Source organism: Haliotis cracherodii, unplaced genomic scaffold (genome assembly GCF_022045235.1).
Source record: "Haliotis cracherodii isolate W230 unplaced genomic scaffold, xgHalCrac1.p SCAF_7, whole genome shotgun sequence".
Classification (NCBI taxonomy): Eukaryota; Metazoa; Mollusca; class Gastropoda; order Lepetellida; family Haliotidae; genus Haliotis; species Haliotis cracherodii.
The window spans coordinates 49,651,515-49,939,872 of record NW_027266330.1 but is presented as its reverse complement, the minus strand read 5'-3'; the positions used below and the strand labels follow the sequence as shown (position 1 = coordinate 49,939,872).

Below are 288,358 nucleotides of genomic sequence, written 5' to 3'. Positions count from 1 at the left end.
TTAATACCACTAACATGCCCAAAACTCTACGAAAGTTTTTTGCCGAATATCGGATAAAGAAAACAGAACTGCCAACTCCAAGCACCCTGAGATCACGTTGAGCTTCAGTTCACAGAACATTGAGAGACCCTCCCAATTCTCGCAATATTATTATCATGGCCGCTAAGGAATTTATTAACTCTTACAACACCGCAGGCCGGTAAACCGGCCAAGACGTCATGAGTTTACCGGCCAGCGTAGTTCGCTACCTTTCAAAACCGCTCGTGTTATTCAGGGACAAGCCGAATAGCGACTCGTGCCCATCTCGTGGCCATTTTAGCCACCGAGTTTCGTCTTATCGCTAACGGGCATACCTAAAAAAATATTGTCAACTCGTTGCGTAATGGTTCACACATTTCCCCATCTATGATATATGTTTCCGATGCAACTTAAAGCACATCGGGACGTGCGGAATTATGCAGTATGATTGAACACATTTAACTGTGTCTTTGGTACATTTTTAGATGCAAGACAAATGTAAAATCAAAAATTATTTCTGAGGGGTTCTTTGACGAAGAACTTGAAATCATACGCGCATTCGGATTGGTTTGTCGTATTTTTTCGCACATAACATTCATCGATAAGGGGACGAGTCTTCTTAATTGCAGGTAACGGAAAGGGACGAGTGGTGACGAATGAGCGAGTGTAGAAGTAAACAACAGATAATTCTAGATCCTTTTCTCGCGTTAATAAGTCATGTGATCACCGGAAACGAGATTTGATGTATTATGGGATGTTTATCTACAAGCTTCCTTTACTTTTACGCGTGAAACTTGAACGGCGGTCGAGTGTTTTGACAGGTAACTCTCGCGTTGCGATTTGACTTTCAACACGCATGCGTAATGGCTGCGAGTCATGATTCGGATAGCGATGAGATGTCGGACAACGACTTTATTGATTATGTTGGCGGTTTTGAAATGCTTGAATTAAATTCGCAATGCGAACGGGAATTTTGCGAACTTTTCGGCGACTCGGATGACGACGACGATGCTTTCGAAGGCTTCACGGAATATTTTCCTCCGGATTTTTCTACGTGGGTTTGGAACAAGGACTACGATGGTGGGCGTGACCGCAAGGAATTTGAAAGTGAAACTGGTCCCGTTATGATTGATTTGCCTGAAGATAAGCGCAATGCTATTGATTTTTTTCAGTTGTTTTATTCAGACGATGTTTTTTCAACAAATGGTGTTATCGACAAACGACAATGCCAACATGAAACGGACCCAAGATCCTGACAAAAATGAAGGTGAGTGGCACTATGTTACTATGGCTGAAATGAAAGCTTTTTATGTTTTTTTTTATGTATATGGATGTTGTCAGGCTTGACAGAGATGAAATGTACTGGCATTCTGGCACCAGTTATAATTGGTTACAGTTTCTAATTACTGAAGTGTTTTTTTCTAGGTCCAGATTTGTGCAGATAAGAAGGTACGTACATTTCAATGATGACACACCTGTGCCAGGTGACAAATTGTTCAAGATCAGATACATTCTTGATACTATGAGGTCAGCATTTCAGAGACATTACACCCTTCACAAGTACCAGTGACGTGGCGGTGGTTCCTTTCAAGGGCATGCTCAGCATCAAGCAGTACATGAGGGACAAGCCTACAAAGTGAAGATTTGGGTGTTGGCAGACTCGGTCACAGGTTATTGTTGGAACTTTGACGTTTATGCCGGTAAGTATGGCACCGAAGTTGACCGCAAGTTAGGCCTTGCTGGGCAGGTAGTTGTCAAATTGTGTGAAAACATAAGGAACAAGGGTCATGACATCTACACTGACAACTTTTATACTAGCGCTACCCTTGGTGATTATCTGTTGCAGAAGGAGACGTACCTGTGTGGCACAGCTCGTACCAACAGGAAGGGCTACCCCGCCGTTGATCTCCCTTCAGATAGAGACGCAAATCCGTATGCAGAAAGGGACCTTCGACTGGCGAGCTTGCGGGGACTTCGTTGCAAAAATGTGGAAAGATAAAAAGCCTGTTTTCTATCTTAGCACAGCGCACCCTCCCGAGGAAGACGGTTTGACGGCCAAGATGAGGAAGAAGGACGGCAGCATGAGATCATCCCCAGCACACCATGTGTACAGGCTTATGGAAAGTATATGGGCGGGGTGGATAGGCTCGACCAAAATACACGTCAAAATAAGAGCAAAAAAAATATGAGGTGGTACTGACGTGTTGAGGGAAATTGCAACATACAATGCTTATCTCAATGAAGGTACCTTCATCAATCACACACCTGATGGCAGGGTTCGCCCTGACGCAGAAAACCTGCGTATTCGACGCATAAATAATTGAAAATACGCTAAAAATATTTTCTACTGCGTCAGTGTTTACGCAATGAAACAGTCATTACAATTAGTAAATTGAGACCTTTCCGTTTGTCAGAAAGAAAATAGTGATCCCTCGCTACAACGCTACCTTCGGGGTCCAATTAATTGATGAGCGTTATAGATGATCAGCGGTTTAACGAAGGTCGGGTGGTAGACGACCAACAAAACAGTATACATGCTCTTCCAACCTTACACGATCTACGTGGCACGTTTCCAAAAAAATTAGAATAGAAGTTCTTTATGATTCATAGTGTAAAAAAGATTTATCGAGTATTAGGCCTAATATGCACTTTAAAAACACACGCACACACACATCTTATCCCTTCAGATGAATAAAACAGGTACAACCGACTCGATCAACAAAAGTATGAAATTTGATATAAAACACCACTAAAAATTATGATTTACCATTTAAAATGTATTTCCTGCCCTCAAAGGCATTGTTTTAATTGCAGAGATTAAGATTAACGTGTGTATTTTTCTCCTAAACTAAGCCGGAAATTAGCAATCAGCTGCGCACACGTTTCCTCCCAATCAACCGGTGATTCAGTTGAAACGTACCCAGTGATACCACTTCAAAGAATTTTGATGCAATGGTCGGAAGAAGTTGTATCTGAAATTAATATCTTAACAGGAATAATATATTTAAAAAACGTGTTATTGTAGTTGCAGCTTCCACTTTATATACTTAAAATTATAAGGACCATCAGCGTAGCACTTTGGTACAAATTGTATGCAGGATTTTTTATTTTATGTATGGTACGATTTTGACTAGTCACCGTAGGGACTTCACGCGCTACACATATTTCGATTGCGAAAACGTTATCTTGACATTTGATAGTCAAACTGCCTCAAATGTTACTTTTAAGGAGTCATGGTACGGCATTTATGACATATGTATCCATTCTCTTGCAACTAAAGTTGGTTTCAAGGCGTCAACAGCGCTAATCTGACCAAGGTTGCTGTTAATAATGGTGAGTTTTGCGATCTACCGATCACTTCGCATACGATTTCGCCGAAATCATTGTAAACGATATTATTATTATTAAATGAAATGATGAATATAATCAAAATATATTGGAAACATTTGTCCAGATAAACAATGATTTGTTTTATTACCAGATATTATAACAATAGGATTAAATTGTGTACTTCATTTCGGATTTGTTTACTAGTATTTCCGGTGTTACGTGATCGCGGTGATCAGCTGATAATGTCTTCTGAGATGGGGGAAACCATCGTACGTGTCATCGGAAATCTTGAGTTTATTGAAAAATTAATGTTAGTAAATTTTGGGAGCCATGCTTTACCGTTTGCGATAACACAGTTAACGCTATATTGAAGGGCGCAATAACCAGGGAACACTGTAATAACATTATTAAAACCTGCTGATAATTTATTTTTGTGACTGCTGATCAGTGCCGATGTCGACGACATTGTTTTCTCTTTGCTCTGGAATTCCCTCAGGCTAAAAAAGAATGTAGTCAATCTGCCAATTACGATCGTCTGTCATTACGTTCCTAGAGGGATCTACCCAATTGTGGATTAGATTTGCTGCAAGCAGACGATTTCTCGGAAGATAATCATGGCAACGAAGAAACAGGCAAACATTCTGTCTTTTGTGAAATCTGATAAGCATACTGATAGTCGTGCTTCTGATGCTGAAAAAGAACAGTCAACAACTGAGGGTTCAAGTGAAATTTCGGAAGTTAAACCGTTTAAACGATCTAAAGTCGCACGTAGTTTCCGCAAAGAGTGGTTGAGGGATTACACATGGCTGCTGTTCGATAGTGACAGTGAAGTATTGAAGTGTGACGTTTGTCAAAAGGCTGGACAGAAAACCCCATTTACATTTGGTTGCTCAAATTTTAAGAATTCTACACTTTCAGTCAATAAAAGATCATATTGAGTCAGTTAAAATTCTTGAAATGCAGAGGCATTTGAAGGCGACTTCTCAAAATGCTGAACGTGTTTATGTAGCCGAGCAAAGGTTTGGTTTGGTTGTTTTTTTTAACGCCGCCCTCAGCAATATTCCAGCTATATGACGGCAGTCTCTAAATAATCAAGTCTGGACCAGACAATACAGTGATTGACATCATAAGCATCGATCCACGCAATTGGCATCGATGACATGCATCAACTAAGTCAGCGAGCCTGACAACCCGATCCCGTTAGTCGCCTTTTACGACAAGCATAGTCACCTTTTACGTCAAGCATGGGTTGCTGAAGAGCTATTCCCGATCCCGTTAGTCGCCTTTTACGACAAGCATAGTCTGCTGAAGACCTATTCTACCCCGGAATCTTCACGGGTCTCAGAAGACTCTATTTATTTATTCCCCGTGATCGCATTTTCTGTTACAATAAAAATATTTATAGCTTCCTTTTCTGTTATGTTGTCTGTTTTTCACTCATTGTTCACCTGTGATTACCTTTGATTAAAGAATGGTAGAAATTAAAACATTTATTCATTAATTTCCAAATACTACATAATCTTGGCATTACAGTGATAGGTAGCATGTTGGTATGGCCCCAAACATAAATATACAAGAAGGGTTTAAAGAGACTGTAATTTTCATTGAAAAGCCTCTAGGAACTTAAAGGAACTTGGTGTGCCAAGGGGAATAACTCTGGTTGGCTGGTGTTGAAAGAGCTCATGGCAAACAGCATATTTGAATCTCGCTGTAAATCGTATTTTGCGAATGGGGGGGGGGAGATCACTTCACCATAAACCATGTATTGAGAAAGGAGATATGGACAAAATATCTGTTTACTCACAGGGTTTGATGCTGAATCATACTCATAGATACGGTTGGTTAGTTTGTTGTTTTACGCCGCACTCAGCAATATACTAGCTATATAACGGCGGTCTGGACCAGACAATCCACTGATTGACATCATGAGCATCGATCCATGCAATTTGGATCGATGACATGCATCAAACCAAGTCAAGCGAGCCTAACCACCCGATCCCGTTAGTCGCAATTTACGACAAGCATAGTCGCCTTTTAAGGCAAGCATGGGTTGCTGAAGACCTATTCTACCCCGGTCTCATCGGACATCAGAACAATCCCGATGATTGCTAGCTCCCCGCCAGTTATTGGTCTTCTCAGCTTAGTTTGTCTGATGTGTAGCGCCGCCCTCAGCAATATTCCTGCGATACGACGGTGGTCTGTAAATAATCGAGTCTGGACAAGACTATCCAGTGATTTTGATGGCGGTCTAAAAATAATCGTGTACGGACCATACAATCCAATGATTGACATAACATCGATCCACGCAATTGGTTGATTGGTTGCTGTTTAACGTCGCACTCACCAATAGTCCCGCTACATAGATCACTTATCATACTTTTATTTCATTCTAGACTGGGCTAATCAATACCACTCAGAACATTGAGGTGACTATATATGCTTGTCGGGCCACTAACATGATCGGGTGGTCAGGCTAGCTGACTTGGTCGATGCATGCTTGTCCTCGATCACAATTGCGTGGATAGATGATCATATTAATCACTGGATTGTCTGGTACAGACAGCCGTCATATAGCAGGAATATTGTCGAGTGCAGTGTTTAAACAACCAACCAAAAATTGCGTGGATCTATGCTCATGATATTAATCACTGGATTGTCTGGTCCAGACTCGATTATTTACAGACCGACGCTAAATAGCTGGAATATTGCTGAGTGCAGCGTTAAACAACATGCAACAATTGCGTGGATCGATGCTCATGATATTAATCACTGGATTGTCTGGTCCAGACAGCCGTCATATAGCATGAATATTGCTGAGGCGTTAAACTACCAAGTGCGTGGATCGATGATTATGATTTTCATTAATCACTGGATTGTTTGGTCCAGACAGCCGTCATATATAGCATGAATATTGCTGAGTGAGGCGTTAAACAAGTGCGTGGATCGATGCTTATGATCTTAATTAATCACTGGATTGTCTGGTCCAGACTCGATTATTTACAGACCGACGTTAAATAGTTGGAATATTGCCGAGTGCGGAGTTAAACAACAAATCCAAATACAGAAGCATGTCTGGCCTGGTGTGGCGCAAACTAAAGACTAAGCTCATAAGTTCTACTTTGATTATATCCTATGCGAAAATTATCTTGTAAAAATATGTCATTAGCTCAGTCTATCAGGTACCAGTAACTACAGAATAAGAAACCTGAAACTTATTAAGTGTGATGGGTATTGTTGTAATACTGGCCAGAATACAACCATTTGTCACTTGTTTTACAAGTGTTTGACATCACACCTATGAAAACAATCATAATGATCATTAACAAGGGGTGGCTAAAAAGATTGTTTTAGGGGTGGCTAAAAAGATTGTTTTGGTTTGGTTTCTCTGTTGTTTAACGCCGTACTCAGCAAGAATCACTGGATTGTCTGGTCCAAACTCAGATTATTTTACAGACCGCCGTCATATAGCTGGAATATTGCTGAGTGCGGCGTTAAAAAACCAACCAACCAACGTCATCGTTAATATGGGCTGGCTAAAAAGATTGGTCATCTGAACTATCGTTGATGTGAAGACATTTTAACGATTATCGATATGAAAATTGTGTCATCGATTATATCTTATATTATCTATTGAGTAAATATCTATTTACCGAAGCAGACTTGTTATGTCCATTGCTAAAGACGGAAATTTGTTATATCTGAAATGTCCACAAAGTTGTGGTTAAATGTGTCACAACTCAACAGTGACGTGAAATATGCTGTTTTGTCTCTTGAGCTTTTAGCGTATTTGCTTAAAGTTAGTTCTCAGATATTCATCGATAATTGATCGATAATATCGACGGCGGTCTGTAAATAATGAGTTTGGACCAGACAATCCAGTGATTAATACCATGAGCATCGATACATGCATCAACCAAGTCAGAGAGCCTGACCACCCGATAGACGCCTTTTACGGCAAGCATGGGTTGCTGAAGACCTATCTTCACGGGTCCCACCTCGCTTGGGATCATGGGGACTTACAGTACCTCGATCTGCTTCCTGCATGATACCCCAGCAGGATTTACGTCATTACTTTAGCTACTGGTGGTTGTTCACAGTACTAGCCAATATTAAAATAAATACTCAACTATGAGTTGGCTTCGAAACACTGGTTGTTGATAGTTTCATCGATTATGATAGGATTACGTGTCACCCAGGAGGACAATAATTGTACGATACTTTAACCTCCTGGACAGAGCCTTCGATAAAGTCAGTTGTATGCATGTGTGAAGTACTGTGTATTGATTTGCAATTTTAGTAATACATTTGTTGATTGTATACCACATGTTGGTTGTTTGTTGGTTTCACACTAAGATTTCTGGGTAAACATACTGTTTCAATTTGGGAATTGACTCGTAACACTTGGCCCAGTTTCAGATTTATGATTTGTCAAACAATCAAAACACTGTATAGGATTTGGTTTCATGTAGCATTATGACTGATATCAGGGTCTAAATAGCAGCAATTATGCTTTGGCTGGCTGGTTTGTTGTTTAACGCCGCACTCACCAATATTCCAGCTATATGACGGCGGTCTGGACCAGACAATCGAGTGATTGATATCATGATCATCGATCCACGCAATTGGGATCGATTACATGCATCAACCAAGTCAGCGATCCTGATCACCCGATCCCATTAGTCGCCTTTTACGGCAAGCATGGGTTGCTGAAGACGTGTTAGTGATAGGGGAAGAATAGGTCTTCAGCAACCCATGCTTGCCGTAAAAGGCGACTTTCCTTGTTTTTAAAGAGCGACTAACGGGATCGGGTGGTCAGGCTCGCTGACTTGGTGGATACATGTCATCGATCTCAATTGCGTGGATCGATGCTCAGGATGTCAATCACTGGATTGTCTGGTCCAGACTCGATTATTTTCAGACCGCCGTCATATAGCTGGAATATTGCCGAGTGCAGCGTAAAACAACAAAGCAAGCAAGAATGAAAGAGTGATAATCTCAGAAGGAGGTGTAGTACTGCATCATGGCATCATCATGGGAGAAACGTTCCACACCAAATCTCTCAATAGTAAGCTGACTGCCGGATCCGCAAATGGAGCTGCTGGATGTCAGGAAGGCAGGGATCAGTCTGTGTATCAGCCTCAGGGTTTACAAAGAAAGGTTGTTGTTGCAAGTTCTCAAAACTGAAACATAAATATTGTCAAATGAGGTTACCGTTACATTACAGTTGTACTCAAATCTCAAAAAGTTTTTTATGAAATCTTGTCTACCGTCCCTCTTTTTTATTGTCTCTTGCCAGTGTATAACAAAAGAAAAATGAACTGACCTGTTAGGTTTAAGCTTTATGACCAAGTCGGCGAGCCTGACCTCCCGATCCCGTTAGTCGCCTCTTACGGCAAGCATGGGTTGCTGAAGACCTATTCGCGCCCGGATCTTCACGGGTCACCAATCAATGTGTTCCTCTGTATTAATTAGTAAAAAAAATATATTGTGATTGATCTCATACAAGCTCCATAAGTTCACCTTATGAACTTGAAATGTTTTATTATGTTATCACATATACTCTTGTTTACGATAATGATGTAAATATATATATGACAATAAACTGAAATATGTAGTTACATTATTTTCTTGGGAACACAATCGCCTACGATTTCGGGTCGAAATCACTTGGGTTCAAATTTGTTTTGGATAGACAAATCTGTATCAACACAAAACACAAGGCTCTGAATACAAAAATAATAAATATATATTTCTTTCTACAAGATATTTTACAAATCATGTTCTCATTTGTTACAGTCCGATCATGGTCAGCGGTGAAGACATGGCCAATGTGTTCCACCTGCCAGAGAGGACGACTTGCCGGTGCCTGCATCAGCCTTCCATGGAATCATTGAACAAAGATTCGTTTGGTTTGTTGTTTTACGCCACACTCAGCAATATTCCAGCTATATGACGGCGGTCTGTAAATAATCGAGTCTGGACCAGACAATCCAGTGATTGATATCATGAGCATCGATCCACGCATTTGGGATCGATGACCTGCATCAACCAAGTCAGCGAGCCTGACCACCCGATCCCGTTAGTCGCCTTTTACGGCAAGCATGGGTTGCTGAAGACCTATTCTACCCCGGATCTTCACGGGTACATTGAACAAAGAAAAACTTGTATTTGAAATTTAAAAAAAAACAATAACTAACAAAGAAAATTAACAAACTAGATTTTTTTGGTCTGGTTTGTTGTTTAATACCGCACTCAGCAATATTCCAGCTATATGACGGCGATCTGTAATTAATCAATCGAGTCTGGACCAGACAATCAAGTGATTAATATCATGAGCATCGATCCACGCAATTAGGTGAGTGAGTGAGTGAGTTTATGCTTTACGTCACATCGGCAATATTTCAGCCATATCGTGACGAGAAGTTATGCAGTATTTATCCATATATTTAAACCAAATAAGAACCTGTCAGCGATGGACAGTAAAATTACTAGAATATCACGGATTTAATGTTTAAAACTAGCATACAACAATAAAAAGATATCACTAAATAGTCATGAAACATTACAATATATAAAAGGGCTATAGTTCGCCAGCATCTAAAGATAGAACACCATGCTAGGGTTCATGGGGAATTACAGTACTTTTGCTACCTGCATGGACCCCAGCCGGATTAACATCATGCCCTCAGCTGTTGGCGATTATTGACAAATTTTTCCACAATTTAAAGGAGCATATGTACTGCGATTAAAAACGTGGCTTAAATAAATATACTTTGAAAGACGTGGACTTACATATCCTCTCAGGGGGACAATAATTTTATACTACTTTACCCCCATCGAGGATATAGCCACTAACAATCTCAGTTATTGATTCAGTCAACCAAATAAAAAATGAATTTATATCGCAATTAGGATCAATGACATGCATCTACCAAGTCCGCGACCCTGACCACCCGATCCCGTTAGTCGCCTCTTACGGCAAGCATGGGTTGCTGAAAACCTAGTCTATTCCGGGTCTTCTGACACAGTACCTTCGCTGTCTCATGACAGCTCTTCAGTGTAACCGGCAATGACATATGAATGACGTCATACTTGTGATAATGTCACACTCCAGCGACGACACCATGTAACTTAACAATTGTAGGGAGTCATTTAAGAATTGAACGTCAGTTTGGATGGGTTCATTGAAGTGTGTCCCGTGAAGATCCGGGGTAGTAGGAGTCTTCAGTAACACATGCTTGTGGGTAAAAGGCGACTATGCTTGTCGTAAAAGGCGACTAACGGGATTGCGTGGTCAGGCTCGCTGACTAGTGGATCGATGCTCATGATTTCAGTCACTGGATTGTCTGGTCCAGACTCTATTATTTACAGAATATTGCTGAGAGCGGCGTTAAACAACAAACCAACCAACCAAGTAGGTGACATCCGGTTGGCACGATGTGTCTTTCAAATAAAATATGATGTTCGCTTTCGGTGAGTATTCTCGGGTCATGTGTGGAGCCTGGCCACTTCGCAACAAGGTCAATTATGTTGTTTGGATCAAATACAAGTTGTGTGTTAATACTGTGGTACTGTTTACGATTTACATTTGAGGGTTCGTCGACAGATGGTGCAATAATCTGCGCATGGGATCCATCAATAACTCCAACAACGCCAGGGAAGTGAACGATGTTGTAAAACGCCACTTGATTCCGACGAATGCAACCCTGCAAGAAACTGGGATATGCTATATCGGCGTCGGACAATGCTGAGACTGTCTGCTCTATCGCTCGACTGACCGACGATTGGGAAAGACCCAAGTCATCCCCGTTGAATAATTGCATTTTGCCTGTAGCAAAATAACGTAGCGTTGCTACAATCTTTTCAGTTCCTGTCATGAGAACGAGAGGTGCTAGGACATATTTTATCAGCAATTAATATTCAGCATATTCAATACCACTTTTGTTTAACCTGTATCTTCTGATTAGTTCTTTGTCAGAATATATTTGCAGTACATCTCGTCTAGCGGTGGTTTGTACAATACCTATGGCAGCCATATTGGATGTCTTAAGAAAATTCTTAAGGACTTAAGTAAGCTCATGAGGTATCTTAAACTTAAGCAAAGAGCTAAGCACTGAGAAGCTCTGTGAATATTAATATGACTTAAGAAATTACTTAAAACTTAAGTTGGTTGTTGGGGTATCTAAGATTTCTTTGTGGATTTAAGATTTCTTAAGGCTTAATAAAAATTCTAAGAAGCTTTGGGAATACCGCCCCTGGTCTCGCCGAATAATATCTTAACAATGTTTGCTTAAATTTGAAGTCCTCTGGTTTCGCCGAAGAACATTGCAACAATGTTATTCTGTCGGTATTTGACGGCTCTCGGTCACATACGTTTCCCCACTCTTAGAAAAATAGTTCTTTGAATATATACAGCATAATCTAGAAATATGTCAACATAATTTCATTCTCTGAACAAATTTACAACCAATATTTGGGATAAATCAAATCTTAAAAATTGGTTACAGGAAGTTGAACAAAAATATAAACATGACTTCGATGCACCGAGGCGAGGTCAACCTTCAAGCGCGGATTTATATATGACGTCACATAAGTTTGCAAAGAAGTGCATTTCTAATCGAACGGGAGCTTGAGGTTGGTTTGGTTTGGTTGTTTTACGCCCTACTCAGCAATATTCCAGCTATATGACGGCGGTCTGTAAACAATCGAGTCTGGACCAGACAATCCATTGATTAATATCATGAGCATCGACCCAGGCAACCAAGTCAGCGAGCCTGACCACCCGATCCCGTTAGTCGCCTTTTACGACAAGCATAGTCACCTGTTACGACAAGCATGGGTTGCTGAAGACCTATTCTACCCCGGAATCTTCACGGGTCCGATGAAATTTATACTTAGGGTTGTTGAAACTGACGTTTATGGAAAACACCCAGACGTGTGAACCCTCTCATGGCACTAGCAATTTGGGAATATCACCGATTTATGAATGTGTTGCTTGTGTTTGGACAATCGCAAACCAATTCGGACGATGCGGAATGGACTGGTGGAAACGTGTGTGTTTTGTGTTAATTTTCAACGTCAGGGTGTGTTAAATTTGGAGTTTGGGATTTGTAGCATGTGCTGCAATACTCTGCTTAGCTGGTGTTTCTTGTCACCTGAGATGGACCTACTGTATGATCTGATGCCAGCTTCATTACTGTGCCCCTAGAATGCACAACTCAGAAACCGGAATAGTAGATTTCTAATTCCGTCTACGGATATTTTCTCGTCTCCGATGACCAATCGATAAATCAGGTAGGCAAGGTTTTTTTTGGGTTTTTTTAATTTAAGTTACTTTCCTTACCTTTTTATGTTTTATGGTTTCTCTAAATCTTAGATTTTTCCCCGATACAATTGTAAATCGGGTTTTAGTTTGGGATTGATCAGGAGCAGTCGCATTTGCTCTGTGTCAGCGGCCACATCTGACAGGGTACGACCTTGATTTCATTGGTGCTAGATTCCTCTCATTTCCGAAAACAAGGCGTCAAAGTCAATATCGCTCAATAAATCGATTTCGTTCACCTCAGTAATTTAAGAGAATTAAGTTTCTTCACTTGCGTTATTAGTATTGAAAGATAGCCATTCCCTATCCGAATCACCGCAAGGACAATCCATTTTGTTTCATGTAGCAGCTAAACGACTTCAATCACCAGAGCCAAAGCATTTATTTATTTATAAGTCAGATGAAAATGTTACAAGACCAGGCAAAAATACTTAATTTATTATATTGCTGATAAAAGCAGGGATTAAAAAGAAAATAGTAAAACGAGTTGATCGTAAACACCGATCGAGAATTCGGGGAAACCCCGGAAAGTAGTTCCGGCAAAAGTTCACACGATCAATTGCACACAAAAATTGTTCACATCGTGTGAACTTTTTTTGTCCGTTCACAGGTGTGTGAACGCCAAATATCCGATCATGTGACTACCCCTTCGGCCAATCAGCATGAAAGAAACAGTGTAAACTTCAAAGTATGAAATTATTTGATGTTGGTTGGTTGGTTGGTTGTTTAACGCCGCACTCAGCAATATTACAGCTATATGACGGCGGTCTGTAAATAATCGAGTCTGGACCAGACTATCATGAGCATCGATCCACGCAATTGGGATCGATGACTTGCATCAACCAAGTCAACGAGCCTGACAACCCGATCCCGTTAGCCGCCTTTTACGACAAGCATGGTCACCTTTTACGGCAAGCATAGGTTTCTGGCGTGCCTGTTATTGGTTGATACATGTCATCGATCTCAATTGCGTGGATCAATGCTCATGATGTCAATCACTGGATTGTCAGGTCCAGACTCGATTATTTTACAGACCGCCGTCATATAGCTGGAAAATTGCTGAGTGAGGCGTTAAACCACAAACAAACATAAAGAGAACGGATCGTCTTCCCGTAGGAATTCTGTGCCCCCAGCAACCTGTGTCAGAGGCGACTAAATGGCCGTTGAATCCACAATGGAATGTGTACAACGTGATCTTGTACGATATGATATAAACACTATCAACATAAACTGTATAACGGCAACAGTTTATCTCGCTTTTATCAACTGCGACGCAGGACAATGTCTGCGTGGTGATATTAAAGCTCATCACACAGTAATTGGTTTCTCTTTTGCCGCGTTAACGTGTCACCTCAGCACTGTAGAGGAGTTTGCGATAACGTCCCCGATCCTAGTCGCATGACGTCACGTCACGTGAAGATGATGACCTCTTGTCTATATAGGGTTGTGTTCCGCATCAGTTGATCAATTGAAGGTCCAGAAGGAGGAGCGGTCCAGCAGTAATTATGAGCTATCCAGGTAAGTTTTGCTTGTTAGTTGGTTGTTTAACTCCGAACGTCCAGCTACGACAGAATGTCCGACCACACAATCCAGTGATTTACATCAAGAGCATCGAACTAGACAATTGGGATACGATGAAATACATCAACCAAGTAGACGAATTTGGTCACCCGATCCCGTTAATCGCCGCTTACTATGGCTTGCTGAGGACCAATTCTAACCCGTTTCACGGATCAATCCCGGTAAGGATGCTTGTCGTAAGAGGCGACTAACGGGACTTGGTGGTCAGGCTCGCTGACTTGGTTGATGCATGTCATCGATCCCTATTGCGTGGATCGATGCTCATGTTGTCAATCACTGGATTGTCTGGTCCAGACTCGATTATTTACAGACCGCCGTCATAAAGCTGGAATATTGCTGAGTGTTGCGTTTAACAACAAACAAACAAACAAACAAAGGGAAATAGGTGCCCATAAGGACAAACATGTCTTTGTTTGGATTATTACATCTCACTGATATAAACTGACACACTCTGACAAATCAAGGAGGTGAATATCGCTTTACATATCAGAAATGTTACGAGTGTTGTATATGCTTAAAGAATACGCATTCGTCTTCCCGTGGAAATTCTGGGTCCCCAGCAAAATGTGTCAGAGGCAACTTAATGGCCCTTGAATCCACAATGGAATGTGTACAACATGATATAATACGATTACAATATTTTCAGGCTACCCAGGCAATCCCTACTACCCCCAGGGTAACGTTCCCCCACCCCAACCCGGAGCATACCCTCCACAGTATCCAGCAGGTGCCTACCCTCCACAATATCCTGCGGGGGCGTACGCCCCACCCCCAGCGGGCTACCCCTACGCCCAGCCCGCACCACCCGTGGTTACCACAACGACGTACACGCAGGGGTTCGGACCACATGGCCAGTCAAGGACGGTGTTCAGAGACCCGTGTGGTGACAAGGTCGTGGTCAAGAGGGATGGATTTGGCCACGAGAAGGTCATCGTAAAAGAGGTCAGTTTATTATGGTTATGCTATCACTCTTCATGACACATTTTGTTGTTAAGGTTATGGTAGGGGATTGGAGTAAGTAGCAGTTATCACTGATACATAAACATGTCAGACACATGTCGACACTGCTGCAGACACATGTAGACATTGCTGCAGACACATGTCGACACTGCTGCAGACACATGTCGACACTGCTGCAGACACATGTCGACACTGATATAGACAAATGTAGACACTGCTGTAGACACTGCTGCAGACACATGTCGACAGTGCTGCAGATTCATGTAGACACTGCTGCAGACACATGCCGACACTGCTGCAGACACATCTCGACACTGCTGCAGACACATACCGAGACTGCTACAGACACATCTCGACACTGCTGCAGACACATCTCGACACTGCTGCAGACACATGTCGAGACTGATGCAGACAAATCTCGACACTGATGCAGACAAATCTCGACACTGATGCAGACACATGTCGACACTGATACAGACACGTGTCGACACTGCTTCAGACACTTGACAACACTGCAACAGACACATCTCGACACTGCTGAAGACAAATGTAGACACTGCTGCAGACACATGTCAACACTGACACACACGTGCCGACACTGACACAGAGACATGTCGATCGTTAAAAAAACGAGATTCCAGATTAACAGGGTCCGTTCTAACGGGCTTTCATTGTAACTCTTACAGGATCACCACCACCACCATCACCCCCCTCAGAACAAGGCCGTGTTCAATGACGGGTTCGGGCACAAAGTGGTGGTCAAGGAGGACAGATTCGGCAATGAGAGAGTCATCGTGAAAGAGGTAAGTTCTAGGAATGTTAAGCACTTTGTGGGCAAGCCTCGTTTTTTTAAGATATATTAGATGCCAAAAGGTAAGATTCTCTATCCATTGTGATGCAGCACACTTCATGGTTTGTGGGGGCACGGGTGACCAAGTCGTCTAAGACGACGCGATTCGCTGTGCAGAGTTGCGTCCCTTGGGCACGCCAGAAACCTATGATTGTGGGTTCGAATCCCGGTTCGCCCCAATTATGTTTCTAGGTTTGTCAGCACCATACCCGTGCTCGTGGGTTTCACCGAAGTGGTAAACGTCTGAGACCTGCATCACTTCGGGCTTTCCTCCCACATTAAGCTGACACGCCGCGTTATAACTGGAATAATGTTAAAAGCGGCGTTAAACCCAACTCACTCACTCACTTCATGGTTTATCTTCCTACATAGGGAGTTACAGATCAATTTGTTCTTTTCTTAGACAACGCAGCAAATTTCAATCTATTAGACAACAACTTGTAAATAATCGATACTTGATAATGACGGATATTATGAGGCACGTTCCACGACGTTAGGGTACGACGACAAGTACCAAGTAACCTTCCATTAGGTCGCCTCATACAAACAGAATACGTTGCTGGAGACGTTGTCTTATCTGACACAAACACACACACACACACACACACATGTACACCACGTTGGTTCAGCAACTGTGGCGTACGCAGTTATTGCAGTCTAATTGCCCTGCACTTCATTTGAGGACTCAACCTGGTTGGTTTGTTGTTTAACACCGCACTCAGCAATATTCCATCTACATGACGGCGTTCTGCAATAATTGAGACTGGACAAGACAATCCAGTGATTGACATCATGAGCATCGACCCACGCAATTGGGATACGATGACATGCATCAACCAAGTCAGCGAGCCTGACCACCCGATCCCGTTAGTCGCCTCTTAGGTTAGGCATAGTCACCTTTTACGACAAGCATGGGTTGCTGAAGACCTATTCTACCCCGGATCTTCACCTGTCCTGGTAGTAAGCAGTATTTCTACAAACCCATTCACTCGTTATGCGTCGGATACAATATTTTATCGTCTCACTCTCTAACCCATAAATTCAACGGAGGAGCTGAACTGGATTATCTCCCTTTCCACGTATAGGATCATGAGTTGTTATATTTTATATCATTGTAAAATATATACTAATGATACAGTATAGGCGTCTGAATTGGGAACCCATGTGGAGTGCAGGTTAAAACCTATGCTTGTCATAAGAGGTGACTTAAAGGATCGCGTGGTCAGGCTGGGTTCATGACGTGTCAACGTACCAGGATGGCGTGGATCGTTGCTCGTATTATCAATCACTGGATTGTCTTGTCCAAAATCTCGATTACTTCGTAAAACAACACACACAAACACACACACACAACCCAAACATAACACACACACACACACAAACACTCACACAAACACACATACACAAACACTCACACAACACTCACACAAACACACACACATACACACACACACACAACTCAAACACATACACACACAAACACTCACACAACACTAACATACACACACAAACACTCACACAACACACACAAACACTCACATAAAACATAGACACACAAAACATGCAAGCTTAGACAAAAGAAGTGATACTTATTAACCATATGTACATATCTAATATTTTTACCAATATTTCAAAGCCGAAAATCGCCCATATTCGCCCTCGACCAAATGTGAAAAAATTAATTGTCTCAGGCTCTAATATCTTTTCTATTATTAATTGTGTGTACATGCAATCTTGTCTATGTTCCAGAAACACGGACATCACCATCACGACCATCACTTCTTCTAGACAACCTGGGGAAAAAAACAAAATCTCCTTATATTGACAATTAAGTCTATGTGATTTATAATTGTGCCACGGTCAAGATTTTTCCTTTACTGTTTATCGCCCGCGTCTACTACAACCCATAACCGCTGTACGCATATCAGAAACCAGAAATGCGCACATTTGACGCGTGTTGATGATCATGTGAATCAGTGATTTTTGGTTGGTGAGTTTGTTTCTTAAAACTTCTGTCCGTTGCAGTTTCGTTAGAATGCCATATGTGTTGTTCCGAAAGCTCAAGACATTAAAAAGTGATCGTGAAACAGTTAGTTTTATAATGAGAATTATGTACCTGCAATGAGATGAATTTAAACGGGACGTCAAACCCCACTTCACCTAACATCATGTTCCTTTATCTCCCGTGAATACACACGGCGGCTGTACAGTGTAACACAGACAAGGTGTAACACTGACCCGTCGTTATCTATGAATACTGCGTGCATGAACTTTGTGCGAATGATACCACTGACTTGTACTGAAACAATGTGTAGAAAGGATAGCCGGAAATTAGTCTGTCATACAGACCCTGAAAGAAATATATCCAATACAGCCCGTGCAAGTCTATAATGTTTGGCAAGTCTAGATTACTGCAGTATCAGGGTCTGTGCAAATGTGATGAATTCACAAGCGAGGACAGAGCTTGTAATTATCAATAAATCTCTAGCTGTCATTAGTGTTTAGTATTAGCACATGTCACCCTCCCAAAGACCCACACTGAGCCAGGACCTGCTCCTGCTCTTCCCCTGCCTCTCTGGGCAGAGAACATGTGATTACATTGGAGACCTCCTCCACCACTCCCAAAGACCCACACTGAGCCAGGACCTGCTCCTGCTCTTCCCCTGCCTCTCTGGGCAGAGAACATGTGATTACATTGGAGACCTCCTCCACCACTCCCCAAGACCCACACTGAGCCAGGACCTGCTCCTGCTCTTCCCTGCCTCTCTGGGCAGACATGTGATTTGAGACCTACTGACATATACATCTGTATATTCTTTAGTTGTTTCATTGTTACCTTGGTGTGGAGGATTTCATTTATTTATTTATTTTATTTTGAGGTAAAAATAAATAGGAACGTTGATAAGTCAACTCCTTTGTCCCTAATGAAAGCAAATATACAGGGCATATATTACAGTGCCATGGGACTGATACAAATAAATTACAAATAAATAACAGTTTATTCAAATGAAGTAGTTGTTTCATTGTTGCCTTGGTGGGAGAGGGGAGGATTTCATTTAAAAGTTTTTCATTTTAGGGTGAACATGAAAAGGAACATTGATAAGCCAACTCTTTAGTCAGTGATGTAAGCAAATATACAGAGCATCCGTCTTCAGTTCCATGGGACTGGTACAAAGAAATTACAACAATTAAATAACAGTTTATTCAAATGAAGTCCCAAGTCGGCTTTAAGTATTGTGCACTCGAGTCACCTCACCTTGACATTTTCGACACACATTATGTGTAGAACATTCCCGATTCACATACACTTTAAACTTGAAGACATGACTCTGCCCATAGTGGTCTCTTCTCTGTCTTCTCTGTGAAGTGGGAGAACGCCAACATGATTTATATATACTCACACGCAAAAGAAACGCAAGTGGTTTTAAGCAATGAATTAACAAACACGGAACAATAAATTGTTTCGAGCTTTAGCATGTAGTGAAGCCTGATGGTGTTATCAATATTTTTGGTTGCATTTTGGAAGCCCTGTTTAAAAACGCTACATAAAAACATAATCGCCAAAACGCACCATTTCAATGAATATGTGGGTATCATGCACCCATTTGTCGCAAAATCGAAAATGCACGAACTATCACGAACTGTAGTGGGTATAAAACTGTGGCCGATTCTTGGACCTACCATTCCTTGGTCAACAATGCCACGCCTAACTCAAATTCAGAGAAAACAGGTCATCGGACGTTTGGAAGCTGAAGAGTCTGTCCAAGATGTTGCCCGTCATTTCAACCACAATTTACCGTCTCCTGCATCGATACAATGCTACACAGACCACAGATGACCTTCCTCGGAGCGGTCGTCCTAGATTCACCACACATCGACAAGATCGGCAGATTACCCGTAAACACCAGCGACATCTGTTCCTAACTGCAAGTGAAAGTGCTCGGCAGACCATAGGAACACGTAATCGACACATTAGCCGGGACACTGTGATCCGACGTCTCCGTTCCAACAACCTCAGATGTCGCCGACCAGCACGTCGTCCTGTTCTCCAACCACGGAATCGACAAGCACGACTTCAGTGGGCACAGGGTCATCGCAGTTGGCGTCATCGTGAGTGGAGGCTTGTCATCTTCCTTGATGAAAGTCGCTTTTGTGTCTCCCATGCAGACGGAAGAGTCAGAATTTGGCGGCGACAGGGTGCTCGTTTCGCTGACAGAAACGTTGTGGAAAGGGATCCATGGGCTGGACCTAGCGTCCTGATAGGGGCAGGGATTGGACTTAATGCGAGACTTTGACCCATGTGCTTTCTGAATGTTGGTCAAGGTCGGGGACACGGCGTCACTGCTCGGTATATCGACCAAGTGATCAGACCCCACGTTGTTCCATTTTTGGCACAACATCAACAACACATTTTCCAGCAGGGCAACGCTCGTCCCCATGTTGCCAGAGCTACCATGGCCTTTCTGCAACAACACAACATCCATGTTCTACCGTGGCCAGCCCTCAGCACTGATCTGAACCCCATCGAACACTTGTGGGATATCGAACACTTGTGGGATGAGGTTCAAAGGCGTCTGCACAATGTGCGCCCAGTCCCTACAACTGCCGATGAACTACGCACAGCTGCTCTGGATGTGTGCAGATGGATCCCTAGGGCCTTCACAAATCGTCTGATCCACTCAATGTACAGGAGATGTGTGGCAGTGATCAATGCTAATGGTGGTCACACCGGGTATTGACTGACATTTTGGGTATTGACCCGAAACTGTATAAGCCCTTAACATTTGAAAAAACACAATTATGTCATCTGCCTTTTAATCCATTAAACTGTCTTCAGTCAATTTTTTGTCAATCTTACCCTATTAGTATTTCTTGTCTTTACTGTTGAAAATAAATAACATGTATACTGCATACTCGACTTGCTTTTCTTTTGCGTGTGAGTATATATATATATATATATATATATATATATATATATATATATATATATATATGTATATGCGCCCATAGTGTTATTGATTTGTACGTAATAAACAGGGAGAACAAAATATAACAAAATTAAATTAAATCTTAATCAACGCATGTTGTCAATATTAAGAAAGAAAAACCTTACATATACTGCTCACTGCAGAGAAGTGTTGTTGCCCGGATAGTCAACACTAACAAACACTTGGTGATATAGGAGAGGGACTTCCCCTTCATATCCAGTCTCGATTGTGTCATGTTATATTGTGACCCGGCAGTATGTATCTTTCAATGAACATGAATCACGATTATAAAACGAAAGATGATGAATCAACTGATGCATCTCTGTTATCGTTGTTTATGTAACTGAGACATACATTCAGTCATTATAATACGGTCGTGTCAAATGTCAGCCAGGACTTCCCCGGGAATATCAGGGTGCGCTTTAACTATACCTGGGAACATCTAACAGATTGTGACCCGGAGATATTTACTCATTTAGTGAACATGCGTCACGACTGTGAAACGAATGACGATTATAATCCTATAATCTATTCAAGAGTCTCATCAATACATTCCACAATTCTGTAAGGTTTCAAATCCTTGAAAGTTCGTAAAAAAGAAGATGCATTTGTTTCTGTCCATCTCTCATTTACTGCGATCTCTGACTGCTACTATTCGGATAACGATAGTCTATTTGTTCTCTTTCTAATTTAAACTTGGACCGTTACGCACTAAACAAAGTTCTTCATATTCCATTAGCACACCCATCAAACAGTTACCAGCGCAATATGGTAAGATAATAATATGTCATGTAGCTGAAATAATGAAACCCCTTTATTATTTTAAAAATATCACCTCAGTAGCCATATTGTAATAATTTATTGTTTTCAATAGAAAATAACCATATCCAGCTGAGCAACCATCTTCTGAATGATAATTCTATTAGTGATGGGGCCACTTGTCGCCAACTCGTCTATATCTGTTGCTGAGCAGAGTTGTATGCCACAGGCGTGACAGTACCGTATGATCTCAGATTCTTCATATAACGCAAACCTATTTCAGCACAATACTACACTTTCGCAACTTCCCCCAAAGTGGGAGTGTCTAGGATGTGCCTCATTTGATAATTTCTTCCCCGTCAAGTTGACTCAACGTGGTGTTTCTCTAATATTAAAGCAGCGTTAAACATCACTCAGTCACACTATTAAATGGATTCAACAAAACGTATCAAGCAAGATGATACATTAATTCATGTACTAATATATCTGTATGGGTAGCTTTCTTTATTAGTTGTGTTAAAATATGAGGAAACTTGCATTAGTAATAGCTTTAAGAACAGGCAGTTAGCATGCTAGAGCTTAAGACTACGTCTATCGCATGTTGAGAAACCCGTCGTCTCAAAGCCCGTCCGACACGCTAGATATACACTGCACAAGATACACTGCACTATACGGGGGCAAGTTTGCCTCGCTCTCGCATAACCTGCAGGTGAGAGGCTCACACTAACAACGCGTGAATTTAGGGAGTAGAGAAGTAGGGCCGCTATGGTGCTGACAAACCTAGAAACACAATCGGGGCGAACCGGGATTCGAACCCACTATCATAGGTTTCTGGCGTGCCCAAAGGACGCAACTATGCACAGCGAATCGCAGCGCCTTAGGCGACTGGGCCACTCGTGCCCCCTTCATTTTTCTGGAGTGAGTGAGTATGAGTTTTATCAATATTCCAGCAATATAACGGCGGGGAACACCAGAAATGGGCTTCACACATTGTACCCATGTCGGGAATCGAACCCGGGTCTTAGGTGTGACGAGCGAACTCTTTAACCACTAGGCTACCCGACCGCCCCTATATTTCTGGAAAATGGAACGTTAGACAGAGACCTAGATAAACATAATAATATGTACATACTGATATATCGACTTAATAAGTGTCATTACTTCACCGGTTGCAAAAAAATAAACAATGAAAGTAACTGAAGCGTATTTGAAATTTCACAAATACGAAATTGCGATAGGGAAAAGTAACATTATTTTTATAAACAACATCTTCATTTTTACATCAGGGTTGAAATGTAAAACAGTGTCAAACCTTCTCACAATGTACTTTTTAAAATATGATTTCAAACACCTGAAAGAATCAAATAGTATGAATACAAGTTCTTTTGGTTCTTAGTTATTCACAAAGGTAGCTTCACACAGAATATCCATATGAAGAAACGAACTTGGGGATGATGCATTCATTGATACAATGCAATGATAAAAGTATTACTTCATTATAAGACACCATGTGCATGCTGTGATATGACAAGGGTCCATGTATACCTTCTGTATAGCCGGTGAAGTCAAGTCCAGGGAAATATGCGATGGGTTTCAGTAGATTCAGAAAGGCTGCAGATGTACTCGGTTGCCCCTTGTCTGCAACAGGTTGACATATTTATACATAATTAAACATATATGTGTATATGTGTGTATGTGGGTGCGTTTTCAAATGAGACGAAGATATGGAGTCAATGCGAAAAGGAATGCGTTATTGTAATTAGCGTGAAATCCCGATTGTTCGGAAACTACTCGTTCTGGTGATGACTGTTGATTGACTGGGAACGACACTCCATGTTTAAGAGGGGTTCACTGTACATGTATACACGAGAAGGGTGCAAACAAAAATAGAAATATAATCAAGGCGAACAAGGATTCGAATCTAGGACCAAGGATTTCAGGTACGCCTTATTGACGCAACAGTACACAGCTAACTGTGGCCCATTGGTGACGGTTAGTTCGTATCACTTTCAAAACGAACAAATTGAAAAGAAATACAATTTCAGATTATTTTTCACAGTAAATATATTGATGAAAGAATTTGCAAAAAATAATACTGCACGAAAAAGAGAGAAACAATTGTTATCCTGTACATCAAAAGCAATTTATGAACATAATTGTAAATTTTTACAAATGACTTTCAAATCCAAGAAAGTGATTTCGTTTTGAGCTCTATTGGCGCCCAGGGATGCAACTCATATCCTCGTACCGTTTTCTTTACAATATGGCGTGGCCGTGTTTATGTACATAATTTGATAGAGGTGAATCCGCTTGAAATAGGTACAGTTTCGTTAAAGATAAGCTAAAAAACGGTGAGTGTGTATGGGGAGCGGTTTTTTTCATTGTATCATCAGTATCTCTGACAGAGACAAAAGTTGAATTAACCCCCACCAATGTTTTCTGCATTTTTGTTTATCATAACCGTTAATTAATTTATCGTAACTGAAAATTGCTCATGATTTTATATTTTATTTTTGAAATAGGCCTATCTCTTTAATCAGAAAACGGTCCAAAAATACAAACGTATTTTTTTTTCATTTTATGTTTCCCCATCTGACTGTTTCGGGGTTGCTCCAATCCAAGAGAAAAAACAAAAGTGTGGTCCCAGACGCCTGTTCTATCGTGCCCGCTTTAATTAGCATGATGTTTACTGTGTGTTTTCCTCTATGGTTATTTCAATCATGGCGTCTGTGGCAGCTGTGTGTGCCGGCGTATGCTCACCTGTTCCTGCAGTGGCGAACTTATGCCAGGCTTTCTCCGAATGTTCAGCGTAGATCTACAGTAGAGAATTGATCGAGATAAAGCGGCCCGGGAAGTTAGGCATTTTATTAATGCGTAGCTTTTATAATCTTTAATTTAACTCTTACACAATCAAGTTGTTGCTTGAAAACTTTCGACCAGCATTGTATTGATGCATTATCAAACGGAGTTTAAGCAAATCTCGCATTCAAATTCGGGTTGGTGAATTCGTTTGAAGTAATGAAGGATCATGTTCCATTATCCAGTGCCCATATCAGTTGACAGAGCCATCATGCTTATTACCATGACCCGTGGGGTGAGGTGAAATGGGGTTTAACGTCGCGTCCAAGATTACTGCACTTATATAGCGACGTGCATGTATGTATGTGTGTGGCTGCTTGTACTAGTCCGGACTGATGCCGATTTATAGTGCTAGCTCACTGAGATACCATGCCGCTGTTTAACATGAATACCCCACTCAGACACAGGATACTGACTCCGAGTCGACCAGCCCTTGTTTTAGCCCCTTTATGCCGAACGCCAGACAGGGTAACAACAAGTACCATCCTTAAACGTCTTTTGGTATGACGCGACCTGGGATCGAACCCCGGACCTTCCGCTCTCCGGGCGGACGCTCTACCACTAGACCACGGAGGCGGTTCTCATGACCCGTGAACTCCGGGGTAGAAGGGTTTTCAGCAACCCATGCTTGCCGTAAAAGGTGACTATGCTTGTCGTAAGAGGCGACTAACGGGATCGGGTGATCAGGCTCACTTGGTTGATGTATGTCATCGATCCCAATTGCGTGGATCGATGCTCGTGTTGTCAGTCAGTGGATTGCCTGGTCCAAAATATTGCTGAGTGCGGCGTTAAACAACAAACCAAAGCTTATTACCATGTATTAAAATACGCCATTTTTTCAGTGCAGTTATGTCAGTCTTGGACTGCAATGTAGATATACACCATATGTTTGAAACAGAATAGAGATATCGTGGGTGTTGATGAAGGCTTGCTTTTGTCAACATTATTTCACTCATATCACGGAGTCGTCTTGATGTTTGACGATCTTGTTAACATTGATGAGTGACGAGTACCATGTATCTAACAATGGATCCTTATCGAGAAGAACTTAGGAATAAGAGGATTCTGGCATAGTAATGGCGCGTAGCTCTGCGAGTTAGGGCGTAGCGTTCAGATAATCTTTAATTTAACTTTTACCCGATCAAGCCGTTGCTTGAATATTCCCGACTGGCTGATATGCGTATCCGTCCTATGTTCGTGTCTCTCTCTTGTCGCAACAAGGCAGATAACTCCGATCCCCACAACTATGCTGAGTAGAAGTACAGTGGCAGCAACAACTGTAGGGGGTATGCCCATGATGAATGACAGAGTGGTGAGCCTGGCCTGAAGCACACAAGGGGGTAATGATACACAAGGTTACCTTGTGACAGAGTGAGTTAAAAAGCGAGTGAGTGAATGAGTGAGCCTAGCCTGAAGCAAACACGGGGGTAATGATAGACAAGGTTACCTTATGACAGAGTGAGTTAAAAAGTGAGTGAGTGAATGAGTGAGCCTAACCTGAAGCAAACACGGGGGTAATGATACACAAGGTTACCTTGTGACAGAGTAAGTTAAAAGTGAGTGAGTGAGTGAACCTAGCCTGAAGCAAACACGTGGGTAATGATAGACAAGGTTACCTTGTGAAAGACCGAGTTAAAAGTGATCGAGTGAATGAGTGAGCCTAGCATGAAGCAAACACGGGGGTAATGATAGACAAGGTTACCTTGTGACAGAGTGAGTGAGTGAATGAGTGAGCCTAGCGTGAAGCAAACACAGGGGTAATGATACACAAGGTTACCTTGTGACAGAGTGAGTTAAAAAGTGAGTGAGTGAATGAGTGAGCCTAGCCTGAAGCAAACACGGGGGGAATGATACAAAAAGTTACCTTGTGACAGAGTAAGTTAAAAGTGAGTGAGAGAATGAGTAAGCCTAACCTGAAGCAAACACGGGGGGAATGATACACAAGGTTACCTTGTGACAGAGTGAGTTAAAAAGTGAGTGAGTGAATGAGTGAGCCTAGCCTGAAGCAAACACGGGGGGAATGATACAAAAAGTTACCTTGTGACAGAGTAAGTTAAAAGTGAGTGAGTGAATGAGTGAGCCTAGCATGAAGCAAACACGGGGGGAATGATACACAAGGTTACTTTGTGACAGAGTAAGTTAAAAGTGGGTGAGTGAATGAGTGAGCCTAGCCTGAAGCAAACACGGGGTGAATGATACACAAGGTTACCTTGTGACAGAGTGAGTTAAAAGTGAGTGAGTGAATGAGTGAGCCTAGCCTGAAGCAAACAAGGGGGTAATGATACACAAGGTTACCTTGTTAGAGAGTGAGTTAAAAGTGAGTGGGAGAATGAGTGAGCCCAGCCTGAAGCAAACACGGGGGGAATGATACACAAGGATTCCTTGTGACAGAGTGAGTTAAAAGTGAGTGAGTGAAAGAGTGAGCTGATATTATCTTATGCCTCAGTCAACAATTCAGTTATATCACGGCAGTCACTCTTTATAATCAGAATGGTTACATATAGAATCATGCTATTTGAAGTACTTAAAAAATCAAACTTTGTATATCAGCTTTATTGAATACATGATAAAAACTAAATGTATGGCTGCCCTTTATATGACATGAGCGAGTCAAAATCAACCATTAAACCTTTTTCATCTGGGAGGTGCATTTCCAGTGAGTAAATATATTTAAATGATGTTCAGGAAATATCCCAACCATCTGAGAAGGAAGTATTCTAGTCACTCATTTCTTAAGAATCGTTATCCATAAAAATATAAAATAGAGAAAACAGCGGCACACAACTGATGTTTGTTTCGATATGTGAAACTACATACAAAGATATTTTTACAACGTGGCAATTTCAGTTCTTTCATGAGAACAAACAGGATACATGGGAGTGAGTGAGTGAGTGAGTGAGTAATTATAGTCACATCGGCAATATTTCAGCCATATCGTGACTAAAGCAATTTATACGTTAAGAAAACATCAGCTTAGATTATAGTAAAACCTGTTATCAAAGGACAGTATAACTACTAGACTTATCACAGATATAAATTTTTAAAACTAGTACATGGTCATAAAAAGTGATTATAAAACAGAACAATACATTGTAAAAATGGGCTATAGATCGCCAGCAAGTGAAGGTAGATCACCAGACTAGGGACCAGGGGGACTTATAGTACCTTTGCTACCTGCATGGACCCCAGCAGGATTTACATCATACCTTCAGCCACTGGCGATTATATGCAAGTTTAGCCGTCAATTAAAACTAACGAATATACTACGATTAAAATCGTGGTAGGCTTAAATTTACTTTGAACGATGTGGATCTTATGTATCCTCTCTGGGGGACAATAATTTTACAGTACTTTAACCCCCTTCAAGGATACTGCCACAAACAATCTCAGTGGCTAATTTAATCGACCAATTTTAAAACATTCATATATTATGACACATATCAATCAAAATTTCTCAATCAACTCTATTTCCTTAAAAAAACCAATAATTAAACGAGAATCAATACTATTAAAAAGATCCTTCATGGATGATACTTTGAAATATTTATCCCTTGTGATGGACAAATCAATACAGTCAAGCAGGACGTGCTTGACTGTGATTCTTTAATTCACAAGGGATACAGAATGGAGGATCCTCACCTTTCAATATATATTCATTTGTATATCTTGAATGGCCAATACGACATCGTCGCATAATGACCTCATCAAATCTGGACTGACAACCCAAGTAGGTATAACCGATATGTGGTTTAATTTCATGTAATTTATTGATACCTACTTGGGTGTCCCACTTCTTTTGCATCAGATTACGGATGTAACATCTGATCACTGGTTTATAATCACTGTATGGAAATTGAAGTGGTGTCACAGATTTGTTGAGTGCTGCTTTAGCAGCAGCATCGGCCATCGTGTTACCAGTTATGCCAACATGACTGGGTAACCAACAGAAAACGATGTCGTATTGGCCAGTAGCAAGATCATTATATAATTCGACAATATCTAATAAAAGTGGATGATGACATGCATTATTTTGAATGGCCTGAAGACATGAAAGAGAATCAGAAAATATGACAAATTGTTTATACTGGGATTGTTGATTAATGTATTCAAGAGCTGTTAAAATAGCTTTAGATTCTGCTGTAAAAATGGAACAGGCATCTGGTAATCTTGACAAGATTGTTTTCGATCCAATGACTGTGGCACAAGCCACTGAACCACCATCCTTGGATCCATCAGTAAATATTGATCGATAAGTATTGTAGGTATGTCGTAACTGATTATATTCCTGCTGATACTGTAATTGATTAGTTTCTGATTTCTTTAGTTTTGTTAATTCAAGATCTACCTGTGGCTTTACCAGTTGCCAGGGGGGGAGACGACAATAATTTGGTGGGAGATATGTTAGAAAGTTCAATTGCTGCAGCAGAAACGTCAGGCTTTATCCTAATGCCAAGAGGTGGAATAATTGATTGTTTCTTGAGATAGAGATCCTCATACAGTGGATTAAATACGCAGTGATAAGCTGGATTAGATGGATTAGAGAACAGTTTAGTAACGTATTGTAAGGATAGTTTTAAGCGACGGTGTTTGAGGGATGGTTCATCAGCCTCAACATACAAGCTATCAGAGGTTCTGAAAGCACCAAGACAGAGTCTCAAACCTTGATGGTGGATGGTATCCAATATTTTTAAATTGCTTTTACAGGCCCCACTATAGACGATGGAGCCATAATCTAGTTTAGAGCGAATGAGTGCTCTGTACAACTGGAGGAGCGTTTTCTGATCCCCTCCCCACTTTGCATTTGAAACGACTTTCAACAAATCAAGGGCCTTCATACATTTATTTTTCAAATATTTTATGTGCGGTAAAAAGGTCAGATGATGATCAAATATTATGCCAAAGAACTTGGCCTCCGTCACAACTTTAATAGGAGTGTTATCCAAAACTAGTTCTGGGTCGTTATGGGGTTTGTACTTTCTACAAAAATGAATACAATTTGTTTTTGATTTAGAAAATTTAAAACCGTTTTCTAAACACCATTTACTTATTTTATTTAGACATAATTGCAATTGTCTTTCAATAGTATGCATATTTCTACCGCGACAAGATATGTTAAAATCATCCACAAAAAGTGAACCATCAATCGAATCATTTAAAACTTTGGAAAGGCTATTTATTTTAATACTAAACAAAGTGACAGACAAAATACTGCCTTGTGGGACACCCTGATCTTGACTATAATGATCAGACAGGGTAGAGCCCACACGAACTTGAAATTGTCTATCTGATAAAAATTTGGATATAAATTGAGGCAAACGGCCTCGCAATCCAAAATCATGGAAATCTTTTAAAACACCATGTTTCCACGTAGTGTCATATGCTTTTTCTAAATCGAAAAAGATAGACACTGCATGTTGCTTATTTACAATGGCATTCTTAACGAATGACTCTAGTCGAAATAAATGGTCAACAGTACTTCGATTTTTCCGAAATCCACATTGAATATTAGTAATTAAATTATTGGATTCCAAGTACCATGTTAATCTATTGTTGACCATGCGTTCCATGGTATTGCAAACGCAGCTGGTCAATGAAATAGGTCTATAATTTGAGGGATCGGTATGATCCCTTCCTGGTTTTGGTATGGGAACAACTATGGCATCATGCCATGAAGGCGGAAAGTTGCCGGATGTCCATATTTCATCAAATATCAATAGAAGGGTTTCTAAGCATGTTTCTGGTAAGTGTTTTAAGAGTTGATAATGGATGTTAGCAGCTCCTGTGGCAGTATCATGAGCCTGCCCAAGGGCAGTATGAAGCTCATGAAGAGAAAATATTTCATTATAATCTTCCCCATTATCTGATTTAAAATTAATAGTTTTCTTCTCTTGCTGTTTTTTATATTTTTGAAATTGAGGTACATAGTTAGATGAGGAAGAATGTTTAGCCAAAGTTTCACCAAGTTTATTTGCAATATCTGAAGTATTTGTCAATAATTCATTCCCATTTTTAAGATGGCGAATGTTAGATTTAGAACCCTTACCTTTGATTCGTTGGATCATGTTCCATCCTTTTGACATTGGCGTACGTGAGTTTATTTTTGAAACAAAATGTTGCCAAGACTGGCATTTATTTTGTTTAAACGTTCGCCGAGCTTTAGCATTCAAAATTTTAAATTGATTCAAATTATGTACCATAGGATGGCGACGGAAATAATGCTCTGCCTTTTTCCGAGCCTTCCGAGCTTGTTTGCAGGTAGAATTAAACCATGGTTTACGTATGTGTGGAATCGTAGAGGACTTAGGGATACAGGTATCAGCTATTTTGTTCAGTTCATCAGAAAATAGTTGTACAGGATCAGGGACATCGATAAACAGATCAGGTTGTAACTTCTCAGATGAAAGAATTTCAAATAAAGGCCAGTTGGCTTTAGTGAAGTTCCATCGTGATGATGGAGGAACATCAGATGGAATAACAGCTTTGAGAACGGTTGGAAAATGGTCAATTCCACACAGGTCGTCATGGACTGACCATTCAAACTCATTCAGTAGATCAGAATCCACAAGTGACAAATCCAGGGAGGAGTATGTACCTGTACCCGGATGTAAATAAGTGTAGGAAGTATCATTAAAAAGACATAAATTGTTGTTGGAAATAAAATCTTCCAGGACTTTACCTTTATTGTTAGAATGTGCACTTCCCCATAGGGGGCTGTGTCCATTCAAATCACCCATAATGATGCAAGGCTTAGGTAGCTGGTCATAGAGGGCCTGGAGATCAACATGCTGAAGAGATGAAGTCGGAGGAACATAAACAGAGCACAAAGTAAACACAATGTGCAAGGTCACACGGACAGCAATAGCTTGTAGTGGAGTAATCAGTGGAACAGGGCTGTGGATCACTCCCTGCTTCACCAAGATTGAAGACCCCCCAGTGGCTTTTGACCCTGGAGGAGAAAAGAAATGATTATGAATTATATTGTCGTATATCAAGTTGATCTGTATCTTTAAAATAGGTTTCCTGTAAGCAAAATGCTGATGGTTGAAAATCCTGTATCAATAACTGTAAGTCATTAAAATTATTCTTTAGTCCTCTACAATTCCACTGAATAAGGGTATTTGAGCTGTTCATGGCGGCTCAACTGGAGATCGCGAGCGGGATGAGGGACCACTCCCATGAACTGGGAGTGAAGGACTGACCTCCATCTCCAGAGGTACAAACTGATTGTGAACCTTTATAGATGTTGACTGAGTAGAAGGCACCTCCAAATGTTGAAGGGCCCTGGCCTTTTTTTTCAATTGCTTTTTTTTCTTTGAAGACATGTGGGCTTCGCCCTGTACTATTTCAGGGACAATTTCATGTTCAGATGATGGATCTTCTGCAGGTGTTACAATGTCCGTCTGCGAGGCCGATGTTGAAACATTTGACAGAGAAAGAACAGACTCGGAATGGTCATCGAGAATGATCTGTTCATCCACCCAAGATAACGGTGTTTGAGACGATGTTGTTCTCATGGTAGGTTTGGCAACAGGAGCAGGAGAGGAAACTGCAGCTGAATAGGTTAGAGTTGAATTGGTGGGAAGAGGCACCAACTTTTTAGATTCAAAGTAAGAAATATTGCTAGTGTGTTTGATTTTTTTAATTTTACTTCACGATCATATAAGGGACAGGATTTGGATGAGGCCAAGTGTTCTCCAGAGCAGTTTGCACACTTGATGCTGTTGGAGCACTCAGAGCCCTCATGAGCTCCGCCACAACGGGAACAAACCGAGCTATTACGGCAAAACTTGGCCCCATGACCGAACTTTTGACATTTGAAGCATCGGAGTGGATTTGGTACGTATACCTCCACTCCGATGTTGAAGTATCCAGCCTTTATATTATTTGGAATTGAAGAAAGTGAGAATGTAAACAGATAAGTATTTATTTTGGTAATTGTGCCATCATCTTTCCTTTTCGTAAACAGCAATTATTCCTTGATTTTTCAGCTCAGCTGCAATTTCCTCCTCACTCATGTCAGAAAGGCAACGAGCCCTGTCTCTGACTATGCCTCTGCAGGAGTTCAGTGTCTGGTGCACTGAGACAACAACTGGAATATTCACAAACTGTTTTAATTTCAAGAGATTGTCAGATTGTTGTCTCCGTGCACATTCCACTAACAGGGAACCGCTTCGGAGTCGCGTTACGTTTTTCACCTCTCCACAGACGCCTTTAATGCCCAAGGAGATAGCAAATGGGTTCAGCTTTAAAGGTGTCTCATCAGAAGATGAGATCACAATAAACCTGGGCCATGTGTCAACAATTTCAGACGAGTCTTCATCGGATGATAAAGACTCAACATGTCTCCGTTTATTCTTTGATGAACCAGATGGAATGGGAAGAGCCATGGTGTAAGGAAATGTTTCGACATCTCTGCTCCCCACCCACCATGGAGTGTCAACAAGGACGATGGTGCAGTGGAAGCCTGCCTGCACCACCAGGGCTACAGGGATGTTATACTCCAGCAAATAGAAACTTGAATAGCTATGGAATCTGACAGAAGAAATGCCAGGCTGGTTCGCCCATGACACGTTTCTGGAGAAACACAGAATTCAGCGGTTTATAATGCCAGATTGGCCCATGAGCCACCGCCTTCTGGCATAGGACTCTAAGACTCAAAATTGAAATTAACAAGATCAAATTTATGATATATCCTGATCCAAATTTGGTTAATATAACTCGAAATTGGTCAATACAAGTATTCCATGCACAGGGCATGGCGTGACCAGCCGATTGATAGAAACGGGCCAATTCTACCACCCGTCTAGGTGAAGTAAGGGTCGAAGTGGTGTGTTGGGCAAAGGAACACTGTTCCTGGCTCCAGTGCCCTCAGCCACCAGAATCCCGTCCTCCACCGACACAGGGGCGCAACCCACGGCAAACAGGTTGCCCAATTCGGTCGCCTCATACGACCAGCAATGGGGTGCTGTGGAAATATTCTACCCAGGTTCCACACGGGGGAAGAGCTATTAGCGCTACCCAGCACTCACCACGAGGAGGTTGCTCTTCACGAGTGCCTGGATACATTGGAAATAACCCGTGAAGGTCTTCAACAACCCATGCTAGCCGTATGACATGAAGCTTGGAAAACAAATCGTGAAGATCCGGGTTAGAACAGGTCTTCAGCAATATATGCTTGTCGTAAACGGCGACTAACGGGATCGGGTGGTCAGGCTCGCGGACTTGGTTGATGCATGTCATCGATCACAATTGCTTGGATCGATGCTCATGATATTAATCACTGGATTGTCTGGTTCAGACTCGATTATTTACAGACCGCCGTCATATAGCTGGAATATTGCTGAGTGCGGCGTTAAACAACAAACAAACCAACCAACATGGGAAATACCCAGTTTCACGCATGGTCTCCAGTCGTCGCAGAGTTATCTCCCTTTACCACTTCAGCCAACTGTCCTATTGCGCAATATTTATTTTCCTTGGGTGTAATATAAGGATGCTGTCGCAAGGGAAACAAAAACAAAAAGAGATCAATTTCTAGAGGTTTAATATTGAACCAGATTCCGGTTCTTTGCTTTTCAATTCAATAGTATTACTAAATAAAGGACTATTTTTAAACAAAGAGATATACTCACAAATAGAGCTTGAATTAAAAAAGACAAACACGTGCACGCAGCCGGTTCTCCAGTAAATTCACATAAGATACCATCCAACACACGTAATCTGTAATACGTCTCTTTTAGTTACCGTTATACCAGTATGATTTTCACAGTGAACACACAATCAGGGATGTGGATTCACAAGGAAGAAACTTGGGCAAACATACAAAGATATTTTTACAACGTGGCAATTTCAGTTCTTTCATGAGAGAAAACAGGATACATGGGAAATAACCCGCGAAGGTCTTCAACAACCCATGCTAGCCGTATGTCATGAAGCAAACCGCCACGATTGCGAAAGTAGAAAAACAGCAGTCGGCTGAAACGAGTCTAAGTGGGAATACGTAATCTGCTCAAAATAAGAAATCGGACTTTCCTGAAACAATAGTGACGCATCATGATACATTGTGTCAAACACTGTAAACTTAGCCCCACATCTTAATGATGTTTTTGCTTAAGGGACTACTCATTTATTTTGGGGAGAGGGGGCTGGTAGGATTGAGCGTGAGAGGAGTTCATAAAAAATGAGACAGTGCTATTAGTTTCAAATAAGAAAACATATATGTTTGAACATTACGTGGGGACTGGTCATTTATTATAGGGACCGGCATGAGAAGATGTTACATTATTTGGGGGCCAAAACAAACTAGGGATGTGTCACCAATTCACCACCTCAATCCCATCCCCTGTCAATTCACCCCCACCAACCCACATCCGCCTATAATGACTTACCAGTCTCAAAAGATCGTGTGTTTTTTTGCTGTAACTGTGAGTATCAGGCAATCTCATTAAAACCAGATATTAGTTATAAAAACACAAAAACAACAGACACAGTTTTAATGCATACAATTTTAAAGGTAAATGGAAATGTATGTTTATAATATTTGTGCAGTATTTGTCACCCCTTCGTTGTCTGCAAGAAAGCCAGTTCGCCCTGGTTAAGTCCCTTGGTCTGTCAGCACTGAGCTCGTGGATTTCACTTAAGCCGTAAACATCTAAGACTTGCATCACTTGGTCTTTCTAACGCCATATTAAACTGACATGCAATGATAAAACACATTTCGGAGCGGCATTATATCGAATTCACTCAAGATCACTGAGCCATTCCCATTTTATAATCTATCGCTAAGGCGAACAAATCAGGGAAAATATTAGAATATTATCCATGACCATGTTCCACATACTTACAGTTCTACTGATGTTTTGTTATTTTCGTGACGTACACGTTGCTTCAAGATTGTGTCTGAACGTCTGTTTACCGCAAAAGAAAGCGGAATTGAACAATTTGTTTTATATCCACGTTTTAAACAATAATTGCAAGTCATTCCATACTGGATGTTTCCATAAACCGGAGAAAAATGAGGGCCATGTCCACAAACAGCGAATGGGTGAGTGAGTTGGGTTTAACGCCGCTTTTAACAGTATTCCAGTTACATCACGGCGTGTCAGCTTGATGTAGGAGGAAAGCCCGAAGTGATGCAGGTCTCAGACGTTTACCACTTCGATGAAACCCTCGAGCACGGGTATGCTGACAAACCCAGAAACATAATTGGCGCGTACCGGGATTCGAACCCACAATCATAGGTTTCTGGCGTGCCCAAGGGACGCAACTCATCACAGCGAATCGCGGCGCCTTAGACGACTGGGCCACCCGTGCCCCTTGTCCACTAACAGACTGTAACTTGATTGGGTGACATTTCCGCTTGTTAACGACTTGTATCAAGGTTGTGTTCTTATTTTACAGCTTCAATTAATCTGTAAAAGTGTGGATGTGGATATTCAAGATAAGTTTGAAAGACACCAAAATATAACAAATTAGAGAAAACATTCTGCCAACTTGATTGCATTTCCGTACAAGCGTCACATGTACACCGGTACATTTTAAGTCCGCTTCAATCACTTTCATCCCATTTCTTCACCGACATCAAATGTGGCAACATGGAGGCACAATTGCAATACTTTCAGGACAACACTATTCATGTGGGGATTTAAAATGATTATATTACAGAGAAGAAACGAAACATGTCAACAAATTCATGATTTGAAACAACTTTTGGAGAATTTGTGCACTCAGTTGTTTGTTGTGTCATTTCCCAGAAATGTAGGAAATGTGTGATAAACTGATAGATTACCGCAGATTCATATTCATAACAATACTCATGTGAGGATGCAAAATGGTTCTAATACACAACAGAAACCAGTCAAGTAGAAAACAATACATTTAGCTAACCTTGTTACATTCTTGTACACAACAAACAGCACATAGACAGGTAACTTCTATGTCCGCCTCAAACAATACAATCACATTACATTTGACAGTTTAAATAAATATGTCACACTACAAGTTTACACAATGTCATGTATATTTTATTTACTATGTGAGGGCATTATAAATAAGTGACTTCTTGGAGTCAGTCATGGTGATGTCCACCCCGATGACCACCTTCATGTTGACTGTGAATCCACCTGGCGGCCCAACACTAAACACGGGGAGAAGAGACTCCCTCCACTCAACATCCAACTTGGCCAAAACAATCTCCCTGTCGAGATCAATGAAGGCGAGTCTCGCCCTCCCCACGTCCAGCAAAACGCCATAGTGGAGGGTGGCCTGTGTGCGGGGTGTGTTAGACATTGTGTTTTTGTAACACTCCCCCCGCTTCCCCTGCTGATACACCCTGGTACAGAGACTCCTCCCGTGCATGCCACAGCGCCATAAACTGACACACCAGGAGCGGCGCTGTTCAGAAACATACCACCCACTGTCCACCTGGCTCTCCTCCCCCACACACATCTCCAGGACAAGGCACCCCAACCATCCACCCACCACACCCACCCTGGAGTGGGTCTCCCAGTATCGTGGTGTGTGTGGGGCAGGGGTGACATTAGAGGGGGATGGAGGAAGGGGGATGGGGGTGGAACTACAGGTGCCGCGGTATCTCTGTAACCTGCCGCTGTCGCTGTGTCGTGTGGCGGGCGGCGAGTTGACCAGCTCACCGTCTGTAGTTACGTGGCACCAGACTGTGTTGGCTCGAGCAGCGTCCAGTTGTAGTTTAGGACCTGGAAATATACATTTTGTTTACAGTTTACCAAAGTTCCTGTCTTCAGATAACAAATGGAGCAGCTCATTGTGAACCTCGTTTCAATGTTTCAAAACACCACACTGAACGATCGGCTGTCATGTTCGTCTGTCTGTGAATTTCATTGTTATTGTGGCTAAAATACAAATAATTTCACTGTGAAAGTATTTGTATGGGTATTTTAAATGTTTTACATAAATGCTTGTATGGATTGACAATGAAATCTTTACTGCATAAAACATGTTGTTAGTTAAGCTGGTCTGCCGTCAGTCGTCAGAAATGGACACTTGCTGCCGGAAAACGCATATGTATCTTCATTATGTCACGATAAAACTATTATTGTTACTATTCGAAACTCTTCTTGTACAATTTTGTAAACAAATAAGACAGAAAAAGCTGTTGTTTGACAATATTTTTACACGTGAGTGTTCAATAGACACAGTGTGAACAGGTAACTTCTACGTACGCTTCAGTCACTGGCCACATTTCAGCACACTCGCTGGACGGGAGGATGTCGCGTCATGTGATGTGACTGGGCCATGTATTTGTGAATTATTTCATAGTTTTATGATGTATTTTTCAAATTGAACAGTTTTCTTATATCTCTACACAGTTCGTTACATATTCCTCAACAAAAAGACACTGATACTGACCATTATGATCATCACTATGTGTAGGTTAGGCCGAGACGACCCAGTGTTTCATCGTTGAAATGATAATTAAACCGTGAGGCGCGCAGAGCCCAGTTAATCAACCGTTTCAATGATTAGCACCTGGGATCCGAGTGGTCTAACATACTAAAACATTTATGTCACCCTAACTGCTTAAAACACATTGTTTTGTTGAAGGTATTTTTGAAAGATATTAAGGAACTCCATGCCCAACTGTGAGAACACTGTGTCAGTCGGCCCTACGTGAAGCACGTGAAATGTGTTCTCCGAGGCTATTGCATGTCCACCTGGCACGTTGCCGGTTTGGGTTATGAAATGCATGTCCCGGGGCAAGTATACCATTCATATTTGACAAACTCGAGCACATTTATCAATCAACTAAATATTACTTGCCCATGTTGATGGGCCTATTATGAACAAATATAGCCCTGATCAAGATAACAGTAATTTCTTGTATCTGTTCGTTTTGTTGAACGAAAAGCTACAAAATCACAAGTACTGTACAAATACTCGACTTCGTAGAATAACATAAAACTTGCATAAAACACATTTCGCAGTTCATAAAGGGATAAAACAATTTGTACTGATGTACTAAATAATTAGTTGTTAATTTTCCTCCCTTTCTCCAATGTCGCCGTGGTAGAAGACTACATTCGTTTGCCTTCAGTGCGGACTTCGCTGGTTCGTATCCCGCTGGCGACAAACATTTTTCATGAAATTGTTCTATCATCAAGATAAATGATAGAGGAAAAAAGAAGTTCAGTCATTGCCAAGTGGTGTTAAACTAACAATTCAGTCAGTTAAACCACGGAAAAAGGAGCCATGGTTTAAATATATTTAACATTTAAGTCAGTGGGTGAACATCCAGCGTATTTGATGACACATGCTTATTTTACTGTAAATGGCGGAATATCTGAACCAACTTTTTATCCATATTCAACTCATACCCGTAAATATTCAAATATGTATACAAATTTAAGTATAAACTTTCACCTTTAATCAATCATCAACCATTTCCAGCCTTCTCTCTACACTTCTCTTCTCGGCGTAGACGAAATGATTTATTACATGAGGACATTTTTCGATAAATATTTTTACTGCTTCATGCAGTATGATATTTACTGCAGCGCATCAATATCTTTACATGCTATTGTTTTAAGTATGGGCTTCAATCTTCCCGGAAGCATTGACATTAAACAAACTAGCACCTGTAATTGTTTGACAAACAAGACACATGAGCTAAGACTTAGTTTTAGCCATTATACAACATGAACCTTTGTAATATTGACTTGTTCAGCTACAAGTACCTGTTGAGAAGGGAGAGACAGGTTTTGTTTTGTTCGTTTCTTGTTTAACGCCGCAGTCAGCAACTTTCCCGCTTTATTGTGAGTGAGTGAGTATTGTTTTTAGCAATATTCCAGCAATATCACGGTGGGGGACACCAGAAATGGGCTTCACACATTGTACCCATGTCCGGAATCGAACCCGGGTCTTCGGCGTGATGAGCGAACGCTTTAACCAGTAGGCTACCCGACCGCCGTTCACGCTTTATAACGGCAATCTGTAGATACTCGAGTATGGACCAGAAAATCCAGTGATTGACATCATGAGCATCGATCCACGCAATTGGGATACGATGACATGTATCAACCAAGTCAGCGAGCCTGACGACTCGATCCCGATCCCGATCACGACAAGCATGGGTTGCTGAAGACCTATTCTATCCCGGATCTTCACGGGTCGGGAGAGCCAGGTAGGCCTTGCACATGTCTCTACCAGCGGGACACATTAAAGTCGTTGATGAACAAAATCACGACTAGTTCTCCAAGCTTCGTGTCATCCTCTTATTCCAACAATTGACGAGAGATCTCCGTGGCTGTTAGTGACGAAACTTCACGGGTGGACAACCTCAGTACACACAGTATCATGTCTTGTGTTTAAACAAACGACTGTGAATGCCATTAACCAAAGAGGTGCAACGCCCTGCACCAAAATATAATGTCCCCGTGGGCGAGGGGGGTTCTTAAGTTTTCAAGACAATCTGGATTTTCATAATAGATTTTCAGTAAACAATGTGAGAAACTCGACAACGTCCATGCGACCAGACACCAGAAATGTCCAGAAACTACAGACATGCAGGCAGTATCGTGTTCTGTGTTTAAAGGGAAGTCAACATCACGCAGTATCATGTCCTGTGTTTAAAGGGCGGACAACATCACAGCACGCTGTATCATGACCGGTGTTTAAAGGTTTCACAATCTCAGCACGCCAAGTACCGTGTCCTATGTTCAAAGGGTAGACATCACCACACCAAGTACCATGTCCCGTGTTTAAAGGGCGGATAACATCACTCCACCAAAGTGCCATGCCCCATGGTAAAAGGGCAGACAGTATCACCACACCAAGTACCATGTCCCGTGTTAAAAGGGCGGACAAAATTACTACACCAAGTACCATGTCCCGTGGTAAAAGGGCGGACAACATCACTACACCAAGTACCATGCCCTGTGGTAAAAGGGCGGACAACATCACTACACCAAGTACCATGTCCTGTGGTATTAGGGCTGACAACATCACTGCACCAAGTATCATGTCCTGTGGTAGTAGGGCGGACAACATCACTACACCAAGTACCATGTCCTGTGGTATTAGGGCTGACAACATCACTGCACCAAGTATCATGCCCTGTGGTAGTAGGGCTGACAACATCACTGCACCAAGTATCATGCCCTGTGGTAGTAGGGCAGACAACATCACTACCTCAAGTACCATGCCCTGTGGTAAAAGGGCGGACAACATCACTACACCAAGTACCATGCCCTGTGGTAGTAGGGCGGACAACATCACTACACCAAGCCCCATGCCCTGTGGTAGTAGGGCAGACAACATCACTACCTCAAGTACCATGCCCTGTGGTAAAAGGGCGGACAACATCGCTACACCAAGTACCATGTCCCGTGGTAAAAGGGCGGACAACATCACTACACCAAGCCCCATGCCCTGTGGTAGTAGGGCTGACAACATCACTACACCAAGTATCATGTCCTGTGGTAGAAAGGCGGACAACATCACTACACCAAGTACCATTCTCTGTGGTAAAACATCACTACACCATATCCCATGACCTGTGGCAAAAGGGCAGTCAACATCACTACACCAAGTAACATGCCCCGTGTTTAAAGGGCGGACAACATCACTACACCAAGTACCATGCCCTGTGGTAAAACATCACTACACCATATCCCATGACCTGTAGCAAAAGGGCAGTCAACATCACTACACCAAGTAACGTGACCCGTGTTTAAAGGGCGGACAACATCACTACACCAAGTACCATGCCCTGTGGTAAAACATCACTACACCATATCCCATGACCTGTAGCAAAAGGGCAGTCAACATCACTACACCAAGTAACGTGTCCCGTGTTTAAAGGGCAGTCAACATCACTACACCAAGTAACATCACTATATCCAGTATCATGTGTTCAGAACATGGACGACATGACTGCACCTAGTACCGTGTTGTGTTGAAAATGGTGGATAACATCAGTACACCCGTGTCATTTTTTGTGTTCAGAAGATGGTCAACACCACTGGACACAGTACATTGTTCCATGCCTTGTGTTTAGGAAATGGAAACATTACAACACACAGTAACGTGGTGGATTTCAGTGATGCACCAATCACTTTATACTTTGTGAAACGTTTTCAGCAGTGCCCTGTCGACTAGGAAAAAGCGCTTCACCCAGTAACCTATCCTGTCCGTTAAGGGCGAGCAACGGAACATGTAAAGTGTGGAACACGGCCAAGCACGCATCTGATTGTACTCACACTGCAGAGTCACCGGCGTTCTCGTTCCTGTTTTCAGAGTGTAGGTTTTAACACCCGCATCTGCAAAACAATTTCAAGATAAAAGAACAAACATAAATGTTCTCACACATATATAACATTAAGTTAGATGTTGAGATGTTTCACGAGCGGAATACACCATCTTTGTACACAACAAAATATCTGCAAAGACAAATCTGGGGCCGTTTAATAACTACAGTGGTTTAAAGAAAAATCCCAATCTAACTCCCCCTCCCCCAACCTTCAACTGCTGTACACTACTGATGGAGATTCATTCAGTATCAGATCTTTAACCATTAAATTTACACATATCATAATATCATGTCAAATTGAAAATTTAGATCTGTGAAAAATGGAATTATTCAAATTCATATTTGTAAAAAGCTTACAAGTTCATCTTAAGATTATTCAAACCTATTTGTGGTTTGGCATTTTGTGCTTTTGAAAATATAGCCTGTGAAATATAGCATGAAAACCGAAGGCCTATACATGGCTACGTTATTTTGTATTGTTATTGTTTTCAAACTAATGAAACGTATCTTACCAAAACTTGCCAATGGAGTTGGATCGTCAGCTACCTCCAGCACTTTCAGCTTAGAACAAAAGAAAAACCAAGAATCATATAACAGTAGGCTTGTTTTGAATATGAGATACAGGCGTCCCTTGACATGACATGTACCAAGTCAATCGTGAAATGCTAAATTTAATAAAAGCTCGTACATCAGAAAAAACGACCCGTATGTACACACGTTTGCTGAATGAGAATACTTACATCTTTGTATTTGTTTTCAAGGTCAGTTAGATGGCTATCGTCTGTCTGTGTCCCTTGATCTGTACAATAAACACACGCAACTGTTACAAATCGATGAGTTATTTGACTTTTCCCTGAGGTGTTGTTGATAATGTATAGATGGCTTATAAGCAACCCATCTTTAACTGAACATCAACATAAATTCGATAACACAGTATTCAGTAGTAATAAAAAGAATAAAGTTTAATGTCATCGTGTTCTACCAACTATTTTAAAGCCAAGTTTTCAAATACCCACTCTTTGTTTGTTTTATTCAAAGCTTCAATCAATCTTCATATACAAAATGAACTATCGCCAGAGTAAGAAGCAAGTACCTGCATGTGTATGTGCCTGAGCTGCTGATCCATCTTCATTGACAGACCCGAAGTCAGAAATGTAGGATTTCAATTTCTCCAGGCCTCCTGTGTTTAACCTGGATGCGGGTGCACTGTGTGTCTCAGGTGGAACTGATCTGAGATGTGTCTTCGCTGTGTCTTGTATCGAACACTCCAGTGTGAGAAAGTCAGAGTTTGAAGCATATCTGAGCACTGTCCTGATGTAGTCTGAGGTCCACTTGCATCTTTCTCTCTCGCCTTCAGAGGTAACTTGTACAGTGTGCAGCTTTGACAGTTCCTGCTTCGTCTGATTCTCCAGATCTATGACCAGCTCCTTCTCTCTTTGATCAAGTTGTGTCCTCAGAGAATGGAAAGTGTGGTGGATGGCCTCCTTAAGAGCGCTACTTGTATTCTTTGTGGCATTTACGACTTTGCTGACGCTCTTCAAATATGCTTGGTGACAAGTATGATGGGCAGTCACATTCTTCCCATGTTGTTCTATCCGTCCTTTTGCAGCATCAGCAGCCACATCTAAATCCTCAACGTCGTGCTCGGCATGCTCGCCAAGCCTGCATTTGGCACAAATTGAAATGTTGCAGTTTTTATCAAAATATTCAAGAGGATAACGATTGTGAAGTTTGCATACTTGTTCTACAAACATGTCCCCCGTATCCCGAAAGGTTTCAACAACATGTCTTCTGGTAGCTTTAAAACCATTGTGCAAGTTCTGGCAGTATTCACAGAGGAACTCTTCACACTCTTGACACCAACACACAGCCTGATTGCCATCATTTTCATGTGTACAGAGGATCTCTGTGGGGCGATGTTTGACGGTCAGGTGGAATATTTCCTTCTGTCTGACTGCATCCTTCTGGAGGCTTGTGTCTGCGAGGTTGACCTCCCTCTGACACGTAGAGCATGATATCACACCACCAGCCGCAGATGTCACACACGTCTCACACACAGCGTGTAGACAGGGCAGTAAGTAGGGGACTGGACCTTTCAGGGTAAACTGCTGATGACAGACAGAACACTTCGGGAAGGTGTCCATTCTGGAACAGAGAAGAGCATTGTCTCTATTACAACAAGAACATTGCATTTACAATTGTAATAATGCGAACAGTTTATCAATAATGGCACATTGATTTCACGAAAATAAATGGACTAAACCTAAGCATTTACACTTGATCCATGATGTATTTGAATTAAAACAGGCAATCACATTACAACTGATTATTGAATATTTAAAGATAAAGATTCCTCGAGACACATGTTGTGATATTGTAGAATTGAATAATGATGCTGGTTGTTAGAACGTTTTCCTAGACTGCCTTTCTTATTCTGGTGACACTGAATGTCAACACGGCATTGTGCCTAATGCATGCCTACTGATGCGGTGAATGCTCTAGCAAACACTAAGTAATCAGAGCCGTCATTTGTATGCATATTTCATAATCAACTAGTGTATTGACGTCGAAATGCCGCCAATCAAACTGCATTAGACTTATGAATTGGCTGTATCGCTCATGAGGACGGTTACAAACACAGAGGCCGTGTGATACACGGAATTAGAAATTAATCTATTTTGGTCTGTTTTTGGTCTTATGTCTCAGTAAAATTGAAAAAACGCTCTTAAAAAAAAGAGATCATATCTCTGAACATTCAATTAGAGGAGGTGGCGATGCCAATTTTGTAGCCATAGCCGTGTACATTAGAAAGTTATACTGATTCAATAGTTCAAAGGGAAACTATCTTTTCTTGTACTACCTATCAGTAAACACTATATACTCCACTCGTACCTTCCTCTTCTTGTACTACTTACCAGCATACACTACATACTCCACCCGTATCTTACTCTTCTTGTACTACCTACCAGCATACACTATATACTCCACCCGTACCTTCCTCTTCTTGTACTACCTCCTACCATGCACTATACACTCCACCCGTATCTTCCTCTTCTTGTACTACCTACCAGCATACACTATATACTCCACCCTTACCATTATTATTCTTGTACTACCTACCAGCATACACTATATACTCCGCCCTTACCATTATTCTTCTTGTACTACCTACCAGCATACACTATATACTCCATCCGTACCTTCCTCTTCTTGTACTACCTACCAGCATACACTATATACTCCACCCGTATCTTCCTCTTCTTGTACTACCTACCAGCATACACTATATACTCCACCCGTACCTTCCTCTTCTTGTACTACCTCCTACCATGCACTATATACTCCACCCGTATCTTCCTCTTCTTGTACTACCTACCAGCATACACTATATACTCCACCCTTACCATTATTCTTCTTGTACTACCTACCAGCATACACTATATACTCCATCCGTACCTTCCTCTTCTTGTACTACCTACCAGCATACACTATTTACTCCACCCGTATCTTCCTCTTCTTGTACTACCTACCAGCATACACTATATACTCCACCCTTACCATTATTCTTCTTGTACTACCTACCAGCATACACTATATACTCCATCCGTACCTTCCTCTTTTTGTACTACCTCCTACCATGCACTATATACTCCACCCGTATCTTCCTCTTCTTGTACTACCTACCAGCATACACTATATACTCCACCCTTACCATTATTCTTCTTGTACTACCTACCAGCATACACTATTTACTCCGCCCTTACCATTATTCTTCTTGTACTACCTACCAGCATACACTATATACTCCGCCCTTACCATTATTCTTCTTGTACTACCAACCAGCATACACTATATACTCCATCCGTACCTTCCTGTTCTTGTACTACCAACCAGCATACACTATATACTCCACTCGTACCTTCCTCTTCTTCTACTGCCTACCAGCATACACTATATACTCCACCCGTACCTTCCTCTTCTTGTACTACCTACCAGCATACACTATATACACCACCCGTACCTTCATCTTCTTGTACTACCTACCAGCATACACTATATACTCCACACGTATCATCACCTTCTTGTACTACCTACCAGCATACACTATATACTCCACACGTACATTCCTCTTCTTGTACTACCTACCAGCATACACTATATACTCCACCCGTACCTTCCTCTTCTTGTACTACCTACCAGCATACACTATATACTCCACACGTACCTCCCTCTTCTTGTACAACCAACCAGCATACACTATATACTCCACCCGTACCTTCCTCTTCTTGTACTACCTACCAGCATACACTATATACTCCATCCGTACCTTCCTCTTCTTGTACTACTTACCAGCATACACTATATACTCCACCCGTATCTTCCTCTTCTTGTACTACCTACCACCATATACTATATACTCCACCCGTACCTTCCTCTTCTTGTACTACCTACCAGCATACACTATATACTCCACCCGTACCTTCATCTTCTTGTACTACCTACCAGCATACACTATATGCTCCACCCGTACCTTTCTCTTCTTGTACTACCTACCAGCATACACTACATACTCCACCCGTATCTTCCTCTTCTTGTACTACCTACCAGCATACACTATATACTCCACACGTATCATCACCTTCTTGTACTACCTACCAGCATACACTATATACTCCACCCGTACCTTCCTCTTCTTGTACTACCTACCAGCATACACTATATACTCCACCGATACCTTCATGTTCCTGTACTACCTACCACCATACACTATTTACTTCACCCGTATCTTCCTCTTCTTGTACTTCCTACCACTATACACTATATACTCCACCCGTACCTTCCTCTTCTCGTATTGACTACCAGCATACGTTGCACATTATATACTCCACCCATATCTTCCTCTTCTTGTATTGCCTACCAGCATAGACTTTATACTCCACCCGTATCTTCCTCTTGTACTACCTATCAGTAAACACTATTTACCCACCTTGTGCTATCTTCCAACATACACAACTCACTGCACTCCTGCACCATGATCAACCTACACGAATATCCACAGTCCATATCCATTGGACTCCGACACAGTTAAATCTCTATAGATAACCCGTCCTACATGTAGCCTGCCTACCTCAACGATTATGTTCAAACTATGCAGTCGACGACAGTGTTCAATACAAGGCCGACAGCATTCAAGACACAACGAGCAGGTTACTTGTAAAGAAGCGGAATCCCTCTAACCCTAATATGTGCCAGTGTTAAAACACTGTTTAACTCTCACAACTTTAGGTAGAGTTGTTCGTGTTTTGTAAGTGTTATAGCGTATGCATCGTGCATAATATACTTCGAGGAATGGCGTCTGAATTGGGAGTGAAAATGACAGATTTACTTGATTGCTCCGATTCCTCGAATGTGTAAACTTAAATCAAGGTCAAAAGGAATATATAATTTACTATAACGCTGATTTACACTGACAATATATCTTTATCAAGACACTTTTACTCATATATGTCGCGACAATACAGGACACACCTACCTGAGAGTTTATCTTCCTTGTTATACACGTCACTTCCGGGTCAGACGTCTATGCGCGAGCGTCCTCGAATTGTGAAAGAATATGTCACATGACACATACACATGAAAAACGTACAAACTTTATTATTTGATATAACTAGTAGTCCATTCAAGTTACATTGAGACCTGTATTTAACAGTAGTACTGTTGTGCCGTGGCTGGTCAATGTCATGTGGGAAGGAAGCACAACACTAGGACTGCGTTCCTAAATTACAAAGCAGCTTAATGCGTTATTTCGATAAATAAATTTAAAACTGTCAAATAAATTATTTTCCTAAATATATACAAGTGACACAGAAAAGTATAACTTCAAAAATTTTGCACATTTGCAATAACCTCCAACTTCATTTGTTGATATTGTATGTGCTCAAATTTAACATACTTGTTTACACTGGCAGGGGACACGGGTTGCCCTGTCGTCTAAGGCGCCGCAATTTGCTGTGCAGAATTGCGCCCCTTGGGCACGCCAGAAACCTATGATTGTGGGTTCGAATCCCGGTTCGCCCCGATTATGTTTCTAGGTTTGTCAGCACCATACCCGTGCTCGTGGGTTTCACCGAAGTGGTAAACGTCTGAGACCTGCATCACTTCGGGCTTTCCTCCCACATTAAGCTGACACGCCGTGATAGAACTGGAATACTGTTAAAAGCGGCGTTGAACCCAACTCACTCACTCACACTGTTTACACTGGCTGTTCAATCAACTTGGTTGTTCAGTCATTTTGTTAACTGACATATCTGGGTACAGGTGCTTGTGCATGGGTATATTTCACTGTGTTGAGATACTCAGAAGAAATATTTGTTTGACACATGTCTCGAGGGGTGGGTAAAGTGATTTAAGCGTTGGCTCGTCACGAATGAGGTACGGGTTCGATTCTCTACTTATATACAACAGGTCAGGCCCATTTCTGGTGTCTTGATAAGGTTGGACTATTGGTAAGATTGATCATCAAACCAACTCTCACTAGTCTACTCACACACATGCCCCCACACACCAACCAAACCACACTCCTGTGTGTTCTACACATTCTCTATCTATACATGGGTGAAAAGTAAATATTGGTCATTAGCACTTTTTCAACAGTGTGTGTTCGTTGACGTGAAGGGTTGTGTGAGAATAGCCACGGTAACAGCTGCACTCACAGAGTTATCCCCTTTTGACCGCTCGTCTTATATTCGTTGTGGCATGTGCGTTGTGGCATGTGGTTTCAACATGACACGGGCGGTATTTCAAAGTAACTGTTACAGAATTTTCATACGAATAATAAAGCCATTTATCACCAAAACGTGTTTGCACATGAGATGACTATACTCTATGACCCTGAAGGTGGTTGCTACTGCACATATTTAGACACCGGTTACTATTAAAAGCTAAAAAGGTTATTTATTGTTGAAAAATAGAATCTCATTGAGTGGTCTTCTATATCAAATGTTGCAACGCGCTGCAGTAAAAGTTAAATATTTAATTTTAAATATTAAGTTATTTTACAAATAGACTGAACATCTGTCCATTCATTTATTACGATATCGATTTCCGGACATTTTGATGTTTAATTTCATCATACAGTGACTACCAAGTGATAGGATTAAAAGAGATCGAATACTAGCATAGTTAGTCTATTGTGATGTTTTAAGCTTTTTTGAACCTCTTAATAATTGTCAGTCAATCTGTTAAATAAATGAACAGATGTTGCTGACAATTTAGACATTTTATGAATTCTCTGAGAAAACCACATTTTACACACTGACTGACATATACGCCTACACACTAAAAGGAGTGGTGTCTGTCGCGCATCGAAAAGCTTCCAAGCGAAAACGGAGAGGAACGTGAATGATTCTGTTAATGCTAAAACAAAATGCAAAAATTGTTATTTCAACCGACCAACGTGATATGTTTAAGAACATTTGGTCAACCCCCATGTGTAGTGCAATAAAGTATATTTTACCCTTAACTCTAGTTAAAGCACGAGGTCGCGTATAAAAGCCTTAATTATCAAACGTGTGTGCCATCTGTCAAACAAATAACTATTTTGACCCCTTGTTATCGTGTTGTCCAGCAAATCGTTCCACAACAAACAAATCACCCGATCTCAAGAGCAGCACTTGCGGGAACTTACTCATCTGTCTGACAATATGGCGACTAATTATTCTGTATAATTTATTTAAATTATTCAAAATATCCCCTTCCTATTGCAGTTGTCAATGGTGAGAGACAATTATATTACAAATATTATGTGAAACAATAATAGTTGAGAATAGAAACCTGGAAATAAAACTGTTGAACCTGACATGTATATAATAAATACACACTTCAAAAAGAGGGGCGGTCGGATAGCCTAGTGGTTAAAGCGTTCGCTCGTCACAAATAGGAAATGTTGGACGTCGTTGTTGTCGTTGTACAAAGACATTGAAAACTGTTCACTGTCATGTCACATAAGGCCACAAGTTTGAACTCAGTATATCATGTGACCGCCCCAGGCAGCAATCACGGCTCTGCATCTCCTCGGTACTGACTGTATAAGTGTACAAATTCTGTCCAGAATTCTGCGCCATTCTGCTTAGAACGCGTTGGCCAGTTGTGGGAGTGTCTGCGTGTCATCCCAGAGGTGTTCGATTGGCTTGAGATCTGGAGATCTCGACGGACAGGACAAACTGTTGATGTTGGCATTATGAAGGTAGTCTACCGTGACGAGCTGTTCGCGGTGGAGCGTTGTCCTGTTGAAACAGCTCCCTCTGGCGGTCAATGATGGGAAGAAGGTGAGGTTGAAGAATTTAAATCATGAAACTATTTGCTGTCAAATTTCCCATAACCACAACCAAGTCAGGTCTCGTGGTGTAGGATATGGCCCCCCTCATTGTGACACTACTGCCACCGAAATTGTCGAATTCACGTACACAATGTGGTGCAAAACGCTCATTTCGACGAACACGTTGTCTTACATCTCGCCGGTGAAGAAGAAATCTTGATCCATCGCTAAACCACACCACAGTTTCTCAAATGTAAGGTGTAAGGTATGACACAAACGCAAGCGTCGCTGCCGATGGATCTGTTGCAAAACAGGGACGATAATTGGTCTTCTAGGTCGGATTTTAGCCTCGCGAAGATGGTTCCTGACAGTCTGGTCCGATATCCCCCTCAAACCAGGGATGCTTCCTGCATTCTCCGTAGCTGTGGCATAGCGATGACGTAGGTGGAACAGTTGAATGGAGCGATCCTTTGCAGGGCTGGTAACTCTTGATCGGCCGGTTCTCGGACGGTTTACAGTGGAATTGAACTGTGTGTATCGGCCACAAAGGCGGCAAATGTTGCTGTGGAGGACGTTGAAGTGGCGTACAACAAAAGACTGCGATTCACCTCTTTGGATACGTCCTATGGCGATCTTCCGATCGGCAGCGCTGAGTCTCGGCATTTTCGAACTTGAAAATTTTTGACACTTGAATGACAAATTATTGGCTTATGCTTGCCTTATGGCCACTACCACGAGTTGTACCACGAGTTACGAATGCCATAAGTTGCACGTGCATTTTGCTTTACTGTTTTCCTCCATGACATTTGTTAAAAAGTGTGGAAAAAATGCCGCTTAAAACATTGCAGATCGACAATGGCTGCGTTTTGACGCACCTTTTGTCGAATATCAGGCCACCAACATTTTCCAAAAGCATATATCAAATTTATAGACGGGATTTTTTTGTGTAGTAAGGTTCAATAAACGACATACTACCTATGCGTTTCTTTTTTTTGAAGAGTGTATGTAGTACCGACACGGCATATGAGCAGGTCATTTACATATTTTGTTTGTTGTTTTACGCCACTGTCAGCATTATTCTCTACTGGCCCGAGAAGATTCCGGGGTAGAATAGGTCTTCAGCAACCCATGCTTGCCGTAAAAGGTGGCTATGCTTGTCGTAAAAGGCGAGTAACGGGATCGGGTGGTCAGGCTCGCTGACTTGGTTGATGAATGTCATCGATTCCAATTGCGAGGATCGATGCTCATGATATTAATCACTGGATTGTCTGGTCCAGACTCGATTATTAACAGACCGCCGTCATATAGCTGGAATATTGCTGAGTGCGGCGTTAAACAACAAACCAACCAACCAACCAGCAATATTCTAGCAGTATCACAGCGGTCGGTTGATATTCGAGCATGGGCCGTCCACATCAGAGGATGATATTATGAGCAACGATGGCAAGCAATCAACTACGTCACCAAACCTGACAGTCAGAGCGAACTTAGTCGCTCTAACGACATGCAATAGAGTCTTGGCAAACGACACGATCCACACGGGTGATTTACATATTAGAATGACGGACTGGCTTGTCTATTCCATCCTCTCTGCTGTTCCGTCAGCAGAAATATAAATACCAATCAGTCTTTATTTTACTTACGTTTGAAATATGACATATAAATGGGTAGATGTGTTTTGTGATTAAACATGTTTAATGCTTAATAAGTGTTTGATATTGGATAGCTTTCGTTGCTTGAGTTGACCCGTGAAGATCCGGGGTAGAATAGGTCTTCAGCAACCGATACTTAGCGTAAAAGGTGATTATGCTTGTCGTAAAAGGCGACTAATGGGATCGGGTGGTCAGGCGCGCTGATTTGGTTGATGCATGTGATCGATCCCAATTGCGTGGATCGATGCTCATGATATTAATCAGTGGATTGTCTGGTCCAGACTCGATTATTTACAGACCGACGTCATATAGCTGGAATATTGGTAATTATTGCCCTCAGTGTTCTACACCCAGTTCCAGAAAGTGCTACCATAATTTGCTAATATAGATGTAAAACTGTAAACTTATTTTTGGAAATGAATATTATAGCAGATGACGTCAATAAAAAAATCGGATCTTTTACTGCGCAACGGTACATCTAGATGTCTGCACCGAATCTTCCTCATTAGTTAATGAGCGTCGAGTCTTGGTACGAATGTGCGACGTATTCAGGCAAGCATGTTTGTTGTCTCCAACTAAAATGTATATTGTTGCAGATATAGTTTTCGTCATGTCGGTTTGCTATTAAGTGTAAATGAGTGTTCTGAGAGGGTTGTCGTTTACTAAGACCATTCCGACCATAATGAAGCAGAATCGCTGTGTAAAGCTGCGTTTGGATTCCATGTAGGTGAGCAGTTTCGTATCGGAGTAACATTATCTGTTTTAAATGAACTTACGGGTAACGTATAGGAGGAATACACTATAAATTTACAACAACAAAAATCAATAACATACGATGACGTTTAATTATTTTCAGGCCAAGGAATGGCACGAAAGTTATTATGGAAACAAAAACACATCAAATAATGGTACTGACTATTTGGGCATGACAAAAACTTTGACAGTTTTTGGCAATGTTCCTGCAAGATGTTTGGGCGTGACAAACGACGCTTTTAAGTACAAGGTTACCTCACGAAAGGCGTGAAGCTCAAGCCCTCGGTTTCAGTGATTTTGAATTGAGGCCACTTTGAACAGTATTTCAGCGTGCAAGCTGATGTGTTAGGAATATCAGAGGTGGTGCAGACGTTTACAATAATAGTAAAACTCGTAGCATTCGGGCTAGCGAAAGGGACAGCTCTTCACAGGGCTTAACCGAATGGGTCATCCGTCCTTTGGAGCATGTCTAGAGTGTCTGCAATGTGAATGTTGCCTGCAGTCTGTAACGTCACTTACTCAACATATTCACATTCTGTGTCCTACAGTGTTTGCTTACCTGACTTACACTCAGTGGTGTACACAACCTGGTGACTTTATTTTCACGTTATATACACCTTTTACACTTTGACTGTATAATATTCATCATAAAATTTAATTTCATTCGTTTTGTTGTTTGACGTTAAATTGTATATTTTGGGTCTTTAGAGGAATTTAATCCTCTGTCGTTCTCGGTTGCATCGCTTCATATGGGCGATAGGCTGACATGTTACAACAAACATGTTACAACAAACATGTTTGGGAGCTAACTGAATCATAACAGTTTGAATAATATAATAGGTAAGTTTTATCATACTTATACGGCGATATTTAGTATATACCAAACAGAAGAAGGTCTAGTCATTTATATGAAAACAATGCAGTACAATTAGTCCTTCCAAGAAAATTCAATATGCTGTAGGATTCAGTGCCCATGAACAACTGTCTGTTTGTGTAACTCGGTCGAGGTACGACTGAGTGGATAAATGTCATGTTACGCAGTATAACGCACATATCACTCCAAACAGTTAATAACAAATTCTAATCGTAGATTCACGCTGAGAGCGTAATACCACATATTAAGTGAATACTAGCAACCTTTGAGCGATGAGGATTCAACAAAGGGCAGATAAACCGTCATTCCGAGTAGGTTACTCTAAAAATACACATGGTCTATTTTTTCTGAGAAAATGGAGCAATATCTATATGAGACGTGTTGATAATCACTCAATCTATTTCTGAAAGAAGTGACATCAAACAGTCTGTGACGTCTTTGATATATATCGTCTTTAACCATTCTCGACGATGCGGTGATATGTCTCGTTGGTATGGGCCGCTTCGCTAACAATGTCACCAACGACGTGAATTAGCTAATCAGAATGAATAACAAAACAATGCTCAAGATAATATACTGTCAATAATTGCAACAATACATTTGCCCCTAAGGACAATACCAGCTGGCTAGACTTGCTTTGGTGAACGTTTCTAGACTGGTGTCTTTTTTTCATAAAATATATATATTCCACAGTCATGGCACAAGACTAGTTTCGTCCATATACGATCATATACAACTGCATGTAGAGTTGTACTTACAACTACATGTGTTTGTAAAATGGGAGTAACTGGGTGAGTGCTCAATTTGCATTTATATGGGGAATCGATCCCGGGCCTTCGGCGTCATGAACGAAAGCTTTAACCAGAAGGTCAACACCGACCTATACGTGGATATTTGTCAGATCAAAGTGGTGTTTTAAAAATCCCACTCCCATCCGTTGAGAAAAACTGCTGAGTCAGGGGTATGGTCAGAACGCCTCACCCTGACTTGCATATTTTCCGCACCGTAATGTCCAACCTCTTCATTGATTAAAAACTTGTAATGTTTGCTAAATATCTGGGACGAAAAGATATGGTTGTGTTTAGCTATTTAGTATATGTCTGTAAATTGTGTTTGTTTGGCAAACATATATTCTTTAGATTAAGTGTGTACATGTTAACTTATTTGATCAAATTAGTCGTAATTGTGTGAATTTTCGCATTAGAAAAAATGACCCGAAACATGACGTGTAATTCTCATGGATGTGTATTTGAGTATGTGCACAGGCAGGTACACGTGAAGATGATGTTTAAACAGGTAACTCCCTCTACTGAGCAAGTGAATACAGGTCAATGGGGTTGCAACTGTTGGTCATCAGATAAGATATGAATGTGCACAGTATGATCACAGCTACAACTAAAAAATAAAAACAGATTAACTATCTGACGAAACAACAAAACCACTTCGTCATTTTGTTACACATTAGCCCTCGGAATTTATTTGTTGGAGGGTGCAGCCATTAGGAACTTCGTCTCCGTGGAGTAAACGTAGTGGTTTAGTTTTACAGTAATGCTATTTTCAGTTTTACATGACATGTATATGACTGTATTCCTGACAGATGACGGTACATGAAAAGACCGTTTGGCATTTGATTGTTTGTCTCTTTGTTGTTTAACGCCGCACACAGCAGTATTGCAGCTATATGACGCGATCTGTAAGAAGTCGAGTCTGGATTGACATTACCTGTTTGCACCCAGATACTTAGATTACCTTCGGAACCGTTCAGATCATTACCAATATCGTAGTTCGGTTATGCAATACAACTAAAGAACTTATCATCAATAGTTTAAGATTATGACATAACATAATAATGCAAATCAGATAAAGCTCGGCGCTTTACCAGGACCGGTTGATATTTTCAATATTGGAATACTCTCCATTATTATCACTGAATTGATCTAATTTCAACTGTTGATGAGTAGAACCACATTGCATCTGATTATGTACGTGATATATGTCTACATTTATATGTGCATACCAAAAGGTACGGTATGTTGTTTAACTGCTTGCACAAAGATAGATGTTTGATGGTATTACGAATATGTGACCGGACGCCACACTGTCGATTCCAACTACATGTATGTCATTAGCGTGTGTTTATGAAATATATTAAACAGCGATGATACCAGGTTTAAAGGTCAGCTTATATTCTGCCACGACTGTTGCACCTGTCACAAACACCTGCACAGACACGTCAATTGTTCACCTGAAAGTGCAGGGGTACATGTGGTACAAGATAACAAAAGGATAACTATATGAACAGGGATATGCATTGTGAAGGTCATACGTCGACTCTTATCGCCTGCATTAGGTCATGTTAACATGCTTGTCCTCGATCGGCGCGCCGTGAAGCCAAACACTTTGTACCATTTCTTCGTTGTGAGGTTTTGTGAAAGGGGAAACATCTTGCAGAACCTTTCTGTATTAGCTGACAACAGTTGTTGAGACATTTTTTATCGGTCAGTTATGTGTTTCTTTAACTTCGTAGTGAGTCATCTGTAATATTATAGTTTCACGACTGCTATTAATTAATACATTGCGATTGTTTGTCTTTCCAAGCCAAACTCTTGTGTTGCTTGCCGCAGAGTTTTTTTCCACTTTTATCAACAAGTGTTGATATTTTTTACATGTATATCAAAAGACACGAGGATGAGATTTTATTTATCATCTAACATCATTCTTCCAACTTATTCAGATTGTAGACAGTACTAAGCAGTTTCCACTTGCACAAAGCGATTTTAGCGGTACGATGATCGTAACTCCCATTCTTTAACATTGGCGTACAATAGTCGTAGCGCTAAGATCGCTTTGTGCAAGCGGGCCCAGTAGCAAAGCCATTAGTGATGTCAGTGATGCCTTCACAATGGTATGCAAAGCATTGTGGTGCAATTTCGACCAAGTGATATCTCTTGAGGGAGCCAGTTTTTGATGATAAACGATGTTAAGTACAGTGATCATTGGTTTAGTCATAATTTTAGCATGGTAAAGTGATTCTTAGCTTCCTGACGTACTTCGGCTATAATATTGTAATCGTTATTCACTTATCTTGTTTCAAGACACCATCACCAGCGATTAAGATGTAACATTCCAAAGATGATCAGAAGTAGGATGGAAGAGGACAGATGGAATCAGTTCATGATGACGACAAAAGTAATTTCAAGATAAAGTCAGGAGAAGACTCATCGGATGGAGATTATAAACACATTCCATTGTCTTTAGCGACAAAAGGGGATGATTCAGGAGATGTTGAGGAGGTATGGGTGGGTATTTCAAACAAAAATAAAATGGGTCAAGGGCATACTTTTATAGGAATATCGGAAAATTCTATGATTGTTTTGAATAAGCAGTGGTAACAGAATCTACATGTCTTTCCATTTCAACATACAATTGTTTATAGAGCAATTTCTTTCGTGATGATCACACAGAGTTTGATGGTTTAGTACAAAAAAGAATAAACTGAATTTTCAAGATTTTGATATGCATTCAATTTCAGGTATAGGTCTTTCCATGACTCACGGCCCCGCACTGGTACTGGTCGGAAAGTACTTTAAGAAGAGAAGAGGCATCGCAACAGCAGTTGCCATGTCGGGAATCAGTTTGGGGGAAGTGTCTTCCCACCTCTAGTGAACTTCCTATTGGGTGAATATGGAGTCAGAGGAAGTATGTTGATCCTCACAGGGCTGACAATGAACGTGTGGGTCGGGGCAGCCTTGTTTAGACCATTAAACTATTTTCAAAAGAAGGCACCAAAGAATAGATCAGTGATGAATAAAGATCTTGGAGATGAAGATGGTGATGTTGTACAAGACTCTTCTGTTCAGATGGCTATCGACGAAGCTGGTGGAAATAATGCTGGTCTCAGTCAAATGGACACAGGCAAAGAAAAGGCTGTGGTGAAAGAAACAGACCTGATTCGGCGATTAGTTTTGGATCACAGGAACATGATTTTTCCGAATATCATCTGAGATTGTACACAAGCAGCCCTGATTTGACATCAGTGTCATTGGTGGATTTACGAGAGGTTCATTCACAAAAGTATGGCGATGAACAAGAAGCCAGGCTACACAAAAGTGCGTGCATGCATGTTAAACAAGCTTTTGCAGCATTTGACCTTTCCTTGTTCAAACAACCAATGTTTCGTCTGATTGCCGCATTTTCTCATTTTGGTATGGTGTTTACATTAGCAGGAGCATATCTTCCTGTCCTAGCAAATGAAAAAGGTGTTCCACCTACAGAGGCAGCCTTTCTGTTGACTATTACAGGTGTGCTTGATTTCTGCGGTAGACTGGCAGTCGGGTTCGTGGCTGATCTCAAATACATCAAAATCAATCATTTGATGGCTATTGGAATAGTAATATCTGGAACAGTGGCTCAATTCGCCTCTTTTTACAACACGTATCCACTTTTAATCGTATTCTCCGTGCTTGCCGGGCTCTTTGGCAGTTTTTATAATTGCCTGATTCCAATTGCCATTGTTGAGTTTATGGGATTGAAACACATGGCCAAAGTTCTTGGATTTGTAGCCGTGTTTCATGGGCTTGCAATGGGGCTGACACATCCAATCATGGGTAAGTCTTCCCATCAGTTTGCATGTTATTAAATTCATAAGGTGTAAAACAATATTAATTATACTGCGTTTCTGTTTTTATAAATCTTTAATTAATAAATTCAAAGCTTAAAAGTTTAATATAGAATAGACATAAAGCGTTTAGACATGCTACAAATATATAACTTAATGTAAAAACCCAAAATTTTGACGGTACAACGAACCCGGACAATCGATGTGAAGAGAAAACGCTGTAACCGCTATCTTACCCCAGCGGCCGCATAAGTTTGAGACCCGTGAAGATTCTGGGGTAGAATAGGTCTTCAGCAACCCATGCTTGCCGTAAAAGATGACCATGCTTGTCGTAAAAGGCGACTAACGGGATCGGGTGGTCAGGCTCGCTGACTTGGTTGATACATGTCATCGATCTCAATTGCGTGGATCGATGCTCATGATATCAATCACTGGATTGTCTGGTCCAGACTCGATTATTTGCAGACCGCCGTCATATAGCTGGAATTTTGCTGAGTTCGGCGTTAAACAATAAACCAACCAACCAATCATAAGTTTGATGTTCCGTTTATATTGAAACGTTTGACACTTCCTGTTATGATGCAAACCGTTAAGTACTCGATTTTAAAACAAATGCTTGGTTTTGCTTCTTCACAGATACTGAAATTTTAATAACACTTCAAAGAAAATATAACATATGTAGTCATTAAATTTGAAATATTTCATATTTTGCCTAAAATTCTTATTGCTTTAAACATTACTTATCGTAACACATTTCTTGCAGGGGCAATCCGTGACCTGACTGGCTCGTACAACTTGTGCTTTATTGGAATATGCAACTATATCTGTGCCATATTGCTTCTGTGCATACCACTAGTCACAAAGAAGACACCAACGACACCAGAAGCAAGGGAATTGGAAGAAGGCCAACTATTGAAACAGGACTGAGACTGCACATTTAAGAGTGCCGTGTGTAGATGCATAGATGCCTTTTTATATGTAGCAGGGCGTGGAGTCATCCCATAGATGACATCCTTACCTTGTCAGCTTGCTGATGGGGTTAACCTCTTTGGTCATGTGGACAAGGCGTCCGACCTCTGATCAGAAGGTCCGTGGTTCGAATCCCATCAGGGGACTCGCAAATGTTATGGCCGCTACATATATATATTGTCTTATATCCACTACATATTCGTTTGGAGATTACATCCACCTGCGAGTTGTATCTTTACCTCAACATATTGGACATTGTCGCAGTCATTGTGTTGAAAACTAAACATGTGTAGGTTTTCGAATTGTGTGGATCATTGGAGGCATCAAACAAAATGGCTTTCTGAAGACTGAAAAGTGAAACGATTGTGATCCCCGAACGTTACGAACATCACCTAGAGGTAAATCTGCCTTAACATAGACAACAGCTGATACACATGTACATGTATATACCAGCACTATATCATTCGATTTTACCCGTAAAGATCCGGGTTAGAATTGGTCTTCTTCAATTCAACTTGCTCGGGTGATCAGGCCCGTATTCCAATTGCGTGGATCGATGCTCATGATGTCAATCACTCGATTGTCTGGTCCAGACTCGATTATTTAAGACCGCCGAAAATTGCTGAGTGCGGTGTTAAACACAAACAAACAAATTACATTTCAATAATGGGCTTGGTTTGATAGGCTAAAATAGTTTAGAGTGTCATTCTTTATAACCTTTCGCAGTGTGTTAAGCTATTCGAAAGAATAAAGTGTACACCGTTCTGTAGCTAGTTCTCATACTTATGTTTGTAGTAAAATGAAATCACAATGTGCAATCAAAATTATTCATCAGTCTGCATTACAACTTGAAACACTACAATAACAAGGAGCTGTGCATGCCTGAAATATAATATTCTAGCAGTCGCCGTACTTTATCACTAGTACATACAATAACTGAGGTAGCGGACCTAATCTACATTTGATAGATTTGACAAGATCTAAAAATAGAACGTATTAGCTATGTTTCTGTATCATACATGTCGTGTTTAAAGAAAATAAATGTGTTGTGCGAGCTTTATTTCTAATATTTGATATTTACGACAAAGACTCATACGAGGGTAATACTGTCGTTAAAGAAAAGGGCCAATATAGCTCTTGCCTGTACGGGGATGTGCAATGTCAAGGAGATTAGCAGGTCAAGGGCAGTAGGGTGACCTTGTCCGTACACAACGACTATGTCATCCCGTTTCGAAGAGATAGCATCTGGAGAGGAATTATTAGTGTCGCACATTCAAGTCACTGGTGTTATAATCGGAATAGATTTAATGTATTTGATATTAAATAAAATAAGAAGCTGAAAATAAATTGTTGAAAAACCAGATGGGGCATGTGTGATAGTGCAATCTGGGCCGTTCGTCTGACACACACACAGTGTCTTGTATATATAACGCCCCCTACTTGACATACTACTTTTCTGTTGGTTCTGTTGGTGATTGATGTTTATGGCACAAATAGCTGTCATAGGTTCGTGTGAAAGTGCAGTTGTAGAGTACAAGTGAAATCTAGCCCTATGTCGCAGGGACATTGTCAAGTGATTCAAACATTCCAGACCTGTTTGCCAAACATATCCACCACAGTATAAATATCATAGGTTAAAGGCTGTACATCACGTGATAAAGATAGTCCCTTTAACATCAGTAAAAACAGACGGAGACGGAGTGTAATTGATAGAGTCGCAATGGGTATTACGATGACGAATTAAAACTATCAAACCCAAAGTGAGTGAGTGAGTTGGGTTTAACGCCGATTTTAACAGTATTCCAGTTATATCGCGCCGTGTCAGCTTAATGTGGAAGGAAAGCCCCAAGTGATGCAGGTCTCAGACGTTTACCACTTCAGTGAAACCCACGAGCACGGGTATGGTGCTGACAAACCTAGAAACATAATCGGGTCGAACCGGGATTCGAACCCACAATCATAGGTTTCTGGTGTGCCTAAGGGATGCAACTCTGCACAGCGAATCGCGGCGCCTTAGACGACTGGGCCACCCGTGCCTCGAACCCAAAGTAAATAAAATGTTTGTAAATGTATAATCCTTGTCTATGTATAAGTTAGATTGGAAAAGCAAATGACACAACTGTTTTTGTTGGTTCCTCTTCTTCCATATACCCCTGCTAACACGTAACAGTGAGTGAGTGAGTTGTTTTTAACGCCGCTTTTGACAGTATTCCAGTTATATCACGGCATGTCAGCTTAATGTGGAAGGAAAGCCCCAAGTGATGCAGGTCTCAGACGTTTACCACTTCAGTGAAACCCACGAGCACGGGTATGGTGCTGACAAATCTAGAAACCTAATCGGGTATGTGTTGGTTCTGAAGGTGTGTAAACGTGCGGGAAATCCTCGATACTCAAGTTGCTGGATACAGCAAACCTAATTCCCATCCAAATATACATAAACTGTCAACGCAAGACAACCAGTCTTAATTAACGGCCGAAACAGATACCATTTGTCGTAAAGGAAAATAGCTGTGAAATGAATATGAAAACGTGTATGGGAAGTGACGTCAGTTGATCAGTTGCACCCACAACAAGTTTCGCTTCAAATTTACATACATGTACATCAGTTGTGCGGTATGGTTCATATTTCTTCAGAAAAGCCCCCGTGGTTCCAGGTATCCCGACGCGTGAAGATCCGGGGTAGAATCGGTCTTCAGCAACCCATGCTTGCCGTAAAAGATGACCATGCTTGTCGTAAAAGGCGACTAACGGGATCGGGTGGTCAGGCTCGCTGACTTGGTTGATGCATGTCATCGATCCCAATTGCGTTGATCGATGCTCATGATATTAATCACTGGATTGTCCGGTCCAGACTCGATTATTTACAGACCGCCGTCATATACCTGGAATATTGCTGAGTGCGGCGTAAAACAACCAACCAACTAACCAACCAGGTATCCCATGCTTCAAAAGCATTAAATAAGGGTCGGAAAATGCGTGACACGGCTGTACCGTGACTAGTTAATTGTTAAATTCAGTGTAATTGAAGCTGTAATATTGCTATGTACAGCGTAAAGTTTCATAAACTCATGAAATCTGATAAAACACAGAGGGGCTATTTGGAACTTTGACCAATCCTGATTATGATAGACGAGGTCTAGTTCATCTACACCAGATTTTTCACAGAACATTCAGCAGAGAAGGCATGCTGCTTCTACCAGTAGATGGACATAGGTGAGAGTTCATGGGAAATTAATGCCGACTAAGTGTAGTAACACACAACTATCGATGTGGTCAAGCAAACTAATTATTGGCAGTAGAAAACCTTAATTGCAGAATCATTACCGACTGGCGCACATATTAAATAATTAGAATATTTAACGTACTTAGATGCTCAAAATAGCATTTGTGACCTACAAACTCAATGTTATATTCAAATATAAGTTGCAGACACTTATGATAAATATACTATACATTGTAACCTAGTTAATACCTATTAACTCACAAAAAAGTTGTACCGTTACACTGTCCAGGCAATCGTGCATGTTATGTCAACATAACAATTTTATCGTATGGCGTATGATGTTATGACACATCTTATCATGGTAATTACTAATGTCTTATATACAGCGATATTGAAGCATTACTTTCACTTTCACTTGTATAAAATGACTAGGGTACCTTTGTTGGCCAAAGACATGTGCCAAATGCCAAGGTGAAATTATTTTCTTTCATATTCCTTTGGTGTTGTTTATTAGACGAAACAAGAAATTCATGATATTGAAATCCTCAGACGAAGAATCATGTCAGACAATATATCCAAACCTCGCTCTTCCCTAGGTCATTTATATATTTACCAGGTGCAATGGAAGGGCGTGGTTTGATTAACGTGGAAGCTATTCATGGTAGACCTGTATGGTGAATTTTTTCACACATTTATTTGTCTGATAATCGTCTTGTGAAGCATGATGAAAACAAGGCATCCACAAGGATGTGGACATAATCTCAATGTGAATGTTGAGTTTGTTGATGGTTCTGTACTGCTGAACGGTACAGAAATGAGTGTCGACCAAGTGACACATCAAATCGGTGTCGTTTCTCAAGGGAAGGGTCTCTGAACGATCACTGCATCGATTTTATGTGCCGTGTGAACGGCAACCCAGCACAGTCTTCACATTCTTCCAATAGTTCTGGGGTTGTTCGACTCGGCAGCGATTTCTGGGAGAAGTCCCATTCGCTGTTTGGGCTGCGTGTAGAGGGGGCAAGGGCCCTGAGCTAATGATGAGCCTAACAGCCCGACTGTGCCAGGATCACCCAAACCATCTTTGCTGCATTTGTTTATTTTATCTGTATATAATAATGATAATGATTATGATGACGACGACCACGACGATTATAATATTATTTCTGCATGAGTACTCTTGAATAAAATAGGCACTCATGAAGAAAATACAGCTATTCATGTTGTTCTTACTGGAGTATAACACCTCTGTATCCCTGAGGCACTCGTGAAGAGCAACCTCCTCGTGTGAGTGCTGGGTAGCGCTAATAGCTCTTCCCCCGTGTGGAACCGGGGCAGAATATTTCCACAGCACCCCATTGCTGGTCGTAAGAGGCGACCAAAGTGAGCAGCCTGTTTGCCGTGGTTTGCGTCCCTGTGTCGGCGGAGGACGGGAGTCTCGTAGTTGAGGGCACTGGTTCCTGGAACTGTGTTCCTTTGCCCAACACACTACTTCGCCCCTTACTTCGCCCAGACGGGTGGTAAGATGGGCCCGGTCTTATCAATCGGCTGGTCATGCCAGGCCCTGTGCGTAATATTGTGTATGCACACTTGTGTTGTATTTTAATGTATATTTTGGTCTTGGCCATGCATTACTTGTGTGAATTCTCAATTTTGGTTGAAAACATTGCCTAGAGTCTTACGCCAGAAGGCGGTGGCTCATGGGCCAATCTGGTACTTTCGACCTCTGAGTTCTGTATGTCTTCAATTTCTTGCCATGGGCCGAACCAGCCTGACATTTTATTTGATAGACAAATACAGCTATTCATGTTGTTCTTACTGGAGTATAACACCTCTGTATCCCTGAGGCACTCGTGAAGAGCAACCTCCTCGTGGTGAGTGCTGGGTAGCGCTAATAGCTCTTCCCCCGTGTGGAACCGGGGCAGAATATTTCCACAGCACCCCATTGCTGGTCGTAAGAGGCGACCAAAGTGGGAAGCCCGTTTGCCGTGGTTTGCGTCCCTGTGTCGGCGGAGGACGGGAGTCTCGTAGTTGAGGGCACTGTTTCCAGGAACAGTGTTCCTTTGCCCAACACACTACTTCGACCGTTACCTCGCCTAGACGGGTGGTAAGATGGGCCCGGTCTTATCAATCGGCTGGTCATGCCAGGCCCTGTGCGTAATATTGTATATGCACGCCTGTGTTGTATTTAATGTATATTTTGATCTTGGCCATGCATAACTTGTGTGAACTAACAAATTTGGATGGAATAAATTGCCTAGAGTCTTACGCCAGAAGGCGGTGGCTCATGGGCCAATCTGGTGATGTTGACCTCTGTATTCTGTATGTCTCCAGTTTCTTGTCATGTACTGAACCTGCCTGGCACTAAATCTGGTAGATAAATATAGCTATTCAAGTCATATTTGCTGGAGTATAGCATCCCTGTTTCCCTGGTGTTTGCATCCTGGATATCCGGTGCAATATAACACTGTCCTTGTTGACACTCGATGGCGGGTGGGGAACAGCGGTGCTGAATCATATTCTTTCATCATGGCTCAACAACAATCTGGTTCATCTCGCAATGAAAAAAAGAGACGATTAGAAGACATTGATCTTTCTTCTGGAAGTATTTCTCAAAATATTGATACCTGGGCTAGATTCCTGGTTATTGAGGCTGCTGATAACCTGCCTATCAAATTAAATCCTTTTGCCATTTCTAAGGCTGTGTCCGGGATTTGTGGTGAGGTCAAGAACGTCACCCGTCTCCGTAGTGGTTCGCTTCTGGTGGAGTGTGCACGGAGACAGCAATCTCTCAATCTGTTGTCTATATCTACATTTGCCAATATTGAGGTTGCTGTGTCTGTGCACAGAACTTTAAACTCTTGTCGAGGCATTGTTCGTGACAGGGCTCGTTGTCTGTCCGACATGTCTGAGGATGAAATTGCTACTGAATTGGAAGACCAAGCTGTAACCGCAGTAAAACGTTTCACGATCAAGAAAGACGGTGTCATCACGAACACCAATACCTATCTCATGACGTTTGCCCAAACTTCCCATCCACAGTCAATAGAAGCAGGTTATATGAACAAGTGCCAACATTTCGGTCATGGTTCAAAATCATAACTCTATGGTATGTCATCGTTGTGGTGACAACCATGAGAGCATTGACTGTGATCATGATCTGAAGTGTGCAAATTATTCAGGCCAACATGTTGCTTCATCCAAATCTTGCCCTGTGTGGCAAATGGAATCCAAAATAATGAAAATCAAATGTGAAAAAAACATATCCTATCTGGATGCCAAAAAACTATTCAAAATTCAGACCACTACCCCCTCAACTATGTCCTACTCCGCTGCCGTCTCCAGCTCTGTTACAACATCCTCTATTTCGTGTCAGACTGACTTGACATGGGTCACGTCAGATCAACCAGTTGATACTATTCCAGTCACTCAGCCTATTCCTACCATCAGTCTATCCAGTTCAGGATCTCAGACTGAGATTCAGTCTGAGAAGCCATCACATACGTCAGTCAAACAACCAGTCGTTGTTCATTTGTCGACTAAAGAAAAAAAGAAAATGAAGAAAAAACAACTGCCAATCGTCCCTTCACCTTCAGAGGTTCCTTTACAGAACTCCTTTGGGCCTCTGGACATGGAGGTTACTCTGTCCTCACAGGACAGACGGGGGAGTAGTTCCTCCTCCCATTCACGCGAGCGATCTCCAATTGAGCCACCATGACTCAATTGTCTAATATAATGCAATGGAATTGCAGAGGACTTAGGCATAATTGTAATGAACTGTAGTTATTAACAAGTGATTTAAATCCATCAGCGATTTGTTTACAAGAGACGTACCTTAAAAATACAGATAAGTTTGATTTAAAGCAATATAGTTCGTATCATTCCTTCTCTCCTCCGGGAGATAAAGCTACTGGAGGTGCTTCTATTTTAGTGCGGCGGGGCGTTGTTCACAGTCCTGTTCCGCTTGACTCGACTCTGCAGGCAGTTGCAGTTAGACTTACACTGCATATTGCCTTCACACTTTGCTCCTTATACATTCCTCCTTCTTCAAGTCTTCAGCGAAATGATCTCCAAAAACTATATGACCAACTCCCAAAGCCCTGTGTCATCATGGGTGATCTAAAAGGGCATAATCCTTTATGGGGAGGTTCAACCATTAATCAAAAGGGAAAAGTGATCGAGGAGTTTGTTTCCGATAATGATCTTTGCATTTTTAATGATGACTCGGACACTTACTTACACCCTGCTACTGGTACCTATTCATCTTTAGATTTGTCTTTGACGGATTCAGTTTTGTTAAATGAATTCTCATGGTCCGTCCATGATGACCTATGTGGGAGTGACCATTTCCCCACGGTGCTTAAGCCCATTAATCCCGCTGATGATCCACCTTCACCTCGATGGAATTTTGTGAAGGCTGATTGGCTTTTATTTCAATCTTTATGCAAAGATAAATTACAACCTACGTCTTTTCAGAATGTTACTGACCCGATTCAGTTGTTCTCAGATCTTCTGAATGAAATTGCTAATGAATCAATACCTAAGTCCTCTGTCAACCCACATGTTCGTAAACCATGGTTTGATGCTAATTCCAAACAAGCTAGGAAATGTCGTAAGAAGGCGGAGAAGTACTTCCGTAAACATCCCACCGTCCATAATTTAAATACTGTTAAAATTTCAAATGCCAAGGCAAGACGTCTATTTAAGCAAAATAAACGTCAATCCTGGCAGACTTATGTCTCAAAAATTAACTCTCGTACCCCCATGTCCAAGGTATGGAACATGATAAAAAAGATCAAAGGCAAGGGATCAAATTCTACAGTTAACCATCTGAAGGATGGCGATACTTTGTTAACTGATAAATCTGCCATTGCCATTAGCATTGGGGAAACTTTATCTCATCATTCTTCTTCATCTAATTACGCTCCTGAATTTCAAAAATATCAGCTCCAACAGGAAAAGAAAAAAGTAAATTTTACATCTGATAATGGTGAAGATTACAATGAGGTCTTTTCACTACATGAGCTATATACTGCCTTAGGGCAAGCTCATGATACAGCAGCAGGCGCTGATAATATTCATTATCAACTGCTGAAACACTTGCCCGAATCATGCCTTGAAACTATGTTAAATATATTCGATTATATTTGGACATCTGGCATGTTTCCAGCTTCATGGCATAATGCCATTGTTATCCCCATTCCCAAACCTGGGCGGGATCATTCTGATCCATCAAATTACCGACCTATATCTCTCACTAGCTGTGTTTGTAAAACTATGGAACGCATGGTAAATAATCGATTAGTGTGGTACTTGGAAACAAATAATCTTCTTACCAATATACAATGCGGTTTCCGGAAGAACAGAAGTACTATCGATCACTTAGTGCGTTTAGAATCGTTCGTTAAAAATTCCATTGTAAATAGACAACATGCTGTATCGATCTTTTTCGATTTAGAAAAAGCTTACGATACAACAATGAAACATGGTATATTAAAAGATCTTCATGATTTTGGATTAAGAGGCCGTCTGCCTCATTTTATATCCCAGTTTTTTAACAGACAGGCAATTTCAAGTCCGAGTGGGTACAACCCTGTCTGATCATTATAATCAGGATCAGGGTGCCCCACAAGGCAGTATTTTGTCTGTCACTTTATTCAGTATAAAACTTAACAGTTTGTCAAAAGTTTTAACTGATTCAGTTGACGGATCACTTTTTGTGGATGATTTTAATCTATCTTGTCGTGGTAAAAATATGCGCACAATCGAAAGGCAATTACAATTATGTCTTAATAAAATTAACAAGTGGTGTCTAGAAAACGGGTTTAAATTTTCCAAATCAAAAACTAATTGCATACATTTCTGCAGAAAATATAAGCCACATAAGGACCCTGAACTATTTCTGAATGGCACTCCTATCAAAGTTGTTAAGGAGGCCAAGTTCTTGGGACTTATTTTTGATAACCACTTAACTTTTCTTCCATATATTAAATACCTAAAAGCTAAATGCCTGTAGGCACTCGATCTATTGAAAGTAGTTTCTAATTCAAAGTGGGGAGGGGATCAAACAACTCTCTTACACTTATACAGGTCACTAATCCGTTCAAAACTTGATTATGGCTCCATCGTCTATGGTGGAGCCTGCAAAAGTAATTTACAAAAACTCGATACCATCCATCATCAAGGCCTGAGGCTTTGCCTTGGAGCTTTTAGAACGTCTCCCATTCACAGTCTCTATATAGAAGCAGATGAGCCTTCTCTTAAACAACGCCGTTTAAAATTATCTTTACAATACATCACTAAATTTTATTCTAATCAGTCCAATCCAGCTTTTGATTGCATATTCAATCCTCTCTATGAAGATCTTTACAATAAGAAATCAACACTTACTCCACCACTCGGAATCAGAATAAAATCTGCAATATCAGCTTCTAATATTCAACTCCAAGATATAGCTCCTACTAAACTTTTCTCATCTCCTCCTTGGCAAATGGTCAAGGCAGAGGTAGATCTTACATTAACAAAACTAAAGAAATCAGACACTAACGAATTAATTTACCAACAAGAATACAGTCAATTAAGAAACAATTATGACACTTATAAATCTATATTCACATATGGATCCAAGGATGGTGGCGCAGTTGCTAGTGCCACCGTCATTGGATCCAGAACAATATCTTCACGTTTACCTGATAACAGTTCCATATTCACTGCAGAAGCAAACGCCATTTTTACAGCACTTAAATATATCAGTAATCAAGTTAAACATAAACAATTCATACTGTTTTCAGATTCTCTTTCATGCCTTCAGGCGATTAAAAATATGTCACCTAAACATCCACTTTTAATCGAAATTCTCGAATTATTTAATGATCTTGCTACTGGCCAATATGACATCGTCTTTTGTTGGTTACCAAGCCATGTTGGTATCTTACATCCGAGATCTTATGCAACAGAAGTGGGACGCCCAAGTAGGTATCAATAAATTACATGAAATTAAACCAAATATTGGTTATACCTACTTGGGCTGTCAGTCCAGATTTGAAGAGGTCATTCTGCGACGATGTCGCATTGGCCATTCCCGATACACTCACGAGTATATATTGCAAGGTGAGGATCCTCCGTTTTGCATCCCTTGTGATGAGAGAATCACAGTCAAACATGTCCTGCTTGACTGTATTGATTTTGCCATCACAAGGGATCAATATTTCAACGTTTCATCTATAAAGGATCTTTTTAACCTCAACTCTCATTTAATTCTTGGATTTTTAAAAGAAATTGAATTGATTAATAAATTTTGATGTATAAAGTTATATATTTTATCAATTGGTAGTATATGATTATGAATTGAGATTGTTAGTGGTTGTACCCTTGATGGGGGTTGAAGTAGCGTAAAATTATTGTCCCCCTGAGAGGGTGCGTAAACCCACTTCATTCAAAGTAATTTATATATACCAGGTTTTTAATCGTAGAATATTTGTTTGTTTTAAATTTTGGCTAAACTTGTCCATAATCACCAGTAACTGAAGGGATGGTGTAAATCCTGCCGGGGTCCATGCAGGTAGCAAAGGTACTGTAAGTCCCCATGGTCCCCGGTATGGTGACCTACCTTTTAGTTGCTGGTGATATATAGCCCAATTTTACGTTGTATTGTAATGTATTGTATGATATGAATTTGTAGTTTTATGATCACTCACTAGTTTTAAACCGACATCTGTGATAATCTAGTACTTTTACTGTCCTTTGTCGACAGGTTTATAGTCTCAATTGATGTATTGTCTAATTTGATATAGTCACTATATGGCTGAAATATTGCCGATGTGACTTTAAATATTAACTCACTCACTCACTGTATCCCTGATGTTTGCATGTTGGAGATCCGGTGCAGGAAAACATCGCTCTTTGTAGCACTCCATGGTGGGTGGGGAGCAGGGGTGCTGAATGAATTACTTTCATCATGGCTCACAATCAATCTGGTTCGAACCGTTATGACAAGAAAAGACGTCTAGAAGCTGAGATTTTCTCGGCTGATGAAGATGTTTCTCCTTCACCAAAATCAAATTCTTGGGCTCGGTTTCTTGTAGTCGAAGCACGAAATGAACAACCATTAAAAATAAACCCTTTTGCCATATGTAAAGCCATTGAAGTTATTTGTGGTGAGGTTAAGAATGTTTCACGTCTCAGGAGCGGCTCTCTTTTGGTAGAGTGTGCACGGAGACAGCAGGCTATTAATCTTTTGCAATGTACCATCTTTGCAAACACTCAAGTTGTTGTCTCTGAAAACCGAACTTTAAATTCGAGTCGGGGGATCATCCGCGACAGAGCACGTTGTCTGGCAGAAATGTCTGAAGAAGATATTCTTGAGGAACTAAAAGGACAAAGCGTCACGTCGGTGAAGCGTTTCACTAGAAAGGATGGGGAGAACATTGTTCCAACAAATACATATTTGTTCACTTTTTCTCTTTCAACTATTCCCCAGTCTATAAAGGCAGGCTATTTTAACATCGGAGTGGAGGTGTATGTCCCCAATCCACTCCGGTGTTACAAATGTCAAAAATTTGGACACGGCTCAAAATCATGCACTCGTCCTACTGTTTGTCACCGTTGTGGTAGCAATCATGATGGTTTGGATTGTACAGCAGACCTCAAATGTATAAATTGTACGGGTCAACATGTAGCGTCATCCAAATCCTGTCCTTTTTGGAAACGTGAAAAAGATATTTTGACTATCAAATGTCAAAACAATGTTTCTTACCTTGATGCTAAAAAACTCTTTAATAGCCGGACGCCTTCCTCAAAACAATCCTATGCTGCTGCTGCTGCTGCTACGTTCTCTCGCCCTTCAACCAGTAGATCTATAGAATGTCAGACTGACTTGACTTGGACATACTCTGAACATCCGGTGCCTCTGACTACAACAGTTGAGAGTCAGACACATCAGTCCGTCAGTCCATGTGATATATCTTCAGCATCTCCAGTTGTGCCGCAGGCTGTGACCCCATCACCACCAACTCCGGAAATACCATCTTCTGTAATGTCAGCTCCAAACAAACCTTCCACGGAAATGGCGAAAAAACAAAAGAAAAGACAAAGTAAAAAAATTACAACAAAAATTCCCACTGTCACCGAAACATCTGTAGATGTTCATAACTTTTTCGAGCCTCTTGAGATGGATGTTACCCCATCTTCACACCACAACAATAGTGGTGACTCATCTTCACATTCACGTGAGCGTTCTCCTATAGAACCACCATGAATCATTCTAGTCTAATCCAATGGAATTGCAGAGGGCTTAGGCACAACTTTAATGAACTACAGTTATTAACAACAGATTTTATTCAATCAGCAATTTGTTTACAAGAGACGTACTTAAAAAATACAGATAAATTTGAACTAAGGCAGTATAGTTCCTATCATTCTTTTTCTCCTCCGGGAGATAAAGCTACTGGAGGTGCTTCTATGTTGGTGCGGCGGGGCGTTGTTCACAGTCCTGTTCCGCTTGACACAAATTTGCAAGCAGTTGCAGTTAGACTTACACTGCATATTGCCTTCACACTTTGCTCCTTATACATTCCTCCATCTTCAAATCTTCAGCGTAATGATCTACAAAAACTGTACGACCAGCTCCCAAAGCCCTGTCTCATCATGGGTGATCTAAATGGTCATAATCCTTTATGGGGAGGTTCTATCATTAATCAAAAGGGTAAAGTCATTGAGGATTTTGTTTCTGATAATGACCTCTGCATCTTTAACGATGACTCGGACACCTACTTACACCCTGCAACTGGTACGTATTCATCATTAGATCTGTCTTTGACGGATTCAGTTTTGTTGAATGAATTCTCATGGTCCGTCCATGATGACCTATGTGGGAGTGACCATTTCCCCACGGTGCTTAAACCCATTAATCCCGCTGATGATCCACCTTCACCTCGATGGAATTTTGTGAAGGCTGATTGGCTTTTATTTCAATCTGTATGCAAAGATAAATTACTACCTACATCTTTTCAGAATGTTACTGACCCGATTCAGTTGTTCTCAGATATACTGAATGAAATTGCTGATGAATCAATACCTAAGTCCTCGATCAACCCACGTGTTCATAAACCGTGGTTTGATGACACTTGCAAACACGCTAGGAAATGTCGTAAGAAGGCGGAGAAATACTTCCGTAAACATCCTACTGTCCATAACTTGAACATCGTCAAAATTTCAAATGCTAAGGCGAGACGTCTATTCAAACAAAATAAACGTCAATCCTGGCAGAAGTATGTCTCAAAAATTAACTCTCGTATCCCCATGTCCAAGGTATGAAACATGATCAAAAAGATCAAAGGCAAGGGATCAAATTCTACAGTAAACCATCTAAAGGATGGCGATACTTTGCTAACGAATAAGTCTGATATTGCCAATAGCCTTGGGAAAACGTTATCTCGACATTCGTCTTCATCAAATTACGTTCCTGAATTTCAAAAATATCAGCTCCAACAGGAAAAGAAAAAAGTAAATTTTACATCTGATAATGGTGAAGATTACAATGAGGTATTTTCACTACATGAGCTATTTACTGCCTTAGGGCAAGCTCATGATACAGCAGCAGGCGCTGATAATATTCATTATCAGCTACTGAAACACTTGCCCGAATCATGCCTTGAAACTTTCTGGACTATATTTGATGACATTTGGACATCTGGGACGTTTCAACCTTCATGGCATAATGCCATTGTTATACCAATACCCAAACCTGGGCGGGATCATTCTGATCCATCAAATTACCGACCTATCTCACTAACTAGCTGTGTTTGTAAAACGATGGAACGCATGGTAAATAATCGATTAGTGTGGTACTTGGAAACAAATAATCTTCTTACCAATATACAATGTGGTTTCCGGAAGAACAGAAGTACTATCGATCATTTAGTGCGTTTAGAATCGTTCATTAAAAATTCCATTGTAAATAGACAACATGCTGTATCGATCTTTTTTGATTTAGAAAAAGCTTACGATACAACATGGAAACATGGTATTTTAAAAGATCTTCATGATTTTGGATTAAGAGGCCGTCTGCCTCATTTTATATCCCAGTCTTTAACAGACAGGCAATTTCAAGTCCGAGTGGGTACAACCCTGTCTGATCATTATAATCAGGATCAGGGTGTCCCACAAGACAGCATTTTGTCTTTCACTTTATTCAGTATAAAAATTAACAGTTTGTCAAAAGTTTTAAATGATTCAGTTGATGGATCACTTTTTGTGGATGATTTTAATCTATCTTGTCGGGGTAATAATATGCACACAATAGAAAGGCAATTACAATTATGTCTTAATAAAATTAACAAGTGGTGTCTAGAAAACGGGTTTAAATTTTCCAAATAAAAAACTAATTGTATCCATTTCTGCAGAAAATATAAGCCACATAAGGACCCTGAACTATTTCTGAATGGCACTCCTATCAAAGTTGTTAAGGAGGCCAAGTTCTTGGGACTTATTTTTGATAACCACTTAACTTTCCTTCCACATATTAAATACCTAAAAGCTAAATGCCTGAAGGCACTCGATCTATTGAAAGTTGTTTCTAATTCAAAGTGGGGAGGGGATCAAACAACCCTCTTACACTTATACAGGTCACTAATTCGTTCCAAACTTGATTATGGCTCCATCATCTATGGTGGAGTCTGCAAAAGTAATTTACAAAAACTCGATACCATCCATCATCAAGGCCTGAGGCTTTGCCTTAGAGCTTTTAGAACGTCTCCCATTCACAGTCTCTATATAGAAGCAGATGAGCCTTCTCTTAAACAACGCCGTTTAAAATTATCTTTACAATACATCACTAAATTATATTCTAATCAGTCCAATCCAGCTTTTGAATGCATCTTCAATCCTCTCTACGAAGATCTTTACAATAAGAAATCAACACTTACTCCACCACTCGGAATCAGAATAAAATCTGCAATATCAGCTTCTAATATTCAACTCCAAGATATAGCTCCTACTAAACTTTTCTCATCTCCTCCTTGGCAAATGGTAAAGCCAGAGGCAGACCTTACATTAACAAAACTAAAGAAATCAGACACTAACGAATTAATTTACCAACAAGAATACAGTCAATTAAGAAACAATTATGACACTTATAAATCTATCTTTACAGATGGATCCAAGGATGGTGGCGCTGTTGCTAGTGCCACCGTCATTGGATCCAGAACAATATCTTCACGTTTACCTGATAACAGGTCCATATTAACTGCAGAAGCAAACGCCATTTTTACAGCACTTAAATATATCAGTAATCAAGCTAAACATAAACAATTCATACTGTTTTCAGATTCTCTTTCATGCCTTCAGGCGATTAAAAATATGTCACCTAAACATCCACTTTTAATCGAAATTCTCGAATTATTTGATGATCTTGCTACTGGCCAATATGACATCGTCTTTTGTTGGTTACCAAGCCATGTTGGTATCATTGGTAACACAATGGCTGATGCTGCTGCGAAAGCAGCACTCAACAAATCTGTGACACCACTTCTGATCCCATACACTGATTTTAAACCCATGATTCGATCTTACATCCGAGATCTTATGCAACAGAAGTGGGACGCCCAAGTAGGTATCAATAAATTACATGAAATTAAACCAAATATCGGTTACACCTACTTGGGCTGTCAGTCCAGATTTGAAGAGGTCATTATGCGACGATGTCGTATTGGCCATTCAAGATATACACATGAGTATCTTTTGAATGGTGAGGATCCTCCGTTTTGCATTCCTTGTGATGAAAGAATCACAGTCAAGCATGTCCTGCTTGATTGTATTGATTTTTCCATCACAAGGGATAAATATTTCAATGTTAAAACAATTAAGGACCTTTTTAATGATGTTAATTCTCGTTTACTGTTATGTTTTTTAAAAGAAATAGAGCTTTTTCATAAATTTTGATGTGCTAACTGTATTGTTTTGAAAATTGGTAGTGCAATTTAATAACTTAGATTATTAGTGGCTATACCCTTGAGGGGGGTTGAAGTAGCGTAAAATTATTGTCCCCCTAAGAGGGTATGTAAGTCCCATTTCATTCCAGGTATTTTTCTGCATACCAGGCTTTTAAACGTAGTATATTCGTTATTTTAATCTAAGGCTTAACTGATACACTGTCGTCAGTGACTGACGGGATGATATAAATCCTGCCGGGGTCCGTGCAGGAAGCTAAGGTACTGTAAGTCCCCATGGTCCCCAGTATGGTGATCTCCTTTCAGTGGCTGACGATTTCTAGCCCATTTTTATATTGTGATGTTCATTAATGCTTACTGTTTTTATTATTCACAACTAGTTTTAAATCAAGTCTGTGATATTCTAGTTATTCTACTGTCCTTCGTCGACAGGTTTTTATTTCGTATAATTATGTGTATTATTAATGTACTTCTCGTCACGATATGGCTGAAATACTGCCGATGTGACGTTAAATCTTAACTCACTCACTCACTCACTCACTCGTGCCCTCTCAAAATTGTTTCGAAATTTATATCTCCAAAGTTGCCAAAACTTATAAAATGCCTAAGCTTCGTCACAGTTAGACACCGATTTTCAGTACATAAGACTGTTCTTTTGATAATGATAGCAATTATCCCTGTAGTTGATTAAGATTCCCAATGGTTAATTCTGACTCGATCGCCAAATGACGAGGGCGACGCCATGTTTGTTTATTAACAGTGAAATTAGTCCTACTTGACCTTTGATATTTGCATGTCTATCCGCATATGACCCCAACGGATATCGTTTTTATCCGTTGGCTCTATCCTGCCGAGAAACCTACCCATTGTATGATAAATATATATATTTGGTGCATGTTTACATACAGTGCCCCCGATTACCATGACCTATGGGACACATGTATATATGCTAGCCACATAAAGAAACTGTGCACGGAGAAAATATATTCTGGATTGAAATACAACACAGCAAGAACAAAATGATGCAGACGCTGTAGCAGCTGAATGATCGGACCATAAGAAAATGTCAACGGGACCTGAACAACATCTGTTACGATGACGTCAGAAGATCAAAATGGAGTAGGGGGTCAAACGACAAAGTCACAAAGTCATTAACGGGTGTGACCAACCTGTGCGTGAATCACAGCAGTGCATCGGCGACGCATGGAGTCCACCAAATGGGCATGGAAGGCCTGGGGAATGGCCTGCCATATCCTTCTCAAATCCTGTGCCAAGTCACGGACGTTATCTGGAGGATGTGGAAGACGACGCAGACGGCGCTCCATTTCATCCCACACATGCTCTATTGGGGAGAGATCTGGAGAATTTGCAGGCCATGGCAGTAACATGACATTGTTATGGGGAAGGAAATCCATTGCGACCCTAGCCGTGTGAGGACGAGCGTTGTCCTTTTGAAATGTCAATCCCGGGCCATGACGTTGCAGGAAATGAATGACCACAGACCTCAGAATCTGATCTCTGTAGCCAACACCGGTGAGATTGCCCTGAACAACCACCAAAGGGGTTCGGTGCCGTGCTGTTATCCCACCCCAAATCATCACAGAGTCACCTCCATAACGATTCCTCTCCACAATACAGTTGCGTGCATAACGTTCTCCCAAACGCCGGTAGACACGTTGGCGCCCGTCACTGTGGGAAATGTTGAACCTCGATTCATCTGTAAAGACAACATTTCTCCACCATATTCGAGGTTGGCGAACATGATTTCGACACCATCTTAGACGGTTGACTCGATGACGGTGTGTCATGATGGGACGTTTGGCAGGGCGTCGTGGTCGAATCCCTTACTGACGTAAACGATTCCTGACAGTGTTGGGATGGATAGGGCGCAGTCCAGGAATTGTCTGGGACGTCATTACTGCCGTTTGGAACCTGTGTCGGAGATGTGTAACTCCAATCCATCTGTCCTGTCTTGACGTCGTTACTCGGGGACGTCCTGAACGTGGGTGGTCGGCAACGTCATTTGTGTTCTGATAACGCCTCACCAATGCCGATATCGTGTTACGATGGCATTGGAAATGTGTTGCCACCTGTTGTTGCCTCATTCCCTCCCAGATCATTCCAATGGCTTCATGACGCTGTGCAGCTGTCAATCTTGGCCTGATTTGCTTGTGATATGCTTGTGTCTGCGCCTGAGAAGTTTTGAATTTTTGAATGACCACAGATCATGCTTTCCAAAGTGACACCGAATTTGGAGTTGAACATGCTGTGTACAGCTGCACAGGATGCACGTGCAGTAACAAATTGCACGTCCATAGGCCCCCCATCAATGACGTCATATCGCATGGCACGTGCATGAGCGTTTGAATGTCTCCAATAATTGCTGTGTTCAAACCTATATTTCATATATGGACGGTGTGCCCTTATATGTATATTTTCTCCGTGCAGTTTCTTTATGTGGCTAGTATATATATATATATATATATATATATATATATATATATATATATATATATATTGCCATCATCTTCTTTATATCAGTTTCATACATAGTCTCATGACAGCTCTTCAGTGTAACTGACAATGACATATAATGATGTCATACTTATGATGACGTCATAAATGACAACTGTGATGTCATAATGTATTTACACACTCCATCGACGACACCAAGTAATTTAACATTTGTAGGGAGAAATTTGAATTAAATATACAGTATTTGTAAAGTAATAGTGCAACATTTACGATTGAAATGACAAATCTATAAATACATTCTAGAGTTCAATTTTGGTTTCATCAATTGGATAAACATTTGTTCTTTTTCCAGTCTCAACTGCTTGTTACTTGTATACAATTTATAAAACGGAAAAATAGTAAAATTCCCGTTTCCGCAATCATCAATGTGTTTGCTGACACCTAAGCATCGAACATCAGGGTCTCTAATCTGCTGTTTGTGTACAGTGACTCTATCTTTTAATTCCATGCCGGTTTCACCGATGTAGTTTTCGCCGCATCCCGAACATCTCATTTCATACACCACATCTTTGCTGCGGCAGTTCATGTCGGCTTTCACATTGAAACCCTTGCCATTTGCAAAAAGGAAAGTAGTTCTCTATACAAGAATATTTGGATGGACAAAGAATTTGCTTGAGATTTTTTGGTTGCCTGGTACTTTTTCTAATTTTAAATTTATTCAGTCAATATGTCTGTGTGTGTGTGGTTTCAATTTTAATGTTCCTTTATATATATATATATACCAGTGACGTTTTGTCATTTTCTTGAGTTTGATAGAAAAGAATGAACCCCCTCGTATACTTCTATACTATTAAACAATGCGTATGTAAGAGTTAGTTGAGTACTAAATATGATTAACTTTGTTCACTAAAATATGAATACGAAATGTTATACTCTACGCACCGAAGCGACGTATAATCTATAAGCGATGCTTACCATGTATAAAGAGAACAAATCATGTGAGCAGATATCCAGTGTTGGATGGCATTCTCAAAAGAGTTCTGTCAAAAGACATTGCAATAAACTTGACTGATTTCATTGAACAGACAATGGTACTGCAACCTTAAAGTAATGCATGGAGCAGTGCAATGATACGGACAAATTACTGCCACGATTATGTCCGAGCTTGTTAGGTTGGGCTGAAAAGGTATTGTTAATCACTGACCCTCACAGAAGGCCGCCATTTCCATTGCACACGTGTGTGTAATCGGCTTGGCGATAGGAGAAGTGTCTGTGGTCGTCCGTCGCTGAAGATATATATGTCGGTCAGTCACAAGACTATACACAAGCACAGATAGGTATGTAGATTGTTACACAATATTATCGTGGTGGAGATGGCAGGTATGCATTGTATCGGACACTTGCGTTGCTAGATATTCGTGTAACATACAGGCCTGTACGGATTTCGGATCATAACAGGTGAAAGTACCTTATGTGTTGTGATAGAAACTGAAGCGGGGATCAGGTGAAAAGGCTCTGTTACTTGGTTGATTGTTTACCATCGAAACTTGATGACGTGGGTCGTTCTTCGTGTTTTCAATCACCATACTGTCCATACTGACTGTTCACAGTTATTTATATGGAATGTTTGTTTTGGTTTGTTTTTACAGCCTTAAACTACATTTAGTCCCACAGGTTCAGAGGGTCACCGGTATCAAGTTAGGGGAATAATTCTCATAGCGATTTTTGGAAAGGCATGGGCCCCTAGAGTTAGAAAATGTGTGATAGCATTGCAGCGGTGGCAGCTTCGTGGGTATTATCAACTTTTTTCAAAATGGCCGCCAAAGCATGCGTTACCACATATAAGTGGCCATAACTAAGCTCATAGAGCAGTTAGGACGGTCATTCTGGTGTCTATGGCTAGGTTTGAGGGGTCAAAGATTTCAATTCTGCCTTTACCCAAACCATTGGAGCATTTTTATATATGAAAATCCAAAATGGCCGCCAAAATGTTTATAACCACATACAAGTGGCCATATCTAAGGTCATAGAGCAGTTAGGACAGTCATTTTGGTGTCTATGACTAGGTTTGAGGGGTCAAAGATTGCAGTTCGTGCCCATTGCAGTCTGCGTTGACGGTGTAGACGGGTCAAGGTCATTCCACTGAAGGGTCGGTAGGCTCGTATACCAGCTGTACGAAGTCGTCGAAGGACTGATCGTCTGCTCATGTGCTGTTGCCGCCGTTGACGTCGCCGTCACACATCTGTTTCGGATGTGAATCTGCCGGATGTAGCGGTCTTCGGCCGGAGTTGTCACTCTCGGTCTTCCCGATCTTGGCTGGTCTTGAGTCCGTCATGTCTGTTGGTAGCGGTTTATCAACTTGCTGATGGTGGTCAGGGAGCAGTTGAAGGTTCTGGCTATCTGACGTTGAGTAGCCCCCATATTGGCCACACCGATCGCTCCGTCTCTTTGCGCTTGTGTAAGTCTGGGCATATATACTCTTCTTGTTTTTTCGGTACTTATGCCACAATCATGCACGTGCATGTGGACCAATGTCTCAAAATCACGTTTTGCACGTCTTCAACAATGCATGATTTGGAAAGCTGTGTTTGAAAATCTGCGTTGTGGTTGTGGTCATGTTGCCTTTGGGCGAATGTTTTCTGCGGGGGTTCAAATCTGTACCAGCTTTTTTTATTTTTTATACAACAATTTCTAAAGTGAAAACTTTCTTTTGCCCGGTAGTTTAGATTCGTCGTGAACTATGTGCATATAACCAGAGTTTAATTTTTTTAAATATCCATCTTGGATTCACATATAAAGGAAGGGTTTCTCATTTTTGGGTAAAGACAACCAAAATTATCTTTGACATCTCAACCCTGATCATGAACATCAAAAACACGGTTTAACTGCTTTAGGGGCTTTGATAAGGTGTTTTATATGCTGGCCAGGAGACATTTTGACATCTTCGATTTCAAAATAAAGCAAGGCGGCGATGTTTTAGGTAAATACAGAAATGCAATCTTTGACCCCTCAAACCTAGTCATAGACACCAAAATGACTGTCCTAACTGCTCTATGACCTTAGATATGGCCACTTGTATGTGGTTATAAACATTTTGGCGGCCATTTTGGATTTTCATATATAAAAATGCTCCAATGGTTTGGGTAAAGGCAGAATTGAAATCTTTGACCCCTCAAACCTAGCCATAGACACCAGAATGACCGTCCTAACTGCTCTATGAGCTTAGATATGGCCACTCGATGTGGTAACGCGTATTTTGGCGGCCATTTTGAAAAAAAGGTGATTTCACCCACAAAGCTGCCACCGCTGCAATGCTATCACACATTTTCTAACTCGAGGGGTCCATACCTTGCCAAAAATTTTGGATCGATGCTGATGGCCTAATTCAGACAATCACTGATAGTTACAGAAAGCCACATTGACCTTCCAGGAACATGTCACATTGGTATTGTATAAATGCAGTTTCCTAAATTATATAGGTCCGATGTGCTATCAGCAGCAGTAAAAATGACACAAGATTCAAAAACATGTCGGGAGGAGGAAGCTGACAGAATCGAACATTTAGTTATGACACCAAGTACAAACAACGGAAAACTGTTCATCCCAAAGATGGGAGGGGCGGTTGATGGGGAAGACAGTTTGTTGGGAACGGTAACAGAAGAAGGCGGGACTGGAGCTGGAGGAGATGCCGAGAAGCAGAACATGTTGTATAATGGTGGTAATGGCGAGTTACCAGATAACAGTCAACCAGAGCAAGAGGATGATGGTGTACCTATCGATCGTGGATGGGCTTGGGTAGTGTTAGCAGGTGATCGATTGTGCATATTTCTACGTCCATCCAGATAACAGAAACAAATATGTTTGTCAGAATATAAGATATAGTACTCTGTCACAATCATTCTATAGCATATGGACTCAAACATTTAAGAATTCTGGATTAAATCTGTCCCTTCTTCATGCATTTCGAAAACAATTAAATTGTAAAAAAACACGCCTCGGTAATCACTGATACCACATTGTATTTTATCCTATTCGGTGTCTTCTCGTCTCACTCCAGGGAGTTTCCTGAATGTTGTTTTAATGGTTGGGTATGGACGGTCCATTGCCATATTCTTTGTGGCATACTTGGAAGAATTCGAGGCATCTGCCACAAAAACAACCTTGTTCATGGGTGTGATGGCAGGGACGTACAGTGTAAGTTGTGAGTATTAAACAATACGTGCAAATGTTAACTATTTTGGTAAACAAAGACATCCTCGTGTTCTTGTATAGCGAAGTATACTGATACAAAATTGACATAAATATATTGTTACAAATTGGACAAAAATAATCCCTCTCATATTCCATCTCTACTGACAACATATTCTGACCCTTGTGGTCGTACAAATTATATATACAAATTATATTATGTATACAGTGTACGGATTTTCCCTATTTTGACACAACCATGTTCTGTATGTCAACAGCTCTCATATCAATGAACATAATTCTGCAACTGCATGGTGAGAGAAAAACAGTGCTTCTTGGTGGGACTATATCTGCTGTAGGAATGCTGACAGGACTTTTCGCCACCAGTATTACATACCTCATCTGCACTCACAGTATTCTCATCGGTGTGTAAATCAACTGTACATGTTAACAAATACAGATGTACATAATGACAGAGAATAATATTTTATGACACAAGTAAATGCATCCATATGAAACTTTTTTTATCATTAGGTCCCTTTATATGGTCATTAATGTATACATATATGTATATAAAATGTTTACTCTTGCACCTTATTACTTAAATGTAAACAAATATTAAAGGCTTGAATGAGTTGGACGCACTCTGAAAAAAATAGATCAGTTATGCAACGGCGTAACAAAGTGATGCAGGTCTTGGACATTTAGAATTATACTTGAAAAACGAGCATAAAATTCTGGTATGCATAAGAGACATGAGGCTGCATAATGTGTCATATTTAATATAACTATGTAAGCTATATTGAAGGATGCTGTTATCATGTTACACTGTAAGCATCTTGAACAAAACATAAATGAAATGATTCATTTACTTTCAGGTATAGGTCATTCCATGATTCATGCTCCAGCATTGGTATTGATCGGAAAGTACTTCAAGAAGAGAAGAGGCATTGCCACAGCAGTTGCCATGTCTGGAATCAGTATTGGGGGCAGCGTTTTCCCACCCCTCGTTTGTTCCTTTTTAGATGAATATAATGTCAGAGGAAGTATGTTAATCCTAACAGGGCTGACAATGAACATGTGGGTCGGGGCTGCTTTGTTTAGACCATTAAGTTTCTTTCAAAAAAGGATACCAAAAAACCCATCTGTCATGAGTGAAGGACGAAAACATGACCAAGGCAATGAAAAACATGGAAATGAATATGATGTGGTTCTGTTCTGGAAAGGAACTTACTAGTCTTAATGGTGGAAAAGCAGTGGTCTCATTTGCGAGTTAATCAAATAGAGCAGAGGGACAGACAAGTGCAATTATCCGCGAAAGTACAAGACCAGAATCAGTTGTCAGCATTGAAACACAAAGAGGTTTCCCTCTCAGAAAACCAGATTAGATTGTACACAAGTAACCCAGATTTGACATCAATGTCAATGGTGGATATCACAGAAGTTAATGCTGAATCATTTCACAATGAAAAGGAATCAAAAGAAGCCAAAGGTATGGCATGTATGTGAAACGAGCCTTATCAGCATTTGACTTTTCCTTGTTTAAGCAACCAATGTTTCAGTTGATTGTTGCATTTGTTCATTTTGGGGTAATATTTGGATTGGTTGGAGTCTACCTTCCTGCCCTGGCTAATGAAAAGGGCATCTCACAAACAGATGCAGCATATTTGTTGACTTTGTCGTGTGTTCTGGATTTCTTCAGCAGACTTGCTGTCGGGTTCGTCGCCGATCTCAAATACATCAAAGTAAATCATTTGATGGTTATTGGAATACTTATATCTGGAACGGCAACAGGGTTTGTCTATTTTTTCAACACGTATGTTCTTCTCGTCGTATTCTCCGTAATTGTCGGACTCTTTGGCAGTTTTTATCACTGCCTTATTCCTGTTGCCATTGTCGACTTCATGGGACTTGAAAACATGGCGAAGGTTCTTGGATTGATAGCTGTGTTCCACGGTTTAGCCATATCTGTGACGCATCCGATTATGGGTAAGATCGACATTAAATATGTTATGCTTGTAATGTTAATCTGTAATTGACCAAGAGCATTCATCGAGATACAAGTATGATAGTTCTGTTAAAAGGTACATGTAGTAGTAACATTGATAAACGTAAGGGAACACGACTTGTACATTGTTTGTTATGCACAATATACACTCTCATAATACCTTGTGCAATGCTTCCTTGACATTTGGTTGGCAGGCCATGCAAAATACCGAAATATATTGACTGATAATAAGGTGGGTGGGCCTTGCGATGCATTCTTGCGCCGAACGATGTCACCGATTTCGTCTTCAATATGTTAGTGATATTGAATAAATACTCAGAAGTCTGTCTGAAGCTACTGGTATTTACACTGTTCACATCAATTTGTAGGTTTATACATCCAAAAACGAAACAGATTAAAGTCAGTTCTTAATATACAAATGTAGAGGTAAAAGATGTAGAAGTATTGGCCCACTCCAACAAAAAGTCATAAGCAAGTGATTCAAGTTAAATGTTCTTAAAAAGAAAAAAAAGAAAAAGAAAAAAAGTTAAATGTTCTTTGATTTGAACTGCAAATATGTCTGACAATAAATTTCATTATATACGATGCAAATAAATGATGAGAGTGTGAGTCATCAAGACATATCTTCTGACCTGTATGGTATTGGCAAATGGAATGGATATGATCTTATCTATTATTGGGTTGGCGATCTGATCTGGTTCTAGAGCTTGATTGGAGGGATAGAGGCGCACGAGGTTGTTCAAGAGGTCAGGGGTCAAATTCAAAATTTGCACTTTGCGCTTTGCAGTCAGTGTCACTAATGGCAAAAAATGCAGGAATTATTCGAGGCAGAACTTCTAATGATGTCGACCAATGTTAGATTGCCTCGTTTTGTTCTACTCATCAGTGAGAGCAGTACCGAGTTCATTGAGATTGGTCGGTGGATTGTGACGTTGGCGTACACGTCTGCCAATGACGTCCAGACGTGTTTAAAGGGGGAAAGGTCAGGACTGGGTGCTGGCCATGGAATGTCATAGATGTATTGCAGTTGGATGAATTAGATCACAATTATTAAATATGTTTAATATAGGGTCTATGAGAGTTTGGGTCCAAGAAAACAATATGCGTCTGTTCACAACCGAGTCTGAGTGACAATGGTAAATCTGATATACCATCCCCTCAACGTTCTGTCCGTGGTCACGTGCTTCATGACTTTCAAAAAGCTATGTTTTAGGATTGGTTTCTTCAGAAATGGTTTTGTCACATAAATTACTTACTTTCATTGCCAGTTTTCTGTATTTTCGCCCCATTATTTGGAATCCGTGTCCAAATTCAAATTACCAGTGCTGGTCATAGGCCAACTTCTTCAGTACTGTTGTAGATACGGTCAGGTATACGGATTTGTTTGCTTGTCATCACATCTTCAAGAAGCAGCGGAGTAAACTGACTATGAAAGTCCAGTTACCTACCTTGCCGAAGTCCGCTGGACGTTTGAAGTTATACTTTGGCTGGACTATCAATCCAAATCCCGTAACAAAATCGACATCATGTCCGTAAACAACATGGCGACTGTCATGCAGAGTTTGCTCCACTGCAGAATTTGCAAAGCATGTGTAACGTTAACTGGGCGTCGACAGATGTTTTCCAATATGTTCGTGTTTGTAATCAAATTCCACATCCACTTGGTGTCTGCGACAGGGAATGTGAATCTTTTCTTCGACTAATTTGATGAGATCGTCTTGACTCAACACCGCCATTTTGTTTGAAGCAAATGCAAGTTGTATGAAAGGTGGAGTTCAATCCGTCAATATGAGGGACATAGAAGTGACTGGTGACGCTGCGATCGAGCCATGAAATTCCAGCCTAATTCAGCAAAGATTGAAGTTTGACTTTTAGAGACAATTAACTGCCTTGTCTCGGAAGATGCTGTCATTGTTAGTTAATTATTTACAATCAGAAGTGTTAAAGGTATATTGCTGGGTTAGGCGTACATTTACTGACCCACGTCTCCATTAACTTCGGTTCCACAACTGGTTATGTGAGGCTGTATTAGCTATTGTTAAATGGAACGTTATAAAATCCTTTGTTGAAATCTGACTACTTTGTGGGTATAATGCCCTGCGTATTTTTGTTACAGGGACAATCCGTGACCTGACCAGTTCATACACCCTTTGTTTCAACTACATTGGAATATGTAACTTCATAGCTGCAATATTTCTACTTTGTGTACCGCTCGTCAGACGTCGGGCGAGCAGAATGAAGTCAGAGAGTTCCCTTATGGACATTGAAGAAAACCGACCACTGAAAAGCAAGTGATGTATCAAGGGCGCTTTGTACAACTATAAACACAGACACATGCCACATGTCTGTGCGTTGAACGCGTATCTTTATATTATGTGCGAGTGTTATGCTTATATTGATTTTTTTAAATATGTGTGATGATATGTATAACTCAAATAATACAACCATTAATATCTTCATATGCCATCGGAACACCCACATATATTTCTACAGTTTTATGGTTAGCTGTCTCTTGCGAATGAATGATGTGCAAACACGAAACTATTTTTAGTCGCAAATACAAGGGGTGGTGAACCGTCCCTGCGCGTTAGGCAGGGAGGATTTACGTTTCAAGGTTTTACATTTGTAATGAATTAATTTAATTTACTGGTAGACAACTACACAAAAGAGAATATGATAGGATATGCCATGTTTCTCTCATCGAGTGACGGGGGTAAAAAGAGATATTCACATCCTATTGTGACGTTTTGGCATCAGTTTGTGATGTCATTGATAACGAAGACGTTATACTACTGTGCTCAACATTGGACAAAGTAAGGTAATGTTGCTTCAACTGACCAGTCACAATTTAAAATCACTGTAATGTCATTTCGGAACGATTTTAGCACTTACTCAAAATACAATGGAGCTATGGTACAGATCTAGGTATGTGCATGTAATGTTTCTTATATAGCTAGGCTACCTACCCACACTATTAAGGAGCCACGAATAACCCAAAGGTCACTTGCCGTATCATACTCCTCCTTGGTCTCAATTCTCAAGTTTGTGTTTCAAGTGCCGGCACTTCGGACGTCTTTTCCACCATCCCATATAAAACACTGTTGAAAGTTAAGTTCTGTTAACAGCCAGAGATCATCATGTATGTATATTGAAACGGTCATACAGACAGTATTTAAATAATCATTAACAAATGTCGCCATGAGTAAGAGTGAGTGAGTGAGTGAGTGAGTGAGTGAGTGAGTGAGTGAGTGAGTGAGTGAGTTGGGTTGAACGCCGTTTTAAACAGTATTCCAGTTATATCACGGCGTGTCAGCTAAATGTGGGAGGAAAGCCCGAAGTGATGAAGGTTTCAGACGTTTACCACGTCGGCGAAACCCACAAGCACGGGTATGGTGCTGACAAACCTAGAAACATAATCGGGGCGAACCGGGATTCGAACCCACAATCATAGGTTTCTGGCGTGCCCAAGGGACGCAACTCTGCACAGCGAATCGCGACGCCTTAAACGACTGGGCCACCCGTGCCCCCGCCATGAGTAAGAAGGAGGTCGTCGCCAAGCAAAGAGTAAATAATAAAGTGCTCACCAAATTAGATGTTTGATTACGAAAGAAGAAGAGGAAGATTGTGATCTTTATTCCAGTGTCAGGCATAAACAAACATATACATTTTGGGTTGATATTACAATGCCCGGATCAATTTTACAGCTTCATCCAAACGCAACCGCCTGTAAAAAACGTTTAGGCATGCAGGCCACCCTGCTGAAACGGTATATAAATCCACATCAACGGCTGTTCATACAGTCCTTATAACGGCAGTAGTGGCGGTGACAGAATGCCAAGACTGAATGCAGCTCAGAGGAACAACACCATTGGGAGATTCCAACCTGGCCAGGCACTTTGGCGTATCCAGACAGACAATCTCCGCACTGTTGACCCGATACAACAAAACCAACAGAGTTGACGACAGACCAAGGTCAGGAAGACCAAGCACAAGATCGATACATCCGGCTGCGACACCTCCGAGACGCACTACCACAGCCACGTCTACAACCACACAGATCCCTGGGGTACGCAGAATATCAGATCAAACGGTACGCAACAGACTGAGGGAGGCTGGACTTTTTGCACAAAGACCTGTTCGACGTCATGTATTGACCCAACGTCATCTGGCGGACCGTCTGCTTTGGTGCCAACAGATGGTTAGATGGGCACGTGCAAGGTGGAGAAATGTACTGTTTACTGACGAGTCCCGTTTCCTACTCAAACGTGCTGATGGGCGCGCACGTGTCTACAGACGTCGGGGTGAACGTTACGCCCCCAACTGTGTGCAGCAGGTTGTCCCATTTGGCGGCGGGAGTGTCATGGTATGGGCCGGAATTCATCACGGTGGTAGGACGCCTCTCGTGCATGTGGCAGGTTCATTGACAGGTGTGCGTTACAGAGACTTGATCCTACAGCCTTACGTTCTTCCTCACGTCAACGTTCATGGCGGACAGTTCCAGCAGGACAACGCTCGACCGCACATTGCACGTGTTTGTCAGGACCTCTTACAGCACAACAACATCCAGACATTACCTTGGCCAGACGCAGTCAGCAATATTCCAGCTATATGACGGCGGTCTGTGAATAATCGTCTGGATCAGACAATTCAGTGATTAATATCATGAGCATCAATCCACGCAATTGGGATAAGATGACATGCATCAACCAAGTCAGCAAGCCTGACCACCCGATCCCGTTAGTCGCCTTTTACGACAAGCATAGTCACCTTTTACAGCAACCAGCCAACAGAGGCACTGATAAATCGCAATGCTTTTTAGAATGTATTTTTCAGAACCGTACGCCAGCAACAGATATTTTACGCCCATTTCCTAAGGTTCATGGAACGTATGTTTGAAATGATGTTTCTTTCTTTTTATCGGTTTATGAGTCAGATAAAACACTTCCCCTTGGGTTTTTATGATATTCAAAGCCTTTAACCGCGGAGGTGGGTTTTAACTATCATAAAAACCCTCAGACGCGCTTAATCCTACTCATAAAGGTTTCCACCCTTGGCGAACTGGGCTGGAATTTCTGAATTTATGGCTGGACTAACGAGTCTATGCGTAGTCCAATCAAAATCGCGTAAGGAAATCGACATCTGGTTCGAAAACAACATGGCAGAATTCGGTTGACTGCATGTGAACCGTCAATGGGCACCGACGGATATTTTCGAAATCTTTTTATGTTTTAATCAGCTTGTTAAAGTGATTTGATGCTCTTCGCGAGGTATGGCCTGTTACTGACACATATCTTGATTATCGATCAAATCGTTCAGTATGGATCTTAGTCATCGATCAGATCGTCTTGATCGCAGCCATTTTGTTTAAAGCAAATGCAAGTGATATGAGTGGTTGAATCTGATTGGACAATATAGGGACGTAGAGGGGAATGTCCGAGTAACTCTCCGTTCCTTAAACATAATGGAGCAGAGGCCCCGCAGGGGCCGAGGCCCAATATTTTTAAGGAATGGAGAGTTACGAGGATATTCCCCTACTTAAAACTCATCCCTACTTTTAAACTTTGACAAAATATTCTGTAGTTGAAAATATTTGAAAAATAAACCAGAACTCTTTGTTGTCCGTATTTATACTGCGTGAGTCGACCTTGCGTGATGCACGAGGAATGCGTTCTCTGCCGCTGTTGCACGTGCGCCAAGCTCCGTGGCGAGTTGACATTTACAATGCATGGTACACGACTCTTCATAATTGTGTCGGGTCCTAAACTAGTATTTATAAATCGCTTGCACATTGTTAATACATGCTGATGGGTATAATTGGAAATATAGAGCCCCGAACAAGCGATATTTATGTTACCTTATTTGTTTTTTCTCGTCAAAGGTTTATCTAACTATCTATAAATATGAACATTGTTGTGGGTAACGTGCTCTTACACAAACTATATACATATTATTTTGAGCTTTTAAGCATTATGCAAAATTGTGAAAATATTTAATAGTTAATTTCACATCATGCCTTCATGTGCCGCAGTAGCTGAGGTTGACAATTACACGTTTTCAAATCTAACGATGCGGGTTCGAACCAGGTTGGCGATACAGGTTTTCGGAAAAAATAAAAATATTCACTTGTAAATAAATGTAAAAAAATAGTTCCGTCTGTTCCAAGTGGAAATTAATTCAAATGTTGCTTCAAGATAATGTACAGTTGACAAGCATTCCTGAAAAATAATGGAGCGTTCAAACAATGGAATGGCGTCACAGATGTGTTTTAAAAAGAAGGGACATAACCATGTTATCCATAAATTGTGTCTACTTTGAGAGGTAGTTAACTGACCATAAAGGTCCAGTTTCAACTCTTGCCGAACAAGGCTGGGATTTCTGAGTTATACTGCTGTTGGCCTGACGAGGCTGTTCATACATCGTGACATGCAGTCCAATAAAAATTCGCGTAATGAACTCGGCATTCTGTCCATGAACAAAATGGCGACTGTCGTGCAGATTTCGGGCGACAGCAGTATTTACAAAGCATGTGTACCGTCAACTGGGCGTCGACAGGTATTTTCCAAGTTTTTCATGTTTGGATCAACTTGCCCAAGTGAGTGATGCTCTTCGCGAGGTATGGCCTGTTACTGATACAGATCTTGATAATCGATCAAATCGTTTTTACTGAGCGCAGCAAGTTTGTGATTTGAGAGGTGGAATCTGATTGGTCAATAGAAGGTTCATAGAAGTGTCATAACTCGTAATAGCCGCTGGTCGCGCAACGACCGAACAGAAATTCCAGCCAAGCTCGGCAAGCGTGGAAACTGGACTTTTATAGTCAGTTACCTCCCTTGCCTCGTGAGGCTGATGGAAATAGGTTTGTTGCATTTGTTTACTTTATTGATGCAGTTTTATTTCTCGGGGTGCGACCGCCGTCATATAGCTGGAATATTGTTGAGTGCGGCGTTAAACAACAAACAAATCTACTTGCAAGCGAGTTTCTGAACAAGATTAACTGGGTTATATAGGTACATTTGTACCTACACAGAGAAAAGTTACTTCGTTTAGGGGGGCACGGGAGGCTCAGTCGTCTAAGGCGCCGCGATTCGCTGTGCAGAGTTGCGTCCCTTGGGCACGCCAGAAACCTATGATTGTGGGTTCGAATCCCGGTTCGCCCCGATTATGTTTCTAGGTTTGTCAGCACCATACCCGTGCTCGTGGGTTTCACCGAAGTGGTAAACGTCTAAGACTTGCATCACTTCGGGCTTTCCTCCCACGTTAAGCTGACACGCCGTGATAGCAATGAAATACTGTTAAAAGCGGCGTTAAACCCAATTCACTTACTTACTCACTATTTCGTTTAGTCTAGGCCTCGGTCATGCGTGGACATAGCAAGGGATACGATGACATGCATCAACCAAGTCAGCGAGCCTGACCACCCGATCCCGTTAGTCGCCTCTTACGACGAACATAGTCGCCTTTTACGGCAAGCATGAGTTGCTGAAGACCTATTCTACCCCGGATCTTCACGGGTCTAAACAGTCAATGATGTAACTTCGTTTGACAAACTGTTAGATTTAATTGGTATATTAATCAAATACGGTCTATAAGTCACAAGAAAGCAAAACTAGGCCACAATGCAGTTCGCCTACTTCCGGTATTGTTGATTCCTGTGAAGTATCATATCCAATATCATATGATGGTCTAAAGCGCCGATTCATGAGGATCGAATGGTTACAATGTCTGACCAGACTTAGTGCTCAGTGCTCATGTTATCAACCACTGGTTGGCCAGGCCGACATTCCAGTATCTTCAGGTCGCCATAACCTATCTTTAATACTAGTAATGCTGACTGTATCAAAACATTTGAAGCCCTATCCTCGCTCTGTTGCCTCAGATAGCTGACTCATTTGCATATCACTGTGATCACGTGATATATTTGCATACAAATAGAAACAATGACGCATACGCTCATGTTTATTTATAGCTGTCACATGATTAGATACGCCCCCTCCGATTTCACCATAACAGCTATATATTGACATCTGACTGACAGATGTTCATTGCAGCGGACGTGGAGGGTCGCAACTACAAGAGCTGAAATATACAACGCTTAGACAACTCGTAGAAAATAGAATGAGCCAATATCCAGGTAAATATACAACAAATCATTGTTATGGACAATCTCCTTGTGAAATTGACACACGAGTCGAAATATTTGTAGCTGTTATTTATCAGCCTTACGGAAAATTATACAAGGAAGAAAATTGATAGCCCTGAATTATTTGTAATATTGTCGCAAAATCATACTTGTTTATTAACGTGAACACTATTAATGAATTATTATATATCAATACCAAACAACACCAGCACTGTTCACTGATGTTGGATTTTTAAAATATATTCCATTTTAAACGTTTTACAACTGCTTTTGTAAATTTATATCTAAAACGGATTTTTTTTTCATTTCAGGCTACCCTACCGGCTACGCGCCTCCCCCCGGACAATACCCCCCTCCACAGCCCTACCCCGCCCCCACCGCACCCCCAGCGCCGTACCCCCAGCCCCCAGCGGGATATGCTTATCCCCGTCCCCCTGTCCCTCCCCCCGTCCACACGCACTACGTTGTAGAGCCTCCACGTACCATCATCGTTGATGTAAGTATACTTGTATTTTATAGAACTTCCTGGTCGTGACCTGTCTTATCCGGAAACCTGTTAATCTGGACAATTTTCATTTGGGGGCAGAATACATACTATTAGGCTGAAGAATCTAACGATTATTTTGTATATATAATCTCAATTAAAAGATGTAAACCGAAGTGTCCGGATTAATAAGGTTCAATAATTAACACTTTGTTTACTTCGAAATTCAAGTGACGAATGTAAATTTTCGAGATAATTCGAGTAAATTGAATACAAAATTTAGATCATGATTTCCAACTGAATATGTCCTCAATAGATTTTCTTTTCAATTTCACTGCTTAAAACCAATTGTATGTATGTATTTCTAGATTATGGAACTAATAAAAATAACTATTGTTTATAAGGGTTGGACTAGCGAGAGCTTCATTCGTAAACAGACTAATATGAAACTTCATCGCCGGAAATAAACATAGGGTGTCACTTGCTCGTGCTAATGACGTCACCCCACGTGATTCCCTTTGTCTAATGTGCAGGAACATGTACTTTGACAGTCCAAAGACTAGTGTCGATATCACATGTCCTAATTTCTTTATCACGCCCGTTCAGGTCAAGGTCGCATGTTTCTGTTTATGGCTAACGATAACAAACAACCCGACTTATTTGCAGCAATCTTGAATTGCGGATGTATAAATCCTATTGTATAGACCATATAGTCAGACAAGTTGGACAATTAACAATGGGATACACTACTTCCTTATTAATATTTCCTGGTTCCAAGTTCCTGGCTGGGAAACACAAAACATATTGAAGTTTCAATTTTGCAGAATCTCTTTACTTTTCCATCGCTTCGTACAGACAACTTCGGATATAACGAACATCATTTTGTTATATCCGAAGTTCGTTATTCGCACGAACAATAACGTACACTCCCAACTGAATGCGCGCACATTTTGCTTCATGATATCTGACTGCTCGTAACAGCCGGTTGTTCGTTATATTAGACTGTTCGTCACATCCGACTTTCCGTAATTTCTAACTGTTCTCAACAGCCTGTTGGTTGTAATAGCCGATTGTCTGTATTAGAAGACTGTTCGTAATAGACGGCTTTTCGTATAAGGCGACTTTTCGACACATCCGACTTCGTTATACCAGGGGCTAAGTGTTGATGTTGGGCCCGAGCAGTCATTCCTTTGACGGGTTGTCTTTACCAGTGCGTTAAACCATCACAAGAATCCAAACTTCAGGGCCCACTTGCACAAAGCGATCTTAGCTCTACTCCCCTACTCCAACATCGACGTAGAGAGCCGAAGCGCTAAGATCGCTTTGTGCAAGTGGGCCCTGATGATCAAATGAAATGTATAGGTTATTAAACTACCAAACAACCCACTGTTTTTAAAAGAAAATGAAATATGAAAAGAAATCCCATGTCATTTCATAATTAAATCAGAACGTCTCTTTTATTCCATCCAGCTTAAGGACCTAAAGAAAGGGAACAGAGTCGAATAGTAGCCATTTATTAATATAAAAATACATTTTAAATTAATAACGTCACATAGGTTGGGATTACTCAAATTCGGGTCAAACAGCACCAGGTGAGGTGATGTCAATAAGTCCCGTGAAGATTACGGGTTAGAATAGGTCTTCAGCAACCCATGCTTGTCGTAAGAAGCGACTAACGGGATCGGGTGGTCAGGCTCGCTGACTTGGTTATGCATGTCATCGTATCCAAATTGCGTAGATTGATGCTCATGATGTCGATCACTGGATTGTCTGGTCCAGACTCGATTATTTATAGACTGCCGCCATATAGCTGGAATATTGCGGCGTTAAACAACAAACAAACAAAATGTCAATAATTATCTGTTAGAATCCGTCGATGTTTATTTAATCCTGACTTCCTGAATTCCAGGACCATCACCACCATCACGGCCACCACCATCACGGCCACGGAATTGGAGCCGCACTTGATGACCTCTTCCATGGCGGACACCACCACCATCATCACCACGGGCACCATCACCATGGACACCACTGGTGATGGCTGACATAACGAGGATGAGCAAACCCAGCCAAAGAGAAGATTCGCATCCCTGAAGTGTAAAAACAAACCCTCACTGCTCCGAGGAGAAAGTAAATAACGTGAATGAACGTCAGTTTGTAAATATATTCTATGTGCAAGATCAGAAATGAAGTGTCAGGTTAAAAAATATATGTTCCCCATCACTGGGATGATACCCCAAAATGTGATACGCTCCAATTTTGGTATTCATAAGGTTTCTTGGTTGTTAGACACTTCGATTTCTGTGTATCGCCGAAATAATGCCGATGCGACGTTAAATTTTAAATTTTAAATTTTGACTCAGTCACTGTTTACCGCATAGGCTTATGACCAATTCTGAAATTGTGACTGAGCTTTGAATGATCTTTCACTTCGCAAAAAAGTGAAGTACGTGACCTTTATTCCAACTATTTGTATATATTAAATATGTTTATATATGCCAACGCCTCACATGAGAGTCCCTGGCATCTGACTGTGGTACTTCAATGACTTTGATCTGTTTAGTTTGTTTTAATAAACTGTGTGCCTTTACTTCCTCGTTGTTATTATTGATATACTACCTAGCCCAGGCTCGAATATTAACAGGGGCACGGGTGGCTCACTCGTCTAAGGCGCCGCGATTCGCTTTGCAGAGTTGCGTCCCTTGGGCACGCCAGAAACCTATGATTGTGGGTTCGAATCCCGGTTTGCCCCGATTATGTTTCTAGGTTTGTCAGCACCATACCCGTGCTTCCTGGGTTTCACCGAAGTGGTAAACCTCTAAGATCTGCATCACTTCGGGCTTTCCTCCTACATTAAGCTGACATGCTGTGATATAACTGGAATACCGTTAAAAGCGGCGTTAAACCCAACTCACTCACTCACTCGAATATTAACAGGCCGCCTAGTATCGCTGGAATATTGCTGACTGCGGCGAGAAACAATATTCAATTCACTAACTGAAATATGGTTAGAACTGGAGACTGCTTCTGGTTCCAAGTTGCGCGAGCACTGGTCCTTTTGTGTGTTTGTTTGTTTGTTGTTTAACGCCGCACTCAGCAATATTCCAGCTATATGACGGCGGTCTGTAAATAATCGAGTCTGGATAAGACAATCCAGTGACTGACATCATGAGCATCGGATACGATAACATGCATCAACTAAATCAGCAAGAGTCTGACCACCGATCCCGTTAGTCGCCTTTTACGACAAGCATAGTCGCCTTTTACGGCAAGCATGTGTTGCTGAAGACCTATTCTACCCTGATCTTCACGGGTCTCTAGCAAGTAGGACATAGGACAATGGGTAATGCTCTGTTTGCACAAATGCTGCATGTGCAAGTGATAAGTCATAATGTCAGTTCTTTGACAAATACCCCGTAATGATTCAGGATTAAAGGTCTCCAGAAACCTATGCTGGTCTTGAGAGGCGAGTCAATGAACCGGCTTGTCACACTTGCGTGTCGCCGTTACACGACGTAGTTGGTTGGTTAGTTTGTTGTTTAACGCCGCACTCAGCAATATTCCAGCTATATGACGGCGGTCTGTAAATAATCGAGTCTGGACCACACAATCCAGCGATTAATATCATGAGCATCGATCCACGCAATTGGGATCGATGACATGCATCAACCAAGTCAGCTAGCCTGACCACCCGATCCCGTTAGTCGCCTCTTACGACAAGCATAGTCACCTTTTACGGCAAGCATGGGTTGCTGAAGACCTATTCCACCCCGGAATCTTCATGGGTAACCCGACGGAGTAGGGCGATGCGCATAATATCAGTACTGGATTGTCTGGTCGCTTTCATTTAGCTGGAATATACATGCACAGGGCGGTGTTAAGCAACAAACTTTGATATATACTGTTTTTCGAACGTTACCCAGGCAAAGTATATTTATTTCTGTTTTGTATATGTCTGACCGCCTCCGTGGCCCGGAGGAAAGCCATGAGAGCGGGAGGTCCGGGGTTCGATCCCCGGCTGCGTCCTACCAAAGATGTTAAAAGATGGTACTGCTTGTTACCCTGCCTGGTGCTCGGCATCAAAGTGCTAAATCAAGGACTGGTCGGCTCGGAGTCAGTATACTGTGTCTGAGTGGGGTATTCATTTTAACTGCGGCATGGTATCTCAGTGAGCTAGCACTATAAAACCAACATTTGTCCATACAGGAGCACAATTAGACACACACAACACACGTTTGTATATTGTTTCTATATCAGTGCAATAATCTTGGACGAGATGTTAAACTACATTTCACCTCGCCTCGCCTCGCCTCGCCTCACCTCACCTCACCTCAACCCAACTCAACTCGGCTCTCCGTTGAGTTCACAGACTCAGTTCCACTCTGTAGAGAGCAGCCGTTCGAGGTGAGGTGAGGTGAGGTGAGGTGAGGTGAGGTGAGGTGAGGTGGAGTTTAACGTCGCGTCCAAAATTATTGCGCTCATAGCGACGTACATGCACGTCAGTGTGTGTGTGTGTGTGTGTGTGTGTGTGTGTGTGTGTGTGTGTGTGTGTGGCTGCTTGTACTACTTCGGACTGATGGCGATTTATAGAGCTAGCTCACTGAGATACCATGACACAGTTTAACACATAAATACCCCACTCAGACACAGTATACTGACTCCAGTCCTTGTTTTAGTCCCTTAATGTCAGGCGCCAGACAAGAAGAAGGTCTATCTATTGAAATGTAAAACATCTAAGCAGGTTTAGAAGTGACCCATTTAAAAACCCGTTTTGAAGAGAACCATTGCAAAACCAAGGTTTGCAAGGGACCCATTTGAAAACATAGATTTTGAAGATGAGCTGGTGACTTCCCATTTAGGTTTAGTCGAGGTTGTCAGGAACCTAACCTAACGCAATATACGGTAATACGGTGATAAGTTTATAAGTAAAATTAGCGCAAGTTGTGATCAGAGTGAGTGAATTTCAGTAATATCATTTTTGAGCCGGGGTCGAGGTTAGAAAAACACACAAGAGAATTGCTGACAGGTTAACCAAGAGATATAGATAAAATGATTTATTCTTTAAGGGATACATGGGTTCGTTTTGAGGGAGCTCGTTGGTCCTCTGCTGCATAGTCAATATATGTATCTCAAGGCCTTGTCGTGAAGATCCGGCGTCGAATAGGTCTTCAGCAACCCGTGCTTGCCGTAAAAGGCGACTATGCTTGTCGTAAGAGGCGACTAACGGGATCGGGTGGTCAGGCTCACTGACTTGGTTGATGTATGTCATCGATCCCAATTGCGTGGATCGACGCTCATGATCTGAATCACAGGATTGTCTGGTCCAGACTCGATTATTTACAGACCGCCGTCATATAGCTGGAATATTGCTGAGTGCGGCGTTAAACAACTAACAAACAAAACATGGCGTTACCTTGAGAAATTGGCAATCTTCCGATGATGTTTTTCACTATCAACCGCAAACGGATAGAGAATTGTTTAGTTGTTTGTTGTTGTTGTTGTTGTTGTTGTTGTTTGGGCTGATGTTTCAACAATGATGCTCTAACATCACGACTTAACCTGTATCATTTGGGCCTTCATATCTACAGCGGTATCTAATCGCACGCATCAGTACGAGTTCGAGTGATATTTCTTTTCAGACATCGTTATCATATCAAGTTCACCGTATCGCTATGGGAATGGGCATTTGGATAGCCTGATATTTAAGTCAACATATCAGGTCTGTGCTTACAAAGGTGGGCGTCGTAGGTATACTGAAATATACTGCTTAAAAATATAATTATACATTATATCATTATATCATTTTCAAAGACCACTCCCTCCACCCCCCACCCCAACACCACCCCACCCCTCTACACACACACGCGCTCCGTCACCCAGAGAGGAATTTCTGGGTGTATTTCACGAGTGTCTATTGTATAACTAACTAGGACTGTTTTAAGTGCATAATCTACGAAAAGCTCTCTGATAAAACACTCTCAATGAAACTATGTTATTTATTTATTTATTCATTTAAATTCTCATTTGCATTCCCTCATTAAGCAGTAGCCCACATTAAGTTTATATAATGTGATATGACTTTATGAAACAACTGACTCACACACGGAAATAAGTACCATCGTTGAGTTGTACGACTGGCGCACGGAGAGGTCACACTATCTAGGCTCATAAAATATATAACTTTAGATGAATACAAATATCTCCGCAAGTTCACAAGGAAATGTTTGTGTAGAACTGAAACCCGTACATAATGAATTACAAACGATCAAACGGTGTTTCAAGGCTTGTATAAGCCAATGTTTTTTTCATAACTGGCAGGGTGGGGAGAGCTTATTTTATTTGTTATCTATTTTACAAATCTATGAAGGCAATCTGCATTTCAATGTAAGGCGTGGTCTCTTTTAGCCACGCCCCTTGAGTGTCGAAGTATGATGAGACCGCCCGTGATTGGCACAGCAAGTGCAAAGTGTTGTAATCGGGAGTACAAAATTATTAAAAATTTAAAGTATTTTAAAACTTGTGATGGGGATCTATTTAAGTTTTGGTTTTGGTTTGGTTTGGTTTGTTGTTTAACGCCGCACTCAGCAATATTCCAGCTATATGACGGTGGTCTGTAAGTAATCGAGTCTGGACCAGACAATCCAGTGATCGACATCATGAGCATCGATCCACGCATTTGGGATCGATGACATGCATCAACCAAGTCAACGAGCCTGACCAACCGATCCCGTTAGTCGCCTCTTACGACAAGCATAGTCGCCTTTTACAGCAAGCTTGGGTTGCTGAAGACCTATTCTACCCCGGATCCTCACGAGTCGGTGAATTTAAGGGGAAGACGGATCATGAGAAACATGAACCCTATATGAACCCTCAGTCTGGCAAAACATTTATTGAATATTTGTGATCGGTACATCATGTATTAGCGCCACTGGATATATACTGACGACCGAAAGAAACGTTACCATTGTTTTCCATCACTCTAGTTCAACAACCACAAAAGCTAGATGCCTGAGGTGAAATGTACTGAAAAGAGAAAAATCTCAACAAAATCAGCTTTCAACATAATAGACAAAGGGCACACACATCTAAAAAAAGAAAAAATCTGTCGTCTGATGACGTCACATGGGATACGTCGCCTTTCTTCTTGGAATCCTCTGTCAGTTCTTGTTTGGAGGCCTCTATCAGTTCATTTTGGAGGCCTCTATCAGTTCGGTTTGGAGGCCTCTATCAGTTCATTTTCGAGGCCTCTATCAGTTCATTTTGGAGGCCTCAATCAGTTCATTTTGGAGGCCTCTATCAGTTCGTTTTGGAGGCCTCTATCAGTTCGTTTTGGAGGCCTCTATCAGTTCATTTTGGAGGCCTCAATCAGTTCATTTTGGAGGCCTCTATCAGTTCGTTTTGGAGGCCTCTATCAGTTCGTTTTGGAGGCCTCTATCAGTTCGTTTTGGTTGGCTTGAGGATGCGGTCGCTGTCGAACACAGTACGACTGAAAATAGTCGTCAAAACACTGCCATCATACAAGTGGGTTCTTTTGAGTGTACAGGGTGTATGTACTTACTGCATACTCGGGATAATTCCTTAGAATTTCTTGGGCTTCGGTCCTGCCCCACACTTTATTATTATCTACAGATTATGATATATATGCAGCGAAGAGGGTTTGGGTGATCCTGGCACAACCAGGCTGGTTAGGCTCATTATCTGCTCTCAGTAGTAGTAGTAGTAGTAGTAGTAGTAGTAGTAGTAGTAGTAGTAGTAGTAGTGATGTTAGGTGAAATGGGGTTTAACGTCGCGTCCAAGATTATTGCACTTATATAGCGACGTGCATTCACGTGTGTTTGTGTGGCTGCTTGTACGAGTCCGGACTGATGCCGATTTATAGTGCTAGCCCACTGAGATACCATGCCGCAATTTAACATGAATACCCAACTCAGACACAGTATACTGACTCCGAGCCGACCAGTCCTTGTTTTAGCTCCTTAATGCCGAGCGGCAGACAGGGTAACAACAAGTACCATCTTTTAACGTCTTTTTGTATGACGTGGCCGGGGATCGAACCCCGGACCTTCTGCCCTCCGGGCGGACGCTCTACGACTAGACCACGGAGGCGATCAGTAGTAGTAGTAGCAGTAGTAGTAGTAGTAGTAGTAGTAGTAGTAGTAGTAGTAGTAGTAGTAGTAGTAGTAGTAGTAGGAGTACCATTTCTTCTTCTTTTTCATCTATTGTTCGAGAGTTTATGAATATGTATGTAGTATGACGTATATCTCTATCAGCATGCCTATTAAACGTAGTCGTCGTATAGAATATCCCCTTTCAATTAGTTAAGTCCCGACGACCTTGTGTCAACTCGCCCGACTTTGTAATCAGTGTGGGCACTGTGGGTCACCGTGCTATCTCACAGTCTAGATGCAGCGTGTTGCTTATACCGTCAGTTCCTGTAATCTGTTCGCTAATAGAGAAATGTAACCTTTGGTTGTGCTGAGATTTTAGCTGTTCAGCGAATGATATGTGGTGGAAGGTATTCTCTAGCCTACATAAGTATACACGAGACGACGTACTCGTTTTCATGTCTACAGACTTGTACACAAGACGACGTATTCGATCTTAAGCCTACTTAAGTATACACAAGCCGACCTATTTGATCTCAAGCCTACATACGTATACACAATACGACGTATTCGTTCCCAAGCCTATATATGTATACAAAAGGCGACGTACTCGATCGAAGCCTACATAAGTATACACAATACGACGCATTCGTTCTCAAGCCTACATAATTATACACAATACGACGTATTCGTTCTCAAGCCTACATAAGTATACACAAGACGACCTATTCGATCTCAAGGTAACATTCGTATACACAAGACGACGTATTCGTTCTCAAGCCTACATAAGTATACACAATACGACGTATTCGTTCTCAAGCCTACATAAATATACACAATACGACGTATTCGTTCCCAAGCCTACATAAGTATACACAAAACGACGTATTCGTTCTCAAGCCTACATAAATATACACAATACGACGTATTCGCTCTCAAACCTACAGACTTGTACACAAGACGATGTATTCGATCTTAAGCCTACGTAAGTATACACGAGACGACGTACTCGTTCCCAAGCCTACATGAATATACACAAGACGACGTATTCGCTCTCAAGTCTACAAACATGTACACAAGACGACGTATTCGATCTTAAGCCTACATAAGTATACACAATTCGACGTACTCGTTCCCAAGCCTATATAATTATATACGAAAAACGTACTCGACCAAGCCTATATATTCTTACACGGGCCTACGTGGATTCAGCTACATGTGTTATTACACAGTGATTGTTTTACAGTTAACACGTCCCATTTTAATTCTGGAAACCCAAAAGTCCAGAAACTCTACGCTCTTTGCCCAGTCTCGGTTAAAGGTATTTACAAAATTAAACATGCCGTTTTCATGGGAACATACCAAGGATGAAAAAATGAAAAAAAAAATGTTTAAAAACTCAATATTTAGACTATGTCGCCCATGGGCCTGTCCATGGGCGAAGTCTGGCCCATGGGTAGGCCCATGGGTAGGCCCATGGGCGAGAATATGTTCCTTTACTTAAAACTCATGATTTTGTTTCGCAAATACATTAAATGTATTTATTTAAGTATCATGACACAAAATTTAACTCATTTTAACTTAATTCAACGATTTTATAGCGATATTGAAATATTTCGCCCATGGGCGAGAAAAAGGTTTGGCCCATGGGCGAGAATATGTTCCTGTACTTAAAACTCATGATTTTGTTTCGCAAATACATTAAATGTATTCATTCAAGTATCATGACACAAAATTTAACTCATTTTAACTTAATTCAACGATTTTATAGCGATATTGAAATATTTCGCCCATGGGCGAGAAAAGGGTTTGGCCCATGGGCGAGAATATTTTCCTTTACTTAAAACTTATGATTTTGTTTCGCAAATACATGCAGGTGTTTCATGGCACATAATGAAACTCAATTTTACTCAATTCAGCTATTTTACAGATTTATTGAAATATTTCGCCCATGGGCGAGAAAAGGTTTTGCCTTCGAAATCCTTGATTATTATATCATGCCAGAGTTCTGAAATTCAGTGACAATGTTGCTGAACAGTAGAATCTGATGGACGTATTGTGCAGAACCTGTTTGACACTATGGGTTCCAGGACCACTAACACTCTGAGCTGAAAAAGTTTGGTCCTAACCGCACCCAACATCTTTAATGAACCCGGCCTTATCTCTCAAAACGTTTTGGCAGTTTATCATACGAATTCATGTGCGTGTACTCCAGTTCATTGGAGTTATTTTCCACAACATTAAATTTTAGTTAGTTTCTATTTCATTTCCCATTTTATGACCCGTTGATACATCACACTGTGCAATTACGTGACAGGTACGCGTGCGCGTATTTTAATGGAAAGAAACTATTCGTCTTTTATTGCATAACGTTTGACTGAATATCTTAGATTCTAACGAAATCTCGAAATAATTATTTAATTACAAGCAGTGATCCTGCTTGTGATCCGCGATCCTGATGTGTATCATCGTTTAATTGGTCATTCATTAAAAGTATGTTGCGAGGCGATATCAAAGGAGCCGCTCAATATACACAGTGTCGTCCGTTTCGCGTGAACTACCACCCTACCCTGTCAGTAAGAGTTATGTAATCGGTACACAAATATATTTGGTGCGATGTCAGTGTGGAAGAAGTTTGAATTACGTCCGCCAGTGGCCACAGAAAGTATAGTACAAATCAACAAGGCCAATGCCGTACTAATAACCTAGTGACTCGCGTAACAACGGCTGTCAATATGTCTGCTACATCTACCATACCATCATCCCTGTCACAAATAGGGTATTAACGGCTTATTCAAAATATTAATTGTAGAAATGTCGTTATCAGACTAACGTACGTCGTATTCAGTCCTCAACTGGATGTTACATTTCTGTTACCAGCCCTGTTTGTGAAAATATTTACTAGACATAAGATTCAAACACTAATAAAATCAATTGTAAGACCGCATAGACAATAAAACCGAATAAAATATGTCTTGGTATCATCTCTTGTGTATTAGATGATGGCAATGACCGGAAATGTTATAACGTTAGATTAAGAAGGAGAAACATTAAAGTGTTTTACAATTCTTGGAAACATGAGCAATAAGATGTAGCAACATAAACATGCATGGAATAGGGAAAAAGGATGCAAACAAATTGAAAAGGATTTTAATACAAAATTGTCGAACTAAATAACTTGCCTGAACAGAAGGGGTACCCAAATTTGTTTGACAGTTATTCGTGTGTTGTAGACTGTCGAATGGGACTCATGTGTGTACGTAGGGTACGCATATCTATTGCAAGTTTTAGTACTCATACACTTTCTCTTTTTGTATTTTGTTTGTTTGTTGGTTGTATAACGCCACATTTAGCAATATTTCAGCTGTATGACGGCGGTCTGTAAATAATCGAGTTTGGACCAGACAATCCAGTGATTGACATCATGTGCATCGATCCACGCAATTGGGATACGATGACATGCATCAACCAAGTCAGCGAGCCTGACCACCCGATCCCGGTAGTCGCTTCTTACGACAAGCGCTGTCGCCCTTTTACGCCAAGAATGGTTTGTTGAAGATCTTCACGGGTCTATTGAATGCAGGGATTTGTGTAAAGTCATTCAGACAGCATACAATGCCAACTAAAAAATTATACTCAGTGTCTCCGCAAAGTAATATAGTACGGTACTTAGAGTACATGTGAGATTATACTCAGATTAGGGAGATGTTTAATCCATATAACGTGTTATTATTCTACCTAACAATGTATTTAATGAAATGAATGCAAAACAAACTCAACGGCTAAAAGGTTTCATTGAAGAAACTACCCCTAGTCTTGACTAATAAAACAACTGCAACCCGACACAGATTAAACGCAACTTACAAACACAATCATAATCTGGTTAGTCTGTATCACTCAACGAGGCCGCTTACTCTGCCCACAGTATGACAGTATTGGGCAGTTCAGTAATTAGGAGCCAAAACCAGGCAGGTACGCTGGTCACACTTGACTGGTCTGACTGATGATTAGGTCGTCTGACAATTGGGAGTGAACCATAGCAAGAAGTATCTGCGAAACTATTTGCTCCTTTTATGGGACCGATTAGTTTTATGACCATGGGCCTCGGCACAAGCGTGGTGTTGGAAGACAAGTTATACATGTACATCCGATATGGTGACTGTTTTTCGCTATTCATATTCTAAATACATTCATAATACCACAACATTTTAGTACTCCTTGAAACTTTACAATCACTTCAATATGTACAATAGATTGAACGAGAACACTTGATATATTGCAGATTATTAAATCATTGTCTCTATTATCAGCCGCTACGTTTGTATCGTTTGCATTGTACAAAGAAATGTTTTATCTGTCCTTTTGCAGATTTAGCCTCAGAATGTGCTCATTCGAATTAGGAACGAAAATAATTGCTTATCATGAGTATATATGATACAGTTAAAAGTTACTTGTACACTGTAGACGTATTCACTTTAAAGTCGCATACGACCTTCGCGAGCGAGTTGAATGATCCAGGTTAATTGGAACGAAGTCTAGAAAGGGTTATAAAGTTTTGTATTTGGTAATGTGTAGGTTTGTTAAATATAATTTTTTAAATTCCTTTTATTTCAATTTCAAAAACATAACTATGCGCTTAAAAACAGAGCTGACTTGATGGGAGATAGCCACCTCAGATTGTCGGTTGGACACGGTTTAACCTTACTGTGTCCTCACCCTGGTTGTTGTTACCGTTGTTATAAGGGATTAAGAGCTACGGCTCATTGCATTTTTGGTTACAGTCTGTATCACTAAAGTGGACATGTGCAGGTGAACTCCGTTCAATTAGTATATGAAATGCCCCAAAATGTGAACTCCAGACAATAATAACCTGAGGGTAAATCCACGTGCGTCTGCCTTTCCCCTCGTTCACCTTCGAAATCCTTGATTATTATATCATGCCAGAGTTCTGAAATTCAGTGACAATGTTGCTGAACAGTAGAATATGATGGACGTTTTGTGCAGAACCTGTTTGACACTATGGGTTCCAGGACCACTAACACTCTGAGCTGAAAAAGTTTGGTCCTAACCACACCCAACATCTACAAGTTTGTAAGATACAGTGATGTAAGCATCTTCTAAAATCTTCTAAAAATATAATAAAATACAAAACTCTCTGCCGTATTTTTTTGTGGAAATCATTCGATCAAGTAAAAATGACTGCGTGACAAGACGAATCAACTATTTATACCCGATAAAAGAAACTGCCGTATTTTAGGAACAGTGCTATAACAAGACATTTGAAATTTCTAACAAGCAGATACATTAGATACAGTGACTAGACTACAGGTACGTAATCCGTATCAATCAAAGGTGTAAAAAAAACTGAAAATCATATCTGTCGGAGACCTACCAAATTACCAAGTTTTATCATTACTATATTTATTACAATGCAAATACTTTAGTGATACATTTTTTAGAGGAGAGGGCATACACACAAGTATATTGCTTCCGTGTGTGAATGCAGGTTGTACTTGGTATCTCAGTTCTCAGTTTCATACCGGTTGTATAACTGAATTTGTATATGGAACCATGCGTACAGCATGACAATTACTTGCTATTCGTCAGTTTACAACACACATAACACGGTCAAACAATTTTAGGCACCGCTTTTGCGAGTTATTTAGTACTATAATGTTTTATTAAAATCTATTTCAATTTGTTTTCACCATTTTCCCTATTGACAGTCGTTGTTACGTGCGTCACTAGGTAATTAGTACGGATTGACCTTGTTTATTGTTTCTATACTTTGAGGATTTCTGTGGCAAGTGCCGGACGTAATTCAAACTCCTTCCGCACTGACACCGCATCAAATATATTTGTGTACCGATTACATAACTCTAATGGACAGGGTGGGGTGGTAGTTCACCGGACGACACTGTGTATATTGGGCGGCTCCTTTGATATCTCCTCCAAACATACGTTTATTGAATGACTCCATTAAACGATGATACACATCTCGATGAATATATCAAGGCACTAATTCATCTTTCATAAACATTTTTTTTTGTCTTTGTGCTTAATATATCCACATATCAACGAACATTTGTAAAACATGTATCCTAAAAAAACAAACATTTTCAGGCTAGGTATTTGCCCACAGCAACACCTGCATAACTGTTTATTCACGCGTGGTGTGGTAGATCGTAATTGACCGAGAGCAGGTATTGTAGAATCACCTGTAAATAAGGCCGACACTGTAATTAGATACAACGTACTAATGAGAATTATCATAAGAAGGCTGTTGTTTTTTCTGAACTGTTACCATTTTCATACCAAAAGTGACAATGCAGTTAAAAGTTGCTTTAGTGTCACAATATTCACTCACGTTTTCCTCAATCGCATTGAAACATAATTCCCACTGGTCAGTTCGAAACCGCATGTAATTAAATAATTATTTCGAGATTTCGTTAGAATCTAAGATATTCAGCCAAACGTTATGCAATAAAAGACGAATAGTTTTTTTCATTAAAATACGCGCACGCGTACCTGTATATTGCATACCTAGTGTCACGTAATTGCCCAGTGTGATGTATCAACGGGACATAAAATGGGAAATGAAATAGAAACTAACTAAAATTTAATGTTGTGGAAAATAACTCCAATGAACTGGAGTACACGCACATGAATTCGTATGATAAACTGTCAAAACGTTTTGAGAGGTAAGGCCGGGTTCATTAAAGATCGCTACAATATGTAAAACAGGTGAAATTTATAGAACTAGAGGAAACATCCAAACAAATGCCCTTTTTAAATAGTAATGTAATGATATAATATAAAGTATATTTCACACGATACAATATACTTTGCAAACAGTTAGTTGATGCTTGAAAGGGACTGACGAAAACATGGGCGAAATATTTTAATAACGCCGTAAAATCCTTGAATTAAGTTAAAAAGAGTTTAATTTTGTGTCATGATACTTGAATGAATACATTAAATGTATTTGCGAAACAAAAACATGAGTTTTAAGTAAAGGAACATATTCTCGCCCATGGGCCAAACCTTTTTCTCGCCCATGGGCGAAATATTTCAATATCGCTATAAAATCGTTGAATTAAGTTAAAATGAGTTAAATTTTGTGTCATGATACTTCAATAAATACATTTAATGTATTTGCGAAACAAAATCATGAGTTTTAAGTACAGGAACATATTCTCGCCCATGGGCCAAACCTTTTTCTCGCCCATGGGCGAAATATTTCAATATCGCTATAAAATCGTTGAATTAAGTTAAAATGAGTTAAATTTTGTGTCATGATACTTAAATAAATACATTTAATGTATTTGCGAAACAAAATCATGAGTTTTAAGTAAAGGAACATATTCTCGCCTATGGGCCTACCCATGGGCCAGACTTCGCCCATGGACAGGCCCATGGGCGACATAGTCTAAATATTGAGTTTTTAAACATTTTTTTTTTTCATTTTTTCATCCTTGGTATGTTCCCATGAAAACGGCATGTTTAATTTTGTAAATACCTTTAACCGAGACTGGGCAAAGAGCGTAGAGTTTCTGGACTTTTGGTTTTCCAGAATTAAAATGGGACGTGTTAGTTTCACATTGTGAAGCCTACATGATCATACACAGACTTACATAATCCTACATACAAAGTACGTACAATATAGACATAACCATTTGGGGTGGGGTTTTTTGTTTAACGCCGCACTCAGCAATATTCCACCTATATGACGGCGGTCTGTAAATAATCGAGTCTGGACCTGACAGTCCTGTGATTGGCATCATGAGCATCGACCCACGTAATTGGGATACGATGACATGCTTCAACCAAGTCAGCGAGCCTGACCACCCGATCCCGTTAGTTGCCTCTTACGACAAGCATAGTCACCTTTTACGACAAGGGTTCCTGAAGACCTATTCTACCCCGGATCGCTTCGGGTCTGGTCTGGATAAACGATGCTAATAGTAAACACTTCTTATCCAGCGTTCGACCGTCATTCAACATTTAATTCGTGAAATCAGAACATGGTCAGGCGACTAATTAAACCTGTACCTGGAGACAGAAAACCATTTGAGATGGTTTATTTAAGGAAATATTCAGAGCTCCAGATGAGCTGCGTATATGCGTAAAATACGCATCAGAAATACAGAAATACGCAGTAAAATAAAATCCAAGCGTATCAAATACGCGACGAACATTACAGATACGCTACAAAAATAAAACTTGTGCGTATCATCAAAATATTGTGAAGTAACCCTGCGTATTCGATTAGCAAATTAGCAACTTATTTTGAAATTATAAACGCGCATTCCGTCAACCTTGCCAAACTCCACAATGACACTTACATCATGATCATTTGCCATCACACTTTCTTGTGGAAGTATCGCGGTAATTTGGAGTCCTATAAAGCTCTCGAACCCACACGACACCAGTTTGCAGAGACTAGATGAATAGTGTTTTTTAAATATTTAACTTAAATACTCACATGTGTAAAAACTAGTGGTTAACAGAAATTTGAATACCCAGATAGAATTACTGATACCCAATGATTTTTAAATGCATGGGTAAAATACCCACAACACCAAAAACTTATCTGGAGCTCTGTCTATTACGACCATCAAGGGCATCTTGTCTGTTTCAGACTCGATTATTACATTGTCATATAGCCGGTATATTTCTGAGTGCGATGTTAACAAACAAAAATCGACTATTTATTTAACAATATGACCACAGGGAAGAGATAAGGTCATATGTTACTATTGCTTAATAGCACAAAGTCCATATCTAAGCGCTCCTTAAGATTGCGAATTTAATCAGCAATTGTCCATCTCACCTATTTCGTTTATATGATACTAATCAATTTCAACACATCGGATGAAAAACTGGGACGTCACATGACCTGACGCGAAGCACGTGATACACGCCCCACGCTTCACTTTCCTTATCGTGTCTATTTCACCACGCTGAATCACAGTCACCTGCCTGTATATATACACCGTGTATAAACAACCTGCCATTCATCCCGTCAACCCCGGACAGATATAGACAACTACTTGATCAATCAGCATGAGCAATTACCCAGGTAAATATATTTAGTTAAAAATGCTTCGATTTCTATCCGCCTTATGGAATATCATATAATATAGATTCTATAGGGATATGATAAACTTTTATAAATCGTTTATGAAGTAATCAGCTGCGTTCCGATGAAAGAGAAAAGACTTTCATTTCAACACTTGTTTTGGCTTCTAATAACAAGGTAAGGGTGAAAATGAAATGTGAAATTCCTCCCACATTAAGCTGACACGCCATGATATAACTGGAATACTGTTAAAAGCGGCGTTAAACCAAACTCACTCACTCACTATTTCATGAAGGTCCTTTTCACAGTGGTAATGACTATTTAGGGGCGTAAACCACAATATGCGTAGATCATATACCGTACATGTGTGACGCGGAACAATTGTACAGATCGAGTTTCAAATCTGGTTGACTTTTAAACATAACCTTCTCTCTGCGGTAGGCGTGTCAAACCGCCCAGTCTTAATCTAATTACTGATTTGGTAATTTCTTCCTTATCAGGCTACCCCGGTTATCCTAATCAGCCTCCCGCAGGCGCCTACCCGGGACAACCCGCAGGATACCCCAGCGCCCACGGATACCCCGGGTATCCAGGGGGTGATAAGGTGGTTGTGAAAGACGGAAATACTAAAACAGTCTACAAGGACGGTCACACCAAGACGGTTGTCAGCGACGGCCACTGTAAAACCGTCTATAAAGACGGATATAAAGTTGAGGTGAGTTATTGTTGTAAGGTAGTGTGGTTGTGTTGGGTTTCGGGCTTGGGACATAAGATTTGTGTTAGTGTTAGTTGGTTGTTGGTTGGTTTGTTGTTTTACGCCGCGCTCAGCAGTATTCCAGCTATATGACGGCGGTCTGTAAATAATCGAGCCTGGACCAGACAGTCCAGTGATTGATATCATGAGCATCGATCAACGCAATTGGGATCATGACATGCTTCAACCAAGTCAGCGAACCTAACCACACGATCCCGTTTGTCGCCTCTTACTATAAGCATAGTCGCCTTTTACGGCAAACATGGGTTGCTGAAGACCTATTCTACCCCGGATCTTCACGGGTCGTTAGTGGTCACTGGATTGTCTGGTCCATACTCCATTATTTACAGACCGCCGTCCTATAACTGAAATAGTGCAGCGTTAAACAACAACCAAACAGAACGCAGGATTATTGTGTGCGTAAAATGTTCAACCTTAAGCAGACGTGAATGATAAGTTTCTTATGATAATAATTTTCAGAATTTGTTACAAATATACTAAATGTTACAAATATATTAAAGAAAATATAGATCTACTCATATTCGTTACGTCATCGTGACGTATAAATGACCATCTGACGTCATCCTTCTCAGGAAAAGCACGACCACCATCACGACCATCACGTAGGAGTGGGTAGAGCTCTCGGAATGGCGGCTGGGGCCGTCTTTAGGGGCCTCACCGGACACAGTGACCACCACCATCATCACGACTCCCATCACCATGGACACCACGACCACCACGACCACCACGGACACCACGATCATCACGGACACCATGGACATCATGGACATCACGACCACCACCACGACCACCATCACCACGGGATATTTGGCCACAAGTGGTAGACCCTACCCTGTTGGGCTGATCGGAATAGATCGCTGAAGAATCGCTGATTCAGGGTCATATCTAGCCGGCCGAATACTCAGTGAAATTCACTAAGAGTTGTACATACATATAAGACGTAATAAACAGTAAAGCCAGTTTGCGTTTGTGAATACAACACGCTTTTTCAGCGTTAGAAATAGGCGCCAGTGCCAAACTGCCCAATAGTTAAAATAACATAAGGACTTGTAGGACTTTGCCTTTTCAACTGTTTTGCTAAATGTTATTACAGTAAAGTACGGTTATAACGAACTGAAAGGGACCACTAATTTTAGTTCGTTATAACCGTAGTTCGTTATAAGCATATATACAGCATAACTACAGCAAATAGTCGGGACCAAAAAAGAAAGTTCTTTATATCCGTCAGTTCGTTATAAGCGTGTTCGTTATAACCGTAGTTCTCTGTATTATTAGGACGAGTGGACTAAAACTGTTTCTATCGCTGTTGGTTTTTTTTATATTATTGCACATCACTCATATGACGATTGGAAAATGATACATCGTTGTTGCGTCGATGAGTTTGATCTTGGGGGAACTCTGAGTGATCTCTGACCTCCCAATCAAAACGAAGGATGTGTAGGTTCTTGGACCAATCAGATGTCACCTTTCTAAAACAATTTAGCTTCATTTCTTTACCGTATCGATTCGGATACTTCGATAATTGCCAAAGAAAATCGCCACAGGACACGAATATACCTTCCATGGTAATCCTTCTTGGTGTAGGTGCCATAACGGGTGTAGAATATCCCAAACAATATACCATCAGGGCATTATTTTTCACATTCGGATCTCCTTGATTATATTCGTTTTCGAAATACCGAAATCAAATATGCTTGGCTGAATGCTTCATCCACTCGTACCGAGACTTTAGAAGGCTAGGCACTGATTGGATGATTGCCGAGTCGGCAGTGTTTGGTAATATTGGTCAGGAATTCCTCAACAAAATGCTATTTTCAAATATTTAATGTAGGATTGCTGGAAGCGCCGTAAAATCTCAATTTAACATGAAACAATTATTTGTTGATATTAGTAAATGTGTTCAATTACACAATAACCACAACGAATACTATTGTTTAAAAGGTTTAAAAACGTACAACAATGTAAGAATTTGTTTTCAGAAAACACTTTTCATTGTATGTGATAGAAAAATTAAAAGATTTACTTCTTAAATCGACCCATGAAGATCAGGGGTAGAAAAGGTCTTCAGCAACCCATGCTTGCCGTAACAGGTGACTATGCTTGTCGTAAAAGGTGACTAAAGGGATCGGGTGGTCAGGCTCAGGGACTTGGTTGATATATGTCATCGATCCCAACTGCGTGGATCGATGCCCATGGTGTCAATCACTGGATTGCCTGGTCCATACTCGATTCTTTACAGACCGCCGTGATATAGCTTGAATATATTGCTGAGTGCATCGTTAAACAACAAACAAACAAACAAACAATCATCTAAAAAAAGTCAACCGCGCGAAACCCATCCTCACGTTCGTTTCATACTGATTGTTTTTGCCTGTCAAATCATGATATGCACGTGCTGCACGTAAAAAACATATGCATGCGAATGGATCTTGTGTGACTGATAAGCTTCTTTCAGCTTCTTTTTGGCAAAAGTGTTATCAGGAGACAATTCGAGAACTCACCAACATTCTATACATATATAATTGGTTGACAACTAAAGTGTTGATGTGCTGATACAACGGGTCTGTTTCGAAACCCAGAAAGGGTGGAAGCCTTGTTTCGCGGTAAACATATAGAGAATCTCACCCGAGTGACATTTAAATATCAAATATATCAACGAGTGATAAATAAAATCTCACCCGAATAACTTTTGATATCAAATATATCAACGAAGGTGAGATTTTATTTATCATCCAACATCAGACATGTCCTAGGTGTATTAAGTACTGCTGACAGCTTCAGTAGCAGAGTCATTCGTGATGTCATTTGATTGTGACATCATGGTAAGAATGACGTCACAGTGGTCTGCAAAGCATTGCGATGCAATTTCATTGCAGCGATATCTACAATGCAGATATCACTTGATCTCACCCAAGCCAAATATCCTGTGGGAGTCAGTTATATATATATATATAGTAATAATTAAATAAGTGGAGTAAGATTGAACACAGTTTTAACAGGCTAGCGCTTTCAACTCGTACCACGTACGAGTCTCATCAGGCCATAACTGAATAACGGACATGAAGTAGTAACATATAGTTACGTGACGTCATAACATTTAGGAAACTATGACGTCACAATACCAAGGTGACAATGGACAAATAACTTACGCCTTTACATTTAACTTAGGCGCGTATTTATGAATGAAATGTTGCTCTTTTTGAAACAATGTAGGTTCATGATCAAAATTGAGCTTATATAGCGGGAAAACTAAAAAGTTGCCGTTTCCACATGCTTCTAAATGGTCACTGAGTGGAATCGTGCGGTTGCATATATATATAAAGTTTGGGATAATATATATCCACGCACGCACGCACGCACGCACGCACGCACGCACGCACGCACGCACGCACGCACGCACATATGTATGTCCTGTTGACTAAACATTAGTGAGAAATATTCAAACATCACCAATTTAAATTCGTGTTAATTCAAGGGCAACCTGATTGTATCAGTGTCACAACTACTCTCACGATCCATAATACGTACCGCTTCACTGTGTAGCTTTTGTTTATTATTTTGTTTATGCCTATCGTGGACCATGTCACGGTAGCGCTGTGAGCTTGTCGGGCAACATGTGATAATTATAGAGTGAGCTATACTTTGTATATTGACTTCCTTGCAAACAATTCTTATTTTCACTTTGAGTACGTTTTTTTGTGTTTTTTTTAATAAACAATATTGAAAATTTCAGTGTATTGATTTTTTGAGAGCTGAGGTTATACCCGTAATTCGTTGTGCAAAATTGCCTCGATTATTAACATAACGCCGTCATATAGCTGGAATATTGCTGAGTGTGACCTTAAACAACAAACAACAACATTTCCCTCACCTTTGTTTGTTGTTTAACGCAATAGTCAACATTATTATGCCTCAAATTGAGATTGACCAATCAGAGAGCATATGACCCCATATACCCCGTATACCGTCTGTAAAAATCCAAAATCGTTGATACTGACCTAGTATGAGACCGTTTACCATCAGTAACAGCCATCTTGGATTTTCCAACGCCCACCTCACTAGGACTGGACGGGTAATTCGGTACCCGGGCCGCTGGATACTGGACTACCCGGATCCGTGGTTTGTCAAGTGATATATTGTTTAATGACAACAATTATCTAGAACTCTATGGTTACACTACAAGTCAATAATGTTCGCATTTCTTTCTGACTATGCACCCATTCCTTCTGACTTTTCATATGGTTGAATGAAGATATCACCTAATTCAACTTCAGTGTATGCATGACCAGATAGTTTAATACATGTATCTAAATACGTTTTGCAAGTGCTGTGGTAAAGAAAATCCCAATCGGACATTTTGTATCTCTTGAGACTACATAGGGTCCCCGGGTAGGGTCGGGTAACAGGGGAGTGGGTACCCGGGTAGTAAATTTGGACTCGTCCGAGCCCTACACTTCACATATTTCACATGGAAATTCTGGTACCGAAATTCGTTATTTGACACCGTTTTGGGTTTTAGTATAATTACTAGTGATGCGCAAGGACGGCCATCTGTTTCTTGTAGATCACATTCGTAACTTTATTGATAAAAGATTATGGTTAAAATCGTCCACAAGGTTTGGCCTCTGAGGTTTGAAGAGTAGTCTCCCTTTGACCCTAAAGGGTCTTATCTTTATTCAAAAACAGAGGTGCCGTTTTCGCCCGACAATTAGTAGCCGTTTTGCCAAATGAGGTGCCGTTTTCTCCCAAGAAATCGCTGACGTTTATGCGAGTTCCGTTTAAGCTTGCACCAACGTCAACGTACGGTAAAACGTCAAGTTTTCATTTTGACATGACACGTGCGATGTGGATACCAGAGAGTGTAAACTTTTCGGCATAATAAATTCGTTATCATAACTAATAATATTCCAGCTATATGCCAGCGGTCTGTAAATACAATGTAGTTGAGATTGGACCAGACAATCCAGTGATCGGAACCCATGGCCGGCCATTGCATTCAGGTGATGTTCTGCTGTTGGAGGAAGTCAGTTACGATAAGTTGGTTGGTTGGTTTGTTGGTTTGTTGTTTAACGCCGCACTCAGCAATATTCCAGCTATATGACGGCAGTCTGTAAATAATCGAGTCTGGACCAGACACCTCCCACTGAGTCGCCTTTTACGGCAAGCATGGGTTGCTGAAGACCTATTCTACCCCGGAAACTCCACGGGTCTTAAGTGCACGGTGGACACGAGAGTTATTGTCGTAAAAGTCAAAACATGGGACAGCATGGCGCCTGTTGTTAACTGTCGGTGCCGGTTTGTTGTCGCGAAGATCCGGAAAAGAATATGTCTTCAGCAACCAATGCTTGCCGTAAAAAGAGACCCATGCTTGTCGTAAAAGGCGACTACCGGGATCGGGTGGTCAAGCTCGCTGACTTGGTTGATGCATGTCATCGATCCCAATTGCGTGGATCGATGGATCATGATGTCATTCACTGGATTGTCTGGTCCAGACTTGATTATTTACAGACCACCGTCATATAGTTGGAATATTGCTGAGTGCGGCGTAAAACAACAAACCAACAACAAACAACGACATTGAATATTAATTTATTATTATCATGGACATTTTGACTTGTTTTGGGTGGCCGTTTTGATTTTTGAGTTTTGAGACCGTACTGAGGCCGTTTTGACTACAACCCTTGTTTTCTCGGTAAAAACTGTCCGATGATCCTTCTGTGGACAATACACAGTCATAGAGATCCCGCCCCATGTCATAACAGACTAACACCCAAATTTCTCTTTGTGCCTTACGTTGACGTTCGTTAGGATGCCCCCAGACACAGACACGCCTATCTAGAAAGTCCACAAGGAAACCAGACCCACCCAAAGACATTACACGAGACCACTGGTGATTCCCCTACGCTCTAAACACCATTGGAGTCTCGCTAGAATGTATCGATTTGTGTGTCCAGTCCTTAAACTCACAGTGAGCTTACGCATTCTCCATCGACACATACACTACACATGCCATATACCTCATTTGGACGAGACGTCTTATCACGCAATGGCGTCAGCCAGTTTTGCCGAAGATTGTGTCAAGTGCTCCTGTCCCGTGAAGATTCCAGGTTAGAATTGTTCTTCAGGAACCCATGCTTGCCGTAAAAGGCGACTAACGGGATCGGGTGGTCAGGCTCGCTGACTTGGTTGATGCATGTCATCGTATCCCAATTGCGCAAATCGGTGCTCATGATGTCAATCATTGGATTATTGGATTGTCTGGTCCAGACTTGATTATTTACAGACTGCCGTCATATACCGTATTCGCCCCTCCCCCAATAAGCCACCCCCCTCGGGAGGAAAGCCCGAAGTGATACAGGTCTCTGACGTTTACCACTTCGTTGAAACCCACGAGCACGGGTATGGTGCTGACAAACCTAGAAACATAATCGGGGCGAAACATGATTCGAACTCACAATCATAGGTTTCTGCCCAAGGGACACAACTCTGCACAGCGAATCGCGGCGCCTTAGACGACTGGGCCACCCGTGCCCCCAATGTAGGAGGAAAGCCCGAAGTGATGCAGGTGTCAGACGTTTACCACTCTGTTGAAACCCTGGAGCAAGGGTATTGTGCCGACAAACCTTGAGATAATCGGGGCGAACCCACGGTCATAGGTTTCTGGCGTGCCCAAGGGACGCAACTCTGTACTTCGAATTTTGGCGCCTCGGACGACTGGGCACCCGTGCTCCTGGGGAAAGATTTGAATGAGATGGAGTCATGATATAGCTGAAGCAGTCTGCAATAGGCACACTAAAAACGGCTCACTATTTTCTGTCGTCATATCTTTCAGTTCCATTTCATTTTTTAATTTAATAGTTATTCTTAGGTCAGGTTCGGGATAGTTTATATATTTTTGTGTGACCTTGTCGAGGTCAAACCGGTAATTAAACATGTAAATTAAGATCTCACTGAACAGGCTCGAAATAGAGAAAAGAAAACAAAAAACCCATTTTAAATGCCATGCATAATATCATGACTTTTTGGCATACCAATAAAAGGAGACAATAAAATCGGTGAGGTGAAATGGGGTTTTAACGTCGTGACCAAGATTGTGGCGACGTGCATGCACGTGTGTGTGTGCGTGCGTGTGTGCGTGTGTGTGGTCCGGGCAAATGCCAATTTATAGTGCCAGCTCACTGAGATACCATGCCGCAGTTTAACATGAATACCCCACTCAGACACAGTATACTGACTCCGAGCCGACCAGTCCTTGTTTTAGCCCCTTAATGCCGAGCGACAGACAGGGTAAGATGAGGTACCATCTTTTATCGTCATTTGGTATGACGAGGCCGGGGATCGACCCCCCGACCTTCGCTCTCCGGGCGGACGCTCTACCACTAGACCACGGAGGCGGTCTATTAAATCATAAAATGCCCAGTGTGCCAAACGCAATGGCATGATAAATAAACAAGTTGACTTACTCCGCATATTTTGTTTAGGCTATGGGTTGTTTAAAGCGCTCGCCGTCACGACCAAAATCCGGTCCGATTCCTTATTTGGGCATAAATTGTAAAGGGTGATGCCCTGTCGTAATAGCAGATATCTTTTCGGCTATGAGTGGAACAAAAGGATATTCAGTCATTAGCTTCAGTCGTAAAATGCGCGACAGCGGTACAATTCGAGGATATAGTCGATAAAATGTTGTATTTATATAAATTATAGGATCGATATCGCAAATGGATTTGGCGGCGATGAGATTGGTCTTAGGGCCACCAAATTATCCTGCTCCCGCCCATAATATGTAACATTCTGACATCCCTCCCCAAAATACTGTGCAGACTTATAACCTTATTAATTAAAACGAATTGTCACTAATTTCATGACGCATCCCACCCCCCCCCCCCCCCCCCCCCCCCCCCCACCCCCCCCCCTCACATAATTACGATAATTTTTCGCGTCCCCCCTCCCAACCTCGATGTTTATCTCATTTCGTGACCTGAAAAAGTAAATATTTCTCGTTACTTAGCATTATTTTTATTTTTTTAAATAGAAATAGTGTGTTTTGCGATGAACTAGTATCTATGTTATTGTCTTATTTCGCTGTTTTCGTTGGGTCATTTCAAGCTTCGTGTATTCTTTTTTATGGATGTTTCTGTTATCCTGCGCACAGGAGCTTGTAACGCAAAAAATATCAGCAATAAATAGAAATGTATATATGGTTACTAACAGGATCATGGTACTATACAAAAGAATCACTAGGTACTATGACCCCTGTTTGTGACATATATATCTTGCTGCTAATTTTTGCGTTACAAGCCACTGTGGTCCTGCGAGCGTTGTTCATCTGTTGATGAATTCACACATGTAGGTTAATTTTATTAACGTTATCATGCAAATTTATTCTTACAATCTACACAACATATCGCCAATTTTGCTCCTCTATGAATCATAGCGTATTAAGATCCGACGATGACGCATTCCCCAGCCAAACGGGCACCTGCTGTCCCGAGTTACTCCCCTTTGATCGTTCTCCTGGCTTTATTACGGAATGACGTCATCGGTAGCCATATTCTGGCATCTCCATCAATTTTAATCCGTTAGAAGCGAATTGGTGTTGATTACATCTTTTCAATTGAACCCAGACGCCTCTTGAGGTGTCGGATTTCAGGGCTACTCGTTTGGGTAAGTACTGGTAGGTGTATTTAGCCCGATGCGGCAGGTGCAAACATATAGGTCCCGATACAGGCCTCACCCATTGACTCGAAAGTGGATTTGACATTTGATTTGTCAGTTCGGGGGGAGAGTAAATGTTTTGATTCAAACACCTTTCAAACAATAATCATTTGTTCGTAAAACGTAAACATTAATTCTACGATGCATTTTTTACAATTAGACTGTGCGGATCGGTTCCCTGGGTCTATTGATGCGGGTTGTTCACGTAAATGTATATTTTTACTCGATTTATTATCATAACCTCCAAAAATAAGATCGATATTTCCATTTGTTGGGAGTTTATTTTGTATTCTAGACTACTTATCACCAAGATTTCTTTCCTCCTACTTCCTCGTCAGTTTTTGCTATTCTCGCAGTATCACTGAAGAATATCACTGAAGAATAGCCTATCAATGAACAATATCACTGAACGTGCTGAAGAGATGGGTTAAACTTAAAGCGCTGTTGGGGCACCATTTGATATTCTGAGGAGTGTTGTGGCCTGGGATTTTATCTAATAAAATAAACTGCTGCCGAAATTTCTTGAAAAAGCTAATTTGCTTCAGATTAGTGAAAAAACCCGTAATTGCCGGCCAAAACATGACCTTGTTTCAAGGTGTTATCTTCAGGCTCATAGCTTTAAATGAAAAACCCCATCTGCTTTTGTAGTTGTAGCTGAAGAAATATCTTATCTCAATAAAAAAAACCAGGTTATTTTTAACATTATTGATTGCCAGAGTCTTTTTTCTTTGGTTTTGGGGAGGGTCGCATAGGCTAGTGGTTAAAGCGTTCGCTCATCACACCGAAGACCCGGGTTCGATTTCCCACATGGGTACAATGTGTGAAGCCCATTTCTGGTGTCCCCCGATGTGATATTGCTGGAATATTGCTAAAAGCGGCGTAAAACCAAAATCACTCACTCAATTTCTTTATCTCAACCACTTCCCTGAAATACAAAAAACAAAGAAATCTCGAGCAGGTATTTGAAATATATATGAAGAGAAACTTTCTATTGAAGTTTTATCAATACTCTAACAATAATGTAAAATATGCATGTGAGATGTAAATATATTTTACATTCATTCAGAGACATAACTGAATACTTGATGTGGTAACTAAATTTCCAAGTTTCATGTTGAATACAAAAACGTGATATGAGCATAGAACAAAATACAAATACATTCTTAGCATTCATTTAAAGCCACAAAATCACCAACATGTATTAGACCATGGAATTTAACAGCTGTACTATACTCCATTACCATAATTCACAGTCCAAGGTTAATTTGGATTATTCCTTATTATTCCAACATTTCTGTTTTTATCACCTGGAATGCTCATATCTCATTTTCACCCTTGCTGCAGTGAAAACAACAATGTTCCACATTTTAACAAGGCCTTAAATAGAACTTTATTCAATAAGCATATATATTTATTCTTTATCTGAAGAGATATATTCTGTAATGGCCTAAAATTGGGGAAAACTTGTGTGAATATAATAACCACATGTATAACGTCAAGCAGAAACATCTAGCCTTCTTTTTTAAGTTTGTTTGTTGTTTATATGGCAATAAAAATAAATCTGAAATACTTACCTACCATCCTGAACTATATATTTCACGACAACCTTTAAGGCCCAATATTGACATGAGCATATGTTGGTTATGTTAATATATGTCCTTCAATTAAGATGTACCGTATTCGACGTAATAAGCGCCCCGCTCTAATAAGCGCCCAAGGCGATATTTGCTAATATTGGCTAGTGAACAAACCCAATTAGCACCCCTTCCGATTGATCAACGTACACAAGACTTATTTATTCGCGTATTATATGCACTCGTGTGTTATAAACACCCTTTATTATGGGCAAATAAATTCTTGAAAAATATATCTGTCGTATATAAACATTTCAGGCTGTCAGCATAAACCAAGAAATTTATCTTTTAACCATGTTTTTTTCAACAAAATAATAAGAGCTCCCTATTTCTAATTTTGAGAGCGTCCTGTGCGCTTATTATGTCGAATACAGTATATTTGTACTGTATCAAATGTTGTCTTGTATTTGCCATCAGGATCACACTGAAATTCTTTAAATATGAACAAGTCTATTCTTGGTAAAACTATAACGACTGCTGAAAATGTTGTGGTTTTCATTCATGATTATCAGAGGTGAGTTGAAATGAGGTTTATCATGGCTTCCAAGATTATTGCACTAAAATAGCGATGTGCATACACGTGTGTGTGTGTGTGTGTGTGTGTCGCTGCTTGTACTAGTCCGGACTGATGCCGATTTATAGTGCTAGCCCACTGAGATACCATGCTGCAGTTTAACATGAATACCCCAGTCAGACACAGTATACTGACTCCGATCCGAGCAGCCTTGTTTTAGTCCCTTAATGCCGAGCCCCAGACAGGGTAACAACAAGTAACAGACAAGATATAATGATGTAATGCGTCCATTTTGTTCATGGATTAACTGAACAGAAGAGGGCGATAGGCCTGGCTGAAGCAGTAGAGCTGAGTGAATTACCTCCCTTAGATTGGCTTGGTGTCATCTAGCTTTTGGGGATACCATGTTTTTTATTTCAAGTAATCGCTACAATATGCTTGATGAATTATTTTTTAGTAAATGTATTCAACAATATGCCAAATATTTGTAAACAAATGGTACAGAAAATATTAAAAAATATGTTCGACTTTTAACATGTTTAACAATGATTAATAACTCATCTGAAATTATTTTTCTCTGCCTTTTATCGAAAAGAAAACCTTGATTAACATAGTTCCATATTGTATTTTGAATAAGACTGTCCTTGGGCACCCAATCAAGTGTACCCAATGCTGTGTGCCCAAGTTGATCTCATTCTGTGTCAATTGATTTTGAATTTGTGTATATATATCCTCTTGTCATGACTAGCAAAAAGCTTACCATGATAATGCTGGAATTCAAAGCATCTTAAAAAATACGTAGTCTCACCTGACAGTGCTTGACACGAACGCTGGTCTGCTGGTCCAAGTCAAGTATATTTTCTTAAGAATATAATCAAATAAATGGTGGTCCGGTGGCCTTTTGTTGTTTTGGGGACAAACAAAGTAATTTGAGTTATTACAACTTCTGAAATCGGCAATAGATCGAGTAAACTCTAAGCACCATTGTGTCTAGTAGAGATCCAACAGAACCAGTAGATTTTTTTGGTGCTGGTCCTATGGACCACTGACCCGTGTCAAGCACTACCTAGGTGTCTGAGTGAACACAATTTGATAAAATGCTTGCGAAGAAGGTATATAGTTATACTAAGGGCCCGTCCGTCCGCATCTTCTCGAGGCTAGAGAGTTAACTGACTTGAAAAAGTCCAGTTTCCACCCTTGCCGAACTAGGCTGGAATTCCTGGGCTCGATCGTAGCGCCACCAAACGCTATTACGAGTTATGTCCTTTCTATGCCTCTCCTATTGACCAATCAGATTCAACCTCTCGTATCACTTGTATTTGCTTCAAACAAAACAGTGGCGCCCAGTCAAGACGATCTGTTCGATAATCAAGATCTATATTGTGATAAAACGAGTCTTACATCGTGAAGTGCATCAAAACACATGAGCACCTTCATTAAAAACATGAAAAGATTTAGAAAATATCTGTTGACAACGAGTTAGCGGTGCACATGCTTTGCAAATCGTGCAGTCGACCGAAATCTTTAAACTTTCTTTACGAACCGGATTTCGATTTCGGTGCGCGATTTTGATTGGATTATTCATAGACTCTTTAGTCCAGCCAAAATGTAACTCCATAATACCAGCTTAGTTCGGCAAGTGTGGAAACTAGACTTTTACAGTCAGTTAACTCTCTTGCCTCAGGAAGATGGTCCGTCCAAAAACTTTGTCCGCGCGATTTCTCTTAAACTATTCAGTGGATTCATCTCAAAGTTAGTACATATAATCTGTGTCATATGGAGGGGTGCAGTCAAAAGAGAAAAATTGTTTTTATTATTTTAAAATTATTTAGACTCCTAGTTTCAGTTAAAAAATATCTTGTTTTGCAACGGCAGCTAAAAAAATAGCCAGTCTCCATACAAAATCCAGCCCCCCAGAATACCAGGTGGTCGGTCCCTTAAGTCATGTGTCGCTGTCAGCATCACTTATCCCGGTTATCAAACCAGTACCTTTGGCCAGTGGTGTAGATATGGAGTGACCCAGTCGCTGTGTGAGGCACGAGCGATGTATCATGAATGTGTACACATGTGTAACCTGTACTTTCATTTTGACGAAGAAGCAAAAGGTGAGGCAGGTTCTCATGGTAACGTCAGAGCTGTGAAATCATTCTCGATAGATGGATTTCAGAGTAAGAGCTGGTAGGCGCTGGTAGGAGTCAGGAAGTTGTGTGAGCTGATCAATACTTGTGGGATGACATGTCTGGCTTTCATGCTTGTCAAATCTTACTGGTTGTTGTTTTACAGGATAGTGGAATGTATGTGGTGTTTTGAAATTGAACTACTGCAGCCATTTTCTTGCTGAAACCTTTTTTTTGAAAATCAGTTATTTCTTACTTCTTGAATATTTCAAATGTCACTATACAGTCACACATTGCTTAAAAGTGCATTCAAACACTGTTTCTCAAACCTTCAGTCAGTGTCCGAAATGGGGCGGTCGGGTAGCCTAGTGGTTAAAGCGTTAGCGTCCTGCCCGAGGCTAGTAACTTTTCTGTCGGGCTGCATGTAATTTTCCTCCCCTTGCCCTCCACTTGCTCGGCTGTCTGGTAGATAATTTTAATTTAAAATTACCGTATTCGATGTAATAAGCGCCAGGGGCACTCTCAAAATTAGAAATATATTATTAGAATATAATTTTGGTTAGAAAAAAAAACAGTTGAAAGATTGTAACTTTCGTAGTTTATGCTGACAGCTTGTAATGATACAAAAGAAAAGTATGTGCGTATCATACACGACAGATATATTTTCCAGAATTTAATTGCCCATAATTAAGGGTGCATATAACACACGAGTGCATATTATACAAAAATAAGTCTTGTGTACATTGATCAGTAGGGGTGCTAATTGGGGCTGTTCACTAGCCAATATATTAGCAAATATCGCCGTGGGCACTTATTAGAGCGGGGCGCTTATTACGGCGAATACGGTACTTACAATTCAGTTTTATTATAACTCCTTGTAGATTCTCAAGTAATTGTTTGCATCACTTTAACTGAATCAAGGTGCCATTTCTCTCTTATTTTTTTGCAAGTTTCCAATATTTTTGTCTGAATGTGGGCAGGTAGCTTTGAACATGGGCAGGCAACATTTATGGGACATCTGCCAAACTGTCTCTTTGGGTTTTAAAATTATTTCAAACACTGCCCTCAGTCTCTGAAAATATATAGGTACATTCCATGACAGTCAAGTTAAAAATAGATGCACAACATGATCAGTCACATGACATTACAGAAAGGAAGTTTACAAACTGCAGCCGATACATCATCAATGCATGCGATTGTTCTGATGCAAAATTATCATCAGATCAAGTTTGATAAAAATGCGCAATTGTGAAAAAAGTCAGTTTGGGGGTAATGGGAGGTCATCAGATCTTTGTGTAGCGCTAGCGAGAACTAAGATATCATTTTAATGAGATTGAGAAAAACTAGATGTTAGTCTACACTTGGGGCACCACACAAATAAGGAGGAACCTGAAAAAACATTAAACGAGAATTTATTCGAAGAAAAGGTCTACATTGATTACAAATGTCCAATAGACAAGACCCAAGTAATAAAAATGTACTGAATGCGTTAAAAAACTAGCAATACCCAATATGAATGATAACATGAATAAATACATTAAATCAAAACATTATCTGGAGCCCCTGGTCCGAAAATAAAACAGATGTACCGTAATTGACGTAATAAGCGTCCAGGGCGCTCTCAAAATTAGAAACAGGGGTCCCTTATTAGAATATAATTTTGATGAAAAAAAACAGTTGAAAGATTGTGAATTTTGTGGTTTATGCAGACAGCCTGAACTTATACAAAAGAAGAATCTGTGCGTATCATACACGACAGATATATTTTCCCGAATTTAATTGCCCATAATTAAGGATGCATATAACACATGAATGCGTTTAATACGCGAGTAAATAAGTCTTGTGTACATTGATCAATTGGAAGGGGTGCTAATTGGGATTGTTCACTAGCCAAAATATTAGCAAATATCGCCATGGGCACTTATTACATCAAATACGGTATTTCAGAAGTTTACATTTGATTGGCTCCAGGAGCTACCCATCCTTAATTTAGATTGGCCAGTCAAAGATCAGATACATAGTGTATCAGGAGCACTGGTTTACTGAAACTTATCATGAAATCATTTTTTACTACACTCCCAGGTGGAATTTCTACGTACATCCAAAATAGCTCTCCGTCTCGTAAACAAGGCGTGTAATCAACAACAAACACAATAAATGACATACAGCAGATATACAAATCAACACCACCACATATAATGAACCAATGGCCCATCAGAAGCCCATCAAATCTGTACCAACCTTGACTCAGAATGCTGAACTTGATAGGAATCTGCTTGATGCGGACTTGATAAAGGTAGTGCTGTCCACTGGGTGAGAGATCTCCCTTGATGAAAGTTGAACTTGTAGGTAGGCCTGGAGGAGCGATGTTGAGGTGCTGCTTGGCGGAATGGATGCCAGATGCTTTCTTGTAATTGATTTGCCAGACTGCAGCTTCGGCAGAGGATGTGGGATAGGAACGGGCAGACTTGATAATGATGTGGCTGAAATTCTTTAAACTTTGAATTGGGTTCCAAATCCTTGTGTTAGAGTGCCATTTTGGTTATGTTGATAATGATGATAATGGCTTGTTTAGAATACATTCCGGTGCCTAAAGTCACTTTTAAAATTTTTTATTTTTTTGGAACAAGTTTTTGGGGGCTTTTCACATATTTCACACAAGTGAACTGGACAAGCAGAGCTCCAGATAACATTTTGAGCATTTGAGTTTTTTAGGGTTTCTTTTTTTCACTCATCTATTCATCACTCTATTGGGTATTTCCCAAAATTAGTGAACATTTAAGATTTAAAAAAAAATGAAATAATGTTTTAGATGTATATAAGTTATAACTGTTCTAAATATAAAGGTTTGACTCAAAAAGTAAATTAGCTTGTGTTTTGGAAATTAGCTCCTTTGTATGCATTCTGAAAAAGCTTCACTTGTTATTTACAATGATTTATGCAAGCTGTTTTTATACATTTGAGTTTTTCATTTAATACATGCGTTTCTGTACCCAAGTTAATTGAAAGTAATTGGGTTTTGAATATTTTGAGGGGGGGGGATTTTATGCAAATACTGCTTATCTGTAACTCTGACAAGTATGTACCAAATACACACATATAAACATGCTTAACCACAGTAGGATTGACACTATAAACCCAGGGATTCTCAGATTGAAAAGGGTGTCAATCTTGATGGGAAGGAAATATGCCAGACTTTCTCTTTTACAACTGCTTATTATCTAGCTAATGGTTTTAAATGACATTCACCAGTAAAGAAGAGGCCCTTGAAGATCCGGAGTAGAATAGGTCTTTAGCAACCCACGCTTGCCGTAAAAGGCGACTATGCTTGCCGTAAGAGGCGACTAACGGGATCGGGAGGTCAGACACTGACTTGGTTGATGCATGTTATCGATCCCAATTGCTTGGATTGATGCTCATGTTGTCAATCACTGGATTGTCTGGTCCAGACTCGATTACTTACAGACCGCCGTCATATAGCTGGAATATTGCTGAGTGCGGCGTTAAACAACAAAGTAAAGAAGATGGATCATAAGTATTCTTTTTGCACTGTTGTATTCCAAGGGATTCACCTAAACTTCTAAATGGACTGTATATTTGTATGCAAACTGTACCGGAAAACATAATCATGATCATAATAAACAAGAAAAATAAATTGGATTAGCCTAATACCTGCAATAATGATACAGTTCCACAGCAACAACACAGAGCCACACACCAGCAGGAGATTGTTACCTCATCCGATACATCAAATTCCCATTCTCTGCTCCCTGGGGAGTATACATACATTTCATATCGCAAGCCAGACACGAAAACCTTTCTCTGTGTGATAATGTCGGCAACAATGGTTCCTGAAAGCCCCAGTGTAATGGGAATGTTGCATGTGGAACCAGCACTTTCAGGATGTGCATCATCAGGAATTGTGGCTTGTTCTCAAGTAGGCTGCTGTTTGTATGGAGGAGGGCTGTTGTGGAGCTATAGTGTAGGGATAGGGTTACAGTACTGCCTGTAATATGAATCAGTGGATGTGAGGCCATCTTCTTACTTTTCACTCTTAAGATTGATGCTTCAGGATAGAATTCCGGTTTGTGCCATGTTAAAGGTGGCTTGAGAGTGTGGACTTGACTGTAGGTTGTGTCTTATGTTAAGGATGGCTTGAGAGCGTGGTATGCGGACTGGACTGTAGGTTGTGTCCCATGTTAAAGGTGGCTTGAGAGCTAGGTATGTGGACTTGACTGTAGGTTGTGTCTTATGTTGAAATTAGCTTGATTGCATGGTATGTGGACGTGACTGTAGGTTGTGTCCCATGTTAAAGGTGGCTTTAGAGCATGGTATGTGGACTTGATTGTAGGTTGTGTCTTATGTTAAAGGTGGCTTGAGAGCGTGGTATGTGGACTTGACTGTAGGTTGTGTCCCATGTTAAAGGTATCTTGAGAGCGTGGTATGTGGACTTGACTGTAGGTTGTGTCCCATGTTAAAGGTGGCTTGAGAGCGTGGTATGTGGACTTGACTGTAGGTTGTGTCCCATGTTTAAGGTGGCTTGAGAGTGTGGTATGTGGACTTGACTGTAGGTTGTGTCCCATGTTAAAGGTGGCTTGAGAGCATGGTCTGTGGACTTGACTGTAGGTTGTGTCCCATGTTGAAGGTGGCTTGAGAGCGTGGTATGTGGACTTGACTGTAGGTTGTGTCCCATGTTAAAGGTGGCTTGAGAGCGTGGTATGTGGACTTGACTGTAGGTTGTGTCCCATGTTAAGGATGGCTTGAGAGCGTGGTATGTGGACTTGACTGTAGGTTGTGTCCGATGTTAAAGGTGGCTTGAGAGCGTGGTATGTGGACTTGACTGTAGGTTGTGTCCCATGTTAAAGGTGGCTTGAGAGCGTGGTATGCGGACTTGACTGTAGGTTGTGTCCGATGTTAAAGGTGGCTTGAGAGCGTGGTATGTGGACTTGATTGTAGGTTGTGTCTTATGTTAAAGGTGGCTTGAGAGCGTGGTATGTGGACTTGACTGTAGGTTGTGTCCCATGTTAATGGTAGCTTGAGAGCGTGGTATGTGGACTTGACTGTAGGTTGTGTCCCATGTTAAAGGTGGATTGAGAGCGTGGTATGTGAACTTGACTGTAGGTTGTGTCCCATGTTTAAGGTGGCTTGAGAGTGTGGTATGTGGACTTGACTGTAGGTTGTGTCCCATGTTAAAGGTAGCTTGAGAGCATGGTCTGTGGACTTGACTGTAGGTTGTGTCCCATGTTGAAGGTGGCTTGAGAGCGTGGTATGTGGACTTGACTGTAGGTTGTGTCCCATGTTAAAGGTAGCTTGAGAGCGTGGTATGTGGACTTGACTGTAGGTTGTGTCCCATGTTAAGGATGGCTTGAGAGCTAGGTATGTGGACTTGACTGTAGGTTGTGTCCCATGTTAAAGGTGGCTTGAGAGCGTGGTATGTGGACTTGACTGTAGGTTGTGTCCCATGTTAAAGGTGGCTTGAGAGCATGGTATGTGGACTTGACTGTAGGTTGTGTCCCATGTTAAAGGTGGCTTGAGAGCGTGGTATGTGGACTTGACTGTAGGTTGTGTCCCATGTTGAAGATGGCTTGAGAGCGTGGTATGTGGATTTGACTTTAGGTTGTGTCCAATGTTGAAGGTGGCTTGAGAGGTCAAACATTTAGTCCAGTTAAATTATTTACAAAAAAATATCTTTAAAATAACAAATAAAATTCCAAAACAATGGTTAATGGAGCTGATGCAATCTAGACTTGCCAAATCATTCTAGACTTCTTTAATATGTTCTCTAGTGCCTGGGGGACCAACTTTGTTTTTACCAGACACACAATATTGCATCATATATGCATGTACACATTGAGAATTGATAAAGTCAGGGGACTCAATAATTATGGCTGTTTGAATAATTACATTTTTCAATGTTGTAGATTACATGTTACATTCATGTAAAATAACATTTCTATTCTGTGAGAAATACACTGAAGTTCTGTGATAGGCTTCTCATCAGTAATATTCCTGGAAATCAAGTGAAGCATTCCACATGCTGCCCACATCACTGGAGAGTGACACTTACCGTATTCGACGTAATAAGCACTCTAATAAGCACCCTCGGCGATATTTGCTAACATATTGGCTAGTGAACAATCCCAATTAGCACCCCTTCCGATTGATCAATGTACACAAGACTTATTTATTCGCGTATAATACGCACTCGTGTGTTATATGCACCTTAAATATGGGCAATTAAATTCTGGAAAAATATATCTATCACATATAAACATTTCAGGCTGTCGGCATAAACAATTAAATTTATCTTTCAACTCTGTTTTTTTTTCCACCAAAATAATATTCTAATAAGAGCCTCCATATTTCTAATTTTGAGAGCGCCCAGGGCACTTATTACGTCAGATACGGTATGTTCATTTACCAAATCAGTTGAGAACAAAAGCTCTTTAGAACATGTTGAGACAGTATTATTCTGTATTAATACTATAATACTGTAACTGCTGTAAAAAAGGTTGTATTAATTTTGATCTTTAACCAAACATTCAAAGATTCCCCCCCTATTCTTCCTGTGTTCCCAAGTTAAGTTTACTGTCAAAACATTTTATAAGTTTTTTTAGCATGTTTTTGCATGTATTTCCCAATGACTTTTCAATTTGGCATTAAAAAAATCAAATCATTAGAATTTGGCAACCCTAACATGTTAACATTATCAAGTATGAGTTCCTGGGAATTCCAAACACAAACCAGATGTCTCTAATTAGAAAGCATCCCAACAATTTGAGTATGCATCCAGAATACCACCATCCAAGCTGAAATCTGCCTCCGCATAACAAAATGCACACATCAAATATTCCAAATTGTCTCGATCGGCATCACGCTACTCATTGTTATTCTGCTCGGTGTGGAAAAAACGCTCAGCTTGTAAAGTTCAGCCTATCATTATCGACGTGAATTGCATGATGAGGTAATACCGACTCCGGAATCCCCCCATCTCCCTATCTCCATCCTGACTACAGGTCCCAACAGCCCACGCTGAATCCGGATGAGACTTGCGTTAACACTGATTTCTGTTCATAATATTTTTGTCATTTTAGTGATAGCTATTTGACATGTCAGAGCATTTCTTCATCTGAGCACTCTCTTAACAGATGTTGCAATCATTATGAGTTGGCCAGATGGTTGAGGAGAAAAATGGCTGTTAACTTTAATTTTCATCTAGAACATTTAAGGTCTATATAAAGAGTAAATCAGTGTTAGAAATTGACACTAGTCCTGTAGTCCTTGCCAAACTGCCCAATAGTTAAGGTATCATAAGGACAAGTAGAAATTCACCATTTTTACAGGTTTTGCTATATGTTATCATTTTAAGGACTAGTGGGGTAAAAATGTTAGTTTCTACCGCTGTAAATATTCATATTTTGAGGAAAAAGTAAAAACTTTTGGGTCAGAATGGTTATAAAGCTTTCAGATGTTTTTCTGATTAACATTTTTATTATGCAAAAATCACTAGGTACAATAACTTTAACCTTGTGTGTAAAACATAGCAAGATCAGATCAAATTCATAAGACTTTCAGTTAAATCAATTTATAATTCTTACCGTTTGTTGTCAGTTTCAACAGCAAAGCCATAGTAAGTTTGAAGCAGGCTGTTTGTTGCCTAGGATCCGGTTCCTCAAGACCCACTTGCAGTTCTCTGCTAGTCCTGTTGGTGTCTCTCCCCTCTCTCTCTGTCTCTGTTATTTTTAGCTTGTAAGACAGTCAGCACCTGCAGATGAGAATCTTCAATTAAACCTATGTGAGGGACTCTCTAGCATATAGTTGTCCCAGCCAATCAGAGCCGAGCTCTCATATCTACTAGGAAAGCAGGGATGTGTGAGTGTGTTGGCTAAGTGTGGAGACAGAGTGGATGGTTGATGAGACTGTGTGGTGATGGAGTCGGGATAAGGGAGGGTTCTCTGGATGAGTTTCTGTTTAATCCTGTGAAGGAGGAACTGGACATCAAAGGATAGGATTTCCGACTTGGATCTTGTGGAGAAATTAACCACAGTGTGTCCCTTCCAGGATTGTGTTTTGCAAACAGCTGAAAGTTTAAGTTGTGTTTTTTGGTGATTTTTTAAAAAAGGTTTTGTGTGTAAGGAGGTTTTGAGGAAGTAGTGTTCAAAGCTGATAAGAGAGCTATATAGGAAGAGTCTGTTAACCAAGCTGATACAGTGAGTCAGTGACACAGTTTCAAAACTGCCGGACAGTTTGGTCGTTTGGGATGTGATTCCAAGGAAACAGGTTTCGGATGAGAGGTTTTTCGAGGATGCTATTAAAAGTGCTATCTTGCCTTCCACGTGGGATTGGTATATCATGACTGGCTAGTTAAGTTAGGAGGAACTTGTGTGTCATTTATGTGCGAGGATTATATATCCTTGATGAGAAATCCTTCTCCTGACAGTTTAACCTTTGTAAGTGTAAAAGGTTGAACTGGTGCGTTTGTGTGAATCTCTGCCCCAGTGAATGATCAGGGCTAATTTTTTGCAAAATTGATCGATTTTTTTTTGGCGATCAAGATGAGTCGGGTGGACAGCTCAGAATACCCTGATGACTATATTGAAATTGTGAATGAAATAAATGACTTTATCGCATCTCTCACGGGTTCCCCCGCAGATGCGAGCGCTAGCAGCGGAACAGGAAGTCAGATCAGCCATTGTGAGGAAGCGTGTCGTGACAGCGTTGAGAATGACTATGAGCCTATAGAGTCAATCATCCCGCTCCCACAGTACGTGGCCCACCACAACCCCACCCCGCCACCACCCCCACCAATCAGGCCCAAGTTCATCAAGATGTCAGAGGGCATGCCGAAACATGTCAAGGCCGTCCACAATTTCAAGGGAAGTAACAATGATGAGGTAAGTCGATATATTTTTTGTCTCATGTTTTACAGCAAAGAATCGATTTGAATAAATATTTGGTGTTTATGTCTGATTTTTGATAGAATTGTACCCTTTTGCACATTCCGAGTTAGAAAAGGCAATGGGGCGGTCGGGTAGCCTAGTGGTTAAAGCGTTCGTCACGCCAAAGACCCGGGTTTGATTCTGTACATGGGTACAATGTGTGAAGCCAATTTCTGGTGTCCCCCGCCATGATATTGCTGGAATATTGCTAAAAGGGGCGTAAAACCATACTCACTCACTAGAAAAGGCAGGGATGGAAATTAACCAATAACACCTGAGCAGTGATTAGGTACAGCAATTAGGGCTGGGACGGGTAACTCGGGTACCCAGGTCAGGTTTGTCCTGAGAAGGACCCGGGTACCCAGAGGACTATCCGGACCCATGTTTAGTCACGTGATATATTGTTTAATGACAAAAACTCACTTTAGGTCAGTGGTTACTTCAAGTCGCTAATGTTCACATTTCTTTCTGATGATGCACACATTCCTTTTGACTAGTATACGTTCGAGCAAAGATAAAGCTTCAATTTCAGTGTACGCATGATCTGATTGTTTGATACATGTACATAAATAGTTTTTGCCAGGGCTGCGGTAAAACAATTCCCAATCAGACATTTTATTCCCAACTCGTGAGACCTGCAGCGGGTACCTGGGTAGGGTCGGGTAATAGGGGGTCGGTTACCCGGGTAGTAAATTTGGACTCATCCCTGCCCAAACAGTAATACACCCAAAAATGTCTGAAATTCTACAAAACCTTGGAATACCTTCAACATTAACAAAACTGGTCCGGGTTAGCAGGCTACTAGTGCTGAATTCCATCTCTGATAGGTTCCTAGTACATCAGTTGTGGCCGGTGACAATTGGATCAGGTTGTCAGGCGATGATGCTGATGTCACCTTACCCTGATGGCATGGAATGTTGTTCCGAATGTCGACCACTAGTTTGTCTGGCCATGATTGCTTATATAGGTCACCATGAAACAATTTGAGTATTGCTAACTGCATTGTGAAACAACAAGAACTGTATGAACATACTTAAGGCGCTCCCAGAGACTTTGGGGAGATAGATGAAGTCTACATTTATCAAGGAATTACCTGCTTGAAAAACATCTTTTCTATAGCATGTTGTACACCATTTGAAAGGCCTGATCCTTCTGTTTATAGATAGGAAAGTTTACTTACCATAAAAGGCGACTAACGGGATCGGGTGGTCAGGCTCGCTGACTTAGTTGATGCATGTCATCGATCCCAATCGCGTGGATTGATGCTCATGATATCAATCACTGGATTGTCTGGTACAGACTCGATTATTTACAGACCGCCGTCATGTAGCTGGAATATTGCTGAGTGCAGTGTTAAACAAACAGACAATCTCACGTGCATGCAGGTCACTGTGTGTAGTGCAATAAGCTTGAGCCTCACGTTAAACCCCATTTCACCTCACCCCACCTTAAAAAACCCAAAATTCCCCAATAACTCGCCTGTGAAGAATGAGAATAGCATGACAACAGTAGTTGTGGTGAAAATAGTACCTTAAGATATCTTGGAGAACAAGTAAAGATAATGGTAAAAAGGTAACTGATATTGTAGACAAATGGCTGTTGTTGCCAAAACTCTTCACGCGCAACATGCATCCTTAGCAGTGTGGATGTTGGGCAACAAATACCGTACTCGACGTAATAAGCGCCCATGGCCCTCTCAAAATTAGATATAGGGGGCTCTTATTAGAATATTATGTTGGTGGAAAAAAACAGAGTTGAAAGATAAATTTTGTGGTTTATGCTGACAGCCTGAAATGTTTATATACGAGAGATACATTTTTCCAGAATTTAATTGCCCATAATTAAGGATGCATATAACACATGAATGCGTATTTTATGCGAATAAATACGTCTTGTGTACATTGATCAATCGGAAGGGGTGCTAATAGGTATTGTTCACCAGCCAATATATTAGCAAATATCGCCGTGGGCGCTAATTAGAGCGGGGCGCTGATTACGTCGAATACGGTACTAGCCCACAAGCTACAATGGGGAATAACTCTTTCTGTTCATCTGACATTTGGGGCTTTCTTCAATATTTTTGTGAGGTGCTCTCACATTCCTGGGTCTGATATGGGATATCATTTGTAGCAGGAGGTGTAAGACAAGGCGTGATTGATATGCTGAGTGCACTGCTGGAAGAAAGATATACAGAACACACATTTTCCTGAAGAAAAAAAACATGTTTGTAAATAAGACGTTGTTTTGAATACAGTCGTGCCCCGCTTATACAGACTTCAGATATCCGGAAACCTCGGTTCCCGGACGATTTTCATTCAAAACGAAATAATTACTATATAAATTTACCCGTATATACGGAAATTCAGTTTCCGGAACCGGACGGTCATTTTCATACACAAATCACTGAAATGCACACAAAATTGTCTCACTTATCCGGACAATACACTTCCGCTGGTGGTAATCCTTCTGCTGGTGGTAATCCTTTGATTCGTGAGAAGTCAATTAACCAAGTGACACATTATTGTTGAAAATTCAAACCTCAAAATGTGGTAAAGTTCAAACTTCCATGACAGACTTTTTGAAACGCGTATGAATAAAGATTGAATGGATGTATCTGTTTGCTCTCTCATCTGTCATGAGTTGCATAATTGAAGGGAAGTAACTCTTCCAGTAAGAAGCTGGTTTCAGTTATACGGAAATTCGTTTATACGGACGAATTGTGAAATGACGCAAGTGTCCGTATAAACGAGGCACGACTGTATTTGGTTTACAATGTTCTCCATATATTTTATATTTGGTGGCCGGAATGGAAATATTGATATTTCTAAAAAAAAAAAATTCAAAATGATTTTGTAAAAGAATTGTCTCTTTAATTGGGGAACAATTAAAGGGGATGTTTTTTATGTCAGGTCAAATTGTTACTTTGTATCCTGTATTGACCTGGAACCCCCCAAGAATCATCACCCTCACTTTGATGGAAGGATTCCGTGATTTCATGAAATGTCCACGAGAATCTGACACAAGAACAAATAATTGTGAGCAATTTTGTTTCCTCTCAAAGCATCCTTTAAATGTTTATTCGTTGTGTTGGACCAGACTTCAGGTTGTTCAGGGTCATTTTATCCAAAATAACTTTTGTTAAATTTATTCATCGATCATGGCTTAACCCTTCTGAATGTGAGGTCGAAACACTGAAACAAATATTTTTGATTCATTTGCTGCAGTTCATCACAGAATCTGAGTCCTTGAAATTGCAAAATTCTCACTTGCCCTTCATAACCCATTTTGACCCTTGCTGACCTTGACTGTGACCTTACTTGACCCCATCTGACCCCATCTGACCCCATCTGAACCCTATGAGGATATCATGTAAATGTTTATCAATGGAGATTGCAATGAACTTTACAAAGTAGCTAAACATCACTTCGTGAATTGACATCCTCTGCGAATTGACATCCTCTGCGCCATCTTGAAGTTCCAGCAGTCTGACATACAAAGGATGCTTGTGACAGTGGAAGTGTTGTGATAGGGACCATGTGCCAATAGAGGCAGATGGTAACACATGTCTTGCCTAAACAGATGCTGGCATTTGGTGGTCTATCATCTTGATCACTGGAGATTAGATAGACACTACAGCACTGCTGACTGCACTCTCAGCATCAGATGATACAAATACCTCATATCTCTTGTGATGTGAAGTAGATTTGAATGTTCTTTTGGGAACAAATTCTTAAAGGATTAAAGGAACCAAACCGAAATTAGATATACTTTTAAAATTGTTTAAAAACATATATTCAATCGAGAGATTTATTGCTATAATAAAGGATGACAAAAGTAACTTTATTCTCAGCTTTTGATTCATAGCTCTCTGTTGATACATGATATGTTTGAGTCTGACTGTGTTGCAACCGTGTTGGTTTGAAATTGGACAATGTTTGTTTCCAACCCTTTAATTTTCTAAAGAGTGTATTGTGCCATTCTATGCAATCCGAAATATGTCTTTGACGGAATACTGTATTAATCTACAACTCTGGGAACAATAAAAACGTTTATAAAAGGAAAAAAAAAAAAGGTATCACACATGAAAAAAAAAAAAAAAAGAAAAAAAAAAAAAATTCTTAAAGGAAAGAACACAGGTTTAGGTTCAGTTAACAGAATGCATCAGTGTGGTAGTTGTGTATCTCTATCCCTGAACCATTTTATTTTCCCTTCCGCCTAGCCCCAGACTGTCATACAGACCCTGAAACAAATATATCCAATACAGCCCATGCAGTGTTGTGAGGTGAGGTGAGGTGAAATGGGGTTTAACGTCGCGTCCAAGATTATTGCACTTATAAAGCGACATGCATGCACGTGTGTGTGTGTGTGGCTGCTTGTACTAGACCGGACTAATGCCGATTTATAGTGCTAGCTCACTGAGATACCATGCCACAGTTTAACATAAATACCCCACTCAGACACAGTATACTGACTCCGAGCCGACCAGTCCTTGTTTTAACCCCTTAATGTCGAGCGGCAGACAGGGTAACAACAAGTACCATCTTTTAACGTCTTTTGGTATGATGCGGACGGGGATCAAACTCCGGACCTTCCGCTTTCGGGGCAGATGCTCTACCACTAGACCACGGAGACGGTTGTGAACCTCAAACAACCATGACGCTATGATCATGGATTTGCCTTGAATATGTTTCTGGATTTGTCATCACTATACACATGCATGTTGCTTTCACCAAAGAGGTAAACATTTAGACCTGCACAAATTCTTTCATGCCTCTCAAGCTGAGGGGCGGTCGGGTAGCCTAGTGGTTAAAGCGTTTGCTCGTCACGCCAAAGACCTGGGTTGGATTCCCGACATGGGTACAATGTCTGAAGCCCATTTCTGGTGTCCCCCACGTTGATATTGCTGGAATATTGCTAAAAGCGGCGTAAAACCGTACTCACTCACTCACTCAAGCTGAGTATACTAAAAGCAAGTCTAGATCAAACTAAACCAAGTCTAGTTTCCTTGATTATGAAAACAGCAGAAAAGGAAAGGTTCTTTTGTAGTTCTAAGTAAAAAATGCATTTGTTATAAAAAAAATGTTTTCAGAGACGAAGTGTTAGTCTGTGTAAGGCAACATTCAGCATGGGCTATTGACCTGCATGATTCTGCTGATTGTGAGATGCACAACAAGACGAGGGACTTGTACACAACAATGTTCAGGAAGGAAGTCTGCAGGAAATTAATGTCCACTTAACAAATAGTTCCACTTCATTGTTTCCTGGTACTTGTCAAGTCACTCAAGTTAATATCTGTTGAGAATGACATTTGGTTGTTGTGAAATAAATCAACATTGCAATGTAAGTTAATCCACTTAAGCATCGATGAGAAGTAGGGTTGCAGATGTTGGTGTGCCTTCAGCCATTGATGATGAATGCTTGGGCAGATCATGGAAAGGGTGGACACGGGTGGACGAGTCATCGAAGATGCCGCAATTCAGAGTATACAAGTATATCCTAAGTCACCTTGTTGTTGGATTGTTGTTTAATGCCGCACTCAGCAATATTCCGGCTATATGACGGTGGTCTGTAAATAATCGAGTCTGGAACAGACAATCCAGTGATTGATATCATGAGCATCGATCCACGAGCCTGACCACCAGATCCCGTTAGTCGCCTTTAACGACAAGCATGGGTTGCTGAAGACCTATTCTACCCCGGATCTTCATGGGTCCGTAAGTCACCTATTACAAATACAAGGGTTAATATGAATTAACTCTGTGGGGGTCCTGGTTTTGAGTAAGTGCCCTGCATACTAAACTATACAAACAATTTCTCTTGACGACGCCATCTTGTCTTCTAGCAGACGAGTCAATATTCATCATGTGACAGGTAAATACTGATCATGTATTGAGTCAATATTCGAGGTCAGTCACATGATTTCAGACCCGTGAAGATCCGTGGTAGAATAGGTCTTCAGCAACCCATGCTTGTTGTAAAAGGCGTCTATGCTTGTCATAAGAGGTGACTAACGGGATCTGGTGGTCAGACTCGATGACTTGGTTGATGAATGTCATCGTATCAAAATTCCGTCGATCGACGCTCGTGATATCAATCACTGGATTGTCTGGTCCAGACTTGATTATTTACAGACCTCCATCATATTGCCGATTTCAGGGTATACATGAAAATGTATTGTTTCGTCACGTGGTGCAGATTAAGAAATGGAATTGCAAGATTCTTAATAGAAGTATAACAATGGTTGTTAAAGGTGACTAAATGTATCGTGAAGGCAGACCAGTGACTTAAAAAGCCAGCTGATGGGTTAGCACAGGGGGTAAACAGTTTGCTCATGATGGCGACGGTCCTGGTTTGATTCCCACATTGATGAGTACATCAATGGTGCAAATCCTAAACTACGTGTGTCTGTTAAGACTTAAATGTTATGAATCTTTATTTTAGGAACAGGTCATCGGTTGTGTCAATAATTATATTAGAAGTGCACCACTTTGGGTTCCACCTGCAGTCATTCATATTAAACTTTGAAAAAATTATTGTTTTTTCCACAAATTCACTTTGCCAACCCCTCCCTGCTGCAGTCATCCTCCCAGGGTGTAGTGGACTGTACATCTTCCCGAGGCAAGAGAGTTAACTGACTTTAAAAGTCCAGTTTCCACCCTTGCCGAACTAGGCTGGTATTCCTGGGCCTGATCGTAGCGCCACCAGTGGCTATTACGAGTAACGTCCCTTCTATGCGGCTCAAATGGACCAATCAGATTCCACTTCTCGTATCACTTGCATTTTCTTCAAACAAAATGGCGGTGCCCAGTCAAGACGATCTGATCGATAATCAACATCTATATTGTGATAAAATGGGTCTTACATCGCGAAGTGCATCAAATCACATGAGCACCTTGATTAAAAACATGAAAAGATTTGGAAAATATCTGTTGACAACGAGTTGGCGGTGCACATGATTTGCAAATCCTGCAATCGACCGAAATCTGCATGACAGTTGACGAACCAGATTTCATTTTCATTGCACGATTTTGATTGGACTGTGCACAGACTCGTCAGTCCAGCCAAAATGTAACTCCATAATAACAGTCCAGTTCAGCAAGGGTGGAAACTGGACTTTTACAGTCAGTTAACTCTCTTACCTGGGGAAGATGGGTTGCAGTAGACTCAATTACAGTTGGATGAATGAAGCATCAGTGTGAATAGAGTCTGAGACTTGAAGATTGGAGCCAGATTCAAGCATCCCATTAGTCATCCTTCCGACATGTATCTTATGGGGGATGTTGGTGCAGCCTGGAACACTCGTGATGACCGAGGCGCCCTCCCTGTCATTGTGTGTCTACAAGCTTCAGCAGTTGCAACTGCAGATAACCTGCGTGCATCCGCACTGCTGCAGCACATGCACAGGCAGTCAGATGCGGATGAAGTGGTGGAAAATGGGGGCAAATTTCTTCATGCTAGATGTAATCAGATAATGAAATAATAATTTGAAAATTTGGTAGTCACGGTTTTAGTGTTGTAATATGTTTGCCCTCAGTATACTGGCACAAAGCCATCTTAGTGCTAAGACTATGTTAAAGTATGGGAGTTAGGATCATCTTAGCTCTAAGATCAACTATGGTATGCTTATAAGGGGGAGTGTTTAGCTCAGCAGTATTCCAGCTATATGACGATGGGCTGTAAATAACTCTGGACCAAAGTGATTGGTATTGTGTGTCATCAATGTCATGAGCCTTTACCACCCCGATCCAGGGCACGGGTGGCCCAGTCGTCTAAGGTGCCGCGATTTGCTGTGCAGAGTTACGTCCCTTGGGCATGCCAGAATCCTATGATTGTGGGTTCGAATCCCGGTTCGCCCCAATTATGTTTCTAGGTTTGTAAGCACTGTGCTTGTGGGTTTCATTGAAGTGGTAAATGTCTGAGACCTGCATCACTTCGGGCTTTCCTCCCACATTAAGCTGACATGCCGTGATATAACTGGAATACTGTTAAAAGTGGCGTTAAACCAAACTCACTCACTCACTACCACCCCAATCCATTAAGTCAGCTCTTTCAACCGGCAAAAGTTGCTGAGAACCTATTCTAACCTTGAATTCCCACTTGAGGACTTGAAGCAGCTACTTGTTTCTGGACCCGTTCAGATCCGGGTTAGAACTGGTCTTCAGCAATCCATCCTTGTCCCCTATGAAGATCCTGGTTAGAACTGGTCTTCAATAATCCATCCTTGTCCCCTATGAACATCCTGGTTAGAACTGGTCTTCAGTAATCCATCCTTGACCCCTATGAACATCCTGGTTAGAACTGGTCTTCAGTAATCCATCCTTGACCCCTATGAAGATCCTGGTTAGAACTGGTCTTCAGCAATCCAACCTTGTCCCCTATGAACATCCTGGTTAGAACAGGTCTTCAGCAATCCATCCTTGTCCCTTATGAAGATCCGGGTTAGAACAGGTCTTCAGCAATCCATCCTTGTCCCCTATGAACATCCTGGTTAGAACTGGTCTTCAGCAATCCATCCTTGTACCCTATAAAGTTCCTGGTTAGAATTGGTCTTCAGTAATCCATCCTTGTCCCCTATGAAGATCCTGGTTAGAATTGGTCTTCAGCAATCCATCCTTGTACCCTATAAAGTTCCTGGTTAGAATTGATCTTCAGCAATCCATCCTTGTACCCTATAAAGTTCCTGGTTAGAATTGGTCTTCAGTAATCCATCCTTGTCCCCTATGAAGATCCTGGTTAGAATTGGTCTTCAGCAATCCATCCTTGTACCCTATAAAGTTCCTGGTTAGAATTGATCTTCAGCAATCCATCCTTGTACCCTATAAAGTTCCTGGTTAGAATTGGTCTTCAGTAACCTATGCGTGTTGTGAAGAGGGTACTACCGGGATCTGGTGGTCAGGTTTGCTGACTTGTTTGATGCATGTTATCGTATCCCAATATGACTGAATTAATTGTCTGGTCCAGACTTGATTATAAACAGACCGCCGTCATATTTCTGGAATATTGCTGAGTGCGGTGTCAAACAGACCAACAAACAAACAAAACTTGTTTTCAGTGAGTGAGCGAGTGAGTGAGTTGGGTTTAGTCCGCTTAATGTGGGAGGAAAGCCCGAAGTGATGCAGGCCTCAGACACTTACCACTTCGGTGAAACCCACGAGCACGGGTATGGTGCTGACAAACCTAGAAACATAATCGGGGCGAACCGGGATTCGAACCCACAATCATAGGTTTCTGGCATGCCCAAGGGATGCAACACTGCACAGTGAATCGAGGCACCTTAGACTACTGGGCCACCCATGCCCCCAAAACTTGTTTGAGGGTTGTCTGGTCCAGATGTGAGTATTTGCAGGGGCAGTGACATATAGCTGGAACATTGCGGAGTGCAGCCTTAAACCCACAGATCCATACACAGTCCATTTGGAGGGGAGACCTACTCCTTATCTGGATTTCCCTCCTATGAAGTACTTGGTGTGGCTGCTCATGTTTATCTTGGTTGGCAGAAATGTAATTTAGTTTCAGGAAGCGACAGCGATGCCAACCTGTCTGATTCTGGTTTTTCCCAAAATAGCTCTTCAAATCTGAATGTGAAGTTTCATAAGTTTCTTATACCCAAGTCAAATGGAAAATCTGCCTCTAAACCTGATGTTACCAGTACCATCGCTAGCTTGCTGGGGCCCTTGGGGAATATCTCCGGTGATATTTTAATGTATTAGGAGTAATAACTAGGATTATTGTTTTTAAAAAAATAATTTGTTCCAGAAAATATTTAAAAAATAATAATTTTCCCCAGGTTTTATGAAATGATAAAAGAATTTGTGAACCTGATGGATGCCCTGACAAAAATGTGTTGAAGAAAAATGATTGGCTCCTTTTAAATATATTCACAACATGTGATTACATTGGAGACCTCCTCCACCACTCCCCAAGACCCACACTGAGCCAGGACCTGCTCCTTCTTCTCCCCGCCCATGAAGATTCCGGGGTAGAATAGGTTTTCAGCAACCCATGCTTGCCGTAAAAGATGACTATGCTTGTCGTAAAAGGCAACTAACGGGATCGGGTGGTCAGGCTCGCTGACTTGGTTTGATGCATGTCATCAATCCCAATTGCATGGATCGATGCTCATGATATTAATCACTGGATTGTCTGGTCCAGACTCGATTATTTACAGACCACCGTCATATAGCTGGAATATTGCTGAGTGCGGCGTTAAACAACAAACCAACAACCAACCAACCAACCAACCAACCAACCTTCTTCTCCCCTTGCCACTCTGGGCAGACAAAATGTGATCAGAAAATGAAGAAAGTCTCTGGGCTCCTTTTTATTGAATTTTATAACTATAATTCAACAACTGTTTTTTTCTGTAAAATGTGTTCGGTTCAGAGACTAGATGCCAGTCTATACCCTTTACATGTGAGACACTTGCTAGACTGATGTCTGCGTGCAGCGATTATTCCTGACAGACTGTTGTATGCATAATTGCTGTTATTTAACACTGTTCTGTGATGATAACACTTCAGTAACAATCTACTAAAGGGTAATCTCATTAATGATTAAGTCAGACTAGTTGTGTTATTTATTCCCTGTATGTGACATTCAAGGAATTTGTGACACAAACCATGGGTCTATGAGTTGATGACGACTTTTGGTCATGGTCATATTATGCCTCAACAGTGAGTGAACATTCGGGAAACTTATTTAACTTATTTAACATTTTTTTGTTAAGTCGTCCTCTTCAACTGCTCTTCTCTCTCTCTCTCTCTCTCTCTCTCTCTCTCTCTCTCTCTCTCTCTCCCTCTTTCTCTCTTTCTCTCTCTCCCTCTCTCTCTCCCTCTCTCTCTTTCCCCCTCTCTCTCTCTCTCTCTCCCCCTCTTTCTCTCTCTCTCTTTCCCTCTCTCTCCCTCTCTCTCCCTCTTTCTCTCTTTCCCTCTTTCTCTCTCTCTCTTTCCCTCTCTCTCCCTCTCTCTCCCTCTCTCTCTCTTTCCCTTTCTCTCTCTCTCTCTCTCTCTCTTTCCCTCTCTCTCCCTCTCTCTCCCCTCTCTCTCTCTTTCCCCTCTTTCTCTCTCTCTCTCTCTCTCTCCCTCTCTCTCTCCCTCTCTCTCTCTCCCTCTCTCTCTCTCTCTCTGTCTTTCCCTCTCTCTCTCTCTCTCTCTCTCTTTCCCTCTTTCTCTCTCTCTCTCTCTCTCTCTCTCTCTCTCTCTGTAAAAGATTGACCAGACAGTCCAGTGATTGATATTGTGAACAACGATTGATGCCGGGGTTTTTTATGCGCCATCAACCAATTGACCACCCGATCCATAAGTCGCCTCTTCACTAGCAGGATAAGTTGCTTAATTAGGGACCAGTTATAAACAGGTATCCCCACAGCTTCCGAATATAGATATCGCTGATGACTAGCAATGGGGTGCTGGGGACACATTCTACCCCTAGTCCACAGGGGTTATTTCTCTTCTGCTCAGGGGGCGGTCGGGACGCCTAGTGGTTCAAGCGTTCACACGTCACTCCGAAAACCCGGGTTCGATTCCCGACATGGGTACAATGTGTAAAGCCCATTTCTGGTGTCCCTGCCGTGATATTGCCGGAATATTGCTTAACGCGGCGTAAAACCATTCTCACTCACTCTTTTGCTCAGGCTCCCATATTCCCAAACATCACAGGTATCCAAGGGCTAGTAGAATTTCAGTTTTACGGCGTGTCCACATATATTTCCCTTATTGGAACTAGTAAATGTTCAGGTGAATTTGTAGTCCTGCGCCATGACTGAGGAATTTATATTTTTAGGCAATTTTTTACTAAAAGCCAAGGCAAGTCTACATCAGATTCAAACTATCCAAGTCTAGTTTGCTTGATTCCACAACAGAAAACAGCAGAGGGAAAGGTTCTTTCAAAGAAAACAAATTATGATTATTTCAAAGAAATGTTTTCATGACTACGTGTTAGTCTAGTGAAGTTGCATCCCTGACGTATGGATGGGTTGTTCTTTGGAGTTTCATGTGAAGTCTGCCCAACACTCACCACGAACTCAAGCGCACACATGAGTAAAGAGGGTGTAATATTTATAGCTGAACACGTTAAACACATCTCCTGGATACTCCTGTACTGCCTGGTACACATCTGGCCATGGGGATGCGTGGAGGAGACCATTGTTTGGTAACAGGAGCCAGCCAATAGGTCCAGCTGATGTGAGGGCACTCTCCCTACAGGAGATCCGTGCTGGCTTGTGGTCATTAAATCAGACCTGGAGCCCCATCAGTGTGGGTAATGGACGTCTAGTCAGGATCATTCTCAACAGTTGTCAGACCCCTCTGTACAAAGTCTCTGATGTCTGTTGTGTTCCTGATGGGAGTAAATAGAATTAGTGTCGGTTTGACAGATAGTTTGTTTTCGAAGGTTTTGTGGTCAGTTTAAATTTGTATAGATTCAGAGGGGTATTTTGATGTATCTTGGCTTGGGGTGTGTGTAAATTGATATTGTTGGTGTCAGGAGGTCATCCACTGCCTTCATCATCATCATCATCATCATCATCCTCATCATCATCATCATCATCATCATCAGCAGCAGCAGCAGCAGAATTCTCATCTTCCATCATGCCTACCTCTTAAGTTCAAGCCACTTATATTTAATGTGACATGGGTTATATCTGTACTATGAACCTTGAGAGTATTTGTCTAATATATTATACTCAGGACTTTCTTTGCAATAAGTAAGTCCTAATGGTGTACCAGGCATGTTGCTGATATAGATCTGAAAAACCTCACTCACTCACTCACTCACTCACTCACTCACTCACTCACTCACTCACTCACTCACTCACGGAGGCGGTCTCGTGGTGGAGCGTCCACCTAGAAAGAGGAAGGTCCAAGGTTTGATCTCCAGCTGTGTCATACCATGGACGTGTATGGTCATACCAACAGGCATTATAATATGGAACTTGTTGTTACCCTGTCTGGCACGCGCGCGCACAGGCATGCACAACGTTATATAAGACGCAACGTTAAACCCCATGCAACCACACCTCACTCGCTCACTTACACGTCTACTCACTCTCTCATCTTCTCACTCACTCACTCACTCACTCACTCACTCATCCACTCATCACTAATCCACTCACTCACTCACTCACTCACTCACTCACTCACTCACTCACTCACTCACTCACTCACTCGCAAACCTAGATATTCATTTTCCAGGAAGTTAGTCCAGACCCAAAACATATGACTAAGCAAAAGAAGAAAAACATGTGACATTAGATACAAATATAGCAACAGGAGGCCATTCCTGACAAGTGTTATGTTAAACACTACACAGAAGCACCTGGTCCATGCTGGCACAGATCTGCCACTCATCACTGCAGGAGGTCAGCCCTGCTGCCTTACTATCACTCAGCAGACACCAGCCATTCACAGACACTGTCTACCAACACTAACTACCGACACTAACTACCAACACTTACCACCGACACTAACCACCGACACTAACCACTAACACTTACCACCAACACTAACTACCAACACTAACTACCAACACTAACTACCAACACTAACCACCGACACTAACTACCAACACTAACTACCAACACTAACCACCAACACTAACTACCAACACTAACCACCGACACTAACTACCAACACTAACTACCAACACTAACTACCGACACTAACTACCAACACTTACCACTGACACTAACCACCGACACTAACTACCAACACTAACTACCAACACTAATCTCAGACACTAACTACCAACACTAACTACCAACACTAACCACCAACACTAACTACCAACACTAACCACCGACACTAACTACCAACACTAACTACCAACACTAACCACAGACACTAACTACTGACACTTACCACCGACACTAACCACCGACACTAACCACTAACACTTACCACCAACACTAACTACCAACACTAACTACCAACACTAATCTCAGACACTAACTACCAACACTAACTACCAACACTAACCACCAACACTAACTACCAACACTTACCACCGACACTAACCACCGACACTAACTACCAACACTAACTACCAACACTAACCACCGACACTAACTACCAACACTAACTACCAACACTAACTACCGACACTAACTACCAACACTTACCACCGACACTAACCACCGACACTAACCACTAACACTTACCACCAACACTAACTACCAACACTAACTACCAACACTAATCTCAGACACTAACTACCAACACTAACTACCAACACTAACCACCAACACTAACTACCAACACTAACCACCGACACTAACTACCAACACTAACTACCAACACTAACCACCGACACTAACTACCAACACTAACTACCACCACTAACTACCGACACTAACTACCAACACTAACTACCGACAAGAACCACCGACATTAACTACCAACACTAACTACAGACGCTAACTACCGACACTAACTACCAATACTAACTACCAACACTAACTACCAACACTAACTACCAACACTAACCACCAACACTAACTACCGACACTAACTACCACACTAACCACCAACACTAACTACCAACACTAACTACCAAGAATAACCACCGACACTAACTACCAACACTAACCACTGAAACTTAACTACCGACTAGAATAGGTCTTCAGCAACCAATGCTCGGCGTAAAAGGTGACTAACGGGTGGTCAGGCTCGCTGACTTGGTTGATGCATGTCATCGATCCCAATTGTGTGAATCGATGCTCATGATGTCAATCACAGGATTGCCTGGTCCAGACTCAGTTATTTACAGACCACCGTCATATAGCTGAAATATTGCTGAGTGCGACGTTAAACAACAAACCAACCAAACCAACCGTGAGAGTGTACACACAGTCTTAATCTACTTGGAGGGTATAGGAACAGTTATAAACAAGCTGTAAACACAGACCTCCAAGGGGCAGTGCCATGTTGCTGCCATGGAATAACACACAATATCTCACGCCAGTTGGCAGCACGGATGCCACAGACTTGGCTCCGGAACAAGTAGGCCTCAATAGGTTTTACAAAAGTATCCTTTTACTGTGTGGGTCATTGTGACAACTTGTGTGGAACACTGTTCCTGAGTCCTTTCTTGGTCTGTAATGATGCAGATGATGCTTGAGATGAAATGTTATTTGATGGAAAAAAGGATAACTTGAAACTTCTTGGGAGGGTCTGTGTCGTTTATTTAGAATTTTATTTCTTTTATCAAAAAATGTTTAAGTAGTAATTCTGGAATGACATGATTCTTGTTTTTAAACCCTGACTCACTTTTCATAATGTGATTGTTGAACTGGTCACTAAGATGTATGGTGAATGAGCAATCGTGGTGCTCATGGTTTTGGTCACTGGTTTGCTTTGTCCAAATGAAGTTATTAACTGGTTGCTGTGATGTATTGTTGACTGCAGCGTTAAACAGTGAGCACTCACTCATCCACTCGTTCGCTCAGTCACTCAACCACTTGCTCAGTCACACACTCATCCACTCACTCACTCACTCACTCACTCATGCACTCGTTCGCTCAGTCACTCAACCACTTGCTCAGTTACTCACCCATCCATTCACTTACTCATCCACTCACTCACTCATCCACTCACTTACTCATCCACTCACTCACTCTCTCACTCATCCACTCACTCACTCACTCACTCACTCATCCACTCATCCGATCACTTGCTCGCTCGCTCACTCACTCACTCATCCAATCGCCCACTCACTCACTCACTCATCCGATCACTAACTCATCCACTCGCTCACTCATCCACACTCACTCACTCATACTCTCATTCGCTTCCTCACTCACTCGCTCATTCATCCGATCACTCATTCATCCGATCACTCACTCGCTCGGTCACTCACTCTCTCACTCACTGACTCACTCTCCAGTATCATTTATTTGTTGATTCGATTCAGATTTCTTTTCAAGATTGAACTAATGTCATGCAGGCCACATATCTGCCTTATATCAGGACATCAAATATGAGAAACTTTAATTTGATTTTAGTTTCAGTAACAACTAATATTTGATATAACCTGTTCACGTGGCGCCTGACAACTGCGACATAAATGCCAGTTCTGTCAAGATGCCAACCGAGTCCAGCATCAGCATCAATTAACTCCGTCAGGTTGGAGGGTTAAGCAACAGTAGATGTAGTTCCTCATCTGGTTCCATGCAATGCTGTTGGCTGCAGTGGGAATTGATTTTCTTCAAGCAAAATATATACAGCCAGGCCATAGCTAAAGCAGGGAAAACCATACATACCGCATTCGACGTAATAAGCATCCAAGGCACTCTCAAAATTAGAAATAGGGGGCTCTTATTAGGATATTATTTTGGTGGAAAAAAACAGTTAAAAGATAAATTTAGTGGTTTATGCTGACAGTCAGGTCCAGACTGGATTTTTTACAGACTGCCATCAAATAGCTGGAATATTGCTGAGTGCAGCGTTAAACAAACAAAACAAAATAAAATGGAACTGTAAGAGTTTAATGAAATTATGCTCATTTCACCCTGACAAATGCCACATTTCACCGTTTTGCGACTAAGCCAACCAAACTACTAAACCAGATTACATGCTCACATCTGCTTTGCAATGAATACATTTTGCTGAGACAAGACTTAAAGCAGATGCACCCTACAAGAATGTTAATTTGCCTTTAAGATAACTTTAATTCCTGCCGAGGGTCTTGATTGAATTCTCATCCAGAGAAGCCTCATGTGTAGGACTTATAGGGCGTGGTAATGGTTTGGAAAGATGATAATCAGACAAACAGTTACACAACGTCTTCAGCTCAGGTTGATGGGGTGGATAATAGCAGATTGATACACCTGTCAGTAAGACGGCAGCCTTATTCCACTCTACCTGGTACTCCATTCCTGCCTCTGTCTATGGTGATAGACTCAGCTTGTAGTGAGGGTGTCTTGTGTCTTCATTATGCGAGGGGTTCCATCTGTAACCTGCTCTCCATGTGGTTTTGGCTGTGTTCAAACTCCGAACCTCACACTCCCAAAGGCAAAAGTGTATCCCTTTGTTTCATTGAAGTACAGACAAAGTGGACCCATGAAGAACCGGGGTAGAATAGGTCTTCAGCAACCCATGCTTGCCGTAAAAGGTGATTATGCTTGTCGTAAGAGGCGACTAACGGGACCAGGTGGTCAGGCTCGCTGACTTGGTTGATGCATGTCATCGATACCAATTGCATGGATCAATGCTCATGATGTCAATCACTGGATTGTCTGGTCCACACTCGATTATTTACAGACCGCCATCATATAGCTTGAATATTGCTGAGTGCGGTGTTAAACAACCAACCAACTCAACCAGTGGTTTGATTTGCCGGCACTGGATTGTTTACAGGTTGTGAGAAATGGCTTGTATATTGCAGGGTAAAGCACCATTTAATGTCGCAGTGTAGATCAAGTGTGAACACAGCTATAGAAGCAGCTCAATATTACATTTGGGGAATATGGAACTTTTATGGCTGCTGCACGAGTTTATCACATTTTAATGACACTAAAACCATCACCACTTGAAACCCATGCTGCTAGGGGGTCTTTGTGGACAGAAATTCATCGGCTGTTTTAATGGGACTTGGAGATGAAAGAACCGTTAAAGGGAAGGGCAGGAAGAGCATCGGATGATGAAGCAGGACCAGGGTAGTTGAGGTCAGCGGGGACAGGACACTATCTTCCCCCTCCATCCCCAAGCCCCCCCCTCCCCTCCCCCTGAGAGGGAGATATATCTTATCATGTGTATCAGCTCCTCCCAGCTCCTCCCAGCTCTATGCCTGTAGCTCTCATCCCACTGGTCTGCAGAGGATGCTATCTATATGGGTGATAGGTGACCCCCTCCTGTATGACCCTTTCCCCCCCCTCCCCCCTCACCCCCCAGTTGTCCATTACCCATCAGCCACAGTTATCTGTGTCATGAGATATCGCCCACACAAATGACCCCCATATACCATCACCACCCCCACCCCCTTCACTGTCCATCACCCCAGTAGTCAGTAGTCCTAGCCATCCCCTCACACACACACACACACACACACACACACACACACACACACACACACACACACACACACACACACACACACACACACACACTGTGCATCACCCATGGTGGCAGCTGGTTGAGGTCTTGGAAGCTATCGATGAACATCCCAGAATGATTGATTAGTGGTTTCATAGTGATGAAAAGTGATGTAATTAGTATTGGTGGATCTAGATGGGATAATATAGCCGGAATATTGCAGAGTGCGGCGTTAAATAGAGAATCTCACCTGAGTGTCTTTTGATATCATATATATCAACTCAGTTGATTAAAGTGGAAAAACTCCGAGGCTTGCCGAGTGTTGATATGATCTCAAAAGACATGAGGGTGTGATTTTATTTATCATCCAACATCATTCTTTTTCAGTTTGTAGACAGTAATATCCAGTGTCTTAGTGTAAAAAGTACTGCTAACAGCTTCAGTAGCAGAACCATTAGTGATGTCATTTGATTGTGACGTCATGGTAACCAATGACGTCACAATGGTCTGCAAAGTGTTGTGATGCAATTTCATTGCAGCGATATCCTCGATGTAGATATCGCTTGATTTCACCCAAGCGATATGTGCTGTGGGAACCATATTATATAGACATATGATACACAATACACTGACTCCGAGCCCACCAGTGTTAGCTCCTTAATGCCTAGGACCAGGCAGGGTAACAACAAGTACCACCTTTTAACATTTTTTGGTATGAGGACTGAACGACGCCTTATTGTGGATTCTGATTAGTAAACAACATGATATCTTAGTGATCAACAAACGAATTAATGGATATGTTCCAATCTTCAATGCAAAATTTCATTGCAAACTCAGAATCGACAGTTTCACTCGTTTCAAGTATTAAAATGTCCTAAGAAACCTATTTCAAAGAAGGAACAACCTGATACTGATATTTAGGAGTCTCCTATCGTGTCCTTTGGATCAGGCTATCAGTCTGGCAGTCACTTTGCAATGATGAGGATCAAGATTCATCAGTTTGGCAGAAGCCATCTTGGATTCAAGGGAGATAAGCCTGGGGAAGAGTCATTTAGTTTCTGTGTTATCTGTGAAATGTGAGACCTCCAGTGATCTATGGCTGGGGTCTGTGTGAATGACACCCTATGTAGATAGCAGTTTATTCATAGATCATGAGACCCATGAAGTTCCCGGTTAGAATATGTCTTCACCAACCCATGCTTGTTGTAAGAGGCCACTATGCTTGTCGCAAGATGCGTCTAACGGGATCAGGTGGTCAAACTTGCTGACTTGGTTGATGCATGTCATCGAATCCCAATTGCGTGGATCGACGCTCATGACATCAATTACTGGATTATCTGGTCGAGACTCAATTATATACAGACCGTCGTCATATAGCTGGATTATTACGGTGTTAAACAACAAACAAAAACATAGATCATGCATGACCCGTTTGGGGGTGTTCGGTTTTGCATAAAGACAATATTTGATTTGATGGTGGATATTTCATATTCAAGGGGTGGCACGGGTGGCCCAGTCGTCTAAGGCGCCGCGATTCGCTGTGCGGGGTTGCTTCCCTTGGGCATGCCAGAAACTTATGATTGTGGGTTTCGAATCCCGGTTCGCCCCGATTATGTTTCTAGGTTTGTGGGTTTCACTGAAGTGGTAAACGTCTGAGACCCGTATTACTTCGGGCTTTCCTCCAACATTAAGCTGACACGCTATGATATAACTGGAAAACTTGTCAAAGCGGCGTAAAAACCCAACTCACTCGCTCACTCACTTCATATTCAAGAGGGGGCGGTCGGGTAGCCTAGTGGTTAAAGCGTTCGCTCGCCACGCCGAAGACCCGGGTCCAATTCCCGACATGGGTACAATGCGTGAAGCCCATTTCTGGTGTCCCCCTGCCGTGATATTGCTGGAATATTGCTAAAAGCGGCGTAAAACCATACTCACTCACTCACTCATATTCAAGAGACAGTCAATGAATTACTTGTTGGTATTGGCAGATTTCTGATAAATGCAGAAGTGGTTATACAGGTGGTTTCTGATTTGGAATTTAAGTGCATTTTGTAATAGGAAATGGACCACATCTGGTTTGGCTGATAGCTTGTGGATGTGAGATAAGGACCAACAAGGTACTTGATTCATCCATTAGCTGCTCTTAACGGTTCAGGTTACCATGGCAGGATTAGAGAATCTCGGGCCACTTCATCAGTACCTGTAATCAGGCTCCAGATTCATTAGCTGTTTCAGCTGCCACATCACTTACGTCATGTATGAGTGACCCGTGAAGATCCGGGGTTAGAATAGGTCTTCAGCAACCCATGCTTTCTGTAAAAGGCGGATAACTGGATCGGGTGGTCAGACTCACGGTCTTGGTTGATACATGTCATTGGTCCCAATTGCATGGATCATGCTAAGATATCATGTTGTTTGCTAATCAGAATCCACAATTTGGGGTCTTTCAGTCCTCTGGTCGAATCATACCCAAAAAATTTAAAAGATGGTACTTGTTGTTACCCTGTCTGGCGCTCGGCATTAAGGGACTAAAACAAGGACTTGTCGGCTCAGAGTCAGTATACTGTGTGTGAGTGGGGTATTTATGTAAAACTGCGGTATGGTATCTCAGTGAGCTAGCACTATAAATCGGCATCAGTCCGGACTAGTACAAGCAGCCACACACACACACACATGCATGCACGTCGCTATATAAGTGCAATAATCTTGGAAGCGACATTAAACCCCATTTCACCTCACCTCATCCCACCTCACCCCAGTGTGCCCCCCCTTCAGTGACATTTACTCACCATTCGTCATGTCAGTCTGTAACACTGTACCCCTCTCATGCAGTTGTGCTCTCATAACACTATTCAACCTGTAACACTAATTAGGGCCCCAAGGAATACACTACGAGGCGAATACGATTCATATCACGAATATAGGGAAACGAATACGAATATTAATTCACAAATACAATAACAAGTCAGCAGTTGATGTATTATTTATTATTATCAGTGAAGCAATAACAACATAAATTACTTGACATGGTTTGTTAATTATTGATATGTTACATATTTATGAACAGCACTTATCCAGGTACCAGTGTCTGCTCAAATGCGACAATGACCAGTGACCACAGTACTGTCAAATTAAATATTATAAGAGTGTAGTCTTTGAAGAAATCTATATAATAATATTTTCTTAAGGATATTTTTAGGTGCAGGGTATGTAAATCCACATGATTGCATATACATAAATTTTCGATTCTAGTGACCACAAATTACAAATTAAATTCATGAATGGATACTGTTCGATTCACTGAATACGCGAGTGAATCGTAACAGCCCTTACACAAATCAACTTGTAACACTGTTCAACCTGTAACACTAATCAACTGACATGTGAAGATCCAGGGTAGAATAGGTCTTCAGCAACCCATGCTTGCCTTAAATGGCGACTATGCTTGTCGTACGAGACGACTAACTGGATTGGGTGGTCAGGCTCGCTGACTTGGTTGATGCATGTCATCGTATCCCAATTGTGTGGATCGATGGTCATGATATCAATCACTGGATTGTCTGGTCCAGAGTCGATTATTTACAAATCGCCGTCAAATAGCTGGATAACGCTGAGTGCGGCATCAAACAAACAAACACTAATCAGTCTGTAACACTGATCAACCTGTAACACTGATCAACCTGTTACACTGATCAACCTGTAACACTGATCAACCTGTTACACTGATCAACCTGTAACACTGATCAACCTGTTACACTGATCAACCTGTAACACTGATCAACCTGTAACACTGATCAACCTGTAACACTGATCAACCTGTTACACTGATCAACCTGTTACACTGATCAACCTGTAACACTGATCAACCTGTTACACTGATCAACCTGTAACACTGATCAACCTGTAACACTGATCAACCTGTTACACTGATCAACCTGTTACACTGATCAACCTGTAACACTGATCAACCTGTTACACTGATCAACCTGTAACACTGATCAACCTGTTACACTGATCAACCTGTAACACTGATCAACCTGTTACACTGATCAACCTGTAACACTGATCAACCTGTAACACTGATCAACCTGTAACACTGATCAACCTGTTACACTGATCAACCTGTAACACTGATCAACCTGTAACACTGATCAACCTGTTACACTGATCAACCTGTAACACTGATCAACCTGTAACACTGATCAACCTGTTACACTGATCAACCTGTAACACTGATCAACCTGTTACACTGATCAACCTGTAACACTGATCAACCTGTTACACTGATCAACCTGTAACACTGATCAACCTGTAACACTGATCAACCTGTAACACTGATCAACCTGTTACACTGATCAACCTGTTACACTGATCAACCTGTAACACTGATCAACCTGTAACACTGATCAACCTGTTACACTGATCAACCTGTTACACTGATCAACCTGTAACACTGATCAACCTGTTACACTGATCAACCTGTAACACTGATCAACCTGTTACACTGATCAACCTGTAACACTGATCAACCTGTAACACTGATCAACCTGTTACACTGATCAACCTGTAACACTGATCAACCTGTTACACTGATCAACCTGTAACACTGATCAACCTGTTACACTGATCAACCTGTTACACTGATCAACCTGTAACACTGATCAACCTGTTACACTGATCAACCTGTTACACTGATCAACCTGTAACACTGATCAACCTGTAACACTGATCAACCTGTTACACTGATCAACCTGTAACACTGATCAACCTGTTACACTGATCAACCTGTAACACTGATCAACCTGTAACACTGATCAACCTGTAACACTGATCAACCTGTTACACTGATCACCCTGTAACACTGATCAACCTGTTATACTGATCAACCTGTAACACTGATCACCCTGTAACACTGATCAACCTGTAACACTGATCAACCTGTTGCACCTTATCACACTTTCTGTTGCAGCTCTGTTTCTGCAAGGGCGACATCATCACTGTCACCCAGGCTCTGGAGGAGGGATGGTGGGAAGGCACCCTCAACGGCAAGACAGGATGGTTCCCCAGCAACTACGTCAAGGAAGTTAAAGCAGGTAGGACTGGCAATTCTGTGTGTCACAGTTAGGAGTCACAATTACCATTAAGATCAAGGTCATCAACAAAATCGTATTAGTAAATGGAAGAAATCCTTGCAAAATACAACCACACAAAAAAAATTCTTTTGAAAATTGCGATGCTGCTAAAACTAGACCAACTGCTGGAACTAGGTCATGTTTGTATGTACATGCACACACGTTTGCTATGTGGCATGTATGACATCCTGAATTTGATCCTGAAAACCCCAGCATGGCTCCTCAACACAAACACTTTATCCTAGCAAGTTCACAGTCCAAATATACAGGAATGTAGGCATAGGGTCCACTTACCAGATCATGTGGTCCAGTTGCTGAGGAGGTTATCTTCGACTTAAGAGCTTCGTCACTGATTGAATCCTATAGATACTGTTAACCACGCACTGAAAATTTTGTGCCCCCCCAAAAACAAGTTGCAATTCATCTGTGACCAACCATGAGATAACAGACCCGATAGGTTGACTTCTCATTATATTTTAAAACCAGAGTATCTTAGGAACACAAAACTACAATTCACAAGGTCCGCTTCATATTTGTTACAGAGATACAAGCAGAGCTCCAGATAAGCTTTTCTGATGCGTATTCTACGCAGATACGCAGATACGCAGCTTATCTGGAGCTCTGGACAAGGCATCAACATTTGAACTCATTTTCTGCAAAGTCCCATTTTCAGATAACTATTTATGTAATAATTGCAGTTATATGAATATAATATCTGAATAATCGAACAATAGACATGTATGCTGAAATGTTTTAAAATAATGTTTTTATAATATTATGACCGAACGTGGCGATTTTTACAGAAGTAAGTTGACATCAAACGTCTTTGTTTATGATGTCACAGCCCAATTGTATTCTAGCACACAGAAGGTCCCTTTTCTGCTGGTGGGTCCCAATATTACAGTGTGTGTCTCTGACCTTTACAGCAGTAGAAACTAACATTTCAAGTCCACCAGTCCCTATAATGATAACACTCAGCAAAACCAACCCTTAAAAATGGAAATTTCTACTAGTCCTTATGATACCTTAACTATTGGGCAGTTTGGCAAGGACTACAGGACTAGTGCCAATTTCTAACGCTGCCTTTAACTCGCTCATCAAGACCCTTGTAGGTATGTAGGAGTTTCTGTATTTAGTGCTTTTTAATTCAGTTCTTCTTGTAAACAGATCAGGGACAGCCTCCGTGGTCTGGTGGTAGAACCCCATTTCACCTCTAGCAAATAGTTCAGGTTATGTTACGTCTGTTTCCAAAGACAGCCATTGTCGACAGGTTCAAAGAAATATGTGCACTTGTGCTTTCTCCTTCCATCAAGCACCTTGCCCCAGAATCCCCATCAAGATGTTTCCAATTGCCCTGGAATAGCTGTGTAAATATTATCACCTGACCCAGAACAAACACAGCTTGTCAGAGTTGTGAACATCTGCAGACACTGTTACCTCTTGCCATCTGAAAGTCTGTCTGACCTTACTCCCTTACTTCCATACACATGACCTTACTGTGGTAACAGATACCATCTGACCTTACCCCTGTGCACAAGCCTGTGTGACCTTACTTCCATGGTACTGACCTTACTCTGGTACACGGAGACCATCTGATCTTACTCTGGTACACAGATACCATCTGATCTTACTCTGGTACATGGAGACCATCTGATCTTACTCTGGTACACAGATACCATCTGATCTTACTCTGGTACACAGATACCATCTGATCTTACTCTGGTACACAGATACCATCTGATCTTACTCTGGTACACGGAGACCATCTGATCTTACTCTGGTACACAGAGACCATCTGATCTTACTCTGGTACACAGATACCATCTGATCTTACTCTGGTACACAGAGACCATCTGATCTTACTCTGGTACATGGAGACCATCTGATCTTACTCTGGTACACGGAGACCATCTGATCTTACTATGGTACACAGAGACCATCTGATCTTACTCTGGTACACAGAGACCATCTGATCTTACTCTGGTACACGGACACCATCTGATCTTACTATGGTACACAGAGACCATCTGATCTTACTCTGGTACACGAAGACCATCTGATCTTACTCTGGTACACGGAGACCATCTGATCTTGCTCTGGTACAGGGAGACCATCTGATCTTACTCTGGTACATGGAGACCATCTGATCTTACTATGGTACATGGAGACCATCTGATCTTACTATGGTACACGGAGACCATCTGATCTTACTCTGGTACATGGAGACCATCTGATCTTACTATGGTACACGGAGACCATCTGATCTTACTATGGTACATGGAGACCATCTGATCTTACTATGGTACATGGAGACCATCTGATCTTACTCTGGTACACGGAGACCATCTGATCTTACTCTGGCACACAGAGACCATCTGATCTTACTCTGGTACACAGAGACCATCTGACCTTACAGTGATAGAAACTAACAGATTTAGTCCACTAGTCCTTTTAATGGTAACATAGCAAAATCCTTAAAATGGGCTTATTTCTACTTGTCCTTGTGATACCTTAACCATCGGGCAGTTTGGCAAGAACAATAGGACTAGTGCCAATTTCAAAGCTGCCTTACTCGAGCATAGGATCTGTCACATACAGAGAGCCTTGTTGTGCCTAAGTGTAATTCAACAATAAATATATTTTCTTAAATCCACATCAACACTAGCATGGAAATGGAAGGAGAATTTTCATTCCAGAAAGTTTATTTTCTTAAGAATCACACAGTTCTCTACTGATGTAGTTTCTTGTTGTTATTCCATTTTATCGGTGTAAGTTTTTCCGTAATATAATTAGTTAGCCATGTAACATGGCGTCGGATCAACCTGTGTTGAGCAACTTCTTGTGAAACCATTTCTTATAGGCATGCATGTTTATTTATGGATAGACCCAGGAATAGCTCCAGAACACTTGAAATAACCCATTTCCTTTTATCCTATTAACCATTAAGTGCTGTAAAGATGATAATTATTTTTTTATTACCAAAGTGTGTTTCAAGGGAATATGCCTGGACATTGTTCTAAGGTAGTGGTAGTAGTTGAAATGGAAGCCAAGATGTATTATAATTCGACAAGTTGATATTCTTGGAGTCTTGGCTTTAGTGTATAAAGGGTTAAGTTTCTTTCCAAAGATTAACCTCTTGTGTAACCATGGTAACAGCATCATTTAATATTTCCATCATGCATTGTGAAAATATCTGCTTTTGAAGATGGATTTCTGGAAAAGCTTCTAGCATTCTTAAAAGCAGTTGTTAATAAACTCCAACCTGTTTTTGTAATGTTGCCAGGGAAACTAACCGAGCGACAGGTTTGAGATTTAAATGGATTTTTGCCAATAATATGACCATCGTCACGACACATCTTTTGTTCATGGCAGCATAACCATGGCAACCTGGCTATCATTTAAAATATATCTGTTTTAGGCATTGGAGGCTAGTTATATGAAGTTAGGTAGTTGTTCTTATGCTGACCATTAATTGATTAGGGACAGACAGACATGGTGATATTGGTAGCGTATATTCAAATAATTAAAGCTATTAATATAGCTGTCGAAGTACTTCAGTCAGACATAATTTGCAGGCTTCTGATTGCTGAATTTGTCCTCAATCAAAAGATAAGAAAAATGTTGCCTTATTCTCTTGGTATTGGCAGCTGTGAGTGAGTGAGTGTGGTTTAACACTGCTTTTAGCAGTATTCCAGTCAAATCAAGCTTAATGTGGGAGGAAACCCCGAAGTGATGCAAGTCTCAGAAGTTTACCACTTTGGTGAAACCCACGAGCACGGGTATGGTGCTGACAAACCTGGAAACATTATTGGGGCAAACCGGGATTCGAACACACAATCGTAGATTTCTGGCTGCCCAAGGGATGCAACCCTGTACAGCGAATCGCGGCGCCTTAGACGACTGGGCCACCCATGCCCCCTGGCAGCAGTGAGACCAATAGATGCATATATCATCTGACAGTATGTCTGACATGATGATGTGTCAGCCGATAGGGTCAGGGTCAGATGACAGGGTCATCTAAAGGTCATCCTGACTGCCAGACTTGCCAAAGGTTACAGGTGCAGTCTGCCATAAGGAATGTCTCAAGCTCAATTGCCCTTGGTTTGATGTCCAAAGGCTGCAGGTTCTAGTAGTACTTGTTGAGCTGGACATTGAGGTAATCTGTTACTCTAAGATGTTCCTGACTGTAGGAGGAGATTTGTAATGGGCAGCCTTAGAGGTTACACATAATCAAATGTTTTCCCATAGACTTCTATAGTAACGTTATATTATTTTTTTTAAATAACTAAGCGTTCAACAGCTATTACCTGTACGTGTGTGCACAGTTTGGCCTTAGAGCAGCAATAAAATCATAAAAAATGACTAGCTTAGCCAGCTCCTTTTCCGAGTACAGGAAGCTAAACACACCACCCCCAGTTTCGCACCAAATGTCACCTACTTGAAATTAGCTGTGGTCACATTCAGCATAAGTCATCATGTTGAAAAAGACAGTACTAAATATAGAAAAACATGGTCAGTTTTAATAACTGGATGGATGTACATTTAAAAGATATAAACATGTTACAGAATATCCTCCAATCACAGTCTGCAGATATCTCTCGATCTGCACTGAAGGCTCCCTATGGAAACCCAACTGGTTCTGATTTGGTGTAGTAGAACCTAGAAATCAATGCTTCATTAAATGTTTCAAAGGCAGGACTGAACTAACTGGTCCAGTGGCTTGTACAAAACATTCTCACTAGTTTTGAGTATCCTTGTAGTTAAAGTGTTTGCTCATCACGCAGAAGACCCGGGTTCGATTCCCGACATGGGTACAATGTGTGAAGCCCATTTCTGTTGTCCCCCGCCGTGATATTGTTGGAATATTGCTAAAAGCGGCGTAAAATCAAACTCTCTCACTCACTCACTCACTCACTCACTCACAAGTTTTGAATGGTGAAGGCTTTGTATCTTTGGGACACCAGGGATTTGTTTATTTGTTTGTTTGTTGTGGACAATGGATATCATCATTGTGTCTTAATTCATCAGGTTTTTTTTGTCACATTAAAGGCCCCGTTACTCTATCAAAGTCCAAGTTTTTGACGGACTTTGATGGAATAGAAACCGATCCTATTTCTCGTCAAACGTTGAACCAAGTTTGATGACGTCAATTTAATTTAGCCAATCAGAATGCAAGGAACATTTTCCCCTTTTCCGGTGGATAGAGTCAAGTCAAAATGAGCCCACTATTTTGGACTGATGAGATATGGGCCGAAATAATTGATTTGGTTCAACAACGAGCAGCCGTTCGGGACCAAATATGCCTTTGCCTACCCCGACGCCACTTTCTTAACATGGCAATACACAAAATACTTATGACAACAGCAAAACATTCTTCGTCAGTTGCATCCATCTTGGCAAGATAATTCCCGCCAAAAGTTTGACGGCCTGTCAAAAACTTTGATGAGTGTCAACAGTCCAACTTGGACCATGAAAACTTGGTCAAAGTTTTCTTTGACCAAGTATTTGATAGTGTGACGGGGGCTTAAGTTGTCATCTTGATATAACTTAGAACTTTGCTGGTGACCATGTGGAGAGGAACTATGTAATTAGTGGAGAATTTACTATATAATTAAGGAAATAGCCTGTGTTCCAGAAATCGCCATGAGGACGCCTGGAGCCGAGGTGCCGCAGTTCAAGAGAGAGAGCATGCAGTTGTATCACAGCGTGGTGAGTTGATTCCACACCGATGCGCTAGCTCACTCACTCACTTACTCACTCACTCACTCACTCACTCACTACTCGCTCACTCACTCACTCACTCACTCACTCACTCACTCACTCACTCACTCACTCACTCACTCACTCACTCACTCACTCACTCACCCACCCACCCACCCACCCACCCACAAATTTCATGATAATTTGTATCGTTTAACCTAAAATCTAAAAAGAAATTCATTCACAAATGATGTTTCCTATTCAAAATGGAAGAAAGTAAGTCATGTCACTCTCAAGTTGTTATCGACCGCCTCCATGGTCCAGTGGTAGAGCGTCCGCTAGGAGAGTGGAAGGTCCGGGGTTCGATCCCCGACCGCTTCATACCAAAAGACGTAAAAAGATGGTACTTGTTGTTACCCTGTCTGGCGCTCGGCATTAAGGGACTAAAACAAGGACTGGTCGGCTCGGAGTCAGTATACTGTGTCTGAGTGGGGTATTCATGTTAAACTGCGGCATGGTATCTCAGTGAGCTAGCACTATAAATCGGCATCAGTCTGGACATGGTACAAGCAGCCACACACACGTACATGCACGTCCTATATAAGTGCAATAATCTTGGACGCGACGTTAAACCCCATTTCACCTCACCCATCACCTCAAGTTGTTATCTCCCCTATGTTACCTGCCGTCGTGTGGCTGACTCATTTTCCTCCTGTGGCTTGCTTCAGGTGCTGAAGAACATCATTGAGACGGAGAAGACTCATGTGTCTGGGATGTCGCAGATCCTGCAGACCTATATCCTGCCCCTGCAGAACGCTGGCATGTAAGTACACCAGTGAGAGAGTAGGTGGAGACACTAAGCTGACTCACATACTCCAGCGTCCTCCTGCAGACCTATATCCTGCCCCTGCAGACCTATATCCTGCCCCTGCAGAACGCTGGCATGTAAGTACACCAGTGAGAGAGTAGGTGGAGACACTTAGCTGCCTTACATGCTCCAGCGTCCTTCTGCAGACCAATATCCTGCCCCTGCAGAACGCTGGCATGTAAGTACACCAGTGAGAGAGTAGGTGGAGACACTTAGCTGCCTTACATGCTCCAGCGTCCTTCTGCAGACCAATATCCTGCCCCTGCAGTACGCTGGCATGTAAGTACACCAATGAGAGAGTAGGTGGAGAAACTTAGCTGACTCACATGCTCTGGCGTCCTCCTGCAGACCAATATCCTGCCCCTGCAGACCTATATCCTGCCCCTGCAGAACGCTGGCATGTAAGTACACCAATGAGAGAGTAGGTGGAGAAACTTAGCTGACTCACATGCTCTGGCGTCCTCCTGCAGACCAATATCCTGCCCCTGCAGAATGCTGCCATGTAAGTACACCAGTCAGAGAGTAGGTGGAGACACTTAGCTGATTCACATGCTCCGGCGTCCTCCTGCAGACCAATATCCTGCCGCTGCAGACCAATATCCTGCCCCTGCAGAATGCTGCCATGTAATTACACCAGTGAGAGAGTAGGTGGAGACACTTAGCTGATTCACATGCTCCAGCATCCTCCTGGAGTCCTGCAACATTGTTCAGCCCCATCCTCTGAACAGGCACAAAAGTCTCGTAGTTATCTTCCCTGAGTTGTGCCATCTTGTGACCCATCCTCTAGTCAATGTGTGGCACTTACTCTGATACTGATAGGTTTAGGAGGAAAACAGACAATGTTATCTTAACTATGGGGACACTTTTTATAGAATATATCTTTCTTTGGGATGGGACCAATTTCTGTCTGGAGTTACCTTAGGTTGGGACCAATTTCTATCTAGAGTTACCTTGGGATGGGACCAATTTCTATCTGGAGTTACCTTGGGTGGGGACCAATTTCTATCTAGAGTTACCTTGGGATGGGACCAATTTCTATCTGGAGTTACCTTGGGATGGGACAAATTTCTATCTGGAGTTACCTTGGGTGGGGACCAATTTCTATCTGGAGTTACCTTGGGTTGGGACCAATTTCTATCTGGAGTTACCTTGGGTTGGGACCAATTTCTTTCTGGAGTTATCTTGGGTTGGGACCAATTTCTCTCTAGTCTTACCTTGGGTTGGGACCAATTTCTATCTGGAGTTACCCTGGGTTGGGACCAATTTCTCTCTAGTGTTACCTTGGGTTGGGACCAATTTCTATCTGGAGTTACCTTGGGTTGGGACCAATTTCTATCTGGAGTTACCTTCGGTTGGGACCATTTTCTAGCCCTGAATTTGACAGAGATGTGACCAATTCTATGTTTGGCACTTTCTCTGAGATTTGCCCAAATTTCCACAGGGTAAATCGGGCAGATGTTTCTAGTATTGGAACCAGATTTGCCTGGTGATGGGACCAATCTTCAGGGAAGGGACAAATCTTTCCAAGGAATCCTACCGATAAATTTCAAAGAAGAGGAAGAATACATATTGCCAGTACCGTTAGACCAGCAAGACTTACAAGACAGTGCTATTCCCAGAGCCCATGATATACAGCTGTGTAGAGAATTATCAACTGTAATTATGAAGCTTCTCAGTACCTGATAAGCCCTTCATGTAATATGTCAGATCATGAACTTGAGTGATACAAGAAATGTTTGGCATATCTCTGAGATTATGATAATGTTCTGAGATAAGCTGACAGTGTTTTCTCCCAGGTGAAGAGATAAGATATGAACAGCTGGGGCCTTCGCTGTGTATGGCTTGTGTTCACTCCGTCTGTGCTCCCATACTTTAACATAGACATATAACAATCAAAGTTCTAGGTTTTTTAAATAGTCCTGGGTGTTTTTTATAAAAAATCAAGTCTTTAAAATTAAGTATTTTTACAATTACAGTCAAGTCCCGTTAATCCGACATGGTTGATTGCATATGATTTCAAACTCTCTCTCGCTTATTTTATCAGGGGCACAGGTAGCCCGCGATTCTCTGTGCAGAGTTGCATCCCTTGGACATGCCAGAAACCTATGATTGTGGGTTCGAATCCTGGTTCGCCACGATTATGTTTCTAGGTTTGTCAGCACCATACCCGTGCTCGTGGGTTTTACCAAAGTGGTAAACGTCTGAGACCTGCATCACTTCAGGCTTTCCTCCCACATGAAGCTGACACATCTGATATAACTGGAATACTGTTAAAAGCAGCGTTAAACCCAACTCACTCACTCATTCTATCACTCTCTCACTTATTCACTCTCTCTCATTCTCACTGTCTTTCACTCACACTCACTCATTCTCTCTCTTGCTCATTCACTTACTCTCAGTTATTTACTGACTATCTTACTCTCACTGTCTTTCACAGCAGCAGAAACTAACATTTCTCGTCCACTAGTAATAATAATGATAACATATAGCAAAAACCTTAAAAATGGCAAATTTCTACTGGTCCTTATGATACCTTAACTATTGGGCAGTTTGGCAATGACTATGAGACTTGTGCCAATTTCTAATGCTGTTTCACTCACACTCACTCTCATTCTCGCTCTCTCATTCTCTCTCTTGCTCTTTCACTTACTCTCACTTATTCACTCACTCTAACACTCACTGGCTAATTCTCTCATTCACTCACTCACTTCGCTCATTCTCTCACTCACTCACCCACCATGGAAGGCCATGAAATGAATGCCTATGCACCTCCTTGAGCTGCAAGCTGTACACGTCCATTTCAATCTTAATCTCGTCCATTTCAATCTAAAGCTCATTTGTTTCAGGGCAGAGAGATAGGGTGCAATTACCTGATTAATGGTGAGCGTTGTGTGTTTCAGATTGACGCCAGTGGAGTACTGCCAGCTCGTGGGGAACATTGAGCAGCTGATTGCATTCCAACACAACTTCCTTGCGTCACTGGAGGAATGTGAAAAGTGAGTCTACATAGCTACACCTGTGTTGGGGCATGTTGATACTGTGCGAGTTCATTGGCAAATTAATAGTATTTTCATTGCATGAACTGAAACATAAATATAGTTACTCATGTCGGTGCATTTGTTTGGAAAGTGAGCTAGTCCTCTGTGCGTGCGTGCGTGCGTGCGTGCGTGCGTGCGTGCGTGCGTGTGTGATATAATATATATATTTGTTTCTCCCCTTTGGGGTTTTAGCCTCCCAAGTGTTTGGCTTCTGCCCCATAAATTAACTGTGATGTTTGACTGAGGTGTTGTTTGATTGTGCACATTCAAAAATCCGTGAAAAAAATACTTACGCTTCACACTATTAAAAAAATGAATAATTGTCTGCTACAAATATTACTTTCTTACAAGGGTTTTTTAAAAGAAAATATTTAGGCTCATAAGTTTAATTTAAAAAATATTTGGTTTTGCAGCTGTAGCTGTAAATAACTTGAAGTCTCCAAACTCTCTACCCCCCCCCTAAAAAAAAATATATATATTTATTTAAAATGATTAGTCCCTTATTCAAATTCAAGAACGCTCAAACAGAATCTGATCCACAGAATAAAGTGAATAAAGTGAAAACATATAAAACATATGCATTTAAACAGAAATACTAAACTCTCCGCTTCACTGAGGTGTTCCAAGTACGTATCTCCACACACCTGATCAACTATCTCCGCCACAACTCACAGCTTGTGTTGGTCCTAGCACTCACCTCCTGCAGTTGTTGTAGTTCACAGCTGGTGCCTGTCAGCTGTTGTTGAATACCATGTACCATTATTTCCCCTCTTGAATGGAATCCTGTGTGCATTCCCCAGTACATGCGTTCAGGGTTAGACTAGGTCCCCAGCAGTCTGTTCTTGTTCCCTGTGGGTGTATTGGGGTTAGAATAGGTCCCCAGCAGCCTGTTCTTGTTCCCCGTGGGTATATTGGGGTTAGAATAGGTCCCCAGCAACATATGCTTGTCCTCTGTAGGAAATCTGGGTAAGTATAAGTTCCCTACGACCTATGCTTGTCCTATGTAGAGATTCAGATATGAAATACTCTCCCGACAACCAGTGCTTGTCACACATGTAAATTCAGGGATAGAATAGGTCCCCAGACACCAGGCTTCTCCCACACGTAAATTCAGCGATGGAATAGATCCCCAGCAACCTAGGGGATTCAGGCCTCTCTGCTGACTGCTGCTTTATCTGGCCTGGGGTTGAGTGTTTTTTGGTAGGGGTGGGATGTCTATCTGAAGGTAGAGGTGAAGGATGGAGACGTCTGTTACTCATTAGATTTGGGATGGTGTTGACGAAGGGGATGTGGACGGACCAAGAAAGATGAGGGAAGGGAATGTGGGAATGACCAGAACAGGTTTCAGTTGAGACTGGCTTACACAACCAAGCATCTCCCATTGAAACCCGTGAAGATTCCGGGGTAGAATAGGTCTTCAGCAACCCATGCTTGCCATAAAAGGCAACTATGCTTGTCGTAAGAGGCGACTAAAGGGATCGGGTGGTCAGGCTCGCTGACTTGGATGATGCATGTCATCATATCCCAATTGCGTGGATCGATGCTCATGATGTCAATCACTGGATTGTCAGGTCAAGACTCGATTATTTACAGACCGCCGTCATACAGCTGGAATATTGCTGAGTGTGGAGTTAAACAACAAACAAACAAAACCTTTGGCTGAAGCTACTTACTAGCCTGAGCACACAGTAGCCCTGCCCTGGCCATGTGGGCTCCTCCTGCTGGAGTATACACACACACAGTAGCCCTGCCTTGGCCATGAGGGCACCTCCTGCTGGAGTATACACACACACAGTAGCCCTGCCTTGGCCATGAGGGCTCCTCCTGCTGGAGTATACACACACACAGTAGCCCTGCCTTGGCCATGAGGGCACCTGCTGCTGGAGTATACACACACACACAGTAGCCCTGCCTTGGCCATGAGGGCACCTCCTGCTGGAGTATACACACACACACACAGTAGCCCTGCCCTGGCCATGTGGGCTCCTCCTGCTGGAGTATACACACACACAGTAGCCCTGCCCTGGCCATGTGGGCACCTCCTGCTGGAGAATACACACACACAGTAGCCCTGCCCTGGCCATGTGGGCACCTCCTGCTGGAGTATACACACACACAGTAGCCCTGCCCTGGCCATGAGGGCTCCTCCTGCTGGAGTATACACACACACAGTAGCCCTGCCCTGGCCATGAGGGCTCCTCCTGCTGGAGTATACACACACACAGTAGCCCTGGCCATGAGGGCTCCTCCTGCTGGAGTATACACACACACAGTAGCCTTGCCTTGGCCATGAGGGCTCCTCCTGCTGGAGTATACACACACACAGTAGCCCTGCCCTGGCCATGAGGGCTCCTCCTGCTGGAGTATACACACACACAGTAGCCCTGCCTTGGCCATGAGGGCTCCTCCTGCTGGAGTATACACACACACAGTAGCCCTGCCTTGGCCATGAGGGCTCCTCCTGCTGGAGTATACACACACACAGTAGCCCTGCCCTGGCCATGAGGGCACCTCCTGCTGGAGTATACACACACACAGTAGCCCTGCCTTGGCCATGTGGGCTCCTCCTGCTGGAGTATACACACACACAGTAGCCCTGGCCATGAGGGCTCCTCCTGCTGGAGTATACACACACACAGTAGCCCTGCCCTGGCCATGTGGGCTCCTCCTGCTGGAGTATACACACACGCTGTAGTAGTAGCGAGAGTCTGTCTACCCTCAAACTGGCACAGCTGACATCTGCAGGATTATATGAACAGAGGCTCCTACTGCTGCAATTTTGCCGTAATCGTTCGATTTTAATCTGAACATGATGCTTTTGCGATATTAAAATCAACTATTACGGCAAAAATATATAAATTAGGTTGTACAAAAAGAGCGTACCTTTAGTAGTTTGCTTGTCGCACTGTGTCATTTGCTTGTAGGTTAATATGACATGCTGTCCTACCATTTATGGAGCTCCCATGCTTGCCGTAAAAGGTGACTATGCTTGTCGTAAAAGGCGACTAACGGGATGGGTGGTCAGGCTCGCTGACTTGGTTGATGCATGTCATCGATCCCAATTGCGTGGATCGATGCTCATGTTGTCACTGGATTGTCTGGTCCAGTCTCGATTTTTTACAGACCGCTGTCATATAGCTGGAATATTGCTGAGTGCGGCATTAAACAAACAAATTTAGGGAGCTCATAATTCCCATTACATTCCAACATATTTGAAGTTTCTATTTCTATCAAATAACTGTTGAGCAGGTGTGTTGAACACTGGATTGTGCATGTGTGATCATCAACCATTGGTTTTCCATAAGTTTGTCATACAGACCCTAAAACAAAATATATCCAATACAGCCCATGCAAGTCTATAATGCTTGGCAAGTCTAGATTACTGCATTTTTAGTGTCTGTACAAATGTGATGAATTCACAAGCGAGGACAGACCTTGTAATTATCAATCAATCTCTAGTTGGGCTCCTTTTTATTATATTTTACAACTGTAATTTAACAGCTGTTTTTTTCTGTAAAATATGTTCATTTCAGAGACTAGATATCAGTCTAGTTTTTCATGTCCAGACTGTTGTTCACAGGGTGATGTAATGTAACCAGAGAACACCTACAACCTTGTCTCAGTCATTCACTAGATAATTGGTAAATGAAAAAAACAAGTATAACTAATTAAACTACTGTATTCGACGTAATAAGCGCCCCGCTCTAATAAGCGCCCACAGCGGTATTTGCTAATATATTCTTGGCTAGTGAACAATCCCAATTAGCACCCCTTCCGATTGATCAATGTTCACAAGACTTATTTATTCGCATACAATACGCACTCGTGGGTTATATGCACCCTTAATTATGGGCAATTAAATTCTAGAATATATATTTGTCGTACATAAACATTTCAGGCTGTCAGCATAAACCACGAAATTTATCTTTCAACTCTGTTTTTTTCTCCGCTCTGGGCACTTATTACGTCGAATACGGTAATTAAAAATTATACAAATTGCAAAGGCAAGTTGCTAATTTGTTTTGAGATAATTTAATATATCTAAGACCTATGACAGGCACTATTGGGGAAAAAAAGTTAAAAATTGTCAAATTCAGATTTATCAGCAATATCTTGTACACTATCTATCTATCTATCTATCTATCTATCTATCTATCTATCTATCTATCTATCTATCTATCTATCTATCTATCTATCTATCTATCTATCTATCTATCTCACAGTCATGGTGCAGGACTACAAACCTGGATAATGACCAACATATAGGAACATCCCCAAAACTTTGAAATTTTACTCCCTTAGGATGGTTAACGCTATCAAAACTGGCTCAGGCTAGCGACCTAGTGCTAGAGTCTATCCCTGGTAAATATGATTGTCTTTCACTGGAGCATTACAATGTGGCTCCGAGGTCTAGACAAAGCAGGTTAAGGAGAAATCAATGGCTGCTGAGAGAAGCAGTATATTTTCAGTAACTGGGGCTTCCATAACTTGAAAGTTTATATGCCAGACCTCCCCAGACCTCGGACCTGATGAGGCCTTGTTGAGGAAACATGACAGGTCGGGGAAACATCAGATCAGCTTTCCTTGAAGTGGTGCTGGTCAATTATATAGGTAACAGACCCACACAGTTAGTAACCAGATGGTGAGAGGGGCCTCAAGGCCTAGGCGCTGGAACCCTTTCAATTTGAACCCTGCCCTGTCATGCCTGTAGCCTTGCAACAAAGGAGAGAATAATAAGTCCCAGACTAACATCTAGTCTCTGAAATGAACATAAGATAAGATAAGATAAGATAATATTTATTGCAGAAACGTTCCATTACGGGACAGATGCAATTTTAAAAGACAAGACATTATGATTCATATATACATATATACAGACATACATAATTTACATTCCTGTAGACACATACAAAAACAAAATAATCAATATAACAAATTTGATGATATTTTTATACATAAAACTTATCGTACAGAAAAAAAACAGTTGTTAAATTATCTTGAAAAAATTAATAAAAAGGAGCCCAGAGACTCTTCATTTTCAGATACTGCAGAAATCTAGACTTGCCAAACATTATAGACTTGCATGGGCTGTATTTGATATGTTTGTTTCAGGGTCTTTAAGACAGACCAAATAAGTCCATGCGTGTATAGTAATTCCATTCTTATGATAGGAGAGGGCACGGGTGGCCCAGTCGTCTAAGGCGCCACTATTCCCTCTACAGAGTTGCGTCCTTTGGGCACGCCAGAAATGATTGTGGGTTCGAATCCAGGTTCGTCAGCACCATACCCGTGCTCATGGGTTTCACCGAAGTGGTAAACGTCTGAGACCTGCATCACTTCGGGCTTTCCTCCCACATTAAGCTGACACGCCGTGATATAACTGAAATACTGTTAAAAGCAGCGTAAAACCCAACTCACTCACTTACTCTTATGATAGGCAAGTCTAGATAAGCTGACGTCTGAGGACGCCTGTCTTTTACAGGGACAACTTGTTCTTGTTTTTTGTATAATCTAGAAATATGATTTTGAAACTAAATATTGCCTTAGAAGGGGGCAAAATGTATCCTAAAAGGTACATTTCGTCATATAAACATGTTTTAAAGTAGTGTATGTTAACTAGGCTTTAGAGACTTGTGCAAGTCTACTTGGCCTGCAGTGTGTCTGGTAGGCTAATGTAGAGTCCACAAGATAAAGTTATGTATCAGATCAATAAAAATATTTCTACTAAAGAAGAATTTTTATTCTACAAAAATGCCCACTCGGGACGAGGACAGAAAATAGGACATTCATGTGGCACAATGATAAGAAGTCAAAAGATGATACCTTAATTTTATACATGCATGCAAACAGATGAAACACATGGCATATGATTATACAAGTTCTAAGTTACGTACAACGTTCATCAGTATATTAACAAGATAAGGGCATATGATTATAGTTATTATGCAAATGTAAATAACAGATACTGAGTTACAAAATGTTGGCTCTTTCTTGGTCTTAGCTGAAACGTGTGAAAACAGTTCTGGTAACAACTTGAGCGTTCTTTTTGAGGGGTCATCGTAGTGGTCTTATTAAGAATTGCCTGCAATATGTTTTGGTTTTCTGGTGCTATAAACGTAAACACTGGAGTGCTTACTGTGTCAATCCGCATATTCGCAAAGGGTGTACATTAGAAGCTGTCATGCATCAATATATAGACGCGGAGGATGCAACGACAGCAGATTGAGAGCTAGGCCTTGCATGTGTCAGTATATTTGAGGGAAGCCAAACATTTGAAATACCGTATTTGACGTAATAAGCGCCCACAGCGATGTTGGCTAATATATTGGCTAGTGAACAATCCCAATCAACACCCCTTCTGATTGATCAGTGTACACAAGACTTACTTATTCGTGTATAATACGCACTCGTGTGTTATATGCACTGTTAATTATGAGCAATTAAATTCTGGAAAATATATCTGTCGTGTATAATACGCACAGACCTTTCTTTTGTGTCATTTCAGGCTGTCAGCACAAACCAAGAAATTTACGATCTTTCAACTCTGTTTTTTTTTCCACCAAATAATATTCTGATAAGAGCCCCCTATTTTTGAGAGCGCGCTGGGCGCTTATTATGTCAAATACGGTATGTAGAATTTGCTTTGGACAAGTATGTGAAGTAACTGTCTGCATATATGCTCACCAAAATCATATTCTAATAAGAGCCCCCTATTTTTAAGTTTGAGAGCGCCCTGGGCACTTATTACGTCGAATACAGTATTTGGAAATTGTGCCTGTTAACGGGTGAAAGAAATCTCTTGTGTTTGCTTAGACAAGTATACTCCCGCATGTTGACACACAGCATGTACACATGGGCACAGAACTGTCTGTGAATGATTTACACTCCCTTCTCCTCTGCATCAAACACACACACATGTGCACATTAGTAAGTGCTCTGTGTGGTGCCCCTGTAGACTGAGGGGGGGTAGGGGGAGGAGGAGGACAAGGGGAATGTTGATTTGAAACGGGGAGAGGAGTGAGATTGGGGTTAGTCTGTCATACAGACCCTGAAACAAATATATCCAATACAGCCCATGCAAGTCTATAATGTTTAGTAAGTCTAGATTGCTGCTGAAATGAAGAAAGTCTCTGGGCTCCTTTTTATTATAACTATAATTTAACAATTGTTTTTTTTTCTTTAAATATATTCATTTCAGAGGCTAGATGTTAGTCTAGGTTGAGGTCCAGGTTATGGTGGGGGTAAGGGGGAGGGTGGGGTCAGGGGTACTGTTAGATAAGATAAGATAAGATAATATTTATTGCAGAATCGTTCCATTACGGGACAGATGCAATTTTAAAAGACAAGACATTATGATCCATATAAACATATATACAGACATACATAATTTACATTCCTGTAGACACAAACAAAATAATCAATATTATATATGTGATGATATTCTTTTTTATACATAAAATTGTCAACGGTTGATTATGGAGGGGTATTTATTGTTTGAAATTATAGATGTGGAAACAAATGCAGTTGATATTGACTGCTTCATTATTTGATAGGATGTATTGAAATAATTTATCTTCATGACTGTGGACATTTACATTTACATTTTGTCTAGATAATTTTTCAAAGAGTATATTTCTTTGTCGAGTGTGTTTAATACAGTGAAGTAAGTAATGTTTTTCGTTATCAATGATTGAACATGTAGAGCATAGCCTCTGATGTAGTGGGGTTGGTGGCTTTGTGTGTCTTCCAAGTTCAATATTTAATTTATGGTTACTTAATCTTAGTTTAGAAAAGTGAACTCGATATTTTTTTACTTTACAGTGACTGAGATAAGGTTCTAATTTTATTTCATTTTTAACTATCCTATATGTCCTAAGTTTGTTTCCTGTGCCTCTTGTTGTATTTACATCTTGGAGAGATTCCTTGAAGAGGGAGTTGAATTTAGATTTGATTGTCTCTTTAAATATCGGTGATAGGAAAGCTGAAATGCTCAAATTGTGTTTTCCTAAGAATAGATTTAGCTGGTAAACCCATCCTAATCGTTATGAAGTTGGGTGATGTGGGTATGGGTGCATGGGTAGTGATGTGTTATGGAGGGAAGGAGATGATTTGTTATAGAGGGAATATGATTAGACATAACAAAAGCAAGTTTAATTCTTTTTAGGTGCTTAAAATTTGTACCATCACGTAGGTCTTGTGTTTTGTTCAAATGGTAATATTCGAGTCCAAAGCCCATTTTGTCATTTTATGTGAAAAATGTTTAGATTCTGTAGATCTTAAGTTAATTTTAGATTTTAGATCAGTGTGCGAGCAAGCTTCTGTGGTAGGCCACATGGTAGGCGTGACCTACCAATTGTTCTGGAGAACTGTAGCATTGTGAGATGCTGATAGCCCAGCTATAAGAAGTGTGTCAGTCATCCCTGGACACGGGAGGGTATGTGCAGCCAGATTTCAGTCAACACCTGCGGGGAGGGGGGAGGGGAATATATGGGTTAGAGGAGAGTGCCCAGGGGAGGGTCCCACAGGAAGGGATAGGGATGGATTGAGGGGGTCAGGGAGGGGAATATGTGGGTTGGTGTAGAGTGAGAGGAGGGTCCCACAGGGGAGGGGGGAGGGCTGGATTGAGGGGGTCAGGGAGGGAAATATGTGGGTTGGTGTAGAGTGAGAGGAAGGTCCCACAGGGGAGGGGGGAGGGCTGGAGGGGGTCAGGGAGGGAAATATGTAGGTTGGTGTAGAGTGAGAGGAGGGTCCCACAGGGGAGGGGGGAGGGCTGGAGGGGGTCAGGGAGGGAAATATGTAGGTTGGTGTAGAGTGAGAGGAGGGTCCCACAGGGGAGGGGGGAGGGCTGGAGGGGGTCAGGGAGGGAAATATGTAGGTTGGTGTAGAGTGAGAGGAGGGTCCCACAGGGGAGGGGGGAGGGCTGGATTGAGGGGGTCAGGGAGGGAAATATGTAGGTTGGTGTAGAGTGAGAGGAGGGTCCCACAGGGGAGGGGGGAGGGCTGGAGGGGGTCAGGGAGGGAAATATGTGGGTTGGTGTAGAGTGAGAGGAGGGTCCCACAGGGGAGGGGGGAGGGCTGGAGGGGGTCAGGGAGGGAAATATGTAGGTTGGTGTAGAGTGAGAGGAGGGTCCCACAGGGGAGGGGGGAGGGCTGGATTGAGGGGGTCAGGGAGGGAAATATGTGGGTTGGTGTAGAGTGAGAGGAGGGTCCCACAGGGGAGGGGGGAGGGCTGGATTGAGGGGGTCAGGGAGGGAAATATGTGGGTTGGTGTAGAGTGAGAGGAGGGTCCCACAGGGGAGGGGGGAGGGCTGGATTGAGGGGGTCAGGGAGGGAAATATGTGGGTTGGTGTAGAGTGAGAGGAGGGTCCCACAGGGGAGGGGGGAGGGCTGGATTGAGGGGGTCAGGGAGGGAAATATGTGGGTTGGTGTAGAGTGAGAGGAGGGTCCCACAGGAAGGGATAGGGCTGGATTGAGGGGGTCACAGAGGAAATACAGTTGAACCTTGTTGTGTCAAACTTGTGGGGACCTGGGGAAATTAACCGGGGTTCAAGTCAACCGAAAAAGTGAATTTTCGAAAACCAACCATCATCTTCTGAGAGATTATTACCAGGTCAGAACGCAACACTAGAGTTTATGGTGTACGTAAGTTTCAGTGTCCAGGCTGCTGGTAGTGAAGGGAGCTGCAACTCAGGCGTATCATCCATCTCATTGTCCCCTTCTTGATTGGGGCCACTGTTAAAGTCATATCTCAAATAATGATTCATTAACATAGTCTTACTCCATTTTACTCATTTCTCAATGGGTTAGAGAAGAGTGTTCAGAGGGAGGTACCACTGTGGGGTGGAGGTGTAGGGGGCGGGGGGGGATAGGGCTGTCTTGAGGGGTTTGGGGTGTGGGAAGGGAGGGATAGGACTGGATTGAGGGGTGGGGGGGGGGCATTAGGGCTGGATTGGGGGGTTTGGGGTTTAGTAGGGGGGGGATAAGACTGGATTGAGGGGTTTGGGGTGTGGGAAAGGGGGGGGGGGGGGGGGGGGGGGGGATAGGACTGGATTGAGGAGTTTGGGGTGCTCAAATGCGGTTTTGTTTGTCCCCCAACCTGTGGATCCATTCGCATTCCAGTTATCACTTTCAACTCCCTGGGGAGTATACAAGCCAAGCTGCCTTGGGGCGCTAAAAGGTTTTTACATCCACCTCACATATCGGGAACCCATTCCCTGCTGGGTGAACAGAGGCACATTTGAACTAAGTCACTTTCCAAACAACAAACAAACTGATGTAGACTGAGACAATGGGTTCTTGTTGCAGACTGCCCCCGATGCAGCGCCGTATCGGCGGCGTGTTCATGAAGCACGCAGAGCAGCTGAAGCGGCTGTACATGGACTACTGCGGCAACCACCCCAAGGCCGTCTCAGTGCTGCAGATACACAGGTGACGAGGCAGCTGAAGTCATACAATGTGCTATACAGAGTTGCTTCCCTTTGGCTTTCTCATGACATTGTTATCTTTGTGCATGAAGGCTTTTAAAAAAAAAAAGAATTGGTTCTCAGGCAAAGATTTTTGAAAATATAGAGTGTGTGGGCGTTGGTTTTTTTGCTTGTACAAACCTGTATGTAACCATATGAACATTTGTGTGCCATCAACCTGGGAAAGGGCCTCCCTACATGTACAGGGATTCTGGGTTAGAATAGGTCTTCAGCAACCCATACTTGCCGTAAAAGGCGACTATGCTTGTCGCAAAAGGCGACTATGCTTGTCGTAAAAGGCGACTAACGGGATCAGGTGGTCATGCTCACTGACTTTGTTGATGCATGTCATCGATCCCAATTGTGTGGATCGATGCTCATGATGTCAATCACTGGATTGTCTGGTCCAGACTCGATTATTGTACAGACCGCCGTCATAAAGCTGGAATATTGCTGAGTGCGGCGTTAAACAACAAACCAACCAACCAACCAACCAAAATCCTACTGCCACCATGACCATAACATGAGATGTACATGTAAATGGAAGTAACTGCATGCTATATTGGGATCGCATTGTTTTTAAGTATTAGGATTTATTTTTAAAAATTTAAAATGGAAATGATATTGCAACGTGCGACGGACTTTATGATGATGCAGGCGGTGCCGGAGAACCTGAGAACCAAGACTGTTATTTTTTTTAGCCTTATCCTACCTTGTGTGAACATATCAGGTTGTATTTATACAGAAATATTAACTCACTGTGTTTACTCAATATTCACCAGAGAAGGGACAAGTAGAAGCCCTGAAACATCGTTATGGACTAACATTTAGTCCCAGAAATAATGTTATCTTATTTAAAAAAACATATATATACAAAATGAAAAAATATAATCCAAATGGACAACTTGCCCAATCATTCTAGACTTGAGTTGGACTCCTTTTTTTAACGTATTCTTAGGGTATAACCTATTCTTAGGGTATTTGAGAGAGACTAACGTTGTTTCAAAGAATATAGAAGTTGTTATCGATAAAAAAGTGTTATTTATCAATGTAAAAGTTTAAAAGAAACAGCCAACCACAAAGCAGGAAGTAGGCTGCAGGTACATCAGGCATTGACAGCTGAGTGACAGCTATGTACATGATTGATGGTGTTTCAGGGAGGACCTGAGTAGATTCATGGAGAGTGTGGGTGCCACACCCCCAGGGGCCATGACTCTCACCACCAACCTGTCCAAGCCCTTCACTCGACTCGACCGATACCCCAGTCTGCTGAAGGAGCTGGAGAGGCACATTGAGGTACACCTTTATACTGTCAAACCTTGTCTGTCCGGACATTGTTAAACTGGAAACCTTGCACATATCACTGCTTAAGTACTTTCGTAAAAAGTACACCAACATGTATTTATTGTACAGTACATGTACACAAAGTTCAGTCACAATTTTCTCTTTTCTTTTTTAATATTTCACTTTGGTTTGAGACTATGTCGCTCCAGATATATATTTAACCTCGAAGCAAAGTGAAATGTTATTTCCTTGCACCAAAAATAGACAACAGGAAACCCTGAGGATAAGAGAAAAGCCGACTTTTTTAGAAATATACGCTTTGTTGATAAATGCGGATATTTTGCACAACAACAAAGATTTATAAGGTACTTAATTTGCCAGTCCACAGGGACCGACTGTCCCTGTTAATTACTGATCCAGACCTAATTTTGCCAGTAAAGAATTGATAATTAGCGGTAAACGCTTGTATTAATGTTTTCAGCCAGTGTGGCAGGGACGACAAATGACATAGTAGGGACTGATTGGTTTCTGAAAATGAAAGAAACTTGATAGCATAAAACAACAAACTGAAAGTAGATCCTGTGACCAAATTATTGATAAAAGTCAATATATAACGCGGAAAGTTCATACTTGGTGTGCTTTTTAGTTGTGTATCTGAAAGTGAATCCTCTGATTTGACCATTAAAGCGGAAAGTATGTTTAGCTGTTTGTGTAGCATGTTTTTATTTTTAATTATAAATGAATATTTATTCGTTTTAGGAAAGCCATCCAGATCGCGGAGACACGCAAAGGGCCATAGCAGTGTATAGAGATATAGCTGTAAGTCACAGGGCTGTTAAATAGTGTCTGTTGAGGAGATACCTTGACCAATTAGTTTACTTCACAGCTTTGTTCTTCTAGTTTTTTTTTGTTTTTGTTGTTGTTTAACGCTGCACTCAGCAATATTCCAGCTGTATGACAGCGGTCTGTAAATAATCGATTCTGGACCAGACAATCCAGTGATTAACATCATGAGCATCGATCCACGCATTTTGGATACAATGACATGCATCAACCAAGTCAGCGAGCCTGACCACCCAATCCCGTTGGTCGCCTCTTATGACAAGCATACTGGTGTTCTATATCTTCTTATAGATATATATTATAAGTAGTATATATTATCAAATTGAAAACTTTGAGTTATTCAGCTTATCATATCTTATTCTATTATAATAAATCCCCTGATCCCATTATCAGTCCTACCAGTGTCGTCACCTTGCACCTTGATGACTGTATGCTGCCTTCACATTTCAGAATTCGTGTTTAGAAGTGCGTAAGCTGAAGGAGATGGAGCTTGAGATTGTGACCAGCACTATAGCTGGCTGGGAGGGAGAGGTGAGAGACTTGAGATTGTGACCAGCACTATAGCTGGCTGGGAGGGAGAGGTGAGAACCTTGAGATTGTGACCAGCACTATAGCTGGCTGGGAGGGAGAGGTGAGAGACTTGAGATTGTGACCAGCACTATAGCTGGCTGGGAGGGAGAGGTGAGAGCCTTGAGATTGTCACCAGCACTATAGCTGGCTGGGAGGGAGAGGTGAGAGACTTTAGATTGTGACCAGCACTATAGCTGGCTGGGAGGGAGAGGTGAGAACCTTGAGATTGTGACCAGCACTATAGCTGGCTGGGAGGGAGAGGTGAGAACCTTGAGATTGTGACCAGCACTATAGCTGGCTGGGAGGGAGAGGTGAGAACCTTGAGATTGTGACCAGCACTATAGCTGGCTGGGAGGGAGAGGTGAGAGTGGCTGGGAGGTAGAGGTGAGAGCCTTGTGATTGTGACTAGCACTATAGCTGGCTGTGAGGGAGAGGTGAGAGCCTTGAGATTGTGACTAGCACAATAGCTGGCTGTGAGGGAGAGGTGAGAGCCTTGAGATTGTGACCAGCACTATAGCTGGCTGGGAGGGAGAGGTGAGAGCCTTGAGATTGTCACCAGCACTATAGCTGGCTGGGAGGGAGAGGTGAGAGCCTTGAGATTGTCACCAGCACTATAGCTGGCTGGGAGGGAGAGGTGAGAGCCTTGAGATTGTGACCAGAGCAATAGCTGGCAGGGAAGGAGAGGTGAGAGACTTTAGATTGTGACCAGCACTATAGCTGGCTGGTAGGGAGAGGTGAGAGCCTTGAGATTGTCACCAGCACTATAGCTGGCTGGGAGGGAGAGGTGAGAGCCTTGAGATTGTCACCGGCACTATAGCTGGCTGGGAGGGAGAGGTGAGAGCCTTGAGATTGTCACCAGCACTATAGCTGGCTGGGAGGGAGAGGTGAGAGCCTTGAGATTGTCACCGGCACTATAGCTGGCTGGGAGGGAGAGGTGAGAGCCTTGAGATTGTCACCAGCACAATAGCTGGCTGGGAGGGAGAGGTGAGAGCCTTGAGATTGTCACCGGCACTATAGCTGGCTGGGAGGGAGAGGTGAGAGCCTTGAGATTGTCACCAGCACAATAGCTGGCTGGGAGGGAGAGGTGAGAGCCTTGAGATTGTCACCGGCACTATAGCTGGCTGGGAGGGAGAGGTGAGAGCCTTGAGATTGTGACTAGCACTATAGCTGGCTGGGAGGGAGAGGTGAGAGCCTTGAGATTGTGACCAGCACTATAGCTGGCTGGGAGGGAGAGGTGAGAGCCTTGAGATTGTCACCGGCACTATAGCTGGCTGGGAGGGAGAGGTGAGAGCCTTGAGATTGTGACTAGCACTATAGCTGGCTGGGAGGGAGAGGTGAGAGCCTTGAGATTGTGACCAGCACTATAGCTGGCTTGGAGGGAGAGGTGAGAGTGGCTGGGAGGGAGAGGTGAGAGCCTTGAGATTGTCACCAGCACAATAGCTGGCTGGGAGGGAGAGGTGAGAGCCTTGAGATTGTCACCAGCACTATAGCTGGCTTGGAAGGAGAGGTGAGAACCTTGAGATTGTGACCAGCACTATAGCTGGCTTGGAGGGAGAGGTGAGAGCCTTGAGATTGTGACCAGCACAATAGCTGGCTGGGAGGGAGAGGTGAGAGCCTTGAGATTGTGACCAGCACTATAGCTGGCTGGGAGGGAGAGGTGAGAGCCTTGAGATTGTGACCAGCACTATAGCTGGCTGGGAGGGAGAGGTGAGAGCCTTGAGATTGTGACCAGCACTATAGCTGGCTGGGAGGGAGAGGTGAGATCCTTGAGATTGTGACCAGCACTATAGCTGGCTGGGAAGGAGAGGTGAGAGACTTGAGATTGTGACCAGCACTATAGCTGGCTGGTAGGGAGAGGTGAGAGCCAGTGTAGTGTCTGAGAGTATGAGTACACAGAAAGCATCACAGTTAGGCTGTCTGCAAACTGCATGCGTGTTCACCCATCATGTCGAGAGAGGTTCGAGCTTCTGGCGTCAAAGCCTGCTGACATATTAACTCCTGAGTTGTGAGCCTCCTAGGAACTTGACCTGCTGATGCAAGAGCCTGTAGTGTGAGCCTCTGAAGTGTGAACTACTCATATGGGAAGCTCCAGTGATCTTAGCCTTCTGAGGTCGGAGCCTTTTCAAGTTAGAGCCTCCTGAATTTGGAACCTTTTGTGTTCTTAGCTTCTCAAATTCAGAGCTTCTTGTAATCTTAGCCTCCTGAGATGGGAGCCTCATGTGGTCATAGCCTCTCAAATTCAGAGCTTCTTTCAATCTTAGCTTCCTGAGTTCGGAGCCTCATGTGGTCGTAGCCTCTCAATTTCAGAGCTTCTTTCAATTGTAGCCTCCTGAATTTGGATCCTACTGTGATCTTGGCCTCCTGTAATCATAGCCTCCCAAGGTTGGAGCATCTTGTGATCGTAGCCTCTGGAGCTTCTTGTAATCATAGCCTCTGGAGCTTCTTGTAATTGTAGCCTCCTGACACTGGAACATTCTGTGACCTTAGCCTCCTGTTTCATGTTTGTATTCCTGTATGGGTCATGTTTCTACAACTACCATGTCTGTGTTTCAGTCCATAGCCAGTCTTGGGGAGGTGGTCCATCTGTCACAGGTGAAGCTCCACAAGCAGACCGGGGAGAAGCACGACCGGATTTTTGTCCTGTTCCCCAACGTGTTGCTCATGTTGTCCATGAGCCCGAGGCTCAGCGGCTACCAGTACGAGGTAATGCAGACTATCTGTCACAAATTAGAGCTCACTTGTCTTACTGGTGTTAAACATGATTGCCCTTTCCCCTTGTTCTACCTGGGAATATATTATAGATAAATTCAGTGAATTTTTCACAATTTAATGATACAATCATAATTATAACAAATAACTTATGCAGAGTTAAGTTGTTTCTTAATTTGAAACTCAAATAGTTTTGTGAAGTACTGAATGAAAAGATATCTTTATCATCCTTAAGAAAAGGAGTGAGTGAGTATAGTTTAATGCCGCATTTAGCAATATTCCAGCGATATCACGCGGGGGACACCTTAAATTGGCTTCACACATTGTACCCATATCGGGAATCGAACCCGGGTCTTCGGCATGACGAGCGAACGCTTTAACCACTAGGCTACCCGACCGCCCCTAAGAAGAGGAAAAGTATGTTTTTTGTGCAATTGATATTTTTTAGAACTTGTTGTTGTTGGAGTGTTGACAGTGGTTGTCTCCCCTGCAGGGCAAGCTGCCACTGAGCGGGATGACCGTCAACCGGTGTGAGGACCTGGAGGCCTACCCTAACGGTTTCGAGATCTCCGGTAACTACGCATGAAGCTTGCAGATGTGTTAAACATTCCTGATTGTTCTTTTATGCATGTAGAAGATGTCTCTCATATTGAGGACAGACTGACCTTCTACAAGATGTGTTTTGTCTAAGTGAGATGGGTGATGGTGAGATGAGTGGGATAAGATGGTTGGGTGAGGTGAGGTGAGTACATTAGGTAAGATAGGTGGGATGAAATGGCTGTGGGAGGGGGCATGGGTGAGATTGGTTTGGGGAGATGGGGGCTGAGATTGTATAGGGCAATGGTTGAGGTGAATATCTGGGGTGGACAGATTGGTGAAATAGGTGAGGTGAGATGGGTGGGTGGGATGGGGTGGGTGCATGGGGTTAGACAGATTGGGTTTCTTGAGATGGGTGGGGTGAGATGGATGGTGTTGATGGGATGGGTGGGGTGAGATGGATGGTGGTGATGGGATGGGTGGGGTGAGATGGATGGTGGTGGGGTGAGATGGATGGTGGTGGGGTGAGATGGATGGGGTGAGATGGATGGTGGTCATGGGATGGGTGGGGTGAGATGGAAGCTGGTGGTGATGCGATGGGTGGGATGAGATGGATGGTGGTGATGGGATGGGTGGAGTAAGATGGATTGGGTGAGATGGATGGTGATGTGATGGGTGGGGTGAGATGGATGCTGATGCGATGGGTGGGTCGAAAAGGTTGGGGTGAGGTGAGATCAGTTGGGTGAGAAATTATTGGGTAAGGTGGGAGAGGTGATATATCATTATTTTTCAACAGGTTTCACTGTGTAAGAATGAACATATTCATCCACAAGTAAAGTGTCAGTAGTGGTATGTATTTCTCCCTGTGTGTGTGACCTTCCTCTTTGCGTGATGGCGACACTGTGGCATGTTGCAGGTAACATGATAGAGAAGATGGTGGTGACGTGCGGCACCAAGGTGGAGGTGGGGCCGTGGCTGGACACCCTCCGACAGCAGGTCAACCAGACGTATCATTCCTCTTCCACCAAACCACAGAGCTTACAGGTGAGCCACCCTACCCCCGAACTCCACACTCTTACACACACAGCTTAAACAAGACCCTCCTCGCCTGCCCGCAAAACCCCACTCACCGACACACACACAGGACGTACAGGTGACCCACCCTGAAACCAGAAAACCCCACTCTCAGACATACCAACACAGCTTACAGAGGATCCCCCTCCCCCCACACTCACAGACATCCAGACCAGGTGAGACACACACACACACACACAGACACAGACACACACACACAGCTCCTTCACAAGCACTATCTCTAGAGATCGCTAAACTGGATTATTTGGACGGGACGGGTGACATTCTTAACTGCATGTCTTCATATCCCAACAGGGGCGTTCGGGTAGCCTAGTGGTTAAAGCGTTCGCTCGTCACGCCGAAGACCCGGGTTCGATTCCCAACATGGGTACAATGTGTGAAGCCCATTTCTGGTGTCCCCCGCCATGATATTGCTGGAATATTGCTAAAAGCGGCATAAAACCATACTCACTCACTCACTCATATCCCAACAGCCTGGGACATTGCTCATAATATCAACCCCTGGTTTGTCTAGTCCAGATTTGATCATTTTCAACCCACAGTGACAACGCTGGGAAACATGTAGACTAACATAAAACAACTAACAAACAAACTGAGACACACTCTATGTTATCTCACTGACACTTGGCTGTTCCAGATCTCGATCTCCACATCTCAGCCCAGCATCAGCACGGTGAAGACCCAGGCCAAGACGGCGCAGGTGATGCAGTCCCACGTCCACCAGTCCCCCCCTCACCACAAGCCAGTCCACAAGACCTGGAGCATGTCCTGTCTCCGCCCCTCCCCCCCACTCCGCCCCGCCCTCATGTGCCGGGATGAGGCACTCAAGAGCCCCAAGGCTAACCGCAAGTCTACAGCCAAGAGGAAACCAGGTGAGAGTGTCATCAATATCTCGCTGTTGGGATTCATAGGGCCCCAAGTTTGAAAGAGAGGGGAAAGCCCATGGAGGTTCCAGATTAGGTTGTCCCTAGCAACTGATGCTGGCCTCCTTGTAGGGACTCTGGGTTAGTATAGGCACCTAGCAACTGATGCTGGTCTCTTGGTCAGGATCTGGGGTCAGGATAGTTCCCTAGCAACTGAGGCAGGCCTCCTTGTCAGGATCCGGCATTAGGATAGGTCCCTAGCAACTTAGGCTGGTCTCCTTGTCAGGTCCCGGCATTAGGATAGGTCCCTAGCAACTGAGGCTGGTCTCCTGGTCAGGATCCGGGGTTAGGATAGGTCCCTAGCAACTGATGCTGGTCTCCTGGTCAGGATCCGGGGTTAGATAGGTCCCTAGCAACTGAGGCTGGTCTCCTGGTCAGGATCCGGGGTCAGGATAGGTCCCTAGCAACTGATGCTGGTCTCCTAGTCAGGATCCGGGGTTAGGATAGGTCCCTAGCAACTGAGGCTGGTCTCCTGATCAGGATCCGGGGTTAGGATAGGTCCCTCGCAACTGATGCTGGTCTCCTTGTTAGGATCCGGGGTTAGGATGGGTCCCTAGCAACTGAGGCTGGTCTCCTGGTCAGGATCCGGGGTTAGGATAGGTCCCTAGGAACTGATGCTGGTCTCCTTGTTAGGATCCGGGGTTAGGATGGGCCCCTAGCAACTGATGCTGTTCTCCTGGTCAGGATCCGGGGTTAGGATGGGCCCCTAGCAACTGATGCTGGTCTCCTTGTTAGGATCCGGGGTTAGGATGGGTCCCTAGCAACTGATGCTGGTCTCCTGGTCAGGATCCAGGGTTAGGATGGGCCCCTAGACATGGATCATTGATCATAATAATAATCAACTGTCCATTTATAGGCCACTGTCATATAGCTGGAATATTGCTGAAGCTATGTAAACATCTTTTTGTTCTTGGCAGTCTTTGTTCTATGAATAACCAGCCTTCAAAATTAACCTGAAGTTGATAGCGAAAACAACTGTTATCCTGATGATGATAGCATGGAACTTGTGTGAGCCCTTGGCCTGAATTAGTTTGTTTAATGTCATATGTATCCTGTGGGGTAGGAGATGGGGGGGGGGGGGGCAGTGGGGAAGGGTTGCTTGGGCGTTGATTGTGTTATCACTATTTGGGCAAAAACTTACATTTCTTTCATACCCAGGGGGCACGGGTAGCCCAGTCGTCTAAGGCGCCGCAATTCGCTGTGCAGAGTTGCGTCCCCTGGGCACACCAGAAACCTATGATCGTTGGTTCGAATCCCAGTTCGGCCCGATTATGTTTCTAGGTTTGTCAGCACCATACCTGTGCACGTGGGTTTCACCGAAGTTGTAAACGTCGGAGACCTGCATCACTTCGGGCTTTCCTCCCACATTAAGCTGACATGCCGTGATATAACTGGAAGACTGTTAAAAGCGGCCTTAAACCCAACTCATCCACTCTTGATAATTGTATTTTTCTGAATGTTTAAAATATAATTAGTATTATTTGTTTCAAGCTATCCTAATATAAGTATGATATATGTATTAAAGTTATACAAATAGGCACATTTTCAAGGATAGCTTTACACGTAATGGATCACTTCTGATCATGCAACTGTTAAGTCAACATGAATATATTTGCATATGATTAATATAAGATTGTTATCAGAATGCTATAAAAGGCTTACAGTGTGTAGTCAGGAAAAACACATTTTCTATTTCAATGTTTCAAGAATTAACAAACTGTAATAATAATTCATCTGTTGATATTTGTTAAATAATTTCATGATGTGACTTTTTTTGCTAAGTGCGGACCGGTTCTGGTGACGATTACGATGACGCTTGGCATAGATGTTAGTCACTAGCTGGTTCATGTTGTGTCTAGATCGTTAAGTCATTCATTTCTGTTGTCAATTTCAGAATTATATTTGTATTTTTTCAATTGTTATATTTCGTGTTTCACTTGATGAATAATTTTTTTCTCAAAATTGAACTTTGGCCTAGTCAGTGTATTCGATTTGTTGTCTACAGATTCGTTGTTTACAAGTTAAAAATGTGTTTTCACAACGATGTCCTGCAACTGTGATTGTCATTTCTGTATTTCACAACTTATCTACAAGTTTCCACCCCAAACTGTTGTGTTTATGCTAATGCATTTTGGCCCAAAGCACTTGTTTCTTATGTATGTTTTTTTCATTCATAAAAATTCATCGCAAGCACTTTTTTCCCCCTGAATGTTTTAGTTTTTTTACAAGTAAGCATATTTCATTTTTTTAAGGCCTTGCGTGTGCTTTAGTTTTCAGAGCCTTAAGTGATTCTGAGGGTTTTTTTGCACACCAATTTACTGGTATCTTTGTGTGGATTATTTGAACACCACATACTCTATAAGGACCCCTGGGGCTTCTGTGACACAGTAGAGCTCAAAGTAGCAAAGCCGCCCATGATAATTATTTGTCAAACAAGGCTTGAAAAGGCCTTGAACTTATCTGTTTTAAAGGACATAAAATTCGATAAAATTCTTTGAAAAGGTTTTGCCTTTGGAACCATTGTTAAATCTGCTGTTGAATAAATGTATAATTATTTTTCCACCTCCTAATGTGTTTTGAAAAGATGAATAAAAATATTAGTCAATAGCTTGATTGGTAGTAATTGGTACTGATACACTGGTATATAGACTTTTGAATAGTATCTTTGAATGTACAAATTATGAGTGTAAGAATGTTTATAACTGTTTATAACTATGTTATAAAAAATTAACAGACATGGCTTGAAAACCAGGAAACTCAGTATTTGTAATCAGTCCTTAGCTGATGTTTTCTTACTTTGTGTGTAGATGATCTTTAGATTCCCAGTGCTGGTGTAATAGCAGGGATGAGAACTTTCGACGTATCCGTGGACTTTGTTACATCAAGGGCCACAATTGTGACACGTGCCGATGCAATAGAAGTAGACCCGTGAAGATTCCGGGGTAGAATAGGTCTTCAGCAACCCATACTTGCCGTAAAAGGCGACTCTGTTTGTCGTAAGAGGAGACTAACTGGATCAGGTGGTCGGACTCGCTGACTTGGTTGATGCATGTCATCGATCCCTGTTACATAGATCGATGCTCATAAGGGGGCACGGGTGGCCCAGTCGTCTAAGGCGCCGCGATTCGCTGTGCAGAGTTACGTCCCTTGGGCACGCCAGAAACCTATGATTGTGGGTTCGAATCCCGGTTCGCCTCGATTATGTTTCTAGGTTTGTCAGCACCATACCCATGCTCGTGGGTTTCACCGAAGTGGTTAACGTCTAAAACCTGCATCACTTCTGGCTTTCCTCCTGCCTTAAGCTGACACGCCGTGATATAACTGGAATACTGTTAAAAGCGGCGTTAAACCAAACTCATTCACTCACTCACTCGATGCTCATGATGTCAATCACTAGATTGTCTTCTCCAGACTCAATTATTTACAGACCGCCATCACATAGCTGGAATATTGCTGGGTGCCGCGTTAAGCAACAAACAAACAAACAAAACAAATGTAGTTAACTAAACTGACGTTAGGTGATAGAGAAGCTGTCGGAGATAAAAGTCTAATCTTTCATTATGCTCTAATATTGGGCAGTTGAAGTCTGTTATATGTTTGCATGCTTCCTCCTTGAAGTTCAATTTCTAAATTTACATATTGCATGAATTTTAAACATCCATAGCATGTTATCATTGTCGTTTTATTTGAGAACAGATATCCTTTTCATAAATTTGGTTTCTGGTGTTTAAAAATGTGTATGACTGTATGAGGCATGTAAACATTCGGTTCAAATCCCGGTTCAAATCCTGGTTCAAATCCTGGTTCAAATCCCGGTTCGCCTCCAGCACTTACCCTTGATCGTGGCTTTCACCAAAGTGGAGACCTGCATTACTTCGGGCTTTTCTCCCACATCCAGTTGACACGCCGTGATATAACTGGAATATTGTTCAAGCGGCGTTGAACCTAACTCACTTACTCACTCGTGAATGAATGAATGAATGAATGAACAAATCCTCATGCACATGTATCAAGCACAATGTCAAAACAAAATAAATCCCATGTCCCTTTGCTTGTAAAATATGATGCCGGGTCAGAATGGGTCCCCAGCAACCTATGCTGGTTATGAGAGGCGACTAAATAAATCGGGGTTAGGCTTGGCTACTTGGTTCATAACGTTATATTGTGCCTCGACAACATGGATTGTTGCTCACAATATCGATCACTGGTTTGGCTGATCCAGACTCGATTATTTACGGGTCATCGTCGTATAGCTGGAATATTGCTGACTTCTGCATGAAACAGGTCACTCATTGTCAACCATCACTTTGGGAAGATCTGGGTTAGAATTGGCCTTCAGCAACAGGACTGGGGGATCAGACTGGCTGACTTGGTTGATGCATAGATCAATGCTCATGATGTCAATCACTTGTTTGTCTGGGCCAGACTCAATTATTTACAGACCGCCGCCTTTTAGCTGGAATATTGCTGAGTGTGTTTAAACAACAAACAAACAAACACTCGCATATCACAAATTCACTGTTAGATATGATATTATACATACCAAAAGTCACGTCTAGAGTAATCTTTAAAACTTTCTTCACCAATATGATCTTTCAGATGACCAGAAGGTGTATAACGAAGATGCTTTCATCCTTCAAGTCATCGAAGCCTACTGCAACAGTGCCAAAACAAGACACACCGTCAACTCCTGTGAGTATTTCTATACTGGCAGGGTTAGGATGAAAGTGTTACGAACTTAGTCATGATCTCAAGTTGATGTTTCAATGCTTCGATATCATTTCTCAGCTTGGATTAAACCAGGATGGATGCCATGATATCTTAAAACTGACATTTGCTTGCCATTTCCACTTCAGTCAGCAAACTGTGCAATAAGTTTGGTAGCACATGCAACTTTGTGTCCGAGATGCAGGAATAATCAGGTTGTTTTTTATGCTTATTGTGTGAAAATGAGCAGTGTGAAAAATTGTTCATGTGAAATTTTTATATATATTTTTTTTAATTAATTTGAAAAATGAATTTCTTCTGATATCTAGTTTCCGTCATATTCTATGCAGTATGCAATGCTCTACCATACAAGATGTGCAAAACGTTTCTTGACAAAGAAATTTAAGAAACAGCATTTATGAGTGCATCATATGATATTAACACAAGATATGTTGTGAGAATTCTGACACTGATTGTGAAATGTCGATTTTCATCACAAGATGGAGTTATGTCCCTTTATGCATTATCTCCCCTTGGTGGCCATTTTAATTCAGGTCTGAAATCCAACATGGGTGTGTAGTATTTTGTCTTGTTAACTTCATGATCAATTCGGCATTAGATGAGAGACAGTTTAAAAACTTGTGAATAAACCTCAATGAATATGCATTATTTGTTGGTTGAGAGGACATTTTCTCTTGGTACATGTAACACTTTGTTATTCGGATCTCAGGTAGGCAAATCATGTCAGAGGCGCGAAAACAAAATAAAGGTATGAAAATACCCAGGTTTTAATTTTGTACTCAGCATTTGTGTCAACAGTTTTATATAGGTAGAGTTATACGTCATGTTGCATGTTGCCCGAATTTTGAGTTTCTAACCTCTAACACATATATATATACTCAGTAGCATTGGGTTGTTAAACTTTTAGGTGACACTCTTGTACAGTCCGCTTTTATCATTTATTTTGTGAGGTGATTTTTTTTATTGTAAAACAAATTCCATTTTCTGAGAATGTAAAAAATCCAATGATAACGGTTAATGTGTTGTCATAGAAACAAATTCCATTTTCTTAGAATGTAAAAATCCAATGATAACGGTTATTGTTGTCATAGAAACGAATTCCATTTCCTGAGAATGTAAAAATCCAATAATGGTAAATGTGTTGTCATAAGAATTAACTACCGTAATAAAATAATTACTGCTCTGACCAAATGATGATATTAAAAGATATAAAATGTATTATCTTTATTCAATTTTTGTTTTAAGAATCATAAATATGTCAATTAGCCTAAATTTCTAGATGTTGATTTCAGATAATGTGATAATTTTAAGGGAATTGAGTGAATTGTTTTCGTCTCGTCTCATGAGAGAGAGATGTGGAGATTGTGTCGACAGGTATTACCTCCCCTTGCCTTAATCTTTTGTACTTTTACAATTCTTAGCTGATGAATACTCATCTGATACAATTTTGTACATGTTCAGAGGGCCCTTATTGGCTTATCGAGCATGCCTGTTTCTAGCATGCAGAGACTGAGAACACGAGGACTTGGCCACTGATTTCTATGTGCTTAGCTCAAATGAAAGAATATTCCTGAATATGCAAATTTTTAAGGATAATACAGATGTGTGGATATTATGGACATGGCTCAGTTTGTACTTGTCAGTTATGGATAAATATTTATTTTTAAAATATTTGTAAAATTAATTTGGGCTGATCAAATATATTTGATACAAAAGATATCGATTTCATACCTTTTCTGTGTATCCTCAGATCTCTGCATTTAGAATTGTCATCCAAAATGGATGTTTTGCATGTTGCAATATTAAGGCTGTTTAAAAAAATGCCTGTTTTTAAAAGTAGATATCTTTTTGATTTTGAGGTTTCAAGTTTAAATTTACCAAAAACAACAACATAGGTTTCACAGTTGAATTTATATTATGCATTAAGGAGCTAATGTGTGAAACCTTTGAAATTTGAGAATTGAATATTAAATCCATACGGTCTCTTGTGCTGCAACATATATTAATATTATACCTTCATAGTGGCATCTTTTGCATATGATCCCTAAATAACGTGCAGGGTCTTTGCAACATGCTTTTAACGTTGAATGTTCACACCAGTAAGAATATACTTGTCTGTTATACTTTGTACCCTCAGGTATATGTAGTCATAATGTCATTTGTTTGTAGATCACTTTCTTCTTCATATGTGCAACGCAAAATGCATTTTAAAAGCCGCAACTTTAGCTGAAGCTTTGTATTGAAATTGGTGTTCGCATTTTGAAAAGGAGATCAATGCTTTAGCTCACAGGACTATTTTATTTGCCTTCTATACCAGTGCTGCTATTTTATTTATAAGCATGAAGCTTAAGTGTCCATTTTCAGAATTGTTCGAGTCTGCAGAGCTAGGGGCCACAGGTTGCATGATTTGCTGTGCAGAGTTATGTCCCTTAGGTGTGCCATGATCCTATGATGTTGGTTTGAATCCCAGATTCTCCTGGATTATGGTCATTGGTTTGTTAGCACCATTCCCATGCCTGTAGGTATCAACAAGATGACAAAATGTAAGACCTGCATCACTTAGGGATTTTGTCCCTCACAAGTTGACATACTGTGTTGTAACTGAAATATTGTGGCGTAAAACGCAACTCACTCACTTACTCCTAGTGATCATCCTGGACTAGTTGTTGCCAAACTGGTTGCATAAACCACTTGTCTGAATTATACCGTGGACCAATTGGATTTAACCCACCCTGTCCACCCATTGTGGTGAATATTTGAAATGTTTTTCAGAACTTAATTTACTTTAATAATAGGGTGATTTAAGTTACATTAACTTATTTCTCGAGAAGGATTTCTTTTTAACATTTAACTAGTCGGCTTTTAAAAAGTATTTTGCGGAGATGTATTTAATGAAACTTGGTATGGATATTTCCAATCAAGTCAGCCACATTGTTTTCTCTGTAAACTGTTTCGGTTTTGGCTCCCACTTTCCTTAAGCTTTACACCTTCGTGTTTTTTACACCCTTTTTGTTTATTTCTCATATTTGTTGTTGATTCTGAGAGGTTTCAACCATCTCACGTTTGAACGTTTCAGTCATTTCACATGAGATTCACATGTGAATACATGGAAATTTAAGTACAAATTGTTTTCTCTTGAACACCAAACTTCTCGTACTCAAATTTGAGGCTGAGGATCCATTATATGCAAATGTTATATTTGTTAAAAAAATCATCAAAATTTTAATAATAATAAGGAACCTTAGCATCAGTGCTGTGTAATAAACATCCCATTTTGTGAGGCCATGGCAGATTTGGAGAAGTTAAAGGATTGTATTCTGTGATATTTAAAAACACAAGCTTGTAAATTATACTTATTTTTACCTGAGTTGGTAAAATCACCACAAAACATTTTTATTTTTTTTTAAATTATTAATTATTAAATTTATTTATTTTATTATGCACATTCTTACCGAGTTTGAAAAGTTGCTCAATGATCAGAACATGTGTCGTGTGAATTACGTCAGTGCCACACCTTGATGCTGAGTTAGGGAAAGTGGGTGTCACAGCCAAAAGCAGAGTGTCTTTGGTGCAGTCTGTATAATATTTTGAAATAAATATTGTAAATTGTGATCGCAGTGTCCTTGTCTGTGCAGCTGTTGTAAGCACTCCCTCTAGCACTGTGTTGGTGTGTAGAAGTAGGTACAGTCACACCTATATGTCGCCTAGGAGGAAAACCATGATTTACACAGCAAATATTAGTCACTCTCACCCACCAGAAACATTCTTAAAACTGGTTTTAGATTGTTTTAGTGCCCTGACATTGGCGTAATATTGCTAAAAGTGGCATAAAACCATACTCACTCTCCCTCAGATTATTTTGTTTTCTAGGACCCAAATGGATTTTTTTTTTTTTAAATTGATATGTCCCTTCAAAAATTGATAAAATAATGAAAATGTCTTGATGCAGTTTGATTGTAAAATCACTGCTGGAAGGTAAATTATAGGCTAGTTATTTTCTGGTTTAAACAGTTTAACTTAATTTTTCGGGTTTTTTGAGAAAAATGATTTCTTTTCCCAAGAAATGTATTTTCATCATTGGATGTGCTCATAATTCATCTCAAAGTTCTTTTTTCTGAAATATGGGTTACACATTCTGACAATGAAATTTCTTCTTGCACACTTCTAGGACACTCTTAGTTCACGTAAAGTCCTGAGGGGAGGTCGGGTAGCCTAATGGTTAAGGCGTTTGCTTGTTATGCCGAAGACCCGGGTTCAATTCCCCACATGGGTACAATGGTTACCCAATTCTGGGTCCTCAGCTGTGATATTGCTGGAATATTGCTAAAAGAGGCGTAAAACCCTACTCACTCACTCCATGAAGCCTTGAAGTGTCTTCATATTCAGTCAGTTATGCCCTTATAGCCTACACATTTTACGGTATCAGTTGAGTATAATTTTGAATATGTGCATAGAATTTCAATACTGACTGAGAAAAAAATTAATATAAATGAAAATATTAAATCAAATATCGTGCATTAAAATAATATCAAAGTATTTTATGCATGAAGTGTGTTTGGAGTGATATTTTATGTAAGGCGAAACAATTTTTAAAGAATTGGATTACGGATTCCTTTGACCTAATAAAATGGAAAAAATAGTCTGAAAAGCACTATCTTTTTTTTTTCTCTGCTAAATGCAAACATTTGTGTTTTTGCCAAGAGATTGTGCATGCAATCCTTTTAACTGCAGTACAGGTGGTTAAGAAAGGTTTGGCAACAGATAAGCTTAACTATCACCTTCCACAGTGAAATATTCTTTTTGAAGAACAGCATTAATGTTAAATTTTATATTTTTCTAACCTACGAGCCAGCTTATTTATGAAAAATCCGTAAACCAACAAATTTGAAAATTGTGGCCTAATAAACATATTATCCACACTCTCAGCACTTCCTCTAGACATACTGGTCACTTTTAAATTAGTTTAATGTAATAAATGAAGTAATTCCAGTTATTTAGCTTGCCTGACTGAAAGTCAAGAGAGCTTGTGTCATTGCATGTTTGTCCAGCATCTGTCTTGCATCATCAGCCACAGTCGTCATCGCAGCCGTGGAACTGTGAAGATCCGGGTTAGAATAGGTCTTTAGCAACCCATGCTTGTCGTAAAAGGTGACTATGCCTAACCTAAGAGGCGACTAACGGGATCGGGTGGTCAGGCCTGTGACTTGGTCGATGCATGTCATCGTATCCCTATTGCATGGATCGATGCTCACGATGTCAATCAAGGGATTGTCAGGTCCTGAATCGATTATTTTCAGACTGCCGCCATATAGCCGAAATATTGACTGCAGCATAAAGCAACAAGCAAACAAAGAAACAAACATAGCAGCCATGCCGTATTGCAAACAGCTATTTATGGCCATATTTACTCAGACTTTTTTTTTACATTTTTATATTATATTTTTAGGGGCAGTATTTAAATTGGACCTTTTTATGACATTGTATTCTCTCTAAATGCATAGTTGGCTCTGTAAACATCTCTGAAATTGTCGGACAGAAGGAACTAAGCTTTGGCTTGTATGCTTCTTCATTATGAGGATGTCATATTTTGTTCAAATCCAATTTTTATTTTTATTTTTTAGCCCTATGGTAGGTAAATATCAATGCAGACTGGTAAACGTCTGAGACCTGCATTACTTCGGGCTTTCCTCCGACATTAAGCTGACACGCCGTGATATAACTGAAATACTGTTAAAAACTGCGTTAAACCAAACTCACTCACTCACTCATCATTGCCGACAGCAACTTTTTTTGAGGAGCTATCTTTTAGGGTTGAAACCATACAGCAAGGTCAAAATATGATATGTATCGCGATATGCATATTTATGTCAAACTATGTGGAAACTTCGCGACTATTTATATTTCAGAGCTGGTTCAAGATGAAAAGCTAGCTGTAGACACATATTCGTAGTGGCTATTTTAAGTGGCAAACTTGAAACCCTAATTTCAAAACTTTTTTTTTTGTAACTGACAGAAATTATTAGTAGTAAGTTATATATTTTAGCAAGTGAATCGTCTTGTATCGATACAGAAAGAAACCTATCGGTATTGTATTGTTGCATGAAAACTCACAATGCATTGGTGCATCGATGTATTTTTCACTCCCTTGTTGACGTTTGAACTTTTGACTATCCAGGTGAGCTACAGTATCGTGGCAACATGTTTGATGTTTAGCACAACTGTTGTTAAATGCACAAGTCGGTGACTAGTATGTCTAGAATATATGTGGTGACAGGTGTGATGTATTTGTTGTAGCGCACAGTTATGTGAGACCCCATGCTGGTGTGTGACCCTTGTTATTCCTTCCTCTACCAGACTTCTATCTCCTCTATTCAGCTCAGCCCTGGCCTCTGCCTTGTATTCAGGGAAATCCGCTCTTGCATTCCCAACGTACATAGCCTCATGACCATGTAGAATTGTAAGATGGAAATATCTCCAAAACATTTCATTCATTCTCAAACTGTTGAATTTACACGTTCTAATAAATTATTATTTTCACTTGACTACAAAATGAGTCCCCATTACCTAATGGTAAATGTGGTGGTCCACAAGGAGATGGCACGAGAACCTCAGTTTTGTTTGTCTTGGACTAGCAGGCTAATGGTGTTTTTTTAAAGCCAGTTTAATATTGTAGAATTAACCAATATTTTCACTAGTCTGCAATTGTAAAAGTGGTAGTCCACAAGGAGATGTCATTAGTCCTTCCTCAATTATGTTAGCAGGCCTTTACCAATATATTAATGCAGTTTGATATTGTAGAAGTACAGTATCACATGACCTGTGGTCAAGTAGGTCAGATTCGGGTCCACATGCACATTGCAACACGAGGACTGTTTTAGGTCGAAGTGGTCAAGTAGGTCAGTTTCGGGACAGTTGGAACATTACAACACGAGGACTGTAAAAAGTGTTTTAGGTCGAAGTGATCCAATAGGTCAGTTTTTTGACAGTTTGAACATTGCAACACAAGGACTGTTTTAGGTCGAAGTTCATCATGGGCATTGTGATAGAGTTAATCCTGTAGTATTCTGGATTTGAATTGGCCCCCAGAAACCTATGCTTGTCAGATTTGGTTTAATGGTTTGGGTTGTCAGGCTCCATGAGTGCTGATTGCATGGATTCGTATCCAGATCACGTGGATCCTTGTTCACAAAACCAATCTTTGGATTGTCTGGTTCAGACTCGAAGCCATCATCATATAGCTGGAATATTGCTGAATAAGAATTTAAGCAATAAACAAACAGTACTAAGATTGCTTTGTGCAGCTGGGCCCTAGATAGTGGAAGATATAGATGATTGGTATGATATTAAAACGTTTGGATAGGCGGAAGACTGGTTTAATGGATCAATGTCAAATAACACAAATATTTTGAAACCTCCACGAGAAGTAAAGAGAATTGCAAGAAGAAGCAAAAATCATTTGATGATTATTTGTTCTGGGTTAGAGTAATGGACTCTCTGAAAAAATACAAATTGAAAAGTCATCTTTTAAAGGAGACCCAAAAAGCTTTTGGGTAAATTGTTTCAGAGGAATCTACTTCACATTTGAAAAAAAGCAAGCCAGGAAATGTAAATCATGTTCAATAAGAATTTATTGATTACTGAGTTTCTATACACAGGTTATCCAGCCAATCAACTCTATAACAAATTTTATGAATTATTAATTCATTTATTTCTTCTTTTTTTTCCATTGTTGAAGAATGTGAAACTGCAAAATAGAACTAATGAAAACAACAAACTTGTCTAAATGTGCATAAAAATTTGCATCAACATGTGCACCACAAAAAAACAATAGCAATCCAGAAAGAGTGGAAACTACACATGCACCTGATTTCCCTAAGAAGCCTAATGAGATAGAGCAGGCTGCAGGGTTATAACAATAGCAGAAGATGAGGACCCTAGGGAGTTCAGTTGCAGCCATTATGTTTGATTACTCGGACCACATACAGCCAGACGCTTTGTCGATAATTTTTGTATTTCCTTGAGAAATGGAAATTCCCATGATATATCAAGTTTCACCGTGAAATGGCTGCCAGTGTTGAAATCTAGTTGATAAAACTCTTCTTTGGACCTGCGAGTATCTGGGCCAACTGGAACAAGCTGTTTGAATTGTGATGCTTTCTTTTGGAAATATATTGTTAACATGCAGGCCATATGGATATATGAATCCTATAGAATTATGTCAGAAATGTAAGCAAATAATAACATCAGATTTCTGTTCAGAAGAATTTTTATACAGTGTTTGAAAAGACTGATGAAGGCAGGAGACTTTTCATTGCAATTTGGATATCTTTAGATTGTAATAGTATAGCTCAAAATAGACCCCAAGGATTTCTCATGATTTTCCTTTTTCCAAAACTTCAAATTTGTAACTTTTTTCTAACATATGACAATAAAAAGATAGTTTTGCTAAAGAAGTAGAAAGTAATGTATATTTAATGTACATTCACTATGCCAGATTACAATTTATTGATCCAAATCAGTAAATATTGTAGTTTTATGAAGGTTGATTGTTCTTGAACCAAGGGAGATAACTCCCAATTACCAAAGGGCAATAACTCATGTCTCATGTATCCTGCTATCTCTTCATGCTGCTTGCCATGGAGCAGTGGATCTTACAAAACTACGACTCAGCGATGGATCAGGATCTGGATCAGGATCAGGATCAAATTCCAGTGGAGGGGCATACTCAGATCCGCTTATCTCCCCTGATTTGGAAGAATATCACTTCCTTAGGGGTCGCCACATGATGCAGGGATTTTGTTGTGCTACTTTTCCCCTTGCAAGAGGATTGGCAAAAACGATTAAACGGTTGTGAATTTTTTCCAAGGGTCAAAGCCCTACTTCGTCCTTACGGTGCTTATGAATTGATTAGACTATGATATAATAATTAATATTACATATGTGGTATATAGAATCGGGTATTATGTGTAGCAAATACACGTTATTTGTGTAGTGATATTGTACTGAGTCTCTGTAAAATGATTTTATGAAATTTCAATCATATTAGTTGAAGCTGTATAAAAGCCATTATTTACCACGACAATATTCTACAACAGGATTTGATTTTTCTTTCAGTAAAACTGAAGGTCACAAGTCTATGAAAACTTTGAATCATTTTACAGAGAAACTTTTTTCGCCATGGTTGAAAAGTGATTCGTCTTTGGCTTCCAGAAATGTTCAGAAATGTTTACAAATACTTGTAAGTCTGGTTGATTGTCACCATACTAGGAGTGACTTGTTTTCTGTGGGTTATGTCTCAATGCCTTAAGCCCTTTTCCTTTTTGGGGGTTGGTTTTGAAAACAGGACTAAATTTTTTTTTAAGTTTTTTAATTCCAGTTAAAATATTCGTTCACTTGGACATGCTGGACATGTCTGGAAAAGAGTGTGTTGTTTAAAAAACTGAAATTGCTTAGATTTTTCATTTTGCTTTTATGTTCTGAAGTGGGTGGGGGGAGGAGGAATATCTCTGACAAAAATCACAGGCAAAAAGTTTTGGGTGAGACATGTCTGCAGCAAAACCTAATGGTAAATTTTATAAAATATTAATTTTCATTATTGATTACAATAGGGTTGTTGGATCCGTGATTAAACAAATAAATAGATAGATCGGCTAATGACCTTTGATGCGGCCTTAGCCACGAGAGGACCCATTGATTTTGGACCTGAATCTGAGAATCATTCTGATAAAGAACCTTAGTTTGTTAGCACCATTCCTGTGTTTCTGGGTAGCACCAATGTGGTACAAGTCTTCCGGCTGCGTCAGTTTGTGTTTTCCTTCCACTTGAAGCTGACATCCATGATACGACTAGAATACTAATCAATATTACGTCAACCCAACTCACTCACTCACGCATGATCTGCTTGAAACATATGATATATAATAAATGGACTATTATAATGTCATTTTGTCGTAATAATTCAACAAAACATTTTACAATAAAAACACATAAAAACTTTTAGATGAGTCTCCAACTGGGTTTTTGTCTCAAATATTTGTAGATTTGCAATATTTTGTTTTGTTTCGTGATTAAATATTTCATCCTGAACTAGCTGAATAGTTAAAAAGATAAAAAATGTTATTGATTTAAAGCTTGTTCCCTACAAGATTTGCGTTTACAAGTTTACATCTTAAAGGAATTCTTTTTGAGGGATTTTATCCTCCCTTGGGGAACTTTTTTAGGAGAACGAATTCAATCCCATAATGCCATTTACATTCAAAAACTCAAATTTTACATTCTGTCTGTCAATGTGAAAAATCAATAAATAATATCAAATTGAGTTTTAAATGATTTGAAATTTATTGAAAACGTAAGTCTGTATGGGATACACGGCTGAATAAATCATTATTACCCCTAGTGCTTACAAGGCAGAGGATTATATTTCACTATAAACTGCTTTGAAACCAGAGGAGTTTCGAAAGAATGATATTTTCACAAATGGGATGATTATTACAGAATTAACGTTGATGGTAGAATAATAGAATGAGGATATACAATTAATTATCTATCCATAAAGTATATTTATATTTCAAATATCAAGATTTTTTTTGTTTTATGTGACATCATATCTTTATCAACATATCAACATAGTGGTACATATCTAAGACCTAGCTGCCTCACTGCAGGCTTTCCACACCCATGAAGATCCGGGGTAGAATAGATCTTCAGCAACCCATGCTTGCTGTAAAAGTCAACTATGCTTGTCGTAAGAGGCGACTAACGGGATCGGGTGGCCAGGCTGGCTGACTTGGTTGATGCATGTCATCGTATCCCAATTGTGTAGATCGATGGTCATGATGTCAATCACTGGATTGTCGGGTCCAGACTCGATTATTTACAGACCGACGTCATATGGCTGGAATATTGCTCTGTGGCGATTAAAGAACCCCAAACACAGCATGATATTACCCGAGTACTGTTTAAAGATGATTTAGCCCAACTCACTCACTAAATAAATAAAAAATAATTCAGATTTAAAACTAAACTGGAGTTTTTCATATAAAACTATTGAAATTAAAAACAAGCAGTATGAAACTAATATTTGTTAATTTCTTGAAAACAAAGGGTCACTTTTCAGCCATGTTTTCTATGGATTACAGATACTAGTGTCCTCGACAAGTCTGAATGTAATGATAGACTGTGATTTGTCAGCTCTAGTTTTGATGAAATAATGCTTCAAGTGTTATTGAAAAATCATATGCAGAAATATATTTGCAAAGGTGTTGAAGTGTTTTCTTTTGAAGGAAATACTAAACTTATGTTTAAGGACTCGTAAATGTCCAGATTTTACCATATGTTAGGATTTATTTACAGTAAATACGAGAAAAAGCACTTCGTTGGAAATGTAATATTTATCCAAGTACTGTTTGGTACAAAAGCCCTGTAAGATTGTGAGGAAGTTTGCTGAAAATCCAAGTTTACCTTTCTTACATTTGTGTATTCTAATATGGGATGTCAAAATGTTTGATTTATAAAGCAGAGATATTTTTTTTCAAATTCAGCCCAGGTCAGTTTTGGTTTTGTTGCTGATGAGCGCACATTTTTAAAAAGTAATATAAATTCAAATATATTTTACTGAAATTTGTTAAAGTTCATATGTTTGTTTAGATTTTTTTAAACCTTTATTTTCTAGAGCCTTTTAAGGAAATTATATATGTTTTAACTCCTGCCTTTGGGTTTTATCAAAACAATGAACATATTGTTAAAACAAAAAACAATCTTTGCCTGGCTTTGCAAACTTTATCAAACTAAAAATAACATCTTCCCAAGCAGATTTTACAATAAACTTGCCTGAGAACCAATTGATATTTCAGTAATTAAGGATAATTTCTAGGTGAGATGTTGACAGTTGCAGTCTGTGTTAGACGACACTAGAAATGTTGGTGTATTGTGTTTTTGTGAAAATACTCAGATTTCCTAGTCATACGATCAAGCATTCCTTGTAGATATCAGATTTGAGCAGAATTTGTTTACAATTTTCAAGATAATGATATGTGTCGAGTTGCTAGCCAGGGAGTGCTGCCTCTCTCCTAGTTCTATGTCTAAACATTTGATTCAAAATTAAATAAGAAAATAATTATTTGAAAATGTTCTTACGAGTATCCATTTGTAACAAAACGTTAATAATTTTTTTATTGAAAGTAAGTTGTGTTTTTGTAAGGTGTGTGTTTTGGCACTCCCACCATGCACGTTTGAAAAACAGCGTTCTTCATTCAGCCATGCAGGGGGACTCGGGTAAAGAATCAAATGTAACTGGTTCAATTTACAGTTGTTACGGTAATATTTTCAGGCATAATCAGTCCTGATTGATGGACGTTACAGGACATTGCAAACAGATGGACTGAGTTTATGTTCAGGGCCAATGGAAATAATGTCATATATCTGTTTCCCGAACATGTTAGGATCTGTAAGGACCGAATGTGTAATATTCAGCTTAGGGCCTGGGAGTTTTGTAGAGTTTTGTTTCTCAGTCACTGCTTCAAGACATAAAATGTTTTGTTTTCTCAGAAACAACAAACCAAACAAAAAATTCACTTTATGCAGCATGTCCCGTGAAAAATGTCTCTTCCTTTTTGAGAACCTGACGTAGATTATGGTCTTCCAGTATTTTCTGGAAAAAAAAAGATTAAAAAAATGAAACCAATATTTTTTAAATTTCTTTGTTTTTGTTTTTAAATCTGAGACCAGGTTATATTCTTTTCTGGAACAAAACTATATATTTGGTTTCCAAACAATTATTTTCAGTGTCTCGTTTTTTTTAAAAAAATCCTAAGGCCACTATTTTCAAATAATTTTTTAGGACCCTCCCACCCTACTGAATATAAAATGGTTGGTGTCTTCATGATCAAACACAAACATACACACATGAAGGAACTACATTGCACAATCCAAAAACTTTTCTAGGATATTAACAGTATAAATTCCCTACAATGATAATCAGGGATTGGTTGTTGAGACAATGGCAAAGATTCAGCATCAACGATAAATAATTGATACATCGATACCGTGATGTACGATATGACATCCCTAAACCACGCCAATGAATAAATGAACAGAGGCAAGGTGTTGTTTGACATCCAGTGACACATGGGATTCGGATGAAGAATTGGTACCCAGAATCCTTTTATAAATTGGATGGTTGACATGGATCCCGGTGTGAATAGTAGATTATGGATAACAAGGCTGGCACATTGTCCAAGATGCGTTGAATGGTGTTCGCACTATTGACCACTGGTTGGTGCTATTGATCACAGATTTGTGTTCACACTATTGATCACAGATTGGTGTTTGCACTATTGATCACAGATTGGTGTTCACACTATTGATCACAGAATGGTGTTCGCACTATTGATCACAGAATGGTGTTCGCACTATTGACCACTGGTTGGTGCTATTGATCACAGATTGTTGTTCACACTATTGTTCACAGAATGGTGTTCGCACTATTGACCACTGGTTGGTGCTATTGATCACAGATTGGTGTTCGCACTATTGATCACAGATTGGTGTTCGCACTATTGATCACAGAATGGTGTTCGCACTATTGACCACTGGTTGGTGCTATTGATCACAGAATGGTGTTCGCACTATTGACCCTGGTTGGTGCTATTGATCACAGAATGGTGTTCGCACTATTGACCACTGGTTGGTGCTATTGATCACAGAATGGTGTTCACATTATTGACCACTGGTTGGTGCTATTGATCACAGAATGGTGTTCGCATTATTGACCACTGGTTGGTGCTGTTGATCACAGATTGATGTTCGCACTATTGATCACAGATTTGTGCTCACAGTCTTGACCACTGGTCAGTGGATCACAAATTGATGTTCGCACTATTGATCACTGGTTGGTGTTCGCACAATTGATCACTGATTTATGCTCGAACTATTGATCACAGGTTGGTGCTCATGCTATGTATCAATGGCTGGTGCTCACACGATTGATCACTGATTGGTGCTCGAACAATTGATCAATGGTTGGTGTTCACATTTTCAACCATCAGTTTGTTTAGTCCCAACTTACTGTATACTCACCAATGCTGTGATGTGGCTGTAAGCATTGTAGACAAACACTCATTCATTCAAACAACCACGAAGTATATGCAAGGACCCAGAAATACTGCTGAAAACGTGAAAAAGCACCCTTTCCCAAAACAACTCAAATAACTCCACAAACAAATGGAAATTATTGTAGATGGGGAACAGATTAAATAATAAAGCCTTTGTATTATGGCATCAAGATGAACATTTTCATTTTCGTTCAACGATTCATTTCATCCAATCAAATTTCTTGTCCCTTAATCCAAGACCAATGGCAAGAGCTCCTCGGCTAGCAACCATAAATCGATATATTTTTTTTACTTTATTTCTGTCTAGTAGTTGCACAAATGCCTATATGCTTTACCTTGATCACATGTGTTCAGGTGAACGCTTCGAGTCCAGGTGTTCTTGGCTTTGAAAGTGCCATTAACGATATACCTATTCCGCGGTTACATACAAGCTGCCACAAATTCTCAAATTGGCAGGAATTATTTTTACCATTTAAATGCAGCCATATCCTCAATATTTTAAGGAAGTTTTGATTAGTATCAATAGTTTGGGCTTGTAATATCATATGTAGGTGCCCTGATTGAGCGTTTTAAATCATTTGCTTGGAATTATTTTTGTAGTTTTCACCAAGCCATATACTCAATATTTGAAGAAGGTATAGATTAGTATCCAGAGTTTGGGCTTGTAATGCTATACATGTACCCTGATTGAGCGTTCTGAATGAGAAGACACAACGAAAGAAGTTGCAGAAGTTTGTACTAAACGTTATTTTGCCTTACTGTTGCATATTCATTAAGGTGTGTGATTTGATTTGTATATAATTTCATCGCAACAATACTCATTCAGTTTCATTTGCCAAAGAATATTGTTTATAAAATTTGGAAAGTATTTTTGAATACTATACTCTTATGGTTTTATAGAAGTTTGGTGCAAGCATCTTTCTATTTTAAACCATACATTTGTTTATAATTTAATTGTCAGATTCAAACACAGAATTGCTTTCAAATCACTATTTTGATATCTGTTCTAAAACATGAGATTCTTTACTGTAAAGTTTCGTACGATTTCAGGGATTAAATAGCTAGTTTTAATGTTTTATTTTAAATTATCGTTGCTGATTTGATGTTTATCTTTAGAAAACAATAAAGACATCTGTTTCTGGAGAAACATTACAAATTGGTCTGTTTCTCCATATAATCCACAACGGATAATGGATGTCTAACCTATAGAAACAGTCGGCTGATAGTGATGAACATATTTGGTTAGTTATATTGTATTTTGATGTTTATTGAATTAAATATGTCCTTTACTCCAAAGAAAAGCAATTTGAATGTCAGAAAATATCTACAGAGCTATTTATCCATTAAATACAGCATATATATATATCAACAAGTGCTAGCCATGTATATATACACTATATACACTATACATATATCTTCCTAAGAGATTGTTTCATTGTGGATGTAAAGTTGATCATAATAAATTATTTGAAACAAACTGTATTGTAATTCTTTATCAGCTTTTTTACAGATTTAAAAAAAAATTTTAAAAAATTTTAAGATTGATTTTTTTTAATGTTGTAACATGATTTTTTAATTATTATGAAGCATTTTTGAGTGCTTTAAATGATTATGAAATAACAGAAATAAAGTTTTTGGGAACGACACGTCTGATAGTAACTATTGAGACAACCAGGATACTATCACATTCAGTAGAGTTTAGTGTTGTTACATGGACTATTATTAGCTGATCTCACTAGACCAAATATAATTTTACTTGACTCGGGCTTCGGACTAGTGGCTAAGACGGAAACTCTTGCTTTCTTTCCCATTAGCCTACCTTTCACAAATACATATGTTTTGGAAAATAGGCTTTTGTGAAATGTTTGTTTGGTTGACCTGTAAACCAGAACGTAAAGACCCACCATTGCCCTTCTCTGATACTCTGTGTGTGTGGGGGGGGAGGGATTATGTTTTTTGTGACAAGGTGTGTGGTATGTTGCAGGTAAGTGTTGCTGGAGGGGCTAGTTGCATGACAGCGGTGATTTCGACATGAAGTATGCTTACTAATATATCTTGAGAAGTGTTCACGTGGGTAAACGGATGCAGATTGTGCTAAAGGTTAACATTGAACTGTTGGCAAACATTGAAAGGATTAGGTAATAGCTCTGTTGAATGTGGAGTTGAATGTTACAGTGTTGAATGTTGCTGAATATGAATGTTTCAGTCTGAATGAAGTTTGCTTAATAAGAACGTTTGACCAAATGTTTCAGTATGTGTCTCAGAGTTAAGTCAGAGATTGGTTTGTTGGTTTGTTGTTTAACGCCGCACTCCGCAATATTCCAGCTATATGACGGCGGTCTGTAAATAATCGAGTCTGGACCAGACAATCCAGTGATTGATATCATGAGCATCGATCCATGCAATTGGGATCGATGACATGCATCAACCAAGTCAGCCAGCCTGACCACCCGATCCTGTTAGTCGCCTCTTACGACAAGCATTGTCACCTATTTTGGCAAGCATGGGTTGCTGAAGACCTATTCTACCCCGGAATCTTCACGGGTCGTTAAGTCAGAGAGTGTGAGCATGTGTTTCAAAGCATGATGGTTGCAGTGTATGCCCAGATATGTTGAAGGAATGAATGTAGATAGACTTGAATGTTTGAGGGAATATGTAGGAAGTCTTGCATATTAACCCACAAATGCTAATTTGACATGTGCAAATGAATGCATGAGAATGTGATTATGAAAGAACTTGCATTTTGTACTGAATCTGTTTTAAAGTGACGTATTTGAGTTTATGACCAACCTTGGAGTGTATGACCTGTGTTTGAGTGTTTGACCTGTGTTTGAGTGGTGTCTGAGCGTATGTCCAGTGTTTGAGTGTATGTGTCCAGTGTTTGAGTGTTTGAGCATATGTCCAGTGTTTGAGCATATGTCCAGTGTTTAAGCGTATGTCCAGTGTTTGAGTGTATGACCAGTGTTTGAGTGTATGACCAGTGTTTGAGTGTATGACCATTATTTGAATGTTTGACCATTGTTTGAGTGTATAACCAGTGTTTGACTGGTGTTTGAGTGTATGACCAGTGTTTGAGCATATGTCCGGTGTTTGTATGACTAGAATTTGAGCTTGTGACACTGTCCTGGTTGACTGTATGACTGTTGGACATGTTTGCATGTTTGTTCTTGGAGTATATGAAACGTTCAAACGATGAAATGCATGCACTGACTTGATAACCAATGACAATGTCAATATGCATCATTGTTACCCATGTGCTTATCAGCCCAAAATGTTGCATTTTGAGGGGGGTTTAAATATTTGAATATAGGTGCATTTTGATGAAATATATGTTGAGGCAATGAATGATATTTAGTGGGATATTTAGTCGTACCTAACAAGGTGTACAATGGTGTCTTGAACATATACCGTAACAACGACATAGAGGTGCATGTTGATATACTCGTAACATAATTAATGAATATGTGTTCTCAATTTCTGTAAACACCAAGCATTGAAACAACACTGCTTGGGCCAGACTGTATTTGGTGGCTTAAAGATATTACAATGAAAATTTTTTTCATAATGTTTTTTATTCAATTTCACATTTCCTTTTTGTACTTTATGAAATTCGAAATTTCTTATTTGTCTTAAAATTCAACATATTGTGTGCGCAATTCATGTGTGCTAAATATGTAACTTGGACGTCGGAGGTTTAAATCTTTTCAGACCACTCTTTTTCCCACTTGTCTTTTTGTCAAGGGTTGAGAGGTTTGTGAACAAATGTTTGTTATGTCTGGCCCAGTGGGGTATTTCAGATTCAAACCCATGTCCCCCCTTAAAAACTAAGTCTAAAAGAAGGAAAATAAGTGATTGATAAATTATGGCTCTGAGACTCATTTATTGATGAATAGGTGTTACTGCTGTAATTTGATTTTTATTGTGATATGCAGATTGATTTTAAAACAGGTAGTATTGACATTATTAAGGATAAAACAGAATTGCTGTAAAAATGTGAAACTTGAAATGTTACCAGTTCCATTTAGTATAATTTTCTGATCCTATAAAATAAATAACTTTTTTTTTTAAATATTTTATTTTTTGTTATTATTATTGTTGTTATTATTTTACAAGTCTAATTAACATAATGGTAAATAGAAAACTAACAGGAATTCTCTTAGTGCATTGGTTGCCGATACGGAGTCAGAAGTGCATCATGCGTTATCCAAAATGCATGGCAGGATGTATTGTTATACTCTTGTTATATTTTGTTGTTGATGTTATTAAAGCATGCTTCGTCAGTGCATAGTGGCATTGATTAGAACGTTTCATGAGCAGTTGAAGTTCACAATATGTTTTATCTAGTTTGTTGTAGGTATTACCTGTTTTGTACATATTTCAGCATGTGTAGAGGTTTAGGCTATTCGTGCATGGTTAGTTCTGTTTCAGAATCTGTGAACCATATGCATGTTCAGAATAATGGAAATCTATTAACAAAAATTGAAAGAAATTTTCAATCTTGTTAACCTTCTTTTCGATAATTTGATCAGTATTTTCCAGTAATTGAGAAAAAACAATTGTTTGACATTTTGCGTTACAATTGTAATGTTACTCAGATTTCTTTCTGAAAATGTGTATTTGAATTTAATTTTAAATCTCAACTGTTTTAAATTTGTTCTCCTTTGCATGTAGTTTCTCTTCAGTGTCCAAGTTTTTTTATTTCATCTTTTTCATATATATTAAGCAATTACCAGTCCTGTTTAATTTTGATTCATGATGTTCAATGTTTTATGAAATGTTTTACAAAATGTTCATACAAGCCACTGTATGTATATATATATATATATGTTTTGCAAAATTGAAAACAAAATTAATCAAAATGTGATATTGAATTTAATGATTTTCCTTTTTTCTTTAATTTCTAGAAACATTTTATTAAAATTACCTACAAATAAACTTAGACAACACTTTCAATTTTTTTTTATTGTTTACCTCTTGCTGTGTTGACTAAGTAAATCTGTACAAGAAACACAATTGGCCTGACCTAGTAAGGAATTGCAGGGTCTGTTCCATTTTTCACAGATAATAAATGTAGAAATTCAAATTCAAATTTAGTATTCAGTAGGATTTGAACTCAAATGTTCTCCATTTTTAGACTTCAGCTTATGCTTAAAAAATATATTCAGTTTTCTTGCATGACTAATGAGTGAAAATAATGATTTCCACTTCTATGCTTTGAATGGAACATTTCTATCTTCCTCTCTCCAGACTCTGCACCTGATCTGACTCTCTCTCTCTCCTTTTCATTTTGTTTTATTTGCAAATTGTGTTGTCCACGCTTATTATGTTGTGTTTTTCCTTTGCACCTGTGGTTGTTGTCCTCGTCGTCATGGTGATCAGACGTTCTTAGTTCCCCCCACGTTCTCATTCCGGACCACGAGAAGATCTTCGATGAGACGGATTTCCAGGAAAAGTAGGTATCTCACACAGGCTGTGTGTAAGAAAAAAATAGTTTTTGATGCACCATGTATATGTTTGTCAATCTGTAGAATTAGAGCCAAAATGGAAAGTTCAAGTGAGACTATGTCCCCAGCATCACCAGGGGTCGATTTAACGGCCGGCCTGTTGGTCCATGGCCAGCTAAGATTACTAAGGGCTTGCTGAAACGTAAAGTAGATGGCTAGTCAAACTTTCACATCTTTTCATGTATGTTTAATTTTATTTAATTGGACACTTCTCATGAATCATGTAATTTGGATTAGAAAATATTTAGGGGGGATGAGGTCTTGTGAATGGTTAACTCAAAAAAAGATATATTTTGATCATCTTGGTAGAATGACAATTGGCTGCCATTTTGTAATGTGTTGTCTATTTGCTCATACATCACCACGAAATGAGGCAAATGGAAGGCAAGATTTACTCTCAGAGTACAGGAAAAGGGGTGAGGAGTTCTAAAATTGCTACTTGGCCACACGACCTCAGGTATCGGGCACTTCTCGGCCTCCACCATCTAGTTATAGGTCAGTTAGTTTGGAGAAGGGCCAGTAACTTTTAAAAGGAGCAAGCCCTGCTGGCTACATATAAATGTCTTGTTAAATCTACCCGTGATCACCCACTTGTCGTAAGAGTTCCTGGTCAGAATATGTCCCCAGCATCAAATGTTCATCATAAGAGTTCCTGGTCAGAATATGTCCCCAGCATCAAATGTTCATCATAAGAGTTCCTGGTCAGAATATGTCCCCAGCATCAAATGTTCATCATAAGAGTTCCTGGTCAGAATATGTCCCCAGCATCAAATGTACATCATAAGAGTTCCTGGTCAGAATATGTTCCCAGCATCAAATGTTTGTCATAAGAGATCCTGGTCAGAATATGTCCCCAGCATCACTGGCTTGTCATAAGAGTTCCTGGTCAGAATATGTCCCCAGCATCACTGGCTTGTCATAAGAGTTCCTGGTCAGAATATGTCCCCAGCATCACTGGCTTGTCATAAGAGATCCTGGTCAGAGTATGTCCCCAGCATCAAATGTTCATCATAAGAGTTCCTGGTCAGAATATGTCCCCAGCATCACTGGTCTGTCATAAGAGTTCCTGGTCAGAATATGTCCCCAGCATCACTGGCCTGTCATAAGAGTTCCTGGTCAGAATATGTCCCCAGCATCACTGGCCTGTCATAAGAGGTCCTGGTCAGAATATGTCCCCAGCATCACTGGCCTGTCATAAGAGTTCCTGGTCAGAATATGTCCCCAGCATCACTGGTCTGTCATAAGAGGTCCTGGTCAGAATATGTCCCCAGCATCACTGGCTTGTCATAAGAGTTCCTGGTCAGAATATGTCCCCAGCATCACTGCCCTATCATAAGAGTTCCTGGTCAGAATATGTCCCCAGCATCACTGCCCTGTCATAAGAGTACCTGGTCAGAATATGTCCCCAGCATCACTGGTCTGCCATAAGTGTCAGGATGAGAATCTGTGACCCTGCTTATTGTGTGTCATTGTTAGCCAACTTTGTGGATTGTTGCTCATGCTGTCGGCCACTGGTTTGTAAGGCCCAGTGCTTGCAGTATTGTAAACAGACGTTACTCTCACTCTCCAAGCTGAGGAGGCATTTAATCCACTGCGTGGGTTGGTGAAAGTCGTTTTTTATCACTTAATGAATGTCCTTTTTCCGTGATCCTCCCCAAATGCTTGTCCATTTCCACATGATCCCCCTCTAACTTTTACCATTCAGTGATATTCTGATTTGATGAACTCCCAATACAGAAGTATAAAAATTAATAGGAAAGGAAATTTTCAATGTTTCAGAAGTTTTTTTCAGTTACAATTTACTAGGGCTGTTCGATTCACTCGCGTATTCGATGAATCGCACCGTGTCCATTCATGATTGAATTCGTTATTCGTGGCCACTTGAATTGAATATTTATGAATATGCAATCATGTGCATTTACGTACCCTGTACCTAAAAATATCCATAAGAACATATTATAATATGATGGATTTCTTCAAAGACAAGACTCTTATTATATTTAATTTGACAGTAATGTGGTCACTGGTCATTATCGCATTTGAGCAGATACTAGTACCTGGATAAGTGCTGTATATAAATGTATAATATATTAATAATTAACAAACCATGTCAAATAATTTATGTTATTATTGTGTCACTACATATAACAAATTTTACAATAGCTGCTGACTTGTTATCTATCGTGAATAAATATTCGTATTCGTTACCCTATGTTAATGATAAGAATCGTATTCCCCCCAGAGTGTATTCGTTGCAGCCCTACAATTTATTATTCTTGATTATTGTCAATTGATGAAATTCCTCCTGAAATTTGATGATTAGTTTGTGACTGTGACTGTGACTGTGACTGTGACTGTGACTGTGACTCTGCTTGTTTGTGTTACAGGACTCTGGTAGACACTGTCTACTCCCTCAAGGACAAGGTCAAAGAGTTGGAGCAGGTAAGTACTGGTTACCCAACAACCTCGTACCATTGTGTTGATACTTGTAAACCGGGCCGTCGGGTAGCCTAGTGGTCAAAGCGTTCACTCGTCACACCAAAGACCAAGTTGATTCCCCACATGGGTACAATTTGTGAAGCCCATTTCCATGTTCCCAACTGTGATATTGCTGGAATATTGCTAAAAGCAGTGTAAGACCCTGCACACTCACTGATACTAGTAACCTGAAACTGCTTACCGATGTGCAGGTACTAGTTAAACAGAAACTGCTTACCGATGTGCAGGTACTAGTTAAACAGAAACTGCTTACCGATGTGCAGGTACTAGTTAAACAGAAACTGCTTACCGATGTGCAGGTACTAGTTAAACAGAAACTGCTTACCGATGTGCAGGTACTAGTTAAACAGAAACTGCTTACCGATGTGCAGGTACTAGTTAAACAGAAACTGCTTACCGAAGTGTTTCCTGCTTACCATTGTGTGGAGACAAATTACCCTCAATCCATTTACCGTTGTGTAGATACTAGTTACATGACCACTGCTTACCATTCTAAAAGTAGTAGTTACCCAACAACTGCTCAACATTGTGTTGACTCATACATTGTCTCAGACTGGACCACTGTTTTGTTAAGTTTGTGATGTGAGAGACCAACATTGTCAAATGGATCTAGTGTATTTCACTGCTTCATTGATTTGGAGAAGATGGAGGCTCAACAACCTTGCTCAAAGCCTTAAAAGAATTTGAAAAGTTCTTTTGAATGATATAGTGAATTCTATATCCAAAGGACATACAGTGGATTGTTGAAGTTATTGATATCTGCTCAAAGCCCTGTTAGAAATCATAAGCGCTCCTGGATAGTGTATGTTTATCTGCTCACACTGTTGACCACTTGTTAGTATGGTCAAGCTTCATTACATCGGCCATGAACCCATGAGGGATCCCGGGGTAATATGGTTGTCGTACAAGACTGCTTAGTGGATCAGGTGGTCTGTTGTTTGCCTGTCATGCACCAACATTTGGTATAATTGTTTGTTTGTTGTTTAATGCTGCACTCAGCAATATTCCAGCTACATGACGACGGTCTGTAAAAAATCGAGTCTGGACCAGACAATCCAGTGATTGATCTATCCACACAATTGGGATACGATGACATGCATCAGCCAAGTCAGCGAGTCAGACCACCTGATCCCGTTAGTCGCCTCTTATGACAAGAAAAATCTTCTTATGATTCTAGCCTGTTATGTTGAGTCAAGATCATACAATCCAGTGATTGACTTCATGAGCATCGATCCGCGCAATTGGTATTCGATGACATGCATCAACCAAGTCAGTGAGCCTGACCACCCTATCCCGTTAGTTGCTTCTTACAACAAGCATAGTCGCCTTTTTACGTCAGGCATGGGTTGCTGAAGACCTATTCTACCCAGGATCTTCACAGATGTAACAAAGTCCACGGATACGTGGAAAGTTCTCATCCCTGCTAATACACCAGCACTGTAAATCTAAAGCTCATCTACACACAAAGTAAGAAAACATCAGCTAAGGACTGATTACAAATACTGAGTTTCCTGGTTTTTAAGCCATGTCTGTGAATTTTTTATAACATAGTTCATCCCAAATTTAGCTACAATACATAATGCCCTTTCAAAGCAATAACACTATGTAACACCCAACAGAATGGATCATTTCTCATAATGTCAATCACTTGGTTGTCAAGTCGGGACTCTCCTAGCTATTTACAGTCTGGTCATGAGGGTGGGATATTGCTGAGTACAGTGTTAGACAACCAACAAACAAACCAACATCTGACCCCGTGTTCCTTGTGTTTCAGGAGCAGAAGAAGCTGAAGAAAGACGTGGAGGATGAACGCAAGGCACGGAGGCGGCTGGAGAACGTCGTCCACAAATCCATGGGAAGCAGACTCTTAGACTCAGTGTCCACAGAGAGCGTGTCTTGACCTCAGGCCAGCCCTTAGCTCAGTATCAGTGGTCAGTCTCATGTGGCCAGTGGGACATGATTGAACTCAGTCTAAATGTCCAGATGGATCTATGTATGAACAGCGGAACCTTCTGTCTGAACCTCTGTCGTGTCCTATCGGAACAGTTAATGTGTTGGTCTAAACATTTATGTGTTTGAACATGTATGTGTTTCCTGTATGTGGAGATCGCTGGAACGTTTTCCTCTTTCGAAAAAATCAGATTTCTAGGATCTGGTTGAATTTTGAAGTCTGAATTGATTTTGATGAATGAAATGTGCTGTAAAGTCATTTGTTCGTGCATGCGGGACATGTGGGATTGATCTCCTTCCTGTTCATTATGTTCTGTGTCAGTGGAACTCTAGTGATAGGAACATTGTGAAAATTATTTACAATTTGAAATTACAACCAGAAAAATCAGTCTCAGAAATGATAAATTTGGTGGGTGGAGAAATGGGTTCATGATCTTATATTTCACCAGAAATGTCACTTGACACGGGCTTCTGGCTTGTGGGTAGCTATTCCATTGTAAATTCCATTGTAATCAAAACTAAGATTTATGGTGATGAACTTAAGGATATTAGGTTTATCATCAAACTGCCAAAGAAACTACAAGCCCAAAGTTGTCTTTTGGCATCATTTCCAGTAGAATATAGCCCTAATATAAATATAATACTTAGCTGAGCTTACTAGAAACATATATATTTCATACTCCTCTGCTTTTAGAGAAGTAGGTAGGTTTGGGGATTATACTACTCAACTTTTGACAGGGATCATATGACAGATATGTCATTGTATCAAAATATGATTTGACATATGATGAGGACAGTGTCTGAAACTCAGAACACTAAACTGAGAGCCTTAAGGGCCAGAACATTTGAAAAACTGTAGGCCCAGTGGAAAAACTGTAGGCCCAGTGGAAAAACTGTAGGCCCAGTGGAAAAACTGTAGGCCCAATGAAAAAACTTTAGGCCCAATGGTAAAACTGTAGGCCCAGTGGAAAAACTGTAGGCCTGGTGGAAAAACTGTAGGCCCAGTGGAAAAACTGTAGGCCCAATGAAAAAAACTGTAGGCCAGTGGAAAAACTGTAGGCCCAGCGGAAAAACTGTAGGCCCAAACATTTTAGCTGAAGCAGGGAGACATACTCTCCTGCAATATGAATTACAGAACACAACCAGTCAACCAGAAGATTTTACTGCTATCACACCAAGCTCCCAGAGACTGTGGTGATAGATGAAGCCTACATTTATCAGGAAATTATTAACTTGTAAAACATCATTGCAACTAAATGTCATACACCATTTGAAAGGTCTAACCCTACTGTTTGTAAATATGAGAGTTATGTTAATCACATTACTTAAATAATGCTTGATAAATAATTACTAAAATTAAGTGCAGACTGTAAGGGCCTGCTGAAATTTAGAACTATCAGCCCGAGAACAAGTTTCGGTCCTACGGGCCGATGTCCATTTTGAAAACACTGGATGAGAATCAGTTTTTTGTTTTGTAAAGATATCCCAATCAAAAGCGGAGTAGTGGAAGAAATATTTGATGTGGTGGTAAGAAATAATTGAAGTCTGTATCTGACATGAAATTTGGTATGTTCTGCAAGAAGCCCAGGGGTCATTAGGTGATGAGGTCAGCATCTTTGTGGTTTCCGTTGTTGCAATGTTGCAGCGCTTTAACTTATGTCTTTTCATCAGAACATACATTGATTTTTTCTGTTGGGTATGGCAACCATGTGGTATGTTGCACCTCATATTAGATTTGTTTCCCAAAGATGTCTGCTGTTTCCTTGCTGTGACATAATGTTCTGGGCCCTGTTTCATAAAGAGATTGTAGCGCTAAGGCTTGCATAAGTTAGCGTTAAAATACAGGAGTTATGACCATCTTAGCGCTATGACTTACATAAGTTAATGTTAAGGTGTATGAGTTATATTATCTTAAGGCTATAACTGTTGTTAAATCACTGTCAAGGTATGGGATTTAGGATTATTTTAGCGCTATGACTGTCGCATTTCATATTTAAGTATAGGAGTTACGATTGTCTTAGTGCTTTGACTGTTGCATTTCATATTTAAGTATAGGAGATATGATTGTCTTAGTGCTTTGACTATCACATTTCATATTTAAGTATAGGAGATATGATTGTCTTAGCGCTATGACTCTCACATTTCATTGTTAACATATAGGAGTTACGATTTTCTTAGTGCTTTGACCATGTTTACTGTCACATTTCATTGCTAAAGTATTGAAATTATGATTGTCTTAGCGCTATGACTGACATTAGTCAAAGTTTAATTATGTGAGTTAGATCATCTTAGCAGTACCTGTTATAAGTCAATGTTAAAGTATGGGAGTTAGATCATCTTAGCAGTACCTGTTATAAGTCAATGTTAAAGTATGTGAGTTAGATCATCTTAGCAGTACCTGTTATAAGTCAATGTTAAAGTATGGGAGTTGTGGTCATCTTAGCAGTACCTGTTATAAGTCAATGTTAAAGTATGGGAGTTAGATCATCTTAGCAGTACCTGTTATAAGTCAATGTTAAAGTATGGGAGTTGTGGTCATCTTAGCAGTACCTGTTATAAGTCAGTGTTAAAGTATGGGAGTTGTGGTCATCTTAGCAGTACCTGTTTTAAGTCAATGTTAAAGTATGGGAGTTAGATCATCTTAGCAGTACCTGTTATAAGTCAATGTTAAAGTATGGGAGTTGTGGTCATCTTAGCGCTGTTTGTCGCTTTGTGCAAAGGGGCCCTGTTTTCATTCATGTTAATCTCATGTTGAATGAAACTCATATCGATCTCTCAGTTAACTTCGGGAACAGATTGTTTTTGCTCATATGTTGTTTATTTGCCCAAAATTGTAAATATGTTTGCCCGGAACAGACACATGTTTTGTTTGTTGATTTTTATGTTACAACAATCAAATTCTGTAAAACTTGTTTACCAAAATAAGAACAGTTAGTTCTGTGTTCTTTGACGAGGTTATTGCTCTGGTTTATTCTTCAACAGAACAGATGGAATCGTACTTAACATAATCTTGTGATAACTTAGCAATGTTTCCGTACAGGTGATCTAGTGGTAAATTGGTAAAATATGGATTGGACTGGTAAACTAACTTGATTATTCTTAGCAGCCCTGCATAGGGAATGAATATGTACCTGTATTTACATAAAGTTTGTGATAACTTCAGAATCAAAATGGTAGAGGCGTCAAATGAAAATAAAGCGGAAAATCCCAAGAAATTAGCTTGAGTCTTGTCTTGAAAGGCAACACGATAAGACAGAATCAATTTCTGACAACCTTTTTCAAAGTACAGTCGAGTCCCCTTAATCCAGCACGGTTGGTTGCATATGATTAGGTCGGATTAACAAGAATGTCGGATAAATGAAATTAAGTTGTATCAACTTTTGTGATCGAAAATCAGACATCTTCACAATAGATAGGAACTATGTAATAAAATCATGTTTGTCTCGACCTATTTTCACATCCACACTGGTTTTGTAGGGGCAAGATTCCACATTTCACCGACAGTGAAAGAAATATTTTTTTAATTTTTCACATCCACAGTGAATCTCACACCAAATGCTCAAAACATCAATCCTTTTTTATTCCATCACTGAAAACTAATAAATAAATAAATTAATTAACAAGTTTAGAAATTTTGAACATTTTGCTAGGCTTTTTGTCGCATATATATTCTTAGAGATTTAATAAAATGAATAATTTTCATACACTTTTAGTTAGTAATGACATGCTTTAATTTTACACATATTATTATTCCTACAGTTTGTCTCTGTGATAGATCACGCATATAGGAGCAGTGCTCAGCATTAAATCAGATTTGTGATTCTATAGATTCTATTAAAATTATTAATTAATGTAGAGCAAATGTGATAGCATTTTCATATCACAATTAAGAAAGTGCTGAATATTTTGTTGCTGATGACCATGGTTAAATGGTTGTTGTTGATATACATTTATAATGAAAAAACAAATAAAATATTGAAACAAATTTCTGTGTTTGTTGTTCAAGTATTTGTCATTGTTTGTTGTTTAACACTGCACTCAGCAATATTGCAGCTATATGATGGCGGTCTGTAAATAATCAAGTCTAGACCAGACAATCCAGTGATTGATATCATGAGCATCAATCTAGGCAATTGGTATACAATGACATGCATCAACCAAGTCAGCGAACCTGACCACCCGATCCCGTTAGACACTGTAAACATACTTTGAGACATATTAAAAAGATGAAACTTGGTAAATCTAGTCTCTGAGAAAATGGCATCACACAAGTCAGTATCTCGTGTGTCCGCCATGTGCATTGATGACTGCCAGGCAACGTCGATACATGGAATGGATGAGGTGGTTGATGAAGGGCATAGGCACTTGAGCCAACACTCTGAGAAACGCCTGACACAGTTCAGCTGCAGATGTCGGCCTTGGTCGGACGTCATTCAGCCATCTTTGAATCTCGTCCCACGGGTGCTCTGTGGGATTTAGATTGGGACTGAGGGCAGGCCACTGCATGGTTCTGATGCCAATCTGCAGGAGGAGGTCTCGCAGTGTGGGCACGGACGTTATCATGATGAAACTCATGGTTGCGGCGAAGTGCCAAATGAGGTATGGCGTGTGGTGTCAAGACTTGATCAATGTACCAAGCTGCTGTGACACCATTGCCTCTCCCTAGACGGATGTTCTGGAAGACCACAGGGCCGACCCTCTGTGCAAGACCAATTCCACCCCACACCATAATGTTCCCCACGACTCTCTATGCCATCTGCTGTTGAGATACAGTAACGGCTGACGTCTGAGAAGAGGACCTCCCTCACTCCTACCAATCTGTTCAATATCAATCCATGTGTCTGTTTGGCAGCAAGAACCTACCTCCCCAACTCCTACCAATCTGTATAAATATTAATCCATGTGTCGCTGTTTGGCAGCAGTAAACCTACCTCCCTCACTCCTACCAATCTGTTAAAGATTAATCCATGTGTCGCTGTTTGGTAGCAGTAAACCTACCTCCCTCACTCCTACCAAACTGTATGAATATTAATCAATGTGTCACTATTTGGAAGCAATAACTTACCTCCCTCACTCCTACCAATCTGTATAAATATTAATCCATGTGTCTGTTTGGCAGCAATAACGTACCTCCCTCACTCCTACCAATCCGTATAAATATTAATCCATGTGTCTGTTTGGCAGCAATAACATACCTCCCTCACTCCTACCAATCTGTATAAATATTAATCCATGTGTCTGTTTGGCAGGAGCAGCAGTGTAACACTCCATCTCGGCCAAAAACACAAAACAAAAAAACGGCTTCCTTTTGTACATTTTATTTCAGCACAAGTGAAATAAAACTTGCTTTTTGTGAAATAAATTACTTGAAATGATCAATAATGGTGGTATATCCAGGTACCTGCAGTCTCTGCTGGCTGCTGGCGGACGTCGGCAACACCCCCAGCAACTTGGAATACCATTCAGAACCTGACCAACACACGACAATCCCTGGACCAACTTCACATCTTCTATTAACAACTACCTGGGTCATTATTAAAAATTATACCTTATTTTCTATGAAATATTAAAAATACTAAAATAACACTCAGAAATGCACTTTTTAGGCCCTGATATTTCTATGTTAATGCCACATCTAATCTTTTTCAACCTCACATTAAAGTACAGCTCTGTAAGTGAACCATCTATTTTGTAAATTCATGGCAAAATCGTAATGGTAACCAACACCAATTGATATCTACCCAATCTGTGTGTTCTTAAAAAATATGATTTTACCACAAATCCACGTCCTGGCATCAGGTCAAGTTCTGAATAGTTTATCAGGCGACAGCAACAACAGCAGCAGCAGCAGCATAAAAAAGCTAGCAACAGCCACAAAGTATGAAGTGAATGTATATCATGCACAATGTCCTATCTGGAGGTACATCTGCCGTCTCATCACTACAGTTGCCTCCCTTTGATTGTGGCCTTAAACCATGAAACACTTCAACCTGCTTGGGAAGGAAATATTTTTGTTTGAAAGTTGCTCAAAAGGAAATACAGTATCTCTCAAATTCTAGCGTAACTCCCTTTTAAGGTAAACTGAATAAGTAAGTGAGTGAGTTGTGTTTAACGCCACTTTTAACAGAATTCAAATTATATCACGGCGTGTCAGCTTAATGTGGGAGGAAAGCCCAAAGTGATGCAGGTCTCGGACGTTTACCACTTCAGTGAAACCCAAGAGCACCGGTATGGTACTGACAAACCTAGAAACATAATTGGGGCGATTTGGGATTCGAACCCACTATCATAGGTGTCTGGCGTGCCCAAGGGACACAACTCTGTACAGCTAATTGCGGCGCCTTAGACGACTGGGACACCCGTGCCCCCAAGGTAAAATGAACTCGAAAGTATTTGTTGGACATCTGATCGTATTTGCTTTTTAGACAGTTAAAGGATGAAAATGTTTTGCGTTCCAAATTATGGTGTAAATAAATCATTTTGAGTATAGTTATGTTTAACTGCTATAAAATGGCAACAGATATGGAAGAATTATCGATCAGATGAAAAGTTTCATCGAAACCCCTCTCATTGAAAAGCTGACAAAGGATAATGTGCTAGCAGCTTAGCTTTACAAATCACGCATACTATCTTGTTGTAATTATTGGGCTGAAAGGTTTTGGAAATATGTCAAGCAATAAAGTTTGTATATTAAAGCAGAGCATGGTGGCATAAAACTATCCAGAAAAGAAACAAAGCCTTGCAAATAAGCGAAAACAAAACGAAAGTCGGCAAGACGAAAGTCAGGAAACACAGAAAGAGGCAAGTTTTTCCACTTAGAAATTATATGCCCAATTCGTCATGGAGAACGTCGTAGCTGACCACACAGACCAAGACTGACCAGTGACCATAACTGACCAAAGGTATTGAATCTGAGACTAGCAGCTCCAGGTTTCAATGGTTGGGCTTTGTTTTTACAGACATATGAATGACAGTTTCAAAGTTGTAAAGGTTAAAAGTGTATAGCTCTAGGATAATGCTTGATAACCCTACAAATTATCAGTGATATTGTTGGAGAAATCACAACTTATTCATGGATTGAATTACGTTTTCCTTCTCAAGCAGGTTAAACAATGAGCGCATTGATGACCAGATAGTTCTGTTTATAGGTAATATTCAAAGCTCTGATGGACACAGAAGTCAAGATGCCATGGAAACTATAGTCAAAGTCATGATGGTTCATAAAGGTGATGACCGGAAATATCAGACCTATAATGAAAAAAAATAATTTAAGAATAATTAAAAAAATTTTTTTTCGTTTTACACAAAGGGAAACCGTAATTTCTAATTTGTTTTGTACTGAACTTTTACCATTGTTGATGAAAATAATTCCTTACAATTTCGGGTCTAAAATTCAGCAAATCTAAGATGACCCCAAAAAACAACATGCAAATTTAGACAAACGCAGGCCATACAGTATAGCCATGTAACATTTTCTGCCTAAATATTCAGCCTCAATTCCTGTTTCCATAGCAACAGAACCTATCCATCAAATCCTTTATCCTTCCACTCCCCTATAGACAGAACTAGCATGTTCTCAATGAGACACAGATATGTGAAATGGACAATGTCGTCAATATCTGTCAATCAGTGACACTAGTGATGGACAGTGACGGTTATGTACATGTATATATAGCATGCATTGTATCATTAGATAAATAGAAAGGAGTCAGCAATGTATATATATATAGGATTAAAATCACCTAACTCTAAAAATTCACAACTGTGACCCTTGACCCCTTGTAGCTTCGGGGCCTGCCATCATTAAAACACTCAGATGAAGCAGATGTTTAATGTATCTGTAGAACGTGGGCATTGGAGTTAAAACATGTCTAAGCTGGCGGTAAATAATATCAATTCCAGTACCCGTGGGAACAGCATTTTGATTGTGTGACTGACTGTTTTGATCAAATACATCATTCAGGGGTGTAGCGATTCTCTTGTGACACTCGACATACACAGTGAAATACGTAGCCATGTTTAACCACCGAACAACATTCCCACTCCATCTTTTAAACATTTCATTCAGATTTATCTACTAGATAAAACCTATAACCCTTAAGTCACAAGTTAATTTCATGAGAAAAAGGTCGAATTATGCCAAGAGTCATAAACACGTATTCCTCCATACTGGATGAAAAAATATACTGATGGAAAAAAACAAACCAAAAAGACAGAATCATAAGTTTGGCATGAATAACACACTTCCCAAAGGGAACCAAAGATATATACTGAACCCAAAAGTGGGGAATCGTGAATATTTTGGGGATTTTTTATGAAACTGTGTGCTCGGTTGTCACTTAAAAAAATAATATTCCCAAAAATATCATGATCCGAACTTGTTTTGTTCAGTATACTAACAGCTTGTGCAATGGCTTGTTTCTATTCAATCATTCATTTCATTGAATACATCAGCAAGCATCATACTGTATAATGTTCCCTTATATATTCCCATCAGTATATATTTTCTTGCCTACTAGTCATCAACCTCTTAAGTAAACAAAAAATGGTATGTATCACCTTTCATTGTCATTGTACGAATCGTTACACCCCTTAACCATTCTATAAACCATACATGGAATCTTATCATTCCTGGCAAGAGAGTGTAGATTGGATTAAACATGTTAAACTCCACTCTTAAAATCCTAACTCTAAGATATGAGTGAGAGAGTTAAAATCTGCTTCCACTGACAGGTATTAAAAGCTATTGCACTGCTCACTCTACAGTGTTGTCAGTGTGAGTATTCCACGTACAAACATGCAGCATATTCAGTGTTAATCAAACCTCTGTTGAGCATCATGTAATGACAATACACACGTGCCATGACTGCTACTCGCTGCTTTGCGAAGGAAACCGAGAAACTAACGTCGACATTACTTCACCATTCCAAAACAAACTTGAACATGAGATATTTTATTTCATCTCAGATCTACCCAATCTGGGATATTTGATTTAAATATTTGTCATTTAAAATATCTTTTGTAAAAAAAAAATCATCACACCTCAAAATCTGTAAGCCTTATCATAAGTTAAAGTTAGTGATTATTAATTGATTTTAACTGCTTGTATACATGACAAGACCTTACCGGCAATGTTTCTTTGGAAAAAAAAAAAGTAATAGATTTCACATAATATCGGCAGAATTAGGTTCAAAATATTGAAATGATTCCTACCCCAAATCACGTTGGTTAGCATCTCTGCTATCAGACAACAAATGTTGTCCTCAATTTTCTTCAGTCTTCAGTTTTTATCACTGAAAATATTTAGGGGTCATATAGACCAATCTATTTGAGTACCGATAAAATAGGAAGGTTTTGTTATTGCAATCAGCTCTAGTCTTTGCACCTTGTCAACACACCGGTTCCTGCAAATGAGCATTAACCAATTTCAGAAAATCAGGAAAATAGAAAAAAATCTTCATCAAGTAAAGATACATTATTCTAGTGACAGTATACTACAAAGAAGTCGAATCAGAGCTTTTAGTCTCGGTTTCCTTCTCATGCCGATGTGATGTTCAACAAGAAAGACAGGAATCAGATTACATCTCTGGCGCTAATGTTTTCAGCGCTGAAGGCATATTCCAGTGAAATTCTACAATTCTTTAAAATGTTCTAACATTAAATCTCAAGTGTTCTGTCAGGTACGAGATTCCGTCACAAGAACATCACAAAACTTCACATTTTGACATAGAGCAGAACAAATGACCATTCTCCGAACGGTTTGTTTTGAGTGAGAAATCACAAATACTTCTACATACAAATGAGTTGGTCCATCTTGTGGCTTTTGTACATCATCACAGAACTTGTACTGAAGAAAAACTCAGGCACATTTTGAAAACTCCATTTCTCCACATAATTATGCAGTAAGAATTATTGTCAGCGACAAATGCTACGGCAACAACCTATGACTGACATGTTAGGACAACCGCTGTTGTCTATTTCACAAACACTGATATATACATCAATAAATTGCCTTTGAAATATGACGCCATTTGGTATTAGTCTTTAGATCATAACATATCAATTTCCAATGAGACCTAACTGAACTAAATTTACTTCAATTGAAATTTCACTTCAAATGCTGAAAAAAAAAAGAAGACATTTCTTTAATACATGAAATCAGTAATAACTGTTACCATGGAAACTGAGCAAGACTATTTCGATGGTGCAGTTTATACAAAGCCATTTACTGTGGTAATACTTCGAATAAGTCTTTGGTTGAGAACAGATCAATTCCGTATGTATACATATTAGGCAAATTATACTCCTAAATGACCAATGCATCTTCCACTCTGACATTGCATTACACAACTGTGTAACTGAGTTTCGAATGCTGGTATTGTAAGGAATTAAAGGTATCAATCGAAGATCATCGTCAATATTTCCCAGGTTTGAATATGGTATGTTCTTCCATCATCCATGACATACGACAGCTGTAGGTGTAACCGCTAGTCGTAACTAACACATCAAGGCCTGGTTCCCACAAGAGGGAAACCAGTTAGTGTTCACACCAATGAGCACTCAGATTACGTCGGCAATATTCTCATGCACCATGCTACAGACTTGCGACCATCTACTCTACACACTGTTTCAAGGCAGGGATCTATCTCGGATTCCAAACTAAGTGCCCTGGCAGGTTAGGTTTTTCTAGCTATATGATGGAGGTCTGTAAATAATCGAGTCTGGACCAGACAATCCAGTGACTCATGTCATGAGCATCAATTGACGCAATTGGGATATGGTGACATCAACCAAGTCAGCGAGCTTGACCACCCGATCCCGTTAGTCGCCTTTCACGACAAGCATAGTCGCCTTTTATGGCAAACATGGGTTGCTGAAGACCTAAGTTTGCCATGAAAGGCGACTATGCTTGTCGTAAGAGGCGGCTAACAGGATTGGGTGGTCAAGCTCGCTGACTTGGTTTGATGGATGTCATCGTATCCCAATAGGAAAATGGGGAGCAAATCGCGATATTGTTCAAAACTAAAAAAATTTTATGTTCTAATTTTCATAAATTTTGAGAATTGAGAAATTGTAAATTCAAAGGAAATGTTACTGCCATTTGCTGCACACATGAGGCCGAAGATCGCCCTTTAAGCAAGTCTAGATAAATCCCTGTTAGTCAACAGTCGAATTCCCACATAGTGAGGATTATTTGACTTCCATGAGTTACGGCCTCATTTTATTATCGGACTTCAAATAGACGCAAGAGTCTCCTTCAGCACAAAGACACTGAATGTACTTAGAGGTGATGGGGAACGCAGTGTATACAAACCCCTGAGGTATTGACGACGATCAATAGTAATCAAATGCAAATATTGTGTGGATGCTGTTTACTTGATAACGTTCATTTCACAAAAATAATACCTTCTCTCAGAGAAAACAGGACAGCATATAACGGTACCGTGACATAGATTTGAGAAATTTAATTGCCAAATAAACTGCATATGATCTGAAAAGCATGACAGGACGAAATCCAAATTTGTTCAGAATATTAACAAGGGAGTATGGATCTATGACACAATATTCCTGCAAATACGAGTGAGTATGGTTTTACGCTGCTTTTGACAATATTCCAGCAATATCACAGCAGGGACACCAGAAATGGGCTTCACATATGGTACCGATGTGGGAATTCGAACACACGCCTTGTGTGTCAAGTAAACGCTTTAACCACAAGGCTACCCCTGTCTGTACCTACAATGGAATTGAACGAAATCGTAGTGTGACAAGTGCATGCTTTAACCACTTGCCTACAACCCCGTCCACCGATATCTGCTTGAAAATATGAAATTCATTCTAATAGTTGATAATGGAAACATTAAATGGTGAATGCTAATATAGTTTAATTCTTTTGCATCAAAGTTCATCAAATATATGTCACACGCAAACCTTGCAACGTTCATAGGAGACATTTTGGTCATATGGGTAGACTATCAACAAAGTGAAATGTACATGGATTGGATTGAAATGAACATCAAGAAGCAACCTGGAGCTAGCAAGGCAGTGGGGGACGAAGCACCATTGACAGCTATAGACGTCAGTTCAGCTGATACATTTCACAGAGGGAACTGACTGGCATAAACATGATTTGTTCTAATGCTGAAGGGGGGACATGAAAGACAATCAAATAGCTTGGCTGTTACTATTCTTTGGATTTCAATGATGAAATATTAATAAAACATTTCCTCATTCGCAGCTACAGGGTATAGTTTGTATTGTGTAATTATACATGGTGTTCGGATATATATACTTACATGTTATTAAAACATAAGAGAAAGGACGAGGTAGGATAAGGGCACATTAGAGCTGAAGTGTGAGTGAGTTGGGGTTAATGCCGCTTTTAACAGTATTCCAGTTATATCACGACCTGTCAGCTTAATGTGGGAGGAAAGCCCGAAGTGATGCAGGTCTCAGACGATTATCACTTCGGTGAAACCCACGAGCACGGGTATGGTGCTGACAAACCTAGAAACATAATGGTGGGATTCGAACCCACAAAATAAGTTTCTGGCGTGCCCAAGGGACACAACTCTGCATAGCGAATTGCAGCGCCTTAGACGACTGGGCCACCTGTGTCCCTTTAAAGGAGAAGAAAGCATAATCTATAAATTGAGCAAATTTTATAAAAGTTATCAGGCTTGTTCATAAGAATGAGAATGACTGTTCAGCTCAACAACTGCCCGTTTGGGACTTATGACAATACTTAATGACTGCGTAAGAACGAAATGGGTAAATATGACTGATTGCAGGTTTTTTAAAGCCTTTTTCTTATCTTTATTTAGCGGTAGCGAGAACTAATATCTGAGGTTAATGAGATTGGTTTGAACCTGATAATTGTTTGACTGAAGGTGACTTTCACAGATGTTCATAAAAACATAACAAACACAGGTTAAAAAAATCATGTTGGTCAGTCTTTTCGTACTTAAATTTTCATTTGAAGTTAAAAAAATCAAACCTTTCATTTATTTTAGCCATATTTGTGTCTTGAAGAGCGTCAGAAGTCCAAACCTTGCAAGCGAAGGAAGGAAAGAAGGTTGTCCCTTATTTTGACGTCTCATAATTTTGATAACAATATTAAGTTTTTTTGCAAATTGAAATTTTGACATTCCCCATTGGCCCTTTGCCTACCTCTTACTTTCACAATTGTAGGTGTTTTTGTGTTTCAAATTTAGAATTACTACCAAGGCTTTGGAAACAAATTTGAATATGGTTTTAAGCTAAAGGGTTACAAGGGCTGTAAATATTGCAAATGCATACCTGTTTTTGCTGGACTTTTTCTGTTTAGGGTCCAGTAATATCAAAGTTAGCCAGAAACTAGGGCTCAGATGGGTACTTGGGTACTCGAGCATTGTCAGGTTTAGATGGACTGATCTGTCATCGGTGTACCCACTCAGGGGAGATAACTCACACCTCTTCTCCACACATAAAGGTGATGTGAAACGTTTTTTTTTGGTTGGTTTGACAAGTGGCATTTTAACCCCTAGGCTACCCCACCGCCCCTATTCCACTATGAAATCTGGCCCACAAAAGCGCTAGATAAATCTCCAACATCAACCAGATGGTAGTGTTCCTACGGCAATGTTCCAGATAATCAAGTGTCCAGATTAAGCAAGGTATGTCACATAAGTACTACCAGCAGTCTGGAAGGTGGGGTTTCCAGTTTAACAGTATCCAGACTAACAAGGTTTCACAGTATCAGAATAAATTACTTCAAACACTACAGTCAGTGAGGACATGGTCTTGTTATGTTGGAAACTGGATCTAATTCTGTGAGTGAGGTTGACGTTACACCCGCCAGACGTCTATGATGTGTAATTATTACTTTTTTGCAGCTGATGAATTGTGAAATGCTTTTTAGGCCAAATGAATAGGATACATGTTACATCTGATTGACCCAGCATACAGAGTGCAGGCAAGTTCAGAGTTATTTTAATCCATTCCCTTTCATTTTCTCTTAGGCCCCACTTTCTTAATCTTATTTTTCACGGTTTTATTCCAACTTTTCCACACAAGGTCAGTCGAAATTAAATTAAAATTAAATTAAAATTAATTGTCAATCATTTATTTATTTACATGAAAGTCAATCTGCCATGGAGTTAAAACTGCAGCTGGCTTCTTAAATGACTGATTGTGATGACACGATTTTATATTTAACATTTTGTACTGTATAAGAGGGTTTATAATACAAGTGGGACACACAATAAAAATAAATATTTTTATATTTAATTTATTTCTTACACTGGCTGCTTTTCAGATGGCCCATGAATAAAAAAGAAAAAAGTATAGCCTTATGACAAAAGTGTATGAAGAGGATGAAAATACTAAAACAAAGAAAAATACAATTCAGATTATTGATGACAGTTTTCAGCTGGAGTCATTTGTTATTCAGTATGTTACGCTCATTCCTAAAGCTACACCTTGTGTGTTATATTGTCAATATTTCTGCTGAGACAGTTCGGACATTAATTGGGGTTGAAATACTTGAATGAAGTTTTGTCCATTGAGCAAATTTACCCTATTTTTAATTTTTCTCTGACTAGAGAAGTTAATTAGTAGGACATGTGACGCCACTATCAAGGTACAAATGTGAAGTTCAACACTGTTAGCCTAACTCATAATTGTACCAATAATATATACGGCATCTGGCTGTTTGCTTTTCCAACACCAACAAAGTTTCCTATAAAATTGTTCGCTTTATCAGATTCAGTAACGCTTACAAATTATCAACAATCAAGTGTGCTTTAACATTTACTTGATCAATGAACACTGCCATTAACTTGAATCAAAATATGGTTATACTGGAAACAAACTGTAAAGACAATTGCCTAATTACGAGTCTCAAATCTTTAGCACATCTTTCAATCCTCAAATATATTTGTCTTACAGTGGCAACCAGAATACTTAAGCTCCCTAAAACAACATAACCCATATACTTTACGCAAAGAGAAATGTTTTATTGATGCAAAGTGAAATGTTTTATTGATGCAAAGTGAAATGTTTTTTTTGATGCAAAGAGAAATCTTTTATTGATGCAAAGAGAAATGTTTTATTGACGCAAAGAGAAATGTTTTATTTCTTAGTTTCCCCTATCGGATCTGTATTCCTTGCGAAGAGAAACAACTCATTATCCTGTGTACAGTGAAACCTCTTTATTCTGGACTGAGCTCATGTCATTTCTGTAGTCTTTCCAAAAACCAGAGATACCAACCAGTATGATTTTGGCCTATGGAGACGACTTTTTAGCCTAACATTATGCTATAATGCTTGTCCTCCCCCAAATTGAGATTAATGTCATTTGTTCACGTATTTTTTACCACATGCATAAAATATCCCAGGGAGCAAATTGTTACTGTATTATATAATGTGATGAAAAGCGTTCTACAGGGAGGCTATGCTGACCAATGGGAGCCATGCTTTCAATTCACTGATGGTACAAGGTCTATGAATGGTTGTTATTTTAAAAGACACTCAAGACATGTTTTCGATCAAGACATGTTATCGATCAAGTCATGTTATCGATCAAGTCATGTCATCGATTAATCTATATGCGTGCAGACAAAGAACTAAAGGTCAGCGTTAGAAATTGGCACTAGTCCTGTAGTGCTTGCCAAACTGTCCAATAGTTAAGGTATCATAAGGACTAGTAGAAATTTGCCATTTTTACAGGTTTTGCTCTATGTTATCATTAAAAGGACTAGCGGACTAAAGATGTTAGTTTCTATCGCTGTGGGGACTGTCAACATTACTCTTTTTCACAGGAAATCTTTTTTTCACCCCACTGATTACTCGTAAGCTTCAATCAGGGTTGGCATCTCTGTCGAAAGTCTAGGATTAACCGTGTCCACACAAACAAGGTTTCACTGTGTATCATGTCAATAACTATTGTCCATTTTCCCGCTTCCTGTTTTATTCAAAGTCAAAGCCATATGCTCCAAGGCCCCTCAAATATGCTTAATACATTCAATGCTTTTACAAATGACAGTGAGTGAGTTGGGTTAACGCCACTTTTAACAGTATTCCAGTCATATCATGGCGTGTCAGCTGAATGTGGGAGGAAAGCCCGAAGTGATGCAGGTCTCAGACGTTTAACCACTTCGGAAAACCCACGAGCACGGGCATGGTGCTGACAAACCTAGAAACATAATCGGGGCGAACCGGGATTCGAACCCACAATCATAGGTACAAATGACAGCACCTGGAACACAATTTAGCAAAGTGTGAGACTGGCACTGTGACATGGAAACACCTTTATTCTGCCTGCACAAATTTAATTCCAGATAGTATTTGATTCAACGCTTGAGACAAAAGACATATCTATAACAGGGGAGGGAAACATACAATTTATGTCAGTCAGTTCACAATCAATAATTTATATATTACAGTCTTCTCATGCCCTCATTAAGAATCTCAACAAAAGGTTTTGATACTTATGTAGATGATAGGAGTACATTTCAAATCTATATAACATACATGTGCAAAAGACTAGGGCTCAATGAATAGTCAGTTCATGTGACATTAAACCAACAGCCACACAGCATGGTTGAGTTCATGTGGTATAAAACCAACAGCTATGCTTCACGGTTGAGTTCATGCAGCATAAAACCAACAGCCATGCTTCATGGTTGAGTTCATGCAGCATAAAACCAACAGCCATGCTTCATGGTTGAGTTCATGCAGCATGAAACCAACAGCTTGCTTCATGGTTGAGTTCATGCAGCATAAAACCAACAGCCATGCTTCATGGTTGAGTTCATGCAGCATAAAACCAACAGCCATGCTTCATGGTTTAGTTAATGCAGCATAAAACCAACAGGCACACAGCATGGCTGAGTTCATGCAGTATAAAACCAACAGCCATACTTCACGGTTGAGTTCATGCAGCATAAAACAAACAGCCACACAGCATGGCTGAGTTCATGCAGCATAAAACCAACAGCCATGCTTCATGGTTGAGTTCATGCAGCATAAAACAAACAGCCACACAGCATGGCTGAGTTCACGCGGTATAAAACCAACAGCCATACTTCATGGTTGAGTTCATGCAGCCTAAAACAAACAGCCACACAGTATGGTTGAGTTCATGCAGCATAAAACCAACAGCCATGCTTCATGGTTGAGTTCATGCAGCATAAACCAACAGCCACACAGCATGCGTGAGAAACAGCATTGCTAATGACGATGATGATCATGATGATGATTGATATATTTTGACTGGTCACTTAATACAGATTCTACATGAGGCAGCATCAACTCTGCCTCAATATTGGGATCGCCTTGCCATATATACGAAGGGTCTGTCCCATGAAAGAGCAGTAGAGTTCAACAACATCTAAACATGGTTGGTTCGAGATTCCCCAGCAACTCATTTCAGTGTTCAATATGAACAGGGGCCATGGGCCTTGAGATCTTCTATGGTATTTGAATCTAACCCCCAAAATGCTTACATCGGACAGCTTGCATATTTGTTTCAGTTACTGAGTAGTGAAGCTGTTGTCATGGATTGACAGACTCACGTTTGATCAAAAGTGAAAACTTTACGACTAATATATCGGTGAGCTCAAGATGCAAAGATCGCAACAATCATCACCAGCTTTTAACATCATTAATAGTAAAAATATCAAACTGTAACGCTTCTAAAATATCACTACAATTTTTGGACCTCATTTTTTTTAACACGTAGTATCACTTATCATTTTCACAAAATATACTGAGAGAAAACTCTAAACCAATGCTACTGCTCTTCCATGGTAAAAGCTGTTGTGATACAAGTCAATCAAACTTTTCTATTGGTAATAACAATGAAGCTGGTTAAATACATGACAACAGTCGTTTCAAATCGAGATTCTGTGTCTTACACGTCTTAAGTAGGTGGAACATACATCCTTTTTTCCATTTAAAAAAACACTTCAAAAAATCAATAAGCAAGTACATTTCTTCTCTTCTATACCGAGTTGATCCTCAGGCTGAGCAGTTCGGTTCTGTACTCCCAATGTAGCAACTGTTCGTCCGCTGACCGCGGGGTGACCGCGGGATGGCCGCGGGATGACCGCGGCTGACCACGATGACCAGATTAAGAAATCACACCAGTGCATCTAGTTGTCAGAAGTCGGCCTGCATTACAAATGATTTGACAAGGTAGAGTTTTTCCGACTCCTGTTTGTAAATTGGATGTCTCTTGTAATGATCTATCAACTGTTCCAGTGACGTGAAAGTCTGTTGGCCTATTTGGTACTCGCCATCTTTAACATGCACACGAAAATGTTTGTTTCTATTGGGTGCCTTCAACACTACTGTGTACTGGCCGGCCTGAAACATAACAAATGACAAATGTTCAAAACGATTTATGTACAAAAGTGAGTGAGTGAGTGAGTGAGTGAGTGAGCGAGCGAGCAAGCGAGTGCGTGAGTGAGTGAGTGAGCGAGCGAGTTGGGTTTAACGCTGCTTATACAACATTCCAGTTATATCACGGCGTGTCAGCTTAATGTGAGAGGAAAGACCGAAGTGATGCAGGTCTCAGACGTTTACCACTTCGGTGAAACCCATAAGCACGGGCATGATGCTGACAAACCTAGAAACATAATTGGGGCCAACTGGGATTTGAACCCACAATCATAGGTTTCTGGCTAGCCCAAGGAACAGCGAAATCGCAGCACCTTAGACAACTGGGCCATCCGTGCCCCCCTATGTACAAAAGGATATACCGTATTCGAGGAAATAAGCGCCCAGGGCGCTCTCAAAATTGGAAATAGGGGGCTTTTATAAGAATATTATTTTGGTGAAAAAAAATAATACAGATTTGAAAGATAAATTTTGTAGTTCATGCTGACCGTCTGAAATGTTTATGTACGACAGATATATTTTTCCAGAATTTAATTGCCCATGATTAAGAGTGCATATAACACACGAGTGCATATTATACACGAATAAATAAGTCTTGTCTACATTGATCAATCGGAAGGGGTGCTAATTGGGATTGTTCACTAGCCAATATATTAGCAAATATATTCACGTGGGCACTTATTAAAGCGGGGCGCTTATTACGTCGAATACGGTATGTAGAAAAGGATATGTGTACAAAAGGATATATGTAGAAAAGGATATATATGAAAAAGTAATTTGAAACATATAATACAGCGAGTGAGTGAGTATGCTTTTAGCAATATCATGGCCCGGGGACACAAGAAATGGGCTTCACACATTGTTTGTTTGTTTGACGCCGCACTCAGCAATATTCCAGATGTATGATGGCGGTCTGTAAATAATTGAGTCTGGACCAGACAATCCAGTGATTGACATCATGAGCATCGATCCACACAATTGGGATAAGATGACCTGCATCAACCAAGTCAGCGAGTCTGACCAACCCAATCCCAGCTGCCTCTTACAACAAGCATAGTCTCCTTTTAAGGCAAGCATGGGTTGCTAAAGACCTATTCCCTACCCAGATCTTCACAGGTCCACACATTGTACTACATTGTACTCAAGTTGGGAACAGTCTTCGTCCCGACAAGTGAACCCTTTAACTACTAGGCTACCCCACACACCCTATGTGCACAAAGACATATACCGTATATCGCCATCGATAACATAACCCCACCTACAGAGGAGACCATAATGTGACACCCTGTTGAAACCTTCAAAGTCAATGCTAATTCAAATGCCCCATGTACACTGTGATCTAGAGGAGGTCATAATGTGACATCCTGTTGAAAACTGCAGTCAATGCTATTTCATGTGCCCCATGTACACTGCGATCTAGAGGAGACTATGATGTGACACCCTGTTGAAACCTTCAAAGTCAATGCTAATTCATGTGCCCCATGTACACTGCGATCTAGAGGAGACTATAATGTGACACCCTGTTGAAACCTTCAAAGTCAATGCTAATTCATGTGCCCCATGTACACTGCGATCTAGAGGAGACTATAATGTGACACCCTGTTGAAACCTTCAAAGTCAATGCTATTTCATGTGCCCCATGTACACTGCGATCTAGAGGAGACTATAATGTGACACCCTGCTGAAACCTTCAAAGTCAATGCTAATTCATGTGCCCCATGTACACTGCGATCTAGAGGAGACTATAATGTGACACCCTGTTGAAACCTTCAAAGTCAATGCTATTTCATGTGCCCCATGTACACTGCGATCTAGAGGAGACTATAATGTGACACCCTGTTGAAACCTTCAAAGTCAATGCTATTTCATGTGCCCCATGTACACTGTGATCTAGAGGAGGTCATAATGTGACATCCTGTTGAAAACTGCAGTCAATGCTAATTCATGTGCCCCATGTACACTGCGATCTAGAGGAGACTATGATGTGACACCCTGTTGAAACCTTCAAAGTCAATGCTAATTCGTGTGCCCCATGTACACTGCGATCTAGAGAGGAGACCCATCAGCACAGCATACACAGTTGTAAAACATCTCAATAGAAAAATATGTTTTTATTATATACATCAGTGTGAAAGACTGAGTTTTCCAAAGTTGAGAAAAGTGATATTTGCAATGCAGTGAACATAACACTTTGACAGAACTTGTCATACAAGAGTTACCTCCCCTTAAATGGTCTCCCTATGTCTTAAGTGACTAGCCCCTACACCAACGGTTGACATTCTTTTTACGTTAGGTCCATATTGACAAGGCAAAATAACATCACTTGCTGTTCGTTATTCTCTTGAAAATGTTTCCTTATAAATTGTAAATTTCTCATTAACTCATATATCGAGACTGTTCGTTTCGCAAAGCGCCATTTTTGTTACTTGACCAGCAAGTATTCTTTCACTTCCAACAGCGGTCTCCTGGTTTTCAAGATTTTTTTTTGTTGAAGTTGATTTTGTATATAATCATATCTAAATGTATGATAAAGAATTTTCGTGACCCTAAATATTTTTGAATACTTTTGCTTATAGTCTTTTTAAGATTTTGCAAACACGCAACTACTTTTTAAGTCGCAAATACAAGGGGTGGTGAACCGTCCCTGTGTGTTAGGTAGGGAGAATTTACGTTTCAAGGTTTCTGGTAGACGGGTTATCTTCTGTTTGGTGACATGATATTTCTGGTGTTACATGCTCATGGTAATGTCTTTCCTTTAGAAAAATAAAATTAAACTCATTGTTTGTCTGGTGTATTATGTACACCCCTCTCTACACAGATGTATTTTGTTTTAAATTAAAAAGTATGTACACTCTACACAATAAAATACTTTAATACAGACCTAAAGATAAGCTGCGTATTTGAGTAAAATGCCCCCCCCCCCAATATCTAAAACCCAATTATTTCAAATTAACTTGCGTACAGAAACGCATGCATTACATGAAAAAGTCAAATGTAGAAAAACAGCACACTTAAATACTCAATGAAGCTTTTTCAGCATGTGTACAAAGGAGCTAATTTCAGAAACACAATTATGAGCTAATTTACTTTCCGAGTCAAGCCTATATATTCAGAACAATTACATACATCTAAAACATTATTTCACATTTCACTAATTTGGGGGAAACCCAATAGAGTGATGAATAGATGAGTGAAAACATTTTGGTTACCCAATGAAAAATCTAATAACTCAATTAAAATAGAAACCCAACAGTAAAAAACTCAATTGCTAAAAATGTTATCTGGAGCTCTGGTAATATCTTCCATAAAATATGTTATCTTTCTTCCAAACAATTATTTGCAGCTGATAGATAAATTGCTGATTCAGTTCACTCAACCTGAACAATGATTTACTCATATCATTTTCCCTCCACAATACTTTGGACCTAGTTCAAACACGGCCACATCGCCCCAGACAGGCCTGAGATCATCCACACACTGAAACTACTTGTATTATGATGAGTATGGGGGGCGCGTGGATATGACTCAAGAGTCAGGAATAGATGACACAGTTTGATGTCTATCTGTGTATACTGGTGATGAACACTGCTGGGTTGGGCTGGTTTAGGCAGAATTCTGTGTTGTGCTGGGGAACTGCTACACAGGGATGTTGTTACCTCCCCTTGTCCTGTACTCGCTTCATTCACAGCCTGCTTGATGATTATCTGCTGTGAATGGGGGGAGCACTGGGTACAAAACAACCCGGCACAAATCGACCTGGTGCAAAATGATCTGGTACAAAACGATCCTCATGCAAGGGGGAGCACTGGGTACAAAACGACCTGGTACAGAACGACCCGGTACAGAACGACCCGGTACAAAACGACCTGGTACAAAACGATCTGGTACAAAACGATCTGGTGCAAAACTACCTGGTACAAAACGATCTGGTACAAAACGACCTGGTGCACACCTACTTACAGTGTTGTTGTAATTAATTTACACCTAAATGTTGGATTTTGAACACTGTGGTCACCCATTGATACTACCATGTTAACAACTGACCTGTAAAAATATTGTGTGATAGGAAAGAGTTGGTAATTTCTCCTTTGGGGTATCTAATCCCCATGAATACCTCTGGACTGTGTATGATCCATGAATACCTCTGGACTGTGTATGATCCATTAATACCTCTGGATTGTGTATGATTCATAAATACTTTTGAACCCTACATGATCCATGAATCCATCTGAGCCCTGAATACCTCTGGTGCTATATGATCCATAATTACCTCTGGATCTTTTATGGTCCCTGAATACCTCTCGATCCTATACAACCATGAATACTTCTGGATCTTATATGGTCCGTGATCAATAAGTACCTCTGGACCCTATATGATCCATGAATACCTCTGGATCTTGTATGATCCATGAATACCTCTGGACCCTATATGATCCATGAATACCTCTGGATCCCATACAATCCATGAATACCTCTGGATCCTATATGATCCATGAATACCTCTGGACCCAATACAATCCATGAATACCTCTGGACCCAATACAATCCATGAATACCTCTGGACCCCATACAATCCATGAATACCTCTGTACTCCATACAATCCATGATTACCTCTGGACCCTATACAATCCATGAATACCTCTGGACCCAATACAATCCGTGAATACCTCTGGACCCAATACAATCCATGAATACCTCTGGACCCCATACAATCCATGAATACCTCTGGACCCCATACAATCCATGAATACCTCTGGACCCTATACAATCCATGAATACCTCTGGACCCCATACGATCAATGAATACCTCTGGACCCTAAATGATCCATGAATACCTCTGAAACCCATACAATCAATGAGTACCTCTGGACCCTATATGATCCATGAATACCTCTGGATCTTGTATGATCCATGAATACCTCTGGACCCCATACAATCCATGAATACCTCTGGATCCTATATGATCCATGAATACCTCTGGACCCCATACAATCCATGAATACCTCTGGATCCTATATGATCCATGAATACCTCTGGACCCCATACAATCCATGAATACCTCTGGATCCTATATGATCCATGAATACCTCAGTGACCCAAATGATCCATGAATACCTCTGGGACCCATATGATCCATGAACACCAATGGATCCTTGTGGGTTAATTTAACAGATCCATGAATATTCTTCTGGATCTTATATCATCCATGAACTTCACTGGATCCTATATGATCCATGAACACATCTGGATCGCATAACATCCATGAATTCCTCTGGAACTTAAATATTCTGTGAAAAACCTGATCCAAATGAAATCCATGAACATACAGGAACCATAACAGAGCTCACGAACACAGGACTGCAAAGGGTCCTTGAATATCCTGATGGAATCCCCCACACAGATCAATCAAATCCACCATGGGACCCTATCCTGGATCCGACACAACCACACAATCACCCCTCCCTATACTTACGGCAGATTCACTGTCCCTAATAAGAAAGTCACCGTCCTCGGCGTATTTGGATAAAAGTTCCTCACACTGAGGCCTGCTAATTTTCCCAAAGTACCAATCCTTCTCCTGAAGGGGCCCCGAGACATGGAACTGCCTCCGCCCACCCGTGATCCCCAGCGACGAAGCGTTAGACAAACTACTCGTGGACTGGGACTGGGGGGTGCAGGAGCTCATGCTCGTGCCCCGGTCACCGTCACACTCTTCCACACTTTGCACATAATTCCGTGGAATCAGCCCCATGTCGCCTCTACTGTTCCGAGCAAACCACCACTCGGGATCCTCCGATGGTTTGTCGATTATTTCAAGTCTCTGGCCTTTGTCAAAGCTCATCTCTTCCTTGTTTTTCCCCGTGAAGGGATAGAGGGTGGTCACCACCTCTATACAGTCATTCATCATGGACTCGGCCGTGGCGGCAGTGCAGTAGTCCACCTCGGAATCCACCAACACGTAATTCGACGGGAACCAGCCCACGGAATTGTCGTTCTTCTGGCCCTTCCACCAGCCGTCATTGGACTTTTCTAGCACAATTAAATGTTCCCCTTTCACAAGAGAGATTTCGTCTTCTCGTTGGGACGTGTAGTGATATTTGGCAGTGGCTGGAGTTGCTTCGTGGCAAGGTTGACTACTGGTCGAACTCCCACTTGGATGAAGCGGACCGTTGCTCCTGGCATCACCATTACGCAGCGTCGCCGGTGACGGACAAGCCGAGTTCTTTGCAGCATCACTTTTTTTCCGGCCAAGACTTTTCAGACTTGAAAATATTGATGCTTTGGGTTTTATACGTCGGACGTAGTTTGATGGCACAAATCCAGACTTGTTAGAGCTGTTCTGGACTTTCCACCAATCCTTGCTGTCATCTAAAAGAGTCAGTTTCTCGTTCTTCTTTATGTCCAGTTCTTGACTGTTTTCAGCGTGATAGTCATACTTTGCTGTCACGGTTACTTCTTCGGCCATCTTGAAGCATCCACGAGAGGGATCCTCATCTGAAAGGTCAAGGTCAAGGTCAAGGTCAATGTGAGACAACTAATATGCAACGGCAACTTAGAACATGAAATATTCTCCATGCTGGCTGACATATTTCTTCAAATTTTGGAAAGAAAATAAACAATGCAGATAAAAAGAAAATCATCCAAAAACACTTTTCAAGCAATCAGATCATGGCGCGCGAGCGCACACACACACGCACACGCACACGCACACGCACACACACACACACACGCACGCACGCACACACACACACACACACACACACACTTTCCACTCCATTCAATGATCATGTGACAAAGGAAATGCTGATGGACAAAATGGTTACTTTCAAACTCATCGTTGAGTCATTCCAAAGAAATGCTGTCTGTTACAGAATGGAGGCCATTTTGGGAGAGGGTGTAAGCTGGAATCACAGACGATCTTGCAGACTGGAATATGGACTATTGAAGAGTCAACTTTAGTCACAAGTCTGAAGCCTCCGTCAAGGAAAATCTATATATACCAGTCCATCAACTGCGACAAATGTTTTATACAGGTCTACAGATCATTACCAAGCAGCTGGTATTAAGCCAGCCTACTTCTTACTCATCGCTGACCATGTCCAGTCATCTGGACATTTGATGTAGCAATTATGAAGAGTCATTCCCTACCCCTGCTTGACCTTTACACCTGAGCCAGCATGTCCCCGACACAATGAAATCCCTGGCCAAGACTTTGCCCTACATTGACTCATGCTCCATCCACACTGATGCACTTCATTGTTCTAACATCACGTTCCCAGGAGTCTTGAAATCGCTGAATATTGAGATGGACATGATTAAACAATTTCCTTGACTGAATGTATCCCATTCAGATGGCCTGAAGCAAAAATCCCTTCTTAACAAGTAAAAGTGCCTTCCGATTCAGCATTAGGGTCCTTAGAACAAGCAATGGAGCCTTCAGATCAAGCAATACTATTTCTTTCTTTCTTTCTTTGTTTCTTTCTTTCTTTGTTGTTTAACGTCACATTCAGTAATATTCCAACTATATGACGGCAGTCTGTAAATAACTGAATCTGGTAGACAATCCAGTGATTGATATCATGAACATCGATCCACACGACTGGGATACGATGACATGCATCAACCAAGTCAGCGAGCCTGACCACACAATCCCGTCGTCAGCTCCTAATCATAGTCGCCTCTTTAATGCAACAAGCATGGATGGCTGAGGACCAATTCTTACCCAGATCTTCATAGAGATGAATAATTGTTAACTAAACATTGATTAATTATCGAAAAATCTCTGAGAAGTATCTTTGAGCAAATACGCCCCCAAAAGGCTGAATGAAATCAAGATATTTCACTCCACTGGTGAGTGGTGGCACATTTATGCAGGGATTACTTTGTGGACATTTGAGATACAACAAGAACAGTTGCTTTCCGTCTTCGGCAGTGGATATTATTTATAAAACTTTATTTCATCACAATAGTTTATGTCAGTTATTAATAATCAATTTCATATCGATAATCGTCAGTATTTCTTCCCATCGACAATAATTCAGATTATCAATAATTTATGCTAGCCCTAACCAATAGTACCTAAGTTATAAAATAATTCAGCTAATATTGCACAGTTTCAGGTGATTTCATTTCTTTCTAATATGATAATGCTATATAGTTTGTTTTGTTTGTTTGTTTGTTGTTTTACGCTGCACTCAGCAATATTCCCGCTTTTTGACGGCAGTCTGTAAATAATCGAGTCTGGACCAGACAATCCAGTGATTGACATATATAGAAGAATGTCCTATCAAAAGTCAAAGAAATAATGAATATGTCCTAATGCTACTTCCCTCAAGCCAAATTACTGCCTGAGGGAATCTGTTTTTATCAATCAGATCACTTGTTCCTACTTCCTGATGTAGAATTTCCTTAAGCAATATAGGATCATGCTTCATGAATGTTTTTTCAGATGCGCCAGAAATAACAAACTGTATTCGACGTAATAAGCGCTCACCCCCCCTTAATTAGCGCATGGCGATATTTGCTAATATATTGGCAAGTGAACAATCCCAATTAGCACCCCTTCCGATTAATCAATGTACACAAAACTTATTTATTCATGTATGATACGCAGTCGTGTGTTATATGCACCCTTAATTATGGGCAATTAAATTCTGGAAAATATATCTATCGTGTATAATACACACAGATTCTTCTTTTATATCATTTCAGGCTGTCAGCATAAACCACATAATTTACAATATTTCAACTCTGTTTTCTTCACAAAAATTTTCTTCTAATTTTGAGAGTGCCCTGGGCGCTTATTACATCAAATATGGTAATGGTAATAATAGAAACATTAACAAGAAAGTCAAGAACTGATACAAGGACATGAGACTTCCTGCTGATGTGGAACTTTTTAGTCATCTGGTTGAACATGTATGCGATCTAACATCTGATAGCACATTAGAGAGTCATAAAAATATTTTGTTTCAGATCTGTGACAAATTATTAATGCAGTGTTTATTCAGTTGAATAACTTGTCTACTGTAAATTCATACCAATAATACCTTCTAAAGATCTGTGTATACAGGCATATATACCATTGGTCAAATCTAGCCAGTCTGTACAGAGATTATTTTACGAGCATGTGTGTCATACTGGTTTTTACAAAACTTGTGTAAGAATTCTTAATTTTCCAGAGTGAGAGCAAGGTTCATGAAATCAGTATGACACACATGTGAGTGTAATTTTTTGTTATTACTCATTATATCATTTTGAACTTTAGGTCAGCAATTTATGGAATGACGTGAACAATCTTCAGCCATAACGCTGTTTCTAGTGTGACATCATGCCATCCTCACATCACAATGAGATTAAAATGACGTCAACAATGCCGTCCAGATGACGGAAACAATACACTGGTGCGTGAGAAGTGATATTTGCACTAGTGCACATAAAAATTTTATGAACTTGGTTATTTCTAACCATGTGGATGACAAAGCTAATTACATACTGGTAGTTTATGTAAAATGACTTCTTTGGGGGAAAAAACACTAGTCCTTCTGGATTTTCACTAGTCTTGGGACAACGGACAAGTGGACATCACAGGCTATCAAACAAACCCGAACAATCATAGGTTTCTGGCGTGCCCAAGGGACGCAACTCGGCCTTAGACGACTGGGCCACCCGGGCCCCCTGTTTAGCTTGACCTCAGAGGTCGATATTTAGCCCCAAGTCTGCTGCAAATGTCAGTAAAAATTCCCAAGCCGGGAATAATTTTTTTTTTTTAAGTTCCTGTTATCATAGTTAAACTAATTAATGTTATGGCTCAGTGGAGGTGACTTGTATTTCACTAATAACTGGACCAAAAAACAGTTGAAGGAATTATTGTATTCAACACAATGTTTTAATACATTTGAATTTATGAAATAACCTAAAAAATAACAATTTTGCACAAACGTATTTTTTCCCAATTTGCCTACAATGGGCATTAGTTTGGAATCCTTGACAGTTATCCCTAATGAACATGACACCCTCAATAAAGGTATCACTACATATATCATCAATACAAGAGGGTGGTCGGGCAGCCTAGTGGTTAAAGCGTTCGCTCGTCACGCCAAAGACCCGGGTTCTATTCCCAACATGGATACAATGTGTGAAGCCCATTTCTGGCCGTGATATTGCTGGAATATTGCTAAAACTAAAAGGGGCGTAAAACCATACTCACTCACTCCCTCATCAATAAAACCACTCTTCGACTGAGAATCAGGATCCATCTGACAACACCTGTAATAAATCTTACCAGCCTTGATACACTGTTCCCAACAAGTTGAAAACAATAATCCCAACTTTGACACATCCACACTTCATACAAAATCTACAGCAGGATATATCCAACATCATCAACCTAATCACTGGTTTTACCAGCTACAACACATCCTCATACCAACAAGTGATAAATTCCCATCTTAAACAGGTGACTAGACTAACAAATCATCTATAAAATCTGATATTACACAATACCCTTCTCGACTCTAAAAAAGCCCAAATAATTTCCCCCCTACTCATTTCATAGACTAAACATTTTCAGACTTAAATACCGGTCGCTGTTTCAACCAGTTCTCTCTTCAAAATGACTGTGGGATCGAGCCAGCTAGAGCTGGCTAGACTTGCTTCTGTATACATATCTAGACTGTGTTATTTTCATAAATATATATTCCACAGTCGTGGAGCAGGACTAATGGTGACTTTGTACGTGGTTATTTCCTTATCACGGTACAACATTCTCAAACATCATTCTTTCCCTACAAATGTTAACTACTTAATCTTCAGGACTCGGAAATCAATAGAACTTGGTCATGAAAATAACCAGTATTCAAAGCCAGGAGTGTCTGGGATCCTTGACAATCGTTTTATATCCTAAAAACCGCTTACATCTCAAGACCCTTGACTTTCATTCTTATCTTCAAACATTGTTTCGCTCGTCACGCCGAATACCCGGGTTCGATTCCTGACATGGGTACAATGTGTGAAGCCCATTTCTGGTGTCCCCCGCCGTGATATTGCTGGAACATTGCTAAAAGCGGCGTAAAACCAAACTCACTCAAACACTGTACCCCCTTATAACAAGAAATATAGTGTAATACAAGGTTACATGATATATATATATATATGTCTTGTACCCCATTATCAAAAATAAAACATTTCAAAACTGAAAAATAATAAATAAAACTTACCACTCAAATTGAAACCTGATTTTTCTCTGAGATGATGATGTACACAATGCTTGTCGAGATTAAAAAAATATCCAAATCCCATATTGTCCACCTCAGCATACAACCAACAAGGCTAACACACACCCACAACCAACATCCAGAAACTACCTTTTCTCCTGAAATACAGACACAAGCACTTCACATCCATCATGTCGTTCAAGGTAGGTCCATCCCCGTACAGGAAGTCCTCGTTTGACCGCTGGTCAAGCAGCCAGCTTACTCAGCAATGAATTAAGCCTGGCCTGGGAGAATCGGGTTCCCTAATGAGTAAGACAGTGATTCAACCGGTGATCACACAAAGTGATCCGTCACACTGTCGAAATCTTCATCGTCTTTGTCGCGGATCAGGTCACCGTATTAGGCGCATGATGACCTCTAATGATTATTTTAGCCTCAAAAACCAATCGCCAGCCTGAGTAATAACAAAATTTTGTGACAAGCCCGAGGCTTGAAGTTTCTGACTGTTGGCCATTTAAGCAGAGTCAAGTCATGATCAAAGTAGGATTGTCATTCAGACCTGACATTGGACCTGATGTTTGAAACTTGACCTATCTGGGCTCGTCAGATTTAAATATATCACCTACATGCATAAACAAATACTTACACTCATACTAGTTCGGTGTGTCACCGAGTTTGATGATTCAGCATATATGCAGACAGTTACTTCCCATACTTGACAAAGCAAATTCTACATACCGTATTCAACATAATAAGCGCCCAGGGCGCTCTCAAAAATAGAGGGCTCTTATTAGAAAAAAAAAAACAGAGTTGAAAGATCATAAATTTCGTGGTTTTTGCTGACAGCCTGAAATGTATATATACAACCGATATAGTTTTCCAGAATTTAATTGCCAAAGATTAAGGGTTCATATAACACATGACTGCGTATTATACACAAATAAATAAGTCTTGTGTCCATTGATCAATTGGAAGGGGTGCTAATTGAGATTGTTCACTAGCCAATATATTAGCAAATATCGTCGTGGGCGCTTATAAGAGCGGGCACTTATTACGTCCAATACGGTAATACCATAACCAGTTATTCAATTTCTTAAACACTGTTAAACACTCTAGTCACATGTGCAAATAAGACACTTCCAATGAATTATATAAAACTTTTGAATAATAATTCGCCACCTTTCAAATCTTCCTTTAAGGGAATATATTATATTATAAGCATACAAAAGAGAGTTGAGCAAATATCACAAGATTGTTGAAACCCTCTTCATTCACGACATGAAATTTCAAAAGGGCTTACGCCCACAACCAGCCAACACATGCATTAAAACATTTTTATCAACACTTCAACCTATTGTATCAATGATAAAAAACAATCGTCTAATACATGATGCATGCCCTGCACTGTGTTCAACACCCACAAGGAAGATGGTGGCGTCTACACCTCCTCGTCAACAAGCCCAACAGAATACTGAAGCTATAGACATTCACATACGCCTGTTTTAGTGAATATTTCATCAAGCTTTCCTATAAGTGTCATTTGGTTCAACACATAGTGTGTACAATACAGAATCAATGCAATCATCAGATGATGTTACCGTACCATCAGTAAAAAGGTACTGAATAGCTAGAAATCAGTGGTAACACGACTCGGTTTAAGGAACTTGACTTACCATATTTGACGTAATAAGCGCCCAGGGAACTCTCAAAATTAGAAATAGGGGGCTCTTATTAGAATATTATTTGGTGAAAAAACAGAGTTGAAAAATTTCGTGGTTTATGCTGACACCTGAAATGTTTATAATTATAGACGACAGATATATTTTTCCAGAATTTAATTGCTCATATCTAAGGGTGCATAGAACACACGAGTGCGTATTATACACGAATAAAAAAGTCTTGTATACATTGATCAATCGGAAGGGGTGTTAATTGGGATTGTTCACTAGCCAATATATTAGCAAATATCACCGTGGGTGCTTTTTAGAGCCGGGTGCTTATTATGTCGAATATGGTAATCTTTATTTTCACCTATTAAATTGTAAATGTGAGAGTCTACAAGGAAATTACACCAGTCTTGGCCTGGATGCTCAAGTTAATTTTGAACCATGCCTATCACTGCATTCAACTCAAACGTGTTTAACACAGACTATGCACTGAAGGGATATGAGAGCGCGGCGCTTATTACGTCGAATTTGGTAGCTTGCACAAAGTGCATCTAATCTTGACATGAACACCCAGTTGCACCATGGTCCCATAAATTTATCAAAGTTGAAACATAGGTTAGCTGCCAGTGTCATAAATTAATTATGTATTGCTGTAAAACGTAATAGGTACATATGTAATCTTCAAGTACCCACAGTTTCACGATGTCAAACCCACGAAAGTAGCAAAGATTACACATAGCACAGAGATTACTGATGTAGTATTGAATGTGTTCCAAGATCGTTGTGTGGAAAAGTAAGGCAGACAAATATTTTTACTGTATTCGACGTAATAAGCGCCCAGGTTGCTCTCAAAATTAGAAAATAGGGGGCCCTTATTAAAATATAATTTTGGTGAGAGAAAAAACTGAGTTGATAGATCGTAAACGTTGTGGTTTATGCTGACAGCCTGAAATGATACAAAAGAAAGGTATGTGCATATCATACACAACAGATATATTTTCCAGAATTAGTTGCCCATAATTAAGGGTGCATATAACACACGAGTGCGTATTAAACACGAATAAATAAGTCTTGTGTACATTGATCAATCGGAAGGGGTGCTAATTGGGATTGTTCACTAGCCAATATATCAGCTAATATCGCCGTGGGCGGTTATTAGAGCGGGGTGCTTATTGCGTTGAATACTGTATATGCACTTGGTGCATGTTGACATAGATATTACGTTGCGGTTTTCAATGATACGTTGCCCTGGTGCATGTTTCATATAGCTGAATGTGGGCCCAGTGACATTTTGAAAAAAAAAGCCCCTAATAGTCTGTTTTGCTACTTGAGAAATATGTGGTGGAGTAAGTTGGACTGATTCAGTCTGTGACTTTAGCCACTAGTCCGTAGCCTGTGTCTAGTAAAATTTCTTTCGGACTAGTAAGCTCCATACATTAACACTCGTAAACAGGGCTTGATTTAACGAACTTTATTAAACGTGCATCAGATGCTTGTTGACAAGAAAACTATAGTCCAGACATCAACGCCAATGGCTGCTTCAAGCCATCCTTCCCAATAGACGGTCAAAACCGACAACTTCATAATCCACTGCACCATTAGAAACTGGCACTGGTCCAATGGTCCTTTCCAAACTGCCCAATAGTTAAGGTTTCATAAGGACTAGTAGAAACTTGTCATTTTTAAGGTTTTTGCTCTCTGTTATATTATAAGGACAGGTGGGCTAGAAATGTAAAAAATGTTAGGTTGTGTGTATCCTTCCGGCCGATAAAACACATTTTTAACGGTTTGTCTACATGTCATGATTCAAATGAAAGAAAATGAGTCATCTTCCCTAAAACCAATTATCCTGTTGAGGAACTAATCATGCTAATATCACATGCCTCAGCCACATCCATATTGGAGGTATCTTCCAATGACATTATACCAGGGATTTACCAGGATCTTTATATTTTCAACTTCTGTGGACTCTGTTATAAAAAGGTTGGGTCCATGCCATTAACATTGAGGTCCCAGGCTGGTGACTTGGCCCGCTTCACTTGATTGGAAGAATCTTACAGATCACTTTCAGGAGTCTATAGCCTATTATAGATGGGTTTGCTTTGTTGTTTAATGCCGCACTCAGCAATATCCCAGCTATATGACGGTGGTCTGTAAATTATCGAGTCTGGACCAGACAATCCAGTGATTGATATTGGGATCGATGACATTCATCAACCAAGACAGCGAGCCTGACCACCCCATCCTGTTAGTCGCCTTTTACGACAAGCATAGTCGCCTTTTAAGCATGGGTTGCTGAAGACCTATTCTACCCCGGAATCTTCACAGGTCTATTATAGATGGGGATTTCAATGCTAGATTTAAGAAAATTGAAGATTGACACCCTGAACTGGAGTGTATTTCCTGCTAAAACAAACATAATAGTTTTTTGTAATATGTAACCGACAATATTGATCAAAATCATTTAATTTAATGATTCAAACAGACACTTTTTGCACAATACAACAAATGTTTGTTTAACACCGCACTCCGCAATATTCCAGCTATATGACGGAGGTCTGTAAATAATCGAGTTTGGACAAGACAATCTAGTGATTGACATCATGAGCATCGATCTACACAATTGGGATACGATGACATGCATCAAACAAGTCAGCAAACCTGACCACCCGATCCTGTTAGTCGCCTCTTACGATTCCCAATGTAAATAATCAGCATCCATTCACACATTGTATGCATTAACTGCAATATTTTGCATCTGGTAAAACTTGCATGTCTTCAGTCACAACCATATTTGAGTGAGTGAGTTGGATTTAACGCTGCTTTTAACAGTATTCCAGTTATATCATGGCGTGTCAGCTTAATGTGGGAGGAAAACCCGAAGTGATGCAGGTCTCAGACGTTTACCACTTCGGTGAAACCCACGAGCACGGGTATGGTGCTGACAAACCTAGAAATATAATCGGGGCGAACCGGGATTCGAACCCACAATCATAGGATTCTGGCGAGCCCAAGGGACGCAAATTCTGCACAGCGATTGTGGGGCCTTAGACGACTGGGCCACCCAACCATATTTGAAGAATCTCACATTGACATATTCCCCATTTTCTCAAAGAGATTATACGGTAACCGGCTCCCTATATCAGGCATAAAGAAACAGGACATTTTACATCGACCAATCATGCCTGACTCAAGATTAGGATGAAGACGGGGGAAAAGCATCAATTCATTGCCATTGATTTCAAGGCTTAACACTTCTGTTCATCTGCTGGGCTCAAAAGAAAATCCAAATCAACAGGCTTCCAATTAAGACACTTCAATAGGTTTTATAAAATGTATAGTTCGGATAAAAAAAACGTTCAAAGTTAAGTGTTTGAGATCATCCGCTTTTCATCTGATGGACTTGACTGGGGCTTTCAAACAATTAATATAAAATGATGTTAACAAATAATTGGGCACATTCCCTACAAAGGAAAGACAGCGTGGAACATTAACTGACCAACAAGCTGTGAAATGCAATTTTTAACTTGCTACACAGCTCTTGAAAGAACCCAGTCTTCTATGTTTAACCATCATCAAATGGCAAGCACATACTCTCAAACCTGATCACACTTTCTCGGCTGATTTGTTTTGCCAAATATTTACGAGATAAAAACGAACCCTACTTTTGAATCCTGGCTGGATATTCAGTATTATTCACACTCACGGTTGATTTGATTCAAGGAGGAGACTTGCTTGTAGAATCAGGAACAAAGCAATCAAGACTTGCCCAGAAGCTGATTCCAGTGTAGACTATTCATTACAAATAGAATCAGTGGAATAGCCTACAGCAAGGATAGTGTAGGGTAAAAATTAAGCACTGTTGGAGTCTTCTTATCCAAAATCTATTAGCAACATTTTGAATAGTCTTCAATGATTAGCTAATACCTTTATGAGTGAGTGAGTATGGTTTTATGCCTCTCTCTCTCTCTCTCTCTCTCACTCACTCACTCTCTCTCTCTCTCTCTCTCTAATACAACAACAGTTTTTCTATACATTATCATTTTCCGGGCAGGTACTGATGAAGAAAAGTCTTATTCCTTGAATAGCATTCTCAATTATAAATTTAATTAATGTTGTTTGTCATGTGTATTGGCCTGACTATCATATTGCAATTTATTGTAATAATTATTCATATATGCGATACATACCTCAATATATTGCATGCACAAGATTGCATTTTCAGTGGATGATGTCGCTAAATGTGGCCTGGTGGTCTGGTGTCATTTTGGGGATGAACAAAGTAATTTACGTTTGTAGGACTAGGACTTTTGAAATCGGCGATAGATCGAGTCTAAACTTTAAGCACCATTGTGTCATGTGGAGGCAGGACCAGATTTTTTCTGGTGATGGTCCTTTGGACGACTGACAAATTTAGGTCAGTGTCAAGTACTGGTTCATCATAAATTAATGGATCAATAAGCATGAAAATATGGATGATTTTGATAAACTCAACATACAAATATTTTCCAAACGTATTGTGATATGCAATTATTAATATTTCAAATCGTGGTATACCAAAGTACACTGGTAGTATCAAGCACCTCTTCTATCCAGATTCATTGCCGTTACAAAACCTCACTGAGAAAACAGTTCCATCTTCAAACTTCAAATCCAGTCAATTCCCACAAATTTCTAATTCATCAAAATTCTACAGATAAAACATCCTGAACATGACCATCCAAGACAAAGTCGATCACAAATGCAGAAATCAATACAACTCCCATCAACTTGATCCTGGGACGTGGACCATGAAATGCAAGATGATGAGATGCAGGATAATTACACAATTAGTAATACAATCTAGTCAGGACCCACCTGATCAATAAGTGATATTATCAATATTCATACAAGCGTCTTGAACACACCAAGGTTAATTCAGTATCAAAGACCACAAAGTTCACTGGAGTGGAATACATCCTTATCTTTGGGAAGCTGGGAAAACCATCATACATGCGAATAATTGCAGCCATATTTCAGAGCATCCTCAAGAAGTATCGGATAGCGTGAAGGTATGACTAATATTTATGAACATGTGAAATAAACTGAGTGAGTGAATATTCTGCACCTGGTAAAACTTGCATGTCTTCAGTCATAACCATATTTGAGTGAGTGAGTGAGTTGGATTTAACGCCGCTTTTAACAGTATTCCAGTTATATCACGGCGTGGCAGCTTAATGTGGGAGGAAAGCCCGAAGTGATGCAGGTCTCAGACATTTACCACTTCGGTGAAACCCACGAGCAAGGGCATGGTGCTGACAAACCTCGAAACATAATCGGGGCGAACCGGGATTCGAACCCACAATCATAGATTTCTGGCTTGCCCAAGGGACGCAACTCTGTATAGCGAATCGCGGCGCCTTAGACGGCTGGGACACCCGTGCCCCCGTGAAATAAAGAGGCAAACTCAACACTTTTTGTACACCACAACCAGTGTCCGAAATAACTCCCTGCTCGAGACGCGATATTTATTTTGGCGATATTTCAATGTTTTTTGTGTCTGAATGCAGGCAGGTAACTTTGAAGATGGCCAGGCAACACTTATGGGTCACCTGCCCAACTGTCTTGTTGGGCTTTCAAAAATATTTCAAGCACTGCCCACACGAACTGAGTCGCCTTAGACGCCTGGGCCACCTGTGCCCCATGTAGTAATGGTAAGAATAGCAAGGGAGTGAGTATTGTTTTACTTCACTTTTAGCCATATTCCAGCCATAATCACGTTGGGACACCAAAAATGGGCTTCACACACTGTCCCCATGTGGTGAATTGAACTTGGGCCTTCAGCATGACAGACAAACGTTTCAACCACTCGCTACCTCACCCACAGGCCCATGTGTTGTCGCCTAAATATTTCTAGATCAATTAATTTCACAAGTGTCAGAAATACACTAATCTATTATACCTTTACACAAGGCCAGAAACTCCGTACTGCACCGCTTGCCTTGTATCGTTGTTATGGGTCGGTTATATGACATGTAAACGCTCAAATTTACAGGCAAATTGTAATTTTGTTCACTACCCAGTACTGGCTATCAATATGGATTAATCAGTGAAAAAATGTTGTTTTAAAAAATTAACGTCTCAGAAATTGTACTGGACCAAGGCTTCAGCAGGGATAGAAACTAACAGTTTTAGTCTACTAGTCCTTATAAAGATAGCATATAGCAAAACCCTTAAAAATGGCAAATTTCTACTAGTCCTTAAGACACCTTAACTATTGGGCAGTTTGGCAAGGACAACAGGACTAGTGCCAATTTCTAACGCTGTTCAGATGAGTGGCTTGGGTCATCGACTGATAAATGGTCCGAATCATTATGTCAACAAAAATGTATTACTCAAAATATATATATTTACCTACCTACATTCCCTATCATGATGACCCGTGAAGATCCGGGGTAGAATAGGTCTTCAGCAACCCATGCTTGCCGTAAAAGGTGACTATGCTTGTCGTAAAAGGCGACTAACGGGATTGGGTGGTCAGGCTCGCTGACTTGGTTGATGCATGTCATCGATCCCAATTGCGTGGATCGATGCTCATGATATTAATCACTGGATTGTCTGGTCCAGACTCGATTATTTACAGACCGCTGTCATATAGCTGGAATATTGCTGAGTGCAGAGTAAAACAACAAACCAACCAACCCTATCATGAAATAAAAATTTCACAAGGACAAAACAATGGACAGTGAGAATGGCTCAGCATAAAATCAACTTACTGGCTTCAACTTAAAATCAATCTACTGGCTTCAGCTTTAAACTGTTATAAGTAAGTGAGGGAGGTTTGACGCCTCTCTAAACAATATTTCAGTTATACCTCAGCATGATGTGGGAAGGAAGACCGAAGTGATACAATTCTACCACTTCGGTGTAACCACAAGCACATAAATCTCAAATCCTAATCAAGGCAAAACTGAGATTCGACCCCATGATAGTAGGTTACTGGTATCTACCAACACTGCACAGCGAATTGCAGCAGCATCTGCGACTAGTCCACCCATGCACTCTTAAAACAATGATCAACTTACTGGCTTCATATTAAATCAACTTACTGACTTTGACAGTCCTCAATACCCCAATCCACACAGATCTCAACCTTTCCCTCCAGACAGACCAGCTTGTCATTACCGTCATTACAACCTTGGACCTCATTAACGACCTCGTCTCACTACACAGGTAAGCAAAGCCTGTCTGATTGATGCAATCACAGGCCATAAACTGACCACATGAAAGGTCCGGTAGCCTGGTCCAGACCGGTCATCATGTCCACTACAGGCCTAGCCTCCAGGAAATGCCTCCCACATCCTGCTGGTGGTGTGGGTTGGGCAAGATGTCATACAGTGAAGCCTGTAGTCGTGTACTTAGTTTCCTCTGTGGTTTTATTTGACACTGAGTCACACTGTTTATCTCCACAAATGCAGAAAATATACTATGGTGATGATGATGATGATGATGATGATGATGATGATGAGTCAATATTTTAGACTAGTGGAAACTTTATTTCACTTTTTTTCCAAGTTTATAGCTAGTCCTGCTTGAATGAGACAAAAAAAAGTTGACTTTTAAAAAAAATTTGTCAGTCTTATTCCATTCCAATTTGAAACAAAACTGAAACATTGAGAACTGGTTCTGAAATATAGTCCTCAAATCAGTGTCCAAAATAACTTCCTGCCTGCCTGCCTGGCCGTGGCTGGAAACCTTTCTGTTGGGCTGCATGAAATTTTCCTCCACCCGCCCGACTGTCCGGCAGATAATTTTAAGACTACTTACGTATTCAGTTTAATTAGAACTCCTTGTAGATTCTCAAGTGATTGTATGCAGTACTTCAAATGAATGACGCGATATGTCTCTTACATATTGCAATTTTTCAATATTCATAATGTCTGAATGCTGGCAGGTAACTTTGAGTGAGTGAGTGAGTTGGATTTAACGCCGCTTTTAACAGTATTCCAGTTATATCACGGCATGTCAGCTTAATGTGGGAGGAAAGCCCGAAGTGATGCAGGTCTCAGACGTTTACCACTTCGGTGAAACCCACGAGCACGGGTATGGTGCTGACAAACCTAGAAACATAATCGGGGCGAACCGGGATTCGAACCCACAATCATAGGTTTCTGGCGTGCCCAAGGGACGCAACTCTGCACAGCGAATCGTGGTGCCTTTGACAACTGGGCCACCCGTGCCCCCCCATGTAACTTTGAAGATGGGCAGGTAACACTTATGGGTCACCTGCCCGACTGTCTTGTTGGGTTTTAAACACTGCCTCAAATGAGGACAACCATCATTGCATGCTGACATCCTCAGCACAATTTAACAGTCTCTGGCTCGTGGGCATTTCGAAGGCCAATGTATACACACCAACTAACCCACTGTGAAGACGGAAGTAAGACAGGTAGCACTGAGCTAATAATATCCCTGCTCTAAATCATTCAGCTAGAAAACACTCACGCAATGTGTTTTTGAAGACAAATATTGATTTGTTTATAACAAGCATGACTAGCGCAACTCATTAAACAATTTGGAAAGTTTTTTTATGCAGAGAATCAACATCCTTGTTTCAATTTCAGAAATAACATTAGCAAAGGACAAATACAGACTTCAGGAATCTTTCAGCCTACTCTAGTAAACCTGGTCTAGTCAGTCTAGTTGGTTGGTTGCTTGGTTTGTTGTTTAACGCCGCACTCAGCAATATTCCAGCTATATGACGGCGGTCTGTAAATAATCAAGTTTGAACCAGACAATCCAGAGATTAATATCATGAACATCCATCCACGCCATTGGGATCGATGACATGCATCAACCAAGGCAGCGAGCCTGACCACCCGATCCCGTTAGTTGCCTTTTACGACAAGCATAGTCACCTTTTACGGCAAGCATGGGTTGCTGAAGACCTATTCTACCCCGGAATCTTCATGGGTCTAGTCAGTCTAGTAAATTGGTTCTATTTACTGAAATCAAGTGAAGGACGTGTTTGGGCTAGAAGAATATGTTTCTATGAAAAAACTGAGCTAATTTGTACATTCAACTTTAATCTTTAAATTTTCATACATATATAGTCATATGTTAAATGTCAGAAAACAATCAGACTTTTAGACCAGTTATTTTAACTTGAACCTTCTTTTGTAGGATGAAAAACCTGCAGATATATGATCAATTTTTTCAGGATTTTCAGGCTGATATTTGAAATGATATTTCAACTGTCTAATATCAAAGTTCACCTCCTATTCCTCGTTAAATGTCAACTGATTGCAACTGTATATTCATCATATCATGTGCATTCCTACATTTTCAAATTCTTAAAAATTCATTCTACATTGATAAAACATGATCATAATTATCGTCCATATTTCAAAAATCACTGACTGTCCAACCTCGTGGGGATTCCGAGTTAGAACTGGTTCCTAACAAACTAATGGGTTCCAATTCCAAAGAGCGATCTTATCAGTGCTACAATCGTCTCAAGTATATATGTTGGAAGTATGGAGTAACAATCGTCTTAGCGCTACAACTGTTGTATGTTTATGTTAAAGCATGGAAGTTACAATCATCTTAGCGCAACAACTGTCGTAAGTCTGTGTTAAAGTATGGAAGTTACAATCATCTTAGCGCTACGACTGTTGTAAGTCTGTGTTAAAGTATGGAAGTTACAATCATCCTACCGCTAAAACTGTCGTAAGTCTGTGTTAAAGTATGGAAGTTACAATCATCTTAGCGCTACAACTGTCGTAAGTCTGTGTTAAAGTATGGAAGTTACAATCATCTTAGCGCTACAACTGTCGTAAGTCTGTGTTAAAGTATGGAAGTTACAATCATCTTAGTGCTATGACTGTCGTAAGTCTGTGTTTAAGTATGGAAGTTACAATCATCTTAGCGCTACAACTGTCGTAAGTCTGTGTTAAAGTATGGAAGTTACAATCATCTTAGCGCTACAACTGTCGTAAGTCTGTGTTAAAGTATGGAAGTTACAATCATCTTAGCGCTACAACTGTCGTAAGTCTGTGTTAAAGTATGGAAGTTACAATCATCTTAGCGCTACAACTGTCGTAAGTCTGTGTTAAAGTATGGAAGTTACAATCATCTTAGCGCTACAACTGTCGTAAGTCTGTGTTAAAGTATGGAAGTTACAATTGTCTTAGTGCTATGACTGTCGTAAGTCTGTGTTTAAGTATGGAAGTTACAATCATCTTAGCGCTACAACTGTCGTAAGTCTGTGTTAAAGTATGGAAGTTACAATCATCTTAGCGCTACAACTGTCGTAAGTCTGTGTTAAAGTATGGAAGTTACAATCATCTTAGCGCTACAACTGTCGTAAGTCTGTGTTAAAGTATGGAAGTTACAATTGTCTTAGCGCTATGACTGTTGTAAGTCTGTGTTAAAGTATGGAAGTTACAATCATCTTAGCGCTACAACTGTTGTAAGTCTGTGTTAAAGTATGGAAGTTACAATCGTCTTAGCGCTATGACTGTCGTAAGTCTGTGTTAAAGTATGGAAGTTACAATCATCTTAGCGCTACAACTGTCGTAAGTCTGTGTTAAAGTATGGAAGTTACAATCGTCTTAGCGCTACAACTGTCGTAAGTCTGTGTTAAAGTATGGAAGTTACAATCATCTTAGCGCTACAACTGTCGTAAGTCTGTGTTAAAGTATGGAAGTTACAATCATCTTAGCGCTACAACTGTCGTAAGTCTGTGTTACAGTATGGAAGTTACAATCATCTTAGCGCTACAACTGTCGTAAGTCTGTGTTAAAGTATGGAAGTTACAATTGTCTTAGCACTATGACTGCATCATAGAACAGGGCCTTGGTCGTAACAGGTCAAAGTATTCCAGTACCATATCTCAAATGTCGAGGCCCGAGACTGAAAATTAGGAACCAGACCACGCTGCCTATCGCTCCATTGTAATTGTTTATATCTAAGGCTGGGACGAGTCCAAATTTACTACCTGGGTGCCCCGCCCCTATTCCCGACCCTACCCGGATACCCGCTATATGTCTCAAGAGGTAGGTACAAACTGTCCGATTGGGAAAAGATTGACCGTAGCTCTGGTAAAATGTGTTTAGATACATGTATGAAACGATCTGGTGTATACACTGAAGTTGACTGAAGCTTTATTTTTATTCAAACATACGAAGATCAGAAGGAATGGGCGTAGTAGTCAGGAAGAACTGCGAACATAAGTGACTTGTAGTTTAAACATAGAATTTTAGATACTTTTAGTCATTAAACAATATATCACATGACTAACCACGGGTCCGGGTAGTCCTGTGGGTACCCGGGTCCTACTCAGTACCCACCCGACCCGAGTACCCAAGTTACCCGTCCCAGCCCTATTTATATCTACAATACTGTCACAGTAACACAAGGTGAGGTGGGGTGAAATTGGGTTTAACGTTGCGTCCAAGATTATTGCACTTAAATAGCGACATGCATGCACCTCTGTGTGTGTGGCTGCTTGTACTAGTCCGGACTGATGCCGATTTATAGTCCTAGGTCACTGAGATACCATGCCGCAGTTTAACATGAATACCCCACTCAGACACAGTATACTGACTCCGATCCGACCAGTCCTTGTTTTAGCCCCTTAATGCCGAGCGCCAGACAGGATAACAACAAGTACAATCTTTTAACGTCTTTTGGTATGACGCGGCCAGGGATCGAACCCCGGACCTTCCGCTCTCCGGGCGGACTCTCTACCTGTAACCACTAGACCACGGAGGCAGTCAGTAATACAAGGAAAGAAGGACCGCCTCGTTACAGACACCACACTAGAAAGTAAGGGCCTTCTAAGTGATTGTTGCTCCTTACTGAACAATAAACATAGCTCTGTCATGTCCATATAAAGGCGGAAGGATAAGACATAATTACTTTTGCCATGGGCATCAAAGGGATAGTAGGTCGAGTGAAATTCACAGATGTCGTGCCTCTGATATTTGCTGTTGGAAGTGGAATGCCATGTGCATTCAATGAATATTGCACCTGTAACACCACCGGTCAAGCTGACCAAGGGTCATGAGAGTACGCTGATGCTGTGGCAGCAATAGAACCTACCATATTCAACGTAATAAGCGCCCCGGGCACTTTCAAAATTAGAAATAGGGGGCTCTTAATAGAATATAATTTTGGTGAGAAAAAAGTTGAAAGAGTGTAAATTTTGTGGTTTATGCAGACAGCCTGAAATGATACAAAAGAAAAGTCTGTGCGTATCACACACGACAGATATATTTTCCAGAATTGAATTGCCAATAATTAAGGGTGCATGAAAACACACGAGTGTGTATAATACACGAATAAACAAGTCTTGTGTACATTGATCAATCGGAAGGGATTCTAATTGGGATTGTTCACCTGCCATATATATTAGCAAATATCACCGTTGGCGCATATTAGAGCGGGGCGCTTATTACGTCCATTACGGTAACTGTATTAGTCTACTACAGTGGTAGACCTTATAATGATAACATATAGCAAAACCCTTAAAAATGGCACATTTGTACTAGACCTTATGATACCTTAACTATTGGGCAGTTTGGCAAGGACCAAAGGCGTGATAGGACTAGTGCCAATTTCTGACGCAGTGTGGGTCTGAGAAAATGATCGAGGCGGTAAGTAATTATTCATGGTTTTAGCAAATTTGTACACTACACCCTTCTATAGCATAACCAAATTTGAAAATAGCTTCAGAACATGTAGGATGACAAATGTCCCTGAAGATGAACCGATCTGAAACTGGCACTTAAAAGCATCAAACCACCCACCATACTCTAAACATAACTTATCAACATCATAGATTTGAAACTACCTACTTCCCAAACTGATACAGTACTGCCATTACCATGGAAACCAAATAATCAAATACTGCTTCAAACAGTGTTATCGGTCTCGGAGGGACTATGAGTGGGAGGTGAGCCCCTGCCTCAGGTGTGGAAGTGTCTGCAATGTGTGTCTGCAGACAGTCTCATACATATCTCATACCTGAGCCTCCAGTGGCCACACTTGCCCGGCCCAGAGAGTACCATATTCGACGTAATAAGCGCCCAGGGCGCGCTCAAAATTAGAAATATGGGGCTATTAGAATAAAATTTTGGAGAAAAAAAAACAGAGTTGAAAGATTGTAAATTCCGTGGTTTATGCGGACAGCCTGAAATCATACAAAATAAAAGTCTGTGTGTATTATACACGACAGATATATTTATCCAGAATTTAATTGCCCATAATTAAGGATGCATATAACACACGAGTGTGTATTAAACACAAATAAATAAGTCTTGTGTACATTGATCAATCGGAAGGGGTGCTAATTGGGATTGTTCACTAGCCAATATATTAGTAAATATCGCCGTGGGCGCTTATTGCGTCGAATACGGTATGTGCTTGCACATAGTCTCATGCAGCATCTCATAACAGCCTGTAGATGCAACACTTGCCCTGCCCAGACAGTGTGATGGGGCTGCTGCTGCTGAGAAGCAGGTGTCAAGTAATTGCAGATCACAGGGAAAACATCACTGTACCTTGCCATCTGATTGTGAGTTGCTTGGTTATGTAGACAGCGAGGTTATTGATGTTTTTCTGTAAAAGTATTTAATTCTAGGAACAGCTAAAATCTAAATTTTAACATTTGGGTGTCATCAGGAAGTGAAGTGAAATGAGGTTTAACATCACGTTCAAGATTATTTCACTTATATGAGTTATAACTTATATAGTCACATGAGTGTGTGCGTGTGTGTGGCTACTGGTACTAGTCCAGACTGATGCCGTTTTATAGTTCAAGCACACTGAGATACCATGCCACAGTTTTAACATGAATGCCCCACTCAGAAAAAAAAAAGGTCTCCGAGCCAACCAGTCCTTGTTTAAGCCCCTTAATGCCGAGAACCAGGCAGGGTTACAACGAACACCATCTTTTAATGTCTTTTGGTGTGGCGCGACCCGGGATCAAACCCCGGACCTTCCGCTCTCCGGGGGATCGCTCTACCACTAGTCCACGGAGGTGGTCGGGTGTCATAAGGACTCACTCACTCACTCACTCACTCACTCCAATAGGCTGGAGGCCTAGGGTAACACATGCTCTAAATACTTCACAAAGGAATTCCCTTCCTGCACACGTCGTAATACAACACCTAGATGAAACCTATCTGGCAAAACAAACAACTTATTCAAGTATTTAGAGAATAACCAACAAGCCACGAGGAACAGCTAAGAAAGTCCACACCTAAAGACAAGAGACAAATATAGGTTATTACTGCTAGTAGTAGACTCACAAGTTCACAGACTGTCCTAAGTTAAAATATAAAAGATTTAGAAGTTCCTGGAGTCTAAGTTTAAAGTTTTCCAAATATTTTAATTTTAATTTAAAAAAAAAACATTTAAGTTTCAGTTTTATTGAACTTCGCTAAAAAAATGGTTTTCTAGTAATGTTGGTGCATTGTTTTTCAACTCAGGTCCTTTTTATATTTCTAATTAGCAATGTACAATGAATGGCGAAAGAAGGTTTGAAGTGTGACATTTCCTCTGTTAATGAAGCAACTTCAAGGGTCCAGATATTATCTTGACAAGTATTTTGTTGTTTACCCAGGTGGTTCCCAGAATATATGTCCAAATGCTCAAAAACTGTTACCAACTCTCAGGTTTTAATAAATTGTACAAGCACACCTACTCTATTTAGATTACAGTACACAAACAAGAATAGAAAAGTATCAAAAGGCACCAGTTCACTACTCGATGTACCTATTTGCCAAGTTTCCTGGACCTGCTCTGGAAACAACATCTTGCACGGATGGACAGGTGGAGGCACAGGACGGGTGTCCATTTCAATATCCCCTCTTAATTACAATATGCAGCATTTTCGTGCATTATTCACTGCAGTAGAGTTTATGAATAAGTGATGCCTGCATTTGATGAGTATATATATTTAATTGGGAAATGGGGATTAATTTTGAGTATTTTACACAAAAACACAGCTTATCTGGAGCTCTGTACACGAACATTATCAGTACTGCTTATTATGAGATCTTATATTAAGTCTTACTGTTCCATCACATACAAAAACTGAGTCATACTACTCAGCTGATCAAGAACCACAGCCATACTATTGTACCAAAACAACTTCCCCCAGAGTTGCCATCTAACTAATGGTAAAGCGGTAGTCCACAAGGTGATGTCACTAGCCCTTCATGAATTGTACTTTTTCCGGACAAACAGACATATTAATTTTGAACCCTGCAATATAGTAACTTGGGCTTTCGGACTTGTATTTTGAAGGCCAGTTTTGACCAGGAACTGTTTCATTACTCTGTGATCAGACTGCTGGGCCAAGCATCAATATGAAACCTTATCAGAACCTATATCTAGCACCACAAGTACCTAAGTACGAGGCCCACAAGCCTCCCTACTCACAACTTCAGAGTGTCTGCATCCTCGGAACTATCAACTTATCATTCTAGAACCATTCACACAATAAGAGACTCCAACCACTTCAATATAACTGTAATACACTAAACAGGAAATATTCGACTCCAGGCAAACACTCATAAAACTGCCATTAACACGAGAGAACGGTGATACTGAGCTCTGAGCAAGAAAGTTATTCCGGGAGAGGGAGGTGTGAGTCAACTGATTAGTTTCTCGGACACTGGTCTATCTGACAGGATTTCCTCATGAGATGATATCACCAGCTGTAGTCCAATCACCTGTTGCATGATAAGCAGGTCTTGCAGGAGTAGGGCAGACTCAGATTCCATATGATGGGTTGGTTGGTTGGTTTGTTGTTTAACGCCGCACTCAGCAATATTCCAGCTATATGACGGCGGTCTATAAATAATCTAGTCTGGACCATGAGCATCAATCGCAATTGGGATCAATGACATGCATCAACCAAGTCAGCGAGCCTGATGACCCAATCCTGTAAGTCGCCTTTTACGACAAGCATAGTCACCTTTTAAGGCAACCATGGGTTGCTGAAGACCTATTCTACCCCGGAATCTTCATGGGTCCCATATGATGGGGGTCCTTCAGATTGACCCTATAGTATTTGAGTCTAGGTATTCCTGACTTTGTAACTTTTAAAATAAAGTGTTGACAAGGATCAGGTGACTTATGCTTAAGTTTGAACACTTGGATCTGCATGCTTGTAGAGGTATCATTGGACATCACTATTTTCCTAACTATAGATATAATTGAACATCATTTGGTCCCGACCATAGATCTTCATCAGTGCTTCACAAATGTAGATTTAATTCTCCCATTCTGACTGTAGAGATCACAGTGTTAGAAATTAGCACTAGTCCTGTATTCCTTGCCAAACTGCTCAACAGTTAAGGTATCACAAGGACTACCATAGTAGACATTTGCCCTTTTTAAGGATTTCCTATATGTTACCATTATAAAGACTAGTGGAGTAAAAATGTTAGTTTCTACAGCTGTATCATTGGATATGACTGCTTCCTGACTATCACTGCTTCCCAAATGTAGATCTCATTGATATGACTGCTTCCTGACTATCACTGCTTCCCAAATGTAGATCTCATTGATATGACTGCTTCCTGACTATCACTGCTTCCCAAATGTAGATCTCATTGATATGACTGCTTCCTGACTATCACTGCTTCCCAAATGTAGATCTCATTGATATGACTGCTTCCTGACTATCACTGCTTCCCAAATGAGGATCTCATTGATATGATTGCTTCCTGACTCAAAATATATTTCCTGAAAAAAGACAACACACAAAGTCAACTAGAGTGGTGCTTTAAACCTGTGGCTGAAGTCCCAGCCAACTCGGAGCAGACAGTCTTCATATCAATGCGTGCACACTGGATCGACATCCATCATACAAACACTCACTTCAATCACAAGGTCAGCAATTAGTAACTGTTGACATTTATCACAAGGCTGCAGTTTCGTATCGTTTGTCACACAAGCCCTATCGTTTGTCACACAAGCCCGCCATATACTCCTAGTTTCCATTACACTGATGGCTCTCTGCATGGCAGCAGGCCATTTACAATAATAGACTTCACCAAAGCCTACACAATGTACTTCCCAGTTGGAGTTAGCAGTCCCGTGGACAAAGCATCAACATCTTCCACTAGCTCTTTTCAATTAGCATCGTTGTTTTCAGATTACAACGTCAGCGTTAGAAATATGCTCGTGGGAAAATGTTCATGTATTTCATCAATCGATCTTTTATGGGGTCACACCTTTTTCAAAACAGATCGGTATGTGACACGGACTAAATTGTTTTGTTAGTTCAAAGGACAAGACAGAAAAATACAGAGGCCCTGATCATTATTAATGTAAATGAATACACAAAGACACAAACGACAAGACAGAAAAATACAGAGGCCCTGATCAAAGACAATTATTAATGTAAATAAATACACAAAGACACAAAGGACAAGACAGAAAAATACAGAGGCCCTGATCAAAGACAATTATTAATGTAAATGAATACAAAAAGACACACAGGACAAGACAGAAAAATACAGAGACAATTACTAAAGTAAATAAACACACAAAGAAAACAATAAACAACATAAAGTGGACCAGCTATCCGATTGTGATTGGAGTTTGCTCCATGACCCACCCACCCCCAAAATATAAAATAAAAAACCCACCCAAAAACCAACATAAATCCAGTGGAACACCAAAATCCCTCATTCAGCTGGTACTTGAGAAAATTGACTAGACTGCAACCCAAGCGTCAGTGTTAGCATCATTCAGTGCAATTTGAAATTACCTAGACCTTTTAACAATGAGTAAAATCAGCATTACAAATTACTCAGTTTTTTAAAAGATTGTTAACGGTTGTTGAGGAATGCACAATGTACACATTGATTTGTCAGGATATGCAGACCATTATTTACACTGCAACGTCAATGTTTATGAAGACAACAGACTCCAAAACAACAGAAGCTGATACGCGTATATATGCATCAATATCAGCTTCAAAACCAACTGACAAAAACACACTTTTCAATTCTTGAAACTTTCTGTAGACACTTTGTCTACAAAAACGGAAAATAAAAATATTTCCCTGTCACTTGTCCACAACTGAAGATTTACCCAGGAAATCAAACGGAGGATGCTAAGTGTCCCATGGAAGCAAATTGGGAAAACTAAATTATTTTGTTCAAAATTGGGATTTATTTTTTTTTGGATATATTCTTAAATTCTAAGGTATTTTAACATTGTATTTCAACATTGCATTAAACATGTAAAATGCAGTCATGTTAAACCAAGCATTAAAATCTATTCCACTCTACTGGTCCAGTTTTCAGGGAACCATTTAAGTCATCTTAAGTACACCATAACATCATCGATAAATATGAGAATGATAACAATATGCACATGAATTGGGAAAGTTAAATTTGGGTACAGATAGCTGCTGTGCAGGTCTAGATAAATCCCTGTAGTTATCACATCATTATTAAACATGACATAAATATTGGTTTGTTTATTGTTTAACGCCGCACTCAGCAATATTCCAGCTATATGATGGCAGTCTGTAAATAATCAAGTCTGGACAAGATAATCCAGTGATTGACATCATGAGCATCGATTCATGCAACTGGGACACGATGCCATGCATCAACCAAGTCAGCGAGCCTGAAGACCCGATCCCGTTAGTTGCCTTTTACGACAAGCATGAGTTGCTGAAGAAGACGAATAATTCAGATCTTCACGGGACAATAAAGATTAACAAAACAAATTGTGGCCAACCAAACCACAGCTCATCTCAGCCCAGTGTTTCACTAAAATCTGAGAGATTGGCCCAATCGTCGTGTCTAACCCCAACTTATTACATCATCCTAGTTCATCCCTGTTAAGTCAATGAAACAGAGCGATAATGACATTTCTGTAAATGAGTTGATAAAACTATTGAACTGAATAAAATATCCCCATCAAGTTTCAGATAGGAGATGAGTCAAAAACCCACAATCTTAATTAAATCCCAGCGTATCTATACATGATGAAAGACGAAGAAGTAACCCTCACCAATAACCCCTTATCTAAACAATTCCCACATGCGACCTCAACACTGACCTTAGATGACCCCAGGTGGTCACTCAAGGTCACAATCCTGTCCAATTCAAACACATTCCCTTGACCAATCAATCGTTATCGCAGCTATCAAATTAATCCATGCACTTCTTTTTCTTCCTGCCATAATTAAGCCATATGTTGAGTCAGGCCGTACCAGCACGATAGGGACAGATCTGTGATTACCACTATCTTCTTCCAGAAGCACACAAGTCCCCATCCCGCTGATAGTGACTCAGTATGTTAAAGTCTCTAATTGACTCTTTCTTCAACAGGCTGGAGTAGTTATTTATAGCTTTCCGATCACAGACCTAAAATTGCTTCTGAGTCAAATGCATCTATTATCATCTTGAAAAAGCCAACCCATCTTCAGATCACCTTGCTGTCTGTCAGGGATGTGTGATCCTCCTCCGAATATTTCTACACTGGCTGAAGTGATGTACTTTGATGGTGAAACATCCGTACTCGGGTGTTACACAGAGCAGGACCCATTACTGCCCAGACCTTGGGGAGGACATGTTTAATTCATGAATGGTTTTCTGGCTGACGGAAAATGCACTTACTAAGAAGCTCATCACCATCACCGAGTTAAGCCATCTAAACATGTTGCTGACACACTGAGATGATACAAGTCGTGTCACAATATGGTTATCTCACTTATCAAGTCCAGATATGAAGTATATCACACTTCTTGATTTGCACCATATTTGTATGAAATTCTCCATGTTCCATGACAGGGATAAATCAGTGATTGATATTATGAGCAACAGACCAGGCTGTTTGGGTACGAGGACAAGCAATCTACCCAACCAACAAGCATACGTTGTTAGTGACAAATTCTAACCTGAAATACCCAAGTTGTGTGGCTAAAACAAGGAAAAGATTTTTTTGAGTATTATTATTATTATTTTTAACATAACACAGAATAAGATCACATTAGTAGAAACTGTTTTAGTCTACTAGTCCTTATAACGATAACGTACAGCAGAACCACTAGAAAATTTCATTAGACCTTATACATTAACTGTAGGGGAGTTTGGCAAGAACTTTAGTGAGTGAGTATGGTTTTACGCCGCTTTTAGCAATATTCACACATGGTACCCATGTCGAGAATCGAACCCGGGTCTTTGGCGTGAGGAGCGAACACTTTAACCACTAGGCTACCCGACCGCCCCACAAGAACTTTAGAACTAGTGCCAATTTCTAACATTGACAGATCCCATGTAGAAGAATGTATATTAATGTGAAAAATGAAATTAACGTTATTGATAACATTCTGAACTGACAAATAATATCGAAATATACAACTTGAATTAAATAACAATAAATTATAATTTAATATGTACATACATAAAATAGGATTTTGTAATGATTTCATGAACATATCTTCATATTTACATATATCACTATTCCTCTTAACATGCGGCGATGGTTACTGTGAATACACAACATTTAAGAAAAAACAGTAAACATAGAGAACCATCAATCCAAATTCTTGAAAACCGTTTATCCTTTTCCGTTACCAAAAAACATCTGCAACAAGTCAAACTAAAGGGACGGGCCAAATTAAATGTCCTTGCTTACTGTTGGAAGAAATGTGGTTGACCGCGACCAAGTTAGTCAAACATTCAAACGACATACAGGCCCATGCAGCACTGACTGCATGCCCTCGGAGTACACTGTCTGTCTCTGCAGCGACGCTCAACATGGGAGCGTTGACACAGGCCAGTGGTGCAATATTGACACCTCCAGGACACTGCTGGTCATCCCCTGACTGAGAGTGGCCCATGGTCAAGGCTTTCCAGGTCTGGTCAGGTCATCAGGACTGTCACCGAGTGTACCAACTAGATACTAGATACTACAGCAGTGTTCCTGCTGGTGTTTGAAACTGCCAGTCCACTAGGGCTGGCAACTATAAAAATTACCAGTCCCACCTAATTTTTGTCAGTCCCAACTTTCAACAAATAAATAAATGAATGAAAAGTTCAGTCCCAATTTTCTCATTTCTTTTTGAATACATGTATTTGGAGACTAGTGAGTGAGTATGGTTTTACGCCGCTTTTAGCAATATTCCAGCAATATCACGGTAGGGGACACCAGAAATGGGCTTCACACATTGTATCCATGCTGGGAATTGAACCCGGGTTCAGCGTGACGAGCAAACGCTTTAACCACTAGGCTACCCGACCGCCCCATTTGGAGACTAAATCCCTACAAGTATATATTTAACCCTCAAAGCAAAGCAAAATGTTATTTCCTTGCACTAAAAATAGACAAAAGGATAAATATACTTATATGAATATCACTGATTTTACATTTATAAGGTACTTTCATTGCCGGTCCACAGGGACTGGTAGTCACATGAATTACCAGTCCAAGCTTAATTTTACCGGTAAAAACTGGTGGTAAAAAACTGGTAATTACCGGTAAACAGGAACAATGTACAAGGATGTACCTTTGGAATTTAAGTTTGCCAATAAGGACACGTTTGATTCATCCTCAAACTCTGTGAATTTCATTTCACAACGAGCAAGTTTCATCCTTCATTCTCACTGAGATGGATTACATCCTATTCAATTTCTGAATCCCTTATTTTTTTATTTACGTATGTTCATCATATTTGTTTGTCCAGATGACTCTCGCGAAAGAACATTTATCACTGGCTTTGTATCATGTATCAGCTACTACTCAAAAGGAGACAAAAGAGCACGCATTTTTTTCATATGACCTTAATCTATCAGGACTGGTGGGTATTGCAACACCAATTGTGGGTGTTTTTAACTTGTTTTGAGTCGTATACATCATCACAAGCAGCGTTAAAAATTGGCACTAGTCCTATTGTCCTTGCCAAACTGCCAAATAGTTAAGGTATCATAATGACAAGTAGGAATTTACAGCTTTTAATGGTTTTGGTGTATGTTATCATTATAAGGGCTAGTGGACTATAACTGACACAACGTCAAGTCTGGATGAAACAAAATAGTGACCATCCATATATATATAGTACTTTGTGGACACGTTTTGCTGGCAATCATGTGATCATGGCTGTAGAACTTAGAATAGACGCTAGTAGTAGGACAATGCATCACGATTATTTACTTCTCGATACAGTCGCTCACTATGCCAAAAATATTGATTCTTACCTTAAACGTTTGCTATAAAGTTTAATGGTTTGGGTTTGTTGTTTTACGCCACACTCAGCAATAGTCCAGCAATATGACGACGGTCTGTAAATAATGGAGTCTGGACCAGACAATCCAGTGATTTACATCATGAACATCGATCCACGCAATTGGGATCGATTTAATATCTGTTACACAAAACACTAATAATTAATAAAAAGCAGTGGTGAAAATGTAAATTATTTCATCTATTGCCCCATATTTGACACTGCCAACTGTAAATCATCAGTGTGCTCGGTATCTGACAATCTTGTCGATGAAAAAGATGGTTTACGCCCCACAGATAAGAGCACATGCAAGTATCGTGATACATATGGGATCCTGAGCAAGGCAGGGTTAGAAATTGGCACTCGTCCTATAGTCCTTGCCAAACTGCCCAATGGTAAAGGTATCACAAGGACTAGTAGAAAATTGGCCTTTTAAAGGGTTTTGCTATATGTTATCATTATAAGGACTAGTGGACAAAAACTGTTAGTTTCTAACACTGCAAGGTATCGTGATACTTATCAGATCCCACTCTTTGTGTATTGTCCCAGCCCGAGTAGACACCATTGGTCATGTCCAACTAGTTCACAGCTCATATCATACTTGTGGTTAACGTAAAATCTTCACTTGTCTTTGTGATTCCTTAACCACTGGGCAGCCTGGTGTGAGGTCAGGTGAAGTGGGGTTTAACGTCGCGTTCAAGAATGTTGTACTTATATAGCGACGTCATGCACATGTGTATGTTTGTGTGGCTGCTTGTACTAGTCCGGACTAATGCAGATTTGATAGTGCTAGCTCATACCATGCCGCAGTTTAACATGAATACCCGCCTCAGACACAGTATACTGCCTCCGAGCCGACCAGTCCCAATTTTAGCCCCTGAATGCCGAGCGCCATCTCTAATGTCTTCTGGTATGACGCGGCCAGGGATCGAATACTGGACCTTCCACTCTACCAGTAGACCATTGAGGTGGTTGTGGTCAGTGCCAGTTTCTATCTGTGCCAATGGCTGTGTCTAGACCCAGAAACATGTCATGTGAAACTTACCTACACCAAACAACACTCAATCCCTGTCAATGCATATAATCCTTTAAAAGCAACTGATTTGGCTGTCACAGAATTGCCTCATCTCTCCCTCCCTCATCTCAGTAGGATTTCAATCAATGTGCACCTACCTAGGTGTTCACTCGCAGTGTTTGTATTAACTGATTAAGCATTTACCAATTAACTGAGTTTGCTTTTGACAGGGCTATGTTCAAATGAGGTTAGAGATAGGTTCAACCACCTTCACTGTCGGCATTCAACAATGGCAGCTGGAAACACCCTTCTGTACATGCTGCTCTTACATCCGTGAGTGAGTGAGTGAGTGAGTGAGTGAGTGAGTGAGTGAGTGTTTTTGAGATAATAATAGTTGGTTGGTTGGTTGGTTGTTTAGGCCTCACACAGCAATATTCCAGCTAAATGACGACAGTCTGTAAATAATCGAGTCTGGACCAGACAATCCAGTGATTAATATCATGAGCATCGATCCACGCAATTGGGATCGATGACATGCATCAACCAAGTGAGTGAGTGAGTGAGTGAGTGAGTGAGTGAGAGTGTTTTTGTTTTTGTTTTTGAGATAATTATAACTAAATGTATGAAGCAAGAGCTTATAGTGAGTAGTGAGTGAGTGAGTTGGGTTTAACGCCGCTTTTAACAGTATTCCAGTTACATGACGGTGTGTCAGCTTAATGTCGGAGGAAAGCCCGAAGTGATGCAGGTCTCAGACGTTAACCACTTCGGTGAAACCCACGAGCACAGGTATGGTGCTGACAAACCTAGAAACATAATCGGGGCGAACCGGGATTCGAACCCACAATCATAGGTTTCTGGCGTGCCCAAGGGACGCAACTCTGCACAGCGAATCGCGGCGCCTTAGACGACTGGGCCACCCGTGCCCCCACAAGAGCTGATAGAGTTGTATTTCAGTAATTTCTCTATTTGTTGGTGTATCATGATACCAGTAGTATTGTCAGACTGTATCGTGACACGATCATATCGCTAGATACCAGGCAACACTCAGCTCTAATTTCAATAACAATTTATCTGCTGTTATGAAATCAATATACAAGACAAGAATATTGAATGTGTGATAAATGATGATTACCATGGATACCATACACCTTGAAAAGATTTTGTCTAAACTGAGGACAAATTTCATGAAAATAATTTGTATTTTATCAACAATGAGTGGGTATGTTTTACGCCATTTCAGCGATTTTCTAGAAATCTCACGGGACACCCGAAATGGGCATTGTACGCATGTGGGGAATCGAACAGAGGCCTTCAGCATGACGAGTGAACGCTTTAACCACTTCGCTACCCCACCGCCCCCTTACCAACAATGATACCAGATGTCCAGACCTTGGGTCTTCTATGGTATATAAACTAGAGACCCTTAACTCTTTAACTTTTAACATTAGGGTTATGACAAGGCAGTATTTGAAATAATTTAAAAACCCAACAAGGCAGCCGGGCAGGTGACCTATAAGTGTTTCTGCCAATCTTCAAAGTTACCCTCCTGCATTCAGACATAAAATATTGTAAAATTGCAAAAATTAAGACACAACATATCTTACAATGAATGAAATCTTTAACAAATCTAATCACAAACCTCAATGTTATTGTTTCGGTCTGAGCCAAAAACTTGAGTCCACTAGTACTAGCTCAGACCTGTCACTTGACAATTATCTTCACTAGATCTTAGCGTTAATGTACGCATTTTTATTCTGAAATGTTACTAGACTCAGGCTAGAGAATGATTCAAGTCACAGACAGTGTTTACTCTTAAATGCTCAACTTTCAGTAATGGCAATACTGACGATGTATCGTTAAACATACATAATTATCAGATGACCATCTTCCCGAGGCAAGAGACTTTAAAAGTCCAGTTTCCACCCTTGCCGAACTAGGCTGGAATTCCTGGGCTCGATCGTAGCGCCACAAGTGGCTATTACCAGTTATGTCCCTTCTAAGCCTCTCCTATGGACCGATGAGATTCCAACTCTAGTATCACTTGCGTTTGCTTCACTCAAAATGATGGCGGCCAGTCAGGACGATCTGATCGATAATCAAGATCTATATTGTGATAAAACAGGTCTTACATCGCGAAATGCATCAAATCACGTGAGCACCTTGATTAAAAACATGAAAAGATTTGGAAAATATCTGCTGACAACGAGATGGCGGTGCACATGCTTTGCAAATCGTGCAATCGACCGAAATCTGCACGACAGTTTACGAACCGGATTTTGATTTCGGTGGGCGATTTTGATTGGATTATGCATAGACTCGTTAGTCCAGCCAAAATGTAACTCCATAATACCAGCCTAGTTCGGCAAGGGTGGAAACTGGACTTTTATAGTCAGTTAACTCTCTTGCCTGGGGAAGATGTCAGATGACATACTGATAGTGAAACTGCTACTTAATCATCATCACAGCCCTACCTTCAATCCAGTACTCATTCCCACTCCTGGAACCTAACAAGGTTCCTTAATGACTACACCAACACAAACTATTTTCACACAAGCCACATATATATACTTTGAATAAGTAAATAAAAAATATCGTCAAATGATTCACATATTTTCGTAAAAAAAAATTATAAGGCATTCACAAAGCCTGTTGTTGTCAATCAAACAAAAAGAACTGAAAGAAATCTTACTCAGGATGATCCAAATTTGATGACTTCACACAATGATGCTATCATATCTAAAATTGAAAAAAAAAATTAAACAAAGTTTTTTTTTACTTAAAATGAACAAAAATCCATTTCCTTACAAACCATATGGCACAAAAACAACATGCACATCCTATAAATCAAAGCATTTGCACGAGAAAGGATCTTCAGAAAAAAATGTTTAAAAGAAATCCCATATTTGCATCCATAACTTAATTACATCTTCACAAAAGCACAGCTAACAACACAATGAACCCTGGTGATGACAAGGCCACTTGTCCAACATCACAAAAAAACACACTTGTCGCATCATCACAAAAGTGCCCCGGAATCAATAGTTATGCTTAGACGAACCTTGCGCATGTTGAATAGGGACTTTTCCATGTCAAAATGACATGCACACAAATATTCCTCCATTCCAGGCTGATATGTAATGATCACTGACAAGATAAAAGTCAAACTAATAAATCCAAGCTTGTTTGAATCACAGGACTTCCTTGAGATGCTACTGAAGTCATATGACTGATTAACCCTTTCGCCCCGACTGCCCGATTTATCGGGCAGCATAAACCGTGTCCCAGAACCCGGCTGCCCGAAAAATCGGGCGAGAACTGTCCAAGCCCCACACCCGGCTGCCCGATAAATCGGGCGGCGCGAGCGTGTTTACAAAATCGCTCTTTCTACTTCCTTTCTCGTGTGTAATCTCGTTCTAAATATGGAAACGAGATATACACGTGATTGACACGTCATTCTATGGAATTTCCCCGTCTTTTTGGCGCGAAAATCGCGGATGTCACCTGTTTTCGCGACAGGTATTTTTCTCGCTTGAATCGTAAATCAAGCGTAATGGCGGCCAACTACGATTCGGATAGCGATCGGATGATTAACAACGACTCTATCGGGAATAATAATGTGTTTGAATTGAATAATTTAAGCGAAGGGGAGAGGGAATTTCGCGAATATTTTGGTGAAGATTTTGACGGTTTCGACGAGGTGTCCCCCCCGCCAACTTTCAAGAATGGGAGTGGCAGAGGGACCACAACAGTGGAGACATGAGGGATTTTGAAGAGGCGACCGGACTCAAGAATATATATATATTGACACGTACGGTGAGTGAAGAGTCATACTATTGATTTTTTCCAACTGTTTTACAATGATTCTGTGTTTGAACGGATTATCAGTGCGACGAATGAGAATGCAGCCTACACGTGAACGAGCGATCACAACAACAACAAAGGTGAGTGGCATGACGTATTTGTTTCTTTTTTTTTAAAATTATTTTTCTGATCGCAATCCGAATTGTAGTTTGCCGGTTTGTCGTATGTCCTTATATTTCGCTCAATTTGAATAAAATTTATTTCTATAATCATGTTTGTTCTCTTGTTTTTTTACATCTTAATTTAAATTTTAGTAACTGTATAAATTATTTATTTTTTAATTGATTTAATAAAGTACTGATTTAATTTATTATGCAGTTGTAAATAGCAGTGTATTGTAAATATGTTATCACAACTTTTATATTTGCAGAACTTGAATTTACGATCTTTCTGTCCTTTTACAATCTTTCCCTCTTCAGATCAATCTGTGATATCTTCCCTGTGATGTCATTCTTATAGTAGCTGTGGTTCAATGTTCATGTAATGTGATAAATTACTTTTTAAAAACTTAAATACTTAATTTTTGTTTCAAATCCTGAAAAAGAACAAAATAAATCAAATATTTGTTTTTACCTGTGTTAACGAGTTTACCTGCGTTAACAAGTTTACCTGTGTTAACGAGTTTACCTAAGAGACTGTAGGTGTATCATAAGTAATATGTGACATCAGTATAGAAAACAAAGTCAGTACCAAGAGTTGTAAACTTGTTTATTTGTTTACAGATGTGCATGAAGATAATTTACCTGTAACACCTGCGATTACCTGTGCCGTCCAAGATGACAAGACCACTGTGTTATGTTTACCTTGTATCTGTGATTTAGTTTTGTGATTTATAATACAATTTGAGCCAAAATTCATTGTCTGTTTTCATTTTTTCAGTGTTTTCAAGTTTTATTTCACTTGTAAACACCTGTAATTAGATAATGACAAAGGTTAGAGACAATAACAACAAAGAATATTAAAGTATACTTAATCCTCTTTACAATGGTATATGATCAATGTATATTAAAAGCAAGTTTCTGGTAGAAAAAGTGCATCAAAAATGATGGTGTGATTTTCTAATAATACTGCCAGGGAGGCCAGTGTACAGGCCTTGTCAGTGTCAGGGACTGCAGGGTTTCAAGGGACATAACTCTGGGGCAGCCAGTGATGAAAGAGTTAATGTGTCGCGACGAGGGCGTGATGGTTTGAGTACGCTGTAATGACCCCCGAAAGGGAAAGTATTAAATATATATGTGTCCAAACAGCCTTCAGCAGAATACTCACACTTTTATGTTAATAGCTTTGGCGGAACCTTGGGTTTTCTCAATTTCACATTGATATCTTATCAAGCAGTATGTTATACAATGTTCCCCTTTTCATATCATTTTTCATATCTTCACAAATTCATTTGAATATGTGTAGGTCAGAAATTAAGGGTCCTGATGCCGTTGATTTTTTCTGAATCTTTGAACATCGTAAATCTTCAGTTTTTAACACCAGGGTGATAAAAAATGTCAAAAGGACAACTTGACATGCATTCTGAACCCACTGCCGGAGAAAATTATAGTTATCAGAAATATAGGACCAGAGGCCCATGCTACTCATGTGTTTTCAAGGATCTATGGCACATGCCTCCTTGAAATATGAAGCACGAAAAAAATGTGAATCAGATGGAAAAGAATTAAATCACTTCTAGACTGACATTTTTATCACAGTTCTAATAGTCCAGGTAAAGACTTTAGCAAGCACCTGCTCAGTAAAAGCAATCTGCCCCAGGATTAAAATATTCTTTACAGGTGTGTTGTAGCTTTCTATCTTTAATATTCAGTTGACTACCGTTTTCGACGTAATAAGCGCCCAGGGCACTCTCGAAATTAGAAATAGGGGCTCTTATTAGAATATAATTTTGGTGAGAAAAAATAAACAGAGTTGAAAGATCGTAAATTTTGTGGTTTATGCTGACAGCCTGAAATGATACAAAAGAAAAGTCTGAGTGTATTAAACACGACAGATATGTTTTCCAGAATTTAATTGCCCATAATTAAGGGTGCACATTACACACTTATTATATGCGAATACATAAGTATACATTGATCAATCGGAAGGGGTGCTAATTGGAATTGTTCACTATCCAATATATTAGCAAATATCACCGACGGCGCTTACTAGAGCGGGGCGCTTATTACGTCAAAAATGGTAATTAAGTTGGGAGGGGGGGGGTGCCTTGAAGTTTACATCAAAAGTATTTGATTCAAAGGACCCCACCCCTTAAATTCGATAAAAAATATATCAAACATATTTTCTCTTTATGTACTCCCACACATTTCCAAACGCAAAGTTTGGCCCAAATTCTTAATACTTGTCTTGTTGTTGGTAGTCATAACAAATATCAAAACAATAATTCCCATCGACAACCTTTTTTTAAATCTTTTTTAAGCAGCCCAAAACAAGTTGTGTGAATCAGGTGAGGTGAAAATGGGGTTTAACATTTTGTCCAAGATTATTGCACTTATATAGTGGACATGCGTGCATACGTGTGTGTGTGTGCGTGCGTGCGTAAATCACTGGATTGTCTGGTCCAGACTTCATTATTTACAGACCGCCGTCATATAGCTGAAATATTGCTGAGTGCAGCGTTGAACAACAAACAAACAAAACGATGACGTGCATTGACAAAATTAGAGAGCCAGACCTCCTGATCCCGTTAGTCGCCTCTTACAACAAGCATTGTTGCATCTTAAAGCAAGCATGGGTTGCTGAAGACCTATTCTACGGATCTATCTATATATGACGGGAACTAGACTAACCCAGTAGACTACAAACTTCCCCACTTGCCAAATAATTGCCATGCATAACCAATATCATAAAAAGCATCTCTATCCTTGAAAACTAATACCCATACAAATATGCAGGACTGATGTTTTAACATGTTACAGCCAGATTTCTAACAAATATCCCATAAAACAACACACTACATTTTGAGTGATGGAACTATGTGGGGCACAGAAATGAGTAGGAGTCATCAGTCCTGTTCATGCACACATGACATTGACAGCCAGGACTTTGTCACTCAGCATTGCTTATTGAGGGGCTTGGGTTAACACCGCTCTCAACAGGAATTCAGTTGGATCAGTGTGTCAGCTGAATGTGGGAGAATTTAAATCCCAAAGTGATCCAAATCGTAGACATTTACAGCCTAAGAAATTCATTCTATTAAACTTAAAGACTAGTTCAGAGGACTACGGTAACCTATTTCAATAGCAGCGTTAGAAATTGGCACTAGTCCTGTAGTCCTTACCAAACTGCCCAATAGTAAAGGTATCCTAAGGACTAGTAGAAATTGGCCCATTTTAAGGGTTTTGCTATATGTTATCATTACAAGCACTAGTGGACAAAAACTGTTAGTTTCTAACCCTGAATAGTTCTCCGAGTTTGTGACTAGTCCTGCTTGAACGAGACAAATCTGTTTACCATGCAGGGTTAGAAATTGGCACTAGTTACTTAGTACTATAGACCTTGCCAAACTGCCCAATAGTAATGGTATCCTAAGGACTAGTAATTTTTAAATTTTTAAAGGTTTTGCTATATGCTATCATTATAAGGACTAGTGGACTGAAACTGTTAGTTTCTTCCGCTGCCATGTTCTTGACTGCTACTAGTCTAAAATGCCTACTACCATCATGAATTTATCAATCGAGTTTTACTTATCCTCAACACAATTTACTAGCCCCGGGGTAACAGACTAGCATAAATTATGAATGCTGCATTTACCACTTTGGTGAAACCTAAACGAATGTAAGTGCAGACAAACCAACCATCATCAGCAGTTCCTACCCTTGATCAGAGGATCCTGACACAGCTAAGGGACACAACTCTTCGTGGTGAATCGAGGCACCTTAGCTACCTGTACCCCGTCACTGCCTATTGACATGTGCGGAGGATGGGATACAGAACTGATCCACTCAGGCAAAGCTGACAAGCTCCCTTACATCATCACTGCTAGCATCATTAGTGATCAACAGTGCCAGGATCACGGACCCGTGAAGATTCCGGGGTAGAATAGGTCTTCAGCAACCCATGCTTAGCGTAAATGCAATTTTTTTCAAAATAAATTGTTTTATGGGGAAAAAACCCAGTTGCGCTTCATGTGCGCTGCACGGTTACACCTCATGGCGGGAATCAATACGTCACTTAAAAGATATGAAGTAAACGTTGACGTCATCCACGTTAGCTTTCTGATTAACGCGCATCTCCGCTTGGATAGCCGCCCGCTCCAGACATGTTTAGCCCTGTCTCATTTTAGCAACTTAATAGGACGCAAAGGGATTGAGGACTTTCAGTTCTTTTCAACACAAATCGTAAGTACGATCCTTTCTAGCGTCTTAGTCTTGTTGGATTGTAATCATGGATGTGTCAAAAATTCAGCAACATAGAATGCCTGGGTCAGAACATATTTTGATTGTAGGACATTCTTTCATTGCTAGGCTGAAAAAGCATATTGCTTGGGGACATGATCGTTTTAGATATGAATTTGGATTGACAGGGCAAAGTAGTGTGTATTGGTTTGGGATCGGTAAAAGGTGACTATGCTTGTCGTAAAAGGCGACTAACAGGATCGGGTGGTCAGGCTCGCTGACTTGGTTGATGCATGTCATGATGTAAATCACTGGATTGTCTGGTCCAGACTCGATTATTTACAGACCGCCGTCATATAGCTGAGTGTGGCGTAAAACAACAAACCAAACCAAAGCCATGATCACGACACATATACAGGGTTAGAAACTAACAGTTTTTGTCCACTTGTCCTTATAATGATAACATATAGCAAAACCCTTAAAATGGGCCATTTTATACTAGTCCTTAGGATACCTTTACTATTGGGCAGTTTGGTAAGGACTACAGGACTAGTGCCAATTTCTAACGCTGATATACCGCAAAACAACAGGATATCCCTTCACCATGGTCACTGCCTAGTCTGTGTTAAAGACTTTGAGTCTAATGCAGAGATAGGCATGGTTCAAACTTAACTTGAGCCTGCCAGGCCAAGACTGGTGTAATTTCCTTGTAGACTCTCACATTTACAATTAGGTAGGTGAAAATAAAGATTACCATATTCCACATAATAAGCACCGAGCTCTAATAAGGCTCACGGCGATATTTTCTAATATATTGGCTAGTGAACAATCCCAATTAGCACCCCTTCCAATTGATCAATGTACACAAGACTTATTTATACGTGTATAATACGCACTCATGTGTTATATGCAGTATGCACCCTTAATTATGGGCAATTAAATTCTGGAAAACTATGTTTGTTGTATATAAACATTTCAGGCTATCAGCATAATCCACGAAATTTACGATCTTTCAACTCTGTTTTTTTTTCACCAAATTATTATTCTAATAAGAGCCCCCTATTTTTAATTATAAGAGTGCCCTGGGTGCTTATTATGTCGAATACGGTAACTTCCGACACTGCTAGATCAAGCTCAGATCATTTTCAATGGATATAAATCTCCTTATATTGACTATGATTAGTTGAGGTAATACCAGACCGAACACAATTTTACTTGACTGAGACACAGACTGCATACATACAACATCACGTACAATACAACATCGTGTACAATACAACATCATGTACAATACAGTGGCAACCGATTAATCAACATATCAAAGTCTAGTCAATGGACCTCCATCATCAATCAATTTCTAAAGATTCCTGTTTCAACTTCAAGGTAGTGCTTGAAGTTGAATGTATAGTGAGTGAGTGAGTGAGTATGGTTTTACGCCGCTTTTAGCAATATTCCAGCAATATCATGGCGGGGGACACCAGAAATGGGCTTCACACATTTGTACTCATGTCGGGAATCGAACATGGGTCTTCGGCGTGACGAGCGAACGCTTTTGAATGTATAGCTATTGTAAGGACTTCCTAATTTATCATCCAAAACTGGCTCCCACAGGAGATATCGCTTGGATGAGATCAAGCGATATCTACACTGTAGATATCGCTGCAATGAAATTACATCACAATGCTTTGCAGACCATTGTGACATCACTGGTTACCTTGACGTCACAATCAAATGACATCACTAATGGCTCTGCTACTGAAACTGTTAGCAGTACTCTTTACACTGAAGACACTGCTAATTACTGTCTACAAATTGGAGAAGTTGGAAGGATGATGTTAGATGATAAATAAAATCTCACCCTCGTGTCTTCTGATATCAAATCTATCAATACTCTTTGATAAAAGTGGCAAAAATCCTAGGCAAGCCTCGGAATTTTTCCACTTTTATCAACTCGTGTTGATATATTTGATATCAAAAGACACTCAGGTGAGATTCTCTATATGGTCACAGGAAGGTACCCTTGACCTTAATGCATAATCTCGAACACTGCAAAGAGATGATCACACTGTCCGAAATAACAGCCTGCCCCCTGCTCGTGGCTGGTAACTTTTCTGTTGGGCTGCATGAAATTTTCCTCCCCCTGCCCAACTATCTGGCAGATAATCTTAGGACTACCTGGGTGTTCAGTTTTATTATAACTCCTTGTAGATTTTCAGTTAATTGGTTGCATTTTTTCAACTGAATCAAGACGTGATTTGTCCCTTATTTCTTGTGATTTTTCAATATTTATGTCTTAACGCGTGGAGGTAACTTTGAACATGTTGAAGATGGGCAAGCAACATTTATGGGTCACTGGCTTCATGGGTATTAAAATTATTTCCAACACTGGATGATGATCAACTGTGAATTTTGAAATGATTCCCGACACAACCAAGTAATAGGAAACTATGGTGTTGCAGTGTTAACTATTTAACAAGCAATTTAGTAATTAAGTCAATGTCTAGTCAGAGGACCTCTAAAATCTTTCAACAGTTACATGGAAATGTGGTAATATACTAATAGATGTCATATTTTGAAAAAAAATCGGGGGAAATCTTTACATGTCCTTAAAAACAAACTGACTAACATGTTGCATGATGATGATGTCCTGATAATGTATGGACTTAAATCAAATGATGAATGAAGATTTGGTTAAATCAAATAGACTGCAATAAATAATTCAATAATGCAGTATTGGTTAACACAAATTCAATAATGCAACAATCAAATAATGTTTATGATTTCCTAAGCATTGGATACTAACAGGTTCAGCGACTATCACACAATATTAATAAATAACATATGAATCAACAATTAATGAGTGTGATGTACATTTTCCATCATATGATACACTAATCCCACAAGCTTCTGTAAGATATGTCTATCATTTACAATTAATATCGGTCCAACTGTTAATCTAATCATGCTAATAGTGTGGCCCACATTTGATCAAATGTGTTAATACTGTTAACTGATTATCTCAAACTGAATGTTTGAATTCCAGGATCTATTGGATTGATGCCACACTCAGCAATGTTCCAGTCATACTATGGCCACCTGTAATTAAGCTAGTCTATGCAGACAAAATATGATTGATATCATGAGCAACATATGTGATGCTTCAAATGAGTAAATTCAGTTTATAGTAACCTGATGCTGATGATGTTATAAGTTGCTGTGAGCCTATTCTAACAGCAAATGCACACATGATGGAACTGCAGGAAGATGGGAGATTCAGCGACAGTGGCAAAGTCTTCTCAACACATAAACTGGTTGTACAGTCATTCCAAACCACTGTCAACTTATTAACAGTCTATATTACAGTAACTTCCCACACAACTGTCATTCCTGTCGATTAAAGAGTCACAAACACCACTGTGCATCCGTTAGCATAAATCTTCATTTTGCATGATCCATAAATGTCATGCACACCGAGAGAGGAATAACCAAACGTGTCAGTTGAAACCGAGAACGACAATGTAAATAGGCTAGCAAAGAATGGTAAAACAAGTTTTTTTTCACTGTCAAAGCATAAACTTAGTTTGAACGACCAAGTTCCGTGTATTTGTCGGCGCCGTAAGTTAATTCTTTGTGGATCATTTTCAATAATCCTTTCTATCAATAGAAAATCTCATTACAACATGAACAAAATACAAAACCAAAATATTTCTAAAGACAAAATATGGTAAGCAATCGAACATTCTCATTTTTATCCTACCCTTTGTAAGGCTCCGGTCTATTCGGCCATCTTTGTAAAGTAGTGCTATCCGTGTAGTAATATCAAGAAATATTTAACGATAAAGTTATCCTAACAGTATATATACAAGTCATTTACATCATGTGTAGTTGAACAGACAATCACCATGATCCTTTCCGTATATACATCATGTATGAATTTGGCCCCTTGGTCCACATGTCAAGCGGCATTCAATGGACTATTTGTCGTCGGACATATTTGTAAGCACCTGTTCTTTGCCGGTACTTTTCAAAGAGCAGACAACTCGTGCTGATCTAACACTGGTCCGTCTTCGCATCGCTTGGCTAACACCACCAGTTCAAAACAGCCATTAAGATATTTGCTTTCACAAGATAAATATTTGTTTTAACATTTAAAGCTTTAACTCTAAAAACTCATAAGGTATTATTTACTGCAGATAACGAACGTGTTCAGAAAAAAAGGAACGAAACAAATCACAGAATGTGTATCTCCGGAACACAACGAAACGGTGACTGCAAACGACTAAAAAATGATATTACCCGCATTATGAAAACTTTTAATACTTGACGAATTGGAAAATGTGAAACAGACTGTACCGTAGGACAAACACAACCAAGGTGTGATATGCAGTGGCTGCGCTATATGTTACATAAGCGCCACAATTAACTGTTTACATAAACTACCGCTAATTATCACGCCGACATGACCGCTCTCCAGTAATTAGCGTGTGTTTATGAACACCGCATGTATACTGTGTTAGGTCGATTCACACTTGGCATTGCAATCAAGAGAGGTTTCTTAGGGACCGACCATCACTCGAGAACAAGAATTGTCCACCCAAAATCTTGAAACAAATAATTTCAATATGCTTCAGACTGTTGAAAAAAAACGAAATTGCCCGACACAAAAATACATCGTCGCAAGGTGTTTTCTACAGAAGCCTTTTAGGGCCATTTGGGTTTTTTTTAATTTTTCGATACTATCTTAAAAAATTTCAAGATACTAAATTGAAAATTCAAGATATAGAAGTTGAAATTTCAAGATACTAAGTTGAAATTTCAAGATATAGAAGTTGAAATTTCAAGATACTAAGTTGAAATTTCAACTAAGTTTCTTGAAATTTCAACTTAGTATCTTGAAATTTCAAGATAGTATCGAATTTTTTTTTTAAACCAAATGGCCCTAAAAGGCTTTCGCAGGATATTGAAATTTCAAGATTATTCACTTCATACGTATTTTTACATCTTAGGATGTTAACTTATTATCTTGAAATTTCAACTTAGTATTTTGAAATTTCAACTTAGTATTTTGAAATTTCAACTTAATATCTTGACATTTCAACTTCTGTATCTTGAAATTTCAACTTCTGTATCTTGACGTGACGAGCGAACGCTTTAACCACTAGGCTACCCGACCGGCTTCGTTGTCTTGTGGATATAGCGTCTGGCCGGAAGGTGGAACATCGGTGGTTTGTTCCCCTGATTGCGTCATACCAGAATACTTTAAAATATGACCACGTACACTCTCATACAAATATGAAATTTTGGAGCTCAATAGTCTTATGTAGTCGTTGTACAAAGGAATTGAAAAAAAGCTGTTCATTGTAATGTCACATAAGGCCACAAGGTGGCGCTGAACTCTGTATCTCGTGTGACCGCCTCGGACAGCAATCACGGCTCTGCATCTCCTCGGCACTGACTGTACGAATTCTGTCCTGCGGAATTCTGCGCCATTCTGCTTGTAACGCGTTGGCCAGTTGTGGGAGTGTCTGCGGCTTCTTCTGACGTTGACGTACACGTTCATCCCAGAGGTGTTCGATTGGGTTGAGATCTGGAGATCTCGACGGCCAGGGCAAGCCGTTGATGTTGGCATAATGCAGGTAGTCTACCGTGACACGAGCTGTGTGCGGTGGAGCGTTGTCCAGTTGAAACAGCTCCCTCTTGCGGCCAGTGAATGGAAGAAGGCGAGGTTGAAGCTTTTTTTCTAAGTGACTTGTTTTGTGACTAAGTGAATCAAACAATTTGTAAATTGACTGAAATTTTCATTTAGTTTTACGCATTTACTTTATAAACAAACACACTTTATAAACTTTATAAACATACCCACACATACTTTAAATACCACCTGCCACTTTTGCCTATACAAAGTTTTGTAGCTATCTTCTTTTCTCAATACTCTTGTGAGCGCTACCACTTTCAAGACCCGTGAAGATCCGGGGTCGAACATGTCTTCAGCAATCCATGTTTGCCGTAAAATGGCGACTATGCTTGTCGTAAGAGGCGACTAACGGGGTCGGGTGGTCAGGCTCGTTGACTTGGTTGATGTATGTCATCGTATCCCAATTGCGTGGATTGATGCTCATGATGTCACTCACTTGATTGTCTGGACCAAACTCGATTATTTACAGACCGCCGTCATATAGCTGGAATATTGCTGAGTGTGGCGTTAAACAACAAACAAACAAACAAACAAACTTTCAAGTGAGACCTGCTTATAGGTTTTACATTGAAAGACCAAGGTTTTAAGATTGAATTTGAATCTTTCTATATGCATCTATGCATCATTTTTGACTGGTTAAAAGTCACAATCCCCTTCACGTGAAATTTCCATGACGTAATTGAACCTGCAACATCACATGTCGTGTTTAGTACTTTAACCCACTATTTTCCCACTGAACCCTCGGGGCAGGTGATGAAAGATTGTTCAATCCAAGGAGTGTTTTAACTGTAACGTAATATACATGTATATATACAGTCAATCCTCACTATAGTCAATCCTCGCTACTTGAAATAGAATAGACCGCCTCCTTGGTCTAGTGGTAGAGCGTCCGCCCGGAGAGCGGAAGGTTCGGGGTTCGATCCCATACCAAAAGACGTTAATTGATGGTAGATGATATTACCCTGTCTGGCGCTCGGCATTAAGGGGCTAAAACAAGGAGTGGTCGGCTCGGAGTCAGTATACTGTGTCTGAGTGGGGTATTCATGTTAAACTGCGGCATGGTATCTCAGTGAGCTAGCACTATAAATCGGCATCAGTCCGGACTAGTACAAGCAGCCACACAAACACACACACGTGCATGCACGTCGCTATATAAGTGGAATAATCTTGGACGCGACGTTAAACTCCATTTCACCTCACCTGAAATAGAATCAAGAAATATCGCGATGACTGATTACCGAAGATAACTGAATGTGTGCTAAAACCTATGAAATGAAAACAAACCATTCCGCGATAAAAAAAAAAAAAAAAAAAAAAAAACTCAATTAGAAGAAAATTAATATTTTTGGCATTGGCATTTTTTGTCATTACTATAAGTTCTATTCCTGATCGGCGGAATGGCTTGTTTTCGCTCTATAAGTATTACCAGACAACCTGTCCTCGTTAATTAATCATCGCGATTAAAACATAAAACTGTATCTTATATGTCGAATATTTAATGCTTTAAGTGGGTGAGTTAAAATTTAACGTCGCATCGGCGGTATTTCAGGCATATAGCGACGAGACCAAGTTAATATGGTTACAATTGAGTAATTTAAGTTATATTTAAAAAACAATTTATGAAAAATATTTGAGCACATCAATATCACGTATACATCTGTAAAACACGGGCTATAGGCCCCAGTAACGAAAACTAGGCCACTTCGCTGGGGGCCATGGAGATTTGCAGTACCTCTGCTTCCTTCAAGATAACGAGAAATGTGTGCTCGTAGCACACTGGTATTCGCATCTTTCTGTCAGGAACACGGAAGTGAATCGAAAGATGTGTTTCGAGATAAACATAGGCCTATTTCCGAAATCGATTGTATATTATATCAAAACAATGTGTTCGTATAGTTAATGATGGAATTTATGTATCGTGGACTAGCTGCATAGCATGCAACACGTCCGTGTATTGTGCTCATTCGCTCAGTCACAATTTAAGTGGCTTGCCGCTTGCTGAACTCGAGATCGCCATGTTTTTTTCACTATCGCTGTGCCAGAAGACATAACTTGTTTCAATGTGCATGCTTTATTCCATGGCGGCTATTTCATCTATTTATGATAGCTTTGTGAAGAGTCTGTTTGACGTATGAGTAATTGGATATGGAATTGTGGGTAATTGAATAGAAATTACATGTATTTTTATTTTTTATTTTTGAAAACAATTGTTTATAGCATTTCATACACATATTTGTTTGGTTTTAAAATGTTGCTGATGAGACGTTAGTAGTCAGTTCTATTAGCTCCCTCAATCATACATTGCGTGAAGATGTAGAGTCTATATCATGTAGTGCCCCCGCTGACGCACACATATACTCATTCTGTTACCTTGTGTAGATACGAAGGGCGTTCAATAAGTTTTGCAACTTAAGTATAGGACCAAGTCGCAGAATATCTTTTGCACATATTTTTCAATATTATCTCCGACCCGTTAAGATTCCGGGGTAGAATAGGTCTTCAGCAACCCATGCTTGCCGTAAAAGGTGACTATGCTTGTCGTAAAAGGCGACTAACGGGATCGGGTGGTCAGGCTCTCTGACTTGGTTGATGCATGTCATCGATCCCAACTGCGTGGAGCGATGCTCATGTTATTAATCACTGGATTGTCTGGTCTCGACTCGATTATTTACAGACCGCCGTCATATAGCTGGAATATTGCTGAGTGCGGCGTTAAACTACAAACCAAACCAAAACCAATATAATTTGCTTTCACCGAATACACTTATTCCATTTGTCCTTCAAGCTTTTAAGACAACTGTTATAGAAATCTGCAGATTGGCCCTCGAACCACGCCTCTGTGGCAGTCTTTGTGTCGTCGTCATCCTGGAAGCGTCTTCCACGTAGGGAAAATTTCATTTGCCGGAACAGGAAATAGTCACCGGGGCTGGAGGATGGGTGATTTATCTGTTCGAATCCACATTCATATATGGCGGCCTGTGCAATTCTCGACATGTGAACCGGAGCATGTAAGGAACTTTATTACAGCGCGTTGTTCATGTTTGAGAATCCATGATTGTGACCACCCTTAGGTGAAAGAAGCCATCACATCTAACTTATTGTTGTGTCTGGAACTTGTTCACGTGTCAACCTGATGTTATGACTAGTATCACACCTGCCACAAGTTGACATTGTTTGTGTAAACACAAATGCCCAAGTTGCAAAATTTATTGAACGCCCCTCGTAGGAAAAGGGTGCGGGGGTTGCCAGTCGTCAAAGGCGCATTTCGCTGTGCAATGTTACGTCCGTTGGGCACGCCAGAAACTTACGATCGTGGGTTCGAATCCCGGTTAGCCCCGATTATATTTCTAGGTTTGTCAGCGGCGACCCGTGGTCGCAGGTTTCACCAAAGTCGTAAACGTCTGCATCACTTCGGGCTTTCCTCCCACATTAGGCTGACACGCCTTGATATAACTGGAATACTGTTAATAGCGGCGTTAAACCCAACTCACTCACTCACTCACTCACTCACTCACTCACTCACGGAAAGTTAAAGGAGCAGTACAAAGCTACATTGATAAACATTCAGTCTATAAAAGCTACGTTTTCGTAGATCCCCGGTTCAATAAAGCATGTGAAGTGTCGTAAAATTTAGTTTTAAAGTGCAAACCAGAGATAAGAGTTAACTCCCTTCAGTCATGCTTTCACCAGCAATCGCGTCTGCTCATATTGATTATCAGCCGAGAGCAGACACCATCTGTGTTAGCTATCCTAATGACTGGAATAAGTAAAATCAAAGCGATTGTACCTAATTTATTTTGAGCGTTTATTATCTGAATTGTTGTTCGAGCTTGGCGGATTGTGATCGAAAATATATCTCATTCTACATCGCAGCGTGATAAAGACTGGTTGTTGGTTGTAGTTGCCTTGCGTCACATTTCTAATGTGTGGAAACGGATTCTTGTCCGTTCTGGTGAATCTACTGTGACCTATTTGAACCAGCGATGTGTTTTAGAAATACGTCTGTTCCCAGCATTCCCGTTCATTTGTAGTGTGTGTGTGTGTGTGTGTGAGAGAGAGAGAGAGGTGTGAGAGAGAGTGTGTGTGTGAGGGAGAGAGTGTGTGTGTGAGGGAGGTGTGTGTGTGTGTGTGTGTGTGTGTGTGTGTGTGTGTGTGTGTGTGTGTGTGTGTGTGTGTATGTGTGTGTTTGTATGTGTGTGTGTGAGGGAGAGAGAGGTGTGAGAGTGTGTGTGTGTGTGTGAGGGAGAGTGATTGTGTGTGTGTATGTGTGTGTGAGGGAGAGAGTGTGAATGTAAGTATGTGTGTGTAACGTGTGTGTATGTGTGTGAGAGAGTGTATGGGTGTGGTTTGTGTGTGTGTGTGTGTGTGTGAGAGAGAGAGAGTCTGTGTGTGTGTGTGTGAGGGAGAGGGTTTGTGGTGTGTGTGCGCGTATTTTGTATCGAGATTAGAAAGTTTTCAGCACAAGAAACTCTCTTTAATCCTTCAGAATTTCATAATCAGTATTGTGTATGCCCACCACGCGCATCAATGCACGCCCAGACTCGACCATGAGAAGAAGATGTGATTCGACTGATCACAAGAAACGGGTTTCAGCACCATTCTTCTCAGAGGGCCTGTGATAACGTATCCTTGTTTTGAGAATGACCGGGTCAATTTGACGGCCAAGGTGATCCCACAAGAGATCTATAGGTGATAAGAGTTCTATAGGTGATTGTGCTGGCAGCGGTTAGATGTTGTATGGGGCCTTGTGTTGTCTTGTTCTGTTGCAAAAACGGTAGTACAACAGGGTAGAGAGATTGAGCTCTTTGGCCCAGTCTGCTTGAATCAGGCCATGCACTTGGTGACTCATTTGTCTACAGCCAAAGCTCCTTGCAACGTGGTCATGCGTTTTCATGAGTGAGTGAGTGAGTTGGGTTTAACGCCGCTTTTAACAGTATTCCAGTTATATCACGGCATGTCAGCTTAATGTGGGAGGAAAGCCCGAAGTGATGCAGGTCTCAGACGTTTACCACTTCGGTGAAACCCACGAGCACAGGCATGGTGCTGACAAACCTAGAAACATAATCGGGGCGAACTGAGATTCGAACCCACAATCATAGGTTTCTGGCGTGCCCAAGGGACGCAACTCTGCACAGCGAATCGCGGCGCCTTAGACGACTGGGCCACCCGTGCCCCCCGATTTTATGATGCACAGCAACCAAAAGCCTGTTCTTTCTGTTATAGGGTTAACGTTACCATGCTCCTGTCCACCGGTTTGGGTGTGAATGAACACTAAATCGTTCCTTTTATACCAATACCTTGGCAGGCTTTAGTGCAGCCAAAGATTCACTTCAAGCTCAAGTTCCATTGATGTGGGTACTGTAGCACGTTCATTAGTGTTTTGGTTGTGTTTTGGTTGTGTTTTGGTTCTCAACCATCTGTAACACTGTTCGGAGTTTGGACCCAACATGTCCACGTTTCAGTGTGGTAACGTTTCTTCATCATTTTACATCATCAGTTATGTTATTTACGTCCATCACCCACAATGTAAGTAATTGGAAAGTACATCCCTCGAGCAGTTGTAAATACAAACATCTTGAGTGAGTGAGTTTGGTTTAAAGCCGCTTTTAACAGTATTCCAGTTATATCACGGCGTGTCAGCTTAATGTGGGAGCTAAGCCCGATTGAGTGAGTTTGGTTTTACGCGGCTTTTAGCAATATTCCAGCAATATCACGGCGGGGGACACCAGAAGTGATGCAGGTCTCAGAGAGTTACCACTTCTGTGAAACCCACGAGCACAGGCATGGTGCTGACAAACCTAGAAACATAATCGGGGCGAACCGGGATTCGAACCCACAATCATAGGTTTCTGGCGTGCCCAAGGGAAGCAACTCTACACAGCGAATCGCGGCGCCTTAGACGACTGGGCCTCCCGTGGCCCCTACACACATCTTAAGAAAATGTTGGCTTGGCTGTTCCTACATGTTTTGTTAAAAAAAATTACCATATAAAAATGCTTTAATATACTTCTATTTTCAATGTACTGTTATATAATCAGCACGTCTTTACTGTTTTAGTGAACAGTGAGTTACTTTTAACATTCTTTCCATATGTTGAATTTGAAATGTGACAAAAGATAGTAATCTCAACTCTCTTTATGAAGAAAAAACCATCTCAGCCTCTAATAATGAAGGTAAACACTACACATCTACCCCAAAGACCGCGCCATCCTCCGAAATTTCCCCCCTAAAACATTGAGCCTGAATTTTAAAAAGAAAAACACCTTGTAACAATGTCTTTTTTGTAGCAGGCATTTTTTTCAACAGTCTGAAGCATAATTATGTTTTTCAAGAAGTTTTGGGGACAATTTCTTTTTTTTCTATAAAATTCTAGCCACCCCCACCCTCTACCCCAGATATCAAATTGTTGATCCCTAATGACCATGAGTCATTCCCTCGAAGCCTCATCTCACCCTACTGTCACGAGGAGGTCTGTAGGCACGTGATGTGGCGTGTGTGTAATTGGATGCCTCAAAGAAGGAGATGCATTTGTAAATGACATTGCCCTATCGAGACTTGGGGACAAGCATATCCGTTTCCCATTTCGCTGAACGCCATACAAACGATTAGCTGATAATGATATGATGAGTTGCCATGTTTGTTTGTCTTTTTAATAAAAAAGGCTCCTATTCTGTAAAATGATTTTGAGGTAAATGAGTACATTCATACTTAGCCGCAGTCAACAATATTACAGTTAAATCACGGTATCTTGCAAAGTGTTCGAGTCTGGATTAGACAAAGCAGTGGTTGATAGTGTGAGCAAGAATATTCAACGTTGGGATTGATAGTTTGTGCAAGAATCTACGACGTCGGGGTTGATAGCGTGTGCAAGGATCTGTGACGTCAGGGTTCATGGTGTGTGCAAGAATCTACGACGTCGGGGTTGATTGTGTGAGCAAGAGTCTGTGACGTCAAGGTTGATAGTTTGTGCAAGATTCAACGACGTCAGGGTTGAAAGTGTGTGCAAGAATCTTCGACGTCGGGGTTGATAGTTTGTGCAAGATTCAACGACATCGGGGTTGAAGGTGTGTACAAGAATCTTCGACGTCGGGGTAAATAGTGTGAGCAAGTGTCTACGACGTTGGGATTGGTAGTGTGTGCAAGAATCTTTGACGTTGGGATTGATAGTGTGTGCAAGATTCAACAACATCGGGATTGATAGTGTGTGCAAGAATTTTCGACGTCTGGATTAATAGTTTGTGCAAGAATCTTTGACGTTGGGATTGATATTGTGTGCAAGAATTTTTGACGTCGGGGTTGATATTGTGTGCAAGAATCTACGACGTCGGGGTTGATAGTTTGTGCAAGAATCTTTGACGTCGGGGTTGATATTGTGTGCAAGAATCTTCGACGTCGGGGTTGATATTGTGTGCAAGAATCTACGACGTCTGGATTGATAGTGTGTGCAAAACAATTCGACGTCAGGATTGATAGTTTGTGCAAGATT

The 288,358-nt window shown here is 40.6% G+C and overlaps 7 protein-coding genes and 2 pseudogenes across 10 annotated transcripts; 7 read left to right on the top strand and 2 right to left on the bottom strand.

The window, feature by feature from the left end:
* Positions 1-14,097: 14,097 nt before the first annotated feature.
* LOC139448383 (uncharacterized) lies at positions 14,098-17,891 on the top strand. The gene is made up of 4 exons (XM_071229927.1): positions 14,098-14,188; positions 14,898-15,193; positions 15,898-16,014; positions 17,811-17,891. The coding sequence occupies exons 1-4, from the start codon at positions 14,176-14,178 to the stop codon at positions 17,847-17,849; spliced, it is 465 nt and encodes a 154-aa protein (XP_071086028.1). The 5' UTR covers positions 14,098-14,175; the 3' UTR covers positions 17,850-17,891.
* Positions 17,892-36,088: 18,197 nt separating this feature from the next.
* Positions 36,089-44,261, bottom strand: LOC139447627 (uncharacterized). The gene is made up of 5 exons (XM_071229038.1): positions 43,045-44,261; positions 42,692-42,750; positions 42,464-42,512; positions 41,902-41,961; positions 36,089-37,380 (listed from the first exon to the last, which is right to left on the bottom strand). Exons 1-5 carry the CDS (start codon positions 44,141-44,143, stop codon positions 36,698-36,700), a joined length of 1,950 nt encoding a protein of 649 aa, XP_071085139.1. The 5' UTR covers positions 44,144-44,261; the 3' UTR covers positions 36,089-36,697.
* Positions 44,262-57,063: 12,802 nt separating this feature from the next.
* LOC139448958 (monocarboxylate transporter 12-like) lies at positions 57,064-59,092 on the top strand (annotated as a pseudogene).
* A 5,791-nt stretch (positions 59,093-64,883) lies between these two features.
* LOC139448957 (uncharacterized) lies at positions 64,884-65,456 on the top strand. The gene has a single exon (XM_071230462.1). It carries the CDS (start codon positions 64,884-64,886, stop codon positions 65,454-65,456), a length of 573 nt encoding a protein of 190 aa, XP_071086563.1.
* Positions 65,457-82,861: 17,405 nt separating this feature from the next.
* Positions 82,862-86,383, top strand: LOC139447817 (monocarboxylate transporter 5-like; annotated as a pseudogene).
* Positions 86,384-91,994: 5,611 nt separating this feature from the next.
* Positions 91,995-95,186, top strand: LOC139448304 (uncharacterized protein DDB_G0272718-like). Its single transcript, XM_071229854.1, has 3 exons — positions 91,995-92,103; positions 92,424-92,608; positions 94,506-95,186. Exons 1-3 carry the CDS (start codon positions 92,088-92,090, stop codon positions 94,632-94,634), a joined length of 330 nt encoding a protein of 109 aa, XP_071085955.1. The 5' UTR covers positions 91,995-92,087; the 3' UTR covers positions 94,635-95,186.
* Positions 95,187-109,674: 14,488 nt separating this feature from the next.
* Positions 109,675-111,477, top strand: LOC139448360 (zinc transporter 7-like). Its single transcript, XM_071229899.1, has 3 exons — positions 109,675-109,783; positions 110,284-110,498; positions 111,131-111,477. The coding sequence occupies exons 1-3, from the start codon at positions 109,768-109,770 to the stop codon at positions 111,380-111,382; spliced, it is 483 nt and encodes a 160-aa protein (XP_071086000.1). The 5' UTR covers positions 109,675-109,767; the 3' UTR covers positions 111,383-111,477.
* A 19,933-nt stretch (positions 111,478-131,410) lies between these two features.
* LOC139448524 (rho guanine nucleotide exchange factor 7-like) lies at positions 131,411-216,415 on the top strand. Its single transcript, XM_071230079.1, has 19 exons — positions 131,411-132,432; positions 155,473-155,596; positions 161,271-161,344; positions 162,064-162,158; positions 165,104-165,199; positions 175,546-175,668; positions 176,861-176,999; positions 177,747-177,806; positions 178,281-178,361; positions 180,954-181,103; positions 181,603-181,681; positions 182,563-182,690; positions 183,379-183,613; positions 185,447-185,491; positions 188,264-188,356; positions 189,102-189,140; positions 207,883-207,955; positions 210,395-210,449; positions 212,281-216,415. The coding sequence occupies exons 1-19, from the start codon at positions 132,094-132,096 to the stop codon at positions 212,404-212,406; spliced, it is 2,154 nt and encodes a 717-aa protein (XP_071086180.1). The 5' UTR covers positions 131,411-132,093; the 3' UTR covers positions 212,407-216,415.
* Positions 216,416-230,525: 14,110 nt separating this feature from the next.
* On the bottom strand, positions 230,526-278,963 carry LOC139447460 (SH2/SH3 adapter protein dreadlocks-like). 4 transcript variants are annotated; one of them, XM_071228839.1, is made up of 3 exons: positions 278,935-278,963; positions 236,312-237,333; positions 230,526-230,804 (listed from the first exon to the last, which is right to left on the bottom strand). In XM_071228839.1, the coding sequence occupies exons 2-3, from the start codon at positions 237,302-237,304 to the stop codon at positions 230,598-230,600; spliced, it is 1,200 nt and encodes a 399-aa protein (XP_071084940.1). In that variant the 5' UTR covers positions 237,305-237,333; positions 278,935-278,963; the 3' UTR covers positions 230,526-230,597. The 4 variants fall into 4 exon arrangements, with proteins under 4 accessions (XP_071084940.1, XP_071084941.1, XP_071084939.1 ...); XM_071228840.1 differs by lacking the exon at positions 278,935-278,963 and adding an exon at positions 270,038-270,090; XM_071228838.1 differs by lacking the exon at positions 278,935-278,963 and adding an exon at positions 250,119-250,181.
* Positions 278,964-288,358: the final 9,395 nt, after the last annotated feature.

Excerpts from the sequence above, each read along its gene's own strand:
- LOC139448360 (XM_071229899.1), top strand. Across the intron at positions 110,499-111,130 it reads AAGACGGATATAAAGTTGAG|GAAAAGCACGACCACCATCA; the intron begins GTGAGTTATTGT and ends CATCCTTCTCAG.
- LOC139448524 (XM_071230079.1), top strand. The coding sequence starts at position 132,094 with ATGAGTCGGGTGGACAGCTCAGAATACCCTGATGACTATATTGAAATT. Across the intron at positions 181,682-182,562 it reads TAACGGTTTCGAGATCTCCG|GTAACATGATAGAGAAGATG; the intron begins GTAACTACGCAT and ends GGCATGTTGCAG. Across the intron at positions 210,450-212,280 it reads AGGTCAAAGAGTTGGAGCAG|GAGCAGAAGAAGCTGAAGAA; the intron begins GTAAGTACTGGT and ends CTTGTGTTTCAG.
- LOC139448383 (XM_071229927.1), top strand. Across the intron at positions 15,194-15,897 it reads AGAAGGTCATCGTAAAAGAG|GATCACCACCACCACCATCA; the intron begins GTCAGTTTATTA and ends TAACTCTTACAG. Across the intron at positions 16,015-17,810 it reads AGAGAGTCATCGTGAAAGAG|AAACACGGACATCACCATCA; the intron begins GTAAGTTCTAGG and ends TCTATGTTCCAG.
- LOC139447627 (XM_071229038.1), bottom strand. The coding sequence starts at position 44,143 with ATGCAATGTTCTTGTTGTAATAGAGACAATGCTCTTCTCTGTTCCAGA. Across the intron at positions 42,751-43,044 it reads TCAGGCACATACACATGCAG|ATCAAGGGACACAGACAGAC; the intron begins GTACTTGCTTCT and ends TTTATTGTACAG. Across the intron at positions 37,381-41,901 it reads AACGCCGGTGACTCTGCAGT|GTCCTAAACTACAACTGGAC; the intron begins GTGAGTACAATC and ends GTATATTTCCAG.
- LOC139448957 (XM_071230462.1), top strand. The coding sequence starts at position 64,884 with ATGGCTCAACAACAATCTGGTTCATCTCGCAATGAAAAAAAGAGACGA.
- LOC139448304 (XM_071229854.1), top strand. Across the intron at positions 92,609-94,505 it reads CACGTACCATCATCGTTGAT|GACCATCACCACCATCACGG; the intron begins GTAAGTATACTT and ends CCTGAATTCCAG.
- LOC139447460 (XM_071228837.1), bottom strand. The coding sequence starts at position 242,139 with ATGGGATTTGGATATTTTTTTAATCTCGACAAGCATTGTGTACATCAT. Across the intron at positions 237,334-242,057 it reads ATCAGGTTTCAATTTGAGTG|ATGAGGATCCCTCTCGTGGA; the intron begins GTAAGTTTTATT and ends TTGACCTTTCAG. Across the intron at positions 230,805-236,311 it reads TTAGGGACAGTGAATCTGCC|GCCGGCCAGTACACAGTAGT; the intron begins GTAAGTATAGGG and ends GTTATGTTTCAG.